General features: G+C 38.7%; 2 protein-coding genes across 2 annotated transcripts; one reads left to right on the plus strand and one right to left on the minus strand.

Moving 5' to 3' along the window:
• Window positions 1–40,919: 40,919 nt before the first annotated feature.
• Window positions 40,920–137,160, minus strand: Hydr1 (phospholipase Hydr1). Its single transcript, XM_067152559.2, has 8 exons — window positions 136,608–137,160; window positions 136,238–136,407; window positions 135,891–136,101; window positions 94,077–94,189; window positions 69,534–69,713; window positions 69,396–69,447; window positions 51,362–51,527; window positions 40,920–47,635 (listed from the first exon to the last, which is right to left on the minus strand). Exons 1-8 carry the CDS (start codon window positions 136,716–136,718, stop codon window positions 47,439–47,441), a joined length of 1,200 nt encoding a protein of 399 aa, XP_067008660.1. The 5' UTR covers window positions 136,719–137,160; the 3' UTR covers window positions 40,920–47,438.
• A 247-nt stretch (window positions 137,161–137,407) lies between these two features.
• Ak2 (Adenylate kinase 2) lies at window positions 137,408–239,984 on the plus strand. The gene is made up of 6 exons (XM_067152560.2): window positions 137,408–137,713; window positions 182,021–182,138; window positions 205,815–205,933; window positions 222,471–222,638; window positions 230,777–230,891; window positions 232,414–239,984. The coding sequence occupies exons 1-6, from the start codon at window positions 137,603–137,605 to the stop codon at window positions 232,527–232,529; spliced, it is 747 nt and encodes a 248-aa protein (XP_067008661.1). The 5' UTR covers window positions 137,408–137,602; the 3' UTR covers window positions 232,530–239,984.
• Window positions 239,985–242,036: the final 2,052 nt, after the last annotated feature.

Genomic DNA, 242,036 nt, shown 5'->3' on the forward strand with positions numbered 1-242,036 from the left:
CTTCCAAGTGAGTTTTTGATCTAAAATAATACCTAGGTATTTATGATGGGTAGTAAAAGGGATTTCTGAGTCATCGAACTTAAAAGGAGAATGTGCATAGAATTTGTTATGTGTAACGATCATAGCTGCACATTTAGAAATAGATAGCTGTAAACCATGCCTATCTATCAAACCAAATGGACACAGTGTGCATGACATTTGTCAAAAGCATTCTGCACTCCTTGATATTATCATGGGAAGCATATACGACTAGATCATCTGCATAAGCCAAGATCCTAGCATGAGATGTAACAATCCGTTCTAATCCGTGCATGTAAAGGGCAAACAGTATACCACTTAAAATATCTCCCTTCGGTAAATCTTGTGAGGATAGACAACCAGGTAGTTGAGAATAAACAGATTTAATAATAAGTGAGCAGTATGTATATAATTGATTCAATATTGATAAAAATTGGAAAGGTAATCCATTCGAAGCAAGTTGTTTCCATAAAATATGCAAAGATACAGAGTCGTATGCCCCCTTAATATCTAAAAATAGGGCAATAGTACTCTTACTATATTTGGCCAAAAGTATATCAACAATGAGAATATTAATCGGGTCGTCTGTACTTCGACCTTGTAAGAAAGCATATTGTGATTTAGGAAGGAGATTACAGTATAGTATTCCAAAGTCCAGACTAGGCACTTCAAGAGAATCTTTAAGAAAGTCGTTCGTAAACACGAACCCAGTACAATGCCATGGTAACTCTCTGGGTCAATAGGTAAATTATGTGGTTTGAGTATTGGAATTAAATGAAAGATGTTCCACTGTGGAGGAATATGCACAGTACTTAAAATATAATTAAAATAATAGAGAAGTACTTGTTGTGCTTGGGAAGGCAGTGATTGTATCATGGAATATGTCATAGAGTCTGGACCTGGGGCAGAACTGGTAGCAGTTGCTAGGGCCACTTTGAATTTGTTTAAAGAGATGGGTTGTAGTAACATTAAATATTGAGGGTGAGGTGTACGAGACAGAAAAGGAAAAAATGGAACTGTGAAATCTGGAGTGAGAGAATGGAGAAAGGGAGATAGTATAGCACTGGGTATAGACTTTTGTTTTTTATGTTGGGAGGCACGAGTAAGAACTCGAATTGCGTTCCACAAACTAGAAGAGGAGATACGAGAATTTAATGATGATATGAGCTCGCCATGCTGCACGTCTTTTTTCAAGAAATATGATTTTGGACCGCGCAATGTGCCGTTTTAAACGCAAATAATTTTGCTGCATCATAGCTTTACAATACGTCTAAAATAAACATTTTCGTTTTCGTATCAAATGGTGATAGTCACTGTCCCACGAATGTATGTATTGAAAGGGTCGCGGGAAGGAAGTAGAGATGGGTTTGTAAGGATGAAAGATAGGTGTGAAGAATAGATTGGAGTATGGCATACGAGAAGGTGGCACCCTGTAGAGTGTTTAATTGATCATAAAGGAAGGAGCAATAAGTTTGCTTATCGAAATGTCAGAAGGACCTCACATTACTAACTGGCATAGCCATTTTAGGAGTAAAACAGGGTTTACCTATTCCATATGTAAGGGTGATGGGTTAATGATCACTCAAATATGTATCCCGTATTCCAGGTAGTGATGGAAGCCATGTGAGAATGACATAGGGTTAAATCTACTGCACTTGGAGGGGATCCTGGTGGGGGAAAGTCACGTGGGAGAACTGTCATTTAGGATTGTGAAATCATGTTGCTGGGATGCTAAAAGAAGGTGTGAACACTTTGCGGTATCCTGGACACTTCCCCATACAGTATGGTGACAACTGAAATCTCCAAATATGATGATGTACGGCAAGGAATCAAATTGATGGAAGAACTGTGACAATTGTGATTCTGTGATATAAATATCCGGAGGACAATATATGTTAATCATATGTATTCTTATGCAGAATTCCCACAACAAATGTGTGGGGAATATGATAAGAAAGTGATAACGATTGATAAGTTAAAGAATTATGTATTAAAAAATGATACTCTTACACTACCGAGTTCATCGTGATGCTCAATATTGAAACCTGGAAGGAAAAATAGGGTGGAATCTGAAAACCATGTTTCTTGAATTACAAGTATGTGAGATAAAGTCTCTCATTCGAGTAATTGCAATTCATATTTTTTAGGAGCTATGCTCTGAGCATTCCATTGTAATAGATTTATCATATATCTCAAGCACATGTGCTGTACAATCTTTTAGTTGGTAGACAACTTGTGAAATGGTGAAATGTGTGATTTGCCGCCTAAATTTTGTAGGAAAAGAAATAAAATTTGATGAATTTCCTTTTGTAAGTAATCCTCTTGACTTTGTAAGCAGTGTTCTTGCTGCGATGCCAGATTATTTGGTACCGCATTTGGAGGAGCTGATGAAGCAGATTGCGGAAGTGGAAGGTGGTCGGGAAAAGTACATGACTCTTTGATGGAATGTTCTCATTACGGATGATTGCCTGATAACCCTTCCTATCAAATCCTGGAGTAGGGATGGGTCGAGGGGACTGCATTGCAACTTGTGTAAATTTCCTCTTTCTGGGATTATCTCTGGAGGGAACAGGGGTTTCTTGGGAAAGCGGGGGGGAAGTGCTGACGGTGCTGATTCGGATGATAAATGGGAAGGGCCACTTTCGATTTAGCGGCTTCAAATGTGATATACTCCATATTCATAATTTTTAAAATCTGCTGTTGATATTTATGCTCCGGACACAAAGTAAATCCAGTCGAATGGTCCCCATTACAAAGCACACATTTTCAAAAGGGTTTAGTACATTGACTGGTAATATGGGAAAGAGAACATTGACCACACCGAAAGGCCTGTGCCTCACACTGCTTCACTGTATGTCCACATCTCTGACACTTCCGACAAATTGTAGGAGCAAAAATAAACGGCTCTACATGTAAGTAGACACTATATAAGGACACTTGCTCTGGCAACTGCTAAGTGTGAAAAATAATTTTAACAGAGCCAGTGGGAATATATTCAATTTTGTCATTTTTTACAACTTTTTGGTTGAGCCGTTGCACCGACTTAATTGGCGCTGTCGATTTGAGATTGGAAATTATATCATCTTCCGATATTTCCATATCCACATCACGTATGTGACCTGCTCATAATACATTAGATGACGGTATATAGGCCTTGACCTTAAGAGCTTCAAGTATGGGATGTCGCAAAAAGTCATTAGCCTGAACTGTATAATTACATGTCACTTGCAAACGATTTTGCCCTTTACGAGAGATGGATTTAACATATATGTTGTTATCAAGAAAATGACAGCCTAGCGCCATTGGATGTAATTGGCCGATATTGTTGCTGGTAGATTCAACGAAAACAATAAATGAGCCATAGTGATTCTGGGGATACTGTTCCTGTTCAACTTTAGCCGGAGGAGTTTTATCGACTTGCTCACGCTGTTGAAGAGGTGGTTGATCCTTAATTAGCCTGGTCTAATGTAGAGTCTTCATTGGTATCAATATGCATAGCCACCACAACTTCTTGATTCACTAGCAGCTGTTCACCCGTAGCTTGCCCCCCCCTCCCCCACTGGAGGCGGCCAACCTGTGTTCGTGGTACTATTGGAAAATGTAATAAATGTAACACACTATCACTAATACAAGCGCATACTGTTCACACATGCCACACCAAAGGATGATCCTGCCTGTGTCACTGTACACACTCAAATGAAGAACTGCCCAGAAAAATGGGGTAACCCACACTTATTTAAAATGGTGAAAATTTGAGGTTTGAGAATCAGGCTGAAAAAAATATAAGACATTATCTTCATTCATTTTTGTACACATAAGGTCCAAGCAGACAGTACCGTTTTTCATAAGTTACTACCCAAAACAAGACATTATCAACAAACTAAGAGAAACTTTACATTAAACTTCTTCAATCCTTTACACACCTATCATGGATGGTAATGAAAATAAATACATTTTTTTAATATCTCAAAAGTAATCATTACATCTTTCATTTACCCTCTTTTTAACATGTTATACTTTGTCTATTGCATTTCCAAAAGAGTATTGTATCCTGGAAATTTATGGTTAAAGGAGTTATTTAACAGTGATCAGTACTATGGTCAAAAATGGTTCTTCAGCAATAGTCTCAGATTCTGGAACAATTTTAAGGTTTTGGTAGTATTCATGATGAACTGGGGGAATGTGTTCTATCAGTTCCTGTAAAGGGAAATGTCTCACAACTAAGTGAAGGTCTACCAGGTAATTTTTATTTTTTTCCCCCTAATGTCCACAGAATCATAACTTTCAATTTCTCCATAGCTATACTTAAAGAAAAGAGCTTAAAAGGTTGGTTTTTAGTTACTTTCAGACAAGTAATCTTGCTCAGCAGTACTTTTTGACCAGATTCTGATACTATTGTCTGGACTTTATCCAAAAGAGGTTTTGCAGTGATAAATATACCACTTGTCATTTTGACAACACTGAAAGGATTATTAACTCTAGTTTTCCTAACTAGCTCCATCCATTGATCAGTAACATAAATATAAGACACTTGCCTCTTTTTTTTTCTCAATAAGACCAAAGACCCAGTCATATGGTAAATCCAGGCAAGTTGGCTGTGCGGTAAGGGACGCGCAGCTGTGGGCTTGCATCTGGGAGATAGAGGGTTCGAACCCCACTGTTGGCAGCCCTGAAGATGGTTTTCTGTGATTCAGTATTAGCCTGTTTGGTATGAAATGTCAACTTAGATTCAAGTTCCATCTTCTTTCTTATGTTCTTTTCTGATGAAATTTGCACTTTAAAGCTATCACAAACTTAACATGTCACTACGTGGTGTTACTAAGCAAATACTGAAATACTTGTAGAATATTTTACGATACATGCCAAGGGTGAGAGTTTCCTTGTTATTACATTTGCACTTATCTTCATAGGGAGAGTACATTTTGCATGCATTTAGTTCTCCACTTAGGTATTTCGTATTCGGTTGTCTTTCCCTAGAATAATGGCTGGACTGAGCAGGAAAACTGTTGATGTGAGCTCGAGCAAATGCCAGGTCTTCATTGCTGCATTTACTTGGGTGATTACTGTGACGTCCTCTTTTGTCCACCTTTAATAAGTAAATAATAAATGTGAAACTTGGGTTGTATTGTAAAACACTGCAAAATTTCCATTAATGTGAATTAACTGCTTTACCTAGTGGTACACAATAAAAGTACAACATGCAAGCTTACCTGAGGAGAACCGTATGTTTTTTCTTTTGAATTACTCGAGACATTCGCCTCCTGGTTATACCGAAGATATCAGTTGCAGCAGTGGGTTGGCCCATTCTTGACATTACAGATAGAGCAAATTCAGAAACACAAGAACATTCGCCTTTTGTATTTAACCTAAAATGATCCCTGGAGGATAGCCCAATATCACAAAAGATAGCTCTCGTATACGACAACAGATGGCAGTGCATAACTCAAATATTTTAATTTTGAGGGTTAACCCATTTTACCAGGCATGCCTTCAAATGCATATTTATATTTAATTACAACTGAAACAGCTTCAACCAATGGAAGCTCACATCTGGTCTGTTTTTCCCATGACACAACAGCAGTTCTTAAGTGCTCTAAGTAAACAGTACTGGTGTGTGAAGCTTGTCAAGTATGAGCGTAGCAGGTGAAAGTGAAACGTTTTACAATCCCTCGATCAGATTCAAAGAAATTTCATAAGCAATAAGTTTCATAGTGAACCGTATTGAAATACAATTATAAAGTATTGAATAGGTAGAACCATTTTTAGCTTTTAATTTGTCAAAGAAATTTGAGGAAGTGCAGACTTTCCATTTTGCATTCCTAAATACACAACAAGTGGGAGTGGTGATCCTTCTGCCTCACCTCACTTCCTTAACCGCACGGTAGAGAGCTGAATTTGCATGTGTAATATCTTAAGCACTTCCTAAGTGATTCTAGCGATAGAAAAAGCATGTTGTAGCATATATTATTCATAGTTATTCAATTCTAATCCTTACTGTGTAGTTCATTTTTCAAAAAATTATGGATGTTTTAACAACATTGATCCATGATGTCTCTTAAGCGACCTATACAACAAAAGAAAATCTGAGGCAAGTCAGAGCAAATTGTATGCTTGCGATACTTAGAAGTGTATGTGCTGCCCGAATGGTTACTCCAATTAAAAATAGTGCCTGGTTTTTCCTATTCCATGCTAAATGTGGGAGTATCCACAGCTGCATATCTAAAATGCTCCTTTGAGACGTATGAAAGTGCAATTTCTAGCAAATTGTTAAGAGTCAAGAAGAAATCGTTTATGAGCATTTGGGTAGGATATTTAATTCTATATCCTGTGTCTATGTTCCTGTTCTTTGCAAGACTAACAGCATACCTGTTAATTTGGCTTTTATTAAAACTTGCTCCAAAACACAGAAAGGCATTTTTTCCTGGAAAACTATTAAGAAAAGAATGCATATAAACTGTTTCTAGGAAACTGAATTCTAAGTGGACTTCGTAGGCACTATTTTCAATTGGAGTAACCATTCAGGCAGTACACACACTTTACAGCATCCCAAACATACTTTTTCTTCTGACTTGCATCACACTTTCTTTTGTTGTATGGGTCCTTTAAGAGACATCGTGATAAAAGTAGACTGTATTTTAGCTGAAAGTACCAGCTTTAGGCTTGCCAAATTACAGTAGTACTTGATTACTCATGTGTTTTTCAGTGAAAGGTAGAAAATCAAATAGATCAACATTCGATTTATATTCGAGTATGAATTGATCTTATGAGTTTGTAAATTTATGCCAGAATTTTCCAACTCAAGAACATGAGTCAGTGATATCTCGCTCATGTGCTGATTATACTCTCTGTTTATAGTTCTACACAACTGCCAATATCATCAGTTTTACATGGAGTCTGAACCCCAGGGATGTGATATATCCTTTCTAATATTTTATTTACACTGGCCAGGATTTGAACCCCAGCTGCCTTGGTGAGAACCCAGCAACTATGCCACTTGGCTGTCAAAGTCTTTATTCTCAGTTTAAATTATTGAACTTTAAAACCTTTTCTCTGCTGTACAATCTGTGGGTGGATGGTGCTTGTCATAAGACGTGACTAAAAGTGGGACCAGGGGCTCTCAACCTGGGAGTGAGGGTTGGCGACCATTGTTCCCATTTGCAAGGCCAGGGGAGTCTTTCTTTCTCACACCTTTGGTGGCCCTTCCCTTGTTTTTGCCAATGCCTTAAATTTTTAAGTGTTGGACCTCTTCCTTTTTTCCACTCTGATTAGCATTAAGAGACAATGGTTGGCCAGTTGTACTTCCTTCTAAAACAACAAACACCATCACCACCACAACTCTCTGCTGTTTAAGTGGCAGGCAGCTGCACTGCTGATGAGAGGTGTCAGTTAAATTACTGAGCCTTCAAAACAGACCTGCTACACCTTATCTCCACTGTACTAATGAGCAGAGCAGTCAGTTAAAATTACTGAACCATCAAAACAGTCCTTCTATACCTTCTCTCTCTTATGTTGAGTGGCAGCTACTTCTACTAATGACGAGAACTGCCTGTTAAAATTAACCATCAAATCAGTCCTTCTATACTTTCTCTCCCCTGTGTTGAGTGACAGCTACTTCTACTAATGATGAGAGCTGTCGGTTAAAATTACTGAACCATCAAAGCAGTCCTTCTATACCTTCTCTCCCTTGTGTTGAGTGGCAGCTACTTCTACTAATGATGAGAGCTGCCTGTTAAAATTAACCATCAAAACAGTCCTTCTATACTTTCTTTCCCCTGTGTTGAGTGGCAGCTACTTCTATTAATGACGAGAGCTATCGGTTAAAATTACTGAACCATCAAAACAGTCCTTTTATACTTCTCTCTGCTGTGTGAATGGCAGGCACCTCCACTGCTGACGAGAGCTGTTACATTAAATTAGTGAACCTTCAAAACAGTCTTGCCAAACTTTCTCCCTGCTGTTTGAATGGGAGACACCTCCATTACTGGTGAGAGCTATCAATTTGAATTACTGAACAGTCCTTCCATAACTTCTCCCTGCTGTGTCAGGTGAAGGCACCTTCAATGCTGATGTGAGCTGTCAATTTAAAATGCCAGAGATAGTGGAGAACTAACTCTGCACATTTGGTAAAATATTTTGGCATGATTGCTGTATGCTAGTATCCAATATGCTTGGTGAAGAGCAGAGGAAGCAAATCAGTCAATGTGAGACTCAGACAGGATAAAACAAATGGTTCAGCACTTCAAAGGGATCCAGCTAACATCTGACTGGACAATTACAGACAATACTCATAAATCCTCCCAAAGGTTGAACAATGTACCAACGGAACATAAATTCGACAAGAATGGCACAAAATTCCAAGAAACATTTTATCAGATGAGCACCTGACTAATGAATGATATTGACAATATGTCCGAACATACGGTTTTTAACCTCTAAAATATTACCATCCAACCATGCTTCTTTCTAATGGGATATCCAAGCCCAACAAGATCAACATTATATCACGGTTCCAGTTTTGTAGCTGTGTACTTACGACATAGGTGACCATAACCACCTTTGGATGGTCACAATTGTTTAAACTATCAACCTAATAATTCATCCATTCAGTTGGAGAAGTTTGAATTTACACTTTGGACAATTTCTAGTCATTGTATTTTAATTGCTCCCCTGTCACAAATTCTGGGTTTTAATTAATGTACACATTGTCAATCTATGTAAATATCATCTAAAGCACAACTTTTTGTAAAAATGTTTTAACTCTCTTGGTGCCAGGCGGTAGTGCGAGCATCCACCCTTTAAATTGCCAGAGCCGATCTGGTCGGCCGTTAACAATCCAGTCGGAAGTTGCCAGAGCCGATTACATCGGCCGGCTTAAAATTCTGTGATATACGTAATTTTGAGGCAACCTATAGTGAAGTGCATACTTTTGTTACAACCTGTAGTAAAGGGGCTACACGTTATTGTGTGCCTGGCCTTGCTTTCGCAGTTCTAAGAGGGTGTTATACCTTTCACAAGAGTCGTTTCCTGTGTTTACAAATACCGCTAATCGGTCAGTAAGAGATTGCTCCTTGCAGTGAGTGGTTTTGTGACAGGAAAATGGCATGTTATTCACGTGATAATTTTTCAGCAGGTATTGATGACAATAAATTAATGCAGTATTTAGAACAGTGCGAAGTTATCGCTGATGATTTATCGGATAGCGATAGGGAATTTAGTTCAGAGAGTAGCGACGAAATTATACCGGACACGTCCGCGGAATCACCGCAGCTAAAGGAGAGACGTTTGATTGTGTCTAACAGCACTAAAGCTGCTCTGAATATGGTGGTAGATGAAACTAGTGATAACGAATATGATGATGATGATGTCTCTGGAGAACATTTTGTGGAAATTTGTCCCAATGAACCCGACAACATTCCTCAACCTCCTGTCTCCTTGAAGAAAGTTCTTGGACCTAAACATGCCCTACCGTCTGATTCTCCGCCCATATCACACTTCTATTTACTTTTCACTTACTCTCTGCTAAACCTTATAGTCACATATAGTCCTCTATCATTACCTAAATGCCGGACTCCTCGGGCGAAGTGTAGCGTGCCTGGCTCTCACCCGGAGGTCATGGGTTCGATTCCCGCCCAGGTCAAGAATTTTCGCCTGGTCCTGAGGGTTGGTTCGAGGTTCACTCAATCTAAGTGACCCTAAGTGATTGCAATTGAGGAGATATCTGAGAGTAGGGGACCCTGGTCTGGAAAACCAAGAATAATTACTGAGAGGATCTGTCTCACTGACCATGATTCACCTCGTAAAGTGCAGGTACCAAACTGAGCAGCGGTCGCTTAGTAGTTCAAAGCAAATCACGGCTTTAGTGCCATACATTTCTTAATTTCGTAAATTCTGTTGTATTGTAAAATTATTTTTCTAATATATACTACAACCGAAAACGAGAAACTACTTTTTCTGAAAACAAAAAAACTATAATATCAACTACTATTTTTTTACTAATTTAATAATTCAGAATTATTTTAATACTGTGTTGTCCACACGTAGAAAATTTGTTGTCAGTATTTGCCAAACATCGATACATACACGCGAATTTTATCGGTGAGTAAAATTGTTTTGTTTTTATTAGTGACATATGTTTGAATTTTAATTTTTTACGTTTTTATTTTTCTCGTTCAAATTAGTTATTCTATAGAATTGTATTTAGAAATACATTATACATAATTACGTATATTCTTTTGTATCGTAAATTATTTTTTCAAAGTAGATATTGAGAGAGAAAGTGCAAAAATATTTTTCTCTTCCTAAAAATAAACGTTTTCGACAACTATAAATCAACAATAAAATGTTTTTGACTCTTTATATTACTCCAAACCATTTTCTTATTCTGCGTAGTCGATATGTAGAAAATTTCATGCCGGTATTTGCTATACACCGGTAGATATACGCGAATTTTAAAATACATGTATTTCCACTGAAAACGGCCTGGCACTTTACAGTAGTAGAGTGGAGGCGGAGCTCTGGCCTCTTCCAGCTGATGGGGAGCGGCTGACTAGATCGGCTCTTGGCTCCAAGAGGGTTAAGCATAAGACCATAGTATTTAGTTTTATGTTCAAATGTTTAATTGGTTTAAAGACTTGACCTTAAGATTATTATTAGGCTGAAGATGCCCAAAACTAGAGCAAAACATGTTCCTGATTAGTATATGTAATTCATGGAGGATTTAATCACTACAGAATATAATTGTATTGAATAGGTGGACAGAGTAAATTTTATTCTTGAAATAATTTTACTTATCAACTATGTACACATGAGAACGAGATATACCCAGACCAAAGAAGAATTAATACGAGAAGCAGAAGCAAAACCCTGCAAAGTCCTAGAGCCACAGAGAACCAATATGACCCCAAGTATCTCAATGACAATATGGGAAAACCACTTCGCAAATATACTTCAGAAGAAGAAAATGCAATACCATGCCAAAGGAAGTACCTCACTAACAGAAGAAGAAAGAATAACAGAAGTAGTAGTTTGGCAAACAATTGAAAATAGCAAACCTCGAAAGGCAGCAGGCCCAGACTGTACCAGGAGGTACACCCCAACAACGCGCACTTAAATTTAGTGCCTAAAAGAACTCATCTATCTATCGGTAAAACAGTGAAACTGAAACTACACCTACTTAGAACTTTACTCAAAAGATGTCACCACTAAAATCTGATGTAATTTTGTTATTGTGAAGTTTCCTGAACTGACTGTAGTTCTACTTGTTTTGTTTGCCATTCATCAAGAAGTTTGGACATTCTTCCACAGATGTCACTACTAAAATCTATGATCATGCACCCTGGTGCGAAGTGAAAGAACTTTTGATTTAAAGAAGTTTTGTATTCATAAGGTGTTGTTTGTTTTTACTGATTGATGTTCATTTATTTTTGGGTTTGCAATATTCATCTTTTCTTTCTGCCAGTTTTGAATCTAGCCAATCCCAAATTTCTGTAATTAATTTTCAACCTATCACAGCCTTCTTCTTCGATTTTGAGTGTAACTTTTAAACTAACCAATAAAAATGAGAGGGTGTGGCTAGTTTAATCTTGAATGGTCTCGAACTTTCTCCAAGGGTTTATAAACTGCGGATTTTCACATCTCTTGGCCAACTGATCGTCATCTTACTAGTGTGTGTGTCAAAGCAGGAGGCGAACGGCCTGTTTCATCATGCAGCAGTACATCGACAAGGTAATGGCCACATAACATCTTTATTTCTTGCTAGCTCCGCAGTTTAACCTGAGGGAAAGGTCCGAATCATTAACTATGTAACCTAGTTTTCCTAAAAATGTAACTTTCTGCCGGCTAATGTAATAAATTCATAAAAACTTTAACTGTAAATCGGGGATAGAGAGTGAAGTACCCTCTCGAGCTCCCCTTCATCTTGGTTTGAGGTGCCACGTTTTTGTAACCTTTCGTTTCTGCAATGTGTTAAAGTTATTTCCATGCATGCAACCTCAGTAGTTTGGGAATAGCCCCTGTTTCGTTGGCCAAGTGCCCTACAGGTTTTAAATTTTTGGAGCTCAGTCTTCGACTCCATTCAAATTGTACTCGGGCCGTTTATTTAACCTGTTCTTTTTCACTAAGGCCCTGTAGGTTGGGTACTAGATACCTCTGTGTAATAAGATTTCTATTTGTACATAGGGCCTTGTAAGGCCAGGGATTATTAGATTTTCATGCAATGTTGCCTTGAGTAGGCTTGGAAAACTGAGAGCATGTTAGCTCTTTTAAAGTGTTGTAAAAGTGCCTCTGGGAGGATTGGTATTGTAATTTAGGGAGCAAGTGCTCCATGTATTATGGGATTTCTGCCCTTGTATAAATTTGTGCTCTTTTGTATATTTGAGGTAGGAGCTCAGGGAAAGTAAAGCGAGGGCTTGAAGCCCATGATCTGTTAAAACCACTAATCTTGTCTTTCCTAGACTTGTTTAATGATTGCTACTTGTACCTGTAAAATTGTTAAATTTTGTGTTTTGAAAATATAACCTTCAGTTTACGTTTTAAATTCAATTCTTGACATTGCAGTTAGACCCATTCACCCCGGCACCTTCTTTCACCTCTGCGATCCACGAAAAACCACGGAACAAGTGGTAGCAGAGTGTGGTTGAATGGGTCTCAATTAAGTCCTTTTTGACGGCTAATCATAGTTCCGTTTCGAACTCTAAGAATTTTCTCAGTTGCTGGAATTTTTTTTCTTTTCTAAATTTGTAAATTTCTTTTCATCATGTCTGGCCCTTGTGAAGTCCTCCATCCCGGCTACTTGCGCAAGGAGGAATTGATTTACAAATTACTTACTAGAAATGTTCAATCTGGAGGCACGGTTACGGCAGATACCACTTAAGGAATCCCTTGAATTACCAATTTGTATCCCAACTTTGGGAGAGAAGGAAATTGATGAGGCTCTCTCCACTATCACTGATAACACCACTGAGCTAGCATCAGTAGTAAGTTTTTTGAAGTGAGTGATCCATCTCCCAATCAACTTAAAAGAGTATAGGCAAGATTGTTCCATTTTTACAATAGAGTTAGCGATCTATTGTCTCTTAAGTTAAAAGGTCATGCTAAGGAGGCGAGTAATTTAGTTGATCATCTATCAAAAATGTCAAATAAAGTCAGTCAATTGTTGTCTGGGGCAGCTGCTCCCAAAACCGACCAAGCCACGGTGATAAACACGGGGAGTGAGGAAGATCCTTCCAAAAATGTAGAAAGCAGAAAATCCATGGCAACTCAACAAACTTCTGCCCCATTAGGAAAAGAGTCGGATCGGCGTACCTCAATTCCACCATTCTTTTTGAATAATGCTGTGTCTGAAGCTTCTCAACTCCCTAGGCCATCACCAATTTCGTCACCTTGTTTTAGTAGTCTGCCTCATCCCCTGGCGATGTTGCTTAGGGGAATTTCAAAATTTTCAGTAAATTCTACTAACGATGTCATTTCATTTTTAAGATTTTTAGTTGAATTTCAAGATCACACTCTAGTGTTTTCCCTTTCTCACTATCAAATTCTTCAAATTATGTACCCATATTCCATAGGGGTCCTTTCGGACAAGATAGTTAAGGCTATAGCGGAGAGATCATCTATAGAAGACTTCCATGCTCACCTTTTGGCAAATTTCATTCTGGCTAGGGCAATGTCCTTTCTAATACAGAAGTTCTATTTTAGGGTGCAATGTCTGGATGAAAATCTGGCTGATTACATCCAAGATATCAAATTTTATACCCAAGTGTTCGCCCTGCATTTTTTGGAAGACCAGATAGTGCAAACTATTGTTGAAGGGATCTCACCACCTTATAGATCGTATTTATGTTTTGAGCCTCGTCCCCAAACCTTGGCAGAATTAGAGGCTATGGTTGTCTCAGCCGAAGGAGTGCGGTATGCCGACACCTTACGAGTCGCTAAGGAGCCCCCTCCGTCTTCGAGTAACTTTCGGCCTCAACCTCGCCGAACTTTCACCACCCGCAAATGCTATGCTTGTGGGTCAGCAGATCATTTCCGTAATAAGTGCCCTTTGATTAAATCAAGTGGAACAAAGAATGGGGCAGGGTCATCACAAGGATGTTTAAATGTGGCTCGTTTTCTCATATCGCCAAGAATTGCCCTAATGCCAATAGCACCCTCTCCTGTTCAACTTCTGGTGAAACCTCCGCGAAATCTAATAATGGGAAATGACTAGTGAACTCGGCTGAGTTGGCGTGTTCATCTTTTCCAGGCTCAGCCCCAGTTAAATCCAGCGAAAGCTCAGGTACGGATCAAGGTTCTTCTAATTTACCTTTTGAAGGTCCTAAAGAATGCCTTAGGATTGCAGCGGACTCCTCCGCACTAGTACCTTTTCTCAAAATTGAGTTGAACAATGAACCGGTTACGGCTCTATTAGACTCAGGGAGTGTTTGTTCCATTATTTCGGCTGAATGGTATTCGAAATTAAAGAACATTTGTAAGTTTCCTGACTGTTTTTCTTCTTCTGTTCAATGTGTTTTGGCTAACTCATCTCCCTTAGAAATTTTAGGTTTTATCTTTGCCAAAATTCGTAATTGTAAATTCACCTGGAAAGTAAAACTATTTGTAGCTAAGCACTTGTCTTGCCCCATAATATTAGGAGCAGACTTCATGTCTCATACCGGTCTAGTGCTCAACATTCAGAGCAAGTCAGGCACTTTCAAGTTTGCTAATAACTGTAAAATTCCTTTGCTTAAGTGTAATTCTGCATCATGTTCATCTGTTTCTCCTACCCAGGATGAGATGTTGTTAGACCTTAGATACCCACCTGAGGAGCAGGCTGATAGTATTCGTAAGTTGTGTCAGTCATTTCTGGATGAATTTTCTGAAACTCTTGATGTTACTGACCTTATTGAATACAAGATTAAGGTTACGGATTCGATCCCGGTTAGATTTCCACCTTAGAGGCTATCTCCTCCTAAAATGAAGGTTCTCAAGGAGATCATCGATCAAATGTTAAAAGATGGTATTATTCGACCTTCTAGTCAGCGTATTTATCGTCCATTTTTCTGGTACCGAAACCCCAAGATAGGGCATTAAATCGGAAGGTGGTGTTACAATCTGTGCCTCTTCCCGACCTTCACTCTTGTTTTTCATGGTTTTGGAAAGCTAAGTTCTTCACCATCTTAGACCTTAATCAGGCATACAATCAGATCCCTCTAGCCGAAGAATCAAAACATCTAACAGCTTTTGCCACGGACTGGAACTTGTATGAGTACAACCGTGTGCCTTTCAGACTCCCCACGGGGCCAGCCGTGCTCACGAGACTGCTAGATATGGTCTTCTCTGACATCAAATTTGAATACTTGTATCATTATTTTGATGATATCGTCATATTTTCTGAGACCTTTGAAGAACACCTTGGTCATCTAAAAGAGGTCCTTAATTGCCTTCGTAAGGCAGGGTTAACTGTGAAGTTGTCTAAGGTAGCTTTTGCTAAGCCTTCTATGTCATTCCTGGGACATATTGTGTCGCCCGATGGTGTTTCTATCGATCATTCCAGAACACAGGCCATCCATGATTTCAAACCTCCTAAGGACATCAAAGGTGTTGCCAGGTTCATCGGCATGGTGAATTTCTTCAGGAAATTTATTCCCAAATTCGCTAACAGAGCGGCGCTCTTGAACTTACTCCGTAGGAAAAGTGTCAAATTTGAGTGGGGGCTGTCTCAACAAGCCGCTTTTGAAGACCTGAAATTAGCCCTTTGCAACGCCCCTGTCCTTGCTATGCCTGATTTTTCCAAGAAATTCATTGTCCAAACCGACGCCTCATCATCGGCGGTGGCTGCTATCCTTCTTCACGAAACTGAACTCGGAAGACGACCCATTGCTTACGCGTCTAGGACATTATCATCCCAAGAAGTCAAATATTCCATCAATGAACTTGAGGGTTTGGCAGTCTTATTTGCATTAGAGAAGTTCTGCCTCTATCTGGAACACGTCAAGTTCGACCTGGAAACAGATCTAGGCCGCGTCAACTGGTCGTATAGCCCGTTGGGCCATTAGGATTTCTGCCTTCCAATATGATGTTAGACACATCAGAGATTCCGAAAATGTTGTTGCGGATGGACTAAGCCGCATGTTTGCTCATGATGTGGAGACCTCTTTGGGTGTACATGCCATTCTAACTGATGCCCCCATGTTCTTTAGGGATATTGAAAAATATCAACGTGAAGATCCTGTGCTGGCCCCGATTATGGAAACCCTTTCTTCTGGGGAACATGTCGTCCCTTATGTGTTGAGGAACGGGGTTTTGTGTTGCCCGTCGAGGCATGACCAAAAGATGAAAGTACTGGTTCCAGGCGTGCTTGTACCTATGATCTTCAAGTACTACCATGAGACCCCATTATTTTTTTATTTTTTATTTTTGCTAGTTGCTTTACGTCGCACCGACACAGATAGGTCTTATGGCGATGACGGGACAGGGCAGGGCTAGGAGTGGGAAGGAAGCGTCCGTGGCCTTAATTAAGGTACAGCCCCAGCATTTGCCTGGTGTGAAAATTGGAAACCACAGAAAACCATTTTCAGGGATGCCGACAGTGGGATTCGAACCTACTATCTCCCGAATACTGGATACTGGCCGCACTTAAGCGACTGCGAGACCCCATTAGGGGGGCATTTAGGCATCTTCAAAACTCGAGAAAAGATCCGAGAGATGTTTATTTGGAAAGGTATGGACGGTGAAATTCATGAATTGGTAAAGGCTTGTAAATCTTGTTTGCTTAATAAACCCACCTTGTCCACTAAACTAGGTCTATTATCTTCTCATCAACCGTCGCGCACCATGGAACACCCCTATATAGACTACGCCGGACCCTTCCCCCAATCAAAGGGGAACGCCAACAAATTCATTCTAGTGTGTGTAGATGGTTTCACAAGATTTTCCTGGCTATTTTCGACTAAGCTGGCTACCGCTCAGTCCACCATTTCTTGTTTAAATACCATCTTTGCTTCTTTTGGTCCTTGTCAATATATAGTTTCTGATAATGCTAAAGCTTTTACCTCCAACCTCTTCTGTAAATTCTGTTTTGATCTGTCCATTTCACATGTAACTACTTCGGCGTATTATCCTCAACCATCTCTGGTGGAGTGGGTCAATCATAATCCAATATCGGCTCTCATTGCATTTCATCATGATGATCATTCCAGGTGGGATACATCCCTGCATTGGTTGGCCTTCACTTTGAATTCGGTGGTTCATGAGTCCCATAAGTTCACCCCTCCTTCTCTGATGTTTAAATTTGTGCCTAACACGCCGCTCTCTAACCTTTGGTCACTTAATGGTATCTTACCAGAGACAATAGAACCCGATAATATTAGAGATCTATGGAAGAAGGCTAAGCCCAATCTTAAGGTGTCCCATGAACAGTTAGGGAAAGATATGACCGTGGACAGAGGCCTACCAGTTTAAAAGTCAGAGATCATATCATGGTTAGGAATTTTGTTCCTGCGGGCAAGCTTGCCCCCAGATTTCATGGGGCGTGCATCATATTGGATTTCCTGACTCCCGTTACTTTATTAGTGAGCAATCCAGCCACAGAAAGGATCTTTAGAGTTCACTTATCTCAGGTGAAACCTGTGTAATGTCATTGTTAACTTAGCCATCAACGTTTAGCAGCAGTTTGAAGGTTATATTTTTTGGGAGGCCTTCTGCCCCAAATTATTTTATTTTGTTATATATATATAAACTGTATGTACGATCTTCCCTCTGGTTTTCCTGCTGTCCATTCCTGAGTGGCCATTACCAAGCCCCTGTCTCCTGCATTTCCACACCATTGGCAGACAAACATCTTCCACACCGCCCGCCCCTCAGCATCACCAATAAAGATCGTACTCTCAAGTCCCCAACAACACTTTTCTGTCGCCGAGATCTTACTGTTTCAGTGCCCCCTCAGCTGGCTGCTGCTGTATTTTAACATCTTGTGAGGGACACCAGGGAAAAGAAGGGGCCCTCTTCACTCTAGTAAGGCCTCCTTCTGAACGGCGCGCCGGAGTCCATCTCCCGGCAAAGGCTGAAGTGTGGCGCCCCTACCGCAAACTCATCTGAGGACTGGACATATACTTCTAATCTGTGGTGTCCATCACCAATGACTACCCCTCTCATAGTAGCGGGAGAAGTGTATCTGAGGGTACTTGAGGGGTCCGGGTGACCTCAACTCGATATTGGCAGCGGCGGCAGGACTTGCCGTCAAAAATATTTACATGTATTTAACCTTCTATGACTACAAGGACACTCTAAAGCTGGAGTTAAACTAGTTTCTACCTATCAACTTAAAAAAAAGAAACTTAGAAATTTTCTTCAACTGGAAATGTTTTTATTTCCTTTCAAAATTCTTGTGTGTCACCCCAAGGAAGGATATTTGGGGCGGGGGGGAGGTCTGTACCGGGAGGTACACCCCAATGCCGCGCATTTAAATTTAGCACCTAAAAGCACTCATCTATCGGTAAAACAGTGGAACTGAAACTACACCTACTTAGAACTTTACTCAAAAGATGTCACCACTAAAATCTGATGTAATTTTGTTATTGTGAAGTTTCCTGAACTGACTGTATTTCTACTTGTTTTGTTTGCCATTCATCAAGAAGTTTGGACATTCTTCCACAGATGTCACTACTAAAATTTATGATCATGCACCCTGGTGCGAAGTGAAAGAACTTTTGTTTTAAAGAAGTTTTGTATTCATAAGTTGTTTTTTTTTTTACTGATTGATGTTCATTTATTTTTGGGTTTGCAATATTCATCTTTTCTTTCTGGCAGTTTTGAATCTAGCCAATCCCAAATTTCTGTAATTAATTTTCAACCTATCACAGCCTTCTTCTTTGATTTTGAGTGTAACTTTTAAACTAACCAATAAAAATGAGAGGGTGTGGCTAGTTTAATCTTGAATGGTCTCGAACTTTCCCCAAGGGTTTATAAACTGCGGATTTTCACATCTCTTGGCCAACTGATCGTCATCTTACTAGTGTGTGTGTCAAAGCAGGAGGCAGACGGCCTGTTTCATCACGCAGCAGTACATCGACGAGGTAATGGCCACATAACATCTTTATTTCTTGCTAGCTCCGCAGTTTAACCTGAGGAAAAGGTCCGAATCATTAACTATGTAACCTAGTTTTCCTAAAAATGTAACTTTCTGCCAGCTAATGTAATGACTTCAAGGTTATAAACTTCATAGTTGGTTACGTATTGAAATAAGATTACACATAAAATAAATACAAAATTTAATCCACCTTCTCAATACTTAACAATCATGCGATGTTTATAAAAACATTACAATATATTATTACAAGGTACTAGTTTCGGTCCTATTAGGGCCATCATCAGCCTAGCCAAGATACATATGTGTATACCATAGTCCTAAAACAGAGTTGTGTGATGAGATGAAAGAATGGACTGGGGATGTGGTGGAATGATATACATATAAAATGGTGAATATATGAATTGTTGTAATATATGATACTTGGAACCCTTCAATGCAGTCAAATATAACAAATTTTCAGCTATCGGCCAACATATGGTCGACTATAATCATAAATTTACGAACATCGAATTAGACATGGATATCCTTGAAATAGCTATTAAAGGCCCTCTACTTAATATAATCGACAATTTTTATATACATTTGGACCAATACTTTAACGCTAACTACAATCTCAATGAAATAACCGAGAAACCTAATATTTTATTTGATCTTTTCATCACTTATTTCAGAAAAAGCAAGTCAGCAGATCAAAATTCTTTAAGTCAATTGAAGGTCCTCCACCAATACAAACACCGCCATCTTCCCTCCCGCCGACTCCGCCTTAAGCCACTTCCCATTTCCCCACCCATCCCCACTTACGTCTATCTATGCTCCTCCCTTCACTAACTTTCTTCCCTCCTGCTTTACGCTGTTCTCACTCTGTTAATTGCACTCCACCGGCAAGCTTGTTTCACACTGCATGCAAGGTGAGTCCTCAATGTTTTCTTTTTCTTTTTTCGCCATTATCGTTCTCTCATATTAATTTCTTTCTCGCGTTAACTCAAACTTTCTTTTCTCCAGGTTCATTTGGTTCCTATTGAATTGGGAATATTCCTTTGTAACACAGCAAGATTTCAATATATCACAAGATATGTCCAACAGTTTTATCAATATTTAACCTCTGTTGTGGTTTATTGGACATCATGCAAAATAATTTCCTCTGCACCAATGTTGAACTTCATATCTTCTAGAACTTAATAGAAACATTGGATATTGTTTAAAATCCGGCATAACCCAAAAATTTTTAAATGTGCAACCTTAGACTATTCGTCAAACAGAGCTTATTTTATTCAATTTCGAGATAATTGTTGAGTTATATGTAATTTTATGAGACATATATCAAAAGATTATTTGTCACTGATCAACATAACATTGCTACATCTACAACAGTTCATATATTCACCATTTTATATGTATATCATTCCACCACATCCCCAGTCCATGCTTTCATCTTTCATGCTCATTTGAGCTAGGAGCTGAGGAAAAGTAAAGTGAGGGCTTGAAGCCCATGATCAGTTAAAACCACTAATCCTGTCTTTCCTAGACTTGTTTAATGATTGCTACTTGTACCTGTAAAATTGTTAAATTTTGTGTTTTGAAAATATAACCTTCAGTTTACGTTTTAAATTCAATTCTTGACATTGTATTTAGACTCATTCACCCCGGCACCTTCTTTCACCTCTGCAATCCACGAAAAACCACGGAAGTTTGGCAAGCAATTGAAAAAAGCAAACCTCGAAAGGCAGCAGGCCCAGACAATATCTCGAATGAGCTGATGAAAGGATCACTGTTATATACCATTAAGTTATGGACAACCCTATACAACAAGTGCCTAGAAATCATGGACACCCCTGCAGTATGGAGAGAATCAACGGACAAAGTGATCTACAAAGGGAAAGGACCACAGAACACCCCAGAATCCTACAGAGGGATAGCCTTGGAATGTGCACCATTTAAGACAATGAACAACATCTCACTTAAAAAGATCCATGACAACATAATGGCAGTTATACCACAGGAACTGCACAGCTTTACTCCCAGAAGATTAACTATGCAAGCGGTGGGACACATACTCCAATTCATTAGCGAAGCCCTGGCTAAACCCAAAAGGCCATGCATATACAGCATTCGTTGATTACAAGCAAGCTTTTGACGGGGCAAACAGGGATAGAATACTGGAAAAACTAAAGCCTGTGTTAAACGAAGAAAGTCAGATCTGTAAATTCATAGCAAGCATCCTCCGAGAAAATACAATCAGAACCCATGATGGCCTAATGCATTCCAAAGGAATCCAGCAAACAAATGGAGTACTCCAGGGAGATCCTATAAACCCCATTATATTTAATGTACTTACCCATGATGTGATACAAAGGATACAAACAGAAGAAGTGAGGATGTGGTTGTACGCCGATGACATGATCCTGTTCTCAGAAAGAAGAGAGCCCCTGCAAGAAGCCATAAATAAATTGGAAGAGTGGTCCCAAGAGAATGACCTAATTATAAATAGGGAAAAGACAAAAATAATGAAATTCAGAAAAGGAGGAAACCTGGCAAACACTGATAGATTCACTTGCGGGGAAGAAGTACTAGAAATAGTCAAAAGCTACAAATACCTAGGACTCTCACTGCAAGTAACAGGACATGCCTTTCCCAAGCACATTGAAGACAGAGCTGTATGAGCAATAAAGGCGACTTTTGAGATAAAGAAACCGAATATACTATCCATCAAAACAGCCCTGAGACTATTCGACATAAAGATTGCTCCCATTGCCTCATACAGCATACCGCTTATATGGAACTATCTCACATACTCACATCTGAAGCGATTAGAGGGAATTAAAACAGCCTACCTGAAAAGAATGCTCTGCGTCTCAAAATACATGCAAAACAGAATAACACCGAGCTCGATAGCTGCAGTCGCTTAAGTGCGGCCAGTATCCAGTAGATGTAGATGTTGATTCCCATAGGGAATCTGAAATATTTGTCCTGAATGAGTAAATTTATAATACCAATATAAATGGTCCGTTATTGGACATTATAAATTTTCCAGCTAACTCATTCTTGGTTGCCAGCGTTTCGCCCTCGTGTGCTAGGGTGGGCTCATCAGTTGGTACCTAGCACACCTACCAATACGCTGGCTAGTGCATACCGTGGAGGCCACTGCGTAGGCTAACTGGAGCCACCGGCAGAGCCAATGCACTAAGAGACTTTGTCTATTTACCAAAAATTGATGCCTGCTTGGCCAACAGATGATGTAGATGTTGATTCCCATAGGGAATCTGAAATATTTGTCCTGAATGAGTAAATTTATAATACCAATATACACTGACTGACAGAGCAAATGCAACACCAAGAAGGAGTGGTCAGAACTTTATGCCAATTGCAGGGTAGACTGACGTCACTGAGGTATGCTCATGATGTGAAATGCGCCGCTGTGCTGCGCACATAGCGAACGATAAATGGGACACGGCGTTGGCGAATGGCCCACTTCGTACCGTGATTTCTCAGCCGACAGTCATTGTAGAACGTGTTGTCGTGTGCCACAGGACACGTGTATAGCTAAGAATGCCAGGCCGTCGTCAACGGAGGCATTTCCAGCAGACAGACGACTTTACGAGGGGTATGGTGATCGGGCTGAGAAGGGCAGGTTGGTTGCTTCGTCAAATCGCAGCCGATACCCATAAGGATGTGTCCACGGTGCAGCGCCTGTGGCGAAGATGGTTGGCGCAGGGACATGTGGCACGTGCGAGGGGTCCAGGCGCAGCCCGAGTGACGTCAGCACGCGAGGATCGGCGCATCCGCCGCCAAGCGGTGGCAGCCCCGCACGCCACGTCAACCGCCATTCTTCAGCATGTGCAAGACACCCTGGCTGTTCCAATATCGACCAGAACAATTTCCCGTCGATTGGTTGAAGGAGGCCTGCACTCCCGGCGTCCGCTCAGAAGACTACCATTGACTCCACGGCATAGACGTGCACGCCTGGCATGGTGCCGGGCTAGAGCGACTTGGATGAGGGAATGGCGGAACGTCGTGTTCTCCGATGAGTCACGCTTCTGTTCTGTCAGTGATAGTCACCGCAGACGCGTGTGGCGTCGGCGTGGAGAAAGGTCAAATCCGGCCGTAACTGTGGAGCGCCCTACCGCTAGACAACGCGGCATCATGGTTTGGGGCGCTATTGCGTATGATTCCACGTCACCTCTAGTGCGCATTCAAGGCACGTTAAATGCCCACCGCTACGTGCAGCATGTGCTGCGGCCGGTGGCACTCCCGTACCTTCAGGGGCTGCCCAATGCTCTGTTTCAGCAGGATAATGCCCACCCACACACTGCTCGCATCTCCCAACAGGCTCTACGAGGTGTACAGATGCTTCCGTGGCCAGCGTACTCTCCGGATCTCTCACCAATCGAACACGTGTGGGATCTCATTGGACGCCGTTTGCAAACTCTGCCCCAGCCTCGTACGGACGACCAACTGTGGCAAATAGTTGACAGAGAATGGAGAACCATCCCTCAGGACACCATCCGCACTCTTATTGACTCTGTACCTCGACGTGTTTCTGCGTGCATCGCCGCTCGCGGTGGTCCTACATCCTACTGAGTCGATGCCGTGCGCATTGTGTAACCTGCATATCGGTTTGAAATAAACATCAATTATTCGTCCGTGCCGTCTCTGTTTTTTCCCCAACTTTCCATCCCTTTTGAACTACTCCTTCTTGGTGTTGCATTTGCTCTGTCAGTCAGTGTAAATGGTCCATTATCGGACATTATAAATTTTCCAGCTAACTCATTCCTGGTTGCCAGCGTTTCGCCCTCGCGTGCTAGGGTGGGCTCATCAGTTGGTACCTAGCACACCTACCAATACGCTGGCTAGTGCATACCGTGGAGGCCACTGCGTAGGCTAACTGGAGCCACCGGCAGTGCCAATGCACTAAGAGACTTTGTCTATTTACCAAAAATTGATGCCTGCTTGGCCATCAGATGATGTAGATGTTGATTCCCATAGGGAATCTCATTCAGGACAAATATTTCAGATTCCCACCACCAGGTAAATGCCGGGGCTGTACCTTAATTAAGGCCACAGCTGCTTCCTTCCACTTCCTAGGCCTTTCCTATCCCATCGTTGCCAAAAGACCTACCTGTGTCGGTGCGACGTAAAACAAATAGCAAAAAAAAAAAAAAAAAAAGAATAACGTATATCCTGGCAGACACAACCTTCTTTATAGAAGACCTGATGAAAGCTCATAATCTGATACCAACACCACAAGGCACCAGATTCCTAGAAGACAGGCGATAGAAAGCGAGGGATATCAATCCCGGACTACTCACCACCCCAGCGATGACAAGCAACGAATGGAAAAAGGGCAACTACCAAGTGCGCCATTTATATATGAGAGTGGAATCCCACGGACTACATCACCGAATATGTTCAACCAAGGGATACCACAGCCCCACCGACAGATGTCAGTGCACCATATGTGGAGGACCATGCAACATCATATCATTGAGTGCAAAGACACCACATTGATCTTGTCACACTATGCAAATGATGCTAATTTCATTTAATTAATTAATTAATACCTTGTACACAATGTGTTTAATAAATTATATTTATGTAAAATTTATGCGGTGTGGCAGATTCGTGGTGTTGCCAAGATCTTCAAACCTCCATTTAATTTTGTTTATTCTAAGTTATAATTGTCGAGCGTAGCTCAAATTTGGGAGGTGGAGAATGTCACCTGCAGTGGGACAGCAAACTGGAAATAAGCATTATTTCGTAAAATTATATTAAGTTCGGACATGTATACTATACACCTTTTATTTTAAGAAACCTCAAGAAAAGAATTTGGGACTCATGAACTTTTGAAAATCATCGATTATAGAATTGCTTAATGTTGTTTTACCATTTTATTTTTCTGGACAGATCAAGATATTATTTACCTATTATTTGGAACTGTGAATGAAAATGGTATGAATTATTTTGGAAGTGATCTTTGTATTTAAACTTTATGTAGTGTGTTTTATTTGAATTTTGAAAAGGGTTGTGTATCATTTAAATTAATTTCTAGAAGCCTCAGGGAAAAAAATAAAATAAAAACATTGTTTGAAGAATTTGTGTGTGTTAGAAAATGTTAATTGGAGGAATATATTGAGAGTTAATTTTTTTTAAAGTATTGTAAAGGATATGAGCTGATGGACTTTCAAGAAATATTTTTTTTAAATGTAATTGGAAGAGACTTATATTGTTTTGGTGAAACGCATGCAGTACATTACTTTTGGAACAGTAGGTACTGGCATGTGGAGAAAATAAGTGATGCAATTCTAATTGCATCAGCAGTTTAGAAACTGGCCATATATGGTCATGCATTTGGACTGGTCAGAATAACGACCTTCCAATTGGCGAAAACGGGAAACAAGAGAAATTCAGTGTACAATTTGTTACTTGTGATCTGTCCATTTCTGACCTTCTGCCAGCTTCGCGTGTGTGATATGTGTTTTCCGCGTCTTTTCCATCTGACCGGCCTAGTGAGCGGTAGCGCTCGGGGCCTGTTCTCCCTTTGGGAACCCCAATTTTCTTGGTAAGTGCTATTTCTATTATGTTTCATTTTAATTCATTCTTGTGTTTCGGTCGTTGCTCATTTAATGTAACTTTCAATGATTTAAGTTCGGCGTGCCAGTGTTTGCTCTAGATTTCCGTATTCACCAATTTCACTTTTCTGACTGACTGTGCTTTATACAGACAGTCGCCGCATCTTGTTATTGGCAACTTACTGTAATTCAGCATGAACTCCATGTTAAACCTTGTGTTTTATCAATTTATTTAAATATCTTATTTTGGTTGCGTTTGTCATCGGCTATGTCTTTGTTTTGGTTTACTTGATTTTGTATCCTTTGTTAATACATTTGAGCTTGAGGGTAATCGATGCGCGCATCCCTTTCCCCACAACGATATATGTTCCTATGGCCTTATTAGACTTCCTCTCACATTCCACATTCCCTTCCATGCTTGTCGTTATTAGACATGTAAGTTACATTTATAAGTCAACCATCTCGTTTTCCGGCCTAGATGTGAAGTCACCGCTACATTCATGTTTTCCTAATACTTTTTTATTGTTATCATTTATCATCATCATCATCATTATTAAGTGTTCACGCACATTGCCGATTATTATTTTTAGTTTGTGTAGACACGCTCACCGAATGCTGCTACAAAAATCATTACACATTATTCTAGGATGTACCGTAATTAAAGTGTCTAATATAATAACAGAATATCATAACTCTGTTCAATTATAAAATGTCTTATTATCATCATCATTTCCCAACTCCAGTTTCTTGGGTGTGGTGGACAAGCACTCACCATCCTTCTGTCTTCACACATCTTCAGTTCCAGTACATCCTCCCATTTGTGTCCTCTCTCCTCCACATCTGATCTTACAGTTTCTATCCAACGTTTTCTTGGTCTTCCCTGTGGTCTTCTTCCTACGAGATTAAAGTCAAAATATTTTCTGGCAGGTCTTTCCCTGTTCATTCTCATTATGTGGCCATACCTAGTCTGCATTTCTTTACAACACTGGTAATAGGAACCTCCGTACCAGCTACTTTCCTTTTCACTTCATTTCTGATCTTGTCCTTTCTGGTAGTTTGGTTCATGGTTCTAATGAATCCCATTTCAGTTGCTTGGATTCTACTGAAGTCTTTGTTTTCGTAGGGTACAGGTCTCTAAACTGTACATAAGGATTGGTATAAAGTAAGTGTGGTACATGATTGTTTTTGCTTTTTGTGGTATTTTGCAGTCATAGAGAAGATTTCTGTGGATGCTTTCTGTGTCCTGCTGAGTATTTCCTGCCTAACAGTGTTGTCGTTCGAGATTGTGCTTCCTAGGTACTTGAAGTGGGAAGCTGATTTGATTTTTGCTTGTTCCAGAAATGTATTTGAGCTTGTTCCTTCCCTGTTGATGGTCATTCCCACTGTCTTTGTTTTGCTCATATTCAGTCCAATTTTTTTTTTTTTTTTTGGAATGTTTTGTTCCATTCATTTTCTTCTGAATTGCAGCTTCTGTCTCTCCCCATAAAAGCACATCATCAACAAATACCAGGGCGTTTGGTTCCCTGTCCATTTTCTTGATAGATTTGATGACTTCGTCCATTACTATTATGAACAGGAGTGGTGATAGAGCACTTCCTTGTTTGACACCTCTATTTGTTTCAAACCATTTTGATCATCTGTTGCCTATCTGGACACAGCTGTAGCACTTCTGGTATAGCATCTTGACTTCATCAATTAAGTACTTTGGCACCTTTAGGTCTTCCAGACATTCCCATATCTTGTTTCGAGGAACACTATCATATGCTTTTTCAATGTCCACAAATGCAATCACAAGATTTCTTCCATATTCCCAGTACTTTTCTCTCAGCATTTTTTACTGCAAAGATAAGATCCACAGTACTTGAACCTTTCCTGAACCCGTGTTGTTCTTCCTCAAGCAAAGACATGATAAAGGCAACTGGAATACCAGGCTTGAATTGGCTGTATAGTGTGTTATCAGTGATTTGGGAAAAAAACAAAATCCTAGATTGAAGTAAAGGAGTCTTCCTAAGTCTCATTTCTATGATCTTTTCAGCAGCTTCAGTGAGTGTAACAACAGCGTGATGCCTCTGTAATTTCCACATTTCTATCGGTTGCCCTTTTTGAACAATGGAATGATTCAAGCCTGGTATTCCAGTTGCCTTTATCATGTCTGAGCTGAGATTATCAAAGCCTGGGGACTTCCCATTTTACATGCTCTTTAGTGCTGTTTCTACCTCAAGCCATGTTAATGGGTATTTGTTGATTTGTTGTTTTTGGCTTCATCTACACTACAGTCATTGGTGGTGGTGTTGCCCCCATCTCCATTTAACAGCATGTTGAAGTACTTCTTAATTTCATCCCTGATCCCTTCCTCTGTTCGTATTAAGCTAGCATCATCTGTTTCCAGTGCAAGGATGTTTATATATTCATTTCTTTTACTGTTTACTATTTTGTACAGTAGTTTCCTACTTCCTTGACAGTCTTCCTCTATCCTAGTAGTAAAGTCATCCCAGCACTTTTCCTTTTCTTCCTGGATCAGTCTTTTTACAGCCAGTTTCTTTTTTTTCTGTATTCCTGTGCTAGATGTTTAATTTCTAATTCATTTCGTCTATCATCTGTTTTCTGTTTTTTAAGGTTAATTTTCTTTTCAGTATATTTCTATCTTTTACTGCTGTCTTCACTCGGTCATTCCACCAAGGTGTCGCATTTATTTTTCCGCAAATTTCTGTGGCTTCTTTTACAAGGGTTTCTTTGTATAAGGACAGTTTTTGGTCATTTGGCTGTTTATCCTTGCTTCATAGTTTCCTTTCTTCTCCATGTCCTTCAACAGCCATGTTTTAGTCTTTGGCATTTTCTCTTAATTCATTTTGGACACATAAACATCTTTTAGGTCAGCGATTAATAACCAATGGTCGCTATCTAGGCACTCGCTGGGTATGACTAACATCTGTAACATACTGACCCACTTTTCTATCAGTGATGGTGAAGTCGATCATAGTTTTGAGCTTCCCATTCAGCTGTATTTCATTATTTTATGGCTGTCCCTCTTCTGATACCATGTGTTCTGTATGGTTAAGTCATTTCGCACACAGAAATCAATCAGGTTCTCTCCTTCAGAGTTTCTGTTACCATAGCCATGGGGGCCAACGATGTTTTCACAGCCTAGTCTTTCTTTACCAACTTGGGCATTCAGATCACCCATAATTATTGTGTTCTTCTCTGTTATTTGTTCAAGTTTGATAAGGAATTGCTCTTTCTCTTCTGTGTTACATCCTGTCTGCAGTGCATATACTTGTAGCAGAGTACGATGTGCATTACCAACACTTTGTCTCATCTGGATGAGCCTATCACTCACATATTTGACATCTGTCTGTGTGTCTATATCTTTATGAAGGAGGAAGCCAACTCCATTTTTGGATTCATTATTATTCCCACTCCAGTACAGCACATATCCATTTCTCAAGGGCTTCTTCCCATATCCTTTCCATTTTGTCTCACTCAACCCCAATATCTTGAGCTTACGCCTCTCCATAACATTCACAAGTTCTTCATATTTGTTGGTGAGAGTAAGGATATTGAGTGTACCAATCCAGTCGCTCCTTCTTGGGAGGGTTTTGTGTCTTCTGGTATCTCCGATGAGCATCAGGCTTTTGGCCATCATAAATTCGGACGGTACAAGAAGAACTGTCATGTCTGGTATTTAATTTATCCTTCCATCTGAGGCTTGTTTTAGGTTTGAAAGTAGTATATTCATACTCAACTGTTGACTTGCTAGGCCTAACACAGGTGAAGATTTTCTTTCGGGGTTTACTCCCTTAGCCTTTGAACATCCCTCTTCTCCACAAGGCAGTGGTGTCCTTTTCTAATTATCGCCAAGGAGGATGGGTTGCCTCATCCGCCATCTCTGCCATTCCGAAGGTCTTACTATTCATCATAAAATTTTATCATACTTTTTGGGCAGTTGACACATATTGCCATGGTGTGTTCTCTGCAGATAAAATAAGAGCAAGTAGAACTTCCAGTTATATTTGAAACATATTCCTGCACCAGTTGGTGCAACTGGTAGAGCTGGTGTGATGCCAATCATCTCCTGAATTCTTGTTTTCAATGTTCTGGCAGCCAGTCAGCACTACAGAATATGAATCTCATGTTAAATCGTATTGACAGTTGAACTTACAAAATTGTACACTTTAATCCTCCTAGTAAATACTATATATTTTACATACAATTAAGACAAAACTACCGGGCGAGTTGGTCGTGCGCGTAGAGGCGCGCGGCTGTGAGCTTGCATCCGGGAGATAGTAGGTTCGAATCCCACTATCGGCAGCCCTGAAAATGGTTTTCCGTGGTTTCCCATTTTCACACCAGGCAAATGCTGGGGCTGTACCTTAATTAAGGCCACGGCCGCTTCCTTCCAACTCCTAGGCCTTTCCTATCCCATCGTCGCCATAAGACCTATCTGTGTCGGTGCGACGTAAAGCCCCTAGCAAAAAAAAAAAAAAAAAAAAAAAAAAAAAAAAAAAAAAAAAAAAAAAGACAAAACTACATACAAATAGACATGTTTTGATCCAGGTCTATTTGTCTATTTGTATGCAGAGTTTCTTCTTAATTGGACGTAAAATATGTAGTACTGACTAGGAGGATTAAAGTAATATTGTACAATTTTGTAAGCCAGTCAGCATAGCATGTACTCTTAGCATAATTTATTTGCCACACATTTCAAAAATCATCTCCTCAACTTACCTATGACATTTCTATTATTCTTTAGGAAAATGTCTTCGTTCCATCATAAAACTTTACAATTTCAGGCTTCATTGCATCTCTGGAATCACAAACTATATGTGAACAGCAAAACTAATTTGTCTTTCTGGGAGATGTATGAAACTAACATTCATTCAGTTCTAAATCGAAGCATGGAACTGGCCACAGTCCAATTTTTAGGTTGAATGGACAAGGATGGTAGCTCTCTTCCATTCTTTCTGATGGTACCTACTAATGATATGTTATGGTTTTGCATCATATCAACTGCCAAAGGATAGGAGCAATACTAATTGTTTAGTCATGTAGTCACGATGCAACTACTTCCTGATATTACGATAGGATGTACCATCATCTCTACTACATTTTTTTACAGAACTGGATGCTGAATAAGGCCCTACAGGTTGTGTACCATCACATATCTACATGTTCAGCACATAATAAATTCTTGCACATGACAAAGAAAATATTTTTAGGCCATATTTTGCTGCTTTATTGCTCATGTACAGTTTAAAACTAGATCTTCCATGAAACGGTTATAACATTTCATCAGTACAATATTACCATATTTACTGATTGCATGATTAGACTGGCAGATTTCAACAAATTCCATTTCACTCTGTCCCGAAAGTGTTTTAGGTGGATCAGAAGTAAATGAAGAGAGTACATATGATGATGACCATCATCATTTATCTAAGGTCAACTACTTCAAAGTCTGAAAGTGATAGTGAAATAAAGGTTGATTCGGTGCACTCAGGATGAAAGTGACTAGATATGGGTGGCAGACAAAAACATTCCTACTGTATGTTCATTCACTGGAAACTGTGAAGTATCCATAAATGCTTCTGAACAAGTATCAGATTCATCCTCTGTCAAAGTTTTCAATATTTTTAGATCATATCTTTTCACCCAATGTATGATGAGTATTCAGCCCAAAGGTTGGTTTGATTCTTAAGAGCTCTGCCATCAGCTGTCATCTATAGCCTAGGCATCACTGAAGAGGCATGCTAGGGAAATGAGGAGTGAGACAGTTTCCCGTTGCTCACTGCGCCAGAAGTTACTGTTACATATAAGTCTGCTAAGGCCACTGAAATGCATGCACCAACCAACCCTATGAGAAAGATTTTTACACCATTATAACAGGGACTAGTTGCATAAAAAACTGCATCACTCATACCTCAGTCACTTTCATATTATTGCTAAAGCCAAGGATGAAACTGAGGCAAGTCAATGGAAGTAACAAATTTAATTTAGCCCATACCAGAAGACATAGTGCACTGTAAACACTAGGTCTCACCAGCAAAGGCATTTCACCTATTGCATGCCACGAAACAGTTGTCTGACCCCAACAGAAAAGAAAACTGGTGGTTTTAGGTGATCTGACACTTATGACAAGGTAACAGCTTACTTCACTCTCTGCATTCTAATGTCACAAGTTCGAAAGCGCCATATTCAACTGTACTATAGCAAAGACAAGTGCCTCTTCATATCCCAGAGTGTTTAAAAGTTTATTGCACCAAATCCCCATTCTGAAGTGTCATTATTCATGAGCACTAACTCTCTGCATGCTAACTTAAAAACAGCGTGAAAATATTCCTACTGTGCAATGATCTGTGGTAAGGTTTATTTGATATGTGCTGTAATGGAATGCAGAATCTTAAACATGCAGATCAGGAGATTTAAATTTGGTTTCCGAGTAAACTCAGTGGCTTTTTAAATATGAAGCAAATGGGTTACAAGAGGCTGGTTGCCTAACTGTACTTCCTCTTAAAACAGTAATCACCCTACCACCTTTCCTGAATAGTATAGGAGATAAATGGAGTGTGCCTTAGTCAGCCAACGTTTGCCTCTATTCCTCTTGATGATACAGACTATGGTAAAGATAATAAAGAAAAATCTATGATGATTTAATTCACAATTGTCATTTTAATATACATCTTGGTGTAAATACATTGATATATGAAACAAAGGATTTTAGAGTAAACTATAAATAGATCAAATGTTCACACCAAAAAAACTAAATATCATATAAAACTTCATGGTACATTCAAATTTAAAACTTTATGTAATATTTTATCACAAAGAGAAATTAAGGCTTACTCTGCTCTCAGGAGCAAACAACAAGCATCTCATAAAATATTTTATACACCGTCAATAAGAACTCATACCTTGGCAAGGCATGGCTACAACAGCACCAAACTTAGTTAGCACAATTAACTTAGCTTTATAAATGCAAGCACATCTTGAAATGAACACAAATGAAACATATTTCACACTTCTTATACTGAAACTGGTACAATAAATGCATCAAACAGAGTATCAGGAAGTCTCTCAATAGAAATGATGAGTCATCACCAATGAACTGCATATCAGTGGTCCTATAACTTGGAGTTATTATACAGAAGGAGAATCTAGTTCCATTATTGCCTAGTGATTATTATTGTGATTTATTTTAAATTCATATCCTGTAGGATTTTGCAAAATTTGTATATAAAATATATGCAAAATATCAGTTTTAACAGGACTTTACATCTTCTTGTCTTTATAATTTCTGACGTGACAACGTCTCACTCCACAGACCTCTATGCATGGAAAGTTGGCATTACAAAAATTAGCCTGTTTATCACAGGCTGTTCATGGCAATTATAAGTGACACATTCAATATTCTGATATCACTAGTAACTCAAGGCCTCAGCTACATGAACAACACTAAATTTAGCATGATGATGCAGCTTCTCCCCGTGGGGTCCTCCTGCTTTAAAGGGTCGACAATATGCACTCAGTGCACTGTGGAGCACCACGGAGAGTGAACACGTCGACCGATTTATACAATTCTGGTCTAGTTTCATTTGCATATACATATATAATACATCAAAGGTTTTTGGTGACGCACAGATGAGAAGTGAAAGGAATGGCATGGCAGCGGATGAAGGTTCAGCCCCAGCATTTACCTGGTGTGAAAATGGGAAACCACAGAAAACCATCTTCAGGCCTGCCAACGGTGGGATCGCCACCTCTCGAATACAAGCTCATAGCTATGCAATCCAAACTGCACAGCCAACTTGTTCATTTATTAGCAAATAGGCAAGTTAGCAAATATAAGTGACATTATACTGAATACAAGTACAGTTTGTGAATAAGTGACTGAACACTGAAAATTTGCATCAACATTTTCTTTCTTGGATTCTATAATGGTAACCAACACTTGCCAATTACATTATTCAATATGAAGAGAGCTCGGCAAGACAATTGTGAAGATATTTCCATCTGATCACAAGTTATGCAGCAATAGAATTAGTAGTTATGCGCCGGCAAGGCAATCCCATGACACCATTGCATCATCATTGCTTTCAATGCCGTGAGAAAGAGCCACTGAGGCACAATGAATGTATCTAATGTGCAAGGGGGATGAAGAGAGACTGATTAAAGTTAATTTTATGTACAGTATTTGCCTTCTTTATAAACTGAAGATTTTTCTAACCTAAGAACTTTGAAGGGTGCAGTCCTAATCAAGTCTTATTAAGACAGATTGCACTGCAAACATGTTTCATTTCTTTTGTTGTGGGTAGACATTGCCACGCCAAAAACAGTTTCAGCCATGTGAACGACACAATTGAACCCCATCTTACAAAAAATTTTGTTATACAAAGTGTAACTTTCACTGTCCTCTGACCATACTTAGTTCAACCTCACATTTCTAACTCTAATGTACATTTCTGGGATTTAAAAATCTCTTTTGTAACCCTGTATCCTATTTATATTATTGTTCTTTCCCTCTCGTTTAATTAAATTACTTGAGATTTGATATCAAGTCACTTAAAGTCGTTCATCTATCAAATTAAAAAAATCCACTATCAAATAATTTTCACTTCCTTTACAAAGAGTTAGAAATTTCCCCTTAGATCATCCAAATTTGTTATAATTTTTTTGTAAAAAAAAAACCTGATCTAATATAATTCATGAAAATTTTCCAATTAAAACATTTAAACATTCGTAAGCACTTTTAAACAATTTGTATCTATTGTATCATATTTACAATATTTTAATGTTGTGGAATAGAACAGCACTAACACTATTCAACATTGTTTAAAAAGGTCTTGTTCATCCTTATCCTAAGGCAGTGAGTACTATTAACTGGAACACAAGCTCATATTTATCTAGCCTGCTGTACCAGAAGAACACATGCATCCAATTATGTTTGCTTTGCTAAAAAGGTTGATGAATATACATATATCTGAAATAATAGGCATGATTAACAGAAATACAGAATAAAAGACTAAAACATATGTATATCTTGACAACAATCTATGAAAAAAGAAATAACATCAATGCATATGAAGACAAAGCAGAGGGAAGAAAGATTCGTGTCTAATCTTTGAGAAAAACACTTGATTAAGGAGCTGATCCTGCCATCTAGAAACTGAGCATGAAAACTTAACATAAGACAAAAGCACTAAATAGTAAAACAATTCGAGTCCTATGAACAGCCACTTTGAAGTTTTACTGCAAGGGGAAATAAAATAAGGCTTGTTGTCCAGTTCAATACAGATGCCTCGACTGTATACTAATGTACTAGTGTATAGCAACCGGTACCACTGTTCCTGGCATTTACTAACTACTTTGCGCATCGATTTTTGTGATGGACAGTAGCAATTCTAGTACCATGTTTGGAAGAAGACATGTCAAGTTCCTAAGTTGTTGCACCTGAAACTGCATGAAACTGGTTAAAAAATGTTTTGAAAACATTTATGAGCAAGAGAGAAGAATTCAATGGTTAGATCTGTTTCATGCCTTTCTGAGTCTTTACGGAATAACAGCTTGTAGAGTTCAAACAATAAGAGATTACCGTATTTACTACACTGTATTATCATCACATATATCACGCACCCTCATTTTTGTTATGGAATTAAGGGAGAAAAATACTATAATTCTTGCCAGGAGAGTACGAAAGTATGAATTTTGTTTTGGTGTTTTCCAAATTCGTACTCTCCTCATCACGAGATGGTTTCATTCTGCGCTCAGTGGAGCCATCCAGCAACAAATGAGGGTATCACTATCGACCGAACGGTAAAGCATTCTCAAATTCAAACCTTCATTATCTGAGAAGTCTTGCTCAAGACAGGTACGATTTTCTTCTGAAGACGCGGAGCAAAGTTCTCTGCAAAAGTGAAGAATTTAACCTTGATTTCTGATATGGCAAAAGCTCAAAAGCTTATTATCATATCTGTAATGTACAATGTTACATGAAAATGTGATATCCTATTACTTTTAAAAAGTATGTTAATTTTAATAAATTTCAGTTTTCTATTTCTATACATATTACTCACACCCTGATTTTCAAACTCAAATTATCGGGAAGCAGTGCAAAATATACGCTTGCTGATCTCGTTATTTTATGAAAGGATAGGCAAGGAAGGCACAAACAAAAGACTCCACAAAATTACAGACCACAAATCTGAAGTGGGCGTGAGATTTCCTAAAATCAATGAAATGTTGTAAATTTCAATGGTTACGAACTGTTTTTTTTTTTTTTTTTTTTTACACTAGAGGAGCTGAACATTTTAAAATTATACACTATGTATGGGGACCTATTTCCTGTGAAGAAAATACACCATGATATTATTCAGAATATTTTCTTTGGGAACTTAAAACACTTGATCAAGGTATTGCAGAAAAGATACATTGAGCATGAGCCTTAAACATTTCATCTGGGGTTAATTAGTCACCTACCATGTTTGCCCATTCCCATATTTTGTCCACACATTTTTGTCCAAATTAAATATTTGGGTTTGTTTTTGTCCAATTTTTAATTGTGCAGTCTGTCAATAATTGCACAATGGATTTCAAATAATATTCTGGATATTTGAAAGCCTAATTTATAGAAGGGTTGGAACAGACTAGACTACAATTACCTTCCACCTAAATACATAGGATTCAACTTTGGAAGTGGCAACCCATCGTAACAGTAACCTAAATATGAGTGATGGTATACCATCAACACCCTGACCTGGTAGAAGCTGCACAGGGGAAATGAAAATGATGACATAGGATTCAAATAAAAACTCTAAAATGTTTGAATGTCACTTTGATACAAGATTTCAAATGGACTAAGCTACAGATATTATATTTTCAAAAGGTGGCTGGAAATTACCAAGAAAAGGAGTGGCAATTTTGCATCCATAGTTGAACAGCCATAGTGGTAAAAAAAGAAAAGTTGGGTATAACTTGAAATTCAAAAGGACTTTCATTTAATAATAATAATAATAATAATAATAATAATAATAATAATAATAATAATAATAATAATAATAATAATAATAATAATAATAATAATAATAATAATAATAATTTTTAGTTTTACATTCCACTAACTACTTTTACGGTTTTCAGAGACGCCGAGGTGCCGGAATTGTGTCCCACAGGATTTCTTTTACGTGCCAGTAAATCTACCGACAGGAGGCAGAACTTTAACCCTTATAGGATCAGCTGACGATATATCGTCAGTGACAATCCTTGCGAGAAAGACCAACTGACGATATATCGTCAATGGTCACACTGGCTAAAATGACCAGCTGGCGATATTTCGTCAATGGAATAAAAGGATACCTGTAAGCCAAATATTTTAACACACGAATAATATGATGCTATATTAAGTGTCTTGAAGATCTTTTGGGACTGTTAGATTAAAGTTTGATCGAGTACGAGAGTCAAAACACGAAATAAACACCAACAAGTACAGGGCACCACATCTAATGCAAAGCACCAATTCACGCTCGCCAGCCCTCGCTAACCTTATCGCCGAGCTGTGCAGTCTGCTGTTGCTGTTTCAACATAAACCAATGTGTGGTGGCAAGTAAAATATTGCACTCCTCTCAGCTTTATCGTTTGTTTGTTTGTTTATTTATGGCATCTCCTTTCCAGAAATCTGATAAATCATCCAACAAGTCATTATTTAAAGTTAAAAACTTCATGATTGTTCCGTATTGAATAGAGAAATAAGAAGATGTACAATATTATAGGGAAGGATCCACCTTTCAATACTCCGTAGTAAAAAGTAGTTACAACCTGTTTATTGGGACTGGTTTCAACACATTTCAAGTGTCATCATCAGCCAATTAGCGAAGATCTTAAAACAACTAATATATTGAACACAGGCAAAATATTAACATTGTATCATATTGTAGCAATTCAGTTAATGTTCAAAACACAATAATCACTGCCCTCCTTGAATATACCCGGTTCTAAAAGGGTTAATTAACATCTCCTTGTAAAATATAAAAATTTATATTGCTGTTTATATGCTCTTTATTATTACTGTGATTATTGTGTTTTGAACATTAACTGAATTGCTACAATATGATACAATGTTAATATTTTGCCTGTGTTCAATATATTAGTTGTTTTAAGATCTTCGCTAATTGGCTGATGATGACACTTGAAATGTGTTGAAACCGGTCCCAATAAACAGGTTGTAACTACTTTTTACCACGGAGTATTGAAAGGTGGATCCTTCCCTATAATATTGTACATCTTCTTATTCAACAAGTCATTGTCAGAGTTTTTGTCAAGTTCTGCCTACTCTTCGCAACTTGACATACATCTACGAGAAATATTGTATACAAAGACGATGGCTGTATCACTCGAAATGGAAAAAAAAAAAAGCTCAAAATAATTATCCACTTGAAAAGGAGATACCGTAAATAAGCAATCAAGCAAACAAACCATAACTTGCCGCCTCACGTCATAAGATTATTATTATTATTATTATTATTATTATTAATCTTTAACCCTTAAAGGACCAGCTGAATAACTGTGTGTACCAAACGCCAAGAAATATGCCATGGTGTGTGCATTGCGAAAAATATTTGTAAATAAGTTTTGTAAGTGTGGAAAACCACTGGAAACATTTCAAAACAGTAAAACAATATTGGGTCACTTTCAGTGTGTTGTATTGTAGGTGTGTATTGGTGTTATTCAGAGGTTCAGGCTTGGTATCTACAAAGTGTAGGCGTGGGCTTACTGCTGTGCTGGTTTCTTTTAGACTTCAGATCAAGTTCACAATAACAATATTTTGTTAACTAATTTCAATCCAAACTCCAAAAAAAATTTGTGATAATACGGAAAATGAGGTATGGAACATAAATAATACATTTGCCATTTATAAATTTTGCTTAATTTAAAAGCTACAGATATTTCATTTCAACATTTAAAAAAAAAAATTTTTAGTGTATATATAAAATATTGTTTAAAATTTTTTTCAAACTGCCTTCGTTGGCATCCCATAAGAAAAAGGGTTATTTTCACAAGATTAAAAAAAAAAATATCATGAAGAAACCTTTATTACAGACTAACTTATAGGTTTCTGAAAGGAGATTTGTAAAATATGCCTCAAATGCCTTGGTCTTTTTTGCCATACCACATGCTAAACAGCTGGCGTGCCCTCCTTGAATATACCCGGTTCTAAAAGGGTTAATTAACATCTCCTTGTAAAATATAAAAATTTATATTGCTGTTTATATGCTCTTTATTATTATAAAATAAAAAGGAATGGATGTATTGAAATAGGAGAAAATGGGTGAATTTAGAGTGGAGGAAATGAGTGGGCCTATTGTCAGTGAAAAGAGAAAATGGATGACAAAATGACTTTCTGTGGACAAATTTGACACAGACTAGAACAAGCGGATGGAATGTCAGTTATCGAGAAAGTAGTGGCCGAAACGTCCTGAAAGCATGGAGCACATTATACCTTCAAAACCAAAGAAATTGCATTGCACATGTGAGCACACATAGACATACAGAAACAAATCTGATCATGGAAACCAACTAAAGATAATGGAAACAGAACATGAACACACTAAGGGAACAGCTGAACTGTTCTACAAACTTGAATGGCACTGCCAAGGAGGAGCCATAAGATGACCAATGGGGAAATTATTTTGATGGAATCTTACTGTTCTAAAATGTCAATATAACTTTTACTTTAATCATGTTTTTTTTTTTTTTTGCTTTACGTTGCACCGACACAGATGAGTCTTATTGCGACGATGGGAGAGGAAAGGCCTAGGAATTGGAAGAAAGTGACCGTGGCCTTAATTAAAGTACAGCCCCAGCATATTTGCCTGGTGTGAAAATGGGAAACCATGGAAAACCATCTTCAGGGCTGCCAACAGTGGGGCTCGAACCCACTATCTCCCGATTACTGGATACTGGCCGCACTTATGCGACTGTAGCTATCGAACTCGGTTTAATCATGTTACCTTGAAATAATTTGTCATATTTCTATACACATGATGAAGGTGTAGTTAAGAAAGGGTTTAATAATGTATTTTCAATGTACCATCCTTCTGGAAACTGGAGATATTTCATGACTCGTGTGGTGGGCAAATAAATTACCCTCTTTATTTACTCACAAAAGAACATCGTTTGGAGGGTGTTAAGGTGTTCTTTCTGTTACATGGCCACTCATACCTATCATACGACAAGACAAGGACCTCATAAACCAAATTTCCAAACAACTGGCTTGAAATCATAGAAAGCAGTAGGTCAAAGCCAACAGTATTCCATATCACCTAATGCACTACAGACTTCTTTAAAAAAAATGGTTCGTCGCCACAAGACCCATCTGCGTCAGTGCGACGTAAAAAAAAACAAAAAAACCTCCCAAAATTTGGAAGAAAACGAAGACTGTAAACAAATGCAAACCACTGCCTATTTCAAGGTTTGCAACATCTTGTGCATTTTCATCACAAGACTGTAATCTCATAGCTGTTGGAGAACTGAATGAAGGCTAATACAGTTCCAAGTAAGGGGATGAAAATGCCATAAAGCTGTTGTCAACATTTTGCATTTAAATGATCAAAATATATTAACGCACCAGTGCAATACATTTTTCACAGGCCCTACTCTATCAAAAGCAACACACAAACACAGTTACCAACAGCAGTGTAGTACATGCGTGTACTCTGCCATGGTCATAGTTACAAAAAAACCACTGTTAACTTCAGAGTGTGAAAAATACCTATTTATATACTACATGTTTCGTTTATTGTTCATGGATTTTAAACACCGTTAGGGAAAATAATAACTGACCGTTAGAAGAAAATAGCAATAGTAGTAGTAGTAATTATAAATACACTCTAAATAGTTGGGCAAAATTAATAAAACAATAACATTTGAATTTAATCTCTTAGTAAATGGTACTTGGGATAATTGAACGTTCCTCTTAAAAAGGAGTGAGTAAAGTAAAATATATTTTGCTAGGGGCTTTACGTCGCACCGACACAGATAAGTCTTATGGCGACGATGGTATAGGAAAGGCCTAGGAATTGGAAGGAAGCGGCCATGGCCTTAATTAAGGTACAGCCCCAGCATTTGCCTGGCGTGAAAATGGGAAACCACGGAAAACCATTTTCAGGGCTGCCGATAGTGGGATTCGAACCTACTATCTCCCGGATGCAAGCTCACAGCCGCACGCCTCTACGCGCACGGCCAACTCGCCCGGTAAAGTAAAATATAATAATTACAAATGTTCATTTAAATATTTGTCTCAATTCATATATGCATGATGTTTTCATGAAAACTGCCTTTTTTCTCTTTTCTTTTCGTTTTCATGTCATCTCTATTTAGGTAACTTCTGTACATCTGATTATGTTACATGAGTCGGAGGTTTAATAAAATTAGTTTACAATTCAATTTGTACTGTTTTTGATTACCCCAAAACCATACAAATGTGATGTGAAACATTTTTCCTGCTTTGCCTTAATATGAAATTTATGGTAACACACAATATTTAATAACTATATAATTAGTAACAATACAGAAAATATCACAGAAAGAACAGTAATTAAAAAATCACACAGATGCTACTCACAAAAGCAAGGATGCAGATCTTCAGCAAGAAATTAATTCATAACCATATTCCCTGTGTCCAGAAGAAGAGGAAGAAGAAGAAAGAGAGAGATGGGTCGAGACCAATTTGGAGGGAAGTACAAGGACCAGAACATGACAAAGAGGTTGGAATAGATGAGGGTTAGCACAGGATAGAGCAACATGGATGATCCAAACAAGAACACTGCTTCAAGCAGAGCCTTAACATTTGCTGAACATAACAGTGTACATCTTTAAAAATAATTACCTATGTAATGGCATTTATTATGATGCAAGGATGTTTATGAAATGAGCATCTTAATAACCATTATAGGCAAGATACATATGACAGCTTTTATTCAACCATAATTAAATAAGTTTTGAGTTTTTACAATATACCTGTATGTACTTTGTTCTTCCAATCTTTATTTCATACTCCAAGAGTGGCGTGCACCAACGAAGAGTAAGCCCTACTTCTGTAGTAAAGTACTATTACAGTCAACACTAAGTGACTTCCATATGAAAGTAAATTACTTCCAAAGTATTTTAGTCATTTCAGATACCTCCAGACTAAATTACTATAAGAGTAAAATGTCACAGAGCAACACCTTGTAGTATATTACTAAGGAAGCAAATAAAGCACAAATATGGGTTAGAATTTACTCTCACATCTTGCATGGAGTAAGCCAGGACAAGATCTGTTGAATGAAATAGAATACTGAGTAGTAAATCAGAGGATGGCATTTTAAAGTTTTCGTGGATTACTTAGATAACATTCACAATCTCAAAGAAGAAGAAACCATGGGAAATATAATGTGTGAAAGTTGAAATTCATATGATATTTACATGGAGAGCGAGTTTAAGGTAAATTTCAATCTTATGAAAGAATCCTTGACTTTCCTTAAGAATACTACTTGCAAATCATTTAAAACAAAATTCAGGCAGGAATTTAACTGTACCTCACAATTTACAGTAATTGTATGCCCAATGAGAGTTTTGTACTGGACCATATCAGTTTGTTGTAGGCAATCTTATTACAGTAGTATTCAGAGTATGGCTGCACGTCGTATTTCTTTTTCTATTGATTTAACACCGCACTAACACAAGAAAAATTTCCGGTGACAAGAACGGGAAAGACCTAAGACTGGGAAGGTAACCTGAGTGGCCTTAACTAAGGTATAACCTCAGCATATGCCTGGCGTAAAAATGGGAAACCACGAAAATCCATCTTCAGGCTCACCATCTCCTGAATGCAAGATCAGAGTTACATGCCCTGAACAGGTCATATATTTCATCATATGGTTAGAACACTAATGATGTTAAGAGAAAGGTCCACAAATACACCTGTAAATGATGATGGACGTTCAGAAGATAAGAGTTCCTCTCGTTCGGAAAATTTCCTCTCATCATGAGTGCAATTGACTGCATACACATTTCCTATGTTTTTCCCCTCCTGGTAACATTGGTGACTTTTTATAAATCGGAAAGAGTACGCTATTTCTCCATTAACAGTCAGAATTTGCTATTCAACTATTAATATATATTCAACTTATTTGCCAATAGCCTCGTTGTTCACGTGATGCATGAATTTGGGACAACAAAACAGTTGTAGTGAACACTGAGCTTGGTGTGTATAAGAAGTACTGGGGCATTATATCAATGATAATCTTCAAAGTGTCATCCACGTATGTTGTCTGTGGACCACCACCAGTTTTAAATCTTTCCTGAGTTTCCATAGCTTTCTGCTTTCTAAGACTTCAGTTTCAAGTTTTTTTACAGATTTTTCACTTGTTCTTCACTGTACTTACTGTCGCTGGAGCACTGAATTCATGTGCCACTATTTTCCAGGCATTTCTGTACTTATCCAGCATCATTATGTCATGATTTTTACACTTTATAATATTTGCATGGATTTTAATTATCTCTACTAATATATTTTTATGTTCCTCACAAAATAAATTCTCCTTTTTCCTATTGCACATAAAAGTAACCTCATCTATAGCCTTAAACAAAACGTGAAAATGCAATACTACTCTGCACGTAACAAACACCAATTCTCTAGTAGTAAGTGACGATGATGCTTGTTGTTTAAAGGGGCCTAACATCTAAGGTCATTGGCCTGTAGTAGTAACTGAAAGAGTGAATAGTATTTTAGCTCTCCCAAAGTAGGTAAATAACACTCACAGTGGTTTAATTCTGTAGGATGGACTTCTTTAGTTGATGCTACTTCCAGAGTAATATACTTCAAGATATATCTACACAAGCTTTTTTCTGTCCCTGAAAGGGACAGTGGGCCTCCTAGATGGAAACGCTGTTTTAAAATGGTGATGGAGATGTTCGGAGAAGGTAAGGGGATTGGCGGTCATGGTCTATACTAGAACCTGTTCTGGAATTCATATTCGTGGAGGAGAAAAGAAAACCACAGAAAACCATTCTCAGGACAGCCAACGGTGGGGACCAACCCCTATCTGTCTCCTGAACACAGAGACGTAAAGTCACGGTAGAGCTGAGGCCAACCCTCGGCTAGTCGGTTGGAATGCAGAGCTGACGGACAATGGACCAGCCATGGCCACTTGTAGGCCGAAACCTACTCTGCATCCTCTGACCCTCCAAGACGGTGCACGCCACCCGAAGTGTAACATCATGTGTATACCATCTATAAGTATTTTGATAAAATCTAAAAACAAACAATCTTTACAAGAAATACCTCGTAACAAGATACACATCACTGAAATGTGATATTCATGAAACACCTTTAATGATTTTATCAGAAATTACTAAATGATCCAGCATATTGGAAAATAAATTTTGGAAATGCACAGATACACATTCATCAGTTCTCAACTACTGCGACAGATGGCAGGCAAACTGACCATGAGTGTTCTTGATTAGTTCAATACAGGGAGTGCTTTAACCTCAAAGTCAAGTCACATTAAAGCACAGGAAATTAACTCAATTTACTGTATTATAATATTAAAATTAACATAAAGAGCAGTGATTTTATTTAAAATACAAATTGTTGAATGTGCAGTTTGTCAAATTTATCTGGGAAACGGAATGTTTGAAGTTAGGTTAATATTTACTCGAGTGTCTTGTTTATCAATTCAGAATTGTTCTATGTACAATGTTAATCAATATCGGATATGATTAGTTAGAAATCAAAAGTTACAATAACAACAGTACTTTAAAACAAATGGCAGTGTCAAAATGCATGTCATTACAATACCATTACATCACATGTAATTAGCGTATTATAGTATGGTCGAGCAAAAAATACATTATAATTGTAAAAGAATAAAACATTCCTTTGAAAAATACAGGTAAAATCAACATGTAAGTCAGATAAAAATGTTTCTTATCAATAATATTACTTATCATTAATATACAGTAAGTATTGGTATGGTAAGAATTTCACTTTTCAATAGAATTTTTCATGGTTCATTTTTCAATACTTCATAAAATGCCCTCAATGTACACAACATGATAAAACACTACAAATAACATAAAATTAAAAAAAATACCAGTACTGCAAAGCACTGTTATGATACTGAGAGAACAACAGCAATAAATTCATTAAAATACCGTTTGGTTTCTACTAAGGCACGGGTAAACAAGAAGTGAACAAAGTCAAATATTTAAAAGCAGTATAAAAATATGCAAACATCCTTGGTATAAACTACAATACTGTTGGGGTGTTTTAAAAACAAATCTGCATTACTGCAGTCGTCATTAGAAGTAACCCAGCAACGAAAGCTGTGAGTCATCAAAACTAACAGTGTTAGAAAATATGTCTCAACAAAATGGAGATTCTAGATAATTTTGAATGAATAGGTGGATATACATAAGACTTATTACAATCATTCATGTTACACTTGATACTGAAAGCAAAGATGTAAATAAAACATGTCATTATCATGTTGATTGTAACATGAACAGTATGAACAGATAAAGGGAAAATACTGTATTTACTTGCATATATCTCTCATGTCCTTCATAATATGCACCCTAATTTTTGTTATGGAATTAAGAGAGAAAAATAATCCCTGCATATATCTTGTGGAGGTTGGTCTGCATGTGTCAATATAAACACAACTAGAATATACCTCTTACATGCCTGCTAGAGCACAGTTCAATGTATAGCAGTCCCCCCTTGATTGGCTGAAAGATGGGTAAGAATTTTTACAGTAGTATTGGTTATTCTCTGGTCTAACAAACTAGAGGGAATGAAATACATGTCTGCACACAGCTCAAAGTCTGTCCCCCTTGTTTCGATGAAAGACAGGAAGGTATAAAGAACCAGACATGCACATTCACATACAGTTTAAAGCCTAGCAATCTCCTTTGGTTCAAAGGCAGATACATATATATTTATATAGTCTGGCTAGGAACATAACCACTTTTATTACTGGAACACCAAACTGCCATCCCCTTCCTGTTCTGCGACAGGTACACAGCTACACAATCACAACAGCCCAGTGGCCACGATTGTTAATGCGTCAAGTCTGTATGGTCTGACACCGTAGTTAGCTGGTTTGAATCCTGCAGGTTGAAAAATTTCACCATCGGAATGTTGGCCAGCAAGGTAGGAGAGGTGGTGGTATACAACTTCTGATCACTATATTGAGTACCGAGCCGGCCCCGTGGTGTAGTGGTAGCGCACCTGCCTCTTACTCGGAGGCCCCAGGTTCGATTTCTGTCCAGGTCAGGGATTTTAACCTGGATCTGAGGGCTGGTTCGAGGTCCACTCAGCCTACGCGATTACAATTGAGGAGCTATCTGACGGTGAGATGGCAGCTCCGGTCATGAAAGCCAAGAATAACGGCCGAGAGGATTCGTTGTGCTGACCACACGACACCTCATAATCTGCAGGCCTCTGGGCTGAGCAGCGGTCGCTTGTTAGGCCAAGGCCCTTCGGACCTGTTGCACCATGGGGTTTGGTTTGGTTTTATTGAGTACCGAATGGCTGAATTCAATTCCAAACCTCTCTGCAGTGTTCATATGAAGTGAGAGCATATGGCGCTGTTGATGGTAATTCGTCCGTCGGATAGAAATGTTAAGCCTTGAGCAGACCCCTTGGTGCTATTTGATAGTAGGCCATGTGCCGGCACTGGGTTTCAACCTCTCCCTTCCTACTATCATGTCATTTATTTCATCTCATGAACTCCTCTGTTGAGGTTGACATCGGGTAGGGCATCTGGTTGTAAAAACTTGCTACAAAGATTTATCTCACTTCATACCCAACCCTGTACAGCAATGGGATAAGGGCTTGACATACATACATACATACATACATACATACATTACATACATTACATACATTACATTACATTGCAATACAATGGATGTCCTGTCTGTTCACACTGTCCCCTTCTTAGTAGTGTTGTAATTTGCGTATTGCTACGAGGCATGTGAGTATTGTTACTTAGAGAAGGGGATAGGGAGAGGTCATCTTGTTCTGAGCCAGACTATAGTATTCGTACACAGATAAACGATAATCGTGCTATGGGCCGAGAATTTAATGTGATAAGAGAGTAACATATGCTACTGGCAAAAACAGAAAGCTACTTTTGAAAAAAAAAGTCACTCCAGGGGACAAGAAGGGAAATGTTTCCCGAGCTCAAAAAATGAATTGTTTCAGTGCCAGTAAGCGAGATGTGTGTGATGACTGTTTCATGTTAAATGCTGCATTTTAAAATGTGCAAGACAGTCATGAAGAAGGGTATTAGCCGTATGGAAGTGTGAGGATTTATAACATGTAAAAAGTATATTTGTTTTCATCAAGTTCAACATCCTAATTCTCTGACTACAATTTTAAACTCTAATACAGCATTCCAAAAAAGTGCAAGATATATGCGAGTAAATACGGTAGGTAGCTTTTTTAGTACATTTGATATAGTCAGGTGATATGTCTTACTTATATATTTTTATGCACATAATGAAATTTCATTTACTGCTCACATTCCCTAATCTAGTGGTAAGTGGTAAACTGTACTGAGGTTTCAACTTTCTAACAGTAGTTGCTCTCCCATACAGGAGCGTGAATTAGTCAATCTTCATTTTTGGTAGAAAAAGCACCAAAGATCTCATTTCTCTTGCAGATTATCACACTGCATTTTAAATGTAGATCTGGTTTAAAACTAAAAGTGATTCTGTTACATCAACTGCTTACTAATTAAATACAACTATCAATCAGAATCCTCAAGAAATTTAAGAGAATTACTTCTATCTTTGAAAACAGCAGCAAAGTACTGGGAAAAGAGGCGACTCATGTACTGGCCTTCATAAGCAGGAAAGAGCCCTTCCAGGAATCCTATATGACCTCCACGGGCAGTAATCACTATTGCAACATGCTGGGACTCATTTGCAGCCTCCACAGGAATTGCTGTAAAAAAAAAAAAAAAAAAGTACTACTGTATTTACAAATGTCACAACACCAAAACATCAGGAATATAAGCACAATACAAACAACTAATAGTCCCAAGAGGTTCTTGTATCTTATTAAATGCTAAATTGCTTTGGCAAGAACATTTATATAGCCTTATACATCATGTAAGGGCTCTGAAGAAATTTTCTCCTCCATTAACTCTGAACAAGTGCCATGGTAGTAGCTAACATTAAGCTCCTATCTGGGACATGAAGTGGACTAGTACACGTCATAATGGAGATATAGTGAATGAACTAGCACTGATAATTGATTTCATGAAGACATCAATAAGTTGATAGTTCAGGGTAGTTACATGGGGATGTACAGTAAGTAGTCTTTGACCCTTCTTGATCATTTATAGAAAGGCATGAGGAATCTGCCTTATGTCAATGGTCTTGATGGTACACTGTATTGAAAACTTGGATTATAATATCTTACAAGTTGAGAAGGAATACGAGCATGATATGAAAGTTAACATTTACATTAATAGGTGGTATTTATATAACTGAGGGCCGGTTCTACCATCTGCTGGTAAAGTGGCTGGCAGCTGCCCGGGAGGTAAACTACCTGGAGGTGTAAATCGGCTGGTACTTTGGCTTGCGTCCAACCACCTCCGCGCAAGCGCTAGGTAGCTACCCGGAGCTAGACACCGATATACGAAGTTGGCTAGACTGATTTTCAGCGATTTCTCGCTTTCGAGTGTGGTGCTATCTATCGTCAGATGCATGAAACCCATTTCGATTGTCTTATTTCCCTGTGCTTGCGTCTGCTGATTATCACCACAAAGCCTAATAAGGGGAGTCTTAAGAGTTATGGACAACGATTCATGTCAAGCTTTCGTGATTTTAATCTATGATCTTCAATATCAATACCTAATTGGGATTCAAATCTCGAGATTACATTTTCTTACGCCAGTTATAACCTGTCATGTAAGGCAGCGTTTTTGAAAAGTATTCTCATAGTAGATTGGTCAAGTCGCTCGTTCCGTAATAGAAGGTACTCAGGTTTTCATCGTATTTCTAATTTACATTTTAAAATGTATTTTCGTTCCCTGCCGTTGTTCTTAACTCTCTTTTACGCACTTCCATATACGTATATACACACACATCTTCTTTACGGACTTATTGCCTTTGAGCATTCTATCTGCAGGCTTCTGTGAATTGATTAAGTATCTCCGCGATGCTCTATTTGCAACTAGTTCTGTGACCTCGTTTAGTTCCAGATACTTCCATTTATTGATAAAGCATTTCATTTTAATTTTTAACTTTATGAAGATAAAGTTGGAAGGTACCAGTACTGTAAATGTAAAGAACTAAACGGGATAAATATCCATTCATAGGAAGAGGAATTCTGGAATGGAATAGTTTCCAATTTCTTCGAAATAATTTACAAGACTATGTAAAAAACTAATAGGGAATCTGGTACCTGGGCGACAGTCCTAAGTGCTATTAATCATAACATCACTTGCTATAAGTAGCATACATATAAAGCAATTTTCCTAATAGACATAATATTGTGATAAGAACGTATGAAAAGAGGTATACAGATTAACACAACGCTAATAATGGAATTAAAAAAGATTCATCATAATAAAGACTCGAACCTGCACACTTCGTATTACGAAGCGAGCGTGTTAACCATTACGCTACGAAAACGCTTGAGTTCGGTAGGATACATACAGTAATATATATCTTGTGTCCGAAAACTGAAAAAGTAGAAAATTAAAGCCCATTTGAAATGATTTCCAAATAGATTTTGATTTTATATCCTTTTAGAGTCTTTACGAAAGCTTGACGTATAAAATGTGTTTCCTGCGCTGCCGATGAGAGAGGCTGGTGTGACCGTTGCAACTAAAGGGAAGCATTAATGTTCAAAATCCTAAAATACAATATCGATCACTGTTACAGTATACTGATTTTTTCAGTATACTAAGCTAATTTGAGTTGCATATCACCAGAAATACAGCTAATAATATTCAGCTCTCAGAACTTGCCCGGCAGGTAAAGTCTTATCGGGCCCTCGAAGTGGCCGATAAATTACGCGCCGGGTAACGACGATTTATGCTGCCGATAGCGCTACCTGGGAGTGCTCGGACGGAAACATCCTTTTACGCGGAGGGCAAATTACACGCTGCTTTACCAGTAGGTGGTAGAACCGGTCCTTAGTCACAGTATACATTTAACGCCCTTGTGGTCTAACCTACGATCCTTCTATAACTTCTCTGTTTGACCTACTGAAGTTCGATATGTATGTTTCTAAACAGACAGTGGTATGAATTGAAGAAATGCCTTGTAAGGATCCTGAAAGTTCTAAATCAAAATGATCATTGTCACACAAATTCAATTTTTTAACTCTTTCAGAGAAAAGGTAGTACAAAGGAGACTGGACATTTGGAATGAAAATCTGAAGGAGTTTGGAATGGTAATTAGTAAAAAAAAAAACTGTAGTCATTCAATGTGGAAAAGAGAAAAAGAGAAGCCAACGGTTAGAGAATGTAGAACAGTTGACATATCTGGGTAGCATTATTAATGGAAGTAATGAAATCAACTCTGAAATTAGTAACAGACTAAGTAAAGGTACAATATTTTATCAAGTCAGAGAGCTTTTATGGGATGAAAAAGTACCCAAGAGAACGAAATTAACATTATATAAACAGTATTTCATACCAATTGTAACATGTAGACTAGAAACGCTGGTAACTAATAAGAGACAAGACAGTAAGATCCAAGTAGTAGAAATGAAATTTTTAAGAACATCAGTTAAAAAGACAGGAAGAGATAGAATTCGAAATATTAAAATCAGAGAAGAGCCAAATACAGAACTGTTAGCACAGAACATACAGAAAGCAAGACCGAAATGGTTCGGTCATGTAAAAACTATGGGAAAGGAATGGGTAGCAAGAAGGGAATTGGAAAGAGAAGTTAAGGGAAAGAGGCCAGTTGGAAGACTGAGAAGGTGGATGGATCAGATTTGGAAGGACATTAGAGTAGTTGGATTGGATGTGGCGGAAATAATGGAGCAGGAAAAGTGGAAGGACAGAAAGGAGTGGAGGAGGCTTGTTAACCACACCCGGGTGACTGGAGTGGGACAATAATTGAAAATTGTTATCACTGTTATTTTCCATTGAACTATCACTGACCACATCACTATTTCCATCGTCAATGTTTACAGATAATGACCCTAATGTGCCATTAAAAATTGACAGATCTTCTCTATCATTGCTAATATTATTGCTCACTAGTGCAGTACTATTGACCAGAGAGGAATGTAGGCTGACGAGTGATAACAAATAAATATAGTCGTAATAATCATGGCTTTGTCTCCAACAATATTCTCAGTATAAGACCAAGAGAGGAGTAAACATGTATGCATTATTAACTACTGCTTTATTAACAATGCTGGCATGAGCAGTTATGAGGAAACTGCAAGGAAACTCCCACAGTGAAAGAGTTAAAGTAATATAATCTCTTTGAATTGTCAAGTAGGGAGCAGGAGGACAATTGCAAATAACGGGGATGTGTATTTTCTAGAATGGTACAGTGAAGGGAATGTGTAAAAACTTTTCATTATCTTTTCCAACTTGTGCTCACAGACCATCACATTATATGCAAACTTTTTAAACATCTAGGTACTATTACTAGGGGTCAGATCGGCATGCATCAGCAGATTACAAGAACAACTCACCATCATATGGTTGGAATGGATCATCTGCTGCACTTAAACAAAGCAGAGGAACTTGAATATTGTGCAACTTGTCATGGATGGCAGCTTTATCATAGTATTCATCAACATCCTTGAAGCCAAACTGCTTCACAGTAAAAATAGAGTCAAACTCCCGGATAGTTCTACTCTGAAATATAGAAACACAATACAGTACAGAAGATTCATATACAAAAGAATAATAACCACAATTGTATAAATGGTCCAGGATATCTAAAGTGAACTACTGTAATATGATTCATATTTCCACTTAACATTTGGTGCAATGGTCTCTTGCCACTTACACAGTAACTACTTCACAATTCATACACTCATCTTAGTGATGGGAAGTCCAAGACAGGTCTCAAGATTTATCGAAATTTCCCCAAATTGTGTGGTGAACAGCATGTCGTAGGCCTACAGGTAGACAGCGCTGAATATTATTTGCGCAGAGTATGCGAATAGCCAACCAAGAGCCTTCCCAATTTCATAAATTCTTGTCAACAAGAGACGAGGGCATTCATTTCTTTCATTTCTACCGAGGTCTATTTTGACAAAGTATAACATAGAAACGCATAGATATGCATTCTGGCATTGTATACAGTGGTAAGTACAAGATAAGTAGACTAAGTACCGAAATTGATAGCTACTGTAGGTACACCTAACTGGATACTAGAGGTGTGCATTGTTCAAACTCGAGACGGGACAAGATGCGCCTTGCTGCATATGCAACCCCCATTACACATGAGTGGAACGTGTAATCTAAAATGCCTCAGTTTGCTCCAATTCTTTCAAAAGGTATGTGTACATTATTATCAGACCTCACATTCAATATCATATGACCACTGCTTGTATTTAGCAATATTTTGGTGACAAGGGAAATAATTCCTTACAATGTTATAAAGTATTCGCATCATAATTAAGTATTCAGTATACGACTGTGCAATGTGTAATTGTGTGTAATTGTGTCTAATTGTACGCGACATAAGACAATGTCAGAAACGCAATGTAAGTCGTGGATGTAGATTATTTTGAAGAGATACCACACAGCACAGCCCGCTGTGTTGTTTATTCAAAAGAAGTAAAATACATCAGCAGAAATACTTCTAGGATGATCCGGCACTTAAAAACACATAATATCGCTGAAGGTAGTGATGGGCAGAGTGAGACGGTGTCTTGTAATTTCTCGAGACTATTGCAGGCATTATTTCTCGCGAGAAATGTCAAGAGATCTCAAGACCGTTGTCCCCGCATTGTACAGCGTATAGCATGTCGTAGGCTCACAGGCAGGTGGAGCTGAATGTTGTTTGTGTGGAGTATGCGAGTAGCCAACCACGAGTGTTCCCCATTCAGTAAATGCATGTCAGCAAGCGATTAGGCAGTTGATTTTTGCCGAGGTCTATTATAATGGACACACATACTTGCATTTGTAGGCAGCGGTAAGTACACCAATGAGTAGGCTAAGTACAGAAAGTAGCAGCTACTGTACGCCCTTCATTGTTATCCATATGAGAACAATGAAAAAATGAAAACCTACAACCTGTTTTCCAGTCATTGACTGGGTCAGGGATGGAAGGAATGAAGCCCCCATTTTGCGGCGAGGATAGGAATTGTGCCGGCTGCCAAAGCCTGTCACAGTCCCCTGGGACAATGATTAATGACTGACAGATGAAATGAAATGAAATGAAATGAAATGAAAGGTGACAGGGAAGACCGTTGTGCCCGAGAAAAGAATCTGTCACGCCTCCGCTTTGTCCAGCACAAATCTCATATTGAGTGACCGGGATTTGAACTATGGGACCCAGAGGTGAGAGGCCGGAGCGCTGTCGCCTGAGCCATGGACGCTCCACAATGGTTAGAGTCAATTTTGAATAATTTAATGCTAAGATATGTGGAACGAAACGAAGCCACAGAGCTTATTGCAAACAGAGAATAGTGGAGGCGCTTAATTAAATCATAGAGGCTTGCAGAAAGGAATAATAATAATAATAATAATAATAATAATAATAATAATAATAATAATAATAATAATAATAATAATAATAATAATAATAATAATAATAATAATAATAACAACAACAGACTTCTGCAAAATCTTCAATTTAAAACTAATGTCAACACACTTTATGGCCGTACCCAGAAAGAAAAGGACCTGGAGATCCCCCAATCAATATCTGAGTGAATTTCAAATTGATCATGTAGCCATCACCAGACAAAACCAAAAAGAAGTCATGAATTTTAAAGTCAAAAAAGGAATTATAGATTCAGATCATTACTTGTCCTTAGTAAAAGTGAAGTTTCAGCCCAACAGGTCCAAAATGAGAGCATTGAAAACATTGAAAACGCCAAAAATTGACCCAGAATTTTTCTAATTAAATTCCGATATTTTCCTTGCAAATTTACCATTCCAAACTGGAATAATCTAAAAAATATAGTATGCAAGGTATCCCAGAAAATTGGTACACCGCCTAGAAAACAGAAACACAGATGGTGAAAAGACACATGTGACAAAGCAACAGAACTAAGAATTAAAACATGGCAAATACGGAACTCTTATAAACCAGAAATCAAATGGCAAGAATTCCTTAAAGTACAGAAGGAAACATCCAAAATTATCAGAGCAGAAAAACGAAAACAAGACCAAACCCGTCTGAGGGAAATAGACCAAGACTTCCAGAAAAACAACTCCAGAAACTACTACAAGAATTTTAAAGAAGAGCTCCAAAATTTCCAAGCTCCCAGTCTTTGCTTCAAATGTCCAGGCGGATCATTAGAAACAAATAACAAAGAAAACGGCAAACTTCTTGTAGACTACTTTAAAATTCTATTAAATTGCAAAAGTCCGCAAAACCAATTAACCTTTGAGAAACCTACACCAAATCCAGACTCAAAACCTCCCACTCTAGAAGGAATCAAGCAAATAATTCAAGAATTGAAAAATAATACAGTACCAGGAGAAGATGGGATAATTGCTGAAATGTTGAAAACAGAGGGATTTCCTTACTATCTGTCGCCTACAAAATTTTCTCTACGGCCCTATTGAATAGATTAGAAAAACAAACTGACCACCTCATTGAAGAATATCTGGCAGGGTTTCGAAAAGAAAGATCATGCCCAGAACAAATCTTACACCTAGATACTCTTTTACAAATTCGTAAAACAAAAACAATAATTACCTTTGTTGACTTCAAAAAACCTTGTGATTCAACAGACCGACAGACTTTATTCAACATACTAGAGAAATTTCAAGTTGGCAGAAAAACAAGGGAATTGATCAAGCAAACTCTAACAGGCACAACAACGAAAGTTAAATTTTTAGGAGAAATTTCAGAGCCATTCGAAATTACAACAGGGGTCAGACAAGGCGATGGACTATCACCTCTACAATTCAATCTAGTTCTGGAAAAAGTAGTTCGAGAATGGAAAAATGAAATGAAAGGGATCAATATTGGTAGACTTCTCAAAAACAAAATTCACCTTGATTGTCTCGCCTTTGCAGATGACTTGGCAATCTTCTCCTACAATAAATAAGAAGCACTCCAGTCCCTAGAAAAACTTCATGAAATAGCAGCAAGAACTGGTCTGAAAATTTCATATCCAAAGACAAAGTATATGGAAGGTACAAAATCAGGATTTAACAACCATCCTCTAATCACTAGATATGGGAAAACCTCCCAAGTAGATAAATTCAAATACCTAGGCAAAATTACACAACCAAACAGGATAAATCAGCATGCAAACAAATTGTCAAACCAGAAGCTCTTTATGCATCAGAAACTCTGATAATTGGTGGCAGATCACAAATAAAAAAAGGCATCGAAAAACAAGAGAGGAAAATTCTCAGGAAAATTTTAAGACCTAAATGCAAAAATGATATTAGGATGAAAAGGAAATCACAGGAAATCTATCAAGTAACAGAAAAATCACAGACACCATTAGAAAAAGAAGATTAAAATTCTACGATCACCTGGTCAGAAGTCTGACTTGTCGGCTGAATGATCAGCGTATAGGTCTTCGGTTCAGAGGGTCCCGGGTTCGATTCCCGGCCGGGTCTCGTCATCATATTCAAATATCACACTACACTATCAACCACCATGGAAACACGCAATAATGATTATATCCCTCCATATAGGGTTGGCGTCAGGGAGGGCATTCGGCCGTAAAACGGAGCCAAATAAACATGTGCGACACAGTTCGCATCTGCGACCCCACAGGTGTGGGAAAAAGCGGTAGCAAAAGGAGGAGGTCACCTGGTCAGGATGGATATCAATAGGCTAACAAAGAAAATACTAAATCCCGCAGTATCTCTAAAAAATCACAACTGGCTTACAGAAATAAACAAAGATCTTCAGGAAACTGGTATAAATGAAGAAATATTTCAAGACAGAAAAAATTCAGAAATCTCATATACAAACATAAATTTGCTGATCAACCTAAAAGATAAGCTAGAGGATGGACGGAAGAACACCAAAAGAAGCACAGCGAAAGGATGAAGAGATTTTAGGCAGACAAGAAGAAACGTTGTGCTAAATAAGTTCACATGCGTTCCTTAGTTGGGGATAACGAATCAAAATTGTATGGCCTCAGCTACCATGTGCAGACATTTCGATTTGATGCCATCTGGCCGTCTGCTAGTCAATTTCGACCTTCTGTTTTACTCTAGGCCTTCTAGATGGCAGAGTAAACTGGATCTCTCCTGAGTGTCAATGGCTGAGATTTTAATGAAGTTTGTCGGGTAAACATCAAATCTGCCACCAGAGATCATTTACATGCCGACATCGTACGGCATGGAGTGTTGAATGGACTTTCTTTCCGCCCTTCAAAAATCGGACTACCTCTGCCGGGTTTGAACCCGCTATCTTGGGATCCAGAGGCTGACACTCTACCACTGATCTACAGAGGCAGCTGTTGGTATGCTAAAACAGTATAATAATCATTACAAAATATCAAAGCCATTTCTTATTAACAGTGATCAAGTAGTTATTTTATTATTATTATTATTATTATTATTATTATTATTATTATTAATTATATACAGTTGTATCAGCACACACTTTTTTAAAACATAACCAGTTTTCGGACACTAAGGTCCATCATCAGTGTTAAAATTTAAATTTAATTCCACACGAGTGTGTCGTCAAACTTAGTTAAATGAGTTTAAAATATAGCCCTGTTGACATCAACGTAAGAAAAGTCACTCCTTCCTTTTGATGCCTTTTTGATGGTAGATTTTGTTGTTAAAAGTGAAAAAGTTATTGTTTAGAACAAATTTCAGTAGATTGATGAATTCTTCTATTTCAAATTTACTTAAGTTATTCTGTTTTGAAAGATTAGTTTTAATGATGTTGATAGTTTCGTTTATAGGTATATTCAAATACATATTGACAATGCCATATGAAACCATTATATGATTGTGTTGTAATTTAGAGACTTTTTTGCAAAAATCAATGGAATTTTTGACATAGGCAAGGTTATTAAATTTAAAGTGTTTACTCAAGAAACTGCGTAAGAATTTAGAGACGTTGTAGGTGGGGCTGTTCCTACAATTTATGATAGGGCGTATGGGTGCTCCGTTTTTATGAATTTTTGGTATTGGCTGTTGGTAGCTTAGGATTCATTAAAATAAGCTTGTGGCATTCATGTTCTTGTAAAAGAAAGGACGAATTGTTCAATAAATTCTTTAAATCACGTTGGATTTTAGGGATTGGGTCTTTATTTATTATGGTATATGTATTAGCAGAAAAGAAGTCGTCAGTTTTTTTGATGTAGTCATCATTATTAAGCAACACGGTTGTGGAACCTTTGTCTGCTTTTGTAATGATCATATTCTTAATTTTACACTTTATCTTGTGTACCTGTTTCTCGAGAATCGGATCGGACTTGGATCTTAGTTCATTTGCTAAAGAAGGGAGTTTCTTTTTTATTTTGTATCTGACGTCATTTTGTTTATCAACGGGAAGTTTTGAAATATTGGACTCAATTTCGGCAATTGTGGTGATTAAATCGTCCATATTATTAGGATTAGGCCAATTGAATTTCGACCTTTTATTTAGGAGAGCCATTTCACTGTCCGAAAAACTAGTGTTAGACAAATTAACTGTCATAGGAATATCGTTTAAATGAGACGAATGTGACTTGGTAGTTTTAGAAGAGTTAGCTAATTTTGTGTCCTTTAGAAGTTCCAATTTCTCAGCCAGGGTTTCTTGTTTTTTGTTTATTATAACTGATACTTTGTCATTAACAAATTTGGAAAAAGAGTCCCATTCTAAGGGGGACATACTTGAAGAAGTTTCCAAATGTGTTCTGTAAAGTTGTAGATTCAGAAGTGATTTCTTTTTGTAATGTAATTTGACCTAATTTCTCAACCAAATTAACTCTTTTCTGGGTATTTTGTAAATTATGAGAAGGAATGCTTTTTCTTTGTAAGCGTCTTAAAAACTTTACCACGATTGAACAAGACCTTCATATTATAAAACACGTCAACAAGAGTAAACTGATGACCGAGTTTGAAAACGCTTTCATTTTTCTAGACCAGCATTATAACATTAATAGTAATCCAAACAATGTTCTTGACACAAATAGCCCATTAATTGAACAAATCCCTAAATTACTCAGAGCCTTCAACATAAATACAAATAATTTCATGAAAATATTCAATTATAAACATGTCAGCAATTTCCCTAACGCAATAGTAGCCACTCCCAAGTCACCGATTCAAGCCACACCCCCTCTGCCTACTCCTAATGTATTCAATGCTCTGCCTACCTCCTCTCTCCTGACTCATTCTCTGCCTTCACAGACACACGCCTAAAATACACGTAGCAGTAGAATAACAACTGCCAGATTGTCTCAAACAACCAACAAGGCTAGTCACCTCTCTGTCAACACTAGGGGTAAGCGTTGTTAAACTTCCACTTATTAATAGAATCTTCTCTATGTTTCAAAACTTAGATTTATTTTCTTACACATTTCAGTTTTTAACTGAAGGATACGAAAGGGTGATTGGTAAATGTGGAGAAGATATGGAAGCTAATGGGAATGGGAAGCGTTTGCTGGACTTCTGTGCTAGTATGGGTTTAGCTGTTACGAATACATTCTTCAGGCATGGGAGGCTAGGGGTACCAGATCCATAATAGACTGTATCTTAACAGATTTTGAATTCAGGAAATCTGTTAGGAATGTACGAGTTTTTCGCTGATTTTTCGATGATACAGACCACTATCTGATCTGTAGTGAACTAAGTATCTCTAGGCCTAGGGTAGAGAAAGTGAAATCTGTCTGCAAATGAATAAGGGTAGAAAATCTCCAGGACAAGGAAATTAGAAGTACATGGGTTTGATTAGTGAGAAGTTTCGAACAGTAGACAGTAAGCAGGTTCAGGATATAGAAAGTAAATGGGTGGCATACAGGGATGCTGTAGTAGAAACAGCAAGGGAATGCCTAGGAACAACTGTGTGTAAGGATGGGAAAAGGTGAACATCTTGGTGGAATGATGAAGTGAGAGCAGCCTGTAAACGTAAAAGGCTCATCAAAAATGGTTCCAAACAAGGGCCGAGGCAGACAGGGATTTGTACGTAGATGAAAGAAACAGAGCAAAACAAATAGTTGTTGAATCCAAAAAGAAATCATGGGAATATATTGGTAATAACCTGGAAAGGCTAGGTCAAGCAGCAGGGAAACCTTTCTGGACAGTAATAAAGAATCTTAGGAAGGGAGGGAAAAAGGAAATGAACAGTGTTTTGAGTAATTCAGGTGAACTCATAATAGATCCCAGGGAATCACTGGAGAGGTGGAGGGAATATTTTGAACATCTTCTCAATGTAAAACGAAATCATCCTGGTGGTGTTGCAAACAGCCAAGCTCATGGGGAGGAGGAAAATGATGTTGGTGAAATTATGCTTGAGGAAGTGGAAAGGATGGTAAATAAACTCCATTGTCATAAGACAGCAGGAATAGATGAAATTAGACCTGAAATGGTGAAGTATAGTGGGAAGGCAGGGAAGAAATGGCTTCATAGAGTAGTAAAATTAGCATGGAGTGTTGGTAAGGTACCTTCAGATTGGACAAAAGCAGTAATTGCACCTATCTATAAGCAAGGAAACAGGAAGGATTGCAACAATTATCGAGGTATCTCATTGATTAGTATACCAGGCAAAGTATTCACTAGCATCTTGGAAGGGAGGGTGCGATCAGTCGTTGAGAGAAAGTTGGATGAAAACCAGTGTGGTTTCAGACCACAGAGAGGCTGTCAGGATCAGATTTTCAGTATGCACCAGGTAATTGAAAAATGCTACGAGAGGAATAGGCAGTTGTGTTTGTTTAGTAGATCTAGAGAAAGCATATGACAGGGTACCGAGAGAAAAGACGTTCACTATACTGGGAGACTATGGAATTAAAGGTAGATTATTAAAATCAATCAAAGGCATTTATGTTGACAATTGGGCTTCAGTGAGAATTGATGGTAGAATGAGTTCTTGGTTCAGGGTACTTACAGGGGTTAGACAAGGCTGTAATCTTTCACCTTTGCTGTTCGTAGTTTACATGGATCATCTGCTGAAAGGTATAAAATGGCAGGGAGGGATTCAGCTGGGTGGAAATGTAGTAAGCAGTTTGGCCTATGCTGACAATTTGGTCTTAATGGCAGACTGTGCCGAAAGCCTGCAGTCTAATATCTTGGAAGTGGAAAATAGGTGCAATGAGTATGGTATGAAAATTAGCCTCTCGAAGACTAAATTGATGTCAGTAGGTAAGAAATTCAACAGAATTGAATGTCATATTGGTGATACAAAGCTACAACAAGTCGATAATTTCAAGTATTTAGGTTGTGTGTTCTCCCAGGATGGTAATATTGTACCGTACCCTAGGGTAAATGCCCTCTAGGACAATGCCTTCATTCCTGTATAAACATCCGACTAACTCAGGGTTGGGCAGAGAGTGGGTTGGTTGTCGGTTTGGGTCAGGATAAAAGTCGAAGTTCTACTCTAAGATATCAGTCAATTACAGGAAATGGAGGTATAACACGAATGAGAAACAATCATAGGGGGTAAGATGGATTTATTGATAAATATCCCCGATCATATTACGAGAAAACAATTAAAATCAAGGAATAATATGATGTCAAAATGAACTCAAAAATATAGAAAATAAATGGAAGTTTAAAACATTACTTGAATGATAGGACAAAATTTGAAATCAAAAATCAAGTTCAACAAAGAACACATATACATCAAAACTGAGCTTCTTCTTATAGTCCATTGTTTATATTGTATGGCAACAAGTGTACGCAAACACTGACGTGGTATTTTCGTATGGTGTTACACACTATCGCATCACCACGATACGGTTTCCAAAGTTAAGTTAAAACGAGAGTCGCCGAAATGCTACCGTTAAATAAAAGTTACATTATAAAGAAAAGTTACAACGAAAAAGAAAATAATTAAGACGCAATGGGACGCTATGTAAGTTATGCAAAATACTAGGGGCATATCCTATACTATATTTACAACAATTCAAATAATCAAACTAAACACATCTATATACATCGGATATCGAGTAAAGTCTTAAATACTACACAGATTCTACTGTGAATCCCGGTTCACTGCAAAAGATCTAGACAGAACTAGATAAACCACCAATACTTCAGCACTTGGGCTGTTCCCTTTTAAAACAACGAGACAAGGTATACAACCACAAATAACAATGTAAAACATCATCCTGTAAGGGAAAAACATATAAATAACTCTTGATATCATGAAGAAAGCAATGGGCAACATTGCCTCCTTCTGCTGCATTTGAGTGCTCAACAGCGCGGTCATCCGTCATGTACTTCCGGGTAGATTACGAGCCGAAAAGAAATGTTGAACTCAACGCTATGCTAAAGTTTGGATTCTGTCCCCCCGAGGCTGTCACAAGGAAATAACGTCTCATTCGCGCCTACTAATGAACACAAGGCCAGTAATCAACTTGCCATGAGGTAACGTCTTTCGCCGGCTACACGGAAACTCACGTATATTCATTGCTTCTAAGCATGCTTGTGCCATTTAACAACATCAGACTCAATAGTCTGGAATTAATACTGTCCATTCTGATCACAATATACACTCAGAAGACACTTGGCAGGCACACACATCTGCACAATATTCTTTCTCTTGTCAGGCATACCATCAGCCTGCACCAATACATTATAATTCAGCATGCAATCTTTATCTCATATTTCTCATAAATCCCATTGGCCTTCCACATTATGAGACTCAGTTTGTGTCCTTTGCAGACCATCAGGCAAAACAGAGTCCAACTTAACTTCAAAGATCTTATTCGAACAACGACGTTCTGCAGCTCCTTCAGTCAGCTTCCGTAAAATCATGCATCATGCAGAATAGCTATACCTGTCTCTCTGAATAACCGAAATAAAATGAAATAATACGTATTTAACGTTGAATTAAGATGAACCTGTCAATCTAGCCCTTCTAGCATATATATAAGGAAAACTCGGAATATCCTACACTAAGTAACATGCATAAATGAACAACAACTAATCCTATCAATCCCTCATTTTACCAATCATCTAATCATAAAGCAAAATGAAAATAAACATGCATTATTCTCGTATCCGAATCTATCATATTAACAAAATTAAACAAACACATGCCGTCAGGCTTACTTTACATGAAATTAAAAATCCTATCTACACTGCCCTAGTACCTTAACATAATTTACATATCATGCCATAAATAACACATGCGTCTTAACTGAATTTTACATGACGACTCTCAGGATACCAGGATAGCAGCTTACATCCCCACTGATTGAGGGATTTACACCATGTTAATCACAGCATTAACATGTGGGAATGCACTTCCTTTTACTGCATGCATAGCCATCATCTTGCTGGAAAATAATTTACTGGAACACAGAAGAGTTTGGTTGACAATATCTTCGCTGCTCAATGCTACGAGCCGGAATACCCTTTCTCTTTACAAGATCAGCTAAACACACTGATACATTTATAATAAACACTTCACTTAAAGGGTGAAAATACAGTTTTAAGAGCAGCACACGGTTCGCTACAAAAGTTCCTTGTGAAACGCGCCCGTCGCGAAGTAGTGAAACAATAGCACGTCTCCTCTACACTTGCTACACAGCGGTCACTTAACATCGTCTTTATATATTGAAAGTAAACTCTGCCAAAATATACTCTTCCATTTACTCAAGAACAGTAAAATCTTCCAACTGCACAATTTAAAATATTATTTAGAACCAGTTACTGTTACTGGAATAACACTACGTTAATCACGATCACCAATCAGAGTTTGTGCTTTCACACTATCCAAGCATTCAACACAGAGTGACGCTCTCCAGAGCTTGGGTTACTGAGGAGGCTTCGGTGACGCCATTTCAACACTGGGGTTCCCGTTTGTCTGAACCAACCACCAATCAGAAAATTCGTCGTATATGATGACACAATATTAATTGTGATATATTTACAAAACACAGCTCAAACACTAGCAAATCTCTTCCACCAATTCTTATATTACATTTCCAAATATATCTGAATTCTGAAACTGTGGAAAACCGATGAACGACAGAAACTGACTTTAACAACTGAGCACGTTGGTCATTCTGGAATTAAGATTTGGCGCGGTTTAGCCTCCATGTTTGCCAAATCCTGAAGTTTCCATTAGCTGAAATATCTTGCTTGGTCAGCATCTAATACAAGTGTCGACCCTTGCCAACGCTTGGTTACGCCACCCTTTCTCACGGTCACACGGAAATATGAATCAATGTCCAGCGACTTACTGTCTTGCTCGACATCCGGTATCAACTATCTTAGGATACGATCCTTTGACATATAAGACTGTAACTTGTATGAATAAATTTTACATATTGGGTCAAATAGTATTCTAATTATTATTATGGGCCGGCGGGATACGGCTCAATATAGTAAGTGAGATAGAAGCAAGCTGTAATAAAGCTAATGCAGTGAGCTCGCAGTTGTGATCAGCAGTATTCTGTAAGAAGGAAGTCAGCTCCCAGACGAAACTATCTTTACATCGGTCTGTTTTCAGACCAACTTTGCTTTACCGGAGCAAAAGCTGGGTGGACTCAGGATAGCTTATTCATAAGTTAGAAGTAACAGACATGAAAGTAGCAGGAATGATTGCCGGTACAAACAGGTGGGAACAATGGCAGGAGGGTACTCGGAATGAGGATATAAAGGCTAATTTAGGAATGAACTTGATGAATGAAGCTGTACACATAAACCGGCTTTGGTGGTGGGGTCATGTGAGGTGAATGGAGGAGGATAGGTTACCTAGGAGAATAATGGACTCTGCTATGGAGGGTACGAGAAGTAGAGGGAAACCAAGACGACGATGGTTAGACTCGGTTTCTAACAATTTAAAGATAAGAGGTATAGAACTATTTTTTTGCTAGTTGCTTTACGTCGCACCGACACAGATAGGTCTTATGGTGACGATGGGACAGGGAAGGGCTAGGAGTGGGAAAGAAGCGGCCGTGGCCTTAATTAAGGCACAGCCCCAGCATTTGCCTGGTGTGAAAATGGGAAACCACGGAAAACCATTTTCAGGGCTGCCGACAGTGGGGTTCGAACCTACTATCTCCCGAATACTGGATACTGGCCGCACTTAAGCGACTGCAGCTATCGAGCTCGGTGGTATAGAACTAAATGAGGCCACAACACTAGTTGCAAATCGAGGATTGTGGCGTTGTTTAGTAAATTCTCAGAGGCTTGCAGACTGAACGCTGAAAGGCATAACAGTCTGTAATGATAATGTATGTATGTATATATGTTAAGTTTTTAACACGCGCTACATTGCGAATTCTCCCACATCTAAGACTTTATTGAACACCCTATTTGTTGAATCTATGCTAGACATCTCACGACTACAATCTATTACAAAGATTATTCTAGGAGAAACAGCACTTCTATACTGATGCTTATAACGCAACCACTTGGAGTTATTAACTCTACTGTAATTCTACGTACCTGATTCTCAATCAACAGCGTTCGAAGATTTATTTTTCGATATTTTAATTAATCCACGCTTCATTAATATCAAATAATCTGTACAATCCAAATGTACGTCTCGTTCTACAAATAACCAACTTGTACTTTTTTAGACAAACACTACTAGTTGAATTTAAGCATCGCTTCCTCCACAGATTAGATTTTTATGACTTTTATCTTGTATTAAAGTATGTATTATACTTTAATGAGGAACCCAGTTCAGGGCCCTGACTTAGCTTTAGATTAAGTATGGCTGAAGATGCTTACAAAGCCTAAGCGAAACGCCCCATTTTAACACATTGCTGTCCGGCCCATCTGACATATAACTGGCCCCTGTGGCCGGAAGGTTTTGGCAGAGACATGGAGTTATTGCAGGGTATCATAATTTAATAATTTTAGGTTCATTCACAGTTATATCTGTCCACTTTAAAGTTTTTGGTGAGATTTTATATTTCGGTTCATTCTGGTATTGATATCTGTTTGATTCCTCCACCACATATGCCAACAAATCATTACAAATGAACAACTTGACATCACAACCTATATTTTCAGGTTCACTCAGCGAAATTTTAACGCCAAGCATCCACGAGAAAGACTCCAAAAACAGTATAATATCCTGTTAGGCCACTCACTGCCAGAAATAGGGAGAATATTATCAACAGTACTTACATCTAGACCATCTTTGCTATCTGAAGCATCAGGTCATTGCTCACATGGTGCAATAAATGTATCATTCAACGCATCACTTCCACATAAATGCATGACACTAGCACTGAAATTATCATTAGACAATTCATCTTCACTCTCCTCACAATCACGGGAAACATATGACAAATTATCAGCGTATAATTCGTGTATAATATCACCAGGAGTCAGTCCACTGTTTTTGTTTACCGGGGCTGCCATTTTTATTTACTAGCATTGATGGATACACGGAAGATATTCGAAGGCAAAAACAAATGCAACTGACGCACTAAACGGGCAAAACCAGTACTAAAAGAAGCGTAGATTTTCTACCATTTAGGCACATCAACGATAATCTCCAAATAGTTCCTCAATAACCATTAGATGTCATCAGAAGATATATTTGCACAAACACGTTGTGCCCGTTCACACCTCCGCGACAGCTTTCAAAATGGCGCCGAAAGAAGGTATGGCCCATTTAATCTATAGGAAGCAAAGAATAGACACCAGTTGCGGTTACGTAGAAGGCCATACACGTCATGGAACGGTCGAGTATTGAGGGTGAAACGGACAGTGGACTGTCTACTGTATTGTTTTACGAAAAAAAGTAGAAAACTTGATTGTTAAGAAATCTCCATCTTAATTTTTCTCAACGAAGAGTGAAGACGGAACTAGCGACCGCGGTATAATTCTTTAAGGAAGAAGAAAGGATCAGAAGCTATACTAAAGGAAAAAGCGTCGGAAACGAGAAGAAAACAAGTCAATTCATCGAAAAAAATAAGCAGAGTTGATTACAGATATTAAAAAGGAATCAGCTAAGTACCACGAGATACGCGTGGGTGGATACGGAGCGCAGTTGATCTATACTCTGCAAAGGGAGACCAAACCAGCATTAAAAAAAAGGATCCCATACAAGAAGAGATACATCTCGAATATTGAATCAGAATAGAAATAAGTTTCCCAAGATCTACAAGAAGTGGCCGACAGAGATACATTCACTGAAATCAACACCAACGAGATAGAAGATATACGTCGGAGAGCCACAAAGGAAATAATAAATTTAAGGATTACAGACTTCAAAAAGAATTATATAATGGCTGTTCACTGCACTATAATCCTTAATTTAGTTGCTGATAAGAAGACCATGAGGATGATGTGCTAAATATACATGATGGACCGAGCTGGGGACCAGTACATCTTGCTATACGACCGAGGCATCATGAGGAAGGCGACGGGAAACCATACGACCGAGCCATGATTAGGAAGGCGACGGGAAACCGACAGCAATCCCGTGATGAGGAAGCAGATGATGTACCAGATGTCCAACCCATGAGCTAACCGCAGACCCAACTACATCCATTTGGGGGGCAGAACAGCTGGACCAGGACCAACCATGAGCGAGCTAAGTCATTTACAATATTTAATCGTACAATTTTTGGTTTGCCTACACATGTGCCTTAGGCATGTGCCGATGGGCTAAATATAAACCGATATATAAGAAATGCAAGTGAATGTTACCAATGAAGTGTGAGATATTTAAGTCCGTATTTACGTGATCTAGCAATATAGCATAAGATACTAATGTGTTGGATATATACGTCATCGTATATCGGTCAAAATACACGTATGTAACGTGAGGTTTGGAAAAGAATTTTGGAAAACAGCTGATAGTAATGACATACTGGCAGATTACAGAGATTTCGTATTGGTAATGCTACAAGTCGACGTCATGATTGGTTGCGCGCGGTGTAAAATAAACATATGGAATCACGCATCATTTTTGATTCTCAATAAGGGCATTGAACTCAATCATAGGTTATGAGATACAGCAACTTTCAAATGTTGTTTTAAGAAACATAGTGTGGTAGTTTGACATGGTCATGTATTTGGGAACGCGACGAGTTAATATTGAGGCTACGATGTTAAGATATTATATGGATTTGTGCTAACTTGAGGAAAAGTATGAGTTATATAGCGATATGAGAAGTTTTATACGCACTACGTAGGGGCCATTGAGTGCCTGCAGTTTAAGATATGCCACACTACATTCTTTAGATTCGTATACGTGAGATTGCCCACACCGCTGGAGTGACCTAAGCCAAGGTATGAACAGAATTTACTATTGTAGAATTATGCTTGTGACGGGATCGTATGTCAACTTTAGATGTGCTGTAATGAATATCGGAATACAACGATACGTTTTATAGCTGTATTTGACCAAATGCATTCACGACACCGATAAATATAATAGTATATTTCTGAATACAGCGACATAGCGCTTGCATTGTAACTGCGTATGAATAAAATAGTTTGTACTGAAGAAGAATGGTATGGAATATAACAAAGGAAAGGGACATTGAGCCTAAAAGACATGTGTGACAGCCAAAGATTATGTTGAAGTTAGTTAGATAGATGAATAGATTAACATATTCTCTGTTTGAACTTGCATTTTCTCAACGAACTACAGCTAGGGAAATGTTAGAGTAGGAGCCGAATTTAACAGGCACTAGGAACAAATGCCTTAGTTCGTAAGTAGTTATCCATGCACAACGAGAACGTTGCAATAAAGCACGAGTTCGAATTTATTAATAGGGATTTATTCATATGGATTTATGCAATTAAATTTACGCATCTAGATTTACTTATTCGAGTTTACTTATCAGCTACGATTTACTATTTAATATTCTCAACGCTCAATTCTAATATGATTGGCGATTAAATATATCTGTGATATATAGTTTAGTCCTGCAATTTAAAGTTATAATTTGGATCAATTTTAAGTTTGAGCTTATTAGTGGACTTTATAGACATTTCAGCTTAACCGTGTGTTTAATTCAGATTTGTTTAATTAATCTTAAAGCAAATGAGCTCTCATAACAACTTGATTGTGTTGGTATTGTATCTATGACTTAACTGCAGTATGGACCTTAGATGTCCAGTGATCGATTGTAAATATGTACATACGCAAATTTTATTTCACGAAGGAACTGATCTAGATAGTTTAAGTCTACATATTTTTTCTCTTTCTACGAGCCAGCGCTGACTCACAATCCGCAGTTGTTAATATGCAATGTCAAGTAATGCCTTGCAGAAAATTCCAGTTTAATAGTCCAATATTTTAATCAATAAATATCTTGTTTATTTTCTACAATTTTATGTATCATGAGTTCTTTCATTGTAGCCTAGTTGGTAAGTTAGTTGCTTAGCTAAGAGAATTTTTGATTAATTAAGTACTCCATTTAGTCATGACCAGATCTCACGTAGTTAAATACTCTGATTTAAAAACATTTGTTGACGATTATTACTATATGTCACGAGTTTCTAAAGGCGTCATCCGTGAGTTGTTAATCTCTTCGTACTCACGTTAAGCGTATCCTGAAGTAAGATTACATGTCTTACTTGGCATTTGAAAACCCTGAGGTATCCGCTGAGCGACCCCATTTCATCTGATTAGGCAGCCCAACTACGAGTTAGAAATGGAGGTATCGGGTAAAGAATGATAACGTTCGAATTGACGCACGACGTTACAACGTATTTATACGTGATTGGCTGCAGAGCACCGTGCTTGGAAACACATATTGATACGTGAGCGGACAGCATTGTGTTAACATATATGTAGCCTAATATTTGTATCTTAAACTTAAAAGATTGTAAAGTATTGGAATGGTGGTTTTTTAATAAATTTGTTTGAAACTTTTACATTCTGTACTCCAATACAGCTATCATAATGAGACACATAACATGTAATTTATCTGGGAAGCCGTGATCATATTTTTCTTGTGTGAAAGCTGCTACTTTCACCTCTTTTTGACATCGGGTCTCTAAGAAAGAAATACTTTGGATCACGTTTTAATTACTACCGTCTGGTAATGACCGAATATAATAGTATCATTTTTCGTGATACCTCTGTTGCGACAGTGTAAAATTTCATGAGATACAATTTGATGAGTGAAACGACTCGATTGTGACTGATATAGCTTCACAAACTATGTATATGAGTATTCGACTCCCTGTGTTTCCCCGCCTTGCTTGTTCTATGCCCATATCATAATCTTTTCTTGCTAAGCTTATGTTAATAAACCTTATTCATTTTAATTGACCTCTGCTCTATATTAATGTCTCTCTGCTTTGGAGGACATGCTTTTTACACTTTGTTTCTCTTGTCTAAGAGCCCAAATTCAGCTCCTGGCAGTTTCTAGCCAGTTTCGACCGATCCACAGTAAATAGGTAGGTAGGTAGGTAGGTAGGTAGTTACTTAAAAACACATGCAGAAAACAGAAAAGGTAGAAAACGGAAAAGTCTATATACCTTTAAAACTTCCTCTAAATCCACAAAGTCTCCATTCAGCTGTTCCTTCATCCTGTTAACATAAAAAGATTGGAAATTAAAACAAGATACTTGCGTTTATTTCTACACGACAAAGATTGAAATATCATTCACCATTACCTCACAACGGTCTGACACAGCCCTCCACACAGGTGCCTGTTGAGGAGGAGATTCAAAATGGGCTTCTCAATGCTTTCAGAACCCTTCTTTGCATTCCATGGAACGGAAATTAGCATTGCAGCAGTAATAACTTTTTTTGCAGCAGGTCCTTCTTTGGCCAAATAATTCCCAAGAATCATCCTGGAAACAGAAAATCTATTGTTCAAGTCTCAGATTGGGACAGATGAAAATTAATGTTAAAAATAAAAAATTAGCGACAAGTTCTTCACAACACACATACAATAAAACACTTACACATATATGGCCAAAAAAACCTTTAAACTGCAGGTTTGTTTATTCTGTCTTTAGCACATTAATAATTTAACATCTCTCCAACACATCAAAGGTTTTTGGTGATTTTGTACATTATTCTGGACAATAACTTTTAGTTTACAACACAATGTATCTGAGAATTAATTTCCTTCAGATAAGTAGGCTATCAAACATCACCAAATTCTTCGTTATTTGTTTCAAACATGGTGGAGCTCAAAAACGAGGTTTTGTGGCATTACATAGACATGTCAAAAACATGAGAGATGTAAGGCTTTTCATTTTCAGGTGTTTGCTCTATTAACCAGCGTTTCGTCTTAGGTCTAACACTAGACTCATCAGAGTGGGATGTGTCAGACCCTATCCACTGATGCTGGGGTGTATGCAGGTGAACTTATCAGAAGCCCTTATAAGAGGCACAGTCTGGTAACTGCATACGGGAGATAAATCTCCACAATTGAATTATTGCCCGCCTAGCAATTCCGAATGGAAAATTCTAAATTCCCATGGAGGGAATTAGATATTTTTCACCAATAGAGCATGTCAAAATGTAAAAAACATAAGAGATGTAAGGCTTTTCAGGCGTTTGCTCTATTAACCAGCTTTTTGTCTTAGGTCTGACACTAGACTCATCAGAGTGGGATGTGTCAGACCCTACCCACTGACGCTGGGGTGTATGCAGGTGAACTTATCAGAAGCCCTTATAAGAGGCACAGTCTGATAACTGCATACGGGAGAAATCTCCACAATGGAATTCTCCATTTGGAATTGCTAGGCGGGCAATAATTCAATTGTGGAGATTTATCTCCCATATGCAGTTATCAGACTGTGCCTCTTATAAGGGCTTCTGATAAGTTCACCTGCATACACCCCAGCGTCAGTGGGTAGGGTATGACACATCCCACTCTGATGAGTCTAGTGTCAGACCTAAGACGAAACGCTGGTTAACAGAGCAAACGCCTGAACAGCCTTACATCTCTTATGTTTTTGACATTTTGACATGCTCTATTGGTGAAAAATATCTAATTCCCTCCATGGGAATTTAGAATTTTCCTTTACATAGACGTCACGTACAATCTTGTTACTGGTATATTTTTAACATACGATTAAAGAAAATGTGTTCAACATTTTCATATTTAATTTCTATAAGAGTACGTTCAGTTTTGATGACATGTGAAACTGTATAGAAAAGAATTCTTCACAGACATTAACAGATAACGAAGGACAAAAATATTGGTTATGTCTTTATCAGTGAGAGCAGGAGCTGGCCTCTGTAAAAACAATCACAAAAGCAATACAAATCATAGAAAGGAAAATGATGACGTACAGTAACTACTACTTCCTTGTATTCAGTTCTAAGACTGGTCTGTTGCCATGAAATTTCTACAGATGGCATGATCGTTCGCAGCTATCTTAATTGTTATGTAATTATTTGTGCCCATGTCCTCCACGATCTGATTTATGAATGTTTTCCTTGGCCTTCCTCTTGGTTTCTCTCCAATTATGTAGACTTCTGCTTTAGTTTCTATCAGCAGCAAGTATTGTAGGGTGTAGCCCCACTATGACAGGCATCACTTTTTAATGATTTTGAACAGGAACTTCCTCTGCCATCATTTGTAAGACTTGGGAATCTGTTATTTTATTTTTTCCGACTATGGAATTCTAAGCATTCGTTTGAAGCACCACATTTCAAAAGCCACAAGTCTGCTGGTATCGCTTTTATTTAATGTCCAAGTTTCTGATGCATATAATAATATAATTCAGATGAATGCTCTTAAGATCTTCAGATTAGCAAAAGTTACATGGTGGAAGTGCACAGTATGCTTCTTTTTGTCATGAAAGCAGTTTTGGCTTGAGCTATCTGGCATCAGATTTCAGTTGAGCATGTATTTTCCATGGTTTTTTTTTTACTCTCTGAATATTTGTTCCATTGACTTGAAGGTGAAGGTTACTGCGCAAATGTACAATAACCATACGGTACATTTAGTTCTTCCAGCATCATTTCAGAGAACGCACTGCTTGCACTGCATCAAAAGCCAAACTGTCTTCTCTGAGATGTAATTATTAATTTTATCTCTGACTCTCTTCTTTATTATATGCAGCAGAATTTTAGATGCATATGGAACAAGACTGATTGTTCTATGCATTTCACATTTTGTAACAACAGTTTTCTTTGGAATGGGAATCATTACTGGTATACAGACTTTTTTCCTAACCAAAAATCATTCCTGGACAAGGCTATGTGATTTTTCAGACAGTTATCTTTCTGCCATTTAGAAAAATTTGATTGGGAGCTTGTGTAGAACTGGCACTTTTTCACTGGGAGTAGATCTTATTGCTTGATGAAATTCATCTTTGGATATTAGAAGAATGTCCTTTCTTTTTTTAAGGATTAGGATGATCAATGTAAGAATATTTAACCTTCTTTGTATAGAGTTTTTATATATACTTCCCTCTGGTTCTTGATTTTTCTTTTTTTCACCCACAGTAAGGGAGTCCATGTCCTTGTCATCCTTCAAAGCTGCTGTTATGCAACCTTTATACGGCAGAATCTTTTCACTTCGCTTAGTGCTATTTCCATGTTTTTCCAGTTCTTCAATTGCTTTGCTTTTTTCAGAGGGTGACTTTTCTTCTGCTGACCGATATTTTCTCTCCGTCTTTTGAAGTTGTCTATATGTCTGTTGCCCTTCTTTGCTATGGTTAGATTTCCATCTTTGATAGAATCTAATCTGTGATCCAAGGTTTCTTTGCACTTGCCTGTTGATTGCATAACACCTCATATGCAACTTCACTGACACGTCTCCCTACATCCATCCATCTTTCATCTGTAGTTTGTGTATTATCGGCACACTTTTTCTGGATAGGTTTACACCCTAGTGCTGAATCGGTCCACCTCGGCAATCTTCAAGATTCGTACTGGCAACCTTTGAAACACAAACTATGAATCGCTTATACATCGCTGTGCGACATCTGGCGTACACTTTACGTACTAGTACTGTTGTTTTTTACACAACAAAGCCCAACTATAGAATTAATGCTAGGAACAAGATATGCATCGAGAAATCTTATATAACGTTATACATGTGAACGACACAGTTGTTGGCTGAAGATCATAACGGTTTAGAAACTTCATATCGATCAATCATATTCTTGATTCAATTCAGATTTCATTTTCATTCAGTTGGTAGTGCTACTGGAACGGGGAGAGCTCCCTCCTTTCTCCTTACCCCGTACAAAAATCTATCCAGAAAAAATGTGCCGGCAACAGATTGGTCCTTTGCCTGGTTCATCTTCAAGTGAAGAGCTTCCATAAACTCTTCCCTCTTATTCTCCTCACTGAGGGTGGGGAGTTGCCATTTTGGTCATCCCATTTTTCTTTTAGATATTTTCCACCTTAGCCACATTTTCATTTTTAACAGTATGTAGCCTGCATCAACTCCTGGTTGTGCCATACATTTTTTGGTTTTATTCCTGTACTGTTGTTTAACAAAGATAATATTTATTTGTTGTTGAAGATCACTAAGTCTTTACCATGTGTATAGGCACCATTTTGGAGCTTGAAAGAACATTAGTTATAGCATAATCATGTTATTCACAGAATTCAATCAATCTTTGTCCTATATCATTCCTTTTTCCATGGCCATGCCGACCAGTACAATGATTTCTTGGATTCTCTCCTACTATGGCATTAAAATCCCCCATGACAAAAACATTATCCTTGGCTTTCGTTCTTTCTGTCAAGTATCTTTCTAGTTCTTCATATATGTCTTCCATTACTGAACTGAATATCAGCACTTGGCGGTCAGACTGTCTCTCGAGATCTCCTAACCAATGGTACACAAACAAATCACAACTCACAGAAGCTCTTTTCAGAGCCAATCAACCAAACCCTTGGGTTCTGTATTAAAAGTCCTTCAAATTAACATAGAAGGCATGAGTAAATCTAAGGCCGATCATTTGTCCAAACTGTCATTAGAAAATAACATTGATTTGATCTGTGTTCAAGAAACTCATATCTCTGATGAATCAGAAATGCACTCAAGAGGAAAGATACATGGTTACAGATTACTGGGAGTTACTTATCATTAATTGTACGGTTCTGTGACCTATGTTTGCAACTCCATCACGGATGCTCATCTAGTCTCTTCACATCATGAGAGCAACATTTTTAACATTGTGACTCAGGTTAACAGCTTGACAGTTGTGAACACTTATAAACCTCCAGGCATCCCAGGCCTGACAATGTTCTTCCAAACTTCGTACATACTGCTGTCTATGTGGGTGATTTAAACGGCTACCACACCCAATGGGGATACAGATCAAATGACCTTTGTGGAGAGAAACTTGCTGAATAATCAGACTTGTTCAATATTCAGCTCATCTTCAACCCAAAGGAAAATGGCTCCTTTAAATTAGCATGGTGGAACACAGAAACCAATCCTGACTTATGTTTTGTGTCAACTGATCACCAGGGATACAGTTTACCTGCTATTTTTAGAGTGCTCACAAACTTTCCAAAGAGTCAGCACTGTCCTGTTCTTTTTAAAATAGGCACTCAGATCCCCATTATTAGATCTTCTTCTCTTCCACGGTGGAATTTTGCCACAGCAAACTGGGACAGTTTCTCTGCTGATCTTGATAGCAGCATAAGATGGGTTCCACCTGTTGTCAACAAAACTACTGTAGATTTGTTAAAGCAATACTTGCCGTTGCAAAAAGACACATTCCTAGAGGAGTTAGAAAGGAGTATATACCCAGATGGAATGAAACATGTGAAAAACTCTACAGTGATTTTCAGAAGAATGGTGAAACGGATGTTGATGATGAACTCATGAACAACTTAGATGAAACCAGACGGAACAAGTGGACAGAAACTATGGAGACTATGGATTTCAAACATTCTAGTAGGAAGGCTTGGAGCCTCTAAAAGAAGTTGGGGAGATCACCTCACATTCCACAGCCCAAATCTGCTGTATCACCTGATCAAGTTGTCAAACAGATGGCTGGATTGTCTAAATTGAAACCCAAGAAAGAACTCAATTGCTTAATAAGAAAAGAAAGGTATAAGTACCAACATCGTTGGGGATGTGTGGGATCTAGTAAATGCAGCACGGGTGAAGTTTAAGGAAGCGGAGATTGTTATCAGTGGAATACTGTGTAGGAGGGATACTGACTGGAAGGTGATTGGGGATTTAAATGAGACTATGGAGTGGGTATGTGCGGAAACGGGGAGTGAAATTTTTAGATCCTAATGGGTGGGTAGGGGATAGGGATCTGCGCTCAGATGGCCTTCACTTAAACCGCAGTGGTACATATAAGTTAGGAAATTTGTATAGAAGGGTTATAGGGAGGTACATTCAGGGAAACAGGGTGACCTAGGGAGCGGTGTGAAGGGAATAGGGAACTGTAAATGAAGTAGGGATGACATAAAACTGTTAGTGCTCAACTGTAGAGGTACTGTAAAGAAAGGAATAGAATTAAGTAATTTAATAGATATATACTTAACAGATATTGTAATAGGAGTTGAATCATGGCTGAGAAATGATATAATGGATGCAGAAATTTTCTCATGGAACTGGAGGGTGTTGCAGGTTATACATTTCATTTTTTGTCCGTATTGAAGATCTACTTGTGATACAAATTCTTATAATTTTGTTAATTACCAACTATTCAATACAATAAAAATAAAAACTTACATATTTATTACGTTGTTGATATGGTACATGTTTCGCTCCTTTTTCATGAGCATCATCAGCCAATTACTATTTACGTAAGGTTATATAAGATCACAAATCTATTCTATTAGATTAAGGTTATGCTTGTAAACCTGATTAACAAATCTTATAATATTTCACAAGTCATATAACAAAATTATGTCTAAGTTAAAACATATTTGTCTAAAATCTATCTAAGTCTAACATTTTATTGACGAAACTCATCTGGTGAACATCCTTCAAAATTATTTTAAAAAACCTTTTGAGATCTGGCTAATTTGTAATGATTCAATGTTGCTTGACTTGTATGATTGTCGTTGAAACTTCGTTAACTATGTTAACAATTTTCTACAGTTGATACTTGCCTATGTTATGAACATTTTACTTGTTCTCGATATTGCTGGAGTAACATTTGCACAAAATGTATTGGCATTAATTTTATGTTGTCAATACGAGAATATTGTTCATGAACAAACTTGTTGGTGAATAAACACTTTCTAATGTAATGTAGAATTTGAATTGTTCTCGTATGTTCCAAATTGGGCTTGTTGGTATATCTGTAATGAAAGATAAAAGATATTTGTTTATGGTTTTGATTATAATTCTGTATAAACTTCTTATCGAAAGAACTGTCACTTACTTTTCTTTCTGCTGCGTAATTGTCCAGTGTTACTCCTAGCCTCTTGAGAACTACTTGTTCTGTTTGCACTCCTTGTATTATATGAGTGAGTGTGGATGAGTTTACGTTTTGGCGGTGAGTAGGAAGGGGAAGTGAAGGTAGGCAGTGCATTGATAGCTGCAATAGATTGTGGAGGGGACTGCCTAGGAGAAGTAAGGGGAGGAGTTTAGTTTGTTTGTGTCAATAAGCCATTAACTTTTGTCAGATTAAAACGTTTATAGAATTTATTTATATCAGATTTAAGCATTTGTATTAGTTCCGGTAATTGTACTAAGATGGGGTTCTTTATTTCAATTTCGTCATTTAGGTTTTTATCTTTGTTGTATTGCTGATCTAAATGAATGTATATGTTTTCCAATTCCGTCATTTCTTTTCCTTTTTCTACTCTTCTTAAAATTCTTAAATCCCTTTCAATAGTTGTAATTACTATTTCCTCAAAATAATGTAAACCAACATTCCAGAATATAAGTCGACATATTGAACTGTTCAATGGACATTCCAACTATCAACATCAATACGTAGTGAAAAATTAACTCATCTATTTCTGCTTGCATTGAACATTTTAATATAATTCTTTCTTTCTTTCTTTCTTTCTTTCTTAAGTCCAAGTTGAAGTTCCAATCAAATTTTATTGTACATATTTTATGTGGAACACCATTTGACTAAATGTTTGTTTACCTTTTTAATGCGTCAAACATGGCTACACGACTTCAACGAATCAACTGGTCAAAAAGTTGAAATATTACAGATTTAAGCCTACAATCAAATTTCACTATAACTATATATTACAAAAACAAAATTTCTTTCAACAAGTTAACCTTTTAATTAGAAATATTAAGGGGTACACCTTATAGAAATATGACTATTCCCATTTTACTGCCTTCAATTTGTGTATGTATATACTATTTTAATCATAAAATGTATATTTTAATCCACCATTGTAATCACACCATAAGAGTCATGATCTATACTTGTCTTTGTTTAATTATTCTTGGCTGATGATGACAGGGAATCTGTTGAAACCGGTACCAAATGTACAAAAGTTGTGATGTTTTAACTGTTATGTAAAACTTTCACACAATATATAGTATTGAAAAGGTGGAAATTATTGTCCTTTCTTTGATGTAGGATATCAGTAGACACATAAGTTTGGATGGTGTCTTTAAAAGTAGGAATTCAAGAGGACAAATTGGGGCAAATATTCATTTATAGGAATGGGAGTTAGGGATTGGAATAACTTGAGATGTTCAATAAATTTCCAATTTCTGTGCAATCATTTAAGAAAAGGCTAGGGAAACAACATATAGGGAATCTGCCACCTGGGCGGCTGCCCTAAATGCAGATCAGTAGTGACTGATTGACTGAAGAACTAACCTTCATGAAAATACAAAATATTGGTTTATCAAATATTTCTGCCCCTTTCACCGAAGAAGAGCTTCTGTCTGCTCTGTAGATAACAAAGAACCGCAAAGCACCTGGTTGTGATGGCATTCACCCTGAATGTCTCAAGCATTATGGGAAGAACACCAGGAAATGGTTGTCACGGTTTTTCTCAAATATTCTGATTACAGACAAACTTCCTCCAGAGTTCAAACGAACAAAGATTCTGGCTATTCTGAAACCAAGTATACCTTCTGATTGTCCTGAAAGTTACCGTTCAATTGCTCTAATGAGTGTTTGTTACAAACTTCTGGAACGGCTCATCTACAATAGAATAATCCCTCTAATTTTACGAACACTCTCAGCAGAACAAGCCATTTTAGACCTAACCATAGTTGTGAAGACCATGTTCTTGCGTTAACAACCCACACTGAAGCAGGTTTTGAAAAATGACTGAAGAGTGGTGCAGTGTTCATAGACCTTACAGCCGCTTATGATACGGTTTGGAGAGAGGGAGTTGTGTATAAGTTTTGGATGCAGAGTAATGTCACAACTCATAAACATCATGCTACTAGATAGAATGATCCAGGTAGTTATGGATAACAAACATAGTAGTAAAGTTAAAAAGCTGAACAATGGTCTCCCTCAGAGATCTGTGCTCTATGCATTGCTGTTTAATATGTACATTGCCGATATACCTGGCACTACATCACGCCAATTTGCTTATGCTGATGACCTAGCAATAGTTACTCAGCAATCCAATGTGAATGAGATAGAAGCAATTCTAAACAGAGACCTTGACATTTCAAGCGAGTACTTTGATAATACAGATGTTGATTCCCAAAGGGAATTTAAAATATTTGTCCTGAATGAGTAAATTTATAATACCAATATAATGGTCCGTTACTGGACATTATAAATTTTCCAGCTAACTCATTCTTGGTTGCCTGCGTTTCGCCCTCGTGTGCTAAGTTAGGCTCATCAGTTGGGACTTAGCACACCACCCAAGACGCAAGGCTAGTGCATACCGTGGAGGCCACTGCATAGGCTACTTGAAGTCACCAGCAGTGCCAATGCACTATGAGAGCTATGTCTCATTTCCAAAATTTGATGCCTGCCTGGCCATCAGATAATACAGATGTTGATTCCCAAAGGGAATTTAAAATATTTGTCCCGAATGAGTAAATTTATAATACCAATATAATGGTCCGTTATTGGACATTATAAATTTTCCAGCTAACTCATTCTTGGTTGCCTGCGTTTCGCCCTCGTGTGCTAAGTTTGGCTCATCAGTTGGGACCGTGGAGGCCACTGCATAGGCACCACGGTATGCACTGGCCTTGCGTCTTGGGTGGTGTGCTAAGTCCCAACTGATGAGCCAAACTTAGCACACGAGGGCGAAACGCAGGCAACCAAGAATGAGTTAGCTGGAAAATTTATAATGTCCAATAACGGACCATTATATTGGTATTACTTTGATAAGTCGTGTTTGATACCTAGCATCAGTACAACAGAAACCTGCCTCTTTCACCTTAATAACAGGCAGGCAAACATTACTTTGAATGTTTCCCTTGACAACTCTCCTCTACCACGCAATCCTAACCCCAAGTACCTTGGAGTAACTCTTGATCGGACACCATCCTTACGGAAACATTTAATGAATACCACTGCTAAACTGAAGACCAGGAACAATATCATTTAGAAAATTGCAGGTTCTACATGGGAAGCATTAGCATCCACTCTTAATAATAATAATGTTATTTGTTTTACGTCCCACTAACTACTTTTTAAGGTCTTTGGAGACGCCGAGGTGCCGGAATTCAGTCCCGCAGGAGTTCTTTTACGTGCCGGTAAATCTACCGACACGGGGCTGTCGTATTTGAGCACCTTCAAATACCACTGGACTGAGCCAGGATCGAACCTGCCAAGTTGGGGTTAGAAGGCCAGCGCCTTAACCGTCTGAGCCACTCAGCCCGGCAGCATCCACTCTTAGGTCATCAGCATTGGGACTGGTATACTCTACAGCCGAGTATTGTTCTTCTGTTTGGCTGAATAGCCCTTATGTTAAGAATATTGATGACGTTCTGAATCAGACGATGCGCATTGTCAATGGCGCAGTCAGATCATCTACTCTTTTTTGGTTGCCAGTCTTGAGCCACATAACACCTCCAAGAATACGCAGACAAAACAACCTAATACGCAAGTTCAGGAAGATAACAATGAACCCAAGCCTTCACATTCATAAAGACAGGGTTGTTCGGTATGGATGTCTGAAATTAAGATCTCTGCCCATTCAGACTGCAAGGGAACTCATCACTGGAACTTTAATAGTTCTGCTGAATGGCAATTGGAGTGGACCAACACAGCTCCAGATGAATGGCAGACCCTCTTTAGTCTTCAACGTCTACCATCTGGTTTTAATCTCGCCAGAAGAACTTGGGTCCTTCTCAACAGAGTCTGTACCAATCATGGACGATGTGGGTCATTGCTGCATAAGTGGGGTATGCGCGCCTCCCCTGAGTGCGACTGTGGTGAGAAGAAACAGACCTTCCGTCATATTGTCATTGAATGTCCAAGGAGGTCATATTCCGGTCAGCTGAAGGAGTTTGTGTATGCTTCTCTATGGGGTTGTGGTTGGACAGTTTAGATTTGAGTTTGTGAACTGTTTTTGAGATTGGTTGATTGTTTGAAGTGTTATATTGTTTGTTATATTTTTGAATGTCTGTATGTAGATTTATGTACTAGCCACAAGCTAAATAAAAAAATCATCACGATGTGATGTTGGTTCGTATAGTTGGACAATTTCTCTATCTACCGGTGTAGAATTTAGTCTTACAGCTGTCATTCTATAGCTAATGATTTTAACATCTACATAAGTTGTTGTAATTGCCCTGTCCCTTAATAGGGGTACACCTCCTGACCACCTTGACTTCCTGAATGGACTATGCTATAATCATCGATCTGGAATTTTCCAGGGTCAGCCCATCTGGTTTCACACAGACGTAGGATAGAGAGTTTGTATCTTCTACCTAGTAGTTTGATATTTTCTAGTCTTCTAGGTCTAAGCAAAGTGCACAAATTCCACATAGCAATGTTTCTGCAAGGTTTTCATCCCCTGATGGGCTCAACTCGACTCTTGCCAATATCCGGAATTGCCAGGAAGTATATTCTCTAAACTATATTTTTCATGGCATTATCTTCGGAGGTGGTATCCTGTTACCTTCCTCATCAGCAATAGCCCTTTATAGGGGTTCTATCATGCTGACTGTTCTTTTTTCTTTCAAGTTCATCCACCCACTACCGCTGACTGATGTTCTTCCGTTTGATGTTGCTGACTTATCATCTGGATGTTTGACAGTAGCATTTCTTCAACTGTGGGTCCAACATCCTCAGGGGCCAGGTTATTTCCAACTGCCCAGCACTCAGCGTTGAGTCGCTGGCTGCAGGGTCTTACCCCATTACCTATATCAGAGAGACCTTTAAAATCAGAACCTAACCAGGCAAGCTGGCAAAGAACTGACTGCAGTGGTATAGAAATGTCGTGAGAAGGCTGAAACAACACATAATGTGCAAATTCCTTGATATTCCTTCAATATTCCTTCATGGAAGAGGTAGACCCTCAACCATGTAGTGAAGCATGATAAAGAAGAAAGACTTTGGGAAACACCCAAACAACAGACCCAAATATGACAAGACCATAAGGTCTGGAGACAGAGGACTAGGAGAGCAGACAGTTAACAAATAAGGAATAAAAAAAATACTGGAATGATGATGATGTATTGTCAACTCAGAGTGAAACCGGAGCCACCCTGTTTGGCACCTTGGAGGGGAAGGAGCTGAGTGAGAAACAGTGGCTGAAGACAATCTCGGCAGTGATCCACATTATTCTCCTACCACATTCAAGGTCAAATTTTCATTCACCATGGAAGATAGTTCTGCACAGAATAGGCCAACAAATTTCAACCCTTTATGGGAGGAAGAGTATTTAATTGTACAACAAAATAACCAAGCAAATGTTTAATTTGCAATAAAATATTAAATCATAATTTGTAATTTAACCTGCAGTGCCATTATTTTATTTCTCTTGCCAAGAAGTATGATAAATACGAAGGACAGGAAAGAATAGCTTAGCAAGAACAGTTCAAAAATACCACGTTCATTCTGCATGATCCATACTCCTACTACTACTATCATGGACAAAAGAATTCACATTTTTTCTGTGCGGTCACTATGAGAACCACCACTGTATGCATGAAGCCTATCAGGTACCTGTATTCTTTCTCAATGGACAACCATCACAGGCGGTGGTGGTGATGGTGGTGATTATTATTTTAAGATGAAGTACAGCTAAACACCCATCCTCTTTTAACACTAATCAGAGAAAAAATGGAAGACTGAAGAATGAATTTATTGGAAAAAAAAAAAAAGGAAGGGCCATAAAAGGGCATGAAAATGAAAGACTCCCTACGCCTCACAAACCTAATATGGTTGGGATTGGAAGAGAATAAGAGTTAACAAGAGAGATTGTGTAGGGAATATGAAAGTGAGGAGCCTTGCAAAATTAAGTGGAAGCAAAGCCAAACTCTGCTAGGGGAACCATGGTTCCCAACCCATGCCTCAAAGTTCAGAGCCCTGGTCCCCCTTTTATTCACTTCTTAGGACAGGCAGGGGATACTGTAGATATTTTCTACTGCCTCCACCCATGGGGGATGTCATGAGTAGAGCAAGTAGTGCCTGCTCCCTAAAGTAACAAAGTAACAGATGAACTACTCTGGGTCAAAATTGAAAGAGATCACAGGAGCTGTATTTACTGATCTAACAGTAGCATAGCTTATGATACAATAAATCACAGACTACTACTTTTTTTTTTCTAGGGGCTTTCCGTCGCACCGACACAGATAGGTCTTATGGCGACGATGGGATAGGAAAGGCCTAGGAGTTGGAAGGAAGCGGCCGTGGCCTTAATTAAGGTACAGCCCCAGCATTTGCCTGGTGTGAAAATGGGAAACCACGGAAAACCATTTTCAGGGCTGCCGATAGTGGGATTCGAACCTACTATATCCCAGATGCAAGTTCACAGCCGCGCGCCTCTACACGCACGGCCAACTCGCCCGGTATATATACTAACTTGCTTCGTAATGAATATCCTTGAAAATAGAAGATTCTTTGTTGGATTTCAAGGAAAAAGAAGGAGATGAAGATCGCAGAGGAATGGATTACCCCAGGGTAGTGTGCTTTCTCCAGCGCTGTTCAATGTTTATACTAAAGATCAACCATTACCTGAGGGAATGCAGAGTTTCATCTATGCAGATGATTGTGCCATACTTGCCCAAGCTCATTATTTTGAAAATGATGAACAGACACTTACTAAGGCATTGACAGATTTGTCTGATTATTATAGGGAGAACCACTTGAGACCAAATCCCAGTAAAACACAGACTTGCGCTTTCCACCTTAAAAACAGGCAGACATCAAAAACCCTTAACATTACCTGGGAAGGAATCACATTAGAACACTTCACAACTGCAAAATATCTAGGAATCACCCTCGATCGTGCTTTAATTTACAGGAGGCATTACCTGAATACCAAACAAAAATTGGCAGCCAGAAACAACATAAGGAAGTTAACAGGCACCACATGGGGAGCTAATTCTACCACTGTAAAAAAATCTTCCCTTGCACTCTGTTACTCTGCCGGGGAATATGCAAGCCCAGTGTGGTCTCAATCTAGTCATGCCAAATTAATAGATGTTGCTCTTAATGATATTTGTCGGATCATCACCGGGTGCTTAAAGCCCACTCCGCTTGACAAGCTTTATTGCCTTGCTGGTATTGCACCTCCTGACATCTGTAGAAAGGTAGCGGCAAACATGAGATGTACAAGGTGCAAACTTCTCAAGCACATCCTTTACATGGATATTAACCAAAAATCCCATGACTAAAATCAAGGAACAGCTTCCTCAGAACAACAAAGGCCCCTGTCAGGACACCACAGCATTCCCGAACTGATCTTTGATGTACAAGTTTTTACAGCCCTGAGGGATGGCTCACACCCTGTGAAAAACTTCCCACTGGATACACAGAGAAATGGACCACACAGAGATTGCTCAATAGATTACGGTCAGGTGTTACTAAATGCAAGAATAACTTAATGAAATGGGGTTTCCGTACGGAGTTGCCGCTATGTGAATGTGTCAAAGTGCAGACGTCCTCCCACCTGCTCCAATGTAGTCAGAGTCCAACATCATGTACCCTGGAAGACCTGATTTGTCCTACACCAAATGCAATCTATGTTGCTAACTTAAGAGCAGCAATAGTGTAAACAAACTATCAATTCAATGCTATATTGTTCATGTACATATTATGCATTATTATCATACTAGCAAATGTACCCGTGCTTCGCTACGGTATTCTACATTGTATACGAATATCAAAGTAAATTACTGTACATGAAGTGAATAAGAACTTTTAAATTGCATGTCTCTTGGCGTTATACGAGAAAAAGCATAGGGAGGTCCGCAGACGTTGTTTCCAATGTAAAATGCCAGTTGCGGAGTTGTCATGGTAACGACAGGTCCACTTGTCCACCGCAATTCACTATGCGTAACGTAAGTCACATTTTGATGGGTAAATTTGTTTAAAATCAGGGGCACCCTTGCAAGGCGGCACCTATACCTAATGATAAAGAGAATCAGGTAAAAGCGTTTTGAAAAAAAAATGCACGCTCCCCTGCATTCTGCAAGTCAAATCAAGAAGGGAATTATTCATTACAATGGTACACAGGTGTTGGAAGAGGACCCCATTCCTACCGCCAGTTAAAGTCGATGAGGGGAGTACGGATTACAACAGCAGAAGCACTCCTGCTGACAGTCACTATTGATTTGTATAGTATTAATTACAATGTCAGACACACCCCTTCTAGATCACTACAAATCAACTTAAATGAATAAATGTAAATCAACATACGGAAGTATATGCATGTTCACCTTCATTTACAGAATAACTCCTGCTAAACGGTGCATCATATCGAAAAACGGATTGCACGAAAAGACGCCTTTGGCCTCATTTAGCGATCTAAATGGCTGGCCCTATGATATTTCCTCGTATCTTATCCATTTAAAGGTAAGATTTTTTCATGAACGTTGAATAGGGTGAAATTTATGTAAGGTTTTCACACAGTGAATTACTTACCATCAATTATACGTACAAAGTGCAAAATTTAGGTAAATCCAGAAATAGAGCCAAATTTAACGTATAAGGGATAGAGATACGACAAAAGGTCATAAGATGAAAGTTGTAGATCACTTCAAATTGAACAGAGATTGTGCCATCCATTTTGTGATACGACTTACCATTTAGCCACGAAATACCTCTAAGGAAGGTCTGCACCATCATTAAAATTGCCTCCGTATTTCGATATTTTTCGGGGGTAAAAAATAAAATTTTTAAACATCTCATAAATTTTCCGTTGGTTACAGGCTAAAAGCTATAATTCTGCCAAATATCAATCGTCTGGGAGATGGTGCTGCCATCTTGATATGGGGGAGGGGGTTAAACATTAGGACTTTCAGGAAACGTTTAAGCCCATGAAACCTATGGCTTATCATTCTGGATAAATATCACTGACTGTGTTCTTATCCAGATTTGAAACTCCCAGCGTGTCCCCCTCAGAGAATTTTGAGAATTTTAGATTTTTCTAGGGATCCTGAAGTCATCAGCTAGTCTGGTACCAAGTTTTAAGTTTCTAAAATGCCTAGAATGGCTTCGACACTATTTTTGATTATTTTTATATATCACTCTCCCATCGCCCCCACCACGAATGAGGGGTGAACTTGGACTTTAAAAAATTCCGGAGTGTCACTATTTATCTCAGCGATCTCAAAAATTATGGATTCGACACTACTTTCGATGATTTGTATATCTCAGCCCCCTCACCCCCCGGCCCACCACTAAGGGTTCCTGGGGTGTATTACTCCCACGTGGTTTGTCTTCTGATACTAAAAATCCGGAGTGCCACTATCATCTTAGCGACCCCGAAAATTATGTATTCGAAACTATTTTCTATTATTTAAATATATCACTCGCCCATCGTCCTCACCACGAAGAGGGCTGAACTTGGACATTAAAAAATTCTGGAGTGTTGCTATTCATTTCAGCAAGCACGAAAAGTATGGATTTGACACTATTTTCGATGATATTTATAACTCACCCCCTTGCCCTCCCCCCGTCCCTAAGCGTTCCTGGGGTGCCCAACCCCCACATGGTTCATCTCCTGATAATAAAAATCCGAAGTATACAATTCACCTCGGCGACCACGAAAACTATGTATTCAACACTATTTTCAATTAATTTTATACATCACTCCCCCCTCGCCCCCGTCCCAAAGGGTGATGAACTTGGACTTATAAAATATCTGGAGTCTCACTAATCATCTCAGCAACTCCGACAACTACAGTATGGATTCAACACCATTTTTGATTATTTTTATATATCACTCTCCTATCGCCCCCCCACCACGAAGGAGGCTGAACTTGGACTTTAAAAAATTCTGGAGTGTCACTATTCATCTCAGCGACCCCGAAAAGTATTGATTCAACACTACTTTTGATGATTTTTATATCTCAGGCCCCTTGCCCCCCCCCCCCCTGCCCCTAAGGGTTCCTGGGGTGTATTACCCCTGCGTGATTTGTCTCCTGATACTAAAAATACGGAGTGTCATTATTCATCTCAGCGACCACGTAAACTATGGATTTAACACTGTTTTCTATTATTTTTATATATTACTCCTCAATCACCCCCACCCCGAAGGGACTGAACTTGGACATTAAAAATTCCAGAGTGTCACTATTCATTTTAGCGAGCCCGAAAAGTATGGATTCGACACTACTTTTGATGATTTTAATATCTCACCCCCCTCGCCCCCCCTGCCCCTAAGGGTTCCTGGGCTGTCTTACCCCCACGTGGTTTGTCTTCTGATACTAAAAATCCGGAGTGTACAATTCACCTCGGCGATCCCGAAAAGTATGTATTCGACACTATTTTTGTTTAATTTTATATATCACTCCCCCCTTGCCCCCAACTCCATAGGGGGCTGAACTTGTTCTTTAAAAAAATCCGGAGTGTCACTATTCATCTCAACGACCCCAAAAAGTATGGATTTGACAATATTTTTGTTAATTTGTGCATCTGAGCGCCCTTAAGGGTTCCTGGGCTGTCTTACCCCCATGTGGTTTGTCTCCTGATACTAAAAATCCGGAGTGTACAATTCCCCTTGGCGACCCCGAAAAGTATGGATTCGACACTATTTTCATTTAATTTTATATATCACTCCCCCTTGCCCCCCACCCCAAATGGGGCTAAACTTTGACTTTAAAAAATTCCAGTGTGTCACTATTCATCTCAGCGACCCCAAAAAGTATGGATTCAACACTATTTTCATTAATTTGTATATCTGATCCCCCTCGCCCATAAGGGTTCCTGGGCTGTCTTACCCCCCCCCCCACGTGGTTTGTCTCCTGATACAAAAAATCCGGACTGTACTATTCACCTCGACAACCCCGAAAACTACAGTATGTATTTGACACTATTTTTGTTTAATTTTATATATCACTCCCCCCTCGCCCCCCACTTGAAAGGGAGCTGAACTTTGACTTTTAAAAATCGAGAGTGTCACTATTCATCTCAGCGACACCATAACACCATAAACTGCGGATTCAAGATTTTTTCGATTATTTTTCTATCTCCCCCCCCCCCCCACACACACACACACACACTCCTAAGGGAGCTATGGATGGCTTACCCCTACAGTGTTCGTCTTCAGATAGTAAGTCGTAAGTGTTACCAAGTTTGATTGAAATTGCTCCAGTGGTTTAGGAGATTGTCATTTACACACATACATACATCCAATTTTATACATAGTAAGATTAACTTCAATCATTGTAAGTGCTTCTGACATAAATAAATAAATAAATAAATAAATAAATAAATAAATAAATAAATAAATAAATAAATAAATAAATAAATCTCCTCTGGGTGATGACGAAGAGCAGGAGGCGATACCTGAGCAAGAAGATGCCACAGAGACTATGCAGAAACGGGTATGATAACATCTTCTATGGAAATTTTAAATGAATTAATGGAAACAGAACAAACAAATACTTGAGTATAAACTGTATTAATATGACAATCGAGGCTAAGCGCAGGGCAGCTGACAAAAATGTGAAAGAGAGACAGAGAGAATAATTGCAGCACATCTGCAACAATGTGGATGGAGCCAGGAGCGAATAAGTTTAAATTTCATTGGTTAAAGATCATGTGATAAAAATCCTGCACTCTCATTGGTTGTTTATTTATGCTGATCTGGGTGTTTTTGCCGCGTGAGTGCGCCCTCCTCCCTGGAGATGCAGCTTAAAGTGTATCACTTTCTTGTTGAGTCTGGCATAGATTGGACGTGGGTTCGGAGTTGCTCCGCTTCACTGGGAGCCTTCCTGATTCATGACGTAATCTTCCTTCTTTAACTTAACAATGTAACTTTGATTTTATTTCTTTTGGGAACAGGGATTTCTACTCTTCTCTTTAATCTTCGGAGTTTAATATGTTACGCGGAAATGTGGTAGTAATTGGCTGACTCCACATATTTCTTTAACCTTTTAAGGCAAGCCCTTTTTAAACATTGTTAAACGTTTCTATAACTTGTACATTTCTAAATATCCTGGGGTGCTTGACCTTTAAAAATGGGCTTAGTCCAGCATAAAGATAGAGGGTATCTTCTCAGTACAGATTTTAGGCTTGTACTTTCAATTTTGAGCATTATGTTAATTTACATACACTCTGCAAAGTAGTTCTTAACATAACTGCTGTGTGACAACACTTAAGTTTCCCTTAATCTTGAGACATTTTAGTTTCTTAAAAAGTAGTTTTAACCTTCCTGTTTTAAATTTGTTTTTGTCATTTGGTTCTCGTAAAAACTGTATTCTTATTTCTGGTAAAATATTTATTCTCAAGTGTAGGGAAAGGATCAAAGTTATATCACCCACTTGTGCTATTGAGTACATCGTTAAAATCATTTTGATTTAATATAAGTTTTGTTGATGTCGAATCTTTGGTAAACTCTTAAGTTTTTATGTCTATTTCAAAAATCTTAATTCTTTTGAAATTATATGTTTTATTATGTGTATTCATTAATTGTTAATAAATATAGGGTCATTTGTTAACACACTATTTTTGACCGAAACCCATAAAAAGAAAATCTACGTTCCCCGCCTGAGTAGACCCCTGTTCTTCTACATCCTTTCCTTATTTCTTACCTTTAGTAGCTTTCATTATTTTATTAATGTTTACATTTACTATGTCTTATCGTTGTTTGAACCTGCTTAGTGCTACAGAAGTCACTGAAAGGAGTGATGTCAGCCTGATCATGAACAGGTGACAGATGAGCCGTGCTGTGTCACGGTAGACATGGGGGTGGCATTCACCGTCGCTAGACCGGACACAGCAAAGGGGCAGAGAGGAAGCTAAATTGCCTTTACGTGCTGTGGTCAGCTTTCGGAGACTATCCGTCACATGAAGGAGGCACTACTGGACTTGACGTTGGGACGGAGATGTCAACGGGTCTGGGCCTTGTCACAGACATCGCTGATGGGGTCATCTTGGTACTCCATGTGCTCTGGGCTTATGAAGAGACCACTGATATGGGACAACGTGCTATGGCTGGGTCATCAAGAAGTTATGTTCTGATGGCCTGGAATGCTACCCAAGTAGCGAGGGTAACACTACCCGAGGAAATGATACTGGCCTGCAGTAAAGTGGTGGTGACGGCACAACTGGAGGGGGTCTCTTGAGGAGGACAGCGGAGTAGTGGAACCCAGACTGAGACGATGTGGACGGGGCTAGCAGCAAGAAAAACAACATCATCAATGAAATGTTGAAGCCTGCAATAAGGAAACTCCTAGAAGAAGCTGGAAGGTGATTTAACAATGGACCAGGCACCCCGAATGATTTGAAAGTGGAAACAACCAGAATCTTCTATGGGCCTTTGTAAAGAATGCACGGCACACGTCAGCCATTCTAGAGTAAAGACTGAAGACTCAAGTGAGTCAGTCTTGAGTGCATCAATCATCAGTGAAAGTAAGCAGCACGAGACAGTCACAAGTCCGTGATGAGTCATTAATTGGGAACGAGTTTGTCAGATAGCTTACACGGAGTTCAATGAGCCTTGCTAGTTGTGAAATGTTCTGGAATGACACTGTGCTGTGAGAAGCCATGTGGAGAACAGTAGTTCGATTCACTGGTGTATGTGTGTTACAGTTGCGAGTGGAGAGCTCAAATGCAAGGGAATTTGTGAATAACTGTAAATAGTAGTTCAATAAATTTAGTAGACAGTAAAATCGATACCTTTCTGTGCAATGATTTTAGTTTTACAGACCCTGATAATCCACCAGTTTATCAAAGTAAGGAAGCTGCATTACTTCCAGTCAGTTTTTTTTTTTTTTTTTTTTTTTTGTGAGTCGCTTTACGTCGCACCGACACAGACAGGTCTTATGGCTACGATGGGACAGGAAAGTGCTATGAGTGGGAGGAAGCGTCCTTGGCCTTAACTAAGGTTGGTGTGAAAATGGGAAGCCACGGAAAACCATCTTCAGGGCTGCCGACAGTGGGGTTTGAACCCACTATCTCCCGAATACTGGATACTGGCTGCACTTAAATGACTGCAGCTATCGAGCTCGGTACTCCAAGTACTAATGGTATTTCCTTAATGTTTCTTCTGTCTAAGAGATCTTTACCATTCTTCTATAGCACCACATCTTGAAAGCTTCCATATATTTCCCGCCAGAAGTACTACAGATACCATTTTGAAACGATCCAATCAGAGAGAGAATTTGAAGACGACTGAGTGACACACTATTTGTCCATTACAGCCTGTTATCAGTTCCCTGATTAAAGGATGTGAAACTGGCAGACATGAACTTACTGACATGCAAGGAGAACATGCCACAAATGATGTGGTGCTAAGGAGATGATTTAGAAACTATATGACTGTGAAAATGTATGTGGTCAGCAGGGAAAAGATCAAGAATGATTTGATGCATGCAATTGAAGAACAAGTTTATGGTACCAGAGGATTTAAAAACTTCTAGTAGATATGCTGCTCCAGGGTTCCACAGATCATTATTGAAGAATGCAAACAGAAATTATTTGTCAAGTATTGTTCTTTCTTACAGAATACAGACAGCATGGAAATTAGTTTGTGAACTGTTCTAGAATGACACTGTGTTATGAGAAGCCACGTGGATACACTGGTGTGTTTGTTTTACAGTCGTGAGTACAAACAGTGTCGAGTGGAGGACTCAAATGCAAGTGAATTTGTGAATAACTGTAAATAGTACATAATAAGTGATAAGAAATGGAAGTAAGGCATGACAAAGTCTTTTGGAGTGAAGATGAACAGTGTACTAGCAGGCATGTGCCATTCCAATTGATGAGCTAACTGACACACTGGAGTGGAATATTGTATTCTTAAATTGGGAAACATGTCTTCTTTATTAAAGAAAAATTATAAGTAATTATTATAAATTCAACTCCGAAGAGCATTTTTTTCTTGAGACAACAAAAAGTTCTGTTGTAAAATTCTTGCCTTGAGTTCAACATGGAAATTACAGTATCTATCATGGAATACTAAGTAAACTGTACTATGCATTCCAGAACAAGTATGTGCTCGCAAGGAGGGTTATCTTTCACCACAATACACTGCTGCCCCAGCTCAAAATTTCATTGAGACTCTGCTGGTAGTAACTTTCATATGTTCTAACATATGAAAAACATTCTTAATGGCTGAAGTTTTCAAGAAAATAACATGGTGAAAGAAATCATGAACACTTGGTTCTGTGCGACAGGAATATAAGAAACAGTGCCACACTATGCAAAGGATTTTTAAAAATAACCTGTACGGTATACAGAATCCAATGAGCATAAATCATGTCTGTATTTTCCAGGCTTGAAGGCTGTGGTCCTGGAGCATATGACGGTCCTGACATTTCACTGACAACTGCATTCAGCATTTTCAAGGGTTCTGACTGACTTAATGGCAGCAAAGCTAACAGTGGAATGGAGTGGTGCCACAATTCCACCTCATTATATAGTGCAGGCCGTGGTCCACCATGGAGGGGGCAGCTGCTGATTGGCTATTCTTTGGCCAATGCTAGTGTAGGCTATGGAGCGCTGCCAGCCTATTGATTCAATTTGCTTTTTCTGGCCTACCGCAGCCACCTTGTACTCCAAGATTTGAAGTTTTCTGGACTGGAAACCAGGCTTTGTTGACCCATTCAGATTCCTCGTTGTGGTTGAAGCTGTTGGTGTGCTTCAGGATTTCAATGGCGGATAGCCACATTCAACTCATGGCCTACAAGCCCAGAAAATATAGACATGATTTATAATGAAAGCTGTTAAAGACTCAACAGCCAATGAACATAGATTATTTTAAAATTACCAAATTTTTCAGAACATAACATACACCTTTTTTAAAACTAACGTAAAGTTTCTCAGTTTTGTATGATCTGCAGGTCCACAGATACTCAACTCCCTACAGAAATTCATTGTTATAATATCATGGCCCTGAACAAGCTCTCTAACCATAAATGGTAGTGGTGGTGGTGGTGGTTATTGTTTTACGAGGAAGTACAACTCAACAGCCATCCTCTATATAACACTAATCAGAGAGAAAAAATGGAAGGGATCTGACACTTCGAAAAATGTATTGGCCAAAGAAAGGCCAAGGCCACAAAAGGCGTGAAAATTAAAGACTCCCTAGGTCTAGAATGCTCTAATACCGTTGGGGTCGGAAAAAAAAACAAGAGTTGACCAAGGGAAGTCGGAAAGGACAGATAAAAGCGAGGAGCCTGGCACAAGTAATTTGAAGAAATTTCAGCTAAGGCCCCCATGGTTGCTAACCCATGCTCCAAAGTTAAGAGTCCCTGGGGCCCTTTTTAGTAGTCTCTTATGACAGGCAGGGGTTACCGTGGGTGTTATTCTACAGTCCCCACCCACATGGGGATGTAAATAGAGGTAGGGATAGTGACCAGCAAAGAAGGTGGAATATTTTTCTGTCTCAACTATACTGTTGGGTTGCAGATGCAAGTAGTGCAGTAATCTGTTTTGAAAAGAGAGACAATGCCATCTGTTAAGGGATGTTTGTATAGTGAAGCACTTAAATCAGCAGCTGTAGAATATGTAAAAGAACATGATAATAAGGCAGATCACATGGAAAAATCATTCAAGAAAAGTGGTATCAACAGAGCACATCAGTGTTCTCCCCAGAAATTTTTGTCAGCTGGGTGACAGGAATGAGCAGCCGGGCAGAGAATACTACGTAAAAAATGAACATGCTAAAATTTCAGTTTATTCCTCCCAGGTATTGACAATAATATCAGACAGGTATACATTAACTGCAAAATATAACTATTTTAGAGTTATTATTACGAACAAGATATAAGAGTATTTCGAACTTCTAGCGTTCTACTGCTCGCTCTTCTTATATTTGATTTACAAGTTGCTTTACGTCACACCGACTCAGATACGTCTTATGGCGATGATGGGATAGTAAGGCGCTAGGAGTAGGAAGGAAGTGACCGTGGCCTTAATTAAGGTGCAGCCCCAACATTTGCCTGGTGTGAAAAAGGGAAACCACGGAAAACCATTTTCAGGGCCGCTGAAAGTGGGGTTCAACTACTGCTCGTTCATAATCATATAGGCCTAACACCGGGGCTTACCACTCAGTTGCTGTGGAGTGCCATACGGGTTTTGTGACGTCATGCGGAATCGAATGCACGCATGCAATTCCACATTAATCTAGACAACTGCACGAGTACTACACTACATGACAGTCAAGCTAAACATTTAACCTCCGATGTAATTGAAGCAATTATGCTGATAGAAGTGATATATCGTGTAAATAAACAGTTTTACAGTATGTACAATTTAATTTGGAGCAACCAGTGATTCAAATATGTATAAATATTATGTAATTAGCAATTACCTAGGTTATGTTAGCCGGGCGACCTGTAAAAACGGCAGGGCGGTGCGCCCATCAAAAAGGACCTAGGGAGAACACTGCACATGATGGTACTGCAGAAGTGTCAGAAACTGATAATGGAAGTGAAAGTTTAAACAACAGTATTATGAGTGGTGGTGGAAATGAATATAAAAATACTGAAGGACTAAATATCAGTTGCAGTGATTTCAATTTACTGTGATATTTTTTTCCTGTGCTTAGAGTGTAATATTCCTTGGTAAAATCCTGGTTGAGAAATACAGATAAATATATTTTATTCTGAAATTTTCGATCTAAAATCATGGTGTCTCTTATGGTCTGAAAATTTGGCTCATATCCATTCTATCTTTACAAGCATATTAGAACTACATTAAAGGTAGGCCCAGTGCTTTAATGTTAGACACTGTATAACTTACCCGCCCATAGATATGCCGCTGGCAGCCAAAGGAACATTAGGGTTAGTTGCTTTGACATGAGCAACAACTTCTGCAAGATCTTCACAATTAGCTGCACAGTAAGTGCGAGGAGTCTGAAAAAAAAGGGAAGAGACTATATACAGAGATGGCAATTTTAAAATTTTAACCTAAGAACCTAAGAATTTTTAAACCTTTTAAAAATTAAACTTATAATTTTCTAGCATTAGTAATGTTAGCATATAGCATTTTCTGATGGAAGTGATAATTTTGAATCTAAAATTGGATGTTAAAATTGCAACGTATCTACAGCTGAATTTTCTAGTGGTGACTATTTTTGTTTTAAGATGAAGTAACTTACAACTAGGAAACTCCTCTCTGAACAAATTAAAAAATGAACTAAGAAATAAAACAAAAATTATTTTATTAAGCCGAAATGGATACAAATGCATGAAAAGGGATTGCAAGTTCCCTGTATATGTGGTTGGATAATCCACTCTCACACAAAGAGAATGATAACATCAGCAGTATTTTCATCATCATCTACACTGATAGGCAAAATTAATGGATCGCTTGCATTTTCAGAGGAAAAAAGCAAATGTTTCACAATTTAACATGGTTATTACTTACAGTGATTATTTACATGAAAAAATTATCTGGTATAAAATGTTATCTGTCTGTTATTGCTACCCTTAGTCACTTATATGATCCATCTCACTCTGACAGCAGTAAAAAAGACATCTGAGAGGGTGGTTTTGGAAGAAGTAACCTTGCATGTCTCAAACTGCAAGACCATGGGGTAGAGAGAAAATCTTCTGCTTGTCATGTGATTTGTAATAGAAATGTTACTAAGCATACAGTTTAATGTAATGGAAGTATAGAATGTGAATCAGCATTGGGCCGTTCAATGACAAATCAAACAGTGTCATTAATTAATGAATTAACATAACTAAATAAATAATACGTCTACACAGTGAAACAATATAAGTAATGGAAAGGAACAAATATGAGATAAATCAAGTCATATGGAAGGAACGTGGGAAAAAACCCATAATAGGAAAAACATAATGGCAGGTCAGTGTGGGAAGATGAGGAAAAAATATGAGAAAACAAACAGGCTCTCTCTTCATCAACCCCAATTCTTCTACGTTCATATCTTCTGATCCCCTGACATGCTCATTTCTACTTCTCAGCTTTATGACGATGACGGGCATCAACACTTGCTGAGCGGGATAAGAAGAAAGCAAGATAAAGGGGAACAGACAATATATATCCCTCACTTCCCACATCAAGACTGAACATCTCTGACAATGACCCCTCAATGAGTGTTGATGCCTGCCCTCCTCATGAGGCACAGAAGCAGAAAAGAGCTCATTGGAGATATGGGTGTAGAAGATGCTTGTTTGTTTCAGTGGGTCTAACATCTAGGTCATCAGCCTGAGTGGAGAAGAACTGGGATTAATAAACAGAGCCCATCTATTTCAAGATACGGAGATTCCCCTTGCCCCTTTGTGTTTGTTCTTTTTTCCTCTGTCTATTGTTCCTTCTTTCCTCAATGATTTTTCATTGTGTTTATCCCATTATGTTATCCATAACTGTTATGACTCTACAACATACTTTATTGAAGAGAAAAATTACAGAAATTCAATCAAATTAAGATTTTGAATAATGGATTTAACTGAAAAAAAAAAAAAAAAAGAAGTAAATTTCCCAATTGTTAAACATATTGTTATGAAATTTGGTATAGAGGTACTGTTTATTAATAAAAATAATGTTGGATATGAACCATTCTCTCATTTATTAATATTTCTTAAATATTTGCAGATTCATAGAATGGTATTGTACCGTTTCCATGTGAAACGAGGGCGACAGCGCGAGTGACGACGGAGAACACGAGGCCCAGAAACATGGCGCTGGAACAGTCTGGACCTGCATCCATCTACATACGTCGAGAACGCAAGAGAGTGAACATGAAAATAGAGATTTTATACTCTCTTTTAAGCATGAAGATGTATAAATTTATGTATATAATGTTAAATTTAAATTGTAGGTAGATTATAAAGTGTATTATACAAGATGAAACCAAAGGGAATGGAAACAGGGTAATGTCATGTAAAGTAAAAGATCGAGAGATGGTAAGAGTAACGGTGGAGACACCTATGTATTGATAGGCATTGATATGTTCTAGCAATTATACAGAGCCAAACCATTACATGGAAACCAAGGCTGTAATTGGAAAGTCAATGTCGGTATCTTATGAATAGTTACTCATATTGATGAGTGTATGCATTGTTGAACATAATAATGATTCTTTGTGAATTTGGTAAACTAATGCTAGCTTGTTTCAGGTTTGATCTACATTAGAGTGTAATAATGGTTCCCAAAACAAGCCCAGGTATTAATAATAACATGGAGAACTAATACGTGAGAGCGGGTTCCAGCCGAGACAAAGGCGTGGTTCTGGGGAAGGATTACTTAGACCATGCGCTTCCTCTACCCTGGTCTTCCAGTCAGTAATCATCCTTAAATTCATAATGTCCTTTCATGGTCAGATTTTTGTTGCATTTCTTAGTAGCTATAATGTAAGATAGTAGTATTAGGACATGTCCTGAAGTAGTTCGTTGAGACGTGAGAATAAGTGCACAATAAGCAATTTGATTCTGAATTATTTGACATATAGCAATTTACACATGTGTTTGGTGACACAGTGTTATAAATTTCACGGTATCATGTGCGTGAATGTTTTTTCATGGAAGGGAGTAGACTTTGGCGTTGTTTACATTATGAAGTATCATAATTACTGCAAGGTTTACAGGCTTATGCGAGCATATATGACGTGTGTTAAGGTATGATCTAGGCATATCTGAGATGTGATGTAAACGCTGGTAACACACGGGTAATGGAAATGTAATTCGTTGCGTATATTGTGATAATGAACTTTGTGAATTCAAGGGCGAACTATTCTTCGAGTAGTTGATCACAGCATGTTATTATGATGATGATAAGCAAGACTATGGCATACTGTGGTATTAGAGAAGATGTCGCGCAGGTAAGTAATACAATAAATGTGAAGCTACAAGCGATAATAATATGAAATGAAGTGATATGAATATATAAATAATGGTGTGTGCCAAGTGAATATTAAGTGCCTGCAAATGTTGATCGTTATGATGATAATTAATAATTCAGTGTGGTATGATATCGTGATATGCTTAAGAGGCTTGTGATGAGCTCATGTGTACTTAAGTGATTGTTGTAGTGAAACGTGCTGTGTAATGAAAGTCATGAAGTGAGTTTGAGATGTGATAGTGAAAGTTCACCAGATAATTAGTCACGAAGAGCGTGCCATTCAGGTGTTTACTACAGAATCAATAATGTAAATAGATATGTATGTTACATATGTAAGTGTATATTAAGATTGTAATGGCGATGATTGTTAACTGTGAGGCTATGTCGACCATTACGATTCAATCCAATATCATGACATTATGAATACCGTACTCGAGATGCACTACTATCAGAGTTCTGGAACTCGAACCATCAAAGTTATGCACCAATCCAGACACCCTAGCTAGCCGAGGTAATGCGACTCTCTGAAATAGCCCCTACAACGAAAAGAACCCGTTAAGACCCTGAGTGTAGAGGGCTCATCATTCATCCGATGGGGCGCGACGCTTAATGTTGCAGTATCTCTGCGAAGTCAAAAATTCTCAGACTTGCATTTTATTGCAGATATACTGGAATTAAAAAGAATTAACTTGGGTACATATTTAAGTTTTTTTTACCAATTTCAGGAAAGTTCTCTGCTTTACTTTTTTACATTCATCTATGATATATTAACTATAGCATGTGCCTGTGGCTTCGCCCCCATTTATTAATTCAACCGTGTTAGATGCTATTCTGTAAAAGTCTTGCTGTTGACATTAACAGCTTCATTTCTTGAAGCAAAAACCGTTATTTGACACAGCCATGAGTGATCGGTAAAATGCTGTGCCCACGTATGTTAAAAATTTCAGATCTCTATGTCCTGTACATGTGGCTGGGCATCGCATACATACACACAGACAAGCAATTCTGGATATCACGGACAGAACAAAAATAGCTTCCTATGGCATGGACTTAAAATGGCATCTTAACTGGTGTACGTATTACTATTCCTTTTTCTTTCCCTTTCTTTTTTAAATTGGCTTTACATCGCACCGACAAAGATAGATCTTATGGCGATGATGGGATAGTAATGGGCTAGGAGTTTGAAGGAAGCAGCCATGGCCTTAAGGTACAACCCCCAGCAATTGCCTGGCGTGAAAATGGTAAACTACTGAAAGCCATCTTCAGGGCTGCCGACAATGAAGTTCGAACCCACTATCTCCCGAATGCAAGCTCACAGATGCCTGCCCCTAATCGCACGACCAGCTCCCTCAGTTTACTATTCCTTGTTTATCTATCATATGTTTCCTCTGAATAAAATATAAAATAATAAAATATAAGATTGAGTTAGTTGAAAGAAAACATGGTTCACGTTTTATTGCCGATATACTGAAATCCTCATAGTATTCTCTGACAGTTTAGTGAATAAAATGAATATCAGGTAAATACAGCAAGAAATGAAATGGCGTATGGCTTTTAGTGCCGGGAGTGTCCGAGGACATGTTCGGCCCGCTAGGTGCAGGTCTTTTGATTTGAGACCCGTAGGTGATCTGCGCGTCGTGATGAGGATGATGATGAAGACGACACATACACCCAGTTCCCGTGCCGGTAAAATTAATCTATGATGGTTAAAATTTCCGACCCTGCCGGGAATCGAACCCGGGACCCCTGTGACCAAAAGCCAGCATACTAACCATTTAGCCATGGAGCCGGACAATACAGTAAGAAATAAATAACTAGTTTTTTGGGAAGTGAAAATTATATAAAATTGATATCACTGCATTATGTTGAGGTAGAGTCAAATCCATGGATGGTTTCGATCGCAATGATTACATGTGTTGGGAAAGTTAAACGCACGCTTTGGTTTCGTCTTAGCTTAGATAAGAATATTTCGAGGTCGAGTTGGGAATCCTATCGGGCGATAAATTAATAAAATGATTAAATGTAATATAAACAACTAATGCAAACAGGTCTTTACCTGTCCTGTGGAAGAGTATCAGGCAGGAAGAAAGATCAAGAAGCACTCTGGTGGAATGACAGGGTAAAAGATATAGTTAAAAGGAAGAAACAAGCTTGGAAAAGACGGCTGAGAAACAGAACAACAGAATGCAAAACAGAATACAGGCACTGCAAGAAGGAGTGCTCCAAGGTGGTTCAAGAAGAGAAAAAGAAATGCTGACAAAAATTCACTGAATCTCTGCAAGAAGATACAACCAGAAACAAAAAGATCTTATTCCAGTAGGTTAAAAAGAAGAAAAACCCAGGAGAAGGCGCTAACTTCATTAAAAATGAACAGGAGGAAGTGATGACATAGAAGCAGAATATATTGCAAAGGTGGGGAAAATACTTTGAACAGCTTTACAACGTGCAAAATACCTTGGTACAAGGAGAAATCGAAGAACCAGATTTAGTGGGTCCCTAAAAGAATGAAATGAGGCAAGGCAGCTGGAATTGACGAGGTCACCATAGAAATAATAGCAGCAGGAGTCTACAGTGGTTGTATAGACTCTTCAGAGTGATATGGAGAGAAAAGACTGTTCCAAAAGAGTGGACGAAAGAGGTCATTATACCCATTTTCAAGAAAGAAGACAGGAAGCAATGTGAAAATTACAGAGGAGTGACACTGATACCTCATACAGCTAAGATCCTTGAAAGAATCCTGGATAGATGAATAACAGACAAAGTAGAGGGAAAATTGGCAGAACACCAGTATGGATTCAGAAGAGGCAGGTCCACATTTGATGGAAAGATATTGGGTATATGGAAAGGACATGGTAGTAACGTTTCTAGATATTGAAAAGGCATATGACAGTGCCCCAAGGAATTTAATATGGAAAACAATGACAGAGGCACAGATTGGGAATACAACAATGCAGATTTATTTATTTGTATCAGAAGCAATACATCATATAAATTATTAGTTAAGAATGAAAAATAATTAGATAGGCCTAACTGGTAACAACATACTAGAGGTACATTCAAAGTAACAATTATATCATATCGGACCAGAATTTGAAAAGATCTCGACCATTTGGTGTGGCCTTTACTAAATCTTGTATGGTGCAAACGACAGGGCAGGAGTTGCAATTAAGGAGGTGCGCCATGGTTTGTTCTTCTCCACAGACACAGAGGGTTGACTATTCAGATAGACCCCACTTCTTCATATTGTTCTTAGATCGACCGACCCCAGATCGCAGTGTGTTCAGACTCTTCCATGTAGACCACGACTCTTCATAACCGTTAATGGTTATAGGATTTCGCCAAAAGTGATCTTTGCTCCAATACGGCTGATGATGACCCCTAGATGGGTCGAAACTAGTACCGTGTAATTTATAATTTTGTGAATATATTTTAGTATTGAAAAGGTGGAAACGTTTACGTTGTTATTATTATTACTTATATATTATTCTTCATAACCGGCTTGAAGCATTTCAGATGGATCCATCCATCCATCCATCCATCCATCCATTGAGATGAAGGTTTCTGGATTTCCAGGAAGTTAGTCTTTATGATTGAGGTGACCCCAAAAGTTACTCAGTAGAATGAAGAAAACTTCTCCTTGATTTCAATCGTTGTTGAGCAGGTTGATAATCATGTAATGGATGTGTTTGGGAAATGTCTACTTTAGATTTTTCATGTTTGGCAGCTACTTCACGTCTAATATCTGGGGGAGCAATGCCAGCCAAGCAATATGCCTTATCACAAGGTGTAGATCTTAGGCAACCAGTTATAAGCCGGCAAGTTTCATTTAAAGCAATATCCACCTGTTTGGCATGACATAATCTATACCAAATATGGCATGCATATTATGCTGCAGAGTAGCTCATTGCTAAAGCAGTAGTTCTCATTATTTGAGCTTGCATTCCCCAGCTGGTACCACATAACTTGCGAAGAATGGAATTTCGCGTAGATACTTTGTGTTTCATGTTAAGACAATGTTGTTCATACGCGAGTACACGATCCATTGTCACCCCTAGATATTTAGGTGTTGAGCAATGATCCAAGAGAGAATCTTCCAAGAAAATCTTCAGTTTTCTTATTGCCTGCATATTCTTTAAGTGAAAAGAGCAAACTTGCGTCTTTAAGGTGTTAGGTTTTAGATGGTTTTCTATGTAGTATGGACTCAGGTCATCTAAGGCTTCATTTAGTCTCCGTTCAACACTCTCAAACTGATCACCCTGGGTGACAACAGCTCGATCATCTGCATAAATGAAGCTTTTTGTTCCTTTTGCCAAGGGTTGATCATTCGTGTAAATATTAAATAATATTGGAGACAAAACACTACCTTGGGGTAGGCCATTCCTGAGGTTCTTCCAGCTACTATGTCGCCCTTGGAAATCTACAACGAATCTTCGATTTTCACGAAGACATCGAAGAAATTCAGTCAGCTTCTTGTCCTTTGTCATCTTATAAAGTTTACTCAACAGAATTTGGTGACTGTGTCACAGGCCACAGTCAGGTTGATGAAGACTCATCATCATCATCATCATCATCATCATCATCATCATCCTAAACCATCTCCAGTTTCCCGGGTGTGGTATATGAGCCTCCTCCATCTCATCCTGTCCTTGTACCATTCTTCCTCCATCAACTTGTCCCAATCATGACCTCTCAGCAGTACATCGCTCTTAACTAAATCTTTCCATTTCCTTTGTGGCCTTCCCACAGGTCGTCTTCCTTCTACCTTTCTGTCAAATTCCTTCCTTGCAGTTCTGTTTACTGCAAATAACCTTACTACTTGTGGGTGGGGTTAACTTCCAATAAGTAACCAGGGGAACCTGACCCCTACAGAGCGCGTCCCCAGGTGGCGGATAGGGGGCCCCTACAGTATGTAGGGCTGGTTGAAATAACCAATACAACCCGCAGACCAACAGGTAGCCCAATTCCTGGGGGTTTTAAAATACTGGGACACCCTCTCTCCAGGGGTCATAAATATGGAGGGCCCTTGCCCTGGGTTAAGGGTGAAGACCTCAACGGCATCTACGGCGGAGAAGATGGACTTCGGTACGGTGGAGATGGCGGAAGAGGCAATCCATCCTTCTGGGGTGTACAGATGGAACCTACTGCCTTGTAGGACGAAGAAGGCATCCTCAAAGGCTAAGGGAGTAAACCCTGAAAGAAAATCCTCTTATGTATTAGGCCTAGCAAGTCAGCAGAAGAGTATTGAGTACAGTTGCTTTCAATAAGAAAAAGAGCCTCGATGAAGACTGCTCCAGTTCTTTTCCGATTTTCAAAACCATCTTCAATATGGTCGGTCAAATGGAGAATTTGTGATGTGCAGTTCTTCCCTCTTCCAAAACCAGGGAGTTGATAGCAATAAAGTACTAGAAGAGGAATGGTGGAAAGATCGAGTAAGGTGGAGGGCTTTGGTACACTACCCTACCCAGAGAGAATCTGGAAAAGGGAATGGATGAAGAAGAAAGAGGTCTTTACCTGTATAAATATTCATCGAAAAATAAGCCTATCTTAAAAAATTCAGATCACACCGTGCCGTAGATTTGCCTGGGCATCGCACACGTACACACAAACACTTCCGGATATTACGGACTGAATTTGGCTCTTCGTGTCTGGGGCCGAAAATGGCTCCTTGACTTGTGTTCTCTACCTATCTTATGTACGTTGCCTAGCAACAGTGAATCTATACATTTAATCTTGGTAACAGCACGTTGGATTGTCATATCCCAAAACACGTTTTCCGATGGTTTTTCGTTCATAACTCACCAACGAAAGCGAAAATGAAAAATCCGGCTTCGAGGTGCATTTGGACCCTATTCCATCTACTCTTTTCAAAATTTCAGATCTCTGCATGCCGGAGATTTGGCTGGGCATAGTGCACAAACAGACAAACACTTTCTTTTATTATTATAGATAACATACCACCACAACCATCACAGAAGCAGTGCTACGTGCTGATTTCTAAGTGAATGACACAAAGATATACCTTCATAAATATTCTTGAGAGAGAAAGAAAGGAAGGGGTTGGGGAATAATTTACTACCACAATTAATCAAATAATTACCAACAGCTTCTAAAACAAACAAGTATTCTTATTTTTAACATTCAAAGATGTTATAAAATTAAAGAATATAGCAATAAATTGTATAGACTTCACAACAGACGTCTCGCCAGGCTTGAAAACATCGGATCCATATCAGATCAGGGTTCATTGGGAGTGAAACAACTTGTCAAGTTTCATGATGCACTCTAAAAAATAAAAGGGACTTGCAATTTTATATGAAAATGAATTTTAAATTTAAAAAAAAAATCCTGCTTCCATCACAGCTAAAGATCTATTGACTTCTTCTTCAGCTCCCATTTCCAGTCTCCACCACTTTTCCTGCTTCCAATATTTTTATCTTTCCTCTTTTCTTCTTTATACTCTCCTTCACTGTATTGTTTCACCTATTTCAAGGACTTACTTGTGGTCTCTTGCCTGTTGGTTTGTCTGTAAATACTCTGTTTGGAACTCTGGCCTTCTCCAATTTGCAACATGTAGCCATACCATTTTAGCTTGCTTGTTTCCACCCTGTCCTTTAGTTTTGAAAATCTAATTCTCATTCTATCACTTCATTTCTGATTCTATATTTTCTTGTCTTCCCTACAATACCTCTAAAGAATTTCATCTCTGCAACTTAAACTACATTATAATTTTGTTTTGTTATAGTCTATCTTCTTGCAGCACATGTCACTGTTGGTACAGTGTTGTTGTTTGGGACATTAGTCTATAAACTGGTTTGATGCAGCTTCCATGCCACCCTACCGTGTGCTAACCGTTACATTTCTACGTAACTACTACATCCTACATCCACTCTAATCTGCTTGTCATATTCATACCTTGGTCTACCCCTGCTGATTTTACCCACCTACACTTCCCTCTAAAACCAAATGTACAAGTCCTGGGTGTCTTAAGATCGTGATACGGTCTACCCATCTCGCCTTCAGCATTCCTCTTTAACACCACATTTCTCCAAAACTGTGCCCATAGCATTCAACAATTTCTCCAGATCTTCAGCAGACTCAGATAAAATAATATCAGCAAATCTTGAGTTTTTATTTTCTCTCCTTTTCCAAATTCCTCTTTGATTTCCTTTACAGCCTGATCTATATAAATACGGAAAAGGAGAGGGGACAAACTGCAGCCCTGTCACACCCCTTTCTGGATTGCTGCTTCTTTTTTCATAGCCTTAATTTCTTATCATTGCAGACTGATTTTTATACAGATTGTAGATAATTCTTTTTTCTCGGTATTTGATTCTGATCATCTTCAGAATCTCAAATAGCTTGGTCCAATCAATATACTTGAATGCCATGTACGTGGGCTTGTCTTTCTTATTTCGATCCTTTAAGATCAGATGTAAAGTCAGGATTGCTTCATGCGTTCCTACATTTCTTCGGAATTCAAACCGATCTTCTCCCAACACTGCTTCAACCTGTAGTTCCATTCTTCTGTAAATAATACATGTTAAAATTTTTCAGTATTTTTCACACTTATCAGCATCCACTTTCTTGGGAATAAGTATAAAAATATTGTCTAGAATCAGATAGAATAACCTCGCCATACTGCTTTCTCCTAAGGCAGTCATTAATTCCAGGTGCCTTGTTCCTATTTAGATCTCTCAAAGCTCTGTTGAATTCTGACCTCAAAACTGGGTCTTCCACTTCATCAGCATCAACAGTCTCTTCTTGTTCCAGAATCTTATAATCTACTTTCTTCCCTTGGTACAGATTTTTAATATGTTCATGCCATCTTTCTGCTTTGCTTCCCTAGAAGTGGTCCTCCATCCGAGCTCTTTAATATTCATGCACCTAGTTTTCCTTTCTCCAAAGGATTCCCTGATTTTCCTATATGCAGCATATTCCTTTCCTGCAACCATACAACGTCCTTACACTTCTCTTTCAGCCATTCTTCCTTAGTTGTCCTATAAATTCTATCTACTTCTTTCTTTAATCGCCTGTATTCTTTTCTGCCCTCCTAATTTTTCTGCATTCTTGTATTTTCACCGTTCAAACAGGTCTTATATCTCCTGAATTATCCACTGATTCTTACTTGATCTTTTTTTATTTTTTAACAATTTGTTTTGCGTTGCACTGACACAGAGCGACGATGGGATAGGAAAGGCCTAGGAGTGGGAAGGAAGCGGCCGTGGCCGTAACTGAGGTACAGTCCCAGCATTTGCCTGGTGTGAAAATGGGAAACCACGAAAAACCATCTTCAGGGCTGCCGACAGTGGGGCTCGAACCCACTGTCTCCCGGATACAAGCTCACAGCAGCGCGCCCATAACCGCATGGCCAACTCGCCCGATTTACTTGATCTTAACCTTCTTCCTAAACTTCCTTCAGAAGCAGCCCTACTGATCTCATTCTTCATGGCTGCCGACACTTCATCTATCCTGTTTCCATCAGCTTTGACATTTGGTCCTTGTGGAACATATTCCTAAAAAACAATCCCTCACACTCATTTCTTTCAACTTAACTAGATCCCATCTTCCTTGTATTCCTTTCTTCAATTTCTTCAACTTCAGGTGACATTTCATGACCACCAAGTTGTGGTCAGAGTCCATGTCTGCTCCTGGGAAGGTCTTGCAATCCAACAACTGGTTCCTGAATCCCTACCCCAGGGATGGCGAACCTTTTCCAACTAGTGTGCCATTTTAACTCTGGTTTATTATTCTCATCTGTTGACTGTGCCACTTGTTTTTTTTATTTCCAGTACGGGATGTCTACAACATACAACCCCCACCCCGCGACTTCCTTTCTAAATTGCGGATTATGTTTTTATGTTCCACAATATGTTATTTATTTATTCATTTACTGATTCAATCATGTATTTATTTATTATACATATATCTTGTAAATACATTTGATTACTTGTTCCGTGGGGCTGTACCTCATTTATGGCCACGGCGGTTTCCCCACTCCTAAGGCTCTCCTATCCCATCGTCGTCGCAAGACTTATCTGTGTTGGTGCACGTAAAACAAATTGTAAAAACAAATTATTAGATATAAAAATCAGAAGTACTACTATTGAGAATGGACATCACTTCCTCCATTAGCTTCATTATATTTCCATATTGTAGTTTGTACGCTCAACAATTGAACCAATGTCTTCTTCATCACATTTCCATAAGAAAAAAAAGCAGCCATCCTTCTTTGTAAGGTCACATTCATGCTTTCATCAAAACATACTGCATACATGTGGGAGTTATCCAAATTAGCTTTCAACTGCTCCGAAACTTCTTCACTCATTCTTATTATTCTATCCTTGACAGCAGTTCAGCTGGGTGGCATTCTTCAATTCTGTTAATTATTACTTGTTTGTTAGGGAAATTTTCAAATAATGTGTCAAACGTTAATAAGAAACTTTCTTTCAACAACTCACCGTCAGAAATCGGTTTCCCATGCATGCTGTACTATGCAGTGAGACAGATGGAAACAGCCGCGCTGATATTATTCCTTGGCCGCAAAGGTGATACAAAAGAACTAGTTTGTTTTGTGTAATGTTGTATATTTTGTGAAACACACTCTCTTCTTTCTTCATTTGAAATGCAACAAACATTTGAATGACCAGTCTCGAAATTGCGCTTTACATTAAATGTGGTTGATACAATTGTTTTCGAACACAGGCAACACATAAGTTTATCAGTCCGAATTCCCTTGGCCGGAGTTCTTGAAAAAATACGGTCACCACCTTTGTTAAGTTTCTGTTCTTTTTGGCACCGAAAACATGTTTGCGATGTCCGTATACAAACCACCAGAAAACGACACTATCTCACTTGATTTCCGGACCTATCAGTGTAGCAGTTGCCATATTGCACGTCCGAATGGAACTAGTATTGAGATTTTCGATATTTATTTCTTACACGTGAAACACTATAGTACAAGACTGTAGTACAAGACGTATATATAAAATATTATGTTCATGTGGCGTGCCACCGAAATCATGTTCGCGTGTCACCTAGTGACACGCGTGGCATAGGTTCGCCATCCCTGCCCTACCCAATCATAATGAAGTCTATTTGATACCTTCCTGTGTCTCCAGATCCTGCCACATATTAAGTCGCTGTTTGTGTTGTTTGAAACAAGTATTAGCAAGGACTAAATTATGATCTGTGCAGAATTCAACCAGCCGACTCCCTCTTTCATTCCTTTGTCCCAGTCTGAATTCTCCTACCGCATTACCTTCCCTTTCTTGGCCTATCTGCATTTCAGTCTCCTATCAAAATTAGATTCTCATCTCCTTTTACATACAGTATTAAATCTTCTATTTCTTCATATATTCTTTTGATATCTTCATCATCTGCTGAAAGGTAGGCATGTAGATCTGCACTGTTGTGGTGGCCATTGGCTTGGTGCCTATACAGACAATTTGTTCACTATGCTGTTCACAGTAACTTACCTGCTGCTGTGTTTTCTTATTCATTATTAAGCCAACTCCTGCACTTCCCATGTTTGATTTTGTGTTGATAATTTTGTACCCACCTGACCAAAAATCCTTTTCCTTCTACCAATGTATTTCACTGTATAGACAAGAAAAGTGTTCCACCGATCAATACTTATTTATTGTGAATGAATTATTACCCTAGTACCGGTTGCGGCCTTTCATGGCCATCATCAGCTAGTACATAACATTTATAGTCATTAGACAAAAATTAGATGAAGCCATTCCTGCAATAAAGAATGACTATCTCAAAATAGTAAACACACGTCCTAACAAACCGACGAATCACAAGCCTAACCCCGCCCCTACCTCCACAATAGCCACTCCTCCTTCCCCTCCACCTACATCCCTCCCCACAGCTAACATGAGCCCCAGACGTACTCATTGCAGAACACAGCAAGTCTCCAAACATATCGGTACAAACCTCCACAACAACAATAGTAAGTACTCTTTTCATTTTCATACATACACCAGGCATTCCTTCATACGCACACTATACTTACATTAACTTATCTTTACAGATAACAATCACATAACGTGCATAGACAAGAGAGGTGTCGCCACCAACTGCTCCAAAACCAAACCCTGTCTCGCAGTATATATAAAACTTACTGGAGTACATCAATAGTTGAATTGCACAGTACTCTATGTTCAAAAAAATTATAATGACAAGAGTTCTTACAACACATCAATATCAAGTATATCAGCCATACAACATTCTCGATGATCACCTAATACAACTAAATTAGCACAAGAACCATAAAAAGACTGAAGAATGAATGCTACACAACATGAACTCAAATTTTAATAGACTTTTTAATATATATACTATGTTTTAATATGTTATAATTTTTCAAGTGTTTTATACTGTGGTCTATATGTTTTAATGTGTTTAATGTACTCATATCCATGTACACTCAATAGGTTTTAGTTTATTGTGACCATCATCACCACCTTTAATCACAGATATTTTAACATAACAATACTGCAATATATTTTACTTCCATTCTTCATTAGACATCCAGATGATCTAACGTAACATCTTTGTAATTTTGTCTAATGACTATAAATGTTATGTACTAGCTGATGATGGCCATGAAAGCCCGAAACCGGTACTTGTGTAATAATTCATTCACAATAAATAAGTATTGATCGGTGGAACACTTTTCTTGTCTATACATTGAATCCAATCAGTACGGAAAATGAAGCTTATAAATAATAATGTATTTCACTTACACGAAGTATAGCTAACTTTAGTCTATCCATCTCCCTTTTCCAATTCTCTAACCTACCACAATGATTCAAACTTCTAACATTTCACGTTCTCATTCGCAGAATGTCAGTATTCATTTTCCTGATGATTGCCTCTCTCGTGCAGGCGCCACACTGAGATCCGAGTGGGAGAATATTTCACCTGGGAGGAAGCCTCATTCATTCATACCGAAAGAGCTGCATGTCCTCAGGAGTTCTGAAGGGCTACTACCCCACTTTCGATGAACTATTCATTAGTTTGGTCTCTCGACAGATACCCATCCAATATGGTTCCACCTACAGCTCGGCTATGTGCTTCATTGGGTTGCACAAGGCTCCCCACCGCGGCAAGGTCACATGATTAACAGAAGAGGATTGGTCATAAATTGAATACAGAACTCCTGGTTCCACAGTACAACTCTCACATTCTGGTAGAAGCCATTTGCTTGTCATACTCTCAAAATCTCCTCTGTTATTTTCCCATCTTCTGTGATCACACTTTCCAAGTATTTGAAACTTTTCACAACTTTTATTGGTTTACCATTTTGCCTCCTTCCTTCCTCTTGTAATTACTACTGTTTTACTCTTCCTTTTGGATATTCATTCCATTTTGTTCTATCACCTGATTCCATACAGGGATGAGAATTATTCTCACTCAGAGTGTCTAGAGGCCAGTGGCTAAAATCTAGAGTCTCTCATTAAAACCTCAAATCAAAGTGAAATGAGCTACAATCTCTGCATGCGTGAGTGAACCACAATGTCTTGAAAACATTTCTCTCGCAAAGCATGTGACTAAAGCTGCTTTTATCAAAATGCTCAAAATTTTTAAGTCTTGTGTAGTGAAGCAATAATATATATAAATCATAAATTTATGGGTGAGATCTCAGAACCGTTTACAATCAGAACGGGTGTCAGACAGGGAGATGGACTATCTCCACTCCTCTTCAACTGTGTTTTGGAAAAAGTCATTCGAGAGTGGAGGAAGTTGTTAAACCAAGAAGAAACAAAGGAAGATCAGTTCAGACTTGGTCCTAAGCACAAAGGGGTGTACGTTGACTGCCTGGCCTTTGCGGATGATCTGGCCATTTTTGCTAACAACATAGATTCAGCAGTCAACAAGATCAATAAGCTGTCAGAAGTTGCTGAAAAGGTAGGACTCCAGATTTCTATTCCAAAGACAAAATATATGACAAACATCTGTGATGGACCAGAATGGATGATCACTAATCTTGGAAAAATCGGTTGAGTCAAGAATTTCAGATATCTTGGTGAAGTCATCCAGCAGAATGGATTAGAAGAGGAAGCAATCAATGTCAGGATGAGGAAGTTAGACCAGGCATACCAAATGACAAAGAATATCTATAATAAAAAGTCTATGAGTATAGGGGCCAAGTTCCAACACTATAACACAGTTGTAAAACCTGAGGGATTATATGCATCTGAAACTTTGACCTTAAGTTGTAAAGGTCAAGCTGACCGGCTGGAAAAAAGAGAGCGCAGGATACTAAGAAAAATCCTAGGTAATAGGTGGGTTGATGGACAGTGGTGAATGAGACCAAATGAGGATTTGTAGAGCAAGACAGAACCTCTCACAGCGTCAATTAAGAAGAGACGGCTATTATTTTACGGTCATCTCTTGAGGATGACCGATGATCGGCTAACAAAAAGAATATGGAATTTTATTCGATCTAAGGCAACAAGGCCGAGATGGTTCCAGGAATGCGAAAAAGATCTGATGCAGATTGGTATTTCAGACCAAGAAATTCATGACAGGAGCACATTCAGAAGATTGGTGAACAACTATCAAGGTTTCCAAATGGCATCAACTTCCAGAAGACGAAAAGGACCTTTGTCTGATGAGCATAAACAGGCACTCGTCGCTGGGCTCAGAAGATACTGGCAGGAAGTCAAAGCCGGAACAAGAACAAGACCTAGACACTGAAATGAAGTTGGTTGTTACCACGCAGTCCATAGAGGCTCAACTCGATGTATAAAAAAAAAAAATATATATATAAATCAATGATCTAGTAACTACCTAACTTCCCACTTCAAAAATAGTCTACTTCCATTTATCAGTAATACAAACAAAGAACAAAGTAAGTGACTGGACATAGCACTATGCAAAGTCCAAGAAAGAGGATCACATTTTCGTTTGATCTGTCGTAACACACATGCAATATCTTTTCAGAATTTATTGTCTTGAGAGCACTGTATATTGGATCTTCTTTGCTAATATTAATATAACTGCTTATGCAAAAAGTAATAAAATAGAACAAAACCCAGTTTGGAATTTCTTCAACACAAACAAACCAGTTTGCAATTAGGGCTGAATAAAAACTGCTCCCAGCCTTATGGTTTTCTTTTGATAGTCTTCAGGGTGCACTAAAAATATTAAATTCAATAAGTTATGAGCAGAAGGGCGTAGATCTTTCCCATCCACCATAAACTGAAGGCTCAGGCTCAAAAGAAATGGCAGGTTATGATATCTGCCTCCTTGGTTGACTGGGGTTAACCAGACCTTGCACCACCTTTCTTCTCTGCTTGTACGTACGTCTTTGCTATGAACAGAAAGGCAAACTGCTTTCTGGTTGACCATGACACCATAGCATGTTAATGTTCAGTGTGTACCAGAAGCAGAGTATTCTCGAGAGTCTCACGAGATGTATCTCATTAACAAGACATCGGGAAATTCTTACGCTTCTTGAGACAGGCTCTTGTTTCCCCATCCCTGAATCCGTTCCTAACTTTTTCTTGTATTTTCATTTTTTAATTTTATGTCCATATCACCATCATCTGTAAACAGTAGGGCCTTTGCTGTGCTTCTCCTCATCTTTTGTTTTACATGCTAGTGGATTTCATCCATGAATGCGAAGGAGAGTATGGGTGACAGTACAATTTTGTGATGATGTCCTGTTTCCACATCAAAATATCTTGTTACTCCGATCTTGGTTTTTACTTTACCAACATATTTTCTAAAAGATCTTTTATCTAGTGATAGTATTGAATTAATATTTTGACATATTACTTTGCTGACAATTATATCCAGGAAAAAAAAAAACCTCACAAACTGGAGATGGTATGGTGGAAAATGTGTTTACATTTGTTTGATTTGATATGGAATGACCCAATTTTCAGACATAAAACAATGTCAGGAGGTCAAATGAACTGCTAGTGAACTATCTAAGGCTCTCAATAGGGTACATCATGGGAGATCACTGATGAAAATGTGGGGTATAGCACTAGACCTGAGTGATTGAATGGGTGGCTGAATTTATACAAAACAGCTCTCTGAGAATTAGAGGGGTTGAAGCATTATCTGATCCTGTAACTAGTAGGAGCAGGGGCAGGGAAAGGGGGAGTAGCGGTCTGCATGGACCTTTATGTTTTCTTATATATATATATATATATATATATATATATAGTAACCTTTTGTGTGAAAATCCATTGTTGATAATTCTGTCATGGACATATGAGATTCAAATAACCACCTAATTTGAATTGAAGGCGAGGGAAGTCTACAAGATGAGTCGTCAAGTGAACTTATTTATCTATAATTTGTCGGAAAATAGGACCACATGTGATCTATATTGGAACAACATACTCCCATAATTTACATTATGAATTACTAGAGGCATTTAATCATCATAACAGGCTTATTTCACATATCTTGTCTATTTTGGGACACTCAGAAACGAAGGTGCTGGACCAACACACTAGTTCCGCTGTTACCTCTACTACAGTGGTAACACCAAACAAGGCACAAACACAGTTAAAAGGGAAAGGTAAGAGTACAATACACAATATAAGAAAACACTACACACTTGGAAAAACAGTAACTAGCCTTTACGTGGATCTCCAACAAAACAAGTACGTAACTATCAGTAGGGCCAACTAGTGAACGACAAAACGGGAAGATGGAAGGGCTGGGAACCTACCAAAGGCATGGACATGGCTTAGATAGCGGATTCCGAAACGAATCACCGTGATCCTTAGTTTTTAAAATATTATTTACAAGATACAATATACATTCCAAGTTATGAGCTATAAGTTCAGCGATATACATAGGTTATTCGAAGCAGTGTAAATCCAAATTACAAATCAACTGTACATCTAGTTACCAATGCAGTGATACAGAACTATCAGAGGCAAACCCCAAGGGAAATTCTATTAAACTACAATATACATATTTTAGTGAATCAAAACGGGAATGCCTCGGAAACGAACAGGTAAGTCTAGCTGAAAAACTAAGGCGTCATAAGTAGCTAATTTGGTGAATCTAGGCGAGGTTAGGGCAGACTCCTGTATGAAAAGCAAATCGGAACATTACGGAAATTTTAGCAGGAACGGAATTCAAGAGTGCTTACCCGAGGAGAGTGCCATCCCGAAAACCGGGGGACGTCAACCAGATAGGCTGCTCGCAGACGGGTAGACCAAGACCGACAGATATCAGGATACCGAATTCATTCGAACACTGCCTCGCTCACTATATACAGGAATTACTGGCCTTGGAGGCAACCAATCAGCGTGCACGTGTTCCCTATCGCCACCTAGACTCACCAATCACAACCTTACTTTCGATCGAGAACTTTGACTAACATTCTAGAATACGCATGATCGCGAAAGTCGTATTTTTCCAGAATAGACAGAACACGCTTTCTAGAACACATACCAACAAAGTAACACACCCTGTACAAAAGTTATGTAACTCTCTAGATCTTTCCAGGAACTATAGACAGAATTCTACTATTTACAAATGCCTATGTTACAACATTATACAGTACAGGTTAGGTCAATAAAAATAAAACATCATATTGCATTTTACAAACAAAGACTTCAAAAAGAAATACATTCCACTCGCATTACATATTTCACTTGTAACACCGCGTACACTCAAAATTTAACTTGTGACCTGTCAAGATGCAGAACCACCATTATTGAAATATGGCAGAACAGTTATTTGTACATTTTGGCGATCCCTCGAGATATGGTCTATTTAAAATTTGTGCATGTTACAAGTGTTTTGTATGTAAAAAGAGTGAAAATATCAGTCTGATATATGAAGTTATTATGAGGCCGCAACAATGGAAGCATTAACAGCTTAGTTCAAACCAGATAATACCCAACGTCATCATTACGAAGAGAATACAATTCAAAAACTAAGACTGTGAGTATACATGATGAATCTCATTTAAACTTATGAAGTGAATTTTATCTAAACTTGTGAAATGTAACATACACTGATGTTCGTAATAAACAGAACGACTTGAAAGACTAGAGATAGGAAGTTCATATTCCCAGGACATGTTCTTTAGTACATTCTGCAGAAATGATTAGCATTTCACACCTAGGTTCAGCATGTGTCCTGTTGCCTAGTAGGCACTGGGTTCCTCCATGGGCACTGATAACTTGTTTTACGTGTGATGGCATCAACGCGTATAAGGCACAAATGGCGCCCTGGGGTATAGCCATCCATGCAGCATTCACCTGGTTCCACAGTTCATCTTTGGTGGTTGTGATTGGGTCACAGCACCGCACCCGTCATTCCACCATATCCCACACATTTTCTATTGGCGACAAGTCCGGTGATCAGGCGGGCCAGGGCAACATTCTGACATCCTGGGACAACAAGAAGGCACGAGTTTGTGCAGCAACATGTAGTCGTGCATTGTCCGGCTGAAATATAGCGTCTGGGATGTCATGCAGAAAGGGTATGACTACGGGTCGCAGGATGTCACTACATAGGTTAAATTGGTCACAGTGCCCTGGACATGCACCAACTGTAATCTGTGGTTTTACCCAATAGCACTCCATACCATAAGGCCTTGAGTTGGCACTGTATGTCTTGTGCAAATGCAGTCAATGTGATGCCTCTCCCCCTGACTGTGGCAAACCAAAATGTGGCCATCATTTTCAAACAAAAAGAACCTAGATTTGACTGAAAATACTATCTGCTGCCATTTCTGTCTCCAGTGACATCGTTCCATACATCATTGAAGTCTAGCATGTTTATGCACATTAGTCAAAGGTAGGCGGAGAAGTGGACGCGCCGGTAACCCAGACCGCAATAAACGGCAACGGACTATCACTCCTGATAGTGTACAATGTGTTGCACTGCTCCACTGTTGCGCCACAGCCGAGGAGGACGCAGATCTGTCCTGCAATTCCATTCGGATGAGGTGTCGATCTTCTCGGGGGAGTGTCTGGGTGGTGCGACGAGACTCATCTCGTCGTGTTCTACGGCCTTCTGTGAACCATTCTGTACACACCTGTTGCACTGCCGACACACTTTGTCTCACATGAGCAGCAATTTCCCGGATGGACGCATCACGTTCTCTCATGCCAATAATGTGCCCTCTTTCAAACTCACTCATCTGACAGTACGGTTCTCACATACACCTGCGAGGCATCCCGAACATCTGATTAAGTCACCCTGATCCATTACCTTCAGTTTATAGCGACAATGAGAGCCGCAGGCACATTTTACCAGTCGGTGGTGGTGCACCGAGATATCGATGTGGACCTTGAACCTGAGGGCCGAAAAGGTTCAAGTGGTAATCATTTCTTCAGAACATACTATTGCACATGTCCTGTGAATATGGACTTCCTATCTCTAGTCTTTCAAGGTGTTCTGGTTTTTATGAACACGAGTGTATATCCTAATTTGAAACTGTCGTTATCAGCATGTGAAATATGTGTCTTGAAACCGAGGAAGTGATATTAACATTTTCATGTATGATACCGTGCGATACAGAGATGAATATTATGAGTTGTACAATAATTGTATAAGAATTAAGACTAGAATAAGTGGTATATGTACTTTTAGGAAGACAAAGGTCAGTATCTTTCTATGTTTTTCAAGTGTGAAATATGTAGTATGGGTTATACATTGTCAGAAATGTGTATAACAATAATTTTTCAGTTTCAGGTAATTCTTGTGAAATATGATACTAAATATTTGAATATGGAATTATTCAACAAGTACAATATGTCCAGTTAAACCACTGTGTGGGAACAATGTAACATCAAAAATAAGATTGTATGCAGATGATATAATTGTTTACAGGGAAATAAATAACATTAAGGATTGTTCAGAATTACAAAGGGACCTTGAAAGTATCCAACAGTGGGTTGAAGAAAATAATATGAAGGTTAATGGAGGCAAATCAACTGTTACAACATTTACAAACAGGAGCTGAATTTGAATATACTTTGGATGAGGTAGTTATTCCAAAAGTTGGCAAGTGCAAATACTTAGGTGTGAGATTTGAAAATTTGCACTGGAAGGGTCATGTGGATGACATTGTTGGGAAAGCATACAAATCGTTACATGTCATAATGAGGCTACTTAAAGGATGCAACAAAGAATTAAAAGAAAAAAGTTACTTAAGTATGGTTCGTCCATTATTGGAATATGCAAACAGTGTTTGAGATCCTCACCAAGAATACCTAATAAAAGAAATAGATAGTGTGTAGAGGAGAGCAGCAAGATTTGTAACAGGGGATTTCAGGAGAAACAGTAGTGTATCAGAAATGTTAGAGGAACTTGGGTGGGAAACTTTAAGTAAGAGAAGGGAGAAAACTAGACTTATAGGATTATATAGAACCTATACAGGAGAAGCAGAATGGGGAGAAATCCATGAGAGGCTTCAGTTGGAAAATAATTATATTGGCAGAACTGACCACAAGTATAAAATTAGAAGGAATTTTAGCAGAAGCGACTGGGGTAAATTTTCATTCATTGGGAAGGGCGTGAAGGAGTGGAACAGTTTACCAGGGTAGTGTTTGATCCTTTTCCAAAATCTGTACAGGTATTCAAGAAGAGAATAAAGAGCAACAGGGAAAATAAATGAAATGTTAGAGGGCATTCGACCACTGCAGGCTATTGTAACTAAAAAATGTGTGCTAAAAAAAAAAAAAAATTAATTCCATCCCCTGGTCCATGGAGTTGGGACAGCCAAAGTAGGGGACTGCCTGTAGGGGTGAAGTACAGTGGGGACTTCCAGGGCCCTGGGACCGCTACGGTAGCTGTGAAGGCCCTTCAGGAACTCTGAAAAGTGGTGGCAAAAGGGGAGTCTGGTTAAGACGCAGCAGGTCGTTATGCTACTTAGGTTCCAAAATGGTAAAAAAAGTACATAAATGCAATGTAAATTTTAATCTTATACCAGTTGCATAGTATTATTTGAAGTAATTCCACATACTGTATATGAGTTGACTATGTTTGTAAGTATAGGAGATATTATAAGTAGAATTTTGTAAACAATATAAATTTATGAAGGATGATCTGTTTGTTTAACAGAAAAAAATTGTTAGCATAAATTGTATATTATTGTATTCTAGAATTTTTTTTTTCTCTCTTGTTAATTTAAAATTTAGTGCTTGACAATAATGTATTTTAGTGTACCATTTGCCACCGAGGTAGACACCTCATTTGCAAATAAAGAGATTTTGATTTGATTTGAATGTCGGGCGGTAATGGCTGAGCGAAGCAAAGCTGATATGGACTGAGCTGCAATCCAACATCATGTGACGTTAGAGTCGACAATGGCAAGTACTCCTATTCCCCATATTTTGTAGATATTTGTTATTTTTCTTTAAGATTCCTTATATATTTGTAGAGTAATGTATATAGTTAAGTTCATAGGCTTAACAATGCCTTTATTTTTGTATGACCAATTTGAAGGAAGACCTTAGATCCTCAAACTGAAACTCAAAATTCTGAATTAGATTTGTCTTCAATTATTTGAAATGATTGTAAATGTTAAAGATATGGGAAGTTTTCTCAGCTTAAATTTTAACCATATTATTGTAGGCCTAATACCATGTTATGAGAATTGATATCATCTACACGGACCGAACATTATATTTGAATATGTCACTTGGGATTATTATTGTTGTTATTATTGTTGTTATTATTATTATTATTATTATTATTATTATTATTAGAAGGCATCTAGGATAGAAACAGGCAAGGATAGGGGTCTTCATTATGTCAAGTTTTAGGATATGTATTTTATGCGCTGACTGCGCACTTATGAATATATCGTTGTAAATAATGTCAGGGATAGTTTATCATACTAATTACCAAGTTGAGGATATTAATTCATAAAAGGCGAGAGATAATAGTTTCTTATACGCGTCGAGCTATGTTGAATATGGATTATGACTAGGGCTCGAATGTTTAAGACCTAAAAAAACAAAAAACAAAAAAAAGCAAATATGACACCAAAAGCGACGAAATATGAGGTAAAAATTACAAAATATGACCTGAAAATTACTAATCTAAATATGCCCATTTTAAAATAAATTACAAATCAAAACAGCAATTCCTTTCATACATATTTTTTAACTAAATTTTTTATTCTTACTCTCATATTAATTTTCTGAATATGTTTAGTAGTTATTCACAATCTATTGTCCTTGATTCACTTATCAAACATTTATGAATACATAGCTATTAAGTATTAAGTTCGTTAAGATGATTGGATAACACAACATTTTAAAAGACAAAACATGCTTGCACCCTGCATTGGTGGTTTGAAATACAAGAAAACTATAAATCAATCTGTATTTTTTTAAATATTTTGGAACATTTAAGCCCAGATTTCATTAATATTATTCAGATGTGTTAAAGTTTAAACTGAGTACCACGAAACAAATTAAGTAAGATGTCTTTCAAAACATTATGGTAGGGCAGCAAGGTCTATATGCAAACTCTCATACTGTTTTCATTCATCTCCGTGGGTGGAATTAAAATGTATGACAAGATTCATCTTCAAAACATCAGGTGCAAAATACCTCTGATTATCACTTAACACATTCTTGTAAGAAGAGAAGCTCCTTTCTATGCCACAAGACGTTATTGGTGCATCTATATATATAAAATAAGAGTTTTGTCTGTACATTGCTCAGAATTTGAAAAGAATGGTATTTCTGTATCGATCATGTCCACAGTAACAAGAAAATGCAATTTTTACTTTTCTATAATTTCTGTCTGTCTGTCTGTCTGTATGTATGTACACGCATCATGAGAGAACGGCTGACGAGAATTTAATAAAAATCGGTATGTAGAGTCGGGAGGTGAGCCGCTACAATCTAGGCTATAAATTATTTTATTCACGCTGAGTGAAATGGTAGTTTAGGGGAAGCCCTAAAATTCAATTCTCAAATATTTATATTATTAGTGGTCATATCGATAAATACTACATAACTAAAGTTATGTAGAATTAAATTTCTGATCATTTACGTCTTATGCATTTTTACCATACCGGCTATGATAACAGAGATATTCATGAATTTGGATTTTTGTTGCTAATTTCATATCAACGCCGAGCCCCGACAAAATGGGTAAACAGAATTTAATGAAAATCGGTATATAGAGTCCAGGAATAAGAAACTACAGTTTAAACTATAAACAATGTTATTCACCCTGGGTGAAATGGTAGTTTAGGGGAAGGCACCTAAAACTTAATTTTTAAATACCTATGTTCTTGATCCTATGGAAAAGTACTACATAAAAGTGATAAAGAATATAATTTCCGATCATTTATGTTTTATTCAGTTTTACCATACCGACTATGATTAGAGTGGTATTTCAGAACCAGAAGACAAAGGCCTACAATATCGAAAGCGCGTAACATAGATTAACAATAACATTACACTGACCGTTGTTTGTTGTAATGTTCTTTGTCTCTTATGCTGACATTCAACTCCGATAGATGGGATTACTGCTGCGTACCGAGTATAACAGCCTAACTGAATAAATGCGGGAAATAGCTGAAGAGTTAGATAATTTTCTTCTTTAGCATGCCATTCCTCTGGTTCATACATTTTCTGATACTGCTGTTACGTAACACACTGGTTCATCATAGTATGCCAGCTATTCGATACCTACTCTGACGCGCTGTTTTGAATGAGCAGTGTGCACACTTAAGTCAGAGGCTCAGTTAGTAGTAGTATTAACTGGTCTGGAATTACAATTTAGCCCTATTCCAAATTATAGTACCAGAATTCACTAAATAACTCGAAATTGAAAAGAGCCGCTTCTTAGGAAAAGCTTCTTCCTCTTCACTTTCATTAAATCTACATTAATTTTATTCCAAATTAGCAGCGAAGATGTGGTTTCTTCTCTGGCTTGGAGGAAAAATTGCCTCCACGTCAGATAGTTCTTTCCCCCGCCAGTGTAGTGAATTGAGATTTTCCGACTCATCGGGTACTCCCAGGAAGCCGATAAGTAAACGGGCATAGTTTTTGCCCTGGGACTATCCACTATTTGAACACACCCCAACCCGCCGAAATAAAGGACGAAGATTGTTCATGGATTACGGATGTCTGCATCTTGGTCATTCCAGCTCTGTAGCTTTGGACTGTTAGTTCGGCTGCATAGTACTGTTCGTTAAAAGTGAAAAAAATGTGTGGTTTTTCATTTGATTGAGTATTTCATATGAAGGCATTGCTTTTAATCGCGCCATTCCTACCGACGTCATTGTAATGACCCATGTTCATTTCAGTTGGGAAAACCACTAAGAGAGTCTTTCTGAGAATCTATAAAGGCAGGCGGAGAGTGAGTGTCTGTCATTATAATGAAAACTCCTCAACCTGATTGTGACTGACGGTAGGCAAGGTGGCCTACCATTACAATGAAAATTCCCTAACCCAGTCTTGATATGAGAAAAGACGTTGGTGACTTGCCCGTCCTGCTTCTAGGGCAACGTTAAGAGCTATGCAACTTAATACAATCTTGCTCATAACGTTTACACTACCTAACCTAGAATTCTGTATAAAATTTAGAATTCCGTAGCGAAGCACGGGTACATCAGCTAGTATTTAAATAATGTTAAAGCACTGTTATAATAGAGTTTAAGGGATGTTCCATCATTCAACACGTTGTAAAATATATTGAATTTATTGGGCGAAGACCGGTTTAGACTCCCTTGGAGTCGTCATCAGTTCCTGTTGAATATCAAATCAAGGGGAATCTGATAATCATCATTAGGGTTGCCTACATACAACTCGATTGGTTGACATAAGACATCATATTAAAAAAACAAAAAAACAAAATAGGTTGCAAAACATACACCTTCAATTGTAACATACACCTAGTATGCAATACTCGGAACTTAAAAAGTTCTTAGTTCTGCTTTAAACTGGCGTTTGTTCATGGAACACGGAACACTGGAGACATAAGGACTGGTTGAAAATATATACAAATCTACATGAAACACATATGATATGAAACACATGGTGCTTTAAGAATGTTCTTAACTTTATGTCTAGTTACTATCTAATTAAAATGGATTAAATATATACACATTGACATGAAATGCACACAAAGACAAACTACTTGGCACTTAAAAAATTGTCGGTTATGGTTAAAAAAAACTGTTGTGTGTTCGTGGAACACGGAATAGACTTGTTGGTCTTGTTTCAATCTACTGGAAACAAATACACTGGTTGAAATATACACATTGACATGAAAATGTATACACTGATATGAAACACATGGCACTTTAATGTTCTTGGATTTGGGTTGAAAAATACTGTCATATGTTTGTATAACTCGGCATAGACTTACCAGTCTTGTCACAATCATCTGAAAACATGTGAACCTTTTGAAACAAAACTTAATGACTATTTATACCACACAATCATATGAAACATTTGGTAATTTACGAAAGTTCTTGGATCTGGGCTAAAACACTGCACGTGTCTTTGAAGAACATGGAACACACAGAGTAACAAGTTAGTGGCCATCAGACCACCGTAAACAACTAAGGGACCATTTACACCTCAACCAACACAAGAGTAAGCGCTTTTTTCAGTACTTCCCCACAGCAGGACATATTTAAATCCCAGCAACTGACACTTACATATTCTCTCTCTCTCTTTTTTTTTTTTTCAGGGCTCACCTGTTTCATGTTTTTCATCTACGAGATCTTTTAGTCCCCTGTTCGAAGATCAATGACAATATATATTGAACAACACTACAATGAAATATAACACGAGGGAGTCTCTTAAAGCCGCTTCACGCTAACCAGGCGATGTTTTATCCATCCATACAATTCGTTTTTCAATCAACACATGTGATCTTAAGACATCTGTAACAAGATTGCAGTTCACAATAGTTCACTTTTATGGTATAAAAGTGAATCCAGAACTATTAAAGACAATGTATCATGGAGCAGTGGAACCATTATTATTGTATGGTTCATCTGCTTATCGCAATGTATTGAAAAGGAAGTGGTTTCAAGCCAAACTAGCCCAAATTCAAAGAGGTTTTGTACTCAGAATTATTTGTGCGTACTGCACAATATCCATGGAAGCAGCCCTTGTTGTGGCGGGAATCCCACCTCTGTATTTAACAGCCATTGCCAAGGCTGAGCTCACATTAACAAAAAAAGGTGTTTTGTATCCTGATAAAATATTAACGGTCACTCCTGAACTGCAAGCTAATGCATTGACAGCAGGTCACCTAAGTCAATTTGCCAATAATCTTGTGCAAGAAGTGTGCAACACACAACATCATTACAATATTCATACGGATGGATCCCGGATTAGCAAAGAAAAAGATGGCTGGCTTGTAGGATGTGCTTTTGTAGTGCTACAGAATAACAGTGAGGTGTATGCTGAAAAATTTAGACTATCTCCCTCATGTTCAGTCTTTCAAGCCGAATTGTGCGCTATACAACAGGCAGTTATGTGGATTAAAAAACACAATTGTGCTGCACAAATATTGAGTGACTCTCAGGCAGCTACGAGAGCAATCCAAGAAAAATAAAACTTTCATCCAGTAGCTGTTAATATAAGATCACACATATTAGGCTACAGTAACCATATCTGCATGAAATCGGTCCGAGGTCATGACGGAGTAGAAGGAAATGAGAGAGCTGATGAACTTGCCAAAGCAGCTACTACTTTTTCTGACGCCTTGTTGATAGATGAAAAGTCTCCTTTGTCTCATGTAAAAAAGGAACTGAGGGAGTATGCACACGATATGTGGAACAACCAATGGATCACCAGCAATAATGGCCGGCTAACAAAAGAGTTGTTCTTTCCAAATATTCAAGACAGACTACAAAGTAGGTTTTTGCAACATGAACATATTACAACTCAGTTTTTGACAGGACATGGAAAGTTTGGATCATACTTCGAGAGGTTTGGAATCAGTGTTCAGAAGCCCTAGGCTGCGTTCACAAAATACGACTCTGAGTAGAGTTGGAGTAGAGTAGAGTATCGCGGAGTAACTGGTAAAATTAACTCTGAGTAACGGTATTTCGTGAACGCTTCGAGTGAATACAGAGTAACAGAATATGGCTAACCAATTAAGGAAGGTTATTTGTTTTACCATAACCTCATTTGCGAGGAATTTAATGTCTAATTTCCAGGCGAGTTTCTTCATAGCAGCGTGCTATATGAGTTATTACTACTTTCCTCACCAAGTTGTGCCTTAAAACAGTATCTGTTATTCTTTACCTCGTAGGAACAATCTGATTACATTGATGATGAATACAAATACATCGGCTCCGCACTGATGCACGATAAGCCATTAAGGACAACTAACTGTAAAGATTATGTTGTTAACAACTACGACGAAACTGAATTTAAACAACATTTCCGATTGCCGGATCAGCATTCGAACATCTACTCAGAGTCACTGGCCCTAAACTTTCTAAATCCAAAATCGGGGAACGAGGAAGACCATTGCAAGACCCACGAAAAAAAAATTCTGGTTGTAATTTGGCTCTTAGCACCTGATTCGTACAGATCGGTTTCATGAGAATTATAAATGCACTGTGTGGTATTTCTGATCGTGTAATTAAATGGTCTCATTCAGAAGGTCATCTAAAATACTAAAAAGTTACGTTGCATTTTCCCAAGGAAATCTCATAAAGTTGAGGTTAATAAATCAGCTCCTCATTCATAACATGGGTTTTCTTATAAAAATTCAATCATGTTATTTCCGCCGGTTATTAAAATTGGCACGGTGCCTATTTTTCCTGTTTTAAACAAAAATATCCCCTTCTTTATTCAATACATAACGCCCTTCTTTGTCAACAACTGAAAATAATTTGAATTCATTGCCATGTCAATATAGCCGCAGTTAATATTTTTCACCGCCACCAATGAATGCATTACTGCGCATGTCGAGTTAAATCTACCCACCTATTTACGCAGCGTAAAAAGAGTATACTCTAAGTTAACTCGAAAGCATTTTCTGAACGCCTTGTAGAGTTAACTCTTTACTGTTATGAACGGATAGAGTTAACTCCAAGTTTACTCGGAGTTGGAGAGTAGTATTTTGTGAACGCAACCCTACAGTTGTAACTGTGAAATGCAACAAACTATTCTTCATCTCTTATTTGAGTGTCCGATTTTTAACAGGAGTAGATATGAATTATTAATGCATTTAAACATGTGTAATATAGAATACCAAGCACCTCTCACTATGGTATTTCAGAGAAGATGTTGTTATAAAGTGTTTGTTAAATTTCTCCATCTAATTTATAAGTCATCTCTATTTTAATTGAATTGTCATGTATTAACTTAGTCTCACTATCTATAGCCCTAATATACTACTTGTAAAATAGGGTTTGTAATTGGAAATTCAATAATAATAATAATAATAATAATAATAATAATAATGGTCACTAAATGTTTTTTTCCTAGGGGCTTTACGTCGCACCGACACAGATAGGTCTTATGGCGACGATGGGATAGGAAAGGCCTATGAGTTGGAAGGAAGCGGCCGTGGCATTAATTAAGGTACAGCCCTAGCATTTGCCTGGTGTGAAAATGGGAAACCAAGGAAAACCATTTTCAGGGCTGCCAATAGTGGGATTCGAACCTACTATCTCCCGGATGCAAGCTCACAGCCGCGCACCTCACTAAATGTTTTAATAGACAGTATATTCTTACTGATCATTTTTAAATTATTGTAATTAGTTTTATCGTTGTATTATTAGACATTTTTATGTTATGCTTGAATGAATATTGACTTGGTTAGAATATTAATTGTGCACACAACTTACAGAGGATCATCTATACCAAACCCTAAGTAAGCAATTTATTTCCCATTGCATGTATTTACAAGTCCAGTGCTACCAGCAACAGGAATTCTAGCATACTTATGTCTTAACATTTATGTCCATTATTATACGATCTGATCATCGAGAATACACTTCTAATTAAGAGATAAGAATTTCATAGTGTTCCGTATTGAAGAGAGTTCACTATTAAGGTGAAAGAAGATATATGATGGTTCAACTTTTCAATACAATTAAAATAAGAAATGTAAGTTTTACATTCCTACTTAATTACAATTGGTACCGGTTTTACCAGCATTCTTGATCATCATCAGCCGATCACAAATAAGTAGGCCCTATAAAAGATAACTATGAGCCTTGATAGTTAGATGGAATCTTCAAAATAATTGCATAATAGGTGCATGCCTAGTAGTTTGAATCTTGTGGATCACATTTTAATGTAATTTTTAATCAATCAATCAATCAATCAATCAATCAATCAATCAATCAATCAATCAATCAATCAATCAATCCTGATCTGCATTTAGGGCAGTTATCCAGGTGGCAGATTCCCTATCTGTTGTTCTCCTAGCCTTTTCTTAAATGATTTCAAAGAAATTTAAAATTTATTGAACATCTCCCTTGGTAAATTATTACAATCCCCAACTCCCCTTCTTATAAATGAATATTTGCCCCAATTTGTCCTCTTCAATTCCAACTGTATCTTCATATTGTGATCTTTCCTACTTTCAAAGTCGCCACTCAAACTTATTCGTTTACTAATATCATTCCATGCCATCTCTCCGCTGACAGATCGGAACATACCACTTACAATATGAATATATTATTGTTATTATTACATACCATTTAGTCGAGCAGCTCGTCTTCTTTCTCCCAATTCTTCCCAGCCCAAACTTTGCAACAGTTTTGTAACGCTACTCTTTTGTCGAAAATCACCCAGAACAAATTGATCTGCTTTTCTTTGGATTTTTTCCACTTCTCGAATCCGGTAATCCTGGTGAGGGTCCCATACACTGGAACCATACTCTAGGTGGGGTCTTACCAGGGACTTATATGCCCTCTCCTTTACATCCTTACTACAACCCCTAAACACCCTCATAACCATGTGCAGAGATCTGTACCCTTTATTTACAATCCCATTTATGTGATTACACCAATGAAGATCTTTCCTTATATTAACACCTAGACACTTACAATGATCCCCAAAAGGAACTTTCACCCCATCAACGTAGTAATTAAAACTGAGAGGACTTTTCCTATTTCTGAAACTCACAACCTGACTTTTAACCCTGTTTATCAAGATACCATTGCCTGCTGTCCATCTCACAACATTATCAAGGTCACGTCGTAGTTGCTCACAATCTTGTAACTTATTAATTACTCTATACAGAATAACATCATCTGCAAAAAGCCTTACCTCTGATTCCACTTGTTTACTCATATCATTTATATATGTATATATATAAGAAAATAAAGGTCCAATAATACTGCCTTAAGGAATTCCCCTCTTAATAATTACAGGGTCAGATAAAGCTTCACCTACTCTAATTCTCTGAGATCTATTTTCTAGAAATATAGCAACCCATTCAGTCACACTTTTGTCTAGTCCAATTGCACTCATTTTTGCCAGTAGTCTCCCATGATCCACCCTAGCAAATGCTTTAGACAGGTCAATCGCGACACAGTCCATTTGACCACCTGAATCCAAGATATTTGCTACATCTTGCTGGAATCCTACAAGTTGAGCTTCAGTGGAATAACCTTTCCTGAATCCAAACTGCCTTCTATCGAACCAGTTATTAATTTCGCAAACATGTCTAATCAAAAAGAATGCCTTCCCAAACTTACATGCAATGCATGTCAAATTTACTGGCCTGAAATTTTCAGCTTTATGTCTATCACCCTTTCCTTTATACACAGGAGCTACTATAGGAACTCTCCATTCATTTGGTATAGCTCCTTCATGCAAACAATAATCAAATAACTACTTCAGATACGGTACTATATTCCAATCCATTCCAGCTGCTTTTCTAGTTTTCACCTTTTGTATCTTATTGTAAATGTCATTGTTATCATATGTAAATTTTAATACTTCTTTACCATTAGTCTCCTCCTCTATCTGGACATTATCCTTGTAACCAACAATCTTACATACTGCTGACTGAATACTTCTGCATTTTGAAGATCCTCATATACACGCTCCCCTTGTTCATTAATTATTCCTGGAATGTCCTTCTTGAAATACCTATACATACCCTTCCATCTTTCACTAATATTTGTATGACTGCCAATTATGCTTGCCATCATGTTATCCTTTTTTTTTTTGCTAGGGGCTTTACGTCGCACCGACACAGATAGGTCTTATGGCGACGAAGGGATAGGAAAGGCCTAGGAGTTGGAAGGAAGCGGCCGTGGCCTTAATTAAGGTACAGCCCCAGCATTTGCCTGGTGTGAAAATGGGAAACCACGGAAAACCATTTTCAGGGCTGCCGATAGTGGGATTCGAACCTACTATCTCCCGGATGCAAGCTCACAGTCGCGCGCCTCTACGCGCACGGCCAACTCGCCCGGTCATGTTATCCTTAGCTGCCTTCTTTGCTAGATTCAATTTCCTAGTAAGTTCCTTCAATTTCTCCTTACTTCCACAGCCATTACTAACTCTTATTTCTTTCCAATCTGTACCTCCTCCTTAGTCTCTTTATTTCTCTATCATAATAAGGTGGGTCTTTTTATCATTCCCTACCACCTACCCTTTCCCGGTCTGTACACTCCGAAGACATCAAGTTGCCTATTATCTTTTGAAATGAGCCTTACACCTAGAATTTTGTGTTTCTCATCTTTAACTTTTTCGTAGCTTACAAGTTCTTCTTTCACCAGAATTAATACTCCCCCGCCCACCATTCCTATCCTATCTCTACAATACAATACACTCTCCAGTTCCGTGAGAAAATTTCTCCATCCATTAAATCATTTCTCAGCCATGATTCAAACTCCTATTACAATATCTGGTAAATATATATCTATTAAATTACTTAATTCTATTCCTTTCTTTACAATATTTCGACAGTTCAACACTGACATTTTTATGTCATCCCTACTTGACTTCCAGATCTCTGTACCCTTATCACCGCTCCCTAGACAACCCCGTTTCTCTGAATGTACCTCCCTATTACCCTTCCAAACAAATTTCCTAACTTATACGTACCACTGCGGTTTAAGTGAAGGCCATCTGAGCGCAGATCTCTATCTCCTACCCACCCATTAGGATCTAGAAATTTCACTCCCAGTTTCCCACATTCCCACTCTGTAGTCTCATTTAAATCCCCAATCACCCTCCAGTCAGTATCCCTCCTACACCGTATTCCACTGATAACAATCTCCGCTTCCTTAAACTTCACCCTTAGAACATTAGGCCACCTGTCTTCTACAACTCCCCCCTTTCCATCCTCTCCCTCTTATACACCTAGTGTAACCTGCACATTGTTTGAGGGAGGCCTATCTTCCTTCCTGTCTTCTGTGAGAATCCTAATTATCTCCCTCAAACTCTCTAACTCCTCCCTCATACCCCTCACCACACCCACAGTTCCTACACTTGCACTCATTAGCCATTCTTTACGGAAAAATGAAAAGAAAAGGAAAAATAAAATAACTTATGTGCAAAAAATATGAATGAAGGGATATATATTGTGGGATAGTACTGAAAGATCACACGACAATAAGGTAATTAATGTACGACTACACTACAATACTACTTAGTCGAACTCTATTTTTATCAGACCACATCCTAACAGGATAAAAACTGCTGTTAATTACTGAATACCTAAGGGAATACACAAGAGTTACACAATTCTAAACTGCAATTAAGGCTATCCTAATTACAACAACATAATTTTAGTAAGAGAGTTTCTACGGATACCTCTACTATGATAGAGATGTTGATTCCCATAGGGAACCTGAAACATTTGTTCTGAATGAATAAATTTATAATACCAATATAAATGGTCCGTTATTGGACACTATCATTCCAGCTAACTCATTTCTGGTTGCCAGCGCCTCGCCCCCGTGTGCTAGGCTGGGCTCATCAGTTGGTACCTAGCACACCTACCAACACGCATGGCTAGCGCACACCGTGGAGGCCACTGCATAGGCTATTTGTCTCATTACCTCTACTATACCGGTACCACACAAATATTTTACAATAATAAAATAAGCACGCTAAATTCTAATGAGATATACTTGTATACTACAATAATTTTAAACTATGTTCAGACGTATCCGAATTACAATACTGGTACCGTATGTCACTACTAAGCACAAACAGAGATGAAAATTACAAGTTTGAAATTTGCAAGAACTACTGTACTCAAAGATTACGAACAAAGCTAAATGCTTAGACAGGTTATTATTAGTACTATGCTCTAATAGATACACATGAAAGATTCACACGAATATAGCAGGCATGATATGGTACTATCTAAATACACTGTATGTACACTACAATTCTCCGCTGAAATGTGGTTATATGAATTTTTACCGCTGGTAAATTACTATTATTTTCCCTACTATGCGGTACGAAGAATAAAAGTGTCCTTAAATGCTGAAAAATAACAGGTTGTCTACAATAATTTCTGTCAAAACTACGCCGCGGGCTTGAACTGCAATATTATTGGGATACAGGAATTTGATTATTAACTTTTACTCAATGAATAAATGAAGGTGGAAAGTACAACGTATGCAGGGAACTAAGACTACAAATTATCGGAATAAAGTAATCAGCTGATTTTATATTTATTCACACAACTACCATGTGCATGTAGCAATAATCGTCAACAATTGTAATAGAATCGTCAACTATGCAAAAACTGTTAAGCACCGTAATTATCCAGTGAAATTACCGTGTATTCTCTTTAACTTCCTTTTAAATCGAAGTTTATAGGCGTGTCGTGTTATTTAATTTAATAAATTATTTCCTTCATGATAGTTTGAACGGATATCTATATGAAATATCAGAAAAGTTGCGGCGGAAGTTACAATGAGTTACAAGTAATCTGCCTTTATAAGTATTATACCAACACACCTACAGATATTTAAAAATATTGTTTTAAAAGTTAATATTATTACCAAAAGTATTTCCTGAACCTAAATTCAAAACAAGGTACACCTAGCTAGCCTACTTAACCTAGAAAATGTAATCTACTGAACACCAACCGAATTACTTGGTATAAAATTCAAATAAATATCACTACTCTGAATTTCTTCCAACAAGCACTGAACACCAATATATAAATAGCACTAAAGGAAAAGAAAAAAACACACATACAAAGGTTTTTCAGATGGAGTCTGCTAAAGACTGATTACAGGGAAGCAGACAATGTCGAATAAGGTCAGTAATGTATTCCTATTGTTGATAATGTATGTGTAGGAATCCAAGATGGCTACTCCGTGTTTTTCTTTTCATATCTGAGATAGAACCCTATGAATTACCTTTATTACTTAATTCCCACCTACTATCTGCACCTGACGAGAAGTCATGGCAGCTTGTAGGTACGGCATGAGTAACATGTAAGTTACAAACATCAGTCATTACAGACAATAAGAGCTCTCTGAATCAATGCATATTCATTATCAAACTGTTATTATGCAGTCCATGTGTAACTAAGGCACAGTTGCACTACCTCTTTGAAGCTTCATGATAGCACCTCAATTCGCAAGAGGCACCGCAGACAGAACAGATGTTTATCGTCAGCCCTTGAGACTTGAGATTGGCACATGTGCGGCAGCCATGCTTACCTCTCACACCTCTTACCGCACATGCACGCAACTTCTCGTCAGATGGCTATACAGTAGTAGAGGGAGAAGCCTGAACTATAAGGGCGCCGCTCGCAGTAAATTAGGTCCTGTTATTTTTGGGCCCCTATTTTGCAGTTAAGTTAATGTATAGTGTAAGTAATGGGAAGGAACAAACACGTGTCAATTTATATATAGAAAGAGAGGAACAAGAAAAGGAAAAGATATGTTTACAAATGTGATGTACTGTATTTGGCAAGAATGATTGCAGGTGCAGACAGGTGGGGACAGTACATGGAGGGTACGGTATTGATAATGGAGATATACAGGCCAAAAATCTGCTACCATAATCCTCCCATAATACCACACATCAAGCCTGGAAGTAATGGACATGCTCACGTTTCCTTCTTACATCCCTCCTTATAGGGTTGGCATAAAGGACATCCAGCAGTAAAACGGCTAAAACCTCAGGTGTGGCACAGTTCGCCTCCACGACCCCATAGGTGTGGAAAAAGCAGTGGAAGAAGACATGCATTAGTAATGGCAATGGGTGCACTCCCTTGGCAACTTGCAGAAGGTGAATACGGCAAAGTAGGTCATTGTCATCTCTCTGGACGATAGCTATGTTCATTCCCATAGGGAACCAACTATATTGGTATTATCTCTCTGGAATTTGAAGTAAAGTCCCAACTCCTATCTTGGCTATTTCTTCTTGGTCTTTGAGACCTACCTTGGTACCTATCATCCTTTTAATTCTCTGTAGAACATAACCAATGTTCTATTGATTGTGTCGTTTGAAAATCTGGAAGTTGGATGAAAACCAGTGTGCTTTGCTTTGTATACTAATCAATGAGATACCTCGATAGTTGTTGCAATCCTTCCTGTTCCGTTGCTTAAAGATAGGTGCAATTACTGCTTTTGTCCAATCTGAAGGTACCTTACCAACAGGAGGAGATGAAGGAGAAGGTGGTAGTGTTTCACGCTGGTACCAAAAACGTAAGGCAAGCTGGTATAAGTACCAACATGGTTAGGGGATGTGTGGGATCTGGTAAATGCAGCACGGGTGAAGTTTAAGGAAGCGGAGATTGTTATCAGTGGAATACTCTGTAGGAGGGATACTGACTGGAGAGTGATTAGGGATTTAAATGAGACTACACCAAATGAATGGAGAGTTGTTATAGTAGCCCCTGTGTATAAAGGAAAGGGTGATAGACATAAAGCTGAAAATTTCAGGCCAGTAAGTTTGACATGCATTGCATGTAACTTTGGGAAGGCATTCTTTCTGATTATATTAGACATGTTTGCAAAATTAATAACTGATTCCATAGAAGGCAGTTCGGTTTTAGGAAAGGTTATTCCACAGAAGCTTAACTTGTAGGATTCCAGCAAGATATAGCAGATATCTTGGATTCAGGAGGTCAAATGGACTGTATCGCAATTGACCTGTCTAAAGCATTTGATAGGGTGGATCATGGGAGACTACTGGTAAAAATGAGTGCAATTGGACTAGACAAAAGAGTGACTGAATGGGTCGCTATATTTCTAGAAAATATACCTCAGAGAATTAGAGTAGGTGAAGCTTTATCTGACCCTGTAATAATTAAGAGGGGAATTCTTCAAGGCAGTATTACTGGACCTTTATGTTTTCTTATGTATATAAATGATATGAGTAAACAAGTGGAATCAGAGGTAAGGCTTTTTGCAAATGATGTTATTCAGTATTTTACAAGATTCTGAGCAACTGCAAAATGACCTCGATAATGTTGTGAGATGGACAGTAGGCAATGGTATGATGATAAACAGGGTTAAAAGTCAGGTTGTAAGTTTCACAAATGGAAAAGTCCTCTCAGTTCCTTTTGGGGATCATTGTAAGTATCTGGGTGTTAATGTAAGGAAAGCTCTTCATTGGGGCAATCACATAAATAGGATTGTAAAGAAAGGATACAGATCTCTGCACATGGTTATGTGGGTGTTTAAGTGTTGTAGTAAGGATGTAAAGGAGAGGACATATAAGTCTCTGGTAAGACCACAACTAGAGTATGGTTCCAGTGTATGGGACCCTCACCAGGATTACTCGATTCAAGAAGTGGAAAAAATCCAAAGAAAAGCAGCTCGATTCGTTCTGGGTGATTTCCGACAAAAGAGCAGCGTTCAAGAACAAAAATAGACTTTTTTTTGTTTTTGAACTATAAATTTTCATTACGGACCAAAAATGAGTTTTATAACATGTAATAAAAAGAGCAGCGTTACAAAAATGTTGTAAATTTGGGCTGGGAAGAATTGGGATAAAGAAGACGAGCTGCTTGACTAAGTGGTATGTATATAGTCAAATAATATTAGATTATAAATTTATAATGGTATCTTTTTTGTGAGACAATCCACAGCTGTGAGCTATTCTGTTTTAGCCACAAGTTAGAGGTAAGAGAACTTCATTGATATTGTAATATCAACTCAGAAAAGGCATTCCACTTCACTATTACATTAGAGCAGGGCCTCTCAAACACCCAAAATCTCACGCGTGCAAATCGAGGCGCAGAGACTCTGTGCACAGTGCATCGGTACGACTCGGCTCAACTCGGCTTGACTCGGATGGTGTAGTGTGCTGAGAGCGACGATGCGTTCGGTAACAGACGGCTTCTTTATCGGTGAAACTGAAATCAGTGAATTTGTCGAAGGAAGTTTTTCCTAAGCTGCATCGAGAAGCAGGTAAGATTACAGTATTTCTGTTTCATTCCACATGCATATATGAAAGGTATTTTTTTCCTGTTATGATTTGTACAAAAACTAGATTGCATGCGGGTAGGCCTATTTCTGATTGTAATGTAAAGAAGGCTCTCAGAATTCCTGTCAGCTGGTACCTTGTTCCAGGCATAACTGGTATCATTGCAACGATAAAGGAAAAGAAGAGCTAGAGAAGATTAATTGTCTGTTCAAACCAAATTGAAAAAATGCTTTAACACCGGAAACATTGTCCCATACAACAGTGTCACTGCTCACTGCTCATAAACATTTCGCAGTGAGGGGAGAAATAGCGGGGAAGGTGGAGAAGACGAAGACAGGCCGAACTGGATGTACTACAAGTAAGTGATATTCGGGTAAGGATAGATAACGAGGAAGAGATAGATTATAAAGTGTGGACGGATATTAAAAAGGGAAGGCAGATTCTGGGGTAGGGCTGTTTATCAGGAATACTATTGCACGCAACATAGTTTCTGATAGGCACATAAATGAGCGAATGATATGGGTAGATTTGGCAGTTGGAGGAATGAGGACAAGAATTGTCTCAGTGTATTCACCATGTGAGGGTGCAGATGAGGATGAACTTGACGTTTTATGAAGCATTGGGTGTCATCGTAGTCAGGATCAACAGTAAGGATAGGATAGTGCTAATGGGCAATTTCAATGTGAAAGTTGGAATTAGAACTGAAGGATACGAAAGGGTGATTGGTAAAAGTGGGGAAGATTTAGAAGCTAATGGGAATGGGAAGCATTTGCTGGAATTCTTTGCTAGTATGGGTTTAGCAGTTTCGAATACATTCTTTAAGCATAAGACTATTCACCGATACACGTGGGAGGCTAGGGGTACCAGATTCATAATAGACTATATCTTAACCGACTTTGAATTTAGAAAGTCTGTTAGGAATGTACGAGTTTTTTGGGGATTTTTCAATGATACAGACCACTATCTGATCTGTAGTGAACTAAGTATCTGTAGGCATTGGGTAGAGAAAGTGAAATCTGTCTGCAAACGAATAAAGGTAGAAAATATCCAGGACAAGGAAATTAGAAGTACATGGATATGATTAGTGAGAAGTTTCGAACAATGGACAGTAAGCAGGTTCAGGATATAGGAAGAGAATAGGTAGCATACAGGGATGCTGTAGTAGAAACAGCAAGAGAATGCCTAGGAACGACTGTGTGTAAAGACGGAAAAAGTGAACATCTTGGTGGAATGATGAAGTGAGAGCATCATGTAAACGTAAAAAGAAAGCTTATCAGAAATGCTTCCAAACAAGGGCTGGTGCAGACAGGGTGATGAAAGAAACAGAGCGAAGCAAATAATTGTTGAATCCAAGAAGAAGTCATGGGAAGATTTTGGTAATAACCTGGAAATGCTAGGTCAAGCAGCAGGGAAACCTTTCTGGACGGTAATAAAGAATCTTAGGAAAGGAGGGAAAAAGGAAATCAACATTGCTTTGAGTAATTCAGGTGAACTCATAATAGATCCCAGGAATCACTGGACAGGTCGAGGGAATATTTTGAAAATCTCAACGTAAAAGGAATTCTTCCTGGTGGTGTCGCGAACAACCAAGCTCATAGGGAGGAAGAAAATGTTCGTGAAATTATGTTTGAGGAAGTGGAAAGGATGGTAAATAAACTCCGTTGTCATAAAGCAGCAGGAATAGATGAAATTAGACTTGAAATGGTGAAGTAAAGTGGGAAGACAAAGATGAAATGGCTTCACGGAGTAGTGAGGTTCTGTCAATACTGATCTGCATTTAGGGCAGTCGCCCAGGTTGCAGATTCCCTATCTGTTGCTTTCCTAGCCTTTTCTTACATGATTTCAAAGACATTGGAAATTTATTGAACATCTCTGTTGGTAAGTTATTTCAGTCCCTAAATTCCCTTCCTATAAATGAATATTTGCCCCAATTTGTCCTCTTGAATTCCAACTTTACGTTCATATTGTGATCTTTCCTACTTTTAAAGACGCCACTCAAACTTATTCGTCTACTAATGTCATTCCACGCCATTTCTCTGCTGACATTTCGGAACATACCACTTACATGTTACAAATCTAATGGTATGGTCTGTATTGAAATCTATTGAGGTTTCAAATACCTACTCAGAAAAGTGGAAATTTCAGACAAAATATGAACAAAGTTACGGTACCACCAGTATTATCAGCTCAAGAATATGATGCACATTCTCTTAGGGCAAAATCAGGAGTTATTCTGCAAACATCAAGTACAACGGTCTATGCCAATTACCACCCACATCAGCTGCCTCTAGCTAAAATGTCTACACATATATTCCACTAATGTTTATTCAATTTACTTTCCGTTTTCATGCACTAGATATGAGAACTCAAGATATCGAGGATATAAGTTAATTATGTGCTCATGAAATATTCTCAAAATCAGCAAACAAACCTTTAATTGGATACCTCCCATTCCTCGGTTATTGAAGACAACCGTACGTAATCCAAGTTGTTTTGCTGATAGAACCAAACATTTCACATAATCAGCTTGGCTAGCACCAGTCAGACCTGGTAAGATTATGATTATTGGGGAATTTGATGAGCAGCCTTCTTCCAACCAATCCAATCCAACTTGTCCCCCATCACTCAAATGTAAAATTTCTCTGTGAACAAACCCATCCAACAAAGACTGATCACTAGCTAAAAGTGAAATACTTTACTGTAGGTGGCCAATATTTTTAGAGCAAATTAATTAAAGGAACCTTTTAGGATAATATGATGATGAAAAAAATACCATACCTACGATAAGCCATATCAGGAAGCAGTTTTGACCGAAGCAGGCTGGCAAAAATTGTCTGAGCTCTTGATTCAAAACACCACAACGTGGGCCAATACTTTTCTTTCAGAATTGGCACATTTTCTTCCAGAAATTGTCGAAATTTTCCACTAGAGCAGGCAAGAACCGGTTGCTGCCAAAACAGAAAACGATAAAAGTGGTAGTATTATATGTAGATGAAGGAATTACATCCACAGTAACATTTAAATGAAGTACATAATTCATGTACATGGTGCATAAAATACTGAAATAATTGCGATATTGTAATATTAAACTTACATAATGTAACTGCAGCCTATATCTATATGAAATGTTTGAGATCTCTCTACTTACTTTTACTGCTTCACGTAAATAATACAACAAAAATGCACAGCCCAGAAAGGCTCCTATATACCATCGTGGTAAATATGATATGACATCAAAAAATGGCAAAATATAATCCATTTCTCAGGCCCTTTCTTTTAATTTAACTGATATACATCAATGTCATAGAGGTAGGTCTTGTATTCTTATCAGTCCTTCAATCGAATTACGTACGCATTGCGGCAGGATGGACCTTTCGTACAACACTCCAACACTCGATTTCGTAGCGAGAGCAACAGTAAAAATCCGGCAATTTAGATTAACTATAGCCGAGTCTGATAATCACTCGACTGTTAACTTCTCTCTCAAATGAAATGTCCTTGAATTAAATTACTATATCGCGTTTGAACCTTGATCTCGACGGACAGCCAGTCATCTATCCCGCCCATGACAGATAGGCGTATCTCTACAGCTTTACAATATTTTATTTATGTTTCACGGTAGTGACAGTGTCCAATCGAACAAGTTTAATCATTAAAAGCTAATTAAGCGCATGTCAATACGGGTCAGAAGTCCGTGTAGCAGCTACTGGAGCGAAAACCTGGACCTGATTTGCTTGAATCACCAAGATTTCAACCGACCTATCCCATTTGTAAGTCGTTTACAATCGATGGGAATTTTAAGGTCGAGTGTTCGATTAAGATTGCTTCGACCGTGAATTTCCGTGAATTTGCAGAAATCACGGGCAAAGGTCGATTGTCGACTACCACGTCTTTGGTCGGAACTGCAAGTACATTAACGGAGATAGAGGGAATTGATAACAGTTGAAGAAGGTTAATGCGAATGCGCATATTCGTCGACCAGGTCGACCAGCAGTCTTCTCCATCTCCATACGTACCGTACTCAGTGGTATCGTCTATCGTAGTCCGAGGACTTAAGTGTGTTGTGCTGTACCGTACACATCCTCGTTTGTTAGTGTACATTTTGTGCTGTTGGATTGAACACGGACATAGAAATCAACAAATATGCCCCCCTTAGCTTCTCCTCTTCCAAAGGAACAACCAGAACATGAGGTGGAACCCGTTGGAATCAAAGCTGTGCTGTTGGGACCACCTGGATCGGGAAAGGGGACCCAAGTGAGTTAAATTTGTGGTATTAAGAACAAATTAGCGCTTAGTGAAAGTAATTTGGTCATTAATAGGTTATGGTAGACTTTAATGCACATTTGTGTGTTGTTATGTTATAATAAAAGTATTGTGGTAAGTTAATATTGAATCCTAAAATGATGGAGAAAAGTTTAACTCGAACATTTTCGAAAATGCTAGCGATTACTGTTTACACACCCAAACGAAACAGAGGACCTTCTTGAGAAAATCTAACCTAGACCTTGAAACTTACTTGCTTACTGTTTGCATGTAGGTGTCGTACCAAATGAATGGAGAGTTGCTATAATAATAATTTATTGAAGCTTATAGCTAAAAAAAAAAAAAAAAAAAAAAAAAAAAAAAAAAGCATATAGTGAAAAAGAAAAATTTATTCACTACATAAATTCTTAAGAGACCCCTGTCTCCTATTTACACCTCTCGCATGATGTCATTCACACTTCTGTCCAGATAGTTCACAGGTGCACTCTAAGGCTGGCTCATGGAAGGTTTTGGTTTTACACACTCGGAAGCAGAATCTGTGCACTTAGAAACAAGTTAGGCCTACCATATGTCGAAGATCGTAGTCGGGCGTTTTCCAGTCTGAAGATATCATGCCTTCAGTTGCATAAAATTCAGGCCATATTTCTTTCTGATTTTACTGAGGTGATCTACTTTGTCTTGGAAGCCTTTCCCATACTTGTCACTGTGAAAATTCTGTTGGTGAGCCTGCAGGGTTTCAGGCGGTTCATGTGTCCGTAGAAATCGGTCGCCTTTTTCTCATACATGTGTCTGTCTTCCTGATGTTCATAGAACTCTTTGTTGTGCCTGATCCTGTAGGTGCCATTCTCCTCTCTTGTGGGTCCTAGTATCCTCCTCAAGATCTTCCTCTCTTTAAGTTCTAAGTTTCCTGAGTGGGCCCTTTCAATTCATCAACAGGCACTCAGAGGCGTAGAGTACAGAGGGTCCTCTTTTTTTTTTTTTTTTTTTTTTTTTTTTTTGCTAGGGGCTTTACGTCGCACCGACACAGATAGGTCTTATGGCGACGATGGGATAGGAAAGGCCTAGGAGTTGGAAGGAAGCGGCCGTGGCCTTAATTAAGGTACAGCCCCAGCATTTGCCTGGTGTGAAAATGGGAAACCACGGAAAACCATCTTCAGGGCTGCCGATAGCGGGATTCGAACCTACTATCTCCCGGATGCAAGCTCACAGCCGCGCGCCTCTACGCGCACGGCCAACTCGCCCGGTACAGAGGGTCTTACTGCAGAGTTGTAGTGCTTCAGCTTTAGGTTCTTGGAGATGTACTTCGACGTGTAGATGCTTTTACAGGAATGATAGGCCCTCTCTAACTTGGTGCACCTGGTGTCTATGGCCCAAGTTTTGCTCTCGCTTGTTGCTGAGATACATTCTCCTAAGTACACTGACTGAGCAAATGTCATGGGATAGCGGAGCACTGATGCACAGGTGTGTTGTCTGCGCCCTTCTGAGACCTTCTGAGCAGTGGCTGTGCATGTGATAGGTATAACATGGAACGTCGTCGTGAGCTGACACCATTCGAACGGGGTATGGTGGTCGGTGCCCGACGGATGGGAAGTGCGATTTCGAAAGTGGTGCGGGAATTTGGCTTCACACGATCAACCGTGTCCAGGGTGCATCGTGAATGGTTGAATGCGGGTGTCACAGTCCACAACAGACGAATGACCACCCTCGATGACCGTGACCGGCGACATCTGAGGCTCACACCTGAACTTGATTTTGGAGGTGGTGTTCGTCAAGGTAGCTTGGACCAGTCTGGTGGTCTTCTCATCTAGGCCTAGTTCACACAGGGTAGAGAAGAGAGTCTGTCTATCTACTGAAATCCATCATAATGGCTACCCAGGGGTGTCCTCCTCGGCTCCTGTATGTGAGGATGGTCTTGAGGTTTTGTATCTGCTCTGTACAGGACCTACTGATGCGGAAACCAGCCTGGTATTTGCCTAGTTGGGAGTCCAACTGTTCGGTGACTCTAGTTAGCAGGGCTGTTGAGAAGATCTTGTAGGTTACAAGCAACAGGGAGTTGCCTCTGTAGTTGTTTAGGTCAGCAGTGTTCTCACCAGGACCTTTCAGTGGGCGCACTGCCCTGCTGTTTTTACAGACCACCCGGCTAATAAAACCTCGATATGTTCTATTTACGTAATATTAATACATATTTAAGTCATGGGGTGCTCCAGATTAAGGTGTGTATATACTGTAAAACTGTTTATATAAATGATAAATCTTCATTATTGTTAGCATAATTGCATCGATTACATCAGAGTTTAAATGTTTAGCTTGACTATCGCGTAGTGTCGTGCACGAACGGTGTCTGGATTAGTGTGAAGTTGCATGGGAGGACTCGATTCCGCATGTCGTCACAAACCTGTGTGGCACTCCACAGCAACCGAGTGGTAAGTCCCGGTGTTACATGATTATGAACGAGCAGTAGAATACTAGAAGTTATGCCTTGTTCATGATAATAACAATAAAATAGTTCAATTTTGCAGTTAATATTTACCTGCCTAATATTATTGTTAATGCCCTGAGGGGAATACATTGAAATTTTATCGTATTAATTTTTTACGTAGTATTCTCCGCCCGATTACTCATTCCTGCCACCCGGCTGACGAAAATTTCTGGGGAGAACACTGGTTGGTCTTACTTCCCTTCTTGTGTAGTGGATAAATCACGGCTGAGGTCCAACCCTCTGGCAAGACCTCTGTTCTCCATATGTCGTGGATGATCTGGGTGATACTCTGCAGGGACTGTTTATCTACATGTTTCCACATCTCTGCAACTATACCATCTTCACCTGGGGCCTTGTTCTTGAGGCATTTGATTATCTCCTCTGTTTCTTCCCTGTTGGGTGGTACAGAGTCCTGGTTCCTGGCAGTGGGCTTGGTAAAGGTACGGTAAGTCTCTCTTTAGGTTCTTTTGCATTGAGGAGTTTCTGGAAGTACTCTGCAAAGGTGTTAGTGCAGTCTCTGTTCTTTATTTGGAGTTTCCCATCTGGCCCCTCGGTGGGGGCCGTGTATGAGGTAGACTGTTTCTTGAGTCCCTTGTAGAGATTTCTTGAAGTCGTCTTCTGCCTGTTGTATTTGAGACCTGTTGTAGTTCCTCTTAGTTTTACGCATGATGCTCGCTGTTGTTTTTCTTTGCACAATGAAAGCCTGATGGTTGGGTTCATCCTTGCACTGGCTCCACTTGATCCAGGCTCTGTGTCTTTCTTCTATAGCCTGATTGCACTCTGTGGTCCACCAGGCGTGCTTGCCTTTGTTGGATGCAGCAGGGATGGTTCCTTGATAGGCAACCAGTAGAGCCTTTTGTAGAGTAGGCCACCCTTGTTTCTGTCGATTCTTCTCAAGTGCACCCGCCCACCTCCTGAGTCCCAGACTAGCATTTATCTCAGGGGTGATCAGTTCGAAAACGATAAAAAAATTTATATAAAGAAAATCAAAAAAATATATATCGGCGCATCAAATGAACACAGGGATGAACGGGGCATGCAAATTTAAGGTTACGGGGGACGACTCATTCATGGATACAAATTTTTGACTCCACAATAGGACTGGGAAGTGACAACTTAAATTCCATGGGCATACTGGACTAACTACAATGAAAAGATATGGAAACTGTTTCCTATTGAAATTGCAATGAAGAGCAATTTATTCACTTATTTTGCATACTACACATGATGACAATTTTACATTGGGACACTTTCATCCTGAAAAATAAATGACATAATACTTGGATTTTACCTCACTACTCTGGTAGTGTAAAACATCTGGTGAATTCGCCCCAATTGGTTACTGGGGATCGAATTCACATCCGTATGATTGGACGTTTCACCGCTGGAGATCTTCTTTCGGAGACGAAGGCACGACAGTGACTTTTTACTGTCGTCTCCTCGTTCCGTTTGGACATGAGACACTTCCGGTATGTACATTCTGGTGAGCCGGACACCCACCGTAGAAAATGTTATCGCCTCGAAAAAACGGGAATTTATAATACGGACAAACTCTAGCCTATTATTTCCAGATTCACAAACACACCAGGTAGAGTTCATTAACTCAAAAGCTACTTTAATATTTACACTTGTCAATACGACAAGACGTACGGAAAGGTTCATTACTATGCTCTGACCATGAAAACATATGCCGTCCGTGGGTTATTTACGTATCTACTGCTAACAATCTCCCCGTGAAAACCCAACATCTGGTTCGGAACAGTTCAACACAGAATGACTGTCCCTAGCATATCCTCCTATGATTATTAATTAATATCATTACCATTCTTTATCTGATCATTATCATATTCTTTGACTACCATCAATTAATTTTATTATTATCATTAATTTCAATTATAATCCGGTATTTGATTATTATCATTTGTCATCCAGGATGATTATATGCCAACCCTTGCCGACGTTTCAAACGAAGGGTCGTTCTTCCTCCTAATTTATCCGCACAATATAATGATCAGCTTCCTCATCAATATTTTATTATTATTATTATTATTATTATTATTATTATTATTATTATTATTATTATTATTATTATTATTATTATGATATTCGTAACAATGAATCATCGCCCATTAAATATCTTAATTTCCTTTCATCATAATTATTATTCTCAAATTATTATTGCAAGTTCTTTATCTTCTGCTCCTTCAACTTTTCATTATTATTATTATTATTATTATTATTATTATTATTATTATTATTGTTATTAATAGTGGAAATCGTGATTATCGTAACCCGTAATCATCCTCGCTATAATACTTCAACTTCTCGCTCTTATTATTTTCATTAAAAAATAAAAAATAAAAAAAAGTAGCTTCATTGGTTATTCTTCTTCTCCATCTTCAAATATTTTATTTATTATTATTATTATTAGTTAAAAATCTCAAATCTTTCATTTCAACTCCCAACATCATTATTATGTCCAAAATATAAAAAGTAAATTCTTCTTCTTCTTCAAATATTTTATTTATTATTATTATTAATTTAAAAAAATTAATTTCGCCTGTTACACGGTAGTCCACTCTTTAACGCATAACCCCTTTTACGATTCCGATTTATCTTGGCACTAAGCACTTGATTTAAGACAAGATTCACTTGGAGTATGATTATTTTTATTATTATTATTAAAAATGGAAAGATGATATTTTAATTTCCACTCTTTAGAATTTAGTCACATATGTTAAATCCCGTTATGAACCACTAAGATCTGCTGTATATCGGTCGGGACAACACGGTATTCGGGACCGTACCTTCACTTTCGTACTGCCGTTAATTTTATATGGGGACACCTGTCCTCCCAAGACACATCTCACAACCTATGGCACATCGCGGCTGGGCAAATACCTCCAATGCCGGCGATTGCTAAACTGTTCCTTCAAATTTGAAGTCCATTTCCTTTCATCGGAACTCTTCAAACATTTAATTCATAAAATAATCCTCGGTGCGTGGATTCTACCACTAATAACACCGGCATATGCATTTATATCATCTTAGGCCTTGAGATTCATCTATTTCATCATTACAAACAATACGGCTCAATTTATTTCACGCCGGATATTCGTCCCTCATGACTTCCAACTCTAAATATGGGCTCAAATCATTCTGGGCTTTTAACATATCGTGACCATTCTAATTCACGTGCCTATATCGCTTTTAAACAAAATTTTAATGGTTAAATTAAAGTCCAAAAACGTAAAATCAAAAATTTACGTAAAATCAAACTGATTACGCGAATGAAGTCTTTAACGCTACATGTCATCTCCACATTGATTATTATATTTGCACTGGCTAACTCGCGAAGCACTGTCATTATTATTATTATACTTTAACTCACAAACGCACAAATATTATTATTATTATTATTTTACTTTCCTTTGTCAACTCACAAACATGATTATTATTAGTATTTTAATGACCTTCCGTACGCAACACAAAACTTACATACTCTGGCTCTTTCATAATCTGGCTGTCTAATAGAAATTATTCCTAATTAAGATACAAATAATCACCGCAGTGAATGAAATTCAAATAAATGGGTTAGCACAAAAAAGAATTTAACACTTGAAATGAACTTAAGTCAAAGTATTACGAACAGCATGCATTAATTGAAAGAAATATATCCCATATTTACATTATATACAACAAACAAATACTCAAATTAATTAATCTAACCCATTATTACGTTAATATAAATTAATTCGTCCGTCTAACAAAAAAAAAAATCATGGACTCGGGAAGCGGACCATGTTAAGTAACCATAATTAATTTACACTGAACCCCGTTTAGTCGCGATAACATTCCCCAATATCAAAATTGTGTACTCATTCCTATGTAGAATTCCATTGTCTCGTAGCGGAGGAGGTATAGGCCTTACGGCCCCATGGTGATCTACTCGTCCATCATGTCGCACAATACAAATTTAACACCATAAAACACTTCTGGGTGACTACCCATGATTAATACCTTATTACACTATTTTACACAAGAATACTAATAACAAAAAAAACACTTATAGGTGCTCCTAGACCCCTGACACTCGCACAATATACTCTTCATATACGCCCGAAACACACGTCGTGATACATTACGACAAAATGTCGTTCATTTGAACCGGCGTGTATCGCATTTTCAACCGGCACTTCCTGGTTTATTTCTAAGCCGTCTTGATAATCGCCTAGCTCCTATAGTTCCCTGCTCGGATGGTTATTCACCGTCTATCTTGAGGTGTTTACTTCAGGCTCCGCACACTGCCTTCCAAAGGTACTATCGGCGTTCCGTTAGTTATTTATTATTTAATCACATGACATTGATTAAATTCAACATACAGTTGTACTGATTAGTTACACTCGGTACTATGGATAATTTCACTGTTCGTATTCATTCTCCTAATAATTCACGCACTTTCAGCTTTAACTGACTTCGAATGCGTCCCGAGGTACTGACTTACAGAGTCAACGTGTCAGAGTCTCAACTACTTCATACGACTGACACGACTGGTGACCGATAACGACTGGTGACTGGTGAGAACTGAGTGATGTGAGGTCCGCTTCTGGACTTTTATGGACGATATGATTTCCCGCCGGGGTCATCCGCGGTCAACTCCTGGAGAGGGGGGTTGGTTATCCTAAATCGGCATATGCAGGCGGATTTGGATCTCTTGCTTTATCCTACTTAATACACTGGCGATACACATTCATGTGTCGTATTCTGAACTCCTATCGTTCGGTGATCATGGAAATATCACTTAATTTCTGTCCTCCACCTTTCGCGCGCTAACTCGGCATCCCTGATGGCGTGCTCATCTCGACCAATGGCGAGATAGCGTGGGTCATTTCCACGAATTCATTACTTTAATTTATGACGATTACAATTAATCAACATGGGAACGATATCACAAAAATCCCCTCTATTCAATTATGTGGTTGGAATAATTTAATTATTGTTATCGGAGAAGCTAACTGGAGTTCACTCTGAGTTTTTCTTATGTTGGTTTATCTGCGAGCCTGTGATAAATTTTCTCATTGGTCAACACCGCTTCGGTTAGTTTGAAATCTCTTCCTTGTAACGTTGACAACACCAAATGCCTCGGGCGTGGAAAAACTGGCACGTCACATTCTCGGTATTGGTGATACATGGAAATTCTAAGTTCCCATGAAGGGAATTAGATTCTTTTCCACCAATAGAGCATATCAAAAATCAGATCAAAATTAAATGGATGGCTTTTCCGGCGTTTGCTCTATTAACCAGCGTTTCGTCTTAGGTCTGACACTAGACTCTTCAGAGTGGGATGTGTCAGACCCTACCCACTGACGCTGGGGTGTATGCAGGTGAACTTATCAGAAGCTTATTTATGAAGCACAGTCTGATAACTGCATACGGGAGATATGCTCTATTGGTGGAAAAGAATCTAATTCCCTTCATGGGAACTTAGAATTTCCATTTGGAATTGCTAGGCGGGCATTAATTCCATTGTGGAGTTTTATGTCCCGTATGCAGTTATCAGACTGTGCTTCATAAATAAGCTTCTGATAAGTTCACCTGCATACACCCCAGCGTCAGTGGGTAGGGTCTGACATATCCCACTCTGAAGAGTCTAGTGTCAGACCTAAGACGAAACGCTGGTTAATAGAGCAAACGCCGGAAAAGCCATCCATTTAATTTTGATCTGATTGGTGATACATCCGCTCGCCCTTGGTCCGAAATATATACTCTTTCACTTCCTCGAAGTCATTATTCTGTTGTTGTGAGCTCTAGATTTAATCCTCTTATCTTCTGGCCAAGAAACATTTTCCCCCTAATGACAAGCTTACTGTGTGGCGACGGACAGTCGCGATATGTCCGGGCTATGTTGAAATTCTCCCGTCCACACAAAACTGACACTGTATTTCATTTAATATTTCTATATATCTGTATTTCTCATATCAAAATCAAATCATGAAACTAGGGCCTATCTCATCAGGGTACATTTTCCTGTTGCTCGGTAAAAAAAAATCTTGTGATAATCAGGAGATTTTTTATATATATCCGCATCATACTTTCATCATGATTTGATTACTGCTTTCGTTCCTTTTCGATGGTGACTGATCTCGTCCCGCAGATTGTGGTTATTGAGTCTCAATTCTTCATTCTCTCGTTGAATCATGTGGATCCTGTTAACGAAATCTTGGACATCACTGTCGATCTCTCCGCATTCTGGGCATGGTCTTGCTTCTATTTGCCTATGGATGAGTTGGACTTCTTCTTCTCTTCCATCTTCTTCTTCATCATCCTCTCCTTCGTCCTCATCTTCTTCTTGGTCATCCTCTGCCTTATTCAAACTCTGTTGTTTTCCTCCTAGCACAGAGTTGTCGTTCGTCCTCGAATCTAGGGGCGTTTCGATTTAGCTGGCTATTATATTGGTATTGTGGCATCGGCGCGTTCCTTTCCCCGTTGTGACCACCATTTGCCTCCTTCTTCCATTTGTCTTCTAAATATTGCTTGGTCTCCTGATGTAGCTCCTCCATAGTTTGTATCGTTGCCTCTATGTATGGTTTCCCATCGTCTCGGTCCCAAACACTACATGGCTTGTCATCCTTTCTGTCATGATTTTGGATTGCCTCCTTCCATTTCCTCTTCTTCAGCTCATCGAGGTACTGCTGTGTTTCTGGGTGTCGATCCTCCCCATTTCTACGGTACTCCTCCGTGTAAGGCCTTTGGTTATTCTGATTTCTTCGGTGGTACGGCTGAGTTTCGCTCCTTCCATTCCCATATCCACGGTATCCCCTTTCGTCATGGAATTTAACATGCTTCGTTTGCCAGTTGCCTTCCGCAAATCCTCCTCCGTGATTCCATTGTCGGGGTCTCCATCCTGGATCATACATCCTCTTGGGTTCTGGATCGGTACTCGTTCCTTGACTTCTAGTACTGATGGTTCTAGTTTCCGTCTGCCTCTCGACGTTATTTATCTGTTGCTCTCTAGGCCTGGGTTGCCTCTGGTTAGAGTGATACGTGGTCTGATCTAATTGACGTAACAGAGCTTCCGCTTGTACTGCAGTCTGAATATTCGACGCAATCATCATCCGCTGGACCTCAAATGGTAACTGCTTCCCGATAGCACTAATGAGTTCTGTCTCACTGACCGGATTGTCTAATTCCCGCATCTTATGAAATTGGGATACGAAATACTCTGAATATTTAGTTGGGGACGATGTTGAATAACGTCTAGAATACAACTCCAACCTAAGATCTTGCTGTTCTTGGATACTCCAGAATTTTTGCAAAAACGCCTGTCGGAATCCCATGAAATCCTCGAATGTTTATAAGAAGGCCCTGAACCACATTGCAGGTGCTCCGTCCCAAAACTTCTCTACAGTTCGTAATTGCCGCTCCGCCGGAATTTTATTTTCACTAATATAGTTAGTGATCTCGCAGATGAAGCCTTTAGGGGTTATATGTCCTCGAGCGTCTTATCTAGGTGGTTTGTCGTCTGACATTTTGATGACGTGGACCACAGATGTCGGAAGGGCATTTGATGATGATGACGATCCGTCTCCTACTTCAAATTTAAGTCCGGTCGTATCGGCTTGTGACATGCCTTCCTTTTTATGAAAGCCCTGATTGTCTGGGGTCTCGAACTCTCGGTACTGGAGATGGAAGTCCTGAAGTGACCCTGGCTGTTCTAACCTGGCCTTGACCTGTTCCAGATCCTTTCTAATTTCTTCCAGCCTTTCGGTATTACTGTCGGGCATTTGCTTGGACACTGAATTCTGCCCCGTGTGGACCTTAAATTGTTCCACTATTCTGACCTCTGTGTCAGCGATCGTCTGGCTTTGTTCCGCTAACCCATCAGTCTTTCTGAACAATGCTATATTTGCCTCCTCACACTGTGTGAGTCTACGGCTACGATCTTCCGAATTCGTCTTTATGTCCTGAATTTCATTTCTGAGACCGGCTACTAGTACTAGGGTACGAACAGTTTCACCTCGTAACTCATCGATTCCCTTTTCGTGCCTGTCCAAAGTATTTGCAGTATGTGCACCTTTACTTTCCACGTGGCTTCGGATGATATCGTTTTCTTTGCGACATTCAACCCTCACCTCTTCGATGTGCGCCTTTAAATCTTCGCGGTCGACCAACCTCTGAGCTGAAATCTCCTGAATACTGGCCTTTAATTTCTCCTTAATTTCGTTACGTTCTAGTAACGCCTCATCCCTGACTCGGTCAACCTTTTCATTGACACTAATAATACAAGAGTCGATATGCCCTTTCAATTCGTCCTTAGCGAAATGACACGCCTCTTGGACTTGGGTCATTCGGTCCCGTAATTCCTGTCCTAGTGTTATACTGGCGGCATGAACCTCAGCTATTTGTTCTGTGAGTTTCATTTTATTAATTTCACATGCGGCCTGTACCATATCGACTTTATTTTCTAAAGAAACGCTAGCGGCCTGCACTTTGTCCACTTTAATTTCTAACGAACTATTAGCGGCATGTATTTGTTCCGTCAGTTCCTGTCTATTAGTCTCAATTTTACGCTCTAGTGAAACACTCGCGGCCTGAATTATAGATGTCAGTTCCTGTTTAGTAGAAACACTAGCGGCCTGCATTTGTTCCGTCGTTATAGCCAAACCTCGCATCAAGTCTTCCAAAGTGAGAGCTTTCACCTCTCCCTGTCCTTCTAACTGTTCACCTTGGGGACGCTCCCCAACTTCGTCTGACATTATATCAAATGAGAAAAGAGGGCTGATCAGCCTCTCATCCTATCGCACACGATTACGACAATTGTGGGTCTAGGCCCTATCATACGGTTATATCCTCGTTAATATTTTCTAGAATTTTTACTTTCCAAATTCAAAACCAAAACAATATTTTTCGCTTTCACATAGCGAATTATTATATATCGTAATTCAAATTTGCATGTTAATTGCCATCACGTGCTTATTATGCCTGAATTAGATATCATCAGTCACTCCAGACTATGACAATAACAACAACAACAATCGATAATACAACGATGGAAAACTTGAAGTCACCTGTCTTGAAATAATTTAAATTTAACTTACACAGTTCCATTATCTTTTTATTAATACTTGAATCTGGTTCTCAGTCACATTTTTACCAAATACAGTATTCCTAATAAATTTTGCCTATCTAAAATTCCTGCCCATGGATAGTTATATTTATGTGGAGTCTCACTAAATCACAATCAAATTTTAATTTCATAGAATAGGGAATTATTAATTTAATGAGCCTTTATAGCAATAAATTACTCTTGTATAATTATCAAGTCTAGCCCCGTTCGAAACTAACCTTACTTTAACATGAAATACTACTTGACATATCTAAAACCACTATTTAACTTAACCGTGATGCGGTCAAAATTTAATTAAATATCCCGATTGGGTTTACATTGAAGTTAAACAACTGGGCCTATCTATAATGAAATCGGGCACTGAGCTGGTCGTTAATGATATCGTCGCTAATACAACAAAAATTCAGATGTGTTTTTTTTTTTTTTTTCGTAAAAAAAAAATAGTCACCCGTTGCTCAAACATGATGCAATAGGCCCTTTTACGTTGGGCGCCATTATGCACCCGCCCACCTCCTGAGTCCCAGACTAGCATTTATCTCAGGGGTGATCAGTTCGAAAACGATAAAAAAAATTATATAAAGAAAATCAAAAAAATATATATCGGCGCATCAAATGAACACAGGGATGAACGGGGCATGCAAATTTAAGGTTACGGGGGACGACTCATTCATGGATACAAATTTTTGACTCCACAATAGGACTGGGAAGTGACAACTTAAATTCCATGGGCATACTGGACTAACTACAATGAAAAGATATGGAAACTGTTTCCTATTGAAATTGCAATGGAGAGCAATTTATTTACTTATTTTGCATACTACACATGATGACAATTTTACATTGGGACACTTTCATCCTGAAAAATAAATGACATAATACTTGGATTTTACCTCACTACTCTGGTAGTGTAAAACATCTGGTGAATTCGCCCCAATTGGTTACTGGGGATCGAATTCACATCCGTATGATTGGACGTTTCACCGCTGGAGATCTTCTTTCGGAGACGAAGGCACGACAGTAACTTTTTACTGTCGTCTCCTCGTTCCGTTTGGACATGAGACACTTCCGGTATGTACATTCTGGTGAGCCGGACACCCACCGTAGAAAATGTTATCGCCTCGAAAAAACGGGAATTTATAATACGGACAAACTCTAGCCCATTATTTCCAGATTCACAAACACACCAGGTAGAGTTCATTAACTCAAAAGCTACTTTAATATTTACACTTGTCAATACGACATGACGTACGGAAAGGTTCATTACTATGCTCTGACCATGAAAACATATGCCGTCCGTGGGTTATTTACGTATCTACTGCTAACAATCTCCCCGTGAAAACCCAACATCTGGTTCGGAACAGTTCGACACAGGATGACTGTCCCTAGCATATCCTCCTATGATTATTAAATAATATCATTACCATTCTTTATCTGATCATTATCATATTCTTTGACTACCATCAATTAATTTTATTATTATCATTAATTTCAATTATAATCTGGTATTTGATTATTATCATTTGTCATCCGGGATGATTATATGCCAACCCTTGCCGACGTTTCAAACGAAGGGTCGTTCTTCCTCCTAATTTATCCGCACAATATAATGATCAGCTTCCTCATAAATATTTTATTATTATTATTATTATTATTATTATTATTATGATATTCATAACAATGAATCATCGCCCATTAAATATCTTAATTTCCTTTCATCATAATTATTATTCTCAAATTATTATTGCAAGTTCTTTATCTTCTGCTCCTTCAACTTTTCATTATTATTATTATTATTATTATTATTATTAATATTATTATTATTATTGTTACGGAGTTTTCCGTGGTAGGTAGAGGTGAAAGAAGGTGCGGGTGTGAATAGGTCTCCATCTACGAAAGCAAAATTAATTTAAAATTTAACAAGGTTATATTTTCTTTTCAAAAACAAAGAAATAACAAGCATGGCAGGTACAAAGTAGCAAATCAAAAAGGGTAGTTACAATATTTACAGGAATTGGGCTTCGCGCCCTGATTTTACACTGCTTGGGCAATCAGCTCAGTTTTACCCCAAACACGAGTTTTAACAGAGGGGCAGAAAACCCCATTCATACCTAGGAGCCCTTGCTCCAAATTACACAGAAAAGCCTCCACGAGGCGTACAACACTCAATTTTCAAAGAGCCACTCGCTCTCAAAATTTAAGCCTCTCCCAGGCCACACCAAACTCCACCTTCAAGTTGTCCTCACTGGACATAGACACAGGGGTAAAGTACCCAACCTACTGAGGTCTATTAAATAAAAATGGGCAATTACATGACCTCTAAAATAACAATTTGAGAGGAGGCGATCTTGCACTCCTAATACACTTGTTTTTAAAAACCTAATCTGGCTCTAGGCCACTAATGCAAGGGCTAATCCCATACTACCGAGGTGACTTTAGAAAAGAGCAATTTGTTTTACATTAACGAAGAATAGGTTGAGAAAATAAGTTCACCTCAAGACAATGTGAGTGGGAGCTCGAGAGGGTTAGCACTCTCTATCCCAATATGCAGCTTAAAAGAGAATAGAAGAAAAGATCGTTACATTTTAGGAAAAGGTTACATGTAGGAACGCTTCGCACCCGCCCCGAGAGTTAAACTGCTGAGCTAGCAAAGAAAGAATTTATTAATCGGCCATTACCTTGTTGATGACCGCTGCCGAGGAAAGAGGCGCTTCCCGCCTCCTGCTATGTACTTTATACACTGAAAGATGGAACAGAAGTGGCCCGGAGACCCTAAAATCAGCAGTTTAAATACTCTCGCAGAAGGTTCTAGGCATTAGGGGAATGAAAACACCCTCCCGCGATGATTTTATTGGTAGATCAATAAACCCCCTACACAATACTAAGAAGAAACACATAATTGGTGGAAAATGAATTCAAGAAATTCGGGATAGGCTAGATTTAAAACAAGGGGAAAGAAGGGGTTAATATTGCCAACTTAACCAAAGACTGAAAAAAATTTAGCAAAGAACAAACATTTGAAATAAAAATTTCTCCAACAAAATAGTTCTTTGACTCCGCACTAGGTTGCACTATTGTTGATCTTCAGTAGTGTCCTCTAGAAGAGAAAGTTCACACTTCTTACTTCAAGCGAAACAAAACCACATCAAAAATGACACAGTTCAAAAACTCAAAATTTTCCACGTGGTGACATCTTCCGAGAAAGTAGAGAATTAATAGCGTAGATAAAGTTCAGACTTCCTCCAGCAGAGGAGTTTCAACTGACGCACATTTTAAATTAGCGGAGTGGAGGTGTACCGCCCGGTACAGACCTCCCCCCCCAAAAGTTCCTCCCGGGGTGACACATGAAATTGTTTGAAAACAAGGTCCAAGTTTTGATGTAGATATGGAGATTAATTGCCAAAAAAATGTATAAGATTTTCTTAATTTGGTTTGATTTAGTTTCAAAATTTTGTTGTTGCAGATGAAGAATAGTTTTTAAGTTTGTAGAAGTAGAATTCTGAGGATAAACTTTTAATACTTAAAAGTGATGAAAAATTTTGCAATGTCCACCAAATATTGCTGTTGAATTCCCGAGTGTAGTCATTGCTTATCGTAACTGTCCATGTAGTTGAGGTTGATGAAGTTGGATGGCCAGACCGGCCGTTGCAGCTTGCGTCCAAAGGAGGCCGCTCGGACCCCTCAAGTACCCTGAGATACCGCTCGCCCGCACTATGAGGGGAGCAGAGGTGTTGAAACACGCCGCGCCCGCGGTGAACATATACAGGCTGCGGGCAAGTAGCAGGTCGTGCGCCGCACATCAGCCTTGGCCGGGAGGAAAGCTCCGGCTCGCCGTGCACATGTCGTCCTCGCTGGGGCCGAGGGGGCCCTTCCTCAAACCCAGTTGCGGCACGGCGCCGCGCGGCTGCGGGGGCACTGAAACATTAAAGCTAGGCGGCAGAATTGTGTTGGACCATCATGTTTCTGTTGAGGGCACAGGCATGTAGAGAGATTGAGGGGCCAGCGGCGTGCAGATATCCATAGCATTTCATCTAAGCCAGCCACTGTGTGTAGTGGAGCAGGAGACGGGAGCGTGGTAATGGCCGTGGCAAGGACAGGATGGCAGTTTAACAAATCGGGGGAGGTTTCACAGAAATGCTTACATATAAAATAAAATAGAAGGAGCAGAATGCCTTAAGAGTGGAACTCAAAAAAAAAATATAACCTTCATATTCCTATCAAATTATATGAAGCGAGTTGACACAAAATTTACACTGGTTTCACCTGGGACAGGTGAACCCTAAATATCCTCTCGGTGGCTGGATTGCTTACTAACAATGTAACCGGCGTAAGAAAATCGAGAATGATGCATGGCCCATGAAATCTGGGGGCAAGCTTGCCCGCGGGAACAAAATTCTTGACCATCACCTGGTCACCTACCTTCAAAGGGGTGGGTCTCCGTCCACGATCATACTTTTCCCTAACCTTTTCATGAGATACCTTAAGATTGGCTTTAGCCTTCTTCCAAAGATCTTTAATATTATCCGGATCTATTGTCTCGGGTAGAATGTCACTCAGAGACCAAAGGTTAGAGAGCGGCATGTTGGGAACAAACTTGAACATCAAGGAAGCTGGAGTGAACTTATGAGATTCATGAACCGCCGAATTCAAAGCAAAAGCTAACCAATGCAGGGACGTGTCCCACCTGGAATGATCTTCATGATGATAGGCAATAAGTGCGGACCTGAGATTACGATTAACCCGTTCAGCCAGAGATGGTTGAGGGTAATAAGCAGAAATAGTTACATGAGAGATGGATAAGTCAAAACAGAATTTACGAAATAAGTTAGATGTAAAAGCCTTAGCATTATCAGATACAATATATTGGCACGGACCAAAAGAAGCAAAAATAGAATTTAAGCAAGTAATGGTAGACTGAGCGGTAGCCAGCTTAGTCGGAAATAACCAAGAAAATCTGGTAAAACCATCTACACACACAAGGATGAACTTGTTGGCATTACCCTTTGACTGGGGGAATGGTCCTACATAATCAATATACAGGCGTTCCATGGGGCGCGACGCTTGCTGAGAAGACAAGAGGCCTACCTTGGTGGACATGGTCGGTTTACTAAGCAAACAGGATTTACAAGCCTTTACTAGTTCACGGATTTCACCGTCCATACCTTTCCAGATGAACATTTCACGAATCTTTTCACGAGTTTTAAAGATACCAAGATGCCCTCCTAATGGGGTCTCATGATAATACTTGAAGATCATAGGTACCAGAACCGCTGGAACAACAACTTTCATCATCTTATCATGCCTCGAAGGGCAACAGAGAACACCATTCCTCAGAACATAAGGGACAACATGTTCCCCAGAAGAAAGGGTTTCCATTATCGGAGCCAGCGTCGGATCTTCACGTTGGTATTTCTCGATATCCCTAAAGAGCATGGGAGCATCTGTTAGGATGGCATTAACCTTAGATAGTATGGACTCGGAAGGTGATGAACTTTACATGTAATAAATATCATTTTTGGTCCGTATTGATGATATTAGATTGAAATAATAACATTAAGTTATTTATTAGACCACCTAATCAATACAAAATCGTCTTGGATGATTTACATAAATTTGTTAGCTAATAATGGGACATGTTTCGCCTTCCCTGAAGGCATCATAAAGAAGGCATAAAGATAAAAATCTAAACGACACTATTGATAAAAAAAGCCCCTTGTATGAACAGATTCTTATTTTATTACGAGAATCAACTTCCCTCACCAACAAATTCTTAAAAATCTTCAACCTCACATCAGTTAGAGTTCCCACCTCCCCTACAGCTAATATACCCCCCTCCCTTCCCCCCGCCGCTAGTACCTCTAATTCAAATACAACCAATAAACCCATAGCCACACCCACCGGAACATCGCTCCCTCCAATAGCCTTACACCGTTACAACACGCGCAGTAATACACTCTCTTCCTTCCCTCCCACCAATAGCAGCCCCCCTCCAATAGTTACGTCAATGCAAACAGATCCCCCTCCAGCACAAAACTTCAGTTATAACACACGTAGCAAGACGTCTACTGTTGCAAATTCTTCTAACTCATAATATTACAAGCTATCTTTGTCACCGTCAAATGGTAAGTGCATACGATTCTACTTCAATATTTTTCAAATATCTTTTCACACAATTAACTCTACGTTTCTTGCTTCCATTTACAGATTCCACTTTTATATGCTTTTTCAACTAGAATATCTACAAACTCACAATTTACAACATTTGAACATCACTTCAAATTTTGAGATGGTCCATAGTGATCCTATTTGAAACTGTTCTTCAACTTCACCATATGCATCTGACTTTCGTCTTTTATCTTCAAGATCATGATGAACTTTGGATCTCTCTACTAACTTCGACTTTTATTCTCTCCTCTTTACTTTGATTATATAAGATTTTTCGCCATCGTCTAATTATAACCGCCTTGACTATCAACTTTACTTTTATGCAATCTTACTACTTGTTGTATAACAATCTGTTGTTTTATCCATTGTACTTATTTTAGCAGCCTTCTAATGTTAATTTTGTTAATACTTCCACTATTGTATCTCATCACATTGTATTTTCAAACCATCATTGTTATTTTTAATGTTATTTTACTTCAAATCTCTTCAAGATTTTTAAAATTCATTTCATTACTACATGTTATTTAGACGCTTATTTTTAATTTAAGGTTAAGACTATGGCTGATGATGCCTTCAGGGAAGGCGAAACATGTCCCATTATTAGCTAACAAATTTATGTAAATCATCCAAGACGATTTTGTATTGATTAGGTGGTCTAATAAATAACTTAATGTTATTATTTCAATCAAGGTGATGAACTGTCGACCGGTTCGTGGGTCTCGACGTCGTTAGAAAACATACGGCTGAGTCCATCAGCAACAACATTTTCGGTACCTCTGATATGTCTAACATCAAACTGGAAGGCAGAAATACGGATGGCCCAGCGGGCTATACGACCAGTACGACGCGGCCTACCTAAGACCCAGCTTAAGGCTTGATTATCTGTCTCCAGGTCGAATTTGACATGTTCCAGATAGAGACGGAACTTTTCTAAGGCGAATAAGACTGCCAAACCTTCGAGCTCATAGATGGAATACTTGGCTTCTTGAGCCGACAATGTCCTAGACGCATAGGCGATGGGGCGCCTCCCTAGTTCAGTCTCTTGAAGAAGGACTGCAGCTACCGCTGACGACGATGCGTCGGTTTGGACAATGAATTTCTTCAAGAAATCAGGCATAGCAAGTACAGGGGCATTACAAAGAGCTAATTTAAGGTCTTCAAAAGCGGCTTGTTGAGAAGGTCCCCACTCGAATTTGATGCCTTTCCTACGAAGAAGGTTTAAGGGCGCCGCTCTATTAGCGAAGTTAGGAATAAACTTCCTGAAGAAATTCACCATACCAATGAACCTGGCGATACCTTTAATGTCCTTGGGAGGTTTAAAATCACGGATGGCCTGTGTTCTAGAATGATCGACTGCTACACCATCCGGTGACACAATATGCCCTAGGAAAGACATAGAGGGCTTAGCAAAGGCAACCTTGGACAACTTAACAGTTAACTCAGCCTTACGAAGGCGATCGAGAACTTCTCGCAGATGATCTAGATGTTCTTCAAAAGTCTCTGAAAATACGACGACATCGTCCAAGTAGTGATATAAGTACTCAAATTTGATGTCGGAGAAGACCCTATCTAGTAGCCTAGTGAGTACAGCTGGTCCCGTGGGGAGCCCGAAAGGCACGCGGTTGTATTCGTATAAATTCCAGTCCGTGGCAAACGCTGTAAGATGTTTAGACTCTTCGGCAAGGGGAATTTGATTATAGGCCTGATTCAAGTCCAAGATAGTAAAGAACTTGGCCTTACGAAACCATGAAAAACAAGAATGAAGGTCGGGAAGGGGCACAGATTGTAACACCACCTTCCGATTGAGAGCCCTGTAATCAATGACAGGCCTGAAGCCTCCTTGGGGTTTCGGGACTAAAAAAATAGGCGAAGAATACGCTGACTTAGAGGGCCTAATAATACCGTCCTTCAACATCTGATCGATGATTTCTTTTAGAGCCTTCATTTTAGGTGGAGATAGCCTATAAGGTGGAAAACGGACAGGAATCGAATCCGTGACCTCAATTTTGTATTCAATAAGGTCAGTAACACCAAGAGTATCAGAGAACACCTCGGGAAACGACTGACACAATTTGCGAATACTATCAGCCTGCTCCTCAGGTAGATGTCTAAGGTCTAACAACATCTCATCCTGGATAGGCGAAATAGAAGAACATGATGCAGAATTACACTTTAATAGAGGGATATTACAATTAGAGGCAAATTTGAAAGTGCAAGACCTACTCTGAAGATCGAGCACAAGACCAGTGTGAGAAATAAAGTCCGCTCCCAATATAATGGGGCAAGACAAATGCTTGGCCACAAACAATTTAACTTTCCATGTGAATTGAAAAATATGAATTTTGACATATAAGGAACCGAGAATTTCTAATGGAGAGGAATTAGCCGAAACGTATTGGATCGCCGACAAACAATAGTTAGGAAGCTTACAAACAGATTTCAATTTTGAATACCAATCAGCCGAAATAATAGAACAAACACTACCTGAATCTAAGAGAGCTGTTATAGGCTCGTTATTTAACTCAATTTTGAGAAAGGGGACCGGTGCGGGGGAATCCGCCGCAATCCTAAGACACTCTTTGGGACCTTCAGAAGATGAATTTGAAAATTGCTCGTTCCCTGAATTTACAACCTGTTTACCCAGGGCTGAGTCTCAGGAAGATAGATTAGTCGACTCAGCCGAAGCCACTAGTCACTTTTTATTATTGGCATAGGTGGAATTTGCACCAGAAGTTGAGCAGGAGGGGGTGCTATTCGAATTGGGACAATTCTTGGCGATATGTGAGAAAGCCCCACATTTAAAACAGCCTTGTGATGACCCGGCTCCATTCCTTGTCCCACTTGACTTGATCAGTGGACACTTGTTGCGCAGATGGTCAGGCGACCCGCAAGCATAACATTTACGGGGATTGACTGGTCGGCGAGGTGGAGGCCGAGTATTACTAAAGGAAGGCGGGGGTTCTTTCGTGACACGCAAAGAATCGGCGTATCTAACTCCTTCCGCTGAGACGGCCAATGCTTCAAGTTCACAGAAAGTTTGCGGGCACGCCGCGAAACACAAATATGACCTGTAGGGTGGTGAAATCCCTTCCACAATAGCTTGTACAATCTGATCCTCAGGGAAATGAAGAGCAAACACCCTAGTATAAAACTTAATGTCCTGTATGAAATCAGCCAAGTTTTCATCCAAGCGTTGTACACGGTAATAGTACTTCTGAATAAGGGAGGACCTGGCCCTAGCCGGGATGAAGTTAGCTAGCATATGGGCATGGAAATCCTCAATAGATGATTGCTCGGCAATGGCTCTTACGATTTTATCTGAGAGGATACCAATAGCATACGGATAGATAATTTGCAAAATTTGACATGGAGAAAGAGAAAACACAAGGGCATGATCCTGAAATTCAACTAGAAATCTTAAAAAAGAAATTACATCACTGGTGGTATTAACGGAAATCTTAGAGATACCTCTGAGCAACATTGCCAATGGATGAGGCAAGCTACTAAACCCGGGTGACATAGTAGGTAAAGGTTTCAATGGCAAGGAAGTTAATTCAGAACGGATGTTACTCAATGATGCACGACGTTCAGATTCGTTGTCCAATGGGGCAGGGATAGTTTGAGCAGCAACGGTTATCCTATTAACTTCTCCCTTGGGAGGCGCTTCCTCACTACCTGCATTCGCTGTGGTGGGTAGATCGCTTTTGGGAGGAACCTCCCCTGTTAACAATTGAGTGACCTTGCTAGATAATTCAGACATATTTTCAAGCAGCGTACTAGCTTCCTTCTTCTGAACGTCATTCAACTTTAGAGACAACAGATCGTTAACCCTATTCGAAAAATGATATAGCCTAGCTTGCACACGCTTAATTTGATTAGGAGAAGGATCATTTTCATCAAAAAAACTAACTACAGAAGCTAGCCCAGTAATATTCTCCGTGATCGTGGAAAGAGAGTCGTCAATTTCTTTCTCTCCCAAATTGGGGATGGAAATGGGCAAATCTAGGGACTCTCTAAGCTTGTTTGTGTCTACTGCAACCGTGCCTCCAGATTGTACATTTCTAATAGTCAATTCATAGATCAACTCCTCCTTGCGCAAATAGTTAAGATGGAGAACATCGCGAGGGCCGGGCATGGTGACAGAACAATTTTGAAAAACTCAAAAAATTCCAGCAACTGGGAAAATAGTTAGAGTTCGGAACAAACAATGTTTAGCCGTCAAAAGGGGCTAAATTGAGACCCATTCAACCACGCTCTGCTACCACTTGTTACGGAGTTTTCCATGGTAGGTAGAGGTGAAAGAAGGTGCGGGTGTGAATAGGTCTCCATCTACGAAAGCAAAATTAATTTAAAATTTAACAAGGTTATATTTTCTTTTCAAAAACAAAGAAATAACAAGCATGGCAGGTACAAAGTAGCAAATCAAAAAGGTAGTTACAATATTTACAGGAATTGGGCTTCGCGCCCTGATTTTACACTGCTTGGGCAATCAGCTCAGTTTTACCCCAAACACGAGTTTTAACAGAGGGGCAGAAAACCCCATTCATACCTAGGAGCCCTTGCTCCAAATTACACAGAAAAGCCTCCACGAGGCATACAACACTCAATTTTCAAAGAGCCACTCGCTCTCAAAATTTAAGCCTCTCCCAGGCCACACCAAACTCCACCTTCAAGTTGTCCTCACTGGACATAGACACAGGGGTAAAGTACCCAACCTACTGAGGTCTATTAAATAAAAATGGGCAATTACATGACCTCTAAAATAACAATTTGAGAGGAGGCGATCTTGCACTCCTAATACACTTGTTTTTAAAACCTAATCTGGCTCTAGGCCACTAATGCAAGGGCTAATCCCATACTACCGAGGTGACTTTAGAAAAGAGCAATTTGTTTTACATTAACGAAGAATAGGTTGAGAAAATAAGTTCACCTCAAGACAATGTGAGTGGGAGCTCGAGAGGGTTAGCACTCTCTATCCCAATATGCAGCTTAAAAGAGAATAGAAGAAAAGATCGTTACATTTTAGGAAAAGGTTACATGTAGGAACGCTTCGCACCCGCCCCGAGAGTTAAACTGCTGAGCTAGCAAAGAAAGAATTTATTAATCGGCCATTACCTTATTGATGACCGCTGCCGAGGAAAGAGGCGCTTCCCGCCTCCTGCTATGTACTTTATACACTGAAAGATGGAACAGAAGTGGCCCGGAGACCCTAAAATCAGCAGTTTAAATACTCTCGCAGAAGGTTCTAGGCGTTAGGGGAATGAAAACACCCTCCCGCGATGATTTTATTGGTAGATCAATAAACCCCCTACACAATACTAAGAAGAAACACATAATTGGTGGAAAATGAATTCAAGAAATTCGGGATAGGCTAGATTTAAAACAAGGGGAAAGAAGGGGTTAATATTGCCAACTTAACCAAAGACTGAAAAAAATTTAGCAAAGAACAAACATTTGAAATAAAAATTTCTCCAACAAAATAGTTCTTTGACTCCGCACTAGGTTGCACTATTGTTGATCTTCAGTAGTGTCCTCTAGAAGAGAAAGTTCACACTTCTTACTTCAAGCGAAACAAAACCACATCAAAAATGACACAGTTCAAAAACTCAAAATTTTCCACGTGGTGACATCTTCTGAGAAAGTAGAGAATTAATAGCGTAGATAAAGTTCAGACTTCCTCCAGCAGAGGAGTTTCAACTGACGCACATTTTAAATTAGCGGAGTGGAGGTGTACCGCCCGGTACAATTATTAATAGTGGAAATCGTGATTATCGTAACCCGTAATCATCCTCGCTATAATACTTCAACTTCTCGCTCTTATTATTTTCATCAAAAAAAAAAAAGTAGCTTCATTGGTTATTCTTCTTCTCCATCTTCAAATATTTTATTTATTATTATTATTAGTTAAAAATCTCAAATCTTTCATTTCAACTCCCAACATCATTATTATGTCCAAAATATAAAAAGTAAATTCTTCTTCTTCAAATATTTTATTTATTATTATTATTAATTTTAAAAAAATTAATTTCGCCTGTTACACGGTAGTCCACTCTTTAACGCATAACCCCTTTTACGATTCCGATTTATCTTGGCACTAAGCACTTGATTTAAGACAAGATTCACTTGGAGTATGATTATTTTTATTATTATTATTAAAAATGGAAAGATGATATTTTAATTTCCACTCTTTAGAATTTAGTCACATATGTTAAATCCCGTTATGAACCACTAAGATCTGCTTTATATCGGTCGGGACAACACGGTATTCGGGACCGTACCTTCACTTTCGTACTGCCGTTAATTTTATATGGGGACACCTGTCCTCCCAAGACACATCTCACAACCTATGGCACATCGCGGCTGGGCAAATACCTCCAATGCCGGCGATTGCTAAACTATTCCTTCAAATTTGAAGTCCATTTCCTTTCATCGGAACTCTTCAAATATTTAATTCATAAAATAACCCTCGGTGCGTAGATTCTACCACTAATAACACCGGCATATGCATTTATATCATCTTAGGCCTTGAGATTCATCTATTTCATCATTACAAACAATACGGCTCAATTTATTTCACGCCGGATATTCGTCCCTCATGACTTCCAACTCTAAATATGGGCTCAGATCATTCTGGGCTTTTAACATATCGTGACCATTCTAATTCACGTGCCTATATCGCTTTTAAACAAAATTTTAATGGTTAAATTAAAGTCCAAAAACGTAAAATCAAAAATTTACGTAAAATCAAACTGATTACGCGAATGAAGTCTTTAACGCTACATGTCATCTCCACATTGATTATTATATTTGCACTGGCTAACTCGCGAAGCACTGTCATTATTATTATTATACTTTAACTCGCAAACGCACAAATATTATTATTATTATTATTTTACTTTCCTTTGTCAACTCACAAACATGATTATTATTAGTATTTTAATGACCTTCCGTACGCAACACAAATCTTACATACTCTGGCTCTTTCATAATCTGGCTGTCTAATAGAAATTATTCCTAATTAAAATACAAATAATCACCGCAGTGAATGAAATTCAAATAAATGGGTTAGCACAAAAAAGAATTTAACACTTGAAATGAACTTAAGTCAAAGTATTACGAACAGCATGCATTAATTGAAAGAAATATATCCCATATTTACATTATATACAACAAACAAATACTCAAATTAATTAATCTAACCCATTATTACGTTAATATAAATTAATTCGTCCGTCTAACAAAAAAAAAATCATGGACTCGGGAAGCGGACCATGTTAAGTAACCATAATTAATTTACACTGAACCCCGTTTAGTCGCGATAACATTCCCCAATATCAAAATTGTGTACTCATTCCTATGTAGAATTCCATTGTCTCGTAGCAGATGAGATATAGGCCTTACGGCCCCATGGTGATCTACTCGTCCATCATGTCGCACAATACAAATTTAACACCATAAAACACTTCTGGGTGACTACTCATGATTAATACCTTATTACACTATTTTACACAAGAATACTAATAACCAAAAAAACACTTATAGGTGCTCCTAGACCCCTGACACTCGCACAATATACTCTTCATATACGCCCGAAACACACGTCGTGATACATTACGACAAAATGTCGTTCATTTGAACCGGCGCGTATCGCATCTTCAACCGGCACTTCCTGGTTTATTTCTAAGCCGTCTTGATAATCGCCTAGCTCCTATAGTTCCCTGCTCGGATGGTTATTCACCGTCTATCTTGAGGTGTTTACTTCAGGCTCCGCACACTGCCTTCCAAAGGTACTATCGGCGTTCCGTTAGTTATTTATTATTTAATCACATGACATTGATTAAATTCAACATACAGTTGTACTGATTAGTTACACTCGGTACTATGGATAATTTCACTGTTCGTATTCATTCTCCTAATAATTCACGCACTTTCAGCTTTAACTGACTTCGAATGCGTCCCGAGGTACTGACTTACAGAGTCAACGTGTCAGAGTCTCAACTACTTCATACGACTGACACGACTGGTGACCGATAACGACTGGTGACTGGTGAGAACTGAGTGATGTGAGGTCCGCTTCTGGACTTTTATGGACGATATGATTTCCCGCCGGGGTCATCCGCGGTCAACTCCTGGAGAGGGGGGTTGGTTATCCTAAATCGGCATATGCAGGCGGATTTGGATCTCTTGCTTTATCCTACTTAATACACTGGCGATACACATTCATGTGTCGTATTCTGAACTCCTATCGTTCGGTGATCATGGAAATATCACTTAATTCCTGTCCTCCACCTTTCGCGCGCTAACTCGGCGTCCCTGATGGCGTGCTCATCTCGACCAATGGCGAGATAGCGTGGGTCATTTCCACGAATTCATTACTTTAATTTATGACGATTACAATTAATCAACATGGGAACGATATCACAAAAATCCCCTCTATTCAATTATGTGGTTGGAATAATTTAATTATTGTTATCGGAGAAGCTAACTGGAGTTCACTCTGAGTTTTTCTTATGTTGGTTTATCTGCGGGCCTGTGATAAATTTTCTCATTGGTCAACACCGCTTCGGTTAGTTTGAAATCTCTTCCTTGTAACGTTGACAACACCAAATGCCTCGGGCATGGAAAAACTGGCACGTCACATTCTCGGTATTGGTGATACATCCGCTCGCCCTTGGTCCGAAATATATACTCTTTCACTTCCTCGAAGTCATTATTCTGTTGTTGTGAGCTCTAGATTTAATCCTCTTATCTTCTGGCCAAGAAACATTTTCCCCCTAATGACAAGCTTACTGTGTGGCGACGGACAGTCGCGATATGTCCGGGCTATGTTGAAATTCTCCCGTCCACACAAAACTGACACTGTATTTCATTTAATATTTCTATATATCTGTATTTCTCATATCAAAATCAAATCATGAAACTAGGGCCTATCTCATCAGGGTTCACAAGGGTGGTCTGGAAGTTACAATCCTCATTGCTCAGCCGTTAGGTGTTGAACCTAGGTATCTTTGAGACCTTTGGGGTTTTGGGTGCTCTCCTCAAGGGTTGTAGGTTGGTCTTTACTAGGGAGAGATAGTGGTCAGAGTCGAGGTTGGCTCCTCTCAAGACCTTGATGTTTTGTACTTCCCTGTGGCATATCCTGTCAATAGCCACAGGGTCTAACTGAAATTCACCCAGCATGTAATTTGGACTCTTCCAGGTTTGCCTTCCTAGGCAATTGCTTGAACGCGGTTGATTTTAGGACCAGATTGTATTTGTTGCAAAGGTGGTGGTATTATTATTATATACATACATATACATACATTATCATTATAGACTGTTATGCCTTTCAGCGTTCAGTCTGCAAGCCTCTGTGAATTTACTAAATGTCGCCACAATCCTCGATTTGCAACTAGTGTTGTGGCCTCATTTAATTCTATACCTCTTATCTTTAAATCATTAGAAACTGAGTCTAACCATCGTCGTCTTGGTCTCCCTCTACTTCTCTTACCCTCCATAGCAGAGTCCATTATTCTCCTAGGTAACCTATCCTCTTCCATTCGCCTCACATGACCCCATCACCAAAGCCGGTTGATGCATACAGCTTCATACATAGAGTTCATTCCTAAATTATCCTTTATCTCCTCATTCCGAGTACCCTCCTGCCATTGTTCCCACCTGTTTGTACTAGCAATCATTCTTGCTACTTTCATGTCTGTTACTTGTAACTTATGAATAAGATATCCTGAGTCCACCCAACTTTCGCTCCCGTAAAGCAAAGTTGGTCTGAAAACAGACCGATGTGAAGATAGTTTCATCTGGGAGCTGACTTCCTTCTTACAGAATACTGCTGATCGCAACTGCAAGCTCACAACATTAGCTTTACTACACCTTGATTCAATCTCTATCACTATATTACCATCTTGGGAGAACACACAACCTAAATACTTGAAATTATCGACCTGTTCTAGCTTTGTTTCACCAATCACCATGATGTCCTTATTGCCCGCATTTGGCCAGTCTAACTCAGCGAGCATACGAGAGATCCCAAGATGGACCGTTCCTTTGCTATCCGTCCCAATTCTATAGGCTTTTAAAGGGCACGGGTTGAAGACAACACACGGGAAAAAAATTATAACAGGCTTGACATTTATTTTTAAAATATGCACAAAACATAAACCATGTAACAAAAATCGTCTCTTACTAGACATTGCTTGAATAATTGACTAATTTACAAGTACAAAAAAATTAGGAACGGCTGAGTGGCCTAGTAAGTGGTCCTGAGAGTCGGGATACCAGTTGCTAAGGAATTGGAGTGGGCATCTTGGACATATCCTTGTGCTCAGGCGGCTAGGACTATACAATTCACCGGTGGTCCATAACCTGTTAGAGGAGAGATCCTCACGTGGACTATGTGCAAGTAGGGCAGCATCCTGCTTCATGAATTTAGCGAGCTCAGAACACTTTAAGCAAGCCTCGGACCTATGGGAGTAATGGAGTCCCACTCCCATTTGACAGGCAAGGGACTCCTTGGAAACAACTTGGCGAACGAAATGGAATTCGATGGGGAGCTATCAATATTAATGGGGCTTATGGAAGAAAGAAGGTAGAACTGGCTGAGTCAGCAAAGAGGATGCATCTGGATGTGCTAGGAGTAAGTGATATTCGGGTAAGGGGAGATAATGAGGAAGAGATAGGAGATTATAAAGTGTACTTGACGGGTGTTAGAAAGGGAAGGGCAGAGTCTGGGGTAGGGCTCTTTATCAGGAATACCATTGCACGCAACATAGTTTCTGTTAGGCACACGAGCGAATGATGTGGGTAGATTTGTCAGTGGGAAATTAGGACAAGAATTATGTCCGTGTATTCGCCATATGAGGGTGCAGATGAGGATGAAGTTGACAAGTTTTATGAAGCATTGAGTGACATCGTGGTCAGGGTCAACAGCAAGGATAGAATAGTGCTAATGGGCGATTTCAATGCGAGAGTTGGGAATAGAACTGAAGGATACGAAAGGGTGATTGGTAAATGTGGTGAAGATATGGAAGCTAATGGGAATGGGAAGCGTTTGCTGGACTTCTGTGCTAGTATGGGTTTAGCTGTTATGAATACATTCTTCAAGCATAAGGCTATTCACCGCTACACATGGGAGGCTAGGGGTACCAGATCCATAATAGACTATATCTTAACAGACTTTGAATTCAGGAAATCTGTTAGTAATGTACGAGTTTTTCGCGGATTTTTCGATGATACAGACCACTATCTGATCTGTAGTGAACCAAGTATCTCTAGGCCTAGGGTAGAGAAGGTGAAATCTGTCTGCAAACGAATAAGGGTAGAAAGTCTCCAGGACGAGGAAATTAGACAGAAGTACATGGATATGATTAGTGAGAAGTTTCGAACAGTAGACAGTAAGCAGGTTCAGGATATAGAAAGTGAATGGGTGGCATACAGGGATGCTGTAATAGAAACAGCAAGGGAATGCCTTGGAACAACTGTGTGTAAAGATGGGAAAAGGTGAACATCTTGGTGGAATGATGAACTGAGAGCAGCCTGTAAACGTAAAAAGAAGGCTTATCAGAAATGGCTCCATACAAGGGCCAAGGCAGACAGGGATTGGTACGTAGATGAAAGAAACAGAGCGAAACAAATAGTTGTTGAATCCAAAAAGAAGTCATGGGAAGATTTTGGTAAGAACCTGGAAAGGCTAGGTCAAGCAGCAGGGAAACCTTTCTGGACAGTAATAAAAAATCTTAGGAAGGGAGCAGGTAGCAGGTAGGGACCCTCTTCAGAGGCAGCCCTACCCAGGGAGTGGCGCCCCTGCCTTTGTGAGTCCCAGAGCACACTGATCCGGTGTGTAACATCTGGTATGGGTCCCAGCTCAGGGTTACGAGTGAAGACCTCAACGGCATCTACGGCGGAGAAGGTGGACTTCGGTACGGCGGGGATGGCGGAAGGGGCATACCCGTAGCGTCTGAACTCCAGAGGAGCGGCTACGAAAGGCGTCTGTCTCCATGTTAGGTGCGGCCTAATTTTGAACCTGGCAGTAGGTATAAAATGCCTTTGGGTGTGGCGAGCCCATCGTAACAATAGCCTATATGGACAAAGCAAATATGGTGCCTCGGAAAAGGTTAGGGCGTCCCCTGCTAAAAGCGACGCGCAGCTCTTCAAGTGCTGGGGGAACTGTGAAAAATGGGCAACCAGCACCAAACTACATCAAAATTGCAACAGTTAATGTACTGACACTGACGGGAAAGACAGAAGAACTGGTTGACTTCATGATAGAAAAAGATATAGCCATACTTGGACTGTGCGAGACCAAGAAGAGGGGTACAGGGGAGATCCCTCTGAGAGAAGGATACAGGCTGTATTACAGCGGAGGACCTGAAGCAAAAAATGGAGTGGCCATCATACTTAGAAGAGAAATCCAAGAATATCTGGAATATACAAAGTACGTCAGCGATATGATGATGATGAGACTCCAGTTTGAAAATGGCGTGAAAGATCTATTTCAGTTGTATGCCCCACAAACTGGTTGCATAGATGAACATCTAGAGGACTTCTTAGAGGAAGTGGAGAGACAGATAGAAGATAAGGAAGTGCTATTGATGGGAGATCTAAATGCACAAGTTGGAATGGAAAGACAAGGAAAGGAAGATGTTGTAGGGCCCTTTGGATATGGAAATGTAAATCCAGAAGGTGAGTTGTTGGTGGATTTTTGCATGAGGAATCAAATGATTGTTGGAAACACCTGGTTTAGGAAGAAGAACAGTCAGACGATTACAAGGTATGGCTGGGGAGACAGACGGACAAAGACCATGATTGATTATATAATCATAGAGAAAGAACACCGGAAGAACCTTGTAGATGTAACAGCCATGCCTGAAGAAGCCTTTGGTGGAGATCATAGAGTTGTGATAGGAAAATTGAAAGTTGGAAAGATTGAGAAACCCCAATTAAGAAGAGAGAAAAGAATTAAAGTATGGAAGTTGAAGGAGAAAAGCATACAAGAGGGAATTCCAAAGGGAAATAATACCCTTGGTACCCAGGACAGAGGTGGGGAATGTTGAAGAGGAATGGAAAAGATTTAAGGAAGCACTGGTTGGATGTGCAGAAAAGGTGTGTGGTAGAACATCAGGAAATGTGAAAGACAAAGAAACACACTGGTGGAATGATAGGGTAAAGATTAAAGTGAAGGAAAAGAAAATGGCATGGAAAACATCTAAGACTGACGAAAGTAGAAGAAAATATGTGGAGGCAAAGAATTTGGCCAAGAAAGTAGTGGAGGAAGAAAAGAGGAAAAGCTGGGCCTTATTCACACAGACATTGAGAGATGATATGCAGGGCAGCAAGAAATTACTGTATGGTATCTTAAGAAACAAAAAGAGAGATCAAGTAAACACCAGATTTGTGAAGGATGAAGGTGGCATAATTTTATAACAAAGCCAGAAGAAATAAGAAATAGATGGAGAGAGTATTTTCAGAAGCTGCTGAACATAAGAACGGATGTCAGTCATTCAATGGACGACCAGGAAAGGCAATTAGTTGACGAAGAAATGGATAAAGAAATTACAATGAATGAAATTGAAATGGCAGTAAGAAAGATGACAAATGGAAAAACTGCTGGAATAGATGAAATTTCAGTGGAGATGATAAAGGCAGCTGGAGCTGTAGGCCTGCATTGGACATATAGAGTTCTTAGGATTGCTGGGATAATAAGGAGGTCCCCGAGGTTTGGCAAAAAGGAATAATCATCCCAATTTTCAAGAAAGGTGATCAGAATGTTTTGAAGAACTACAGGGGAATTACTCTAATATCCCATGTTGCTAAGATAATGGAAAGGATACTGGAAAGTAGAATAAAGTTGAGGGTTGAGAAGCAGATACAGGAAAATCAGTTTGGTTTCAGAAGTGGAAGGTCAACAATATAGCCCATTTTCATTATGAGACAACTAATGGAAAAGCATTGGGAGTACGCGAATGATATGGTGATGACATTCATTGATATTGAAAAGGCATATGACAGTGTCCCTGGGACGAAAGTTTGGGACAGTCTGGTGCAAAAAGAAATTGGACAGGGATTAATAAAAATGATCATGGCATTGTATAAGGAATGTTGTAGTTGCGTGCAAACACAAGTTGGCAGGACAAGTTGGTTCAAAATAACTAGTGGGCTGAGACAGCGAAGTGTTCTATCACCAATCCTGTTTACAATAGTAATGGATGACATCATGAGAATGGCAAAAGCAGCATATGGAGGAAGAGAAATGAACATGATGTTATTTGCAGATGATATTGTGATTTGGGGAGAAGACGACAGGAAGGTTCAAGAACAGTTGAATGCGGTGAATGGGAAGATTGAAGAATGTGGATTGAAAATAAGTGTAGAAAAGAGTAAAACTCTTGTTATGACTAGAGGGGAGAAAGAAGGGAAAGGTCAGATTAGAATTGCAGACAAGTCCCTGGAAGTAGTGGAAACGTTTAAATACCTGGGGAGTGAATTAATGGAGAATGCTCGACTGGATGCTGAGATTAATAAAAGGATTCAAGCTGGAAGTTGTTTCTATCATAGTGTAAGAAATATGTTATGGGACAAAGATGTGCCAATGGAAGCAAAGGATACTATGTACAAGATGTATTACGTACCCATAACAACTTACGGAGCAGAAACTTGGATAATGACAAAGAAGGATGAGAGTCGAATACAGGCAGCCGAAATGAAATTCTTGAGGAGTATGATACAGAAGAGTAGAAGAGACAAAATAAGGAATGAGAAAATCCGGGAAGAAATTGGGAGTGGAAAAAATGAATGATAGAATAGAGAAGAGCCGACTAAGATGGTTTGCGCACATAAAGTGAATGAGCGATGAAAGAATGCCAAAAAAAAAGTGATGGAAATGCAAATTCAAGGAAGGAGAGGCCGTGGACGGCCACGATTGAGATGGAAAGATACCACCCAACGCAGCATTATAGAAAGAAACCTGGACTGGGACACAGTGTTGGAAGAGGAGTGGTGGAAAGACCGAAGAAAGTGGAGAGGAACCATATTTGCCCCTACCCGGCTACAGCTGGATAAAGGGAAATGATGATGATGAGGAAGGGAGGGAAAAAGGAAATGAACAGTGTTTTGAGTAATTCAGGTGAACTCATAATAGATCCCAGGGAATCACTGGACAGGTGAAGGGAATATTTTGAACATCTTCTCAATGTAAAAGGAAATCATCATGGTGGTGATGCAAACAGCCAAGCTCATGGGGAGGAGGAAAACGATGTTGGTGAAATTATGCTTGAGGAAGTGGAAAGGATAGTAAATAAACTCCATTGTCATAAGGCAGCAGGAATAGATGAAATTAGACCTGAAATGGTGAAGTACAGTGGGAAGGCAGGGATGAAATGGCTTCATAGAGTAGTAAAATTAGCGTGGAGTGTTGGTAAGGTACCTTCAGATTGGATAAAAGCAGTAATTGCACCTATCTATAAGTAAGGGAACAGGAAGGATTGCAACAACTATCGAGGTATCTCATTGATTAGTATACCAGGCAAAGTATTCACTGGCATCCTAGAAGGGAGGGTGCGATCAGTCGTTGAGAGGAAGTTGGATGAAAACCAGTGTGGTTTCAGACTACAGAGAAGCTGTCAGGATCAGATTTTCAGTATGCACCAGGTAATTGAAAAATGCTACGAGAGGAATAGGCAGTTGTGTTTATGTTTCGTAGATCTAGAGAAAGCATATGACAGGGTACCGAGGGAAAAGATGTTCGCCATACTGGGGGACTATGGAATTAAAGATAGATTATTAAAATCAATCAAAGGCATTTATGTTGACAATTGGGCTTCAGTGAGAATTGATGGTAGAATGAGTTCTTGGTTCAGGGTACTTACAGGAGTTAGACAAGGCTGTAATCTTTCACCTTTGCTGTTTGTAGTTTACATGGATCATGTGCTGAAAGGTATAAAATTGCAGGGAGGGATTCAGTTAGGTGGAAATATAGTAAGCAGTTTGGCCTATGCTGACGACTTGGTCTTAATGGCAGACTGTGCCGAAAGCCTGCAGTCTAATATCTTGGAACTTGAAAATAGGTGCAATGAGTATGGTATGAAAATTAGCCTCTCGAAGACTAAATTGATGTCAGTAGGTAAGAAATTCAACAGAATCGAATGTCAAATTGGTGATACAAAGCTAGAACAGGTCGACAATTTCAAGTATTTAGGTTGTGTGTTCTCGCAGGATGGTAATATAGTAAGTGAGATTGAATCAAGGTGTAGTAAAGTAAATGCAGTGAGCTCGCAGTTGCGATCAGCAGTATTCTGTAAGAAGGAAGTCAGCTCCCAGACGAAACTATCTTTACATCGGTCTGTTTTCAGACCAACTTTGCTTTACGGGAGCAAAAGGTGGGTGGACTCAGGATATCTTATTCATAAGTTACAAGTAACAGACATGAAAGTAGCAAGAATGAGTGCTGGTACAAACAGGTGGGAACAACGGCAGGAGGGTACTTGGAGTACCATTAGTTTAATATAGTGTCCTATATAATTGATGTGATGCTTGTTGTTTAAAGGGGCCTAACATCTAAGGTCATCGGCCCCACTATATTAAACTCTGGAATATTGTGCAAGAAAAAGTAAAATAATGAAATTAGCCATACAGATTGTGGCTGCACAAAAATAAATGGAAGAACCTACTTCCTATCCTTGGATAATTGATCTGTCCTAAGAAATTATCCCAATTTCTTTTGCTGGTACTTGCTCATTTTTAGAAACTTTTTTGATCTTATTCAGTTTGAACTAATTCACTTAAATACTTCTAAATTCAACTGCATTCATTCCATGCACTCAGGATACTCTAAATTTATTTATAAGGTTATATTCAAATCCTAGGCTTTGTTTTTAGTCCTGAATTTCATGGGGAAATGAAGGTTGGATTGCATCGACTAATGACCTTGTATTAAATTATATACTTCCAACAACTGACATATGACTTGTGATTAAACATGAATAATCATTTAATTCAATCTTCCTTGGACAATTACAGCGATGATATATTCCAAAATCATTTTATCAATCAGAAGATTGGGTAGAAACTGTAAATATGCACAATACCTGGGTTAAAATCGACTCTTATCACGTGGTCATTGAGTGTCTAGAAAATTTATTATTCTTCTTCGATTGCCGTAAAACTTTTCAACGTGTGCTCCACTTTGATTGGAACACATATCGCATTACTAATGCTTCCAAAAATTATAAATTTACCCACAGGCATGCCAGGTGTATTCATAAGTTGTTCCTGGCTTTTGTGGTAAAGGAAACACGTAATTTTCAAGGGAAATTTGTTTTTTGTTTATTCAAAATATTGGCCATTGACTTCTACACACTTCGCCCATCTTTCAGGTAAGTTGCGAATACCATGCCAGAAGAACGGCTTGTCTTTAAGGGCAGACCATTCGTCGAGCCATTATCCAACTTCCTCAAATTTGCTTAAGTGTTGCTCTGCGAGCGCATGCCCCATTTATGCGGAAAAGTGGCAGTCAGATGGCGCCAAGTTGGAGCGTGCGGCGGGTGCGGAAGGCTGTCCCATCCAAGCGATTTCAAGGTGTCTTTCACATGTGTCTCACTGGTCATCTTTCTATCAATGGGTGATTTAAATGAAATCTTTTGTTGACAATAGCGTTGTGCATTAACGGTTTTGCCGGGTTTCAAGAGTTCTTAATATACAATACCTCTCTGGTCCCACCAGACACAAAGCATGGTCTTCTTGCCGAAGCAGTTTGGCTTTGGTGGTGAAGGACTGGCTTTGCCAGGTGACAGCCACAATTTTCTCTGCTTTGGGTTTTCAAAATAAATCCATTTTTTTGTCACCCGTCACAATTCGGTACAGAAATTATTTTCTTTCGTGGCGTTGAAGCAGCATTTCAAAAGTGACTTTGCGATTTTTCATTTGCTATTCATTTAACTCGTATGGGACCCATTTACCGAGTTTAGTGATCTTCCCCATTGCTTGTAAATGCCTGCTGATTGTTTCTTGTAACACATTTAATGCTTATGCCAATTGCTGTTGAATTTAAGTTGGGTCATCAACCAGTAACGCCTTCAATTGCTCTTCTTCGCACTTTTGTAGTCTACCAGAGCACACTCTGTCTTTCACATTGAAATCACCAAGTTTAAATTGTCAAAACCATGTCTCTCAATTTCTAATTGATGGAGCGAGTTCACCATATGTTTCTACAAGCAAGCGATGACTTTCCACAGCCTTTTTCTTTTGATAAAATAAGAAAAGCAGTGCGTGCCACAGTTTTTTTCTGGCACAAACATGTACATGATCACTGAATGATACAACACAGACGGTAGTGTTTTGCATAGGCCTACTCAGCTTGTGTTGGTAAGTTAATGTCAGACAAAGTGATGTATGTGTCAAATTTATACACTGCATACTGTTCGCTGGCACTATCTCTTATTGAAACTGGAAAAGACTTAAGCATACGCCTGGTACCATTTTCCAGGTAAATATTTCTACAGCTGAGCACTACTTCAATCTACTTCCATTCATCTCCTAGACCTTTGTCTCATTTTAACCCAATCTCCAATCACTTTTATTACTATTCTTGATTTTTAGATCTGCCATAGACGTCTGAAATATACATTACTAGAAGATGACACAATTTGCAATATTGTGTGACAATGCAGTGAATGAAGCACAACTACTCTGTCCTAGAATTTATCCCACAATGTTTCACGACATTCATAAAAGATCCTTTAAATTCTAATTTATCCGGGAGATCAGTAATTATTAAACTCTTACTTTTAGAGATTGTACTGGGATGGTAACATTTCAGTAGGCAAACTACCATACTTCTAGTCTAATAGAACCCAATACACATACGTTCACTTTCAAATCTACCTGTACCTGGGTAAGAGTGGAGTAAGAAAGTGTTTCAGGACTACTATAACTAATAGAACAACAATTCTACTGAAGAAGATTGTTAAATTTTCTAAATAGATGGACATATAATATTCATAAAAGTGCACTCATATTTAATCATGAAACCCTATTCCCATTTGTGGTCTGCTAAGTTCCTTGCACCTTCATGTTCTTCCCTTTGATGCGGGCGGCGCTAACATATTTAGTGTAAATGTTTGCAGTTAGCGATAAATCCCACGCTGATTGAAGTGGTCCTCTTGGAATTAAAGATGACATTATTAAGGCTGGTACAGTCGTTCAATCCTTGGTCTGTCCTCCTCTTCCAGATGATTTTAGTGTAAGCTGAAACTGACAAACGAGAATTATGACAAGTTCATGCCAGACCAGAATAAATATTTCACATCTCAGGGGAAACTTGGCTCTCTCTCTCTCTCTCTCTCTCTCTCTCTCTCTCTCTCTCTCTCCGATGAATAGTTTAAGAATGTCTGGAATATAGGGAAGTTTTGGACGGTTTCACTAGATTTAAACATAATTTGGTCAGAAGATGTGGCTCTTAGACACATTACGATTGGAGTTTTCATGCACACGTGCTTCACATAATTAATTCACTTTGCTTCAGAAAATGCTCCAACATCGCGCACACTTGGTAGACACAAGTTTAGCCTTGAGTGGTGACAAGCATATCACGTGACCTCCCATGCGCTTTTATTGCAAAGGGCTGGGAAAAAAATTAAGCATGATGGCGACGACTTGAGGTCGCCTTAACATGGAAAGAAAACCAGTTTCCATGTGTCTGGAATATGACCCCCAAGTATCTAAAGTGTGTTGGAGAGTTCAATTGCCAGTCGTCAAAGTAAAAGGATCCAGGTTTGCCTCCTCTTCTGAAAGTCATAGAAACAGTCTTTTTTTTTTTTCATTTATTCATAATTTAGTTATTTCTGCCCATTTAATCACATGGTTAAAGTCTGCTTGTAGATCTGACTCTAATGGGAAAGTTTCATTGGATATATGAGCAATTTGACAGTTCTTGACTGCAGTCTCTGTAACATCTGCTATTGCAATAATGAAAAGCAGTAGCCTTAAGAAAGTTGCCTTGTAGAACCCCGATAGTTTGAGAGATTGGATTTGATTTTACACTGCCATCACTAATTTCAATCCAGTTGTTGGAGAGCAGGTTTTTGATGAGTGGAAGAAGATAGAAACCCGGTCCTGTAACCTTCTGCAATTTCCCTAGCCAGATTGCTCTGTCAGTAGTGTCAAAAGCCTTAGAAAAATCAATGAAAATTGCATATAGTTTCCATCTTGGCTGTGACCAGGCTCCCTCTATATCATCTTAAAGGCATTAGACTGCTTGAAGTGTCTACACTGTCACATCTGAAACCAAATTGAGAGTCCGGCAGCTTATCTTCAAGGGATTTCTTAAGATACTTGCACACCAACATAGTCATTGCCTTTAAAAGAATACACTCTAGTGCAATTCCTCGGTAAGAATTTGGATCTGCTGTGTTGCCTAATCCTTTATACACCATTTTAATTGTTGATTTTGTCCAACTATCAGGTATTCTACCTTCCTGCAAGTACTTGTTCAGAAGAAGGGCAAACGAATTTTGCAACACTTGGAAAGAATCTTTCAAATGTTCATTGTATATGTAATCTGGTCCACAAGCTTTCTTGTTTTGTAGTTTTTAAATAGTGTCTTGTATTTCTTCCTGTTATAAACCCTTAGTCACAGATGGCTTCAGTTGTTGGTACAGGGAAGTTAACTGGGTGCGTATCTTTCACCTGGAGAATTGCAGTTAGATGTGTCTCGCAAACATGGAACATCCATTGGTATGTTCCTTGGAAATTTGGGCTGCCTTGGATAAAGAATTTCAAAATTGGGTCTTGTTTTGCTTTGTGTGCCACACCAAGTTTGTCCTTGTGTTGCACTAATTTGACGTCACTCTCGCAGTAATGTCTCGAACGTATCAATTAGTAATATTCCCAAATATGACGTATCTTTAGCTTCTCTTTGACAGATGGCATCCCATGCCATCAGTAACTGACGAAGCATTTCTCTCTTGTGGCACTCTTTGCCTTCCGCTCTCTGCGAGAGACAACAATGTCTGATACTGTAATTCATGTTCGCCCTAGGAGAGGCGATATGAATGTTATCTAGCATGGATACTGGATAAAGGTCATGATCGTAACTAGATGGGCTTATCTATTATGCGGCGATCCTTGGGTTACGATCTGGTAAGTTTTCATCAAGCTCGTGGGCCAGTGATCTTATTCATCATGCCGTACGAGTTTTCTCATAACTTGTCTTGATAGTAATATTCATTTTGTCCTGCACACATTTGGTCTCTACACCGTGCGAGAGTGAGTTGGCGTGGATCTATTTGTTTGAATATACCGTATGTTATTTTTCCGTATCTCACAGGTGTCTATTTAACACCACCCTTATTTTTTCTTTTTATTTGCTTGTGTTCGGCTTACACGCCAGTTTGATAGTTTATTTGCTCTTTTTTCATTGTTGGATACATTCAACGATCTTGTAACTATGGTAACGTCTCATCTTTCATATATTGGCTCTTTTTTGGGTCTCTTGCCAGGCCGTCTTCCTAGTGTTCCTTTTTTATTGTCTGGGGATGCGAATCGTTAGAGGTGATTGTTGTGAACCGCATCTTTTAAAATAAGATACAATTTGAACTCGTGTCTGGTATTACCGAATGCCCGTTTGTGTGATTTAAAAAAGTAAATGTTTGCTTTCATTGTACGTATCCAACTTCTCACTTTGGTGAAAGAGATGCTTTGTTCCAAATAATTAATTACTTCGCCAAGAAAGAGGTATGTTCTAATTCTAGTCGTAATTGCAATTCACAAAGTCTCCTTACAATTTTGTTAATATCTACCAGATGGCAATTATTATGGGAGAAACAACAGTGCGTTTTAAAGCCTTTACATCTGTGATATGTAAGTAATCTCTTTTCTGTATCGCCTCTTAATTTTTGTTTACTTTACGTTTTTATTTGAATTCCTACTTGTGTTAATAAATTTATATTTTTGATCCCATTCTTTTATTTGGACGTGATGGTTATCACCTTCCTGCTTCCTATCGTTGATTGATGAGGTACTAGTCCCGCTCCGGGCTGTTTTTAGCCTGTTCCGACCAGTCCACGGTAAGTATTTGTGTTAGGTGTGTGTGCGGTGAGAGGCACAATTGTCAGTCATAAGTCTTTCTCTGAACTGGTGTTTTTTTTTACTGTTGCAACTGTATCTTTATATTCCCTTCTTAATCTTGTATAATGTTCTAACAGTTATTTTGTCTGCTGCAGTTTTACTCGTGCAAGGCTTCTAGTGTATTTTTCCTGGCTCTAAAGCATGCAAATGTGAATGAATGTTTTTCTGTTCTTTCAGTGGAAATTATTGGAAGTATAGCCTTCTTGATAACATCTTTCTAGTTTTGCTGCAGCATCGGATAGAGTACCATTCTGCAGCGTTTCGAGAATCTTCTGGTTGTCTGTTTCTTCTGTCAGACACAAGTCTATTGACCTGCTTACTTTAAATGGTTGTATTTACTGCAGATAGTATTGATATGTTTAAATCTCGTTTCCATGGGTGTTTTTTATCAGTTTCTAATATAACCTTTTGGCTGATCAAAATTAATTTTGAGTTTACAGTATCTAGAACGGAGGTTGCTACTCCCATTGAAGAAACAGAAGATGGCTTGTGAATTCATAACAGTGAGCTTTGTATCAAAGAAAGCCTTTTGAAATCTGCACATAGGTGGTTCTGAGATTAAAGACATTGAGGAAGGTGAAGAGGAACTACTGAGAAAAGCAGATGAGATTGACAGTAATAATGAGGTTGTTTCACCAGCTACCCTGCATTGCGAGATATCTTGCATTTAACTCCCAAGCTGTTGATAAATCTCTGGAATCATGAACTGAAATATGCAACACTCCAGAAACAAGTCATGGCACATGGATATTTCTATCTTTCAAGGGGGTCTTACAACTCCGACTGCAGACTGGATAAGCACAGGGAAACGGTTTGAAATGATTTTTTCTGGCTTTCATACATGCACCAGTTTGAAATGTGATAAAGTGATTAAAACATTGAGCTCAACTCTAAAATCAAAATTTTGTAATATTCATGCTAAATGATTACTGTACTCTGCATGCGAGGACAAAAACTTGTATTCAAATAAGACATTTAAATCAAGAAGGACAGTTAGCCAAAGGTACACACCCTTCCTTCCTTTCTTCCTCCCTCCCACCACTAAATTTAACAAATCGTTTGTTTGCACTGCATCACGTACCTTTGTGTCTCATCTTCACCGTTTCACAAATATCACTTATTGTGCTCAACTAAAGCAGTCCTTAACATCTATCTTCCTGGAGGACTATGCAAGGGGTTGAGATCATGCATTCTTGTGTCTAACATTCAGAAATATGTATATTTCTTAGAGAATTGTTTTTCTCACTGCTTTTGCTTTAGATTCTTGTAGCCCAAAAATAATATAAACATACTTAATGTCTTATTTTCTTTCTTATTATATAATGTATGTTTCAGTTTTACTGGATTTGGTTTCTGTATTTTAATTCTTTTTAAAGTTTAATGTTTAATATTGTTACGTAAATATTGTGGATCACAGAGGTGAAAGTAGCGGGTATGAATGGGTGGATATATGAAAATCGAAAGATTGAATTAAAACTTTAAAATTGGCAGTTTTATTTCCTTTCTTCACCTTCTTTTTTTTCTTCTTCTTTTCAAATCTTAATACTTTCCCAAGTAATTAACAATCAGTTACAGAAATTTAGCTCGTAAGCTTGAAGAACACTTTTAGAGAGGTCTAGAATAATCGGATAACAAATTTACAGGCTGAGCTTGAAGCTCCCAATTACAATTTTTACCTGAGCACAATAGTCGAGGAGACGGATCTCCCAATTTCTTTTACACCACTAGTAAGAGCCTTTTTGCTCTACAAATTTACGTTTTCCAGGCCTATCAAAGGTGCAACCTACATTTAACAGAATTAAACAGTTCACTCATTGTCTTAAATGCTCAACAGTCTGATGTCATTCACATGAAATTAATGAAATAGAGTTTAACAAGGGTAACAAGTACCCATTGTACATGGCCTTTGGTAAAAACAAAAGGTTAAAGTTACTGGCCGAAAACTAAAATGGTAAGGAGGTGAACTCTTGCACTCCTTGAAATTTACCAGAATTGCTTAAAACCCTATTTAGGCTTATGGCCCGACGTTAGAGGGACTGAGCCTATACTACGGAGGTGACTAGATGGAGAAAAATATTTGAGTTACAGAAATTACTAGATAGATTTAAAGGTTACAAAATCATAGTCACCTGAAAATCAAGATCAGAGGGAATACAAGAGGGCACCTCACTCTCTATTCCCTGTTTTTTGTTAAGTTCTTTCGACTTTTTTGAAATTTACATTTTAGAAAATAAAGTTACAGTACTGAATATTTGAAACCTTCCCCTCGAGCTAGCTTTGAAAGACTGTCACATCAAGTTAACTAATGGAAAAGGTTCCACCTGATCGATACTTTCCTTTTTTATTATTTAGCCTTCGGCTAAATTTTTGTCATTAAAACTTACAGTACATGTTTCGATTGCTTAGCAATCATCATCAGCTGTTTCACATAATGTTTAAGTAAAAAATAGCATAAAACAATTCCATAATTAAGATTAAAAATTATGTTAGTAAGGAACAATTAGGTGGTGGGGAAGGGGGGGGGGCAGTTGTTAGTTAAAGATTAAAAACTTATACAAATTAAGAAAACTATTTTTTGAATTAAAAAGTCTTTGGTTTCATTCTATGTCACTGCACTGGTTATTTATTAAATTCGACGGTTTTTAGCATGATGCTCTTGCAAACTTGTCTTGATTGTATAATGTTCCTTCTTTTGCTAGACCTTTCTTGTTTGTATCTCGTTACTGTCCGGTGGAGAAGATTATGTTTATTGTTGTTCGAATTATTCAGGTTTCGTTAAGTTGGATAGTTTGGAGTACGACCCCTATCCAATTGTTTGGTTATACAAATTCTATTCAGAAATCGTTAAGTTGGGATGTTTGGTGTGCGACCTGTAACCCTGTCCAATTTTTTCTTGTTCCGTTGTTTACGAGTTTGTATCTATCTCTGCCGTCCTCGACCTTTTAAATCTTAATTATGGAATTGCTTTATGCTGTTTTTTACCTAAACATTATGTGAAACAGCTGATGATGATTGCTAAACAATTGAAACATGTACTGTAAGTTTTAATGACAAAAATTTAGCCAAAGTCTAAATAATAAAGAAGGAAAGTATCGATCAGGTGGAACCTTTTTCATTAGTTAACTTGATTACAATATCGATACGGAATGAAGTAGATAGTATGTAATAGACTATCACACGTTAAACAGGATCTGCCATTACCTTGAGCTGGTGGACCTCCCGAAGATGGATGAGGCGGCCCCCGCCTGGAGCGATCACTAAGACAACCTGGTTTGAAATGTGCCAGCTTTTACAGCAGAGGGGAAAGTTCCAGAAAACTTTGAGCCAAGGCCCTGACACACCCCCAATTCTCATTGGTAATCAAATAAATATAAAAATTTTGTCATTGGTGAATAAATAAATGTACAAAATTTCTGATTGGCCAACGACATAAGTTGGCGGGAAGAGACGGAAGTGTTGATAACTTTTGAACATAAACAACAAACATTCCAGTTTAGGAAACCTTAACACACAAAATTACTTTAGAAATTAATAGTTCATCTTCACCCCAGAGGGCAGGACATAAGTTTATAGTAGCGACATCTGTTGAGAAATATCCAAACTTTTTGTACTAGTAGTTTCAAAGTTCATGTTGCAGATGGGCTTATCCGAGGCACTAGTTTTAAATGTACGGAGCAGGCGTACCTCCGGTAGAAATATTTTTATTATTATAAAGATGTAGTTAGTGTATTCATAAACCTGTATATTATTATATGAAGATGCTACATAAAGGGGCTTTTCAGCCTCAGAGGCATGTAAATTATCAAATTAAATTCAGTTCTTAACGAAATTATGAAGTGCAACATTTGCAGTATATACCTGAACAATGCCTGCTGGGTGACGTTCTGTGAGAGCCACCAGTGGTAGCAGTTGTTGCCAGTGAATAAAAGTGTTTTATGGACGTAAATAAATAAGTGTTCATGTTCATGCAATACACCAACTTCAATAGATTTATCACCTGTATTCTGCTTCACACATTTATGGGGTATGTAATTATGCATTTATTTCAATTCTATGTCTAAAATCATTTCTAAATGGAAACCTGTCACAACAGAAAGAATTTATGGTCATATGCAGTTCTGGTATGGGCAGGTTTGACTAGTAATTTTATGAAACTGCAAAACACTTCGCATTCAGTCATATTTATTAGGATATCTACCTGATAAAAATGACTGAACCATAGAAAAAATTCATTGCTATGTTTCAGTGGCAATTGATATGTGGGTCTCTAAAATTCAGCATGAAGATCTGAGGTCATACTATGTTCATCATCATAATCATCATCAACATCTTATAATTTATTGTTTTAAAGTCTGTTATTTTGATATTTTGAATACGTATCTGGTAACATCTTTGCCTATCATTTATGTTTCAGGCACCACTTCTTAAAAAAAAGTTCTGCGTTTGCCATTTATCAACAGGTGATATGTTGCGTGCTGAGATAGCTTCTGGGTCAGAGTTAGGACATACACTTAAGAAGACTATGGATGCAGGTATGCCTATATTAGAACGAATTATATTTATCTGTAAATCTCCCACTTTTTCAATAAAAGTCTTTTTTTTTTTCATCGCCATTACATAAAGTATAATTTTACTCTCACTTGCTTAGAATCAAAATGTCATTTTATAGAACTGTAATATATTATGAAAAGAAACCCATGGACAACAAATTCTTAGAAACCAGTACAATGTTTCAGTGAAATTTCACTATAAGGAAACCATGGCATTGTAGCCCTGATGAGTCTTGGCCTAACAAGAGACTGCTATTCAGCACAAATGCTTGCAGATTAACACGTTCACTACCGGCTCATCAGCGGGTGGCTTAAACCTCCAGCCCAGCCTTTTTGTTACATTAAATGTTACTGTAAGAAAACTATCGTTAAGTACAATATTGAAATTTTCAACATACCTTTAGGATGATAACTAGTAGTGCTTGATACTGTGGTACCGGGTTTGACATTTTCCTGGATGGAGAGGCACACCACACTTCACACAGAACCACCTGGTTTTGTGCCGGATGTTGCTTTTCGTGCACACTCTGCACCATCTAGTTGGGAAATTGTCTGATTTCATGCCTGGGAATTTATGAAGTACATGCTCCTTTATTTTCCCATCAAGTCGAAATGGTGGATCATTAGCCGGAGTTCGCTTAGGAGGCTGCACCGTTGGACTCCGCATAGATGCTGACGAGCCTACTGAAGACTGAGATGGGACCGGTGACACAGAAATATTCGCGGCTTCTGATAGTTCTTCATGTTCACTGTCTTGTAAGAAGTTTCTACGTATAGTCTGCATTAATGTCAAAAAAGTTATTTTTGAGTTCGGATTCGATTTTTGGAAAAGCCGGAATGCATTAAAAAATGTACACTGCAAAATGTAGAAAACATTTTTTTTCGACTACTTCACTGTTTTTCGCATGAACAGATACATTGCTAAATACTGGTCGGCTGTATCCACTCCGTGCATAAACTGATTATATTCAATGATGCTTACAGGTTTCATTTTTATTTTCCCAAACCTGTTCGGAACTTCAGCCATTTCTGCAGAATGTATTGTTGAAACCATGGTTATTACTTTTTTGTCCTTCCATGAACGTAGCAATACTTCATTGTCCCTATCGAAAGTAATTTCCCCTGTTTTCAACTTCGTCTGCCTTTCACTGAATTCCTTAGAAAGTCCCCTATTCTGCCTTAGTCCCACATACAGTCGTTTCTCGTTCACGCAGTTCCTTGGCTAAGCCTACACTATTGTAAAAATTCTCCATGTACACTGTATACCCCTGGCCAAGGTAGGGATCTAACAAGTCAAATATAGTGTCTCGGATGTTCATGCCACTTGCATCATATATCTTCAACTTGCATATGTACCCTGCAGGGGATTCACACACCATTCTTACTAAAATTCCACACTTGGTTATTTTTCCTGGATTATAAACTCGGAAACTCAAACGGCCCCTCCAAGCTAACATCCCTTCATCACGGGCGATTTTCCAATCCGGAGTGTACACAACTGAAAACAGCCTTTCGAGAATCGGCCTAATTTTGTATAGCCTATCAGGATCCCCTCATAATGACTGCTGTCGCTAAAGTGCAAGAACAACAAAATGTTTTCGAACCGGGTTCATGCCATTGTTTTCGAAAAAATCGGCAACCCGAAAATAGTATCCTCTGTCCAGTGCATTTTCAAATCTGGATTTTGAATTATTCCCGTTACAAACATTAGTCCTAAAAACTTTTTGATCTCATTTACGTCGACCGGTTTCCACGTCTGAAATGAAGAATGTTTAGTGAAAGGACGCGGCGCTGCACTAATAACTTGTTCCGCGTAAAGGTTTGTCTGATCGCATATATATTCAAGGAAATCATCATTTACAAATAAATTGACAAAAGACATAATTTCGTTGCTATCTTCGATCTCAACATTTAATCCTACCCGGCCATTGAAATTGATTGGAGGCGGGTGATAAGACGGATGTGTATCGGTTATTTGAATGTGCTGAATTTCACTTTGCCCATAGTCTGGTATGTCATCATCGGAATTGCTATCGCTATCACTGAAATCAGGGATGACTTCATCACCGGAATCATCGTTCAGTAGTATGCCTTCAATTTCCTCACTTCGAATACTGTCTTTGTAACTCATCATCTTGTCACGACACAAAAACTAACTTCACTACAAACCCGCACAAGAATATCATGACTGGCTTGGGTCTGTGTTTACTCAAAGAAAAAAAGAAAGAAAGCATTGGAATGTACTCTCTGGTCAGGTAGTCAGGGCGAGGGACTGGTCATTTATATGCCATCTAGGCTTTTCACCACGAACTACGACTTCGTGCGAATTTTGCGCTAAATTCAAATGACTTTTACATTGCGCGGCTTTAAACGCCTTAACTCGGATACGGTCCCCCACATAGGCAGCTTTTAAACGCCTTAAGGCGTCTGCAGGAGTGAATGTGTTAAGATTACGAGAAGACTCTTGGCCTTTATTCTTGGTTTTCTAGAATCTGGTGTTTATGTTGCCACCAGGTAGTTCCTCAGTTCTTCTCATGTAGGCTGAGTGGACCTTGAACAAACCCTCAGATTCAGGTAAAAATCCCTGACCTAGCTAGGAATCAAACCCAGGGCTTGTGGGTAGGAGGCAGATTTGTTAACCCTAGACCATGGTGCTGGCAAATTATAGTGTTAATGAAAATTAATAGTACTTTTAGAAATATTCTTTACATTATTTCCTGGAATATGAAATTCGACTTGTGCTGGAAATATTTGATCCATCTATATTGAGATGCTGATCAATTTTTTGATAACATAATGACCTTGGAAACCACTAAAACTTAGAACTACCACCTTCTGGAAACTTGTCCAATTTTTAAAATATTTTTTGGCAAAAATTCTATTGGTGATGAATGAAATAATGTACATAACTCATGAGTAACAAGTACTGTTCTTTGCCTTTACGGTTTAAAGTATTCACCTGCAGTTCGTACATCAAACTTCCCATTTGTAAAACAATGCACCTTTTTAGCTACTTGTTATATCAATTACTATTGTATCCTTAAGAGAAGGAATACTTCTCCATATTGACAGATATTGATACAAGTTTTGACAACCTGTTGTCATCCATCCTCATCAAATGTCCCATGAAACAACCTTCTCTACTGTAATAGGCTTGAAATTGGTTCTTAGTTCCTGCCTTGATCTATGCACCCATATTTCACTCTGATTTTTGGTACCCCCAAATGTATCTCAGGATCTTTCTTTCCTCTTTTTCCATTCAAATGCAAGCTCTTTTGCCCACGTCCACCTTACTCAACTTGCAGTGCTGCATTAGGTTCTTTCTAACTATTTTTATAGTATCTACGATAGGAATGTTGGAGTACATATCTTTGATATCCAAACTATTCATCATATAGTTCTCTGTTAGCTCAACGTTTTTGATTCTGTTACAAAAGTCAGCAGTACTATTCAGGTGCGTCTGGCTGTTAAATGTAGTGTTCTTTAAAAAAATCTTTGTATAAACTTAGCTGTCTTATATACCGGACTATTTCTAAAATCAACTATTGGTCTAATAGGAATGTCTTGCTTACAAATTTTTGGTAGCGCTCTTAAAGTAGGTATCTTTAGGTTTGTCAACAACTATCCTCTCCACTGTCTGCAATGGAGCATGTCTTCATTGTTTCCTTATTAGGCATTTTTATGCAAACTCTTCAGACTTATTGTTAATTTTCACTCATTCAGAAAATGGGGAGATACCAACACTAAAATCTGTGAAATCTCGCCATTTTAAATTCTCTTAACTGCTTCTGACTTTTCCTTTGTCACAAGGGTTGTTGGTAGGGTGAGATCTTTCCTTTCCTCTCTCGTGTTCTATTTCATACAAAGGGATCATGTTTGCTTGAAACGCAACTTACATACAGAATAACATAACAAATTATGTTTCTTTAATTTGTATTAATACAAATCCTGATCGTTTCTGCTAAGTATTTCAGATAACTGAGGTTCTACTGTACTTTCATATCTGTTATTACTTACGAATAAGATATCCTAAGTTCACCCAGCTTTCACTCCCCTACTGCGAAGTTGTTCTGAAAACAGACTGGTGTACTGATAGTTTCGTACATGAGCTGACTTATTTCTTACAGAATGCTGTTGATTGAAAGTGTGCCTTGATTTAATCTCACTTATACAGTGCTACCATCCTGGGAGAATACACATCATAAAGCCTCAAAATGATTTGTATGTTCCAGTTTAGTATTCTGAGTGGCATTTGGTTCTCATAGATTCTTCCCCTGCTAACATTTCCGTAGTCTTGGAAAGGCTCATTTTCATATCATACTCATTCAACCTATTTTCAAGTTCCAAGATATTTAATAGCAGGTTTTCAGTACAGTCTGCCATTAAGACCAAGTTGGCGGCATAGGCCAAACTGTGTACTATATTTCTGCCTAACTTAATCCCTACCTGCTAATTTATACCTTTCAGTAGATGATCCATGTAAACTATGAAGAACAAAGGTGAAAGATTACAGCCTTGTCTAACCCCTATAAAGACCTGGAACCAAGAACTCATTCCAGCATCAATTCTCGCTGCAGCTCAACTATCAACATAAATGCCTTTTGATTGCTTTTTAATAATGTACCCTTAATTCCACAATCCCCCAGTCTGCATCACTCCTTGTTTGGAGCCATTTCTCATACACCTTCCTTTTATGTTTAAAAGCTGTCTTCTCTTTTTCATTCCATTGAGCTGTTCACTTATTTCCCCCCCCCATCTTTAACATATTTGTTCCCAGGCAGTCTCTTACTGTTTCTACTACAGCATCTGTCACAAGTAAACTATGTAGTGCAAGTGGAAAGTGGTTTTTTATAAAGACTTTATTTGTGAAGTACAATATGATATTTTATTTATTATGACCTAACCTGTACTGTTATTTGTAAAGCATGATATAACGTAATGACCTAACCTGTACTGTGTAAGATTGGTCACATGTGCATTTGTAAATGGTAGAATTCTGTTCTTTATTTCCTGGAAGGATCCAGAAAGTTACATGAATTATGGAACAGGGTGTGTTGTTTTGTGGGTAATGTATTCTAGAAAATATTTCTGACTGTTCTGGAAATACGACATTCGCGATCAGGCGTATTCTAGAATGTTAGTCAAAGTTCGCGACCGAAAGTAGGGTTGTGATTGGTGAGTCTAGGTGGCGATAGGGAACTCGTGCACGCTGATTGGCTGCTCCAAGGCCGGAGTTTCCTATATATATAGAGAGAGGCAGTGTTCAAATTAATTCGGTATTCTGAATTCTGTCGGTCTTGGTCTATCTGTCTGTCTGTGAGCAGCCTATTTGGTTGACGTCGCCCGGTTTTCGGGATGGCACTCCTCTGGGTAAGCACTCTTGAATTCCATTCCTGCTGAAATGTTCCGATTTGCTTTTCATACAGGAGTCTGCCCTAACCTCGCCTAGATTCGCCAGATTAGTTACTTATGACGCCTTAGTTTTTCAGCTGGGCTTACCTGTTCGTTTCCGAGGCATTCCCATTTCTTGTTTCACTAAAATATGTAGATTGTAGTTTAATATTATTTCCCTTGGGGTTTGCCTCTGGTAGTTCTGTATCACTTGAGGTACGCTAGATTTTGGAGAACCTGTTCCCTTCACTGTAAATTGCATTGTACAACTGCATTGATAACTAAATGTATAGTTGATTTGAAATTTGAATTTACACTGCTACGAAAGTATTATCAAAGAACCTCTAAGCTATGTATATCACTGAACTTATAGTTCGTAACTTGGAATTGTATTTGGAATGTATTTGTAAAATTATTTTGTAAATAATACTTTTCAAATCTAAGGATCACGGCGATTTATTTCGGGATCCGCAATCTAAGCCATGTCCGTGCCTTTGGTAGGTTCCCAGCCTTTTTCATCTTCCCGGTTTGTTGTCCACTAGTTGGCCCTACTGATATTTACGTACATGTTTTTGTTGGAGACCCGCGTAATGCCAGCTAATGTTTTTCTGAGAGTGTAGTGATTCCTGATGTTGTGTAGTTTGCTCTTACCTTCCCCTTTTAACTGTGTTTGTGATGTTACTTCTAGTACAGTGGTAACAGCATCTACATACTAAACCTGCTTACTGTTTGTTGGAACTTTACGCTAATCAAATCCATATATTTCTGTCTAATTTCCCTGTCCTGGAGATTGTTTTAACCTTATTTGTCTGCAGATTTCACTTTCTGTATCCTACTTAGTTCACTACAGATCAGATAGTGATCATTTCATCAAAAAATCCCTGAAATACCTGCAAATTTCTAAGAGTTTTTCTAAATTCAAAGTTTGTTGTGATATAATCTGTTGTGAATCGAGTGCCCTTACTCTCCCATGGGTAACAGTGAATAGATTTATGCTTGAAGAATGTATTCATAACTGCTAATCACATACTAGCACAGAAGTCCAGTAAATGCTTCCTACTCCTATTAGCTTCCATATCATCCCCACATTTACCCTTCACCTTCTCATATCTTTCAGTTCCATTTCAAACTATCGCATTCAAATTGCCTGTTAGCACTATTCTATCCTTCCTGTCGACCCTGACTGTGATGTTCAGTGGTTAGGATTTACAAAATTTACAAAATGCATTGTTATGAACTTAAGTGTTTTAGAAGTTAAGGGATCAGTCCATATAATCAGGAATCTTTTAAATAGAGATTTCAGCTTATCGTTATCATCTTAATGAATAGTAGACTACAATCTACTGCTACAACCTACTTCATAAAAAATTTTCAAAAAAAAAACCGAGAACACCAGGTGAGTTGGCCGTGCGGTTAGGAACGCGCAGCTGTGAGCTTGCATCTGGGAGATAGTGGGTTCGAACCCCACTGTCGGCAGCCCTGAAGATGGTTTTCCATGGTTTCCCATTTTCACACCAGGCAAATGCTGGGGCTGTACCTTAATTAAGACCATGGCTGCTTCCTTCCCATTCCTAGGCCTTTCCTCTCCCATCATCACCATACTGTAATACCTCTCTGTGTCAGTGCGACGTAAAGCAAAATAGCAACAACAACAAAAAACCCAGAACACCTTGAAAGACTAGAGGTAGGAAGTTTATATCACAGCACATGTGCATTAGTATGTTCGGAAGAAATGATTAGCATTTGAACAATGTCGAACCTCAGGTTCAAGGTCCACATCGATATCTCAGCACGACTGATAAAATGTGCCTGCGACTCTCGTTGTCGTTATAAACCGAAGGTAATGGATCAGTTTGACTTGAGGAGACGTGCAGGATGCCTCGCTGATCTATGCGAGAACCGTACCATCAGTAAGTAAAAGTACTGTCGTCAAATGAGTGAGTTTGGAAGAGGGCGCATTATTGGCGTGAGCGAACGTGATGCATCCATCTGGGAAACTGCTGCTTGTGTGAGATGAAGTGTGTCGGTAGTGCATCGGGTGTGTACAGAACGGTTCACAGAAGGCCGTAGAACCCGACTAGATGGGTCTGGTCGCACCACCCAGAGCAACCCCCCCCCCCCAAGAAGATCAACACCTCATCTGAATGACATTGCAGGACAGATCTGTGTCCTCCTTGGCTCTGGCGCAACAGTGGAATAGTGTAGCAGATCGTACACTATCAGGAGTATGTAATAGACAAGAAAAATATTCCACTGATCAATACATTTATTGGGAATGAATTATTGTACTAGTACCGGTTTCGACCTATCTTGGCCATCATCAGCTAGCACACAAATTTACAGTCATAGGACAAAATTACAAAGATGTTATGTAAGAGCATCCGGATGCCTGATAAAAAATGGAAGTAAAATATATTGCAGTATGTTGCGTTAAAATATCTCTGATTAAAAGTGGTGATGGTTAGGATAAACTAAAACCTATTGATTGAGCATGGACATGAGTACATAAACACATTAAAATATATATGTCACATTATAAGACACTAAAAAATATAGCACATTAAACACATTAAAACATGGTATATTTTAAAAACGTCTATTAAAATTTGAGTTCATGTTGCTTTGCATTCATTCTTCAATCCTCTTGTAGTTCTTGTGTTGATTAAGTTGAATATCGAGAATGTTCTATGGCTGATATACTTTGTATTGGTATGTTATAAGAACGCAGCCTCTACACTTCTTCATCTCAACAACTTAGACTCTAACATTAAATTCACCCTCGAATCAGAACACAACCAAACTCTTAATTTTCTAGACCTAACTATTACTAGACATCCTTCTTCTTTATCTTACAAAATTTTCAGAAAACCAACCCAAACAGCAACTACAATAAGACAAGATTCTTCGCACCCCCAAGCTCATAAACGTGCTACTTATAACAGCTTAATTTTTCGTGCCTTCAACACCCCTATGTCCAAAAAAGATTTAAATAATGAATTAAACACCATCCGCAACATTGCTAAATTTAATGGCTTTAACAACTCCTTCATTAACCGCATCATCAACAAATTCAAACACCGTCCAAAAACCACTTTATCTAAAGACACAATAAAACCAACTGCTTTTTCCACCTTCACTTTTACTCAGGATGCTTATAAAATAACTAATATCTTTAAAAAACATAATATGAAAATTTCTTTTAGAACTAACAATAGAAGTCTTGATATCTTACACAACTCTAAATCTCTAAATAAGTCTAATGCCTTTTCTAATTCTGGTGTATACAGATTTAAATGCAACAACTGCAGTTCCTCCTACGTCGGACAAACTGGCCGCAACTTCAATATCAGGTACTCTGAACATGTCAACGCCATTAAATACAACAGATTCTCTGCCATAGGACAGCACATACAAGACTCCAAACATAGTTTCACCAGTATTGACAATGACATAAACATACTTAAAATCATTAACAAAGGCCCCCTCTTAAACATTACTGAAAATTGCTTTATCCACCTTGACCAGTACTTCAACCCTAATTTCAATTTAAACGACATTTCTGAAAAACCCAATATCCTTTTTGACTTCCTAATTCTTCTTCTCAAAAATTCCAAATTCCAAAACCCCAATTCTATTTTCCATGTCTTACATAGTTCCCACCCACATTTTCTACCTCCGATAACCCACCCTCCTAACCCACCTTAAACTACCCCTCCTTCATTTCCCTATCTTATCTTTCCTCGTTACCATCTAACCTCAATTTCTTTTATTCTTTCTCTTATTTCACTATCACTCTTCCTCGTTTAATTTATTCTCCTCTTTCAAAAATTTTTGTCTTGCGCCAACTTCGACTACTTCAATCATAACCTAAAATTTTTTTTTTTTTTTTTTTTTTTTAAATAGCGCACTGTGCATATAAGTTTTCATTTGTTTTCCGATATTGCGCTTTTTACTACATTTTTTTCTTTTCTCTACAATTGTTTTTTCAAGTCAACTGTTTACCAAGATCTTAGCTGGAGTACGGGTGCTCATTCGGTTATACTAATTGGCATCGTATATTTTTATATACGTACTTGGCTTCCCGCAGCCGTGACAGGTTCTGGACCTTCGAAACGTTCCCCACTCTACTTTGGTGTTTGGCCGCAGCGCGTGACCTTGAGTGTGTCGCGTAGTCACCGGGAGCTGGCGGCTTTCTTCTACAGATCTGTTCGTCTGCGAATTCAAGCCTTTTTGATCTTCGCAAGTTGATTGTTAATGTTGTGACTTTGTGCAGAACATAATGTGATGTCGTGTCTTTGTGCCTAACAGAGTGAAAAACTGACCTACAACATTCTTAAACATTTTACATGTTTTTTATGGCTGATGATGACCTAGACTAAGGTCGAAACCGGTCCCATTCAAATAGAAATGTGATTGCTACGTTTCTTTCTTTTGAGTATTGAATAGGTTGAACCTCCTTTCCAGTTATTTAATTTTTAACATATAAGAACTCTTGTCAGTAAAATTTGAAAATTGAGTACTGTGCAATTCAACTGTTGATGTAGTCAGGTAAGATTTATACACTGACTGACAGAGCAAATGCAACACCAAGAAGGAGTGGTCAGAACTTTATGCCAATTGCAGGGTAGACTGACGTCACTGAGGTATGCTCATGATGTGAAATGCGCCGCTGTGCTGTGCACGTAGCGAACGATAAATGGGACACGGCGTTGGCGAATGGCCCACTTCGTACCGTGATTTCTCAGCCGACAGTCATTGTAGAACGTGTTGTCGTGTGCCACAGGACACGTGTATAGCTAAGAATGCCAGGCCGCCGTCAACGGAGGCATTTCCAGCAGACAGACGACTTTACGAGGGGTATGGTGATTGGGCTGAGAAGGGCAGGTTGGTCGCTTCGTCAAATCGCAGCCGATACCCATAGGGATGTATCCACGGTGCAGCGCCTGTGGCGAAGATGGTTGGCGCAGGGACATGTGGCACGTGCGAGGGGTCCAGGCGCAGCCCGAGTGACGTCAGCACGCGAGGATCGGCGCATCCGCCGCCAAGCGGTGGCAGCCCCGCACGCCACGTCAACCGCCATTCTTCAGCATGTGCAAGACACCCTGGCTGTTCCAATATCGACCAGAACAATTTCCCGTCGATTGGTTGAAGGAGGCCTGCACTCCCGGCGTCCGCTCAGAAGACTACCATTGACTCCACGGCATAGACGTGCACGCCTGGCATGGTGCCGGGCTAGAGCGACTTGGATGAGGGAATGGCGGAACGTCGTGTTCTCCGATGAGTCACGCTTCTGTTCTGTCAGTGATAGTCACCGCAGACGCGTGTGGCGTCGGCGTGGAGAAAGGTCAAATCCGGCCGTAACTGTGGAGCGCCCTACCGCTAGACAACGCGGCATCATGGTTTGGGGCGCTATTGCGTATGATTCCACGTCACCTCTAGTGCGCATTCAAGGCACGTTAAATGCCCACCGCTACGTGCAGCATGTGCTGCGGCCGGTGGCACTCCCGTACCTTCAGGGGCTGCCCAATGCTCTGTTTCAGCAGGATAATGCCCGCCCACACACTGCTCGCATCTCCCAACAGGCTCTATGAGGTGTACAGATGCTTCCGTGGCCAGCGTACTCTCCGGATCTCTCACCAATCGAACACGTGTGGGATCTCATTGGACGCCGTTTGCAAACTCTGCCCCAGCCTCGTACGGACGACCAACTGTGGCAAATGGTTGACAGAGAATGGAGAACCATCCCTCAGGACACCATCCGCACTCTTATTGACTCTGTACCTCGACGTGTTTCTGCGTGCATCGCCGCTCGCGGTGGTCCTACATCCTACTGAGTCGATGCCGTGCGCATTGTGTAACCTGCATATCGGTTTGAAATAAACATCAATTATTCGTCCGTGCCGTCTCTGTTTTTTCCCCAACTTTCATCCCTTTCGAACCACTGCTCCTTGGTGTTGCATTTGCTCTGTCAGTCAATGTATATACAGCAAGATAGGGTTTAATTTTAGAGCAGTTGGTGGTGACACTTCTCTCGTCTATGCACGTTATATGGTTGTTATCTGTAAAGAAAAGCTAATATGAGTATAGCGTATGTATGAAGGAATGCCTGGATGTATGTGTGAAATGAAAAAAGTACTTACTGTTGTTGCTGTGGAGGTTGTGTACCGATATGTTTGGAGATTTGTTGTGTTCTGCTGCGAGTACGTCTGGGGCTCATGTGAGCTGTGTGGAGGGATGTTGGTGGAGGGGATGGAGGAGTGGCTATTGTGAAGGTAGGGGCGGGGTTAGGTTTGTGATTCGTCGGTTTGTTATGACGTGTTTTTACTAATTTGAGATAGTCATTTTTTATTGCAGGAATGACTTTGTCAAAAATGATACTGGTTTTCTCTGTAATGTCGTTAATGTTATGATTGGGGTTAGCGTATTGATCCAAAGAAATATAGAAATCTTCGGTTATGTTGAGCAGGGGGCCCTTAGAGTTTATGTTTAATATCATCATGTCATTATTGATGTCTGTGAAGTTGTGCTTAGATTCTTCTACATGTTGGCCTATTGATGAGAAATGGTTTGTGCTTTACTGCATTTATATGTTCATTATAACGGACGGTGAAGTTTCTACCTGTACGTCCAATGTAGCTTGTGTCACAGTTGTTACATTTGATGCGGTAGACACCTGATTGGTTGTATTTATTATTATTATTGACTGTTTTGGTGTTGTGTATAGTGTTGGTGCTGTTGTGTGTGGTTTTAAATGCTATTTTCAGGTTGTGCTTCTTAAAGATATTATAGTATATATATTGGTGTTGTTGAAGGTAAATAGGACATAATCTTTTTTCGGTTTGGCTGTTTTGATTAATTTAGTTTTAGGTTGGGATTTTATTTTGTGGATGATTTTGTTGACCATTTCTTTGCTGTATTCATTGTATTTGGCTATGTCGTGGATTAATTTTAATTCATTATTTCGATCTTCTATTGTCATTGGGATATTGAAAGCTCTATGTATCATACTATAATAGGCTGCTCTTTTATGTGTGTTAGGAAGAACGGAGTCATTTTTATGGTATTTAAAGTGTGTATGGGTTTCCTATAGATCTTGTAAGATAAGTGAGTGTCATGTCTGGTTATTGTTAAGTCCAAGTAATTTAAGGTACGGTTATTTTCTGTTTCTTTAGTGAATTTAATTTGGGGGTCTAAATTGTTAAGTTTGTCTAGTATAGTATCTCACAAGATCTATAGGAAACCCACACACACTTTAAATACCATAAATAATGACTCTGTTCATCCTAACACACATAAAAGAGCAGCCTATTATAGTATGATACATAGAGCTTTCAATATCCCAATGACAATAGAAGATCGAAATAATGAACTAAAATTAATCCACGACATAGCCAAATACAATGGATACAGCAAAGAAATGGTCAACAAAATCATCCACAAAATAAAATCCCAACCTGAAACTAAATTAATCAAAACAGCCAAACCGAAAAAAGATTATGTCCTATTTACCTTCAACAACACCAATATATATACTATAACTAATATCTTTAAGAAGCACAACCTGAAAATAGCATTCAAAACCACAAACAACAGCACCAACACTATACACAACACCAAAACAGTCGATAATAATAATAAATACAACCAATCAGGTGTCTACCGCATCAAATGTAACAACTGTGACACAAGCTACATTGGACGTACAGGTAGAAACTTCACCGTCCGTTATAATGAACATATAAATGCAGTAAAGCACAACCATTTCTCATCAATAGGCCAACATGTAGAAGAATCTAAGCACAACTTCACAGACATCAATAATGACATGATGATATTAAACATAAACTCTAAGGGCCCCCTGCTCAACATAACCGAAGATTTCTATATTTCTTTGGATCAATACGCTAACCCCAATCATAACATTAACGACATTACAGAGAAAACCAGTATCATTTTTGACAAAGTCATTCCTGCAATAAAAAATGACTATCTCAAATTAGTAAAAACACGTCATAACAAACCGACGAATCACAAACCTAACCCCGCCCCTACCTTCACAATAGCCACTCCTCCATCCCCTCCACCAACATCCCTCCACACAGCTCACATGAGCCCCAGACGTACTCGCAGCAGAACACAACAAATCTCCAAACATATCGGTACACAACCTCCACAGCAACAACAGTAAGTACTTTTTCATTTCACACATACATCCAGGCATTCCTTCATACATACGCTATACTCATATTAGCTTTTCTTTACAGATAACAACCATATAACGTGCATAGACGAGAGAAGTGTCACCACCAACTGCTCTAAAATTAAACCCTATCTTGCTGTATATATAAATCTTACCTGACTACATCAACAGTTGAATTGCACAGTACTCAATTTTCAAATTTTACTGACAAGAGTTCTTATAACATACCAATGCAAAGTATATCAGCCATAGAACATTCTCGATATTCAACTTAATCAACACAAGAACTACAAGAGGATTGAAGAATGAATGCAACGCAACATGAACTCAAATTTTAATAGACGTTTTTTAAATATACCGTGTTTTAATGTGTTTAATGTGCTATATTTTTTAGTGTCTTATAATGTGACATATATATTTTAATGTGTTTATGTACTCATGTCCATGCTCAATCAATAGGTTTTAGTTTATCCTAACCATCACCACTTTTAATCAGAGATATTTTAACGCAACATACTGCAATATATTTTACTTCCATTTTTTATCAGACATCCGGATGCTCTTACGTAACATCTTTGTAATTTTGTCCTATGACTGTAAATTTGTGTGCTAGCTGATGATGGCCAAGATAGGTCGAAACCGGTACTAGTGCAATAATTCATTCACAATAAATGTATTGATCGGTGGAACATTTTTCTTGTCTATTACATTGAATCCAATCAATGCGGAATATGAAACTTATAAATAATAACACTATCAGGAGTGACAGTCCCTCGCCGTTTATTACGGTCTGGATTGCCGGTGTGTCGTCCACATCTCCGCCTACCTTCGACTAATGTGCATGAGCATGCTAGATTGCAATGGTGTGTGGAACGACGTCACTGGGGACAGAAATGGCAGCAGATAGTGTTTTTGGACGAATCCAGGTCCTGTTTGTTTGAAAATGATAGCCGCATTTTGGTTCGCTACAGACGTGGGGAAATTCAGCACATTGACTTCATTCGCACAAGACATACAGTGCCATCTCAAGGCCTTATGATGCGGGGTGCTATTGGGTACAACCACAATTCACAATTGGTGCGTGTCTAGGGCACTGTGACCAGTTTGACCTACGTGAATGACATCCTGTGACCCGTAGCCATACCGTTTCTGCACAACACCCGAGACACCCTATTTCAGCAGGACAATGCGCTACCACATGTTGCTGCACGAACACGTGCCTTCTTGTTTTCACAGGATGTCAGACTGTTGTCCTGGCCTGTCCGATTACTGGACTTGTCGCCAATTGAAAATGTGTGGGATATGGTGAAACGGTGGTTGAGGCGCTGTGCCAACCACCAAGGATGAACTGTGGAACCAGGTGAATGCAGCATGGATGGCTGTATCCCAGGAAGCCATTTGCGCCTTACACGCGTCAATACCATCGTGCATGGAACAAGTTATCAGTGCCAATTAGGCAATAGGGCACATGCTGAACCTAGGTGACTGAAATGCTAATCGTTTCTGCAGAACATCCTAATGAACATATCCTGTGAATATGCACTTCCTGTCTCGTCTTTCAAGGTGTTCTGTTTTTATGAACGTGAGTGTATTTTGAACCCCACAAACTTTCTTCATCTTTAATGCCTTGGAAGAGTATGGTTAGTCCATTTGGCAACATCTTGTTAGAGTAGTATAACTTATATGGTCATATTCTGAGCTTTTTATGCCTATCCTCGACCTGTAAAAATGGCCATAAACATTTGTACCTCTTTCTGCAGGCAGTATATTGCAATGAGGGCTGTATTTACATTGGGTAGTGACATGGAATGTGTAAAAACTCAAAAATGATATTTGATAAATTATTTCATATATGATAATGACAACCATATCATATTGTGCGTTTGGTTGACGCCTCTCTTAGTACAAATAGATCATTCACAATACCATCTCTGTCACTTCACTTTTCACATGTTTCAAGGTCATTTCTCTAGAAAATTGTGTCAGAAAAGTTGGAATACAGAAAGATCTGCAATCGTTGGGTTCCGAAGATGCTGACCGAGGAACACAAAATGAAGAGCAGATTAAATTGAGGAAGTTGATGCATTATTTGCATCACATCAATACAGGGTGAGAGACATAGGTGTCTCACATTGCCACTAAATCCAAGCAGTAATCAATGGAGTGGTTGACACACAGAATCTGTGCAAAAGTGAAATTCAAACAGACTTTCTCAACTTGGAAGATCATGACAACCCTGTTTTGGGACAGACATGGTGTTCTGTTAGTGGACTTCATGCTGCCAGGGATATGTCAGTGCAGCTGTATATTGTAGAGCCTTGACAAAACTTATATGATGAAGCGTTACATAAACTTACCTCAATACCACATGTGTTTGAACAAAAATGTTAACTATGTGGAAAAGTAACTGAATGTGTGTAGAATTGGATGAAATATAAATTGCCCAAAAGTATTCTGTAGTATTTATTTTTAGTGAAAAACTGTTCTTACTTAACAAATTGCCCTTGTACATCCAGTTATATAGTCAACATTCTACTGTATAAACACCTTTTATTTGTATATTCATCCACTGTGTTTGTTAGCGAGTGTGAATTCACAGTTAAATTATATAGAAAATTTTATTATTCCTTGTTGGGTTTGTGTATGAGACAGACTGCTATTAATGAGTTCCCTCCCCCCACCATCCTCCCCACAAAAATTAAGGATAGTAGGACTATGTCATTAATAGGTCTAATGTTGTAAAACGAAATTCTGTATAATATCTTGGCATACAGAACATGTAGAATTTACAATATTGTATATGGAGGATTTCAATAAAAATTCCAAAAATTTGAACATCGTATTTGCTGTATTGTACGTATTTAGTTGTCTTCTGCTTAATATGTGGTAACATTCAATCCCTTGAAGAGCATTATACTGGAGTTTTACTGCATATCCTTTGGCAACCATTAATAGAATGGGTAAAAATGGCACCAGAATAGGTGGTTAGTTGCTTACCTTTGGCAGTGTGTCACAATACTGTTAACGTGATGTACGGACGTAGTCAAGGTTTGAAGGTAAACTAAGATGGGAGATCTGACCTTTTCTGTCTTAGAACAACTATTTAGTTTAATTTAGTTATTAGTAGTGTTATGTAGAGATTTAAAACGAGAAAAAGGCCTTTCTTTAGCACATATTAAGCTAAGATTAAGTCGGACTAAATGGCTGAATGGTCAGCAAACAGGCTTTTGGTTCAGACGGTCCCAGATTTGATTCCTGGCCAGGTCGGGGATTTTAATCAGATCTGATTAATTCTTTTGGCTTGGAAACTGGGTGTTTGTGTTTGTTCCATCACTTTCCTCTTCATATTCAAACACACTACACTACCTACCACCACAGAAAACATGCAAAAGTAATCACATTCCTCCGTGTAGGGTTAGCGTCTGGAAGGCCAAATCCATTTGGGGACACAGTTCCCACCTGCCACCCCACGATGTAGGAAAATTTTGTAGATGATGATTTTATGTATAAAAAAACAATGTGCCATTTGTCCCTGAAATCAGTGAAAGATGCACAAAAGGGAATGTTTAGTGGAATAGATGGTTTCATCTCATTTAATGAACATTTGTATTCATTCATAAGCTGTAGTCCTGGTACTAGACATATGAGGGTTTGGGTTTATGAAGAAAATCAAGATGTTTAATCATTTTGTTTGTCTTCATGGCTTTAGCCCTATATTCTTCTCTAGCCTGCTGATGTGTGCTCCTCTCCTTTTCCCTTCCACATTGGCCCCATATGCCTATACAGTATATTATTGTGTTTTATTATTGTCATGGATGGAAATTGAAGACATTTGCTCATATGATTTAAAAAGGGCTCTAAATGATATAGTTCATTGTCGCCATAAGACCTATCTGTGTCGGTGCGACGTAAAGCAACTAGCAAAAAAAAAAAAAAATGATATAGTTTAAAATATATCTACAGTAAGTCACTCTGCAGTATGTCTGGCTGCAGAACTTGTATGGATGTATTATTAATTTTCATTAGGGCAGTATACCCTCTTGGTGAAAGCTCTTTCATCATCACTATGAAAACTTTAAGACAAATATTTTTGTATGTTTTCTTCTCTATTTCATTAAGGAGAACAGAAAACTAGGTTCATGTCTTATATGTGAAGCTTCCATGGTCTGTTAAATTAATATAAATTTCTTTTTTCTGGGTTGGATCATGTTGTTTTCTGTACCTTATATAGGGCCAGTTTCATCATCCACCGTTAAAAATCCGATACCGGGCGAGTTGGCTGTGCGGTTAGGAGCGTGCAGCTGTGAGCTCGCATCCGGGAGATAGTGGGTTCGAACCCCACTGCCGGCAGCCCTAAAGATGGTTTTCCGTGGTTTCCCATTTTCACACCAGGCAAATGCTGGGGCTGTACCTTAATTAAGGCCACGGCCGCTTCCTTCCCATTCCTATCCCTTTCCTGTCCCATCGTCGCTATAAGACCTATCTGTGTCGGTGCGATGTAAAGCAACTAGGAAAAAATCTGATAATGGAGCGTTAGTTAACACCTTAAGATTTTAATGCAACATTATGGAAATCGCATTTCACAGAACACTATAACATGCTCATTAACTAACATGGTGTTAACGTTAATGATCAAGTCAACAGTGTGTAGTATTAATTATTTCACTCTTTTGAATGGTGCCGGGCATAATGTTATTCATTTGTCACCTTTCTCCTGCACTCTTTTTGCACGGAATATGAGGTTCCATTTGAAATACCTGTACGCCAACCTAAAAGAGAAGCGCAAAAGAAAAAGAAGAGATTATTCAAAGAACAAGTTAGAGCGGTCCAAGACCGGAGGTGGTATATTTATTCCAGCATTTAAATAGATGATTTTGAAGATTATTGCATTAATCGGCGACGAAGTTGAGCCTCTTCATAGGGACATCTACTTGTGATGTAGAATAGCACAGAGGTTTTTAAACCAAATTTTATTAACTGGACAGATCATTAATAACTACAGTAGCACAATCATATTCAAAATTAGGTCTACCAAGTTATGCATGGTGTAGGCTACATGTGATTATGATCCCCCTTCGTTTGAATTTATATTTAAATACAAACTGTAATGTTTGTTACATGTTAAGTTAATCAGTATAATACCTCTCTCTCTTCTATGAAATGATGCTTTGGTTTTAAAGCATTCTTGTTATTGTTTGAAATATCTTTTTCGTATTACCATTCAGAGGTTTTAAAACGGAATTTTATTAACCGGACACATCATTAACAACTACAGTAAGACATTCATATTAGAAATCAAGCCTACCAGGTTATACATTGTGTAGGATACATGTGATTATGATCCCCTGTCCTTTGAATTTATATTTCAATACAAAATGTAGTGTTTGTTACCGGTACATGTTAATAAGTTAATGGAATATCAGTATACCTGCCTCTCTTCTATGATATTATGATATTCTATGATATTATGATATTGTCGTAGGTATGACATCGTAACTGACGTAAAACCTTCAATTATTGTTTAATTAGAGTTTATTTAATGCCAAATTATCTTTTATTAAGTGTTAAACATGACTAGTTTATGGTTTCTCTGTAAATATGTAGTATAGAATTGTATCACCTAAAAATCTATAGAGTTGAAAGCGGTAGAAAATTCCATAATGTTCATATATTAGACTTATTGTACTATATTTGGTATAGGTGAAAGGTTCTGGAAACTTACTGTACCAGTAAGCTTTTATTATCCAGATACATGTAGAGACATTACGAATGTTGTAGATATTTCCATAGGTCTTTTTAAATATTGAAAGAACATTCGAGTACCCATTCGACTAGCTGGTTGATCGATGTTTCGAGTGTGTTTCATTAGTATGTTGTAAGAACTCTTCCAGAAGTCGATCATTGTAGATGGTTGATCGAATGGTATAAATATCGAGCTGTCAGTCAGTGAAGGGATTTCTCAGTTCTAAGTTCGCAGATCTTGGTTCTTGGGACTCAGGCAAGTGATGGACTGGGAGTGACTGTTGGGCTCCGAGGTGGAGTCAGATCATTGGACTCGAGTGAGTGAGGCGTCGAATTCAAGAGAGAGTATGTTATAGTGCGCGCGTCAGTGTTCTTGATATCTGTACTTGTCAGAATCGACTTCAGGGTACTCCACTATTGAGTGTTGTATATAGTGTCATTTGCTACTGTGTATAATTGTGGGTTGTGATGTACAGTGTAAATAAAGTAATTTATAGAAGGAAGTGAACGTGTTCTCGTGTGATTATTTACGTCAAATAAAATCGCAATGTAGAACGATATAATAACTACATTAGCAAAATCATACTAGAAATTAGGCCTACTAGTTTATACGTGGTGTAGGCTATATGTGATTATGATTCGCCTTCCTTTGAATTTATACACTGCTGCAATATTTAAGGACGAATGTAACTTTCACATGTTGTGTCACTGCCAAATAACATAGCTTGATGAAACTTGAACCATACATAGGAAGAACTGCCACAGTATGGTGTGGTAGGCAACCGAAAAGAATATGCAGCGAGATGAACAGAAATTACTCTTTTATACAGAGACAAAAAATTACACTTAAGTCGCTGCAACTCATGATGGTCCCCTGGACATCACAAAAGAAGGGACATGGTTCCTAAGAGGGTGTCTGATGGCCACGTACAGTGATGCATGCTCTGCAGGGTATTCTCATTCTGCCACCACAAGATGGTTAAGGAGTTATTGTTTTAGGGCGTTCCATTACTCCACCAGCGCGGTTGACAACTGCTGGATGGGCATTGGTGCATGTGGACGTGCTGCAATGCGTCTGCCCAACATGTCCAACATGAGCTCGATGGGATTTAAGTCGGGGGAACAGGCAGGCTAGTCCATTTGCCAAATATCCTCTCGTTCCAAGAACTCCACCACCTGCGCTGTTCGATGCGATTGTGCATTGTTGTCCATAAAAATGAAGTCAGGGCAGAATGCACGCCTGAAAAGAGTACATGGGGAAGGAGTACACAGTCACAATAACGTTGACCGGTGAGTGTACTCCATTCAAAGATTTGTAGGTCGGTACGCCAATGCAACATTATGCCTCTCCACACCATAACACTTCACCAAAATGATCATGCTCAAAAATGTTCCTGGGTGCGTTACGTGTTCCCACCTCTTGCCAGATGAGGGTACATCTAGAATCACTACTGAGATTGAATCTGTCCTCATCGGTCCAGACTTGATGCTCTTGGCACCATCGCAAGCGGTGCCACCGATGTGCGGGTGTCAATGGAACACAACATAATTGTCATCGTTCAAACAGACCACCCCCGTGCAGTTGCCGTGCCACTGTGGAGGTGAGTTCGGGTGCCTTGCAGTCATGTTAAATGTGGTTGCAATTGACGTGAGTCTCTTCTTGCGTTACACAATGTAGCGGTCATCTGCTGCTGTAGTTGACCCTGCAGCAGTTCCTGTGGTTAGGAATACTCTCCATGCACGTGAAACAACGCTCTGAGCTATACCGAACTCCTGGGCTACGCTCGTCGCACTTAGTCTTTCTTCCAGTTTCCCTGTGATGTTTCCCCATGTGAAGTCATCCAAATGTTGTCCCCGGGCCATGTTGTAATGAATAACACTACCTCAGTGCACCGTAATAGCTCGCTGATTGACTTACACTGTCTTTTCCTGTTCCCTCAACTGCCTCGTTTTGTGGGGTCAGACCCATTTGGCGCTATAGTCACGCTGACCTTATGCCAGGTTTCTATACTCGTGTGGAAGACCTCTGGCAACATGTTGCTGCACTTTCATTTCCACCGAGTAGTTATGTTATGTTGCTTTATCTGTCTCGTCCTTAAGTTTTGCACAGCAGTGTATTTCAATACAGAATGTAATGTTTGTTACATGTTAATAAGTTAATGGAATATCATTATAATACCTACCTCTCTTCTATGATATGATAATTTGGTTTTAAAGTGTTCTTGTTATTGTGTGAGAGATGTTTCATATTACCATTCAGAGGTTTTTAAGTTAAATTTTATTAACTGAACACATCATTAATAACTACAGTAGCACAGTCATATTAAAAATTAGGCGTACCTGGTTATACATGGTGTAGGCAACATTTGATTATGATCTCCCTTCCTTTGAATTTACATTTCAACTCTATGTTTCTTACATATGAATAAGTTAATGGAACATAAGTTTTAAGTACCTATGTCTGTTCTACAATTTACGGTACTGATACCTCTCGTAATGGCCTGAATGACCCCGTTGTGTAATATCTCAGTATAATCAGCAATTGCTGCATTGGAAATGGGTGAATTTCATCCTGTAAGGTATTCTAACCACTTCGAGTACTTTTCCTTGCGATAGGTTTAGATAACTTATACCGTTCCAAAAACTGCATTTCTGTTAGTTGAAGTATGTCATTTCTTCCCCCACGAAAGTTCCTATCTCTCAGCATTTTGAAGGTAATTTAAATAGAGTACCTGAGCATCAAACTCAAAATCTCTTCCAGTCATTTTTATTTTAACACAACGTTAAGCAGCTTAAAATGGGACGAGAATGCTACGTTAAATTAACCGAGTTTAACGGTGGATTAGCATTAATGAAGGTATATGAAACAGCAATTCTGTTGACTATCACGTGAAACCAGTTTAACGTGGCATTAAATCCTTAACGGAGTTTGATGAAATCGGCCTACAGGCTACAGGTTGCTGAAATTTTGAATACATTTTAGTATTCTTTATTAAGGTGACTGAAAAGCCCTTACTTGACACGAGGTTATCAGTCTCCAAATCAAATCCTAGTGCCTTATTCAAACCTGGATGTTGGCGACCTATTTAGAGCCCTCAGCTAGGCCAGGTTATTTGTGGTAGGGTGTCCAGTTCCTTTTCAGCTTTTCCTCTTGGCAACAGCACTCAGGCTACCCACTGACATGACCAAACCAAGTGTTGCTTAACTGCAGATATATTACATGGGATCCAGTGTTTCAGCATGACTATGCCGTTGGCAGTCTCCCCAGACACCTAAATTTAACTGATAGTAAATACAGTAAACTCTCGATTTAGCGGTCTGTTACAAGCTATTGTGTGTCCATAAAATCAAAAGTCTATTACATTGCATATCTTAGGAATTGCATTGACATTAAAAGACTTTGAGTTAACATTAAAGTGGATTCAGCTTGAAACAAAGCATCAAATTTCAGTTTGTTCTTACTGTAGGCTGTTTCTTGATAATTATTATTGATTGAAAATGTTCGTAATGAGCAGTTCCTCTGAATCTGATGAAGCACCTATAAACGAGATGATGATGTCCTTGTATTTTCTAACCACCAATAGTTTCAGACCAGCTGAAACCGCTTCTTCATTGCCAGCTTTCTGATTGCCCTGTAGAACACCGGCAGAGCAATCTCTTACTGGCATAAGTTACTTCTGGTAGGGTGTCCAGATCCTTTCCAGCTTTTCCTCTTGGCAACAACACTCAGGTTACCCGCTGATATGGTCACCACACCCAGTGTTGCTTAACTGCAGATATATTACACGGGATCTAGTGTTTCAGCATGACTATGCCATTGGCAGTCTCCCCAGACATCTAAATTCAACTGATAGTAAATACAGTGAACTTTCAATTTAGCAGATCACCTTTGTCAGTATCTATCCATTATTCAGTTTCATACTCATTGCAGTTACCACAAGCCTGCTTCCAAGTTTCATAAACGTCAGATTTCAAAACCTATAAAATTACATTCTAGTAATTTCCATTCAATAATTATTTTTAAAATTGTCATTATCTGTATTTATTTGTTGAATTTTGTCTGTTAAATCAGAAGTCCTTTGAATCAAGAGTTAACTGTACTCTCACGTATGCTTTTTTCCTCTATTGAATTAAAGCAGAACAGAAAAAATGTCTAACTGTTTGATAGAGTTTCTTCTTAGTAATAGAGAGTTAGAATTAAATAGTACCATAATTCCTTTTCTGGTGTGTTTTTGTGTCTGCATGTACAAATGATATGTTTTTGTTTAATTCAGACTACGTTGCCTCTGTACAAACTTATGCCGTATAACTTGAAATGCTTTTAGGTAACTTAGTGAGCGATGAACTTGTAGTGAATCTGATAGATGCAAACCTGGACCGTCCTGAGTGCAAAAATGGCTTTCTGCTTGATGGATTTCCAAGAACTGTTCCTCAAGCAGAGAAGGTTAGTTTTATATTAAGATTATTTCTTGTATTACAGTAGTGGTATTTTACGTAGGTGGTTTGAAAAGTTCTCGGAATATACTAGAATTAAGTATCTTACCTTGGTGGAACTGCTTTTATTTTTCAACATAGTCTCCCTGTAGACTAATACATTTGGTCCAGCGATGTTCCAATGCCTTGAACCCATCTCGAAAATGAAGAGTCCTCCAGGCCTGCAAAATACCTCTCCAATTCGGCTGTCAGTTCTTCCCTTGTTGAAAATCTCCGTCCACTGAAGAAAGTTTTCAGCTTGGGGAATAGATGATAGTCTGATGGTGTCAAATCAGGTGAATAAGGTGGATGTGGCAACAATTCGTACCCCAGTTCATGAAGTTTTGCCATGGCAATAACACTTGTGTGCGGCGGGGCATTGTCGTGATGAAAGATGACCTTTTTCCTTGCCAAAACAGGCCTTGTTTCGCATATCTTTTCCTGTAGTTGGTCTAGTATTGCATAGTATTGCCCCGTAATTGTTTGGCCAGTAGGAAGATAATCTATCAGCAGAATGCCTTTTGCATCCCAGAAAACTGAGGTCATGACCTTTCCGGCCGAACGCACTGCCTTTGCTTTCTTTGGTGGTGGTGAATCAGCATGTTTCCACTGCTTTGACTGCTGTTTTGTCTCTGGGGGTATAGTAGTGGACCCAAGTTTCATCTGTTGTCACAAACCGGCGCAAAAAAATCTTGTTGGTTGCACTGAAAACGGGCCAGACTTTGTTCGGACATTTCCAGTCTGGTGCGTTTATTGTCCAATGTCAAGAGACGTGGCACCCATCTTGCGGATAATTTTTTCATACCCAATTCTTCGCTTAAAATATAATATACCCGTTCAGAAGAAATCCCTACAGCTTCAGCAATCTCCCGCACTTTCAGTCGACGATCCTCCATGACCATTTTATGCACTTTTGCGATAAATTCTTTTTGGCCATCCACTACGCGGATCATCATCCAAGCTCTCCCGACCAAATTTAAACTCGCTGGTCCACTTGGCAACAGTTGAAAATGAAGGAGCAGAGTCCCCCAGTGTGTTCTGAAAGTCGGCATGAATTTCCTTTGCTTTCATACCTTTCTTTACAAAGTATTTAATCACTGCTTGAATCGCAGTTTTTTCCATTGTCACAAATCACTACGCAACAACAAAGTGTCGTCACTACCACACTCCTGCAGCTAGAGCACTGGCGCGCCACGTGTTCACTCACAACGGATGTGTGATTATTGCACGGGAACCTCGTTGCTCTAGCACAGACATCTAGCGGTGATTCCGAGAACTTTTCAAACCGTCCTCGTACAGTCTTTTTCAAAATGATTAAGTGCATGTGTCTTATGTGTTTATTATTGTCTTTTGTACAAAACTCTGCACATATAATATGATTAAGTTATATTCATATATTTGACTCTTTCAAGTCAAAACACTCTTCCTCTTCCCTCTCAAACTATTCATCATTAAACACTGAGAATTTGTATACAACTTAGAAATTTAATATACTTCATGTCAACCAACTTTCATCTCTACAGTATGCCTGGGAGAGGGGGTTGATTGTGACTGTTTCAAGGAATTTCAAGCTAGTGTAAAATGGCTTCACTAACACTAACACTTGGCAGTGGGATTGAATTAACTTTTTTGAACATGGGCATCTCCTATGACTACATTTTAGCACAGGAAGGTTAATATGACTAGAGAGAACTCCATGTCTGTTGGCCCTGCCTCCCAATCACCTCATGCGAAGCAATCAAATCAGAAGGTGAGATCAAGTATATTTTGCAATAGTTCTGCAATAGCAGACACCACGGTGTCATCTGAGCAACTCCATAGCTCCGTAACTATTAAGTCAAGAAGCAAGCATCACGTACCAGTCACACAAATAAATCAACACATGGCAATTGGTGGAAGAAGCAGATGAATGTGAAGATGTGACCAACCAAGTATTATGACTAATTACATGAAGCTAGAATGATTAGTAGACTATCTCAGTAGTTCAGCTCAACAACTATTTTGTACTAAAAGTTTTAAATTTTAACTGCGGGGACTTGGTTCCGTACTGCTGTTCCCGGTACAATATATATGAAGTAAAGGGAAGAATTTGGTTACAGCAACTGCGTTGTGGTCGAAGCCTGCTTATTCAATAGGAATGTGGCAATTGATGTAAATCAGTCATTCTAGGAGTTTGTAACAGCAGTTCAATAAAGCTATTGGTCTATAACTTTGAGGGATTTCTTATAAGATGGAATTATGCAAAGAAATTCAATTTTCGTACAGAGTCGGCCACTTCACCTTTCTTGCAAATGAATTGGCGTGCTTTCTGCAACTTGTGTGAGCTGAATAAACTACTGTTGTAACAGCAGTCTATGCCGTAGTGATACATTGTTATGATGGGAGACAAGTATCCACGTTTTAAAACTGTGATTGAGGATATGAAGGCACAAAAATTAACTTTTAGACAAGCTACCTAAAAATGTTATCCCAAGTTCAAAGTTAGGTGAGCGCATTAGCAGAAAACATGTTAAAAGTGTGGAAAATGGCCCATATTTAGCAAAGAGCAAGATACCATTGTCGAATATCTTATGGCAGTGCCAAAGAGGCTATTTCCATCCTTGAAATTTGATTTGTGTGTGTTAACAAAACACTATTTGGACAGGAGTGGAAGAATTGTGAGAGTATTCAAAACTAATTTCCAGTGCTACTGTGTCAACTAATTTTAGACATTCTTCTACTCTGTTTTTGTGTTGCAGAATGTATGGACATGTATTACCAACAGTAAATTTAAAATTGTATTGAAAATCATGTTAAAAATAAATTCAGAGTCTCTGTATATCTAAACAAAATTACAGTCTTTACAAGAGTATGGCTGAAACTGGCCTGGAAAGTGTAAGGGCAGTTTTATACTGTATTTTAAATTGGTGTCAGACTCTAGCCCATTTGCCAGGTTGAGTCGGCCACCCTTTAAAATAATTTTTGCCGTGAAATTAATAGCATCAAGAAATTGCATTATAGCCTGTAATGTGTCTCTTATATATCATCTGTAAGTACATTCAGAGTTTATCAGTAATGCTCCTTGATGAGGGGAGGGTAAAAAACTTATAAAAGATAGGCTACTTAAGTTGACCTTATTGTCTTCAACCACATGTTTTGTAAATATTAAAGATGGATTGTGAGTTGCTGGATGGAGTATTTCAGGGATACATCCAGTAAGGAGTTTCCTCATCCACCTCCTCTACCTACAGCAGATCCCATTCACGGCCCAGTTCCCTTTGTCACTACGGAAAAAATTTTCCTCTGCCATCTATAAAATGAAGCCTGGGAAAGCACCTGGTACAGTAGGGAATCTTCTTGAAGAAAAAGGTATAGTATGGCTTACCAACTTCAAGATTATTAAGGAAGTACAGTATCCAAGGTTTAGCAGACCAGGATCATAATTCTAATTTGGAAAGGAAAAGGAGACATGCATGAATGCTCAAAGTATAGTCCATTCCATCTCTTATGCCATACTAAGAACATTTTTGTACATGTCCCTGATGCAAGATTATGAAACATTATCACTCTTACCTAACCAGCATGCCCTTGTTAAAAACAGCAGAACAACAGACACCTCCATGTGCTTCATGTGTTGATGAAATGAAATGGCGTAGGGCTTTTAGTGCCAGGAGTGTCCGAGGACAAGTTTGGCTCACCAGATGCAGGTTTTTATTTGACACCCGTAGACAACCTGCGCATCTTGATGATGATTATGATGAAATTATGATTAAAACAACACATACGCCCAGCCCCCGTGCCAGAGAAATGGTTAAATTTTCCGACCCTGCCGGGAATCGAACCCAGGACCCCTGTAACCAAAGGTCAGCACGCTAACCATTTAGCCATGGAGCCGGACATCTGTTTATGAACGAGGACATGAGAAAAGGTAGAGAGTTCACTTGGCCTTCCTAGATTTGGAAGCAGTGTTTGACAGGGTACCACATGATCTCATTTGGCTGGCAATGAGTCCACACAGTGTACCTGAAGCCTTACGTCAAGTGGGTGAAACTTACCAACCAAAAGTTTAAAGTTTAGTACGATGTGCAAACAGGAATATCTGATACCTTCCAAATCAACGCTGGTGTCAATCAAGGATCAGCTTTGTCTCCATTGATCTTCCTACTGTACTGCATGAATGCTATAATGACATCTTTGTAACCAGAATCAAAGTAGCAGACTTGAAAATAGTAAACATTTATAAACCACCGTCTCAACCTTGGTGTAAAGAAGCCATCTAGAATGTGAAGCACCCCACAGTCATCATGGGAGATTTCAACAGCAGGAGCACTTCCTGGGGATATGGCGACTCTAATGAGGACGGACTTGGTGTGTTAGCCTCATCAGAAACAGAAGATGTGTTCCTACTGCATGATGCAAAAGAAAAGAGCTCCTTTCACTCTGGCAGATGGAAGAAAGACACCAACCCAGACCTTTGTTTTGTATCAAGAGACGAAGGTGGAAGACCCCTACAGGGCAGCAGAAAAGTACTGAGTGACTTTCCTCGAAGTCAGCACAGACCAATCCTCCTAAAAATTGGTATTGAAGTCCCGATAAAAATATCAACGCCTCTACCCCGCTGGAATTTTGGAAAAGTGCATTAGGAAGCTTTCACTAAGGAATTGGACTACAACATTCAGTTGATTCCACCAAAACGTGACAACTATGAGCGATTTGTTGGTTTAATGTGCTCCGTAGCAAAGAAACCCATTCCCAGAGGATTTAGGAAAGAATATGTTCCTGGGTGGAACAGACAGTGTGATGAACTATATGAGGAATACCAACAAAGTAACAGAACAGAAATTGCCAACAAACTATTGTACTGCTTAGATTCTGCCAGAAAAGAAAAAATGGAATTCAGTAACATCCAGCATGAATTTCCAACACTCGAATAGAAAAGCATGGGCTCTTCTGCAAAAACTCGGAAGTAGCACCCCAAGATATGTTAATAAGAGCTCAAACGTATCTCCAGCAGATGTAGCCAATAGAATTGTCAATCTTTCCAAGAGACCTCCTTATGTCAACAAAGTTGAAATTAAGAAACTTAAGAAGGAGCTAAGAAACCAACTATCCCTGACTGAACTAACCACACAATTTTCAGGAAACTTCAGTGTTGCAGAGATTTCAGCAGCTCTGAAAGAAATAAAAACAGGTAAAGCAGCTGGATTAGATGGAATATATCCAGAGTTCTTGAAACATTGTGGTCCTAGAACTCTGGACTGGCTAGTTAAATTCTGTAATGACATCTCACAGAACGGTAGGCTCCCATCCCTGCTCAAGAGAACAAAAATAGTTGCCGTCCTGAAGCCTGGGAAAAGCGGATACAGTCCAGAAGATTATCGACCCATCGCACTCTTAAGCATATGCTACAAGCTAATAAAGAGAATAGTCTGCAACAGAATCTCAGCCTCAGCTTTCCAACACATACCAGCTCAACAAGCTGGATTCCGACCGAACAGAAGCTGCTGTGACCAAGTATTGGCACTCATCAGCCACATTGAGAATGGATTTCAGGAGAAGGAAACCATCGCAGTGTTTATGGACCTAACATCGGCTTATGACACGGTATGGCAACAAGGAATGGTACTGAAATTCTTAAAATTTAATCCTTATAAAACCCTCGCGACACTTCTCAACAACATGTTATGCAATAGAGCATTTGAAGTACATCAAATGGCAATGTAAGCAAGCCTTATGTAGTAAATGATGGTCTACCATAAGGATCAGTTCTTGCTCCACTACTCTTTAGCATCTACATTGCAGATCTTCCAGCAACTGTCTCTCTGAAGTTCATATATGCAGATGACATAGCTCTGATTGCCCAGCCCAGTGATCAGATCAAAAATTAGATGTATGGCTTTTCAGGTGTTTGCTCTATTAACCAGCGTTTCGTCTTAGGTCTGACACTAGACTCATCAGAGTAGGATGTGTCGTACCCTACCCACTGACGCTGGGGAGTATGCAGGTGAACTTATCAGAAGCCTATTTAAGAGGCACAGTCTGATAACTGCAGACGGGAGATAAAACTCCACAATGGAATTAATGCCCGTCAAGCAATTCCCACTCAGATGAGTCTAGTGTCAGACCTAAGACAAAACGCTGGTTAATAGAGCAAACGCCTGAAAAGCCATACATATAATTTTTTATATGCTCTATTGGTGGAAAAATATCCAATTCCCTCCATGGGAACTTAGAAATTTCCATTCAGTCCAGTGATTTTAAAAGAGCAGAAACTGCACTCACCAAGGATCTCCACAACTTGAACAAATATTTCAACACCTGGGGACTTAAACCTAACCTGAACAAAACTGAAGTGAGCTGCTTTCATCTAGATAGTCGAAGAGCCAACTATGTACCCCAAGTGGAATTCAAAGGTCAGCAACTAAAATATAATCCTTGTCCAAAATATCTGGGCATCACAACAGACCGGACACTGTCGTATAAACAACACCTCTTAAATACCGCTACAAAGCTAAAAACGAGGAATAACATCTTGCACAAGCTCAGTGGAACTGCCTGGGGAGCAAACACAACAGTTCTGCGAAAATCAGCCCTTGCCTTGGTCTACACAGTTGCAGAATACTGGTGCCCTGTATGGCTTAACAGTGCAAATATTTCAGCACCTGCGATAGTTGATGTTCAGCTGAATGACACAATGAAGACAATATCAGGAACCATCAAATCAGCACCTCTGAAATGGCTGCCAGTGTTATCCAACATCCATCCCCCTCATATACGAAGAGAAACAGATCTGCTAAAAGAATGGCAGAAATGTCGCAGTGATCCTCAATTGCCCTTACATCAGGACTGCAAACTTCAGACACAACCGAGGTTGAAATCCAGGAACCCATCATGGAAGCTTGGTGAGAAGCTCATCAACTCATATTTTGATGCTGATCAAGCGTGGCGTGAAGAATGGAACTCGTCAAACCCCGACCACCTGGGTTTAATCAATAATCCATGCAGAGCTCCGCCTGGTTTCATCTTATCGGGAAAGGAATGGACATCTTTAAACAGAATCAGCACAAATCATGGAAAATGTAAATTCTGGCTCTTCAAATGGGGAAAAACGACGAGTCCACTGTGTGACTGCGATAACGTGCCTCAGACCATCCAGCACGTTGCTATGGAGTGTCCAAGAAGAAGGTTCCATGGATCTATCCAAGAAATACATAGTGCCACTGAAGAAGTAGTTACCTGGCTGCGTACACTGGAAATTGTATTTTAACAAACCAAATTTTACCTACAGTCTGAGTTTCCTGTGTATCCTTATTTTTGCCATACGAATAAATAAATAAATAAATAAATAAATAAATAAACGCTATCACAAATGACATCCAGATGAAGCATCTGTGGATGTTATATGCTGATGATATCATTCTAGGTAATGAAACACATAATAACCTCAAACAGTTAGTATGGGATTGGAAGATGTGTCACAAAGTATTTGGGATAAAATTAAATCTGTAAAAGACGGAGTACATGGAATGCAGTGAGAAAACAGATGACACGATCACTGTGTACTGGGTTCAGCTCAGTAAAGTAACCCAATTCAAATACCTGCGGTCATGTATCACTTTGGACTGTAGCAGACAAGAATTGGTGCCACATGGATGAAATGGGCCTGTACGTAATATTCCCTCTTAACATTCGTTCTAATGTTCTCAAAATTATGGGTTTGCCAGCTTATTTAGTTTCAGAGAATGCTTCTGGTTTTTCTTTTAGACAATTTTTCAACATATGCATCAAACATTGCATTTAAAAGAATTCATCTCGCCATACAGTCCCCAAGTTGAGAAATATCATAGGAAGCTAAAGATCACCTTACCAATTTTTCATGCATCCCATCAGAAGCTTTGGGATTCTAGTCTTCCCTCTCTGACATTAGCCTTTTATGTTAGACTTAATGATCTTACGGGTTATATCCCTGTCAAACTATTCCATTGAAGAGATCATCATGTAAAGCTTCCAAGTGCTGAGTAGAATGGTGTTGAACAAGCTCTTATCGGCGATGTTTCTCCAGTGAAACTCTGTTAAGAAGTTTTTCAAGCGACCTCAAAAAAATATATATTCTTAAGCAGGAAACTTCTTAAAAGGGGTAATGCCCGAAAACTTATTCTGTACTTTGAAATACATGTGAAACGCACAGCCAACAGATTTCCTTGTTTGTGAACAGTACCGAAATAGGCTGATACGTTAAGAGCTGCTAAAAGAAAGCCCCTGTGTAAAAATTTCATTATCATGACATTTATTTTTTGAGATAAAGTAAAATAATTCAACATACTGTATTATAAAAATACTTGATAAGAGAAGGAAACATATTATATAAAACCTTGCACAAGAGATAAGAGGAAATACTAAGAACATTAAAACGGTAGATGGTAACCGTACATTATGTAAATTCCATACTGCATTAGACATTAAATACATTTCCAATCACAAAAGTCTAGGCTCTTACTTGGACAAGAAATTGTCCAGGGTTGACTGTTTTGGTTTTTTACTGCTTTCTTGAAGTATAAACCTTCCCATTTCCCACATTGCCTTCCATGTGTTCTGAGGCACACTGGCTGAACCTTCCATAAACCGCCTCAGTTTTTCAAGGTAGATGCTTGCCTCACTGCAAGATCATCTTGGGGGACTCTCTTCCTCCACCTCCTCCTCTTCTTCTTCAATATCCTCATCTCGTGCCTCAATTTCCTTGCAGATCTCATCGATTGTCTGCTCCTTACAAGTGATTACCATATCATCAATGGCAGTGAAGTCTTTGAAACTACTGGTAATCTCCATCTTCTCCTGTATAGTTTTCCAGCACCCTGGCTCTTTCATCACCACCAAACCCTGCTTTCTTGAAGCAATTTGCTATTATTACAGGCTCCACTGAATCCCATGATGAGGCAATGAAATACATCGTGTCCAAAAGATATGGTATGTAGATGGGTTTGCCTGCTTCCATGCGTAGCAGCTTATGGTGCACAACTAATTTTTGCTACCTCTGCTTTAATTCCTTAATGATTCCTTGGTCCATTGGCTATAGTATTGATGTAGTATTCGGTGGAAGAAATTCTACTTTGATTTCCTTAAATGGGGCCACTCCTTGGGATGAGCAGGGCAGTGGTCCATAAACACCACAGTCTTCCTGTTCTGGCTTCCCATTTTGGCATCTAATGCCTGCATATACTCTTCAAACAGGGAAGTTGTCATCCAAGCTGACTTGTTGCTGGTGTACTTGCACAGTAAAGTCCTGATATTTTTGAAACAATGTGGCTTCCTAGATTTCCCTATCATTAGTAGAGATAGTTTTTCAGTTCCTTCCATATTAGAACCAACCAATACCGTAACTCGCACTTTACTTAATTTTCCCCCCGTGGCAAGTTTCTCCCTTCAAAACTGGAGACTTATCCAGAATAAGCTGGTAAAAAAGTGCAGATTCATAGAGATTAAAAACGTTGCAAGGTTTGTAAGTATTTACTTTAGGAGGCAGAACTGTTTCCTTCCACGCTCCCCTTTCCCCCGCACTTAACTCTCTGCTTCACCACAAATTTGTTTGTAAACAATGCCAGCTCTATTTTTAAAGCCGTCCAGCCACCCATTCGACGTGGTAAAAGGTACCTTTAATTTGCACGCAATTTCTTCGGCTTTCTCCTTCACAATAGTCCCTCTCAGAGGTATGTTTAAACTTTGCTACTGTTTAAACCATATTAGCAGAGCTTGTTCTACTTCATCGTACTTTCCAGATTTAACTTTCGTGCAATTTGCTGAAGTATTCCCTGCATAAGTCAATATTTCTTTTTCTTCACTATAATGCCGTTCGAAGTAGATGGCGGTATTCCCAGCTCCTTCGCCAAAGCAACCTGGGAAAGCGTAGATGACTCCACTTTCCTTATAATCTCCACTTTGTCTTTGTTAGTGTCTTTCGCTTGATCTCTTTCCTCTGAGTTCCGTTCATTTACACTTAAAACGTGTATACATTGATATTACAAGTATACAACTAACTACACTGACTCCTATTCACACTAATTATGACATTACACTACACTGGGCAATCCGTAGCTTAGGCTTACAAGACGCAAAGACAAGACATGTACCACAGTTTGTTAGCATGTGCTTTCTAACTTCCTCGCCCCCCCAAACACCTGCTTCAAGGTTAATGGTAGCAAATAGGAAATCCGGCAGTGTATTCTTAGAGATTCTTAGTACCTAGGCTTATATCGCCTCTGCATTCCTACTGGTTGTCACGGCAACAGGCATAGTTTCTGGCTATTTCGCAAGTACTGCATGGCCAAACCGGTATTGAGTTTATTTTCCTGCTTTAATCCTCTTCATGCTATAGGTAATGAAGAACAAACTCAGGTTTGAAGTTGCAGAAATGAGTGCATGGGAAAGTATCTGGGGTTTTACGTGCGAGTGATAAAAGCGCACTAGCAGCACTAGCACATCTAAATGTAAACAGTTTCTTTCTACACGAGAATTTTACTTTGTCTCCTCATTCTTGTGCTACGTTGTGACACGACAATACAATGTTTTTTTATGCCAACACATGGTATCGCAACGCTTCTGTGTGCATGTGTCAGGCCCCCAACACCCAGTTGGTTATCAACATTCGTTCAACTTCGTAGACGATCGGGATCTTTCGGCCGGCTGTTTGGTGTCATAATGTGTATCAGCTGGCAAGTCGGCTATTACCTGCATATTTGGGAAGTTTTTGTTTCGTAATAGTTTATTCACCTCACTAATAATGGACACGCAAAGTCTTATCAATTTATAGGTGGGCCAGCGTAAGATTGCACATGACAGCTGAGCACAATGTTGGTCACACTGCAATGGCGCGCGAAGCGATGTTGCCACCGCAACAACAGCTGACTGCACGACACGTGAGTTTTTAAAAACATGGGAGAAATGTTTTTAATGTCAACGCGATGATACGCAATACAAATGAAATCCGCCGACAAAAATCGGACTTTCAACTCACCGATTATTCATCACACAATGATACGAAATAAATATACTACGAAGTTCTTATTGTCACGATGTTAGAAAATACAGAAGAAATTGGCAGACAGGAATCTCACTTTAAATACACCAATAAATGTTAGAAAAATATAAGATACACCAATGCTAACACAAAAGGTTTCAAGTATAACATTTACAAAAATTCAGAACCTTATTTTCATACCTGATTCACACAGGCACAAGCTTCGATACCCTCCAGATCACTGCCATCACTACTGTCGCCTTCGTTGTCATTGTCATCGTCGTCTAGGCAGATCATCAACTCCTGACACACACTGATAAATGCCATGTATTGCCATTGCCAAGTTAATGAATAATGCGACATGGCTAACTTTCTTCATCCACAAAGCCGCATCCATTCGAGCAATACTCTCCCAGAACAGTCCTTCCACTTCAGTAATTGTGAAGGACGTGTAATTAGTGCGTACGTAATGTTTTACTAATTTACTTCGCCCCATACCATACCAACTCAATGAGGTTGAAGTAACAGTGGTATGGCAGCATCCTAATTAACCTCATGCCCTTGTTCCTTCGCTACCACGTCAACTAATTTAGTTATACACATATGCGCTAGGATATTTCTTTATTACAGCCATTCCAATAACTGTTCTTTACGGGCGCTCGAAGTAGGGGTCTTGTCCATTATACGGAAGATTAAGGTGCATTGTCCATAACAATGACACAAGGACTTTGAGCTGTAATAATTGTACTCGTGTCTTTGTATTGCATCAGCCTGGAAATAATTAATTCCTATTACAGGAGATAGCTTAATTCGTTTCTTTCCCGGAGTGCTGTGAAACAAGTCCCTACTATCAGCCCCGTTTCCGCTACTGCTATGTACCCCAGCCCCTTTTTACTTCTGTTCTTGGAGGCAAACACCTCTCTGAACAACAGTACGCTTTGAAAGCCCAAATGTTTGACATATGCGTTCCACAACATGATCTGTGCAGGATCAGAGAGACGGATATACAAGCGTACGAATTTCCTCTCCCTCTCGTAAAACTCGCAAGTTCTCCGCACTAATTCTAATGCCTGACTATTAAGGGACACTCCGCGGCGCAAAGAATTATCACTTCGCGCTTCATGACTATGTTGCCGTTTCCGAGACATCGCACTGCATTCGTTAAAATAAAATTTCTCATTTATCTCACAATGAAAACAAAACTTTCATAAACCCGCGAATCACACCTGACCATGTGCTAGCGGCTACAGACAAAATGGCAACACTCCAATACGGTAGTCAAGCTGGTTGTAGATGGCACCACTATACTACCCATATTACCAATAACAATCAACTGAAAATAGTTCGTATTTATTTTAAACCTTATAACATTTTTAAATGCTCATATTTGTGTAAGCAAATTGAAGATTATAAGCACTATACGTTATTAAATACGAATTAACATGAATAGAATGCGTAACTGTATCTGACATAAAAAGTAGTAGATTTGTGATTCTGATTGATGGGAGACGTTCTTCATTTCATTTTTGTAGTAGTGCCAACATGACTTACAACTGTCAAGTGCAACCTTGTGCCGGCCCACCTATAGTTCAAAAACGTAATTTCCTCTACGACAAGACCCATAAGTATTATTACAACAACGTAAGAGAGAATGTCTGAAGGAAATAAGTAAGGGAATGAAAAATCAAAACAGGTTAGAATATTCAGTTTCGAGGTAGATTAGCCTATACGGTACTTAGTTTATTTTGCAGTTATTGTTGACCTTATTTCAGAATCATATTAGAGTATCATGTTGGAGTCCGTATACAGTACAGTATGTCAGTACGATAATTGACATTGCTTGGAATGTACGATCTTCGAGTGTTTATTATACAGTATTTACCGTGAACAATTTTATAAGTGGCATTCCGTACATTTGTCATACATGTATTCCTAACAAATAGTAATGCATAAGAAGCTCCTCTGTTGTGGACAAATATAGTTTATGGTTTTTAATTAATGTTGAGGCCACCTTGATTAATGACTTCACCCTGTTGAGGCACGCAACTTACTGCATTGAAGTTTTATCAAACCATCCATTGCGTGCTTTATGTATCCCGTGTAGAGTCCCATTTGATTCAATTCCTCTAGATGTGAACGGTGGAGTAGAAATTTCGACTGATGAGTTCGATTCGATTCCACAAGGTGAAAATGAGCATCTGGTGTTCATGTTTCGTCATAGTCTCAAAATTTTCATTTTTAGGTTCCGTATTGAATCGAGATTTATATTCAAAATTGTTAGGTATGGGAATCCACCGATTCAATACGAGAAATAGTGATAATTATAAAGTCATCACATATTTTATTTGGGACCAGTTTCGGCAATAGGGAATAGGGTATGCCATCATCAGCCTAGGAAGTAAGACAGACATTGGACATAGAGTACGTTACATTCTTAAAATTATTAACAATACTTTTTAAAACTATGTGCTTTAACTGAATTACTTTATATATGTACAAGGGTTTTTATCATTAAAATTGAATATAGAAAGGTGTATACCAAAATGTTTGTACAGTTAAAATTACAAAAGTGGAAAAGCTCATTGTAAGAACAGTATTGGTCGTAGCTACTTTGTAGTCATAACGGTATATATAAAATTAAGTTTCTTAATTCAGTAATAACATTTGCAGTCATTATAGATAGGCTGATGGACTAGTTACAACAACCAGTTGTTTACTTAAAGTTCCTCGTAGATGTTCAATAATTATTCAACTTGGATATAGCAATGTGTGAAGTTTAAATAAATGTCTTATACGGCTAAAATATAGTATGGCTTCTGTATCACAGGAAGGATAAGTCCATTGTATAGCTTGGTCTGCGTGTCTGCTGATGTTAACTACTTTCCAGTTCTTGTGATATATGTAAAATTTGGTGAATCTATTTGAACATCTTGATGTCAATTTTTAAACATTTGTAATCAATATGGATATGTTGATGAGCTAATTGCTACATTCTGTTACTCAAATGAAAGAAGTTCCTCATGAATGTGTATGTACTATTTAACATTTCTGAGGCATTCAACTTGGACTTAACATTGTGTGGATTTTTGTATAAAAATCTCTTATATAGCTAAAATGTGATGATATGACACAGTATCACAGGTTATTATATCCCTAAAAGTTCATTAAGTAAAATGGGTAAGTTCATTATATGGCTTGGTTTTTGCTTGACCGTAAATTGCAACTTAATTATAAGTTAATATAGAAGAGCAGACGAGGTTTTGAAAGAGTAGTATTATCAAGTGGATCTTTTAAAAGCTCTGGAAGTATCTCAAACCAAAGACTGAATCTAAAATAAGAAATTGAGCCGTGTGTTACAACGACGAACGAGATAAATGCCTGGAAAGAATTATATGTAAATAGAAACTCACCTCGAGTACCTAACAATTTTGAATGTTTAATCATAGCGCAACGTTGTATGGCCTTGGCAAGCCCGGACAGGTTCTGTGACACCACAGAGACACCGCAAGTGCGCACAGTCTAACATAGGGTGCAAATGGAGGGTTCTAACCATGAGCCGCTTCGAGCGGATGTTTCTATCTCAAGGGGCTCTAAAATCTGAACTGTTTAACTGGGAAATATATTTACAGCAGAACATTTTAAACGGGAAAAATATACATATATCTAAATGCAACCAATCAAGGGACCAAGAATATCACACTTCTTAGGTGGGAAAACTTCTTTTGCGGGAACTTCTTAACCGAGTTTTACTGTCTTTGATATTTGGGGATTATTTGGTCACTGGGGATGCTTGCGTCACTGAAAGTTCTTGAGTGTAGATGGTATTAGTTTAAATTTTTTTAAATAACTATTAGGTTCTTAGGTCTGTCAAAACTGAAAGGAAATGGCTTCAAATATCACAAAAAATGATATAGCGTGACGTAGCCAGGTCAGGTAACAAGAAGGCATTGCATATAGGAAGACTAAAAGATTCTCACAACTGAGCTCATTTGTTCTCGGATTTGGCTCATGGTATGTTCAAATGCCTTCAGAAATACATCGTTTGGTGCTGTAACGAAGCTATCATTACAACAGTATTGTTTTCAGACTATCGTATTCACAAAGATACACACACGAGATGCTGTTATTTGTGTACACTGTTTTATTTATAAATTATCTACACATTGCACACACACATTAATGACTGCCATTTTGTACAAACACTTGACTGCTACATTAGCATGTCAGCCAATTACCAGCACAACAAAATCACAACATGAGTTCACACACTGAATTCGAGTAGCGACTTTCACTTACAAGTCAACTCTAGTAACCAAGACTGTCTCTTTATATACCTTCCCTGGCCAGGCTTCTAGAAAAGTATGACACAACATGTTTTTCTCGTATCTTCTCGAGTCTCCAATAACCTATGTACAAATAGATAGAAAGTTCTGTAAAACTCTAGTGATAAAGGTGTGTTGTTCTATACTATTACCCTGTGTTGTACAACATAACATTGGATTTATACATCATATTTACAGGTAATAATACATTATATACTATTAATTATGTGTTCTTACATTAAATAAAGCAATATTAATATACATACAGAAGACGTGTCGTGACGTAACCTCACGTTTTGTTACACAGGACAGATCATACAACAGACAAATAGTAAATGATAGACCACGATTTACACCAAATAAAGTCCTTAAATAACTAAGTAAATAATAATAATAGACGTAAACAACTTCATAACCACACCTCACAAGTCATAATAATAATAATAATAATAATAATAATAATAATAATAATAACAACACCTACTAATCGAGCTCGATATTTCCACAATTTACCCGTGTGTTTAGAGAATTGTTTCCAAGTTATACTAGTCTATTACACTTGCATCAAAACCAACTTTGCTGTTTGGGAATGAAAACTCATGGACTCGGGATATGTTATTCATAAGTTGTAAGGAACAGACATGGGAGTGAAAAATGATTGCTAGTACAAACTGATGGAAACAGTAGCAGGATGATACTCCGAATGAGAAGATAAAGGCCAAGGTGGATGAGGCTGTATATATAAACAGACTTCTGTCATGGGGTTGTGAGGCAAATGTAGGAGGATATGTTACGTAGGAGAATAATATACTGGGCCTCGGAGATTAAGAGATGTAGAGGGAGACCAAGGCAGCGATGGTTAGACTGAATTTTGAATTTTTTAATGATAAGATTTGTGGAACTAAAAGAGGCACATAGCTGCAGATAGAGAATTGTTGAGGTATTTAATTAATTCAGAGGCATAACAGTTTAGAATGAAGTTACATGTTGCATGTGTGAATGTATGTTGGCCTGTATAAGTGTAAAATCTCTTGTCATAGCCATTAAGAGTGTGCAGTTAATTAAATGGCAGAAACTGAGTGAAATATGGATACTTGTATCACAACAAGTTTACTGATGCACATGTGTATAAATTGCTATATATTATAAAGCTATAAAATTTACTATTTATAAAACTTCTTGTATATTTCTTATAGTTAGACAAGCTATTGGAGAAACGTGACACTTCTCTGGACGCTGTTGTCGAGTTTAACATCGATGACAGTTTACTTGTAAGACGCATAACAGGACGCTTGATCCATCCTCCAAGTGGCCGCTCGTACCACGAAGAGTTTCATCCCCCAAGAGAGCCAATGAAAGACGACGTGAGTTCTCATTTCTTTTATGTCCATTCTGTTTTTCTTATTGCTACTAATTTGCCCTTTTGATGTAGCTGATTGCTTGAGCTGTTATCTGTTGTATTAACCTTGCAACCTGGAAGGTTAGAGTAGTGGTTCCCAAACTTGAGGGAATGGATGACTTACTCAGAAGAAATGAAACGTGAGGTGATAAGTTGAGAAATTAATATACCCATGCCATTAAAACTTAGTCCATCTTTTCATCGCACGTCCTATATATCTTTGCCCATTCGGTCACTTATTGCAGGGTTTGTTTCACTATTCTTGACTCCATTCTTCTAATATGTTTCTTCCAGTTTTGTCTCTGAGTGTCTATGTACTGAAGCATAGGGTCTATTTTTTAAGGCAAATTGTTGTTTTATTTTCAGGTAAGTTAATGGGTGTGGAAATGAATTAGTTTAGTTACCTGTCTATTTAAACTTATCTCCAGACCAATGCTTTTGATTTGAAACAGCAGCTTGATAAGGACACTTTGTTGGTGTACAGTTATTTTTATATATTTCAATTATATTTTTGTTTGTCACACATCGTAATTATTGTTGAGATAAATTACTATACTATTATGAATGTTGGTATCCTCCCATTTATTCTACAGTGTTCTCAGATACAAGTGTTTCTGTGAAAAAAACATTTGTATTGAAGTTACGGGGGCTCATGGGATTGACAGTTGGAAAACTTTGGGAGCCTCTGGTGAAGAGTATCTGATTATAGGAGCAAAGTTTTTTTTATTGCATGAACATACAATAGCTGAGTAGTACTTATTTGCATACTGTATATAATAAATGGATAAATTAATCTCCATTAATGCCATCACATTGGTTCTTTTTTTAAAATTAATATTTCAGATTTGCTCTACACATTTATGCCATTAATACCCCAGTTTTTTGTACGTATGTCTAGGAAACGGATGGAGAGCGACGACTTACCATGTAAGACCATGTGGATAGAGTACACATCTTCCACTGATGAAGGCTGCACCCGAAAATTTTGTACCCATGTTTTTCTTTTATGTGCATTCTCTCTGCACGGTCTTACATGGTAAGTTGCTGCTCACCCTGTGTTTCCTAGACAATATAATTTGCTCCTGCTAGCTTTCTTACCTGAGCATTCATGGTTTTTGTAGTACAGTCATTAAAATAAAAGATTGAGTGCATGGTATTGTATACGTTCCTCGCAGGTACACTTTTTTTCTTAGAAACAGTTGAACCTATAGATGTAATGTTCATTGTGGGTATCCACAGGGTTGGTATCTGCATGGGAGGCAAATTATATTTTGATAATAATTAAAATTGTGCATGTCCAAACCTTGTCCCATTTATCTACGGAGTCGCATATGAAGCAAGATAAGTCTTCGCAGCGAGTTTTGTACAATCAGATGCCCTTCCTGACATCAAGCTCATCAGAAGAGTTAATGAGAAGAAATGAATGATGAGGGACATGATAGTAGGAAGGGAGAGGGTGAAACCCGATGCTGGCACATAGATTACTCCTGTCAAATATCACCTAGGGGTCTGCTCAGGGCTTAACGCCTTCATCCGACGGACGAATCAACGTCAACAGCGTCATATACCTTCACTCCATATGAACAATTCAGAGAGGTTTGTAATTGAATCCAGGCTTTTGACATGCAATCTAGTGATTAGCAATTGTATATCACTACCTCTTCTGCCCTGCTGACCAACATTCTGATGGTGAAATTTTTTTTGACCATTGGGACTTGAAGCGGCTATCCATGGTGTTAGACCATATAGGCTAGATGCCTTAACATTCATGGCCACCAGTCAGGCTTCTTGATAAAAATTTTATTTTTCTGATAAAATATTTAATGCAAGAAACGTATAATACCAGTGCTCATTCTTTTTTTGAGCGACTATGCATTTTTTTATGCATTCATTATTTCCATTTTAATGTGTAGCTCTGTGTAATGAGCCAGTCCAGCCACCCCTTCATTATAGCTATATCTGTTAGTTTGGGACAAATGATCCCACGCCTGCCTGCATTCTGAACCTGTATTGTTCGTAACATTACTCGCCCAGGGTCTTGGCTAGTTTTCTTTGAATTGGTTAACTTTAAAAAAAACTCTGCGTCAGTGTAATCTGCAATTAAAAAAAAGTGATCTGAATTCAGGAAAAAAAAAAAAATAAAAAGGCAAATTCTGTTGTGAAACTGAAATAGTTACAACTGTCTGCCTGTCCAATCCTTTCCCGTTCCTCTTTAGGGTCAGGTATGAAATGAGATGAATGTTCATAGCGAGTTTTTATGACTGTGCCCTTCCTGACGTCAACCCCTTCAGGGAGTTAATGAGATGTATTGAATGACATGATATATGATAGTAGGAAGGGAGAGGGGGGGAACCTGGTACTAGCACATAGCCTGCATCTGTTGAATAGCATGAAGGGGTCTGGTCAAGGCTTTAAATCGCCATCCAGCAGACGAATCACCATCAACAGCGTTATATGCTCTCCCTCCATGTTAGCCCTGCTGAGAGGTTTGAAATTTAATCCAGGCTTTTGGCACGCAATCTAGTGATTAGAAATTGTATACCATCACCTTCCCTACCGTGCTGGCCAACATTCTGAGGGTGAAATTTTTTTCAACCAATGGGATTCGAACAGGCTTACCATGATGCCATGCTGTACAGATTTAAATGCCTTAATGATCATAGCCACCAGACGGGTATGAAATGGTAACAACTACTAGGACTAATTGCTGGAAGCTACAAAAGTTAACTTCTGTGAAATCATTTAGATAAATAAATAAAATTGTCTTTGCCCTCTGAAGAGACCTGTGCTGGTCTGTCGAGTTCACAACATTGTGCATCTGGGGGGATGGGGCCTCTCCTAGAACGAATTCAGTGTTGAAGACAGCTCACACACCCAGCCTTCATGTTAGAGGAATTAACCAATGAAGGTTAAAATCCCCGACCTGGCTGGGAATTGAACTTGGGTACCCTTGAACCAAAGGGCAGCATGCTAACCAATTATCTGCAGAGCCAGACATTATTTAGATGAAGTTCATACAAATTTAAATAACGTAGTACTTGAATTCAGTTATGAGTATAACAATTCTTAACAGGAGAGTTGGCTGTGTGGTTAGGGGCGCGTAGCTGTGAGCTAACATCCAGGAGATAGTAGGTTCAAACCTCACTGTCAGCAGCCCCCTGAAGATGGTTTTCCATGGTTTCTCATTTTCACACCAGGCAAATGCTGGGGATGTACCTTAAGGCCACAGCCGTTTCATTCCCACTCGTAGCCCTTTCCTATCCCATCGTTGCCATAAGACCTGTCTGTGTTGGTGTGACGTAAAGATTGTTAAAAAAAAAAATCTTTATTACTAATATAAATAGTAGGGAATTCAAAACCTCTTTTCCTGCTTATTAAATTTAATAGAAAGTGTATATTTAGATTTTTTAAATTACGGGGTGTTTTTACGGATTTTAAGATTACCAATGCCTCATTTATATGGCCTATTTTGATACTTTGTTACCAAAATCATAGCTCTAGTTATTAAATTTCCTATTGAAATGCGTAAATTTTCTCACTTGAATATTTTTGAAACCTGAGACTCATAGGTTGTATTATGTCATTTTGTTGTATTCAACAGCTGTTGAAAAGTTTAATAAAACCCTTCAAGCAGGATTCAGAATTATGAGACAAAGCTTATCTTACAGTAACATATATATTGAAAAAGTGCATATTTTCAGGAAAAATTAATTTTGCCTGTGTAAAGGATCTCTCTGCACTGCTCAAAGATCAAACTTTTTCACTGCATTTTTGACGATGCTATGTCTCCAATGCCAGATGTTTTGCTGGACTTCCAATCACTGCCAGAATGTGACAGTTTGAAATATCTTGGCTCCATGCTGGAAAACCATGTGAATGTGTTAAGAATGTATATCACAGAATCCATGTTAGCTGGCTGGACTGGGAACAAAATTCACCAGTGTTCTGCATTAAAATTTAGCCTCTTCTTGGGACACAGTCTCTCTATGAAGGTTGGTGATCCAGTTGATTACGATTACTATTCAAACGGTGGCTTTAAATTTTCAGTAGATCTTTAAAACAGGAATTTCTCCATCTCCCCATGGATCATCTTCCTTTAATTCTTCTCTCGATGAGTTGAAGTTCATATCTCTTGTGATGTGCCCAATGTACCTGAGCTTTGGCTTCTTGATGGTTGGAAGCTCTTTTTTTTTCTTAATGATTTGAGGATTTCCTCATTGGTCTTCCTTTCTACCCATAATATTCAAAGCATTCTTATGTACCTTTCAAAAGTTTCAGTCTACCTCTCCAGCAAAGGACAGAGAGTCAAGTCTTCAAAACTGTACAGAACGACAGGGAAAATGTAGCATCACTATATCAAAACTCTTAGAGCTGAAAATTGAGATCTCTAATGGTGAATAGGGCCCTCATACGGTTGAATAAATTTTTGGTTAGCTCGAACCTGGATAAGATTTTATTCTTGGAATTGCAATACTCGTTCACTATATCCTTAGGTATTTCAAGGATGACAACTGCTGAACAATTATATTGTTGATGTGCAGGGAGGCCTGCTTCGGTGTTTTTGAAAACAGTCAGCTTGGTCTTGCAATATTCATGAACAGATAAAATTCTCCACTGATCCTTACAATGTTGTTAATAATAATTTTAAGCTCAGTAAGACTACTGGCTGGCACAACCATGTCATCTGCAAAGTCATTAATGACTTTGCCATCCTCGTACCTAGGTTAACATCTTTGACTGCTTCTCTGAACACATCCTCAGAGTAGATGTTAAAAAGGACAGGGTTCAGGATGCAGCCCTGTCATATGCCTCTCCATATAACTATGTCCTCAGTTGTGGCTCCCTTTTTTTTTTTTCCCCTCTGCTGTTTGATTCCAGTAAAGCTGAGTGATGATATATAGATTATCATAAATACCTGTAGTTTTTCAAATCTCATTAAGTTTTGCATGAAATACGTAATCAAAGCTTTTTGGTAGTCGATGAAGCATACGTACATGTTGACATACGCAGTCAGATATTTTTTGTATGTTGGCATTCATATCCAGGCATCTTTGAGTCAAAACTTAATTACAAATGCATGTGAATCACTTGTATTACGAGGTAATTCAATTGGTGTTGCAAGTATTTTAAGTTTTATAATCGTATTTTGAGCTATGGTTTATCAGTGCAGTATATTGGGTATTGATATCACATCTCCGCAAACATAGTAAGACAAGTGAAAAATAAACACTTTCAAGAAAACAAAGTTTAAAAGTTTGAAACACTGTTAAATCAAAGATAATATTTTATCAGACTATTTCTACATATTAAAATTTAGCGTGCATTACATTAAATTTCCACAGTGTTTCATTGAAATGAATCGCAACAGCCAGGCTGATTAGCTCGAACAGTAGAGCGCTGGCTTTCTGAGCCCAACTTGGCAGGTTCAATCCTCGATCAGTCCAGTGGTATTTGAAGGTCCTCAAATAAGTCAGCCTTGTGTCGGTAGATTTAATGGCACGTAAAGGAACTCCTGTAGGACAAAAGTCCGGCGCCTCAGTCTCCAAAAAACCAAAGTAGTCAGTGAGAGATAAAAACCAATAACATTATTATAAATCACAACTAAGATTTGTGATTTTTTTGCAAGAAAGAAAGGAGCTGCCCTTTTGACAGTTTTCTAGTTGAAAAGAGTAATTGATTTTTTTACCGGGCGAGTTGGCCATGGGGTTAGGAGCGTGCAGCTGTGAGCTAGCATCCGGGAGATAGTGGGCTTGAACCCCACTGTCAGCAGCTCTGAAGATGGTTTTCCATGGTTTGCCATTTTCACACCAGGCAAATGCTGGGGCTGTACCGTAATTAAGGCCATGGTCGCTTCCTTCCCATTCCTAGGCCTTTCCTATCCCATCGTCACCATAAGACCTATTTGTGTAGGGGCGACGTAAAGCAACTATTTAAAAAAAAAGTTATTATTTTTGCTTATGTATTGAGAAGAAAACCATATTTTCCAGTGTCGACTTGGTTAAATGTAATTTACAATATAGCATACTGATGATATAGACATTGATTCCCATTGGGAAACTGAAATATTTGTCCCGAATGAGTAAATGTATAATACCACTATTAAACAAGGAATAAAATACACATTTTTGCTTATGGTGCATGTCGTAACCAGGGGCGTGAATTTTATGCTCTAATAACTCCTTCAATATATATGCAATAATTAATGCATTGAAAACCTCTATAATATGCACATAAAAGTGCCTATATAAAAATTGCCAAGACATTATATTAACAAAAAATAAAAATTGAAGGTAATTTTATATAATCTCTCTGTGAATAAACATATTGTGGAAACCAAATGAATTATTTAACTTGTAAACATTTCTTTAATATTGAAGAGTTGGGATATATTTTCCTTAAAAATGAAAAAAAAATCAAATAATAATGGTACTCACAGTTTTAGTTCTCTACATTCTCAGCTTATTTTCTGTTGCAGTTTACAACCACTAAATGTTTTAAGTTATCCTTTGTTTACTGAATTAAATTTTTTTTTGGACAATTTTTTTAAATACAGTTTACTGATATGTATATTTAGATATACAGATATGTTTGAAACCATAAATGTGCAAAATTTGGTAATTTGGGCCAAAATGTAACTTGGGGAAGTCCCTACGGGATTGACAGGAATATTTTCAAGGTGCATATGAATAACATACCACTTCACAATGATAGTAAACAAAACAGAATTGTAAGGTAAAAATTAGTAAATTTCATCCAACTGTGTTGTCTAGCTCCATGGCTAAATGGTTAGCATTCAATTCAATTCAGTTCCCGGCCAGGTTGGAGATTTTAACTTCCACTTCCTCTGGCTTGGGGGTTGGGTGTTTGTGTCGTCTTCATCATGAGAATTCCTCATAGGCAGGCCCCTATCGTCACAGGTCCGCTGGTCTTTTATACGGTGACTCTCTCTCTCTCTTTTCTCTCTACTGCTGAAATAAAGCTAAATAATAATTTGCCATTGGCACTGATGCTCTTTACCATGAATATGGTGTTCAATAACCCATTGATACTAATGCAGTTAGCAGCTTCCAAATATAACCTCAACCCCTCTTTGTTACCTGATGGAGCTTTGAAGTCTCCAGTATAGTACGCGAACCTTTTCTTAATCCCTAGTTCCCATTCAGCACTATGGAGCTCAGGGATCAAGAAAAGGTTCGTGTGGTGTATTTTATAACACAAAAATTGTACTATGCTACATAATGAATAAGTTCATACAGAAGAATTTGTCATTTGTTCTTTTAGGTGAGAAAAATATTACCTGATAATTTGAGCAGTTGAAATGGTTTTACAAATCAATTTCTTTTGATACTCCATCATAATGACTTCACCACTACTGCGTAGTGCCATGCATGTCGGTCAGATAGCTGCTGTTTATCGTGTGTGATTATGCTGCTATTGATGTTGAAACTATTTCTAAAGAGGACTGGGGAGTCCTGTCAGGTTTCCAGATAACATTTAATTTCTGCAGTGAATTTTAAAAGTTTCCTCAGTAAACCAGGGGTTAAGGTATCCTTATAGCGGGGAAAACTTCTCTGCACCACACGGAACTTCACCAACAGTCACATAAAAATGCAGGCATACATGGTTAGAAATAATCATCGAAAACATGTGATAGATTGAACACCTGCATTTAAGTCTGTGAGACTCGGAATAGCACTTGGAGTCAAGTGATGCGGACACACAGACCTGTTGTCCGGCTCCATGGCTAAATGGTTAGTGTGCTGGCCTTTGGCCACAGGGGTCCCGGGTTCGATTCCCGGTAGGTTTGGGAATTTTAACTATAATTGGTTTATTCCCCTGGCACGGGGACTGGGCTTATGTGTCGTCTTCATCATCATTTCATCCTCATCACGGCGTGCAGGTCGCCTACGGGAGTCAAATCCAAAGACCTGCACCTGGCGAGCTGAAGTCCTCGGATACATCCCGGCACTAAAAGCCATATGCCATTTAATTTCACAGACCTGTTAGTTAAGACATATTCAATATGAGGATCATTTCTAGGAAATGTTTTAGTGTAACTAATAAGATGTGGATGTTGCAGGGTACTGTTTGTTCATGTTCCAGGTTACTGGTGAGCCCTTGATTCGTCGCTCTGATGACAATGCTGAAGCTTTGAAGAAACGATTGGAAGCTTATCACAAGCAAACCAAGCCTCTTGTGGATTATTACTCCTTGAGAGGTAATAACTCTGAAGTTATGTTATTTATACATGAAAGGGAACATACTCAATTTACAGGTCAGTTGGTTAGATGGAGCACCTAAAAAAACCTTATGTTCCATCTGTGTCTGAAATGACATTGTACTGTAAAACAGGATGTTAAATTATGTTGGGGAAATACCATGATAAATAAATGAACCCAGTCTAGATTTATTAGCAAAGTAACACCCATCACCTCTAGTCTCACCACTTTGTTTCATCTTTACCTTTTTATCTTTTCCCTTCTCGTCTCTTTATCTAGCTTTCTTCTTATACTATACTTTCCACATTAATTCTGAAGATCTCAGTGAGTCTGGATACCTGCCCTAACTGAGGATGCTGGGAAATAGAAATGAGCTTTACAAAGGAAAAAAATTAAATGTATCCTCCAAATTCACTACAAAACATAATTCCATCCTTAGATGGAGCAATAAAATTCAAACATGTTTCGACTCGTTTGAGCCATCTTCAGTGAAATAGAGGTGGGGTTAAAGTGATCTACACAAGTGCTAATAGTGAGATTACGGACCTCTTAGACTAAAAATTTTAGTTTGATAACAATTCAAAAACAGAACTAAATCACTGTGTTGAAAATTCAGGCTGACAGTCTGTAGAAACACCATTCCACAAATGGCTAGGAGGGGAGCGAAAAAGCTTGAGAAATCAAGTTTGAGAGGAGACAACGTGCCACGTGAAAAGTATGTGATATAAGTGATGGAAAAACACCGATGAATATAAAATTTTAGAATAACAGCATTCTCAATTTCTTCTTGATTTAGGGGTCCCGTTCTCGAGGATTATTTCTAATGGTGGCTAAGTGTGTTTGCCTTATTTTAAGTGGTCGGGAGGGCAGCGACATTTTAAATTCATCAGCGTTTTTCCATCACCTATCACATACATTTCACCTGGCACGTTGTCTTCTCTCAAACTTGGTTTCTCAAGCTTTTTCGCTCCCCTCTTAGCCATCCATGGAATGGTGTTTCTACAAAGACAGACTGTCAGCCTGAATTTTCAACACAGTGATTTCGTCCTGTTTTTGATTTGTTATCAAACTAAAATTTTTAGTCCAAGAGGTCTGCAACCTCACTTTTAGCACTTATGTAGATTACTTTAACCCCCCCCCTTATTTCACTGAAGATGGCTCAAACGAATCGAAACATGTTTGAATTTTATTGCTCCATCTAATGACTGAGTTATGTTTTGTATTGAATTAGGAGAATACATTTAATTTTTTCCTTTGTAAAGTGAAAACCGTCAATACGGAATGATTCTAATATCTTGTAATAGAAATGAGCTTGTCGGGGTCTGAGAAGTAAGGGTGTAGAAGGACTAGGATTGATGTGGAGAGGGCCGTCTGTTTGTTGAAGTTGTGGAGATTGTCCTCATCCTTTTGTTGTTTTCTTTCGATTGCTCCCTCTTCTCACATCAATCTGTCATTGTGCTGTTTATCTTGTTGTGTTCTTTTTCATATTCTTATCTCTTTATTATTCATGTTATGTTGCAGGTATTCATCATCGGATTGATGCTGCAAAATCTGCAGCAGAAGTTTTCAATTGTATTGACAAGATATTCCTAAAATCAAGATCCCAGAAGATCAAAGATAGAGTAATGTTTATTTGAATTAGTTGTAATCTTGGGAATACCGTTTTACTTCAGTTTAAACTTTTGTTAGAATTTTTTAAAAGTTCTTTTGAGTAATCTTAAAAGATTGTTAAAATGCCACTTTGAATATACAGTAGAAGTCCGCTATAGTGAGTACGGCATATAACGAGAACCCCGTTATAACGATTATTTTTGTCCGTCCCTTCAAAATTCCTATATTAAACTGTGCATTATCCTTCGGTTACAGAGAGAGCCCTATCACTGACGATTCCATTGTTACGAGCGATTATGTGCACTCGATTTTTTCCATTGCCAATATTTATGCACCCAGTCATTATACTGCATGCGATCGATTATCTTCGGTATTGTTTTCTCGCTATGCCCACTAGCGAGCTCTCTCATCAACATTCGAAGGCAATGTAGGAGTCGAATAGTAATACCTGTTGACTGCTCTTCCACAAGGAGAACGAAAATGAAAGAGAAGAACATGTTTTCGTAATAAATGCGTAAATAATGTGTCCGATAACCTTTGTTAACTCATTAAAGATAAACGCTGAATAAACGACCGCTTAATTTTAATGCTAAGTACCGCAGTTAAGTAAGAATGGGATAGGCCTACACCTCAAGATGTGTCAGAGTACGTCATTGATTACGAGGTTAGTTTATACTTTCTCACATCCGTTAAATTACGGAAAGGCTATTATCATGTAAATTTATAGCGAGAAGGTTATAATTTCTCTATTGGCGCTTGAAGTATGTTTTCATCATACATATAGTACAGTTAAGTTAGGATAGGTGATGCTGTTTGAATAACAAAACTGAAACGTTTGCCACATAATACAATCGATCATCTTCGGTACGGTATAGTTTTTGCGCAATGTGCATTTACGAGCTCTCTCTTCAACATTCGAAGACGATGTTGGAGTCGATTAGTAATACCCGTCAACTGCTGTTCTCTAAAGAAAATTTGAAATGAAAGAGGATAACACGTTTTGGTAATAAATCCGTAAATAACGTGGCCGATAGCAGTTGTTAACTCGTTAAAAATAAAGGCTGAAGTAAACAATATCTTAATTTTAATGTTATACCGTACAATGAAGTTAAGTAAGAATGTGATACACCTCAAGGTATGGCAGAGTACATCACTGATTTCAGAGGATAGTTTATATTTTCTCGCATCTAGTTAAATTTCAGAAAGCTATCCCCATTTCAATTTTTAGCAAGGGGGTTATAAATTCTCTACATGCATTGCAAATAGGTTTTCATGGTACATATGCGGTTAGGTTAGGTGACGCCGTTTGAAGAAGAAAACTGAAATGTTTGCCACAGAAGCCTCTGGAGTGAAACCGTATTTCTCTGAATAGACTTTCTTTCTCAGAATCTCATGTGAAAAATCAAGGGTCGTTTTGCATTCGCGGCCTGATAGTAATGAGCACCACTGGTAAATACCGCAGTAACCACGCTATTTTTCACCCCCCCCCCCAAAACGCGCATGCGCGCACAAAACTCGTCAATAAACGACCACCTCTTTATCATACATTGCTAGCCGTGGCGACCGGTTGTATGGTGCCTATGCGTTACGTCACTGGATCTCGGGAAATAGTGAAGAGAGAATGACATTCTATAATCCTCTACAAAAGCGTATCTCAAATCTGCAGAATGGCATCAAAACATGCGAGCCTTCGAATTCTTAGAAAGGCCATGGCTACTCAGTAGCAGAGTTATAACGCATCTGCTGTACCTGACGCTTAGTAAAATTAAGTTTTATAGATAGCAAGAATATTTTCGTGATGGATCGTCGTATTGTAAAGATATGTGGAACAGGTATTGCCAGCATATTTTCAACGGGTTCTCGTCGATGTTATGATGCCAATTGTGCAACCGCAAGAAAATACGGCATAGGCCTAACTAAAACCAATATTCGGCATTACCGTGAAGACAAAGATATGGTAGCTTAAAAATGCATACTGCACAAAAAAAATGCATTTAGTGGCCCGCAACAAGATGTCGAAGATGAAATTGTGAGGTATGTACACAAAAATGCAAGGGCGGAATTGCCATACCGCGGTACAGTAAACTCGTTCGTTGACTTTCAAAGTCTGCGATTAACCCTTTACATTGCTAGCCGCTGAGTTTGCCGAATCCGGCAAGCAAGACGTGCGTGTAGTGGCAGCCAGTTATATCTGACGCTGAGTGAAGGTAACAGTTTTATAGTAACCAAGAATATTTTCCTAATGGATCGTCGTATTGTAGAGACGCGTGGAATGTGTATTGCCGGCACTTTTTCAACGAGTTCCCTTTGATATTATGATGCCAACTTTAAGTTAATAGTTATGCTTTATTTAAGCGGGTTTAATAATTGTACAGCCGCAAAAAATACGGCATAACTAAAGCCAATATTTGGCGTCTACAAACAGTCTTAAAATGCGTACTGTATACGAAAGTAATTCATATTATTTTACAAAGCAGTTTTTAAGCCCGATTAAAATTTTTTGAAGGAAAAAGTGGGGGTCGTCTTGGATTCAGAGAAATACTTTTTTTTTTTTTCAGATTGAAATTAAACACACACTTTTACGTAGTATCGGATTTCAATAAACAACAAACAAGTAAGCCATAGTGTGGACATTATCTGCGAAAACACAAGTTTTGAATAAACTAATTGCTGTTTCATACGGATTTTAATGTGTATGGGGATTTTCCCGAATTTTACAAAAAATCGGATATAACGTCAATCCGCTATAGCGAGTAAATTTTCCACCGTTATGAATTCCCGATATAACGGACTTCCACTGTATTTTAAAGTTATGTATATTTGGCCATGGATCAGTAATTATCTATATATTTAAAATAGTTACTTTGTGTTGTACATCTTAATCATTGAGTACTCGTGATATTCAGAATTTAATGAAAATACTTGAGACCAGCAGGATATAAGAAGCTTTAACAACGGAATTACTGGTAATTTGTCTGCAGTCCAGAATACACTTTATATTTATTTTACTTGATCATTCTGGCTTAAAATACACTTCTTTCTTTCTTTCTTTCTTTCTTTCTTTCTTTCTTTCTTTCTTTCTTTCTTTCCTGTTTCTAATGAATAGTTTTCTTGCATTTTAATTTTCTTCTTAGAAATGTTATTTCTGCAAACATTTTCTACTTTTACGTTTATCATCATGCCCTTGCTGGCGAGATGTAGTGTTTATAGTGCACTATGTCTTGTGGTATGGGCTATATCAAATTTGTTACTTTCATTGACCTGTCTCAGTCTCATCCTTAACTTTGACAATATGAAAGTGACTGAGGTATGAATGGTGCTAGTAATACCATTGCTTATGCAGCCAGTCCCTGTTATGAATGGTGCGAAGAAATCGCTCATAGCGTCAGTTGGTGCCTGCATTTCAGTGGGCTTGGCAGACCGATATATAATAGCAGCGGCTGGCTCGGTGAGGAAAGCAACGGGAAACTACCTCACTCCTCATTTCACCGGGCGAGTTGGCCGTGCACGTAGAGGCGCATGGCTGTGAGCTTGTATCTGGGAGATAGTAGGTTCGAATCCCACTATCGGCAGCCCTGAAAATGGTTTTCCGTGGTTTCCCATTTTCACACCAGGCAAATGCTGGGGCTGTACCTTAATTAAGGCCACAGCCGCTTCCTTCCAACTCCTAGGCCTTTCCTATCCCATCGTCGCCATAAGACCTATCTGTGTCGGTGCGACGTAAAGCCCATAGCAAAAAAAAAAAAACCTCATTTCCCTAGTATACCTCTTCAGTGATGCCTAGGCTATTTATGACAGCTGTTGGCGGAGCTGCAGAGGATCAAACCAGCCTTCGGGCTGAATACCCAACATGCATACATACTTATATTGTTAAATTAGCCATAGAAGACACGTTCTCTTGTGGAAAATGTGATCTTTGATCTATTTTATTCTTCATACACGACTGTCAGATATTAGATATATTTCTCTCTCGCTTTAGTTAATTGCTGCTTAACTTGTCAGCCCAAAGTCTGATTGGATCCTCATATAGCACCACGAAAGGTTATACAGTTACAGGGAACTGCAAAAACTGATGGCACAAAAGTGAGTCCTACAAATTGTTCAGAAAGTAGTATTATGTTGCTGTTGTCAGCAGCTCATCTGAATTGCTGTGTGCTATAAAAATCTCCTCTGTGATAGTTTAATTTTTAAAGAGCATTGAAACAAATGCTAGTGACCATATTTTGTATGATAGGATACAAGTTTGTTTGTTGTGCAGCCCTTGTCCCATTTCTGTACAGGGTCAGGTATGAGGTGGGTTGACTCTGTCGTGGTGGGTTTTTATGACCGAATGCCCTTCCTGGCGTCAACCTCATAAGAGGAGTTAATGAAATGAAATGAATGGCATGGTATGATAGTATGAAGGGAGAGGGTGAAACACGGTGCCAGCACATAGCCTACTCCTGTCGAATAGTACCATGCAGTCTGCTCAAGGCTTAGCGTCCATCTGACAGACAAATCACCATCAACAGCGTCATATGTCCTAACTCCATATGAACACTGCTGAGAGGTTTGGAATTTAATCCAGGCTTTTGGCACGCAATCTAGTGATTAAAAATTGTATACCACCACCACTATTCTACCAGCCAACATTCTGACAGTGAAAATTTTTCGACGAACAGGACTCGAAACAGGTAACCTCGGTGTCAGACTTTTTAGACTTAACAATCATGACCCCCAGGCAGGCTGTACGATAGGATAAAAGCATTTCTGAAAATGATTAGCCTTAAGGTGCTTGACGTCTAGATCATTGGCCCCATTCATTGGTGAGAATGCTTTTAAGATTCAAGATGCAACCTTTTGGGGCAGGAGGCACTTTTGCCTTGTGTCACCTTAATTTTGTTGAGGTTGCAGTAGAACGAAAATTGGAGTTATCTCAGATGGGAAGGAGTAAAGAGAAGAGCCTGGTACAGATTCTGACTGATGTTCTGTGGAAGGCCAGCCCTGCAGTCTAGGAGAAGTATGTCTTCCTCTCACCTAGAGGCTCTGGGGTTTGATTCTCAGCCAGGTCAGGGATTTTACTTGAACTTTAGTTCATGATCCACTCAGCCTACGTGATCACAATTGAGGAGCTATCTTGTTGGTGAGATGGTGACTCTGGTCTAGAAAACTTGGAATAACAGCCAAGAGGATTAATCACACTGACCATGCATCACCCTGTAATTTGCTGACCTTCGAGCTGAGCAATTGTCGCTTGGTTGCCCAAGACCTTTCAGGGCTGTAGCGTTATTGAGAATGAGGAGGGATTCCAGGGAAGGGGTATGGTAATATCATACTTACTTTCTGGAACTTAATATTGTATCATTCCCATTGGCCATGAAATACTGCCTGAATGCTGCTTTCTTTTTTGAGCTTGTGCTCAATGCTTGAATGTTTGTCTGTTACAAAAAATAATATTTGTCTTATATTTCATAATTTTTGTCTTTCATATGTACTGTTAGTGGAAGAGATGACCATGTTCAGCTAACCTGTAAAGAGATGGACATATCTGTCCAGAAAGATGCACATTAAATCACCTTACTTTGAGGAATCTTTATTGGCATATGAAAATGTTATTTGGCATTTTGACTGATTTACATGTAATATTCTCATAAATAATTGTGTAGTGTATTCTGGACATAGGACTGGTGTTACGAGAAACCAATTACTTTTGTAGACACACTGCCTTCTATCTGTATTCATGTCGGGGAATACAGCCATTCACCCACTCTTCTAGTGAAGTGACTTCAGGATTATAATGTAAGACAAAATATTAGAAAAGTTTTCACTCTAGTGGCTCATTCACAATGAAAATTAAACATAAATGTTCAGTATCAAAATTATGTGCAAACTTAGCATGTGATTGAAGCATTCAGAATGGAAATGGAAATAATAACCAATTAAAAATTAGAACAAAATAGGTTTTGTACAATCAGTCAATCCTTCTTCTCACTTACATGGGGACAGCTCTTTGAATGGATTTAGCCCAGTTTTACAGCTGGATGCCTGTCCTGACGCTTGCCCTTATGTGGAGGGATGTACTATATTTGCTGTTGTGTGATATGCTGTACGTATTTGAAGATGTATATTAAGATGAGCATAACAATGAGCCCCCAAGCTAGAGGAATTAACCATATGTAATTATAATCCCTGGACCAGCCAGAAATTGAACCCAGGGCCCTCTGAAGTGAAGGCCAGTATATATAATTATGTAACTTACTTACCTTTCAGTTTATGTTAATAAGAAATTTTTATCCATATATTTCTTTTTCAAAGCTACATTTTATAATTATATTTTTTTTAAATTTTTTTTATTTTTTATTTTCATATAAGCTAGGAAGTGATTGAAACAACAAGTGTTTGATCAAATGACTATTGTTCAATTGTTGAAGCATTTCTCTCTCATTGGAGTTTACAGTCTTCCATGTTAGTAATTGTGAATGGTCCCATGAAATGACCTAACTGCAAGCTACTGTGTTTTGTTATGCTTACATGTAATTTTCTCTGTGAATGGGCCATAAGATGTCTCTTTTCTGCATTGCACAGCTTTTGAGAGGTGAGGGAAGAAAAGTAGCTTCCTTCCTGTAGTGAGCTGTACTAGACCAGCATTGGTGATGTCATTGTTTTCTTTACCCATTTTAATTCAGATATATTGTGTACTGAAACTACTAGTATGTTTCAGTGTGGTAGGATAGCTGGTAGCCTTAGATTACTGGCTTTTCTTCTTTCTAAGCTGTTGTCTTTTTTTTTTTTTTTTTTTTTTTTTTTTTTCAAATTCAGATGGTACGTAAGATTTATCATCCTGTGGGCGTGGGAGTTGCTCACACGTTTCAGCCATTACATTTCCTTCTCCGTCCAGTCACAAACTCTTTATGTTCAACCGGTCTATAAGGAATGATTTTGAATGTGGTTACGGAAAGGAGTCTCTCTTCTTTCACATTTTATCATTGTTTTAAATCCTATGCCTATTTTCATTTTTTCCCTTGAACACTTGAAAATAAATCATTAAAACTTGGGCAACATTAAAAGTTCATCGTAGGTAAAGTGGCTAATTCTGACATAAATAATTGACAGACAAATTTGTTGCTCCTGAGTCATATTTTACAGTAACTGGAAAAGGGTGAATGTAATATTTTCAGTTTAAGATGTGCTGTTCATGCACAGTTTGTATATTTTGATCATGTAAAATGCACCTTAAGGAACACTGTACATAGAACTAAGGGATCTCTTCACATTGTATAATAGTGTTATCATTGCTGTACTCAATATTTGAAGAGGTTCTATTTTATCTTCCAGTGGTTGTATCTACTATACAGAAACTATTTTTTTAGAGTCGAATATTAAACTTCATTGTACATTTCTTACAACGAACCTTACTCTTTGTATGTATGGAATTTGCATGATGTGTAGTTTGTGTTGGTAACTGTGTAGTGTTATTGGTTTTATTAAATGATTGGAATGCCTCTGTGATTATTTCTTTTGCTTTAAATCCATTTCCTTACAATATTTTTAACAAGGCTGCCGTTGGAAGTGTTGCACTGTCTAAAAGAAGGAGATAAAACATATGTTTACATGTGTGTTTTATAATTTAATCAGTCATTTTTAGAAGGCACCAAGTCATTCTTTGACGAAAATAGAATTTTTAACTAATACTCATTTTACGAAGATAAATGGTCATATTAACAAATTAAATCTGCCCTTTCTTTAATGGTAAAACAGTTGCTAAATTTAACATTCAATTTAAAAAGAACCAAATCATTGACTCGTATTGCCTTCCATGCTGTTATACGTCAATGGTTGTTATGGCCTTGCATTGAATATACAGTAAGGGTACATTCACACCGGACGCAGCGAGCTGGGCAGTAAGCAGTCGCAGGAAGGTGAGCGGCATGCTCCGTTTAGAAACACAGTTTCTTCCAATGAGACCGTCCACACCGCACGCTGCGAAGGTTTCAAGGACATGTCATGCCAACTCTCTGCTTGCCTCCCAGCTCGACAGGTAGCAGTGTTTCTAAATCCAGCGTACTGCTTACTAACTCGCACAGTTTTCACCATGGAAGAAGTTTTAATCAGTGCTGTGTTTAAGAGGAGACCTTTATGGGATCCCAAAACAGCATCGTACAAAAACAATACGATTAGTAGGAAGCTCTGGAACGAAGTAGCTACCGAGGTGGGCTGTGATGGTAAGTATTCAATATTATTATTAATAATACTTATGAAATTGACATGTTCAGATTTTTTCTCAACTCTGTTACATGAGGTTTACCATACTAAATGAAGAGAATCTCAGTTTTTCTTAGCACTGTAAAATATTAGCAGTGAAAATATGATACCTTCAAAATTAATGTGTGACTAGTCCCTCTCTGTTTACTTCAGCATACCGTATTTCACGGCATAATCGTCGCATCCTTTATTTTCAATACAAAAATCGGACTTTAAACCTTTAATTACATAATCGTCGCACGTCCAAATTTTGTTCACTAATCTGGTTAAAAGGTAAATGGAACTGCAACGTAAGTTGCACATGAATGCGCAATTTAAATACGTGTATGGTTTATGGGCAGTTTGGCAACACAGTCACGTTTGCAACATGTTGCACAACGTATACATAAATAATACCGTTATATGTACGACGCATGGCTTACCGGTAGACTATCGGCAGTTTGACAACGTGGTCGCGAAACAGTGTACTATTTATTCACCACCTACATATTATGCTTACCAGTAGGCTATCGGCAGTTTGACAACGTGGTCGCGAGACAGTGTACTATTTATTCACCACCTACATATTATGAGTTCCCATTTGAAATACGTAAGGCTGTAAGTTATCGCTTATCGGCAACGTCACCAGGAAATACCGGCTAGTTAGGTTGAATGGACCTCGAACCAGCCCTCAGATACAGGTAAAATTCCCTGACCCGGCCGTGAATTGAACCCGAGGCCTCCGTGTAAGAGGCAAGCACGCTACCCCTACACCATGGGACCGGCTCCTGTGTTATTGCGCACCAAGTGAAATCCAAGACGATAACGCAGATTTCCACGGAATTATTCAGCCGAATTATTTACGATGTCTCAGTTGTCATCGCTAGACTCTTATCTTACTGCTACGTCATAAGTGTCCGGGCATGGGATGAAAACTTTTATCCAAGCAGTCAAGATAATTATTATCCAATGCTATTAAAGTTTTATTTTATAAACTCGTCAGTAATGTAATGTAAAATCATCAATAACTGGGAAGAAATATTAACCTAATTACCGTATGTTTAAAAGAAATTGAAAAAAATGAATGTTTGTTACTGACGTCTCGGAATACAGTCAACTATACAGTAGATCTACACCGCGCTAGCTAGAGCTCCGGTTTGCGAGCTTTGCGCAAGCGCAGTAGTGTGTCGCAACCAATGAGCTAAATTGATAAATTGTTGCATGCTTCCTTGCTGCCTAACAGTATTGGCTGCTCTGGAATGGACAGATCACAGATGCATTTATTTGTTTCAGATTTACGTGATTACTGTAGA

The sequence above is a fragment of the Anabrus simplex genome, chromosome 8 (genome assembly GCF_040414725.1).
Source record: "Anabrus simplex isolate iqAnaSimp1 chromosome 8, ASM4041472v1, whole genome shotgun sequence".
In the NCBI taxonomy this organism is placed as follows: domain Eukaryota; kingdom Metazoa; phylum Arthropoda; class Insecta; order Orthoptera; family Tettigoniidae; genus Anabrus; species Anabrus simplex.

Bases quoted from the DNA above. Each gene is read 5' to 3' on its own strand.
- Hydr1 (XM_067152559.2), bottom strand. From the start codon at position 136,718: ATGGATTATATTTTGCCATTTTTTGATGTCATATCATATTTACCACGA. The intron at 69,714-94,076 runs GTAAGTTATACA...TTCTGTTTCCAG, and splicing joins AGCGGCATATCTATGGGCGG to GATGATTCTTGGGAATTATT. The intron at 47,636-51,361 runs GTGAGTTGTTCT...TTTTTTTTACAG, and splicing joins TCCATTCCAACCATATGATG to CAATTCCTGTGGAGGCTGCA.
- Ak2 (XM_067152560.2), top strand. From the start codon at position 137,603: ATGCCCCCCTTAGCTTCTCCTCTTCCAAAGGAACAACCAGAACATGAG. The intron at 182,139-205,814 runs GTATGCCTATAT...AAATGCTTTTAG, and splicing joins TAAGAAGACTATGGATGCAG to GTAACTTAGTGAGCGATGAA. The intron at 205,934-222,470 runs GTTAGTTTTATA...TATTTCTTATAG, and splicing joins CTGTTCCTCAAGCAGAGAAG to TTAGACAAGCTATTGGAGAA.